Source organism: Aythya fuligula, chromosome 10 (assembly GCF_009819795.1).
Source record: "Aythya fuligula isolate bAytFul2 chromosome 10, bAytFul2.pri, whole genome shotgun sequence".
Classification (NCBI taxonomy): domain Eukaryota; kingdom Metazoa; phylum Chordata; class Aves; order Anseriformes; family Anatidae; genus Aythya; species Aythya fuligula.
The window spans coordinates 12,827,887-13,083,443 of NC_045568.1; the positions used below are offsets into that span (position 1 = coordinate 12,827,887).

At 45.6% G+C, this 255,557-nt stretch overlaps 14 protein-coding genes across 23 annotated transcripts; 7 read left to right on the plus strand and 7 right to left on the minus strand.

Moving 5' to 3' along the window:
* Positions 1–2,087: 2,087 nt before the first annotated feature.
* DALRD3 (DALR anticodon binding domain containing 3) lies at positions 2,088–6,642 on the plus strand. Its single transcript, XM_032194266.1, has 13 exons — positions 2,088–2,339; positions 2,515–2,825; positions 2,909–3,177; positions 3,411–3,469; positions 3,565–3,687; positions 4,083–4,153; positions 4,646–4,704; positions 4,839–4,921; positions 5,225–5,348; positions 5,436–5,494; positions 5,586–5,699; positions 5,887–5,955; positions 6,154–6,642. Exons 1-13 carry the CDS (start codon positions 2,088–2,090, stop codon positions 6,271–6,273), a joined length of 1,713 nt encoding a protein of 570 aa, XP_032050157.1. The 3' UTR covers positions 6,274–6,642.
* A 460-nt stretch (positions 6,643–7,102) lies between these two features.
* Positions 7,103–11,241, minus strand: WDR6 (WD repeat domain 6). The gene is made up of 6 exons (XM_032194267.1): positions 11,175–11,241; positions 8,647–11,053; positions 8,381–8,476; positions 8,142–8,258; positions 7,823–7,941; positions 7,103–7,698 (listed from the first exon to the last, which is right to left on the minus strand). Exons 1-6 carry the CDS (start codon positions 11,239–11,241, stop codon positions 7,220–7,222), a joined length of 3,285 nt encoding a protein of 1,094 aa, XP_032050158.1. The 3' UTR covers positions 7,103–7,219.
* A 63-nt stretch (positions 11,242–11,304) lies between these two features.
* Positions 11,305–26,413, minus strand: P4HTM (prolyl 4-hydroxylase, transmembrane). Its single transcript, XM_032194268.1, has 9 exons — positions 26,144–26,413; positions 25,977–26,058; positions 17,347–17,537; positions 16,831–16,927; positions 15,847–16,009; positions 14,054–14,239; positions 13,593–13,683; positions 12,881–13,004; positions 11,305–11,608 (listed from the first exon to the last, which is right to left on the minus strand). Exons 1-9 carry the CDS (start codon positions 26,411–26,413, stop codon positions 11,391–11,393), a joined length of 1,422 nt encoding a protein of 473 aa, XP_032050159.1. The 3' UTR covers positions 11,305–11,390.
* Positions 26,414–27,144: 731 nt separating this feature from the next.
* ARIH2 (ariadne RBR E3 ubiquitin protein ligase 2) lies at positions 27,145–56,824 on the minus strand. Of its 3 annotated transcripts, none has more exons than XM_032194124.1 (16): positions 56,748–56,824; positions 53,265–53,611; positions 41,326–41,393; positions 39,573–39,636; positions 37,479–37,626; positions 36,626–36,747; positions 35,861–35,970; positions 34,694–34,811; positions 33,229–33,279; positions 33,112–33,133; positions 31,457–31,608; positions 30,236–30,379; positions 29,816–29,884; positions 28,966–29,049; positions 28,394–28,492; positions 27,145–27,505 (listed from the first exon to the last, which is right to left on the minus strand). In XM_032194124.1, exons 2-15 carry the CDS (start codon positions 53,511–53,513, stop codon positions 28,421–28,423), a joined length of 1,473 nt encoding a protein of 490 aa, XP_032050015.1. In that variant the 5' UTR covers positions 53,514–53,611; positions 56,748–56,824; the 3' UTR covers positions 27,145–27,505; positions 28,394–28,420. The 3 variants fall into 3 exon arrangements, with proteins under 3 accessions (XP_032050015.1, XP_032050014.1, XP_032050013.1); XM_032194123.1 differs by lacking the exon at positions 27,145–27,505 and adding an exon at positions 56,270–56,381 and having other exon boundaries at positions 28,005–28,492; XM_032194122.1 differs by lacking the exon at positions 27,145–27,505 and having other exon boundaries at positions 28,005–28,492.
* Positions 56,825–57,031: 207 nt separating this feature from the next.
* On the plus strand, positions 57,032–68,055 carry SLC25A20 (solute carrier family 25 member 20). Its single transcript, XM_032194297.1, has 9 exons — positions 57,032–57,223; positions 57,707–57,799; positions 59,696–59,823; positions 61,998–62,088; positions 63,040–63,157; positions 64,310–64,382; positions 64,899–65,008; positions 66,265–66,389; positions 66,910–68,055. Exons 1-9 carry the CDS (start codon positions 57,119–57,121, stop codon positions 66,970–66,972), a joined length of 906 nt encoding a protein of 301 aa, XP_032050188.1. The 5' UTR covers positions 57,032–57,118; the 3' UTR covers positions 66,973–68,055.
* A 20,568-nt stretch (positions 68,056–88,623) lies between these two features.
* PRKAR2A (protein kinase cAMP-dependent type II regulatory subunit alpha) lies at positions 88,624–143,328 on the plus strand. Its single transcript, XM_032193937.1, has 11 exons — positions 88,624–89,044; positions 110,066–110,101; positions 125,156–125,208; positions 126,641–126,724; positions 131,528–131,634; positions 132,719–132,872; positions 135,962–136,063; positions 137,559–137,633; positions 139,891–139,956; positions 140,629–140,767; positions 141,340–143,328. The coding sequence occupies exons 1-11, from the start codon at positions 88,789–88,791 to the stop codon at positions 141,471–141,473; spliced, it is 1,206 nt and encodes a 401-aa protein (XP_032049828.1). The 5' UTR covers positions 88,624–88,788; the 3' UTR covers positions 141,474–143,328.
* Positions 143,329–146,847: 3,519 nt separating this feature from the next.
* RPP14 (ribonuclease P/MRP subunit p14) lies at positions 146,848–148,977 on the plus strand. The gene is made up of 5 exons (XM_032194041.1): positions 146,848–146,939; positions 147,025–147,109; positions 147,559–147,635; positions 148,224–148,302; positions 148,907–148,977. Exons 1-5 carry the CDS (start codon positions 146,854–146,856, stop codon positions 148,961–148,963), a joined length of 384 nt encoding a protein of 127 aa, XP_032049932.1. The 5' UTR covers positions 146,848–146,853; the 3' UTR covers positions 148,964–148,977.
* HTD2 (hydroxyacyl-thioester dehydratase type 2) lies at positions 148,974–149,542 on the plus strand. Its single transcript, XM_032194040.1, has one exon. The coding sequence runs from the start codon at positions 148,992–148,994 to the stop codon at positions 149,496–149,498; it is 507 nt and encodes a 168-aa protein (XP_032049931.1). The 5' UTR covers positions 148,974–148,991; the 3' UTR covers positions 149,499–149,542.
* A 1,844-nt stretch (positions 149,543–151,386) lies between these two features.
* Positions 151,387–186,755, plus strand: PXK (PX domain containing serine/threonine kinase like). 6 transcript variants are annotated; one of them, XM_032193870.1, is made up of 19 exons: positions 151,387–151,587; positions 161,142–161,192; positions 161,869–161,916; positions 166,223–166,409; positions 168,360–168,437; positions 168,595–168,668; positions 169,566–169,640; positions 170,822–170,926; positions 171,075–171,176; positions 171,866–172,027; positions 173,202–173,319; positions 173,760–173,838; positions 175,988–176,036; positions 176,628–176,705; positions 177,124–177,210; positions 177,750–177,819; positions 178,791–178,853; positions 182,516–182,599; positions 185,683–185,746. In XM_032193870.1, the coding sequence occupies exons 1-18, from the start codon at positions 151,486–151,488 to the stop codon at positions 182,569–182,571; spliced, it is 1,584 nt and encodes a 527-aa protein (XP_032049761.1). In that variant the 5' UTR covers positions 151,387–151,485; the 3' UTR covers positions 182,572–182,599; positions 185,683–185,746. The 6 variants fall into 6 exon arrangements, with proteins under 6 accessions (XP_032049761.1, XP_032049763.1, XP_032049764.1 ...); XM_032193872.1 differs by lacking the exon at positions 182,516–182,599 and adding an exon at positions 182,211–182,245 and having other exon boundaries at positions 185,683–185,742; XM_032193873.1 differs by lacking the exon at positions 185,683–185,746 and adding an exon at positions 182,211–182,245 and having other exon boundaries at positions 182,516–182,583.
* Positions 186,756–187,177: 422 nt separating this feature from the next.
* PDHB (pyruvate dehydrogenase E1 subunit beta) lies at positions 187,178–191,840 on the minus strand. The gene is made up of 9 exons (XM_032193874.1): positions 191,698–191,840; positions 191,472–191,579; positions 191,330–191,392; positions 191,217–191,252; positions 190,843–191,128; positions 189,839–189,949; positions 189,121–189,212; positions 188,503–188,644; positions 187,178–188,152 (listed from the first exon to the last, which is right to left on the minus strand). The coding sequence occupies exons 1-9, from the start codon at positions 191,794–191,796 to the stop codon at positions 188,007–188,009; spliced, it is 1,083 nt and encodes a 360-aa protein (XP_032049765.1). The 5' UTR covers positions 191,797–191,840; the 3' UTR covers positions 187,178–188,006.
* Positions 191,841–192,009: 169 nt separating this feature from the next.
* Positions 192,010–198,860, plus strand: KCTD6 (potassium channel tetramerization domain containing 6). Of its 3 annotated transcripts, none has more exons than XM_032194350.1 (3): positions 192,010–192,068; positions 196,171–196,279; positions 197,464–198,860. In XM_032194350.1, exons 2-3 carry the CDS (start codon positions 196,253–196,255, stop codon positions 198,148–198,150), a joined length of 714 nt encoding a protein of 237 aa, XP_032050241.1. In that variant the 5' UTR covers positions 192,010–192,068; positions 196,171–196,252; the 3' UTR covers positions 198,151–198,860. The 3 variants fall into 3 exon arrangements, with proteins under 3 accessions (XP_032050241.1, XP_032050244.1, XP_032050243.1); XM_032194353.1 differs by lacking the exon at positions 192,010–192,068 and adding an exon at positions 195,318–195,852; XM_032194352.1 differs by lacking the exon at positions 192,010–192,068 and having other exon boundaries at positions 195,318–196,279.
* Positions 198,861–200,216: 1,356 nt separating this feature from the next.
* On the minus strand, positions 200,217–217,946 carry ACOX2 (acyl-CoA oxidase 2). The gene is made up of 15 exons (XM_032194420.1): positions 217,893–217,946; positions 216,968–217,135; positions 215,874–216,036; positions 213,494–213,645; positions 212,915–213,022; positions 211,652–211,771; positions 211,090–211,205; positions 210,508–210,680; positions 209,005–209,167; positions 208,122–208,312; positions 206,681–206,842; positions 205,603–205,708; positions 202,660–202,877; positions 201,581–201,713; positions 200,217–200,620 (listed from the first exon to the last, which is right to left on the minus strand). The coding sequence occupies exons 2-15, from the start codon at positions 217,125–217,127 to the stop codon at positions 200,558–200,560; spliced, it is 2,028 nt and encodes a 675-aa protein (XP_032050311.1). The 5' UTR covers positions 217,128–217,135; positions 217,893–217,946; the 3' UTR covers positions 200,217–200,557.
* A 2,861-nt stretch (positions 217,947–220,807) lies between these two features.
* FAM107A (family with sequence similarity 107 member A) lies at positions 220,808–243,955 on the minus strand. The gene is made up of 5 exons (XM_032194149.1): positions 243,743–243,955; positions 234,305–234,368; positions 225,751–225,925; positions 222,690–222,846; positions 220,808–221,782 (listed from the first exon to the last, which is right to left on the minus strand). Exons 1-5 carry the CDS (start codon positions 243,884–243,886, stop codon positions 221,675–221,677), a joined length of 648 nt encoding a protein of 215 aa, XP_032050040.1. The 5' UTR covers positions 243,887–243,955; the 3' UTR covers positions 220,808–221,674.
* Positions 243,956–246,336: 2,381 nt separating this feature from the next.
* Positions 246,337–249,936, minus strand: FAM3D (FAM3 metabolism regulating signaling molecule D). Its single transcript, XM_032194269.1, has 8 exons — positions 249,615–249,936; positions 249,397–249,420; positions 248,791–248,914; positions 248,506–248,564; positions 248,245–248,295; positions 246,893–246,977; positions 246,594–246,720; positions 246,337–246,426 (listed from the first exon to the last, which is right to left on the minus strand). Exons 1-8 carry the CDS (start codon positions 249,934–249,936, stop codon positions 246,337–246,339), a joined length of 882 nt encoding a protein of 293 aa, XP_032050160.1.
* Between the last annotated feature and the right edge of the window lie 5,621 nt (positions 249,937–255,557).

Consider the following 255,557-nt stretch of genomic DNA (forward strand, 5'->3'; position numbering starts at 1 on the left):
GCCCGGTTGAGCCGGGTGCAGGGCGGTGGCCCCCCATGCCCGTCCTTCCACGGCGCCGGCGCGGGCAACGGAATCCCAAAAGCAGCTGTCCCCGCTGCGCCCAGCTGCCCTGGGATTTCGTTACCCGCGCTCCCGCCTCTGCCTCAGCCGCCACCGCCGTGCACCCACTGTCCCCACGCCGCTCGCCCTGCTCTAACCCCTGCGTGGGGCCGTGCGGGGAGCAAGGGGGTGCAGTGGGGCATCCCGGCCGGCCTCGTGGCTCAGCCCCGCACTCTGGGGGCTCTCCGGTGGGCTCGTGCTCTTGATGGCTAAAGATAGCAGCTCGCTTCCTGGGGACGAGCCACCAGGGCCAGCGTGCTGAGCGGTGGCCTCCAGCTCCTGGCCATAGCGGGGACGTGGCCACCTGCTTTGGGGCGCATGGGTCCCGAGATGCTGCATGAGCCTCGTGCCACCGCCAGCCCGTGCGGGGCTCTCCCCGACCCCGGGGTGTCGACAGGCGGCAGGAGGCCATGTGCCAGCACGGGGTGAGCGGTGCTTGGGCAGGATCCAGCCCCCAGAGAGAGACGGCTTTGGAATGACACGATCACTCCCGCTGAGCGCGCAGCCAGAGAGCCATCGGGGATGTCGTGTCTGTCCAAAGCTCTTTCGGCACCTCTGAGAGCCCCCCCGGGCCGCACAGCGTGCACAGGAGCCCTTTTCCTCTGCTGCAAGGAGCTGCGCAAGGACGGCGCTGCCATGTGCTGGGCCCCCCCTGGTGCTCTGGTGATGGAGACGGACAGAGCCAGCCCCAGCCCTGCTCTACAGGCCCCATCGAGCGGCTCCGGGGGGGGGACATCAGCCCAGCGTGGATGTGTACCCCCCCCGGGCAGCCAGGCAGGGGGTCCTGGGCGGCTCCTGCCCTGCGGACAGTCAGCAGTTGGTCTGGTGTGAGCAGCAATTCTCAGATCACCTCTTGGCTGTGGGTGGTGCAGGGAGCACCCCAGCTCGGGGGCTGCCTGGGGGGGCTGTCCCCACGGCGGGGCTGTGTCCCCCACTTCAAGTTTCGGATTTGCAGGACCCACGGAGGAGCTGCCGGGTTCCTGAGGGCACCCAAACAAAGGGCTGTGCCGCCGGCATCGCCCTCGCCCTGCCGTGCACATAAGCCCTGGAGGAACCGGTTCAGGCCCTGCGGGCAGAGAGGCCCCCCCACGGCACGGAGGGAAGGGCGGTGGGGGGCCCACGTGCTCCGGGCTGCCACGGATGGGGGTTTGGGCGCTTCCTGGATACCGGCTCCCCACAAACCAGGCCCCGGGGCACGGGGCTGCAGCACGGCCCCACCAGGAAGCCAGGCTGGGGCTGGGTGGCTGCCTGTGGGGAGCCGCTGCCGGCCCCCCCGGGGCCCTGGTGCTGCAGCTGGGGACACGAGGAGGGGACCCAATGTCTGCAGGGGTGGTGGCGCTGGGGGAGCTGGCACAGCGCAGGGCACAGCGGGCACCGCGGCCGTGATGGCGAGCAGCAGGGCGCGACCCCATCGCTTCCACCTCCTCCCTGCAGGGCCGGGCCCATAAGGGGCTGCAGGCAGCGGGTGCCCAGCATGGGGGGAGCTGGGGCTGCAGGCACACGGTGGGGTGCACAGCCCCGTGCCCCGTTTCACGGCCCAGTAGCGTGTGTGTGCCCGTGGTGTTGACACTTTTGGTGTGGTCACTTTTGGTCCCTGTCCCCGCAGCCCAGCCGGGTTGGGGCTCCCCATGCCGGGGGGCAGCAGCGGGGCTGGGGGCACTGCATGGGGCTGTCCTGGGGGCTCCCCTCTGCGCCCCGCAGCCTCCCCGCCAACACCGCCGTGCCAGGCCGTGCCGTGCCGGCTCAGCCCCGTGGGATCCCGGCTCTGTAGGGCCCACAGCCCCCCGCTGCACCCCGCCTGCTGGGGCCGTGCCCGGTGCCCCCCGTTTGTGGCTGTGCCCCCTCCCCAGCCCGCCCGCCACACCCAGCATGGCGGCGCCGCACCGCCCGCCACACCCAACATGGCGCCGCGGCGCCCGCAGCCCCCAAGATGGCCGCCGGGCAGCGCCCAAGATGGCCGCCGGGCAGCGCCGCGCGCCTCGCTCAACATGGCGGGCGCGCTCCTCCGAGAGCGGGCGGCTCGGTGTCGTCACTTCCGCCCCGCCACCGGAAGCGGAGGCCGGGCTGCTATGGAGACGGCCGAGGGCCGCCCGGCGGTGGCGGCGACGCTGCGGGCGCTGAGCGCGGCGCTGGGGGGCCCGGTGGGGCTGTGGGTGAAGGAGAGCAGCGCCCGCAACCTGCGGCACCGGGACTTCCTGGCGCCGCGCGCCGCGCTGAGGGCAGCCTTCAGCGGGGGGCAGGTAGGCGGGGAGGGGCGGGTAGGCCGCGGGTAGGCCGCGGGGCCTGAGGGCTGAGGGGCGGGGGGCGTGGCCTACACACTGGGGGCGTGGCCTATGCAATAGGGGTGTGGCTTGCAGCCAGGGGGCGTGGCCTCGCCACGTGCAGCCCCCGATCCCCACGCTTCTTGCCCCTTAGGTGCCCCCTGACGTCATCGCGGGCGTGACGTCAGCGTCGGGCCCCGGGGCGCTGCGGGTGCGGGGCTGCCAGCAGACGGGCGCGGGGCTGGCCGTGCAGCTGCAGCGCCCCGAGGCCTTCCGCCAACTGCTGGGCCCCCCGCCCGCCACGGAGCCCCCGCACGCTGCGAGGCCGGGGCAGGAGCCGGGGCAGGAGCAGGAGGCGGTGGTGCTGCACTGCCCGGCCCTGCGCCGCCCCGCTGCCCTGGCGCCCCGCCACCTGCGCCCCGTGCTGCTCGCCGACCACCTGGCCCAGCTGCTGCGTGCTCAGGGGTGAGTGCCTCGCGCCCACGTCCTGCCAGTGTCACGCTGCCCGTGTCATGCGCATGGCACATGCTTTTGTTGCTTGCCCGCAGGGTCAGTGCCCACCTGGTGCCTGCTGTCAGTGACCAGGGGAGCCTGGAGGTGCTGCGGCAGCTCCGTGTGGAGTGGCCCTGCGGTGGTGCCGCCGGCCCTGACGCTGTCTCGGCCTTGAAGCAAGCGCTCAGCCGCTGTCCCTATGCCGCAGCGTGTGAACCAGGTGCAGCCTCGCTGCCGGAGGATGTGGTCTGTAAAGTGCACCTGAAGAGTTTCGTGGAGCAGCAGGGCTTGGTGGGCTACGACCCCAACCTGGATGTCCTTCTTGGTGAGCCTCACGTGGGCGTTACACTCTGGTGTAATGGCAGGGGAGAAAGGCTGTAAAAGGCCTGTTTGCTTTTTCCTGTTCTTACAGAGAATAAGGGGCGTTTAGGTTCAGATAGCTTCCTCCTTTTACTCCCTTTCAATCTGGTTTGAGCCAGAAACGCAGACAGCCTGGGGCAGACCCAGCTGTGTGAGACGAGCCCTTTGTCCCACTCTGAGTGTCCTTCCTCCTTTCAGTGACAGAGGGGAAGCTGCGGTCCCTGGCTGAGCTGCAGCAGGCCGTTCTGCAGTGCACGGTGAGTGACCCCGCGGTGCTGCCTGGCAGTCGCTCTCCAGATGTTCCCTCCTGTCACGTGGCAGCATTTGAACTCGCTGCTGTGCTCTGCCACAGGCTGAAGGCCAGGGGAGCCACTGCAGCATCGTGCACGTGGTGAGCTGCGAGGAGGAATTCCAGCAGCAGCAGATGGACCTGCTCTGGAGGATTTTGGATCCAGGAGCCCACACAGCTTCGCAGGTGAGGAATTTCACACCTTCCTCATTGTGGCCCCCTGCATCTTTGTGCTGAGGCAGCCCATCGTCAACCTCTGCAGGGGGTGCTGAGGCCCAGCCTTGCACCTTTGCGAGGCTTCCCTTCCCCTTGGCAGCCCCTCTCCTCTTGCCTGGGCAGCGGAGCAGTACCCATTCCCTTGCAATTTTAGCACTAAAGAAAGAGGAACAGGAGAAACCTGCAGGGACACAGCTAGAATAGGAGTGTCTTAACTGAATGCAGTGCTGTGTTTTAGCAGCCCCCCTTTTCCCATGACGTGAGCAGAGCTTTTCCTGGCAGCTCTGCAGGCAGTGTTCTTCCTGCACCACATTTCAGCAGAGCTCCTGAGCGTTTGCCCTAGCACGCCCTCCTCTCTCTTTCAGAAGCACCTTGTCTGTGGGCCAGTGAAGGTGACGAACCCCTCGTTCCCCATCGGGGCAGACCAGTACTTCCAGTAAGTGGGTGTTGAGCAAGGAGCCTGTTGTGCTGCTAGCCTGGTGTCGTGCTGTGCTGTTTGGCTCTGCAGAGCTCCCTGGTGGTGCAGGGAGAATCCTGTGCAACCCCAGGTTCCTCTATTCTGCTTTTCTGTTCCTCGGGGCCATTTCTAGAGGCCTGGAGATGCAGCATGGGTCAGGGGAGGGAGAACAACTGTTTTGCCCTCCCCAGGCTCAGCATCCCCCTCGCTGAGCTGCTGCCTCCCTGCGTTAGCAGACAGCCCTGGTATGGCGCAGCCCTTTTTAAGCCAAAAGGCAGAGCCTGGGCCTGGTGCAGAGGCTTTTTCCCCACTGCTAGCAGCAGTGCTGCTCTCCCTGGCCTGCTGCAGGCAGGTTTTGTGTGCTGTTGGTTGGCCGGGCTGGTGTTGCAGCAGGGCTGAGGGAGGCTGGGGGCAGACTGTGGGTGCTTGCTGGGCAGAGGCGGTGGCTCTGAGTGTCCGTGTTCCCCCCAGGCTCCGAAAGCGCCAGATGTACGACGCCTCCGTGATGAAGTACGGGGAGCTCGCGCACGGTGAGAGCCTGAGGGGTCGGGGCTGGGCAGGCGCCGTGGTTCCCAGCCCCCCGCCCAGCCGTGCAGAGTCCCCCGGAGGTTTCCTGCCGGGGCTGCAGCGAGCGGTGCCTGACGCCACCCCGCGTGTCCCGCAGACGAGGCCTGGACGGAGGTGATCGAGACCCTCACGGTGGCTGCCATCAGGTTTGAGCTGCTGAGCACTGCGCACCGCAGCCAGGTAGGACGCCCACGAGCGCCGTGGTTTGCACAGAGCGGGGCAGCGGGAGCACAGCGCAGGTGGAGGAGCAGCAGGAGCAGGGGGACGCGAAGCACGGGGTGAGGGGAGGCACCGCACTGACCCTGCGGCTGCCCTGAGCTCAGGCAGGGGTTGGGTTTCCACGGGGTGCAGCAGTGGGATGCGCAGGGTGTGGGCACGGTGCTCAGCCTGGTGGTCGTGTTCTGGCTGCTGGGGAGGGCTGCAGGTGGCGCAGGGCTGGCTCCTTGCTGCACAGCCCCTCCTGCAGCTCCCCCCTGCCCGCAGCTCACCCTGGACCTGGAGGCCAGCAGCATCTCCACAAAGGGAACCAAGAGCGGCGCCTTCGTGATGTACAACTGTGCCCGGCTGGCCACGCTGTTCGACACCTACCAGCGGGCTGTGGAGCAGGGTGAGCGCCTGCCCTGCTACCCCCAGGCTGCTCCTCGTGCCTGCAGCCTTCTCTGGGCACAACCACAGTCTCCTCCTTCCTTTCCAGGAACGTACCCGCCTCTGCCACCAGCGTCCACGCTGAACTTTTCCTGCCTCCGGGAAGAGGTGAGCGCAGAGGGATGGGGCCCGAGGAGTGCCCGCAGCTCCCCAGGCTGGCTGCTCCTGGCCCTCTCTGACAGGGGTACCCTTTTCACAGGGAGAATGGCTCCTGCTTTTCAACTACCTCCTGCCTTTCCCCGAAGTCCTGCAGCAAGCAGCACAGCTGCCCGCACCCAGCAAGGGGCTCCGGATCACAGCCAACACCGAGGCAGTGAGTGCAACATCCCAGAGCACCCAAAGGTGCTCTGAGAGCCCTGCCCCTGGGCAAGGCCCTGCCTCCACAGGGTGGGTGCTGAGGGGGATCCCCGGGGAGATGGCAAACACGGCACCGCTCACGCTGCACGGGGTGGCTCCAGCCTGGCCAGAGCCCTTGTACTAACAGCAGCTCCGTGTTGCAGGTGTGCAAGTTCCTGATCCAGCTCAGCATGGACTTCAGCTCCTACTACAACCGGGTCCACATTCTCGGGGTGAGTTGAATGTCCCAGGCTGGTTGTTGGAGGGTTGCAGCCCTGCCTAGAGTGGGACGGAGCTGTGGGGTGTCTGCTGGCAGCAGGCTGCTGGCTGCCAGCCCTGCAGAGCCCCTCAGGGACACGGAAGCAGGGGAAAGAGGCAGCAATGTCAGGAAATGTGGCCACCACCCCCTATCACTGCGCTTCTCCTTGCAGGAGCCCTTCCCTCACCTCTTTGACCAGATGTTTGCCCGCCTCCATCTGCTGGGAGCAGTGAGAGACGTGTTCCACCGTGCCCTGGCGACGCTGCACCTCCCTCCTCTCAGCCAGATCTGAGCCCCCCCCGAGGAGTGGCACCACAGAGGGACAGCCACCAGCACCCCTAGGGGAAGGACAGAGGGCTGCCTGAGGGCAAGGGAGGGAGAGTCCAGGCACGCCTGAACCCGTCGTGGTGCCTCCCCCTTCCCAGACTGTATTTTGAGGGTCTGGGGACGTGCCCAGGGTAGGCGATGGACAAGAGACTGCAGCGTCCCGGGGCACAAGGAGGTGATGCAGCAGGCAGCCCCGGGGACCAGCACACCCACAGCACCAGGCACCAGTCTCCAAAGCCGTTTATTGAAGGGCAGCTCTGCTGGCAGAGAGCTCCTGCAGCCCGAGGGCTGCCAGGACAGAACCTTTGGTCCAACAGGTCCAATACAGGCGTTGCTGGACAAATGCTGCGTGTCTGCCCCCCACCGTGAGCACCAGGGGCAGGGAGGGACACGGGCATGGGGACTGGGAAAGGGTCAGGGCTGAGCACAGGATGGGAGAGCTGTGCTGCTGCCTGTTCCCACACCCCTGCCCAGCTGCAGGGAGCAGGGCAGCAGTGCTTACGTGCAGCCTGCTGTCCCAAAAGCACAGCACCAGGGTTTTTGGGGTGGTGGGACTGCACCCAGAGCACCAGCCCTGGAGTGGCTGAGCAGTGCAGAGCTGTGCTCAGCACCCTCCTGAGCAGCTTCCTCTCTAGGAGCAGAACTGGAAAGATGCACCCCACCCCTCCCTTACCATGGGAGGAGAAATGAGCGCTCACACTCTCCTGGGCAGGGCGGGTCCTGGTGCCCTTGCTCTTCCTTTAGTGCCTGGGAGCTGTTGGGGCCAGGCCACAGCTACCCCCAGGCAAGGCTGTGCTATCCCGAGGGCCTGAGCCCCCCCAGCTCCAGGCTAGGGCAGGGGCTGAGGTGACAGAACACGCGTGTCACCGCAGGGGAGCAGGATTTGCTGTGCGCCCTCCTCTTACCGGGCATCATCTCTCCATGGGCTGCCCGGGGGCGGCGCAGCGCAGCAGCTCCAGGCCGTGCCCGCAGAGCACGCAGTACCAGCACTGCTCACCCTCTGCCTCCACCTCCTCCCAGCAGTCCAGCTCGGCCAGGTCGGGCACGTGGAAGAAGGAGGTGCTCAGCGCCTCCAGGCCGCCCCAGTGCAGGCGCCACAGGCTCAGGCGCTGGTCCACGGAGGCGGAGAGCAGCAGGTCCGGCCGCAGCACCCTGATCCCTGTTACGTGGGCAGCGTGGGCGCAGGGCCTGGAGACCCGCTCCAGGACATGCAGGCAGGGCTCTGGCGCAGCCTCGTCGCGGCTCAGCGCCACCTCCAGCAGGCAGACGTGGATGGAGCCATCGTCGCTGCCGCTGGCCACCAGGAAGCGTCCCTCGGGCAGCTCTCGGATGTGGAGGCTGTTGACGCCGCAGCTGTGAGCCATGATGGTGAGCAGCGGGGTGCCCAGGGCTGGGAAAAGAGGCTTTGTTAGGACACGGAAGGTTCCCCGTGGCTGAAGTGAGCAGGGCAGCTGCTGGGATGGCCTCAGCGTCCCCGGGGAGGCAGGAGAGGATCCGTCCAGGGCTGCACTCACCCAGGGGCTGCATCTCCCCCTCAGCGTGCTGTAGGGCACCCGCGGCATCCCTGATAGGGGCGGTGATGTCCCAGAAGGCGACACTGCCATCGGTTGCAGCACTGCACAGGAGGTGTCTCCTAAAAGGGAGGTGTTCAGGGAGGCTGCAGCCACCACCCTCCAGCTCAGAGGAAGGGCCCCACTGCCATTACGGAGCAACTGCTCCCATCCCTGCTGCACAGACACCACAACCACAAGCGCTCCATCCCTTCCACCAGCCCTGATGCGCCTTCTCCCCAAAGCCATGGTGCTGTGCACTGTCCTTGTGCTCAGGACTCACCTCTCCCCTCCTGCCTGTGTGTGCAGGAACGCCTCCACCTTCAGCACACAGCGCTGGTGGTGAAATGACTCCGCCACGAGCAGCAGCCTCTGGGCAGCCTCCAGCAGCACAAAGAGCCTGCGGTGGAGCAGGGGGAGGTTGGTGCGGGGAGAAGGGGGCTCCCAGCACCCCAATCCCTGCGTGGTGCTGCCCCGCTCCTGGTGTGGAGCTGGCAGCTGAGCCCGTCAGTGGCTCCTCACCGCACGGATCCGTCGCTGCACGCGGCGGCCAGGAACTTGCAGGGTGCCAGCAGCTGCTCGGTGGTGGTCCCAGGCACAACGGAGAGGGACATGTACCTGGGCAAACACACAACACTTGCTCCACACCCGCTGCCCCAGGGGGAAGGGGTCACAGCACAGCCCGAGCCCAGTGTTGGACGCAGCTCTGGGCACTGGGAAGTCCCGAGGACTGAGCCTCTCCCTAACCCCAAAGCCCCTTGAAGCCTCGGGCAGCCACTGAGCATCACCTTGTCTCCGGGTCCATCTTGACGAGCTTGTGCCTGTTTTTCATGCGGTCCCAGTGCTCGTCCAGCCGGTGGGAGGCCACGTGGACGACCTGGCAGGACACCGCGCTCTCGGAGGCCGTGTCGGCGCTGCACAGCAGCCGGTAGCACTCGATCTGCGCCCGGCCACCCCCCGAGAACAGGAGGGTGGACAGACCCACCGCGTCGGGCTGCGCGGGGCTGGCCAGCGCCAGCGCCCTCACGCTGGAGATGTGGTCGCTGAGCCTGGCGAGGGGCACGGCCGCGCGGGATTGCTCGCTGAGCGTGAGCACGCAGGCCGTGGTGTCCTCGCTGCCAGTGACGAAGACATTAATGGGGTGGCGGCCGGGCGCCCGCACCGCCCCCAGGCGCCGCACGCAGGCGATCTCCCGCCCATGCAGGGACTCCAGCAGCACCTGCTGCTCGCAGGGCTCGGCCTCGCTGCTGTAGAGCATCACGTCCCCGCTCTTGATGTAGGCGAAGGTTTCGGCCGAGGGGCTGCTGCAGTAGCTCCAGGAGCGGTGCCCTCCTCCGCAGGGGATGCAGTGGAGGTTCTCCCCAGTCCTGGTGCTCCACACCACGAAGTTGTCGGCGTGAAATCCCAGCACGAGGAGGTCCCCGCCGGGGGTGAAGCGCAGCTCCTCGATCCACTGCAGCCCTTTGCAGGGCCTGTGCTTCCACAAGACCTCCAGCCGCTGGCCCTGCAGGCGCAGCTGGCGGTAGCAGCCGTCCCGGCCCGTGCTGTAGATGTAGTCCTTGTGGCAGCTCACCGAGGTGACCCCGGCCTTCCCGTGCAGCCCGAAGAGCACAGACAGAGGCTCCTCAAGGGGCTGAGTCTCATCGTGAGACAAACAAGAGAGCTCCAACTCGCTCTCAGAGTCCTCACCAACCGGGGAACCTCTGTCAGCAGTGCTGGTGTTCTCTGTGTCCGTCCCCGGGGAGCTGCTGCAGGGGAAGAGGAGGAGGGAGCCCCGGCGGTCCCCGCACACCAGCAGCCCTCCCTGGGGCAGGAAGGCAGCACAGGTGTGCCAGCGCTGCCTGCAGGGGGGCAGCCGGTAGCGCCCCATCAGCCGCACCGAGGGCGCCCGCCCGGGGCAGCAGGTGACGTCCAGCCAGAGCATCTCCCCGTGGGGACCGGAGGCCAGCAGAGCGGTGACAAGGGGCAGCCCGGGGCGGGGGGCCCAGCTGAGCCCCATCACAGCCCCCTCGAACAGCCTCAGCCTGGCGGTGTGCTCGGGCTGGTCGAGGGCGAAGACGAAGAGATGCCCGTGGCCACCGGCCAGGGCGCACAGCGTGTCGGTCCCACCGGGCAGGGGGGTGACAGCCAGCACCCCGCGGGGCCCAGGGGTGGCAGCGGGGCCGAGCAGCGGCACCCAGCGCCCCGCTGCCTCCTCGTACACCTCCAGCCCGCCCGCCTCGCCCAGCGCCAGCACCCGGTGTGGCCCCGCCAGCCGCACGGCCCGCGGCCGCCCCGGGGCTCCCAGCGCCACCGCCACCGGGCTCGGGGCGTCCCGCCGGGGTCTCCAGAGCCGCGCTCCGCCGTCGGAGCCGCCGGTGGCGAGGCACCCCCCGGCGGGGCGCAGGGCCAGGGCTCGCAGGGCCCCGCGGTGCCCGCGCCTCGCCCGCCGCACGCCGCCGCCGCCGCCCCACTCCAGGCAGGCTCCGTCCTCCCCGGCGCTCACCGGGCTCGGTCCCCGGAGCGCCACGGCGGCCACCCTGGCCCCGTGCCCGTAGCACAGCAGCAGGCACGCGGCTTCACCGCTCCCTCCCAGCTCTCCCACTGCCCAGAGCCGCACGCTGCGATCCTCCGAGGCGGAGGCCAGCAGCCCCCGGGGCGCCGCGTAGCTCAGCGCCAGCACCGCGCCCCGGTGCCCCCGCAGCCTCCGCCGCGGCTCCTCCGCCTCCGCCGCCCTCCACAGCACCACGTCCCCCGTGGCCGTGCCGGCCGCCAGCGCCAGCCGCCCCCAGCCCGTCCCCGCCAGCACGGCGCAGCGCAGCGCCCCGGCCCCCCCGCACCGCGCCCGCCGCAGCCAGCGCCCCCCGCCCCGCCACTCGTACAGCGCCACGGCCCCGCCGCCCAGCGCCAGCGCCAGCCGCCCCCCCGGCGCCCAGCGAGCCTCCCACACCCGCTCCCCGAGCTGCCGAGCCCCCCCGCCGCCGCACGCCGCCAGCAGCGGGGAGCCCCCGGTAACACCGGGCCCCCGCCGCACTGCCAGCACGGCCAGCCAGCGGCCGCCGAACGCCGCCACCCGCACCGCGGAGCCCCCCCTCTCGCCGCCCGGCTCGGCCCGCAGCCCCAGCACGCTGGCCTCACGCAGCACACTCCGCCGCCCCGCCGCTGTCGCCACGCCGCCGCCGGTCAGCAGGAACGCCGCCACCTCCGGGCCCGTGCCTGCCGGACAGCGCGTCAGCCACCGCCGCCACCGCCACCACCCCGTCCCCGTCCCCGTCCCCATCCCCATCCCCATCCCCGTCCCGATCCCGATCCCCGGTGCCCATCCCCGGCCGCTCACCCGCCAGCAGCACGTCCCCAGCGAACTCCAGCGCCGTTACCGGCGCCACCAGCGCCACCGACTCCATGGCCGGGAGGCGCCGCCCTCCCCTGCACGCTTTATTGGCGCGCCGCGAGGCCCCGCCCCCGGCCGGCGCGGGAAAACGCCACGTGCTCGGAGCCCGCCCTCAGCACAGCGCGGGAAAACGCCACGTGCTCGGAGCCCGCCGCCCCGCGCCTACAGCTCCACGTGCGCCCCCCCGTAGGCTTTGTCCACGGTCCACTCGCCCGGGCTCCCGGCCCCCGTCCCCCCGTAGCGCTCCATCTCCTGCTGGAACCGCTGCTGCCGCCTGCGGTTGGGGTCGACGTTGATCCAGTTGTTGGCGATCCACTTGGTGCCCTGCGTGACCAGGCAGCCCCCGTGCAGGGCGAAGTCGTCCAGCTCTCCCACCCAGCCTGTGGGAGCAACGCGCCGTTAGGAGGCAGTGCGGGTGCACGCTGATGCTGCTCCCAACCCGCAGTGCTCCTAAGGAGTCACTGAGCTACAAGGAAGGAGCTGGCTCTGTTCAGGCAGCTCCTCCTGGTGCCCCTCCACCTTCGCCCTAACCCCGTCCTAGCACCTACACGAGGGTCTCCAGGGTGGGCTCCCCACGTGCGAAATGCCCGTTGTCTCTCTGTCTCCACTCCACACAAGGGGCTCTTGCGTTCTGCTTCACAGATGCCATTTTTCTCAACTTTTCCCCAAAGGGGAGGGTGGCATCAAAGAGAAAGGTACTGCCACTGGAAGGTTTGTGGAAGCCGGAGGCTCAAGGCTTCATTACACACCATGGTTCAGCAGTTCCAATCAATCCTCTCTCTTTATAGAGATCCCATGGATTTTCTGTGGCAGACTTCTGCAGCCTTTTTCCATTTAGGAACAATTTACTCATAAAAATACAACAGGGGTCTCCTAGTAGGGCAGTGATGGTGTTGATATTATTGTCCAACGGGACAAACAGCGGTCTTGTGACCTCGCTGTGGATTTTCTCAAGATGGAAACTCTAACTGGGCTGCTCCCAAGAGACATGGGATGCTACATTCCTGCCTGCCAGTGCTCAAAACCCACCGTTGAAATGCTCTGGAGTCATGCTCACCAAACAGCTTAGAAGACTGAGGTTAATCCCCCAGCCTGGCTGTCAGGGAAAACTGCACTGCACTTTGTGAGAAAGACAGCCCCAAGGAGATATATCATCGGGCTGCAGCTGAGCTACAAAGCAGGAGCCGGCCCCAAGCACGGCAGAGCCCCGCGCGGGGTGGACCGTGCCTCCCTGTGCTGCTGAGCTTATGGCCATGCCTTTGTCTGCCTCCCCTCCCCATCCCTGTGGGCAACACCACATCAGTGACACGCTTTGAATTGCAGACCAAGTTCCAGCAGGAGATTCAGCTCACACAGCAGGGTGGAAGGCAGCTGGCGGTGGCTAGTGCAGCCAAGGTCTTTGTTTGCTAGCTAGTCCCGTCCCCCAAAGACATCAGGAGCCACTGACCTACTGCCTATAAACAAAGGCTTTTCAGAGTCAGGAAGCTCCTAGCCAGCTGGTGACAAGTAGACCCTACAGTTCCCACTAGCAGGCAGCTACCACCCTTAGGCTCTCTTCTGAGCTCCCAGCTGCCGCAAAACCCGCAGAAGACGGCTGTCACCTCCTGCAGTCCTGCCCTCCCCAAGAGCCAAGCCTTGAAGGGGAACCCTACCTTCTCCATCTGACAGGTAGTTGTACCAGAAGACAGCAGTGCCTTGCTGAGGTTTCACTCGCAAATTGCCCTTGTCACAGTTCTTCCGAGTATCTCGCAGGTCAACGTCGTTCTGGATCAAAGACTGGCCAAAAAACAACAACAAAACAGAGAAGGTGTCGTAAACAGAGCTGGAACAAAGCGTGGACTGGGTTGCCTCTGCTGCCAGCCTTCACCCTGCCCTTTGCTTGAATGCCCCGCAGGAACAGCTCAAGGCTGACAGGGCTTTCACAACCCATTTGCAACAGCCCATTTCAGCCCCCTGGAGATCCATGATCTGTTTCTGAGCAGCTGCCCGTTCCTTAAAGCACTGCCTGACAGCAGCACAGCATACCTGGAAAGATTTATCCTGAGATAAATATTAATCAAGATTTTCCTTGTCTGAGGAAAATTGCCCCGATACAAGCAAGCAGGACCTGTGTTACGGCAGCAAGGTCAGAAGACCATCCCTTGTGCACCTCAGCAGGGAAGAGCTGCAGTTGCCAAAGCCCTGCACCTCTTCCCGTGGCCTCTGAGCAAAAACACTGCACGTGGAGCACAACTTTCCCATTTTCTGGCTGTTAAGGCTAACGTCCACCAACCTCATGCACCCCTTCTGCAGCTACAGCGAACCCAGAGGCTCACAGTGGGCCTCAGAATCCCCAGGGGTACCATGTAGGAGAGACTCACTCACCATCTCTTCGTACGTCCTGTTGTCAGCTATAGGAAAGACAGTTTCTCCTCCCCCCGTCACATTGTTCAGGTAGAACAGCACCGTCACGTACCTGTAAGGCAGAGCACAGTGGCTGTCAGGGGACACAACTGCAGCAGGAGGAGCTGCACGGGGCTGTCCACACCCTGCCCTCCACCTCCAAGGCATCACAAGACATGCAGTTTACATCAGTTATTTCCCAAGGACAAGACAAAGACAACAGAGAAAATCCCAAATCACAGCAAATCCCCAATCACAGCAGTGAGGGTGCATTTCCACCAATCTCCAGAGCTCAGTTGTGAGCCCCACCAAGGAGTCCCAAGCGAGACGAGGTGGAACAGCTCTCCACACCTCTTCTCTAAAACGTTCCAGATTGCAAAAAGCTTTATTTCAAGGCCTCACTGAGCTCTGCAGTCCCCCCCAGCCAGACATGTGGGCCTTACCGGCACGAGGTCTCGAAGGGAGCGCTTTCATTGGCGACCAGCTTGGTGTGACTGCAGGCGGTCTCGGGGAAGACGGGGCCGCTGTCCATGTGGGCATGGTAGTGGCCTCCCTGGTCGTACCGCACAACCTGCAGGGGCTCGCTGTGCTCCACGATCTCGGGGGGCAAGCGAGTGAGGCGCATTACCCTGGGAAGAGGAGAGCAGAGCAGGTGAGGGGAAGGCAACTTCGGTCTGGTCAGCCGCTACTCCCGAAGCACCGAGTACATCCAGAGAAAGAAAACCCCCTTCCCCAAAAGACCGGAGAGACGGATGGGCTGCAGGAAGCATGCCAAGAGATAACCAGGTCCTTACAGATCTGTTAGACCATCAGCATCAGCTCAGAAACTCCTCGTCAAGGTTAATAAAAAAACAAAAACGAAGGGTGCATCTCCAGCAGGACTGCTCTCATGAAGACCTTGCTCGCTCAGAAAGATCCCTCCTGTGTGTGTCCCTGGAGCCTTCATGTGCCATCTCATCGCTTCTCGGGACTCCTGCACACCACCTACAGACCTCGGGGACAGTTAGCAAAGCACAGGGCCCCTGCTGAGAGTGAATGAGAGACTAGCTCTAGGAATATTCTCGTCACCTAACTCACCTTTCCCTGTTGCCTTTTCAACAGCCTCCCCCCAGGGCAGAGGGGCACGGAGGGCTCGGGTTTTTTTCCGCTGCTTACATCTGAGATCATCCCCAAGGCAAGCAGGTACCGCTCGAGACCTGCCAAAGAACACTCACAGCTCTGAGAACTTGGACTGGTGAAGCCCTCGGGGTGGGCGCAAGGGGAAGGCCACACCGAGTCGGGATGGCAAAGCCCCTCCAGGCACCACACAGTCCCACGGAGGATTGTAACAGCGTCCTTCAGCAGCGTGCCTGCGGGTCCACGGGGGCTTTCTAACGCTGGCAAACCGAAGAGGGTGAATGCAATACGCCAGCGCCTGTGTGCGCCGGCTAGCTGGCACGGAGAAAGTGGCAGCCACAGTCTGCTCTAATTAAGGCAATATGCGACCCCATTCTCCCTCTGGAATGTGCTGAAGAAAAGGAGTGGCCAACGGCCGTTTTCAAGCCTGAGGACAGATTTTACCCACCCATGTCCTGGGCGAGGACCAGCACCGCAAGAAGGAGCGAGTCTCCAGCCAATTATCTGAAACTCACCACAGCTAAACGATTTGGCCTGCGAGCTGGGTTTCAACTCTTCCCAGTACAGTACTGAATCTGAGGTGACGGGAAAGGTAAGAGGTTCTCCCATCTGCTGTGAGACGCCCTGTGATCCATGCACTCAGATGATCAAACTAACTCGGCTTTCTCAAGATAAAGTCGTGCTTATTATTCAGTCAGCTCTGAACAGCTATGACAGACTCCGGTGAAATGCATGAGTAACTAAAGCAAATGACAGTAACTACTGGCACCCAGACAGGATTGGAAACGGGCAGTTTCTCCCAGTAAGCTCGTTTACTAATTAGAATGAATTATTTCATATAATGCCAAGTCTTCTTGGTTTTATAGGGCTGTTCCCCAAAGTGAATGGATATGCTGAAAGGTTTGATTTTTCTTTTTCCTTTTCCAGGGGACAATACAAATTCTTGTTCTAATGAGAACCTCCTCTCCCCATTTCATGCCCGCGTTCAACGCTCTTTATACTCCAGATTTTCACGCAATTAGGAAGTGTGAATATTAACAAGTCTGCCACTGCATCTCCCAGCACAGGTGGTCCTTTCACCTACACAAACCCAACCGCCCTGCGGCTGCTCAGCCCTTACCTTTGCCGTATGGATCTCATGACCTGGTGCGCCCCCTCGCCCTGGTACAGCCAGGTGTGCTGGCTGTTGCGCACTGAGTCGCTCGTCTTCACTTTCTGGCTTCCCATGTACTTGTGGAAATCGCGGATGTTCAGCTGCTTGAACTCCTCCAGGCTCAGCACGCCTGTGGGAAGACAGCAGAAGCAGGCAATAAATACACTGCTGCGTGCTGCCAGGGCTGCTTCCTGGGCACGCAGCACCCGCAGGCAGGAGGAAGGACCAGCCCCCGAGGTCAGCCCAGGGCAGCTCCTCAGGTGCTGCTCATCATAACCAAATCGTCCACCATAACCAAATCATCCACCGGTCTCGTTTCTAGCATCCTGCTCACATCTCCCTGTCCCTGCTTCCCCTTACTCCACGTGGTCTTGGATGACGCAGTGCCACATCCAGGTTGTGACCTGCTCCCTTGGTGGCACGCACCAGCCCAACAATGGAGGGAAGCTGCTCTCTGGAAACGAGGTCCTGCCAAGAGCCCTCTAACAGGACCTTCCATTTGTGCGTGTCCACAGTGGTGGAAAAGCCACTGACGACTCAGTCATACGCTCCTGCCCCTGCCAAGAATGCCACCAGCCCGGGGCACGGGGTGCCTTCCGGATATTTGACCATTCACACGGGTACTGCTTCAACTCCAAAGCAGCTCCTCTCTGGTGCTCTCAATGCCAGGTCACTGGAAGAGAGCATGCACAGCCTGTGCATTCACTTAATTTGATTAGGAAATGAAGAGTTGCTTAATTGAGGACACTCTAATTAGAGCAGCAGAGGTTAGAGTGCACGTCCAGGCCAGCAGGAGCCCTTGGGAGGCCAGGGGAAGGAGGGGCAGAAGTGGCCTCTTGGGATACAGAGAGCTGGCGGCAGCAGGGAAGGGGTTCAGCACCAAAAGCTGACCAAGGTGACCCCCAAATCCACTGATGCCACCCTCCCCTGCCAGGGAAGCAGAGCTCTTACCGTTCCCATCAGGATCGGCCTTGACTGCAGTGTACATCTCTCGGATGTTTTCGGGAGTCATCCACCTGCCGTTCCCCAGGCGGGTGTGGGTCAACACCTGAAATTCAGAACTGGATCAACCAACAGGCACTGGTTTCTTGCACTCACACAGCCCTACAGCTTCCCTGCTCGAGGCCTGGCCGACTCTCCTCTGCAGAGCATCAGTCAGCCAGGCGTCAGCACATCACTGCAGAAAGCTTTGAGTGGGAATCACCTGGCAGCCCCACACCGTGCGGCTGATCTGCACTGTTATTTCCAGTTTAGGTCATGGCAAATGGATGCACCCTGCCATACAGGACAAGGGTGCTGAAGAGCTGTGGACAGGGTGCTCGTTATCCCTCTCCCGGGCTCATTAATATGGGAGACTTTGCTGATGTCCTGTCAGCTGTGGGAAGGCACAGCCAGCTCTGGCACAGGCTGCACAAACAGAACAAATTCACTTCAAGAGGATACCTGGCAAGAAGAAACCCACTCTACCTCTTTGAGCTGCAGCTGCCCGTCCTGATTGTGGTCAAGGAGATTGAAAATGTCCATCTGGCTGATCTCTATCATTTCCATGGCTTCTTCGTAGTCATCCGTTGGTAGGATCTGGCTCTTCTGCAGCCCCTTCAGCTGTGCCAGATGGATGATGAGCTTGCATTCCTCCTCTGTCAGGAAGTCAGGAATTTCTGCAGGAAAAGTGTGAGCAGCAACAGAGACTGAGGAACTGTTACAGTGGGACCCTTACCAATGGCAGGCCACCCAAAAGAGAAAAAGAAACGGAAATTTAGAAACTTCCTAAGAAGTCGGGGGGATGGGACATTCAAACACGTCCACCCTTCTACCTGCAGAGCTCTAAAACAGCACACACCACACACCGGAGGGCGGGGGTGGGTATTTTTACAGCAGCAGTTCCTAAATGTTTGGACCCTGGGGTCAAGCCCTTCAGTTTCTTGCAGACCAGCACAATGCACAAAGGAGAGAACAAACACGGGCATATCGCTGCATATTATCACTTCAAAGGTTACGTGTGGAGCGCAGTCTGGGAACTACTGCTCTGCAGGAAGGGAGGCCAGAAGTCTTTGCAGTGGAGGCGGTGATGGGCAGGGTTTCAGGCCCCCCTGCTCTCACATGGAGCAGGCAGCACTCAGCAAAGAACCGAATGCCTTTCGGGGGAACCTGCCACACTGCTCTACTGTGAAACTCAAACAGCAAGGAGACAGCTTCCTGACTTATTCCCATTTGTTCCCTCGATCCCCAACTAAAAACGATCTTTCAATGTGTTATTAAAGCAGAAGGCCCTGCACACTGCGGATGCCACGCTCCGTACCCAGGCAGCATCCCGGTATCGCTGCCTTTACTTGGCAGCACAACAGCAGCAGTCCTGCAGTTCTCAGATCCCAAGCAAATTGTCATTAAGAGAATTTAAATTAAGCCCCTGCTGATGACTGCGAGGCTGAGATCTCTGGCTGCACGGTGCACTGCACACATGCTCGTGCAGCACTGCGAGGTCCTGCAGTGTGGTTACACGGCTGGGGACATGTCGCTGCCTGGCTCCTGTCACTGCTACGGCTGCCTCGTGCCCAGCTGCTGAGGCTTTTGAAGAGGGAAAGAACAGCCATCAAAGCAGGGCAGGTTTAAGTGCTCCTGGACCCCGAGTCCTGCTCTCTAAACTGCAGCCCCGCAGAGCTTCTGCAGGTGTGTGCCGAGGACAGGTTACATCCCAGCCACAGCAGCAATCCTTCAAAGGGGGAGAGGAAAAAAAAAAAGTTAATTACTTCCATGACCTTAACTCAACCCTATCTGCTCCAACTGTCACTGTGCAGTTGGCTTCTTGCAAAGCACACACCAGAACTCGCCCTGCAGAAAATGAAACGAAGGCCCAGAAACACAATGCAGCCGGCTGTATCCGTAACACCCTCCGAGGAAACAATTTCTGCCCCCGGCAGCACAGAGTCCTCGGAGCAGGGGATGCTTCCGCCGGCCGGGATCCACTTGGTGGCACGGCCCCAGGTCAGAGCTAAGCGTACAGGCTGGCAAGCGGCGGTCCCAGTATTTCCAGTTTCCTCAAACTGGGCTAAAATAATGACTCTGGAATCTTAATTACGTGCCGGAGGAAGGACAATCTCTCTCTTCAGCGGTGGTAATAGGATTTCGTAACGAAGTACAAATCGTGTTAGCCAGGAAGCGCTCCGTGCCAGGCAGGTTGCAAGGTGAGGGGGCTTCCAGCTAAGCGCCGGCAATCGGGAGTGCAAACAGCCTCCCTCCACAGCTGTAAATTGGTTCCTCAGCTCTGCGAAACAGTTAACTTCTGGCTGCGAGACCATCCTATCTCCCTGCCCGCTCAACAATAGATCCAGCTAAACAAATGCCTCCTAATTGACTTTGAGCAACACTTGATTGCTTTTACCAAAAAAAAAAAAACCACAACACAAAAGAGAGGAAAACATTGGGGTTTATGAAATAATGACTAATCCCGGAGCGAGAGAAAGGGGATGGGTTGGCGCGCTGGTGTCAAACAGAGGGCCCCGAGACACACGGCCAAGTCATTCACCCCTCCCCGGCTGCCCTCATTTCCACACCTGCTGATCTAAGCCAAACCCCTGCTAAAATCTAAACAATCGGGGCCGCTGGCAAACGAAAATTGGAGCATTGTCTTCCCCACGAGGGCTCTGAAAGGGCCGCACTTAATGAGGATGGATCGTCACGGAGGTGGCTCGCGGGCTATAAAAGGCAGCCCGCAGTCCGCGGCGGCTCAGTCCGGGCTGCGCCGCTCGCTCCGAGCCCGCTGCGAGGATGGAGGAGGCCAGGCACAGGCAGCCCTCGAGGCGAGGAGGCCGCTGGCTGCCGGGCCTCCTGGTGCGCCTGCTGCTCTGGGGCTGCCCGGGGACGCGGGCGAGCTACCTGAGGAGGTCGTCGAGCTGCACGGCCATCCCACGGGGCATGGCGCTGTGCTACGACATCGGCTACTCCGAGATGAGGATCCCCAACCTGCTGGAGCACGAGACCATGCCTGAAGTCATCCAGCAGTCTTCCAGCTGGCTGCCCTTGCTGGCCAGGGAGTGCCACCCCGACGCCAGGATTTTCCTCTGCTCCCTCTTTGCCCCGATCTGCTTGGACAGGTAAGAGGTTTTTATGAGTTATTTTGGCCGTAGCCAGTTAAGAGTCCCCAGCAGCATGACTGAACTCGCCTCCCGAGACAAAACATGTGAAATCCGATCATTGTGGTCACTTTCAGGCAGTGCTTCCCCGCACAGCAAGGGGACAAGGCATCACCCAGCAGGGACCTTCCCTCTGAGCGTGAAACACAAACACTCACGAGGGGGTGGGGGGGTAATAAAATTCCCAACTGACTGCCAAAAACCAGCCTTTTGTTGTTTGCTCCCTGGGCTGAGCCATCCGGTTGCTGCTCCCATCCCATCCCATCCCATCCCGCCTCCCTCCCCAGGCTCATCTACCCCTGCCGCAGCTTGTGCGAGACCGTCAAGAGGAGCTGCGCGCCCGTCATGGCTTGTTACGGCTACCCCTGGCCCGAAATCCTCAACTGCGACAAGTTTCCTGCAGACCACGAGCTGTGCATCTCGGCGGTCTCCACGGACGAAAGCTCCTCCAGCAGGAGAAGTAAGGGGTTTTCTCGTTCTTTTTCCCCATGGGCACGAGCCCGTGCCTTGTTTGTGCTGGCTGTAAGCTATATTTAAGATAAAAATGGGAATTTTGTTCTCTGGGGGAACTCCCCTGTGACTAGGGAATGAGCAGAGCGCTGACTGGAGCTCATCCCCTCAGGTGCTTGTCGGTCACCTGGGTGCCCTCAGACCCCGTGGGGCTCGGGGCAGGGGGGAGAAATCTCAGTAAAAGATGTGGGAGCACGCGGTGTGCAGCCTCCAGGAGGCGAGGGGTGCTTGCAGCCGAGCTGGGACACTGCAGCCCTGGTGTTCCTGCTACAAACATGCAGAAAGGTTTTTTCAAGCCCCTTCTTTAAATGTTAGGAAACAGAACAAAGGGGCACGATCCTCTGCAGAGGTGAGCTCCGTAAGAAAACATCTTTAAGGCTAAAGGACAAAAAGCACCCAGATAGTAACAAACACTGGTGAGAGAATGAACAGAAGCTAATGGGAGAAAAAACACCTCCTTTCAGCCCCACCGGGTGGAACCTGGCCACACGGACTGCTTTTCAGTCTCATCCCAAGGAGCAGCCATCGTTAAGCACTTTCACTGCGGCTCCAACAAGCAGCAGCAAACGCAAGCTGAAACAAAGCACGGCGAGCGCTGCCCGCCCCAGGCATGGCAAAGAGAGCTTAACTTTTCCATCCCGGCAGCCCAGGCTGTCCCTCGGGGACTGGGTCGCTCCAGAGGAAGCGCTGTTTCAAAACTGCGAGCCGAATTGTTTTATGCCTTTTCCAGCAAGGTTCGACAAGGGTGGTGTAACCACATTTCTGTTGCAGCAGTGCCCCGAGCCAGCTGCAAGGACTGCGAGCTGGAGGAGGCCAGCAGCACCAGGGAGATCCTGGAAAACCTCTGCGCCAACGACTTTGGTGAGTGCACCCTATTCCTCCTCCTCTTCCCCCTCCTCCTCCTCGCAGTCGCAGGCACTGCCTCCAGCAGCCAAGCAGTGGCTTGCACAAAAAGCGGCTTGGCCACAAAAACACTACTTGGAGGAACTGCAGCTTTTACAGCAGATCCCAGAGATTTTCAGTTCTCAATTTACCTGTTAAGTAGCAGGACGAGCCAGATCCATGCAGCACCAAAGGGGAAGTCTTGCTTATTTTCTGTGGGCTCTGACTTCTTGTCAGCCTGTCTGCTAGATACAAGCACTGCACTGGTTTTCTCAGAGACCAGCATTTCAATCGATGCCCATAAAACCCTTCACAAACTCCACGTTAGCTATTTCAAACTGCAATACCATCGTCCCAGCAGTGCCACTCTCCCTCTCCCAGCCCAAGCAGGTGGCAGATCTGAATCTGCTCAGTTTGCTGGCCTGAAGTTTGCAGGACATTCTTCTGAATTAAGGCACAAGACCTGTAAAAGAGCAGTTAAATTCCTGGGCAGCTAGCAGCCATGTCATCCCAAAATCCCAGCTCAGAGAAAAGCCTGGTGATTTGCACGAGCCCAGGACTTTTTGCACCCACTTGCTTGTGCCGCTGCTTCCTGCGGGGCTCCTGCCCGTGCCGCGGAGCTGCCGTGCCTTCTTCACTCATGAGAAAAGTAGAGTGAAAAGAAGAGCCTTCAGTACTGGGGATGCTGACCACAGCTGAGAACTTTTATAGGTTCACTGCAGTTCCACGGGGTCGGATGGCTGTGCCCCCACATCACAGAACAGCGAGAAAGCCTCGCGTTGCTGCATTAAGTAGCCGGGAGCTGTGAAACGTGAACAGAACTAACAGCTCTTTTTCCCCCTCCAGCGGTGAAAATCCGAATCCTCAGGAAGAACACGACCACGACAGTCTCGGACTTTGACCTGGACCCCTCCAGGGTGGAGGTCCTGAAGCACGGCCCGCTCCTCCGAACCGAGATCCCAGGCAGGCTCCAGCAGTGGCTGGACATCGACGCCACCTGCGCCCACAACATCATGAGGGGCACCCACGCGGGGGTCTTCGTCGTCAGCGGAGAGGTGCAGAGCGACAAAGTGGTGGTGAACAAGGCCTACGCCTGGCAGAAGAAGAACAGGAACCTGCACCAGGCAGTGCGGAGGTGGAAACATCACCGCTGCCCCGAGCAGGCTGCCAGGAAGGTCTGAAAACCTCGACTTCACCAAGGAGAAACCGCTCCCTTTCCTACGGCTAGAAATCTCCTCTTCCAGGCAGTCGGTCTTCCGGAGGTGCACAGTATTTTTAGGTGATTCAAAGCAGTCATAGCAGATAGGGCCTCACCACAGATTCCTGACAGATCCCTAGAGCTGTTTTACTGAGACAGAGCTCACGGACACAGCCCTGACACGCTCCTCTCTCAAGGCTCTGCAAAACCAGGACTCAAGATAAGATTGATCTTGCCCAAGCGTGGGCTCACTTTCTGTCCAGAAATGATGCTAAAGTTTCCCTGAGTGATTAGAGATGCTTTTTATGTAACGGAGCAAATACTTTAGTTTTGAACACCCCGAAGTAAGTTAAGGGGGGAGAGGAACCCACCCAGGCAATGCCAGGCCCCTTAAAAATTAAGGCAAACCTCATCCCCTGAGCTCAGGCTGTCCCTTCAGCTCGCTGCTTGAGCATTCACAGGCATCTGCACAGGTAAAAGGAAACAGCCCTCCTCGAGCAGGAAAGGCACACAGCAGAGCGAGCTGAGGATTTCTGCACCACTAGGAACACTTTTTTTACATTAGAAATTCAGTTTGGATCAGAAGATTCTGGTAATTGCAGAACTACCGAAGGTACCACCAGAGCCTTGAGAGAGCAGAGCAGGGCTGGGACCTCAGCTGCTGGAACAGCTCCGCTTTGGTTTGCAGCAGCTTTTTGCCTGGGGCTCGGAGGTGAGCCCCAGCCCGGCAGCAGGTATTTCTGCACAACCTAAGCTCCCTTCTTTGCACATCTTCCCCCTGCCAGCTCAGAAACGTTACACTTCCCTCTGCATGCAGAAAAGACAGAAAATGGGGCAACACCCAGCCTCACAAAGCTCTCTGCAGATCACTCTCTCACCCAAGACCGTAATTACTTTCAGCAGTGAACACTGCCATAGCTTGACACGACAGACCACAAAGCAGAGCACAGCAACCCCTCATGAGAAAACAACTCGGATTGCTGCTGCCTAACAAAGCATTGCCCGTGGAAAGTTTTCTACACTGGATTAAACTTGGGACTGAAATAAGGAGACGACAGAGGAAAACAGCTTTGGGGATAAATATGTCCTTCCCTGTGCAGAAGTCGGCAGCCTCAGTTGTGGAGAGAGCCAGCAGCTTTGGTGGAGACACATTGCCTCCCTGTGCTCGTAAAGCACACCAGCAGCCCGAGCAGAGATTGCCTCTTCAGATTCGGTGTGGGCTGAGATTAGCACTCACGCCGCTCCCACTGAAATTCAGCTGCGCCCTGACATTTGTGCAGCGATTACTTCAATTCCCCGAGGCTCCGGCGGAAAACGCAGCGAGATTTCCTATTTTTATTCCTCCCCGTTGCCTTGCCTTGCAGCCTGCCGCCCAATCCGCAGAACCGGCTGCCAGGCGGTCCCTGCAGGGGCAGCGTCCTCCGAACAGACTGCATTTTGAAAACACAACAGAACAAGTAAAAGCTCCGAAGGTTGAAAAGGCTTTGTCTGATATTTGTTTTCCATTAACAGGATTATTTGATTACTAGTGTTTCCTAACTAAGAAGCGCACAGATGGTCTGACTTACAAGCTTTAGAAATGACGTCTCGTAGCCAGAGGGGAGAAAAAAATAGGGCAGGGACTTTTGCATAGCTGTGTGAAATACACTTGGGCTCAATGCAGATAGATGCCTTACCCACATTTAAAAAAACAAACCGCAAGGTCCCTGGTGGTGCCCAGCCCCGTGCTCCAGAGCACAGAGCTCACATTAAGCCATTAATAAGCTGTCCGCTGCCTGCAGGCCCACTACAGCCGGCTTTGCTGAAAGCAAAGATCACAAACCAGCCACTTATTTCCTTAAATTGGCTCTTGCACGCCACAACACCTCTTGTGAAGTGAAACCCTCAGAACTTCAGGAGCCTCTCTTTGCCAGGGACTCCTGGTTTCGTCTAACACTGCCCTGTTAAATCCACACCTCCGCTCGTTTAAACAGCAGCAACGCAATAATTAGCTTTTAAAAGTTAGTTTAGGTTGGTGGTGTTTGCATAGATAGAGGATTCTCTGGAAGTCTTTTAAAGCCAGGGCTGGCTCCTGGCAGGTTCATCTGGGAGATAAGAGCGGTCTTGCAAGTCGAGGTTTCTAAATAAGGGCCTCTTATCAGAGAGAAGGGAACAGACTTGTGGGGGATCCGAGACATTGACTGTCCATCGCTGTCCCTTGAGCTTTCCCTGATGTCAACCTCAGAGGGCAAAGCCTGCCCCAGAACCTGACAGAGGTGCCAGAGTGACACACCACAGGCTGTGGGATTACTGCTGCCAGGACCAGCCGGCCTTTATCAACTTCAGCTCCTTCCTTGCAGGCCGGGATCAGCTCTTTTACATAAGCAGTACCAGTAGGGCAGAGAAGGTGGAAATGGGAGCAGGAAAAGCAGCCTGATCACCCTGAATCCTGAGTCTGGGCATTAGAACAATCCTGTGAATGCTGAGGGGTGTGTGTGTCAATTCAATGAATGTCTTTCAGAAATCCACTTAGAAATTTGCAAACCAGGAGTGTCACCTATGTAGAAATGACAAGAGAACTCTGTGTATTTCCTACAGATACTTGTTGCATTAAAGGACCGTAATAAGAAACGTATCTGATTGATGGCCAGGTTTTCAGTGTGTATAGTTAATTTTTAATCAGAGGAGAACTCGTACCATTGACAAAGCATCCAGAAGACTCTCAGCATCATTTTTTCAGAGACAACAGGTTTTCCCTGACTTTGTAGTAATAGGGAATTAATAATTGTTTGACCCCCCAAAATTAATTTGTATATTCTCGTGGATTTCTAGAACACAGAGATCAACCAGGGAGACTTTGCCAGCCACTGCAAGAATCACAGAAAGGTAAAGGCGGCTTTAAAGTATCTGAAATAGGGATGTTGTGTGGGTGTGCGCCAGGGCAGCCAGAAATAAAGATAAATCTAGAGCAGGACGGTGGAAGACATCAAGTCTAGCACTGCCATTATTCACCTCGGCACTGAAGCACCGAGTCACTTCACCACCATTTACTGCCAAAACCTCGCGTGCCCCCATCCCTCCCTAACACCTGGGGGCTTCTTCAAGGTCCTCTTCAGCGCTTGTCTTTCAACGGGTGGTGGGTTGGGGGGACTGTGTGATGTGTGGAGGGCCAGCTTTTTAATCAATCACCAGCCCTTTAATCAATCACCAGCCTTTTAATCAATCACCAGCCCTTTAACGACGCTTACAGCCAACCTCACCATCCACCTTCCAAGCAACCTTCCAAACCCCAGGGTCGAATCCCGGCGTTAAATCCCGGCAGGTGCCCACCCCGTACCCACCCCACACAGCCCCATCCCCTGAGGGATCCCAGCCCGGTGCCCGGTGCCGGCACTCACCGAAGAGCAGCGGCTTGAGGCTGAGGGTGCGCACAGCGTGGGCCCTACCGGGAACCAGCTCCACTCGCTGCGTGTGGCCGACCTGTGGGGAGAGCGGCGGTGAGCGGCGGCGTCCCCACAGCGTCCCCACAGCGTCCCCATCCCCGGTGTCCCCCCCCCAGCCTTGCCTTGATGCCCTCCAGACGCGGCAGGGCGCGGGCGGGCGGCGGTGGAGGCGGCGGCACGGGCGCGATGAGGGGGGCTGCGGGCGAGCCCCCGTTGTCCCCGGCGCTGAGGTGCACGAAGAGCAGCAGCCCCAGCACGTTGAGCACGTAGAGGTGGGCGAACACCATCAGCACGAGGAAATAGGGCCGCGAGCACACGGGCCGCGGGCGGCCCCCAGGCGGGCCGGGCAGCGGGGGCCCCTCAGGCCCTGCCGCCGCCGCCGCCGCCGCCATCAGCGCGTCCCGGCCCCGCCAGGCCCCGCGCGTCGCCGCGGTAACCGGGCGGCTGCTGCGTCAGCGGGCGGGGACACGGCCACGGTGCTGCTGCTGCTGCTGCTGCTGCTGCCACCCCCCTGCCGGTACCGGGGCTGCCGGCTCTTCCCCGCGGCCGTGTGGGCCCGCTAGGTGCCGCACGGCCTCCCCCTGTCGCAGCCCTTGGCTCCATGAAGCCGCCGTTCCCTGCCCCGTTAGCTAGGAGGGGAGGTTGCAGCCCTCTCCCCCTCCTCGCAAACAGCCGCTGGGGACAAGCAGCGGGCACGGGGTTAGCTCCCAGAGCGGATATTTCCCTCTGCATCCCTCATTCCCATCCACCTGCCCGGTTGTACCTGCTGCCAAAGCTGGCCTCATGGCTCAGGTTCATGAGAACGGCCCCAGCTGCTGACACGCAGCAATTCAGCATCCCCCCCACCCCCTCAGTTTAACCTTTGTTGTTTCTATACAGCGTCACTTGGCAGACAACACGTCAAAGGCAATGCAGCATGGAAGAGGAGCCCCCGATGTCCTCAATTCAGAGGCTCCAGCTCCACCTTACCGGCCACACACCCCCCCACTCCTGGTGCTGGTGCCGGACACACACCTGTGAAAGCTGAACACAGGGCCTGCTTCCTACAGCAAACAGGCAAGCATCAACATTCAAGCAACCTTTTTTTTTCATGTTAACCCCTACCAAGATGAACTAGGTTTTCATATTTTTATTTTAGTGTATATTTTACATTAGAAAAAATGTTAATAGAAAAGCTCCACATGCTCCTAACAACCAATTTTCTGATAAGTCCTCACCAAGTATTGATACTAATATACAAATAAATTAATTTTGCTAGTTAATTTCCTGCCTGGCTTGGTGCAGGCTCTGCACGAGCAGTGCACCTAGGTTCAAGTGCCTGTCCACATTGCCAACAAGTGCCAGGAAGTGTGTTGTACATAATCGTTCCTCCTCATAGCGTCGCGGAGTTTTAGTTTCACCTTGATGAATGGGATCAAATTTTCTCAACCATGTTACCCAGCAGGCACAAGTATTCTTTACCAGGTTGCATGGATTGTTTCACCCTGAAAAAGCCCCAAGCTTTGATTAACAACTGTATGCTACTATTCCCTCATCACTCACTTTGGCAATACAATACCCTCCCCACAAAAACAAGGAAAGCAAAAAATCTACATGGAAGACCTAAAATTCATCAAATGCAGAATGTGACCTGGCTCAACGCATATCCCCCAGTTGTTAACCTGCTCCCTCCCCTACAATTCCTCTGTTTGCTTTTGTTTGAGCAGCAGGACTTTGCACAGCTGATTTACAAGAAAAGAGACGTTGCATGTAATCATTCTAAATCACAGCCACTGCTGGTACTGTCAGGTCAGACACAGCAGCAGCCACTCTTAACACCAGCCACTCTCCTCATGCAATGCCAATGCTACAATGTCCTGGCTAAAGGAGCATCAGGAAATATAGCCGAGTTATTTTGTAGCCTCCTTCCCTGCCTAGGAGGATTTCTGGGTCAGAGGAAGGGAGCAGGAGAGGGGGAAAAGCCCATTACAATTTACCAGCAGATTAAGGAAAAACACTCCACTGCCAATTTATTTTTAAAAAGGGTTGTGTGTTATTCTAAGGTTTGTCTGTATAATTGTACAACCGTTGAAAATTACATAAATTGTAATGATCTAATACTATTAACAGCCATTCAGAGAAAAACTCCCTCCCCTTTTGAAACCATCAAGGGCAGGAGGGAAATGTCCCAGGAAATACGCCAATCTGAACTCTGGCCTCTAGCCTGGCAGAAACAGAAACAGAAAGATAAGAGAACAAACTGGACTAAGATGTGGTGTTTGCATGTGTCTGACTTGCAAGGGGAGGGGTGGCTTTGTCCTTGGCCGTGTTCTCCCAGAGGCAGTGCCTGCTTATCCTGGTGAAGCTGCCATCACTTCACTTGCTGCTCTCACCCCTGCACTTTGTCATTTCCTCCTGTCTTATGTGTCATGGAAGTCTTTCAGCAGGGTCCTTCGTCTCTGCTCCGCTATGTGCATCTGGTTCTCTAAGTCCTGGTAAAACAAAAGGTAGAAACAGTTAGTGTGAATTCCCCAGACACAAGTACATTTCTTTTTAGGGACTCAGCTCATCTGATAAACACCAACCTTCACGCTTCACGTGCACTCTAAGATTACAGATCCTGCTTCCTTTTGACATAGGCTGACTGCTGTTACCCAGCTCTTGCTCTGTCTAAAAAGCCAAGCACTTAAGGAATCTGCTCTTAATCAGAGGTCCACAGGCAGCTTCCTCCACAGTTTTGCTGGTCCTGCTTCAGTTCTCCAGGACTCACTGCAGCCCTCCCTCCTCTCCCATAAAGCAGTGAGCATTCCATTTTTACAACACCCACTGGGCTAAAGGAAGAACGGCGAGATTCTGGGTCTAGTCTCTCAGCAACCTCACTGAGCTGCCTTAGCTCTCCTGCAGAAGTGGTAAGCCTGACCATTACAAAATCTGGCCAGCAGGCTAAAGCAAGCAGAACACTCACCCCTCTGTCATAGCTGTCTGCTCGCTCCACCTTCCATGAGAGATTTTCAATTTCAGCTTCCAGCTGGGCCTGCTGGTATTCAAACTGCAAACAGCAAAATTAGAGACAGCAACAAGAAACTGGCTTAGTGGAGCAGCCTCATTCCACAAGCTATACTTGAGGAGCAGACAAATGTGTTCTGCTGACAGCTGTGCTGGCAGAGCAGGTTTGTGCCTCCTCCCGGTCTGCCTTTAGCTTCCAGGAGTTCCTTGTGTGAGCACTCCCCAACCTGCATCACTCAAAATTAACCATGTCAGCCTAGAAACACTACAAGCCACAAATACCTACTAACTCAGCTCACTCTGCCAGTAAGTGGGTCAGGAAATGCTCCTGTGAGCAGCTCTGCAGGCAGAGCTGAGGGACTGCTAACCACTGCTGGGAGCAGTAACTTGTTCCACTGGCACAGTCAGCTCCACGAGAACGTCTGTGCGCAGCCTGAGAGAACACACATGATGTGTTCTATGGGAAGAGCTTGGATACTAGCTACAGCACTGCCATAGTCTTACCAAGGAACTTGGTACACTTCAAGCCTCAAAATATTTTGGATAAATTGCTTGTTAGTGAAAGTGCAGTGCTGCCCTGGGAAAACAATGTAACACATCAGAGGACTGAGCTGCTCGTCCACTCAAAGTGAGGAGAAAAGTTGCAAAACCACGTATGTTTGTCCTGTCCTTACCTCAAACTCAGGACTATTATTTCAGACACTCAAGCTCTGGAATTGAAGAGGGATGTCTGGCTAGTCACTCATCCCAGCATGCTGCCAGCTACACCCCAAAAAGCTGTAAGCGAAAAAAAGAGCAAAACATCTTACCAGTTTCTTTCTGGGACCAGACTCCATGTAGTAGGCATATGGATATGTGTACTGCAGGGTATAACGACACTGTGGGGGGCCAGAGGGGAAGAGGGAGAGAAAAGAAGGACAAGAGCTCAGACCTGGAAGTCAGCACAGTCAGTTGTCTACAGCCACTACAGCAAGCTACCTTCTGACAAGGATGACTGGACACTTGATGCTGGAACTTCCTACACCTTCCTTGGAAGGATTTGTACAGTTAAAGTGTAAGTTTCCAGAGGTCACTTCCAGATAATTTTTGGCTAGTTCATGGCCTAGACTGGAGGTACTGTCTCACACAGCCATAATCCCCAAATTCCCTTCCTCGCACTAGGTGTTGTGAATTCAGCATTCTCATGTGTAGATTCTCTTCTCTTCACCAAACAAGTCACACCTACCCACCTTTGCAAGGAGTTTTGCAGCATTTTGTAGGTATTGCCAGTCTATCCATGTTCCCAAGTTGTTCATAACTCTTTCCTGAATTTTTTCCTGGATTCGCTGGTACGTCTGTGCCTCCAGCTGCAAGCTTTTATTGTGATTCTCCCACTGCAAGGGGTGGGGAGAAGGGGAAAGAAAAAGACAGCATGAGACCAGAATACCTTTGCTGTAAAAGCACAAGCTCTAGCAAGCAGAAATCAAAGTGGGACAGGAGTCCAGCAAGGCAAAACATGCTGTGGGAAAGAACAGCAAGGGAGCGGCTCCAGTAGCAAGTAGCGGAGGCTGTGTACAACAGACTGATGGCAGGAAAGAGCAGGGAGCAAACCCAGCTCCTCAGAATGGGAATGCCCTCTGGTTGCACAGCGACCTTGTATCTAACACGATGGGAAGTTACAGCGATTCCCCTACTTAAAGGATTTCTATAGAAAGGACAAAAGTTCAAATTAACATTTAACATGGTCTCAGTGGACTCTAACACCCACGTGCATGCTGTAAGCATGGCCATTTCCCAAAGCCTGTTGCTCTAGAGAGCCAGGAATGAACACATTTATTTTATCATAGGACTTGGCTCATAGTATGAAAAATAAACTCATTTTAATAGGGAGAACAAGTGCACTGAAACGCAGCAGAATTGAACCTCTACCATGTTCTCTTCTAGAGACGCTGTTCTAGAATTGCACCGTATGTCCAGGTGCATTGAGTTAGTTGTGTGGACAGAGGTGCTGTGACTGCAATTTAAAAAAATATCATTATGTGACTCTTTAGGAAAGCTTTGCTACAGCCAATGGAGTTTTGAATGGAATTTATTCTTGGCTTCTATAAAAGACACACTGCAAGGAAATGAAGTTCTCCAATCCTGAAAGGAAATAACAGGAGCAGTATCTACCTACTGCAGCAGCACTCAGCCTGCAGGAAAACAATATAGTGGCACAGGGCTACAGGGCTAATACTGATTTTCTCTAGCACAAGGAAATGCAGGAGCAAACGTGATTTGCTTTGGGGATGACATTAGTCGTTTGGATGGGACTCACAGGGCGGGACTGAGTAAGAAAGAACAGGGCCTGAAAATTCAGCACAAATTCTCTTTGGGCAGTTTCTTGCACGGAGATTGCTGGCAATGACCTTTGCACCAGGCAGGGAGCATTAAAAGGCTACAGCAGCTCTGGCCAAAGAGATGTCTCCTACCCTCTCAAAATAGAACAAGTACTTCTTAAGGGCCTCCCTGGCCTGTGCTTGCTGACTCTGGTTTACAATATCAGGATTCTCTTTGTACCGACTGCATTCGTAGTACTCGCTGCCATGAGTCTTCCAGTCTCCCAGACACATCCAGCAGAAGTCTGCAGAAAACAGTGAAAAACCCACTGTGATGCACAGAAAAAAACCCACATCTCTAAGAGAGAAAAGCTTCAGGAGACACAACCCATCTGCTTTCAGCTATTTCTGCTAAGCCAAGAAACATACATTTTGTATCATCTTGCAAAACAGAACACACCAGTGAGCCAAAAATACCAGCCTGTCTCGAAGATTTTCACTGTACAGCCTCCTGTGCAATTATGGAAAGTAAACCCTGGAGTGCTGCATTCTGTACACCAAGACCCATGCACGGATCTTGTGCTCTGCACAGGCTGTCACTCCGGGTTAAAGAAGAGGCGGGCTGTGGTCTTATTTGTGAGATGCATCCTCCCCACTGCTGGTGTACTGCCCCATGCGAATCTCTGGCTGAATAAAATATGAACAATCAAATCCAAAAGGAAACTAACTCATGCAAAAGTCTGCCCTCAGCTCTCTCAAAGAGAGAACTACCTGGGTGACTTCAGATATCAGTGGTTAATAACGCTTCAAGTTAGGAGCCACTGAACTGGGAAGAAAGTGGAGGAAAGAGAGCAATAGCAAAACCCGTTTGACAGTTTCCTGATTTCAGAGCGAGGCTGTGAGTGTTCTGCTAGAAAGGAAAAAAGATGGAGATTAAGTTGCTACCATAAGAATCACTTTTGTATCACTGATTATAAGAGACTGAAATTGCTATTTCCAGAGTTCACCAGCCTTCTCGAGTGCTAGTCACCATGGTACCTTTGCACTTGCTTGCTCACCCTTGTCACAGAGCTCCATCAAATCACATCCAGTGCTGCTGAGGACCCCAAAGCAAAGGAAATGAGAAAGGACAGCAATCTTTAATCATCATCCAAGTAAGGTTCTGATATTATAATATTTCCTAGCAGCACACGACACAAAGGGCCAGAAAACGAGCTATCTTGCTCCAAGGCAACAGAAATTAATTCTGCCATGAGAAGATCTGTGCAAGAACAGGCTGTCACTTTGTAGGAGCACACAATGGACCAAAGACAGTTCGGCTGCTAATTGCACAGGGGTGGACTAAGAAATCCAACAGATAATGTGATGCGGAACAGTTCACAACTCCTGCAGTTTCAGCTGGGCTGTACCTCATTATTTCTAGCAGTGAGCAGAAGGACTTAAGCTGATCTGAGTAAAAAGATCAGTTCTGCCAGTATTTTCAGCTGATGATAAATACATTTACGTGGAAAGCATTTAATAAGATAATTTCCACTGTTAATATTACAGCAGAGATGAAGACTTCTCTATTTATTGGACATGTCAGGGAGAGGGAGCCAAACTAGCGCTGAATCAGAACCCAGCTGAGATCATAGACAGTGGGGAAAAAAGCTATCACGCAAGGCTGTAATTAGAACCCTGTTCACCTTTTACTAGGGGGAGGGAAGAAAATTGGTCGGTGTTGACAGTTCACCTTCATAGCACAAAAAAGAGAAGAGAACATCTCTAACCCCCATTACTGAGAAAACTGTTTTGCAGATTCTACTTACCGTGCTTGCATTTGGAGCATTGCTGAAAGAGAAGACAGGAGGCACTGGTTAGTGGGAAGTGGAAAAAAAATTCTGCTTAGAAAAAGGAAGATCTGACGCATTCAGGGAACTGCTCACCATGTGATTGCAGCCTCCATTCTTTTCAATACAGATATTGCACTTCGGACACTGGGGAAACAGAAACATTTGTTAGACCCAACTCTGTCTCCAGCAGATTTCTGGAGAATGACAATGCTTGCATGATTATTCTACCCTGGCTTCCCCTCCCTCCCTTTTTTAAAATATGCATACGTGAAAATATTAATATATATACACTCTTACTCCCACCAATTACTGGCAGCTCAATTTAGAAGGAGGCAGAAAGCCAGGGATGTTGCACAGCAGCACTGGATTGCTTGCTCCGGAAAACAAGTTTGCTGCTGTTGCTGCTTCTAACGCTGAAGGTCTCAGAGTTAGCATTTAGCAGTTGCTCAGGTACAGGCACATGCGACAGTAGCTTCCACAGCTCCTCAGACAAGATAACCAGCTCTGTATCCTGCCTTCCACAGCCCCTAGCAGATGATAATTTAGGTAGTAGAAAAGGATGTCTGACCACAGTGAGCTGCACACTTCTTTGCTCCATCAGCAGTCCACTGATGCCATGGGGGTGTCAAGTTCAGCAATATTTTTTGGGTTGCATAGGTACAAAGAAGGAAGCGAGTTTTGTTGTTTTTTTATAAGTTTTAACAGCAGGTAAAACGTGTGCCTCAACAACGCTGAACATAACAGAACTTTATGTTTACGAATGAGCATAGCAAATACAGCACCATCACACTCTCCAGAAAAAGAAATATATTTAGGGTCTCTGGTCTAACTACGCACTTCCCGAGCATAGCTGAAGCTTGTGCCTAATTAGCACTGTCACAATTGCTATCGGTTATGGTAAAATAAATGCCAGCCAACTAAGTACTATTTTGAATTCAGACCACAAAATTCCCCAAAGAAACTTAAAGTTCCAGTCTAGAGACGGCTAATCTAGCAGTTTGCCTACAACCTTTTAAGACAATTCCACAGATAGAGTGCACAATATGTAGTACTATTTCTTTTTCTTGAGTCTAAATCTACTAGAAGTACTTCACCAGCTAAGTTACAGATTTAATCTAACTCCTTTTTGTTCTCTTTGCCAAATCAGGACTATCTCCCTCACCTAATTCACAGCACTCCACACAGGTGTTCAGGGTTAAACACCACCAGCATTTACTGACTGCACTTATGCACCCTCTTTCCATTTGAAATATACCTTCACTGATCATTTTGAAGCAGCCACAATTCTGCCTTTTGCCCATGGGAGGGCAGCACAGCTGGCTGCCAAAGACATTCACACTAGGTCTGGAGCGAGGACCATGCTGCAGGAGGGCAGCTGGACCTCGTGTGCAAAGCATTCCCCACACATTCAGCTGTGTTGTATCACTGGCCTTAGAAAGCTGTGAGAATTTACAGCCTGTGAAAAAGCAGCACACGATGCTAAGTATGTACACAGCTGTAGCTTGCTTCCCAGGCAGGACTAGAGGACAAAGGAAAACAAGTAGGTGCTCGGCCTTACATCTTTAGTGTGAGCACTGATGTAGTTGGCTGTTTCGGAGTCATCTGCACACTTGGTGAGCCATTTCCGGATGGTAGCACAGTCTGTAGGTGCGTGGTACATCTGCCGACACTTAAAGCTTAACAGAGAAAAAGAAAAGAAGAAAAAGACACGGCATGTCAATTTCCTGGGAAGTCACTCAAGAACGAGGTTTTCCTGATGACCAAAATCTGGGAGGCCAAGTGAGGGTAAGGGCTACAAATGCACTCATGCATTACCAAAGTGCAAAGACCAAGTGAGAGCTCCAATAAAGCACCACTCTCCTGTGCAGAAACTGGCATCAGGATGAGAGAGAAGAGGCCTTCTCTGTCAAAAATGTGTCTGAGGGCTGACACATCCCTCCCTGCTGACTCTACCTACCTCTGCTCTAACATGAGTGTAGAGGCCTGGAGCATACCAGTGGCTTTACAAGTAAACTGACTCCAGTGACAGATATCATCCTCCTGCATTAGCACAACCCAAACAGCCCCCGGTGAGCGAGGGCTGTTTGCACAGACATACCAGGGAGTTGGGGCTCTCAAACCCTTGTATCACACTCCACAGGCGTTCTCAACAGCAGTGATTCTGGAGACCAATAGCAGAATACACTTCAGCAGCCCTACAAACTACCTTTTTACTCTTGCCCCATTTGTACTTGAAGGCAGACAAGGACCATTAGTGTTCCTATTCAGCAGGAATTTGTTCTCCTGACAGCCTCGAAACACACCAGACACTCTGGGCATCAAAAACTTGTAATAAGCCTAAAAACACAGTATCAGCAGATAGCTGCAAGGCCTCCACAACCATTACCAGATTCTCTACCACTCACTTTGACTGCAGCAAAATTTGTAACCTAGTCAACCAGCATATGAGAAAGGAAGATTTTTAACCCCTTTGTTACTCAAGCCCTGTGTTCCCTGACTGTCAGAATGCCCAACTCCAAGGAGTTTAGGGAGCAAGGGGAAGGCTGACCACCTGCAGAAGTCAGACACCAAGTGTCCAATTACTCAAACTAACTCAAGTTACAAACAACTCTAGCAAAGCATTTGAGATGCTTTTTCACACGCTGAACCTGTTGGCAAGCAAACGGAGTAGCTCTGAGGACAGCATATAATTTCCCCATGATCTTTAACCTTTTCTGTTTCTTACCAGAAGACCTCATTGCAACGATTGCACTGCACTCGCCGGGCTTTTGGCTCCTGTACCTGTATGACCATAGGACAATCTGCACCAGGACACAGCTGCAGCTGATAATGGCTCTGTGAACATATCAAGGTGATAAGATCAGCAACGTATGTAGAAGAGCAGAAACGTTCCCCATCCTCATCTTATGCCCCAGAATGTACTCAGCTGCTTTCTTGTGGTGGCTGTTTCCTCCCACTTATTGAAAAGAGGTGACACCACTCTTTCATACTTGCTTCCCTGTTTCTTTACTTTTCCCAGTCTGTTCCCAGTAACCAGAATATTCCCTGCACATTTAACCTTAACCATGTATATCTTAATAAATCTCACAAAAATGTTATTGAGCAAACCAGTCCAGTTGGTCCTTCACTAAGGTGAAGGACTTACTTTTCAGAGCCTAAAATATCTGTGGCAAGAGCAAGGAGGGCTTTAAAACTCAGACTTAAGTTTGAGGTTCTCAGCTGAAACATTCTGAGAATTCTACTTGAGGAAAAGAGCCAAGCACTAGCCAAGCAGTTACTGGGTGACCTTACTGCAGAATTTACTTTGGCAACCTGCTAGAGCATTTTGTCAGTGAGGCTGTACTACAGGAGCACCGACGTCATGTTTATGAGGGACAATTCTGCTGCAGTTACTGCATTTCTAATCAGAGATGCAAAGCACCTCAAGCACAATTTCTGCAAGTCATTGGTGAATTAATCCAGGGTATTTTAAGCCTGAAAAAGACAATACCTCCACATAGTCCCTGAAGAGGTAGCGCCTGTATTTGTCTTTCAGCTCTTCACTAGGCAGCAATGGAAACACAAAGTCTTCTGGTGTCCGAAGTAGGCAGTCCTGAGCCATGCAGGAGACCCCTGAGAAAACAGCATTTCAGCACAGTGCAATTTGTGCTAAAAGGAGCAGAGACAGAGATAGCATTCAACACAGTTTCCTAGGTGCCATCTGTTGTTGTGGCAAGAGGGACACAACTGTGAAACAGACCTAGCAAATCTATCAGGGCTGCTGAAAAGCTAAAGCCCAACTGTATTCACAGAAAGATGACAGGGCACAAATGTATCCAGCATCAGTAAGTGTTTCAACCAGGGCTCACAAAGTCAGATACTTGAAGCAGAAAATTGCATGTTACTGCCACACCGGAATGAATGACAGGATAAAGAAGCCCAAAGCAACTCTGGCTACTACTGGCCAACACCAAGGAAACGGATGTTTGCATCCACACCGATTCCCAGGGCAATGCAACCACACATCACCAGAGATGCAATCTCAAAACGCAGAAGATTTTCAACTTTTAATTTGTTACAGTCATGCTCTTGAGATCACAAAGGGGAAAAGAGCAGCAAATGGAACTCTGGACTTGCAGGTTTTGTTAGGCAGGAGCAGAGCTCTCCAGGTGGTATGGCAACGCTCACCAGGGATTCACGTAAGACTGCTAGTTAAAGTTAGGTTTGTCACAAGAACCCACTCCATGCTCCAGCTTCTCATTACTTTCAGAGCAATTCTTTCTTTCAGAGCAATTCTGCCAGTCATCTGCAGAGCAGCCAGCACGTCAAATACAGACCCGCTACCACACACGAGTCAAACTCACCAACTCCGACGCCATCCTTGACGAGCACTGTACAATGCTGCTCCCAGCAGCTGCGACAGAACTGGTGCTGACAAGCCAGAGAAAGCAAGTTCTCCTTCCGGACAAACTGCATGCACACTGCGCAGTGATGGGAGGAATGTACCATTGCCTGCAAGAGACAAATCAGCATTACAGGGAAAGCCTCCCAGCTTCCCTGGAGAGTTCTCAACCTCACCCACAGTCACTTTCATCACCTTCACTGGGACAATGAGAGGAGCTCTAAGCCAGAACAGGTTCCTAAGTGAGTGGCGTGCTGGGGTGCTGCACTGCCCGGCAGTCAGCCCTTCTCTTGCACCTCTTCAGCCTCAGGGAGCACAACAGATGAACAGTCACTGAACAGCTCCTGCCTCTTGTCTAGCGCTACACAGAACCCACCTTTATTTTTCTGGTTCTTACTTTTTCCTTGTTTGAAAAGTGAGAAAATAAATCTTTGTGTGTGTCCTTTCCTGCATTTACTGATATTCTTTGTTAGCTGGGTTAGATTCGATCACTGTTCCACAGGCCATGAAGAGCAGCTAGAGCTGGAAGCAGGCTTAGCAATGCTCTCTTACTGGACAATGATTCTGGGTATGGGTAGCGGGTATTTGATATGCAAATGAAGGTATGGCATGTAGAGAGCTTATACAAGGAGAAAAGGTTGTTCACAGACCATCGCAAAGTTCAGGGATCTTCTCACATCTCTTATTTTCTGCCTACACTACATTTGGCAAAATAGGCTTCATCTCTCCAACTGAAAAGGATTAGAAGGTTTGTTTCAAGTCAGGCATAATTCTGCTATTGCTTCACCAGGAAGCCGTCTGGTCTCCCCGTGGGTAGTGCAGAACTAATCCCTAGACAGCAAAAACAGCCTCTAACACATTTTGGCTCACCCTTGGGACCTGAACAACTAGGTCTAGCACAGTGTTTAGCAAAAGCGAGACTCTACAAAGCTGTTAACAGGACTTTATGCTCCTATTTCCCTTTTCACAGAGAAGCCATATAATCACTTTCCACTGCTTAAACCTTTGCTGCTCTTTGAGAAGCTCGTGCGAGGCAGACGTCAAGCTGCCATGCATAGCTCCGCATGCCAGAGACACGGAGGAGCAGCAGCATGAGTGCCCAGCCACATGACCAGTAGAGCTTGTTTTGTAGCATGACCACATGAAAAAGAAATAAAGCAACTTTGTTCTAAGCAGCCTCACTTATAGACAAAAACAAAATTCATCAACTCAGCAACTGCGCAGATCAACTGCTCAACATGAGCAGCAAGCACGCTACCTAGAACCTTTGAAAGCCATCCCTCAAAGCTTTTCTCTGAGCTGTCCCACTGTAGCTTCTCCCTGTAGGGTCAGTTGCTCTACGGTATGAGTGTATGTCCCAAAGAGTCCCCCAAAACATCATTATTCTGCACTAGGAGCTGCAGCACAGAGCGACTAGCCCTAGCATATGCAAAAAGACTGCAATGTACTGATATCAAAACAATTGTGTCAAGCCTTAAACTAACCTTTTAGAAGAAAAAAAAAAAAAGTATCTAAGAACCCATGGAGCCCTGGCTGCAGAACACAAGCTGGGGGTTCAAATACCAATACTGACCGGCTCAGCAGAAACACCACTGAGAGATTTGGCTTAAGCATCCTTGAGCAGAGCAGTGGAGCCAACTTAGCCATCTCAAGAAAAAAACCTCTGTTCTAGCCACAGACAGGCACTGCTCACTGCGCAGCCAGAACTTCCTCTAGTGTCTTTTACAGAGCGAGCAGTATCAGAAGAGGTAGCCAGGCCCATGCACTCTGCTCCTGCCATTGTTTACCATCACTCCTGCCAAAAGAGTAGCTTAATTTTCTCGAGGCAAGTCATTCTTGAACACAACCTGCAGAACAACAGCAAAGCTGCTGTTTACATGTTAGACACTTCTTGAATGCATTCTCATTTAAAAAATAAACCCAGCACTTATTGAGGGTGTAGGACCTTGAGTCTGCAAAGAGTGGATATGGGACAGGCCCACTGGTAACGCACACCTCCGACAAGGTGGCTCGGAGGCACCTCTGCCAAGGGAAGAGACCAAAATAGCATACTTACATGTTTGGATGAGGTGGGCTGTACTCGTGCTTCTACTAGCAACTGGGCAGCATTAGACTTGTGCCTGAAAAGGCAATTAAAGAACGATCAGATCCATTTCTGAATACATTTTGCACTGTTGAACTGGTCCTTCTCACCCGAATAAATGACAGGCTCTCTGCGAATGGTAGTGGAGGTTTTGACGAGGAGCATGGAAGTGTGTGCTATGTGAGGCCCCTCACTGGGTGAGCTGAACTCTCATCACCAAAACTTTACGATAGTTTCTTCAAAATATTAACATTTCCCTTCTATTCCTCAATGGAAATTTTGCTACAAGTGCCCTCCCGCCCCAAGAAATTTTTTTTGAAGATTTTTCTACCCACACTAATATTTTCACTCCTCAAGTAGTCTCAAGCCATTGCCCACGATAACACACTCCAGCGAGGCTTCTGCCCGTCTTCCATTCCTTTGTAAAAATCAAGCTGTCCTGGTTAGGTCTCACTTTGGCTGCAGTCTACTATCTAGCTACGTATTTACTTTATGACAGATTATCACCCTTTAGGCATATGAAGCTGTCTATCAACAGCCTTAGAATTAAACAGGTCTTTGTGATTTCAACTGCTGAGGAATGTTTGCATCTCCAATAATACATCCATGAATTCAGGAAATAGAAAGGAGCATCAGAGCTGTGACTAGGATTTAAATCTTCCCTCCCCACAAGCATTTTTGGGTGTGTTTAGGGATCTTTAATTGGATACTGCTAGTTTGTACCAAGACAGAAGCTTGAGGACCAGATCGAATGGAGAACAACTTGCAAAGTCACAGCGTGAGAAGTAAAATCTTCACCAGAGTTCCTCTTGTTTAAACCTCGTAAGTTAACCAGCAGAATCGCTCTGAGCTGCTGTGCAGGAATCTCACCCTCCACATTCCCCAGGGAAAAGCTTTCACAGGATGCGTGGTAACCAACGAGCCAGTTACCAGGGATGCTGCGACGACATCCATACGTGAGATGCATCTCCCATACGTTCTCTGCATGAAGCTGCTGGCTAACAGGGCCAAAAATGGCATGGCAGAATGAGTCAGGCTGATGTGCTCTCTATTTTCAGACAATGTTCAGTTCGGAGCCAGTATTTGCTGGAGGGGCTGCCAGACAGCAGTGCCTCCTGACACACTTCCCGCATACATTTGGGCAGAGTCCGAAGCCTCCTTTTGAAATCAGCCAGAGGACTCACTGCAGCGTGACACTGTCAGAGCAACAAAGGGGCTGCGCTTATTAGTTCTCTCACACCATCGGCTGCTGCTCTCCAAATGCCAGTCAGCTTGGAAAAAACATCACATTCAGAGGGAGCAAAAATCTCGAAGCAAACGGACTAAGTGGTACATCAGCATAAGTTCGGTGTTTCTTTACGATTTGTGGCTCGTATGTTCCAAACTGAACATATGTTAACTTTGTATTTGTTAAAATAAATATAGATGCAGCTCTCTCAATCTGCTATCTCATTGTTTAAGCTGTGTGCATCTCCAGGGTTCCCAGCGTGAAGATAATTCCTCAGACTGAAAGACATTCACCGACACTCCCCTCTCCCTGTTTACAAATTCTTTACAGGCAGTGCAGCCTCAACAAAACAGCATTTCTCCTCTGCTCCCTGGCACGGCAGTGCGGCCTGCTTTCAGGTTCAGAGACACTTGTTAAAAGACACTACGCCCTGAAGACTCTTGCAAAGAGAGGAGGAAAAGCACTGAGCACTGAAGAAGTAAGATTACTTGCACTTACCTTTCCAAAATCTCTGAGATTTGCCAGTGGAAACTAACTAATACAAGTTTTGCAACAGCATGTGACACCTAGGTTAAAAAAAAAAAAAAAAAAAAAGAAAAGTGAGGCATATTCTGAGGACACATTTCTGCTCAGGACTATGATGTTCTTACAAGGCTAATAAATTGTACAAACCCAGTAAAACAGCTCAGTGATATTCACTTCCCATTAAACTTGTAGACATAATTTCACAGCCAGTCTATCTACAATAGACAGGTTGGAATAAAGCACAGACGTACTGAACTAACCCAAATATTCATCACAACAGCACAAAGAGGAAGGAATCAGGAAATCAGTGATTAGTTTTAAGAAATCCTGGAAGCCCAACATCCAGCCCTAACTGTGGGCACCCCTTGAGAGGCTCAGACCGGACAGGGCTCGGGGTCTTTGCGAAGTGCCCCACATCGGCCCCGCAGGGCAGGCTGAGCCTGCTTACAGAGCTGGAGAAGCAGCAACAAACTGCAAGCACAGACATGCTGTGTCAGCATACGGTAGGGGGAAAAAAATAATATATATATATACATAAATATATTTTCCCAAGGTTTCAGTGTAGAAAAGAAAGTTGTTGTGCACTGGAATAGACTGGGGCTATGGAAAGCTCCTCTGACAGGGACTCTTTCCATGCAGGGACTCTTTCCATGCAGACCTGCTCACCTTACACGGGCTCCTGGCAAGCACTAGCACGGTCCATGCTAGCCAGAGCAAGTGGCTGGGCAGCCCCTAGAATCCTGCCACACGACATTTGAAGTCATGTTACAAGGGTACAAGCGAGCAAGTTCCCCTTGCTTCTACGTACTGGTTCATTTCAGGAGAGAACGGGCTGGTCTGCTCGCACCCACCGGGACCACAACCACGGGGCTGCTGAACTTTACCCAGGCTCTGGACCCTTCGTGCCTTGTCAGGCTCGCAGAGTCCAAACAAAGCAGGCCTCCTGCAAACACAGTGCCTCTCCCCTGGATTTCGGGAGGCTCCTGAGCCGACCTCCTCGCTCTGCTCTGTTCGGAGTGCCTGAGCAAGGCCGCAGCTCCGCACAGCTGTGTTCACACAGCTGCTGGCAGGGAAGGGCTCTGTCTCCCCTGCTCTGAGAGAAGCTATCACCATCACATCTCTGTCTACCACGCATACTGAAAACAACTTTCATCCCAGCTGCAGGAAGAGATCCATTTTTTCTAGAGAAGCTGCCAGCCCCAGTCAGCAGCCGGAAAGCCACAAGCCGCCTCGAACCCTGCTGCAGGTGAAAGGTGGAGCCCGATGCGCTGGTAACACAGCCACGCAACAACTCCAGCACGGCCCCACAGGGAGAAACGAGCTGTGGCTGCTGCTTCTGCGAAACGCAGGCTCTGCACACCTACTGGAAACGTATCATTACCCTTGGAAAACCAACCCAGGGCAGAGGTGCAGTTTCACAACGTGACTGGCCTACTCCTGCCACCTCCGCTTTCTGATCTGCCCAGGGTCATTTTTCAACGTTCACATCAACAACTTCCAGAAGAACTGAAGCACCAGCTCATGCTGCCAGACACCTGGGAGGTGACCTGCCCTGGCTTCACCAGCGATGGGATGCACGGAGCACACCCAGGCAGTGCTCACTCCCAGCGCAGCAGCCTTCCATCAGCAGCAGCGTGGCACACAGCGGACACGTGCAGCCTGCTCCTGTTTGCATGAAGTGCCACTGCCTGTCTCAGACAGGTTGCCTCAAGACCTCCGCCTGGCAGACCCAGGCAAGAGCTTCAGCTCGGGACAGACACCTTTGACTTGCTTGTACGAGGAAGACATCTGCATTTTGTTTCTGTAAAACAAACAAGCATCAGGAATGTGGTCTCTACAAGACTGGCTTCCTGCGAATGCAAACCACATGCTAATGAATCATGCTCTAACAGTAACTAAATTATTTCTCGGTAGCAGTAAGAACTACCATCCTGACAAGGAAAAAAAAAAAAAAAGACTGAAATGGGAAGCTCATCTGTAACACATGAAAATGAGCATTTTTTGGTTGGATTTTCACAGCCTGAGGTGCAGCATCCGTCACAGCACCACGACTCCAGGAACAACATACAGAGCAACATGTTCCCAGAGGAGGAACTGATCAACAAGTCCCTCCAAGAATGAAAAATTATATAAATACAGATAGTAGCACTTACATCTAACGAACTGCCCTAACAATGAAATGGTTTTGAGACAAATTGTTAAGCAAAAGGCAGAACTAATGTTCTCGAAAGATGCCAGGTTAACAGATCTGGAGATAAGTCTATCATGGAAGAAATTTAAAATCAAGACAAGTGATTCTGCAAGGCTGTTGCTTTTTGTTCCAGAACATGTTCTGAGAAAGTCCCATCACAAAGAAATTCCTTTCTGGCCCTGGTTGTGAACCTGACTCCTCACAGTGGCCAAACTTCGCTCCCCACCTGCACGCTCTCTTGGTCTTGGTAGGGGATGAAGAATAAAGCTTCTGCGTCCACTCTTATTTTGCTCCATTTCCAAGCCCTGACCAGACCAGCTGTAGTGCCAATCTTATTACTTGCATTATAAAATCACCCGAGAATAAAACATTTTGAATTCTTAAAGCCATGTTCATGATGCGAGCCCCAAAGCAGAAGGAAAGCTGTGGCCTCGCAGCACAGAAGGGAGGCTCGGCTGGTACCCAGGGCACGCTGCCCAGCAGGGCGATTCCTGCACAGCCAGGGGTTTTACACAATTAAAGATCTCAAACTTGAGAAACATTTCAGAAACCTTTGATTCAGTCCTCTGTCAGCAACTGGGTGACACAAGGGACTTAGGTCATCCAAGACCAGTAACACCTTGTTTCAGACACAAAACAAACTGAAAAAGATGCTTTTGAAAAATTGTCAACTTTGTTTCCGCTTCTCTATTCTCTTTTCAGAGAATTAAGACCCAAAGAAGATGCAAGATGGCCCTCTCAGTGCCTTGCTGGCAGCAGGATATTTCAGTAAAATATTTATACGGACCCCAGTGCAGAAGGGAATGTATATTCTACATGCTGCATTTGTATTTTGGTTTTTGTCTGCAACTGCAGAATTGTGCCAGTGCTTCTGCATAACTTGAGTCCTCCAGAACTTTTCCAGCCTTGGTTAAATTTATTAAAATTGTGAAGAGGAAAACTAAAAACAGCAATCAGGCTGAAAGATTTTATTTGGAATCATATAGTCTTTTAGGTCGGAAAAGACCTTAGAGATTAACCACCTGACACATCGAGTCCCATCACTAAACCATGTCCCCCAGTGCCACGTCTCCTAAATACCTCCAGGGACAGGGATCCACCACTTCCCCAGGCAGCCCGTTCTGGTGCTTGACAACACTCTCCACGAAGAGAGAATTTCTTTCCCTCATTTTCATTTCCTCTTTTTCTTACCATTAGTTTAAAATCTGCAGATCAAAGATTGGCTCAGTCCAAAACTGAACTTGGAAAATTCCTGATTCAAGACCAGGCTTCTTTATCCATATCGGGGTGAAAACAGAAAATTGGCTGGGCATCCCATCATCCAACCTGCAGTTTCCAGCTTCACCTTCAGAAATTTGGTCACTTCAGAAGCCTTTTCCAAACCTCCCTCAGTTTAACTCTGACCTCCCAGTGACAGAAGACCGTGGATTGTCAGAACGGGGCACCCATGCTCGTGTTCAGCACCGCGCTGGAGAAGGGGCGCAGCGCTTCTGCACGAGGGAAGGGTGCCAAAGAGGAAGCTGCTCTGCCTAACGGGAAGTCTCTACAGGAGTTATAAAAAAAAAAAATCTAAAAAATTTACATAATGCCGGACAAAATTAGATTCTGAAAGTAGAACAAAGAAGAAATGTCACCACATGAAATACGTTGATTCGCTTTTTGAAGAAGAGAGCCCAGTGTTTTTCCCTCCTTATTTCAATCTCAAGGTTAATCTCCCTGGGTTCTCTCCTCTCCAAGATAAGCAAAATTCTCACGGTTCTGAAGTGTGAGAAAGAGCGTGGCACTCTTGGACAAGGCAGTATCAAAAGAATTTGCAAAGCTGCTCTGCAGGTACCTTGCTGGGTTTGGAAAGCACAAAGACAGCTCTGCCTCAACTTGCTTCCCCCGATAAGCTGTGCTGTTTGAAGAGCTGAAGTTTCATCTCTCTACAGCAGAAAATCTTTTCAACCATGCCACTTTGACAGTTGCTCATTCAGACAGAAACGTTTCCTAAAAGCTAAAAAAACACTGTCTTTTGTAGAGCTTATATTCTACAGAAATTGCTCATGCATATTGATGTAGCATGCATAGCTCATGAGTTCCTTTCGCTTTTCTCCGAGGGATGGCCTATTTTTTTGGAGGTCTGCTTCAAGCCTCACTTCTGCAGAAATCTGGTATCAGGAATTTCAAACAAAAACCCTCACGTGATCCTCAAAGATATTCGAGTCAGGGTTGAGTTGGAGATGTTGTGATCTGGATGGAGCTGACGTCCCCTGGCTTTGCATCAAGCTGACAATTCATGTTAGATCAGGGTTGCACCGAAATGCCTGGCCGAGACAAACACAAACCTGGCGTGAAGAAATACTGCTTCCATTATTGTGTTTCCCCTACCCAAAGGTTTTATACAAATAGAGCTAAGCAATTAGGATTAATCTTGAGAGGTATTTCTTTTAATCCACAACTACAGGTTTTGTTAGTTCTACCAGGAAAGGAAGGATTCATGAAAATACTAGCTTGTGTTGCATCAAAACTTCTAGAAACACACACAAATTCTTCAGAACAGTAAGAACAGAGCAAGAGCCTCTGAAATTGTGGCTGTTGGTCAGCAACGATGGGCAAGATACAAGAGACTGAACTGAGCTCACAGTGGAGAACAGAAACACCTCAGAAAGAAACCGTACTTCTAATGGAATAATTTTGTTGAAAAAAAAAATACATTCACACGTGCTTTACTTTAGGATACTGAGGTAAAGAAAGTGACCCAGAAATTGAAACAAACAAACAAATAAACAATTTTATGCTTATTTCTCATGTGGAAAATGGATCTGACTCTGTACTATCCCACTGGAAGAAACTGATTTCCCTGTTTTTACTGAAGGATTTATCAGAAAATTGCAGAAATATTAGGAATTAAGAAGAAACAAAAAAAGGCAACCAAAAAGCTGTTTTTTGGAACAAGTTTTTGTCTTTGCTTTGATCTCTCTCTTACACAGTCCTGGTGGAAAACTCCCGAGGTTGCAGGGGCTCGAGCTGTCATTGACATCACCTGCTATAAACACCCGAAGCGTTCAAAGTCTTGCAGCAAAGTCCTCCCTCTGCAACCGTCACGAGTTTCCGAGAGGTACAAAGCCGTTTTCAGAACTGAGCCCTAATTAATTTCGCTTAACAAAAAAAAAGACAAAGTTGCAACAGAACAATCGTACACCCTGCCTAAAGTGTTCTGGGTTCAGTCGTGCTTTAAAAAAAATGAGAAAAGGTCATCATCCACCTCTAGACACCAGTCACAGCACTGCTCTGAACTTGCCTGATGTTTCACCCTCTGCTGGTGCTGCCCGGGTGAAATAAATGCAATTTGGAGCCTGTAACTGCAGCTTTGGCACCACGGAGCAGCCCCAGTGCTGCGTGAGCCCTGCTTCATCCCAAGGTTTGACTCTGCAGCCTGCCACTCACCTCTGGCGTGCAGACCAGGTGTCGGCCCACAAGAAAAGCATATTTAGGAGGCAGAGAGCAGTTTGGGAAGGACAAACTCCACCAGCATTACTGTGTGAGGCTTGTGGAGCTGTCAGCGCACAGCCTAGTCTGCCACACGCTGCGGGGACGAGAGCTCAGGTTAAATTCCAAGTCCTCTCTGATCCATCCACTCTCCTGCACAGGACAGCGCAAATTTCAGCTGCCAACAAACAGGATCAGTGGGACTCAGCTAGGAAATCTCCACGTACGTATTTCTCAAGCTGTTACGCTATTCCTCCTGAGAAGATTCAGAAGCAAATTAAAAAAAAAAAAAAGCTTAAGCAAGACGGTGAGCCAGAAGGCATTGTTACAAAAGAGCTAGGAGATTTCTTTCAGAGATTTAGAGCGAAAGAAATGCAGCAAGAAAGCTGTAAGACTGCACATGGGCATAATACTGACACAAGACTCGCAGCTGTACTCATAGGAGGTGTTTTTTTTTGCCTGAGAGCAGCGGGGCACGTTGCACTCATTCACTGCAAACTGCCAAGAGCCCTGCAATGTGCCCCACCGCTGCGCTCACCTCAGCTCTGGTCTAGAGGCCAGCAAAACACAGGAGAAGTACAAAATTCTTTCTAGCCATGCAGAGGATGCGTGGGCAACAACCTGAATGTGAGCAGCAGCTCAGGACACAGCTCATGGGGCAGCTAACCCGAACTGAGAGCACTGCTGCATGCTCACAGCTTGGGTAACTGCAGTGAGTAATCCCTGTGCAACCCCAAATAAAAAGGCCTCCACCTGACAGTCGTAGCTTCTACAGGCTTTTTTTTTTTTTCCCTTTTCTAATAACGATGAAGAGGAGGAACAGCTGCTTTGTAAAACAGCTTCATGGTGCACAAGTGAGCTCGTTTCTGTTGTGCCATCCTTAACAGCCACAGCACAGGGAGCTGGCAATGGATTTCAGCTGTGTTGTGCTGCTCCTGTGCTCACCTTGTCCAGCTGTTTCTGGACAAGGACTGAGCAGTTTCTGAAAGGTTGTTTAGACATTTTTAATGACTTCTGCCTTGCCTCTACCTCCCACCAAGGCCACACTCATCAGCAGCTGCGCACAGATCTTTTGCTCGCTGCAGTGCCCCGCTGGCTGTAAGACACACTTAACGTCAGTCACAAAGCGTGTGGGCTGTAATCACCCTCCACGTTTGTGGCTCATTTTTCCAATCATGTTGAGGAGTTCGGCAGCCTGGGCAATACAGGACAAAATCAATTTCTCTCCTCAATGACTTCACGAAGTTGTCACAGCTGCAGGGTCTGGGCTCTCCAGCCAGCTCTCCTATCTTGCCAACCAGAAGTCTAAGAACTTTTTAAAAAGCCCTTTGAGAGTCAAAATAAAACACACTGAGGACAGTTACAGACATCCTCTTATCCTCCTGAAGTTTACTACTAAAACACCAGCATTATGAATCTGACAGGCAACACCACAGCTCTTGTACAGCACAGCTTTCAGGATCTTTTGGGAAACCAGAGCAGAACAAGGACAAAGGTACTCCTCAAACGTGTTCCTAGGGTTACAGCTTCAGATGGTGTGCCCACGTAGCGCTGGCTGGATGTCAAAATGCAGAACAGCACAGCCATAAACCTGCGTGCCCCAACTAATCTAGGGCTCCCAGCTACTCTGAAATAGCGCGTTATCGTTGCCAAACACCACCCGTGGGTTTTGCGGAGAAGTCAAATTTGCATGTCATGGTCTACCACTTACAGCCAATAATATTTAGATATTTACTCTTTACTACTATATTTAACAATTTTGCTTAACCTCACACGTCCTCAGGTTCTTATGGGCACTAACCCTGAACATACATTTTTCAAACTCTGTTATGTACATACACTTAAATATTTCAAGGAGCTTTAAGCACACGGGAGTGTATTAAGGTATTTAGGCACAGCAAGTCTTTTCTGCTTGCCACTTTATGTTGTATGCAAGTTCCATTAAGTCATTATGGCATAAAAAAGGATGTCTACCCAAGAGTACAGGTTCTCTCAGACAAGCACCCCACACTACACACTGGTCGTGGTTTGCAGAGTGCTGGGGGAGGCAGAAGTCAGTCATTTGACATCTTGCTCTTTACAGCCTTTCTGCAATCGCACCGAACGGCGTTCTGCGGGTGCCAGCTCCTTTGGGTAGAGCTGCTCGTTCCGGCTGCCAACCTCCACGCACATGACTCTGGATCTGCTAAAGATGGTATTTGAGAAGGACGCCTGCCAGCTTCCACCAAGCAGCTCTGCAAACTAACTGCTCTGTGTCAGCGCAATTTGAGTGTGTGGAAGGGTTTCAAAGGGCTGTGTTTTTATGAGCAAACACTCATTTGGTTGAATTAAGAGACAACATCAATAAGGTGAGCGAAAATATGTGAAAAGAGGTTTAATGCTGGCAGATCAGCAGCAATAACAGATTAATAGATTCAGTACTGTGCCATGGCATTGAATCTTTTTTTGCATCTATATTTTTATTCTTCAGAGGATGGGGTTCAGAGAAATGCATCAAAAGCACTTATTTCAAGGATCAAAGGAAATATTTGCTGTCAGGTAAATATTAGCAGGTTACTCACATTAATTAACATTTTAAGTTCTACAATCAGTTTTCTCAGTTTTACAATCCTTCCAGTTTTAGTTAAAAGCCTCCAGCAGTAGAGTGCCTGTAAAACAACATCCCTCTCTTTCAATGTGCAAAAATGCGTTAGCTTCCACGTGACCGACAATCGGCTTCTAAAAAATCCTAAAGTCAAGGTAACATTTTTTACAAACTGTAATTACAATTGCTTTATCTCATTGTTTAGATGGCCACTATAAGAATTTGGTAAAAAGAAACAAACAGAAAGATCCGTCTCATCACTGAACTAGAGAAAACACAGTCAGTTATTCGGAGCATCGCAGATATTCCAGGCGTGTACAGAGACCCTCCGCAGAGCCAGGAAGTGTCATTCACCAGCAAAAACAATATGACCTCATCACACTCTTAATTGCTCGCCAGTAACAGGGTCAACTTTGTTTGTGTAACTGTTGAGTATCGTACTGTTTGTGTGTGTCTGCTGATTCTGCCACTCTAGGACTCACAAGCACTCAATGTGGAGTTGACGATCAGTTTGAAAACAAACTCACTACTGTCCAATTTTAAGTCTTTTTTTTTTTTTTTTGAAAGATACTGGATTTTATAAACGTATCTACTTCTCAAAAAGAACTGCTGTAAATTCCTTTGCTGGTCTGCAGGCAATAGGTGCTGCTCTGCTTTCAGGAGTATTGTCCTTAACAAGCGTTGATTGTGGGATCAGCTGGGCCTTTTGGGGAATTAAAGGTGATCTGCTTCAATTCACAGGCCTCTTGGTCAGAGAATCACAGTTTTGGAAAATATTAGCTTGACATTTTCTTCAGGCATGTTTAAGCGGTAGTTCAATTATCTATTTAGCTTCGTTAGGAGTGAAAACAACTTTGGCTTTAATTGGCAAGGAATGAAAAAGGTAGCCAAGAGGGTTTCTAAGAAAGATCACCCTTTACCTCGACACTCGAAGAAAACAGCAATTTGACAGTCAGCCTGAAATGGCTGAATAAAGGTTAAAAAAAAAAAAAAAGGAGGATTAACGAGCAGAGCAAATTGAATACTACTTATTTAGACTGTTTCTAGCTAATAACAGTACAGATTGAAAGTACGAGGATGTAAAGCTCTGAATACCTGGTTTTGGTCTTAAAAGAGTGTAGACAAAATGCCGTATAAGAAACACACTCACAAGACTCCTTCAATTTAACCTTCAGAACATGAATCACCTGCTGACAACATAACAGCAGAACATTCAAACCCGGCTTTGAGCTCATTCACTGTATTTGGTTTTTAGTTTGCTTTTGGGATTTATATTAGTCTCTTCATTTCTTGTGATAACAAATTGCTCTGAGTTCATGTAATGAATTGCCTTCAACACTGTTCCTCCTGAAAACGGTCTTTAATTTACCTTCTTCTTTCCCTGTCAGGGGCAACCACTCATTCTTTAGTGTGAGCTAATGCTGAAAAAGCACTACATAACCACTAGACATCACAAAGTCCAGCCCTGGAAACAAAAGGAGATGAAATCAGCAAAGTGAACTAGGATGCTCCAAAGGAACAATCACAAATACCCCCCAAAACAAGACACTGTAACAGGCAGTCCTCAAAGAAAAAAAAAAAAAAAAAAAGAGCTCAATGAGATTAGAGGAGAACAATATTAATACAGATCTGACAAAAAAAATAAATCAGCCTCTATTTATGCATCTCCTCTAAGTCAATGGAAAATAATGATAACATAGCTCAAGATGTTCTATCCAATTTCCTTCTCCTCTATGCTAGCTAACACAACCCAAATTTTTTCCCCTGCAGTTTGTCTGAGAAAACAAGTGAAATCACAAGTTTCCTTGGGGGAAGAGAGGGGAAGGAAGAAGCAGGGTTGCTAAAGCATTGTAAGAAAGGATGCCAGGAAACAAAAAGCACATGCTACAGATACACAACAGATTTCCAAGTTAAGAAATTTGTAATTCTTGCACCACCGTTGCTAGAAAACAGAGTGAACGTGGCACTTCAAGAACCCGAGACTCAGTGAGTGGCTTACAACATCACATTTTTTCAGGTTTCTACCCAGATTTATTTTTATCTTCTCACGCAAAACCCACAACGTATAGCACTTCACTTTTAAGCAAATAAGCAGGCACATTCTTGAAGTGAAAGGAATCTAAAATGTTCTCTCCTTGGGCTCAAATGAGTCTCATTTGGGGCCAGATTCAATCTAGCAGGTTGGCATTACCTGGTAAACCATCATCTTTCCTGTTTTAACATCAGTGAGACCTCCAGAATTCTTGGAAAAACTGATTTCAACTTTGGAAGCTGGATTTTAATGGCTAAATAAAGTATTGCTTCTGTTAATTTAATTTGAGAGAACAATATGGCAGGCATTGCCTTTCTGAAGGGTGCTTCATCTGAAGGCAAACAGCAAGCAGCAGAAAAACATTTCTAAATCTTTGCTTATTTGCTAAGAACCAAGAGCAACTGGATCAAAAGTGCTGACCAACGATTCTCATTTGCTCTTTTCTTTTGCCTCCCTTTTCTTACGATCTGCAGGGAGCAGCAGGCATTCAGAGCTCGAACTGCACGTTTTGAAGAAATCACAGTCAAGAGTTTGAAAGCTAGGAAACAGTAAAACAGTTCATTTTCTGTGGTGGTGAATGCTGGGAATAGGCACAACAGGCAGCAAAATCAGCTCGAGCTGCAGTATGGGCACACTTTATAGCCTGTAAGCTTCAGTCTTCAGGCTTTATGTTTATATTATTTCCTTAAGACTCTGATGTATAAAGGAAGAACAAGATCTCTCTGCAATTAATAAAGGTCCAGGCCAAATTAATGTGAATTAAAATCTATCCAACGAGGTTTTTATGTGCTGCAGTTACCTCTGTCTTCAGGGGTTGCTCCAGAGAACAACAAGCACTAGGAGACCTGCTACAAGGTAGACACGTTGCTAATCTCAACCAAACGCCAACACCTTGCTGCTTAGGAAACTCAGCTTTCCTCTGACCTGTGCTCGGACCAAAGCACACTGACAAGGCAGAAAGGGAACCTCCTCTTACTTCCAGTCTATGCTAGAGTCATCAGTCACACAAAGAGAAGGAAAACTTCACAGAAGTCTTATTGAATATAACACCACGGAGCTGACTTGGAGTGGGAATCTTCTGTGATGAATTAGTCACTACAAGAGCTGGCAAGTTCATTGTACTTTAATTGCTTGTCACTGCAACGGGAGGGTTAATGCCTGGCACGACAGCTGATCTGTCTTTTTTGAAAGTCTATGATTATTCACTCAGAACCAACAAAGCGAGGTGTTTTTGTTAGAACTGGAGTTTTAGCACATCTTCCTATCTGTCAGTTATCTTCTGGAACACAGATGAACCAAACTGTACCATCTATTATTTGATTTGTTTCTTTTCTATGCATCCTCTTTGCATTGGTGCCAAAGTGTTTAACTCAGACTTTGGGCACGAATCTCAGCTCTGCAAAAAAAAGTTGTAAGAATCAACAATACAGCAGGAAAGACTTTCAGGCCCCCAAACCAGTGTGCAACAACTGCAAACCTTTGAATCCGTTTTGAACAAGGGACCTTCAAGAACATTCCTCCAACCCCCCATACCAGTAACATTGCCACAGCTTTCAGTTCACACCGTACGGTTGGCATTTGCCTTCTCAATTAACTTACTTTACCCCTGTGTTAGTGCAGAAACCTTTCCTCACCTTTAACGTGGCAGCCAAGCTGGCCATGTGTTCATTCAGAGTGCTCTCCGACTCCTTGTAAGTCAGGCAGGTGAACTGATATTCCTCTGGATCAAAGGCATCTGCTCCCTGCTGCTCCACGTCGTTAGCTACCCCATCATAATAATCCTCAATATCCCCAGGATCCTCATCCTCTTCCTCCTCCTCGCAATTAGGGTCATAATCCTCTTCGTTGCTGTCAGAGCCCTGGCTGTTCATGTCCACGGACATCTTAGTGCCCTGCCAAACTGCAGACCAGGAAAGCAATTGCAGCGTCTTTCTCTCCTCCAAACTTTATCGTTCTTTTGATTTCATCTGAGCTCTGTCTCCTAAGGGGGGAAAAACAGTTTTTTTTCTGTTGCCTAAGAAATGGTAAGAGAGGCCACGGCAGCATCGCACGGGTGATCGAACAGCCAGGGACAGCCCGACACAACAACCCAGCTGAGGAGGATTTGGCTGCAACTCGTGCATCTGCAGAGCTGCTCTGACAGGTGAGGTCTAAAACCTCGGAGATGGGTTTTCATCGCATTGCTGCCTGGCCCCCAGCGAGGGCCCCAAGACTTCTGTCATTCAGAAAGCGGCCCCATAGCCTTCACTACGTATCTTTTCAGAAATCCATCCAGATTTTCAACATTAAGCTTTTACCAACAGCCTGTAGTAGTGCAGAAAAGCATCATCTGCATTTCATCAGCAGGATAAAAACACCTTAACTATGATCACAGGAGCTATGAACAACCTGTGATACCCTGTACACGTCCACATTGCTTCAGACCCACAGGATTCAGTGGGACTTTAGAAAACATGATGGGCAAATAGATCTTTCTCAGACACCCCATTTAACCCTCTCCAACACCATCCCAAAGAAACAGTGGTGTTAATAATCCCTTTAACTAGGCTCTGCAGGATGCGATGTGGCTTGGGCCTCACCTCTTGGGGGGGTAATAAAATAAGTGCTCTCATTACTGTCTCAGCGTACATACTTATTACCTTCTGAACATAAACGTTTGTACTCAAGTGTCGGCAGCTGCTGTTCGAGAGGAATCAGAAGAGCCAAGCTATTTTTTCAGTCTCACCCGTATTGGAAAATTCACGTGTTTGACTTCACTTATTGGGGCTACACTAGAAGAAGGTTTGTAACTAAAACAACATGAATTAGAGCTCTGAGAGGTTCAGCAGGTAGAGCACTTACCACTTAACCAATTCCTTTAGTTTCAAAAGAGAATCTATTAAACACAAAAGAGTTAAAACACAGTGCTGCGACCAAACTTTTCGTATGAAAATACAGACGTAAAAGTTGTATTTTCTACAGGCAGCATATGTTGGTTTCTTACATGTACGTGGCATTTCACATTATCTTGTTAGCTCTGATACATACACACACACCCCCACGGTTTCACAATTTGTAGCTGCTAGGGAGCCCATAATCAAGCTTTGACATTCCTGACTTCAGAGCACACAAAATCTCAGCCATAAGTTTTCATTACTTTCCCTCAGTTTGTTTTCTGGTTCCAATAAACTGCCCAGGCAGCACAGATAAAGCACCGAGAGATGCGATGCACCACTCATCTGAGGAGCTGAGGCGAGCTCAACAGATACAAACCTTCCCCAGCGCAAGAGGCTGAAGGCCAGGAGCTAATTATATTATCCCTGGAACTCTGGTCTCCGTTCCTCTCATTTGCCTCTTGATTTCTTAGCCGCTTGCAGCGTAACATACAGACCCTTCACATCACTACCTCCTGCAGAACTCGGGAGGAGCAGCGGCGCTCTGTCTCCATGTTGGAAGGACCCAGATGTGCAATCTGGTTTGGCAGACACAAGGGAAACCTATACCGACCCCCCCAGGAGCTGAATGTGTGGCAGCTGTGCTCAGCAAGCCTCAGAGCACCACGAGGCCCAGGCACGTTTCACCAGAGGAGCTCCCAAACTCATTCTGATCATCCAAGACGTTAAAGACAGAAAAAGCACGTTTAACTGATGGTCTGTGTGCAACCTCAGTGCGTCTCAAAGCAAGGAGCTGCTTTTAGAGGCCTCAGCAGAGCGAAGGGCCTACATGGTACCTGAGCAGTGATGTGCCAGCCCTGGGGAAGAGAGGCCCAAGGGAGGGCAGAGCCTTTCTCCGGGCACCTAGTGCATACTTGAATTAACAGAGAACTGCTCGTGTGGGCAAACATGGCGTACCAGCAGGGAACAGGCAGCAGACTGGATGTCTTTTGTGAGTCCTGTCACAGCGCCCTAGGGAAGCGTTTGTTTCCAGCATAACTTAACGCCGGATGGTTGTGTGTGACAGGGAGGAGGACGAAGGCTTCTGGGGACAAAACAAAGCCAGGTGCCAAGAAAACAAGGGCCATAACTCACCTAGCGCTCAGCCTCACGCTCTCAGACCTGCTCAGCTCTCTGCTTACAAACTAAGACAAGAGATAAACTAGAGCTATAAAACGTTGGCTAAGACAATAAGGACGATAAACTCAAAAAGAGAGTCAAAAGAACAAAGAGTATTTGGGGTAACTTACCGTAATCCCCCAGATCAGCTTATAAAGTTTTAAACAATGTTTAGATCGCTTTCCTACGTGGAAATAAGATGAGGTCCCACTTCTCCACCTCCATCATCGGTGCTCCTTCACCTTTCACCTGCCCTAGCACTGATCCAGCCCCCTCTCTTCCTCCAGCCGCCCTGTAAATGCCCCCATCCCCATGCCCTGAGCCGCCAGCTCCAGCAGGGATGTCCCCTCTACCCTCAGTACAGCCAGACAGCAAAGTTACCGCATCCCTCCTCGTTTCTGTCTCACCACATTGCTTTTCTCTGACTCCTTGCCCTCTGTATCTACCTCTGTGGGACTTCTCAAACTCTTTTGGAAGGCGCTCCTCCCTGCTGCTTTTTCTGTTGGGATTTCGCAGTTATCTCAACGAACTTTTTCTGCCACTTTTTCCTCTCGCTCCCGTATTGACAATTCTCAGCGTGACTCGAGTTTGCCTCCGGAATTACTTACCCACGCCAAGTTTAGGCGGACTGGCCCCCTCGCCTTCCTCGGAAGCCCTCTACAGCCCCCGCTCCCCGCTCGCTACCAGCGTTAATCTCATCTCTGCCTATGCCACTGGAGCCTGTAATCCAGGGATCAGCCTCAATCGCCTCCTCACACCCTCAGCACGCGCCCCCCGCCGCCTCCCCCTGCCCCGAGCTTCCACCCGTGATTCTCCCACCCCAGCAGCGAGCACCCAGCGCAGCAGCTCCCCCCTCGCACCATCCCCGCAGACACCCCCGCGCAGCTGCCCCCCGCCCCCAGAGGCCCCGCGGGCTCCCCCCCACCCCCACACCGCGCTGGGCCCCCCGAGCCTGCCTCACCCCCACCGCTACCGGCGGGGCCCGCTCCCGCTTGGGGACACCCCCACGGGCCCGGCGGTGCCCCCGCTCCCCTCAGGGCCCCCTCAGGGCCTGGGCCGCCCCGCCTGGGCCCCCTCCGCACTCACCGGGCTCCGCAGCGGGCGGGGGAGGCGGGAGCGGCGCCCGGGGCTCCTCCTGCCGGGCCGCCGCTGCTGCACGCCGGAAGCGCCGGCCTCCGGGTGGCGTCACTTCCGCCGGGCGGGGCGGGAGGGCTGTACCACTGTAAAGGGTGAGGGGGGGGGTGAAAAGGGAGCGGGGCGCTACCACTGAGGAACGGGGGGGGGGACACGCGGGGACGCGCCCCGCTCCCGGCGTGCGCCGCGGCTCGGCTCTGGGGGAAAGGTCGCGGGGCGGCGGGGGCGGTGCTCGCTCGGCGGGGACGGAACGGCCCAGCCCGGCCCCGGCTCTGCCTCAAGCCCCGCCGCCGCCTCCTCCTCCACAAGCCGCCGCCGCCGCCATGGCCGAGCAGCCGCAGCCCATCAGCCCCGTGAAGAATTTCTTCGCCGGCGGCTTCGGCGGCGTGTGCCTGGTGTTCGTGGGGCACCCGCTGGACACCATCAAGGTGAGGGGGGTGTGGGTGTAGGGGGGGAGGCGGTGAGGGCTGTGGGAACTACACTTCCCAGCGGGCACCGCGCGGGGCGCGCTTGCGCATTGCGGGAGGACTACAGCTCCCGGCGTGCCCCGCGGGGAGGCGGGGACTACATCTCCCAGCGTGCCCCGCGAGGCGGCGGGGCGCCCCCTGCGGGCCTGGGGGCTGCAGGCGGGGGTTGGACAGCGCCCGGCTGCTAATTAGCGGCTGGTAATTAACTGCTGGTGCTCTTCTGCAAAGGCTGGAGTTGTCTAAAGGCTGAAACTGGCCGTCACCTGCGCCCTGAAGGCTGCCCTCACTACCTGGTGGCTTCAGGGAGATGTTCTCCAGGTGCCACGTTCAGCAGAGCAACACTCAATAAGCCAACGCTCAATAAACAATAAACTAACACCCAATAACCCAACGCCCAGTGCAGCAGCACCCAATAATCCCACCTTTCTTCTCTCTCCCTGCCAGGTCAGGCTGCAGACCCAGCCCAAGCCGCAGCCCGGGCAGCCCCCGCTCTACTCTGGGACCTTCGACTGCTTCAGGAAGACTCTGGTTGGAGAGGTACCGCAAAGCCGGCGGCTCTTCGTGCCTCACGGGAGCGGGGCCGTGTGGGGGTGTGCCCCCCAGGGCTGTCCGAGGCTTGGCTTATCCACTGAGTTGATTTTAATTAAAACGTTTCATCAGTTGGCAGAATTTGAAGGGAGGTCTCACTGGTAACGCTCAGCATCCGCTTGTTCCAAATTTAGCCCTCGTTTTGTTAGGAAGTGCTTTTGGTACAAAATATCACGATATTAATGTCTGGAGTGAAAGACTGCAGTTAAAATTGGCTTTGTTGTAGTTGGTGGCACCGTGCTGTGTTCGGCATTCGGAGCTGCCTCTGGAAGTCCTAAAATAGGCAACGGCTTTTGTTGATTCAGGGAGTACTTTTGCTTTCTTCTGTGAACTATCTATGAGAAGGCAGAGGAACATTTGTTTCAATTCTAGGTGATACACTTCTTTTTTTTTTTTTTTTTTTTTTTTGACTAAGGGGACAATTACAGTAGTTTTGATTAATCTTCAGAATGTAGACAGCAGTTCTCGCTCCTGGATTGGCCATATCATGTGACTGAACTATCGTCTATTTTGTTTTTAGAAAGGCACGCAGCCTTGGTTTAAAGACTTTAAGTGTCACAGAATCCACTCAGCTGCTTCATACGTTTTTCCAGTGGCTATTTGGAAATAATGACTATAAAGCCCAAGCGTTTATTTACTTGTCTTAAGTCTGATTTCTAACCACTGGATCTTGTTAGGTAACTCGCTACTAAATGAATGAGCCGTCTCATATCTGAAATCTGCTTTCATGATGGCATTCGCAGGCTGTTACATAACCAAAGTAAATCTCGTTTCCGTGGTGTCTCCCACGAAGCACTGAATTGCTCTGCTAGCTCTGAATCCGTTTTAGTTTTTAACACCCCTGCTGAAGCACGGACGTCAGAGCTGAACTGTAATAATAGCCTTCTGATTCGGCGTTCAGAAGTAGCGCTGCCTCTCTGCTCCTACTCAATACTCATCTGTTTCTGTGAGGAAGACTGAAACTTCTCTGCCGAGGCCTTTTGTTTCCCATTGCTCACAGGAAGGCTGAGCAGGAGTGTCTGATTTTTGTGAACCCGACAGGATTTCATTACAGAGCCAGCTGTGTCTGTAAGCACATGGACACCTGTTGGGACACACTGACTTATTCTGGGGAGGAGAGAGGATGAGTGGATTGACTAGCAAATATACAATTTGTGCACCTAGCCTTTATCTAGACAGATAAGTGCTTCCTTTTTGTAAGAAAAAAATCACTTCAAAGTCAAGGTAAATGAAATAAACACTGCCACTGGTTCTGCATTAGATTTTTTCCATGGGTGCAGCCTGATGAAGGGAAACGTCAGGGATGCAAATTTATATGATGAAGAATGAAAGGAAGAATGATTTCCTCTTGAACTCATTCCAGACTGTGTTTGTGTGGGAAGTAAAGGAGCTCAGGTTAGTCTCCCTGCCTCTTTACCTGAAGAGTAAATTTGCTGTAGCATTCTCAGGCTCAGTGTCAGGGTTTTACACTGCTGCCTTTGATGACTTACCGATAAAGCACATACACATTTTTTGTGTGTACCTGGGAGAAAGGACTTTTTGACCCGCTCTTATAGGAGTTTCATTCAGGTGGCTTTCAACTAAACCTCCTCGTGCTTGAGGTGTAAGTTCTGGATGATCAGTGTTGGAACAGCAGGGTGGTAAAGGGGCCGGTGCTCTCCAGGAAGGGCAGCATTCCTTGCACCAGTTAAACGTGTATCATTGTAAACAAACAATAGATGCTGTTATTGCTCTAATTAATGTGACTGGCTAGCTGATATTATCTTGCATTTTGCTTGTCAATAAATTAAAATATTTGCAGAGCGTATGCCAAAGAAGTAATTCTTGTGATACTGTTTCTTGCAGGGAGTCCGAGGCTTGTACAGAGGAATGGCAGCTCCGATTATCGGAGTGACCCCCATGTTTGCTGTGTGCTTCTTTGGATTTGGCTTGGGAAAAAGACTCCAGCAGAGAAAACCTGATGATGTTTTGACGTGAGTTTCTGAGTTAAGCAGAGAGTTGGGAACGGCACCCTGAGGCTCTTGCAGCTTCTTTATTGTCACACTTCGAGTTGTGGTGTAAATTTGTCTCTTCTCCTAGGTTATAAATATAGTTCTGAAAAATAAAACACTCGTGTGTTTGAACGCTTCTGGAAGCGTGGGACTGATAGCACAGGCTAAAAGCAGCCAGCACGTGGGCAGGTGCTGTGCAATTCCCTTTCTACGCAAGAGCGAGCCATTAAGGAACAATTCCATTTTGGTGGAGTACAGTGTGAGTTACGTAATGATAGCCTGCGAACACTTGCTATTAACAGAAACTAGGGAATAAATACATTTGTGGTCGAGCAATCTTGACAAAACTGACATTCAAAAATCCCAATTTTCTCTTCCCTGCTAGTTGTGACTCTGCTGAGCCCTTAGTTTAGGGTTTAGTAGTAGTCATGGAAATGTTTCATTATTAATTTCCAAAAAGTAGTATTTATGAGCAGCCTTCTTCTCAGACATGTCAAACCTTATAGAAAAGAGAAGGGAAGCTAAGAAAACTTAGTATTGCTCTCTCCAAGCTAACTTACGCCTGAGGAAAATTCTCCCAGAAGTGCTCCCTTAACTTCTTTGCTGAATTGATTTATGGCTCCCCAGGAATAGAACTGTAGCTTAGCAACATGTCGTGCTATTATTTGTGCAATACGTAGGAGCCCTGTTGGAAAGCAGGAGCCCATTGTGTTGAGCCGAGCATGGTGGGGTGGGGAGGGACGGTTTCTGTTGGAGCCTCGCCTGCTGTCTGGGTGGTGTGAGCACACCTGGCATGGAGCGAGCTCCCTTTGCTTGGGTCGTGCAGAGGGAGGCAGGGCCGGGCTGCTGGGGCGCTTTCCTGGCTCTTCATTTTGCCACGGTGGCATCATCGTGCAGGCAAAGCTGAAGAGTAAGACAGGGAGTTGGTAAAGATTGGAGAATTCAAGGAAACAAACGGGCTGGGGGCTTACTGCCAGCAGCCCGAACACCTCGGGGCTTTGCGTTTTGCACTCATTGTATCAAAGGGAAGTTAGCGGGGAAGGTGGAGAAGTACAGTGTAGTCTTCTGGCTGTTTATGTAGAACTCCTCCTGCTGCTCTGCCTTGGAGAGAAAGAACGCAGGTCAACAACTAGGTGGTAAATCTGTCATTGTGCACAACTGTGCTGCCCCTTAGGTGCACTTTACACAGCAAGATATGGTACTCTTGGCGTGTGAGGGCCAGAAAGAAAGGTCAGACTTAGCACCATGGTTATGGGTCTGAGGCAGGCAGGAGGGCAGTGGTTCACCACGCTGATTTTGCAGGGAGTTTTTGGAAGGAAGGAGATGGAAAGAAACCCGAGGAGCCTATTCTGTCTTTTCTGAGGCTGAATAATCTCAAGGTGAGCTAGAAAACTCAAAGCTTATTGTGAGCAGGAGGTGCATGCGAAGTGGTGGGGGCGGTTTGAAAGGTCTGGAAGGTGGGAGTGGAGAAAATTGGATGGGAATTTGAGAGTAAAGAAAGGCGTAAGAATTGGAAAACCTGACTAGAATGCCATCTCTTTGGCAAATGGAGACAAGTGGAAGGTGTGGAATTTAATTGAGATATTAGATCTTACTAGGGAAGGGTTGGATGTCAAAATGCATTTGTGATGCAGAAAGCCTGTGTAAGGGATTTCTGTCACAGACTTTTAAATGTGAAAGTAGATGCAGAGTGTGGGGGGATGATGCAGGTTGGCAGGACAGACTCGACAACAGCACAGAACCTCTGAGGGGTTACAGAAATGAGGCTGTTGACTGCACAAGCAGGGCGAAGTGTGGAGGCTGAGGTCACTGAGAAGAATACGGGAGACTGTGGGAAGAAGAGACTGTTGAGAATAAAAATCAATGGGGAATGCTGTGCAAAAACCGCAAGTGTGAGGAATATTAGCAAATACAATAGCTGTGAAGAGCTGACTTATGGTTGCTGTGGGAACCAGGGCTTTGAATCCTAGAGATCTTAAATGTTTAGCTCTAATTATGCATTGATGAGGCACTTCTGCACTGATCAAAAGGAGCGGATGCATTTCTAGTTCCACTGCCAACCTTGTATGAAGCAGAATAATCTTGTGATACAGAAGTCTTTCTGCCCTTTGTTTACTGTGCTGTGTCAGGGTCTCACTTCTGTTTCCTCTGGGCAGATATCCTCAGCTGTTTGCAGCTGGCATGCTGTCGGGAGTGTTCACAACGGTGATCATGGCTCCAGGAGAGAGAATCAAGTGCCTTTTACAGGTAAGGAATTGGCTGCTGGTGACAGCAATTTAATGTTAGCGGTCTTGACTTTCCACACTGGGAGCTTCCTTGGTTAGTGTATTCGCTCTGTTCTGGTTTTTGACAGGACTGAGACAACTGTCATTTAATGGAGCCGTGTCACGAAGAAGCATTACACACCGTGACAGTATAAGTGCACACAGCATTCGCTGCTCCATTCACTTCGCAGAGCACAAGCCTCACACTGTGTGGCATTATATGAGGCATCAGTGGATGACTCAGTCTGCTTTAAAATATGGAAAAGTACAGCTCTTCAGAAGGAAACTTTCTCTGAAAAAATTAGTTAAAAAATCCCGAACTACTAGGTCATAAGACTTCCTATTGTAAAGATTTTTCCATTTTCTTGACAAGTTCCCGACGTGCAATTGAGGAAAGTGCTTCAAAATACATAGAATAGTTTTTTAATGTTTGGGTGACTGCTGGCTCTACATCTCCTCAAGGGTTTTTTAAAGCGTTGTAGGAAAATGTAAACCTGAACAAAAAAAAAATATTGTCAGTAGCAGAGCTCTTTCAGCATGGTGGTGGGTGTTCACGTGTCAGTTCCGACAGATGTGCTGTTCTCGTGGAACGTTCTATGCACATACAAATTGTTTGGAGTTCTCTGAATTATTTGAAGGCTACTTTTTGTCAGTGCAAGTATTACCTAACTGGTTTCAGTTGTTTCAAACTTACACTGGCGAAAAATAAGGGAGAACCTAGCCACTGCATGAACAATAAATACATCCTCAGTGTGAATGGGAGAGCACTCCCTGAGGAAATGATGTGGAGGCTCCATATGCAGGAGTGCCTACAGAATGCATATGTGCTCCTTCCTCTCTGCAAATGTGCATGTGGCTTTCTGATTATTGACTAAATGATTGTTCACCAGCCAGAAATCTTCACTAGCCAGAAACTGTCACTTTAATCCTTCAGATCCAGGCAGCTACAGGTGAAACTAAATACACTGGCTCTTTGGACTGTGCAAAACAGCTGTACCGCGAGGCTGGGATTCGCGGCGTGTACAAGGGGACAGTGCTCACCCTCATGAGAGGTAACTGATGGAAACGTTCTGGTGCTGCTTCATCTTGGGGTGCTTGAAGATAAGAAGCCTGGCATAGTATCATGTGTCTCACTGTCCCTTTAGCCAACTGGAGATGCTTTGTGTCACCATTTTTTTTTTTTTTTTTTGTCTTCAGAGTTACTCCAATGCCTCAAAGGGACTGAGAAATAAACATGAGATTCTCAGTGAGTGAGGAAGAGATTAGATGGCAAGGATCAGAGGGATATAGGAAATAATTAAGATACGAGAAGCCCAGAGGAATTAAAGGAGAGGAGCAGAGAACAAAGAGAAAAGAAAAATACAGAAGTGGGCTTTTTTTCTTGGGAGAAGTATTGCGAGTGCTGTGTGTGACTGCTGTACAATAACAATTGCTTTAAAAGATATGATTGAAGCAGTTACACTTTCTAACCTTTTGAGTGTGGGTTATTTTGGATTGGGATGTCATGACCCCTCTCTCAGCAACAGTACCAAAGTAATTGTGCCAGAGGCTGCAGGCTGTACATGTTTGGGGACTTTCTCCTTTGAATAGCGTTAGATTATTCCCTGTTCTGGGGCAGTATTTTTCAAGTATAACCTGAAATGTCTGTTTTGATATCCCAGTTTAGGAATTTGTTCTGTCCTCTGCTTCTCATAGTGGTGTAACAGCTAGCAAGACTGTCAGGGTCCCTAGCCAGAGGCTGGTTGTCCAGCTTAGGCATGAACTAAAAATGGGCTGTGGAAGTACCTGAAAACAAAGCAAAACCAAATCTATCAATAACAACAGCAACGAATCCAGAAATCCAGCTTCATTAGAACAAAGAGTGTGCCAAACTCGTACAATTCCTGAACTGCACTGGTCTGGTATAGAGCAATTAAGAAAGCTTAGAGCTGTCTCAGCTTAATGGCCGGGTTACAATCTGATTTGAAGGACTGCCAACTGAAGCGTTCAAGGTATTTTTCTAGTTCTTCCCTTCAGCACCTGCTGTCCTTGGGAAAGTTCAGGTTCCTCCATTTCCAGAGCAACAGCTATTTTTGTTTGCAGGGAATGCTCAGAAAAGGAATCTGGATGTATTTAGAGGTGTTGCTGAGTTGGCATGGGACTCCTGTGTCTCTAGGCTTGGTTTTGTTTCCCACTACTCAAAGATTTTGTTGTTTACCCACTAGATGTTCCAGCCAGTGGAATGTACTTCATGACGTACGAATGGCTGAAGAACATTCTGACCCCTGAGGGAAAGAGGTTAGTGAAATCCCATAGTCAGCGTTTCCTGGACTAGCCAGACACTGCTGTTTAATTTTCCCCAGTTAAGAAGGGATTTAGAGCAGTATCATTAAAATAACCCCCCAAAATTGGTCACTTACTTTGAGTTGCGTTGTTTTGCTCTGGGGTTAACTGACAGAACAATATTCTGCATTTTGCTCAGATTCTAACCTTGGATCTTATTAGCCAAGTAAAGAATATTTGGAGTAGCTCTTTGCTCTTTCACCCGTCTGTGTGTGCAAAAAGATGGTTTGTTTGTTTTGTGTCCCATCTCAGTCTTTCCCCTGCAGAGCATTTTGTGCTTGTGTTGCTGAATTAAAGGATTTGAACCTTTAGGGTGGAGTTGGCAAATTTTTGCCCAGAGGACTCCAGTTCTTGTGCAGATACTGCACTCTTGTCTGTATCTGCAGCATTATGCTGCCTTTGCTTGTCACTTTAGTCAAAACAGATGAGTTTTTACTATTTTTTTTTCCTCCCACCCCATCCCTGCCACAGTGTGAGTGACCTCAGTGCGCCGAGGATCCTCTTTGCTGGGGGCTTGGCTGGGATCTTCAACTGGGCAGTGGCCATTCCACCAGATGTGCTCAAGTCCCGTTTCCAGACCGGTGAGTAGTAGCACACCAACTCTGTTTCTTTCTCTGCCTCCCTGCTGATACAATGATTCCCATTTTAGTTACCTGTTCTGAAATCTAAGCATGGAAATGATAATAATAGAACCAGGTGTCATGACTGTTTTATTACAAATGTAAGTCTTTGAAGGGCTTTGTTGCTTCACTTCAGACACAGCTGTGTAAATTCTAGCCTGTGCTGCCTGCAAGGTTACAGTAACTGGGCGTGCCTTGCTGAGAGTATTGCTTTTGGACTCACAGATCTGCTCGAAGTATCTGTGGCCTAGTTGTTATAGTGAGGATGGCCCCAGGCTTTGAGCTTCAGTGGAGTTTGAGTTCTTCATTGCTTTCTCTGGGAGTGCTATTCAGTGCTTATTTTTACTAAGGCTCTCCTGTAGGCTCTGCCTGTGGACTCAGCTCTCCACTGGACAGCCTTTGTGATCATGATGATTTAGTGCAGGAAACTTCTTTTTTCTGTGATAGTGGCTGCTGTGGTTGTTGGCTATTGTACAGAGGGCTGTGTGTGAAAGACATTGCAGCTTTGCATCCTTGTTCCACTGAGCCAATCTACAATGCTGCTTTGAAGATGATGTGGTTTCATGGTGGTTCCATTTAATTGGGTTGTTTTGCAGAAAAAGTTTTGGTTCAGAGGGCTGGCAGAGGCAGTGCTTTCCAGAGGTGTCAGGAGAAGGAAGAACCTGTTCTTTGAATAGAAAACATTTTCAAAACACCTCAGCAAATATTTGTGACATCAGCATTAAAATAGCCTGTGCATTTCACTTGAAGTTTGTTGCTCTTCTTGGCTGGGGCACGTGATAGAATCACTTTCTGCTTCTTATTATCTAGTTTCATCAGTTATTGATGGCCTTCCTATCTCTTGGGAGAGCCATCAGCAGCAGTGAGAGTAACAGCTCAGGCATCCAATCCTGACAAAAGTTCCTTTCCTTTCTTCTCTCCTTCATCCCCCACCCTCCAGATGTCTTAATTATGTAAATTTTTTATGGTGATGATGAGCACTTAACTTCTGTTTACTGAGCCTTTTGTAAACCAGCTGTATTATTTCTTTGTTTTTGACTGAAATAAGTCATTTTCCCAAGCTGATACTTTCATGACGTGGCTTCAGCAGCGCTTGGATTCTGGTGACACTTGGATGGCGTAGCAATACAAACCTGTTAAAAATCCTGGGCTGTTAAATATTCCTTCAGTATTTGTGATTGCCATACAGCTTAGCTAATGTATTTTATCTCTTGCAGCTCCTCCAGGAAAATACCCAAATGGCTTTAGAGATGTACTGAGAGAACTTATCAGAGAGGAGGGAGTTGCATCTCTCTATAAAGGCTTCACAGCTGTCATGATCAGGGCATTTCCTGCTAATGCGGTAAGTAAACTGCTGTTCCAGATGGGTTTTGGGGACCTGGCCATCCAGTGCATGTTTGTAGTCTGCAGGGGAGATGACTAGCTGCTTACTGCTGTACCATGTCAGTGAGATTCTCATCACTGGAGGTACTTTGGGCTGTTGGTGTCTGCATTCTGAAGTGTACCTTAACCTAGGGGGAGCTACCAACTAACCCAACGAGTTCTAAGCTGTGCACAAAAGCCCTTTGGCTTATTCTGACAGTATTTCGTGTCTGATTATACATCCACTGGTAGAATACAGAAACGTGTGGATAAGTTTGGACTGGCTTCTCCTTCAGTAAATAACGAACTTAATGGATTAGAAGTTCTGCATGTGTATGAAAAGATATAGCAGAATTCTTGCCTCTGGTACAAGATGTTTTTTGCTCTCTTCCTCCTCCCGTATCAGCCATGTCAGGTGTTTATAGTGCTACATTCAGAAGGCTTGTTTGGAATAGTTTTTTTAGAATCCTTATTTGTTTTGTATGTTCTCTGTTTCCCAGGCATGTTTCCTTGGTTTTGAAGTTGCTATGAAGTTCCTTAACTGGATTGCACCAGGTCTATGAAGACTGCAAAGTCTTTGGAAATCAGAGAGGATAAGGAAGAGAGTACGAGTCTGCCTCAAAGGAATAAATGAATGATCACTTGAAGTTTCAGGAATGATTGCTTGCCTAATACCTTTTTGCCTTCCTCATAATCTTTAGGTGGTGCTATGTGCCGTTCAGAAATGTAAGCCGTAACTCTGAAATAGAGTTGATGAGGAGTTAAAGGTGATGCACCTGTCTTCTGAGCCAACGTGCCACAGCAGTAATGCTGCTAACAGACACGCTACACACACTACCTTAAGTACTTCCTCATGGAAGAAGAGATTTCCTAAATATTAATTCTTTATTTACTGAAGAAACATAGAAATGAATGCTGAAAAACTTACTAGGCAGCGTGTAGTTAACTTTCAGGGCATAAGTTAGCAGCTGCACATACTATAGTATTTACAATTGATGTCCATTAGCATTCCTGTCTCTTGCAGTTTTTTCAGTTGCCTGTTTGCATGTCGACAGCAAATCCTCCATGCGTGTGATGCAGCAAACACAGAACTAAGCGGGTGAGGTTAGAGTTACGTTTGGGTGGGTTGAGAGGCATTACAGATACCTTACAGGATATTGCACGCTTACCTTTTCTGCGGAACTAAGGGGAAAAATGAATTACGCTCAAACGTTTGCAGTAAACTTCACTAAGGTTGCCAGTGGGGAAATGTTTACCTGAACTTTTCTCTGGAATCCCTTTCTCACTTTCTTTTCCACTGAACATATCCCAAATGTGGTTTCACAAGAACAGCACGATGCCTAACAGCCCTTGATGTATTTGATGAAATGTTGCATCCTGCAGTTCAGAAATTTTAACGGGACTTCTAAGAACTCAAACTAAGAACTCTGACACGAGGGGGGTACGTGAAGGTGGCACTGGCTCTGCCATCTTGTTTAACTTTATTCTAACTCCTGTTCCTTGGTTTTATTGTAATACTGTTGAGCACAATCACATTTTAATTTGAGAAATGACTAATCCTAACAAGCAAAAAGCACTTTTAATTTCTCCTGGTTTTGATGCGATGTTGTCAGAACTCAATAAAGCTAACTGCTGTTCGGCTACAATGTGTGCTTGGGTTTATTTTTGCATGGTTGGCTTTGCAAAAGTTTTCCTACTCTTAATTCTGAGTTGCGAATGGGAATTAAGTTGTGCTGTGCTGTTTTTAATCTCTAATGCCTTGCATCTTAGCTTTTGAATTTCTGGGCTCTTTAACATGAGGCCTGGAAATGAACGTCCTGCACCTAACGTTCATTTTACAAGTCCTCTTAGGTGCTGTGTTGCAGCTAAAGCTCTTAAGCTATAAAGCCAGACACTAAACAACACTCCTCATCTGTGGAAAGGATTTTATGTTTTTCAGGAAAAGGACTGGACACAAATGCAGGGGAACAGAACAAAGCTGATGCCCCACAGAAAAGGCAACTGAGAGGTTGTCCTTGATTCTCTGGGCATGTTGGGCTGTGCCATAAAGAAACAGTCCTCACCTTGGCTTTGCACAGATGGGATCTTTCCTCAGTACATTCCACCCAATGCTGCTTCAGAAGCTTTGAATTCCATTTTCCTTCCCAACAATTAGGAAGGACCAGAAGGGAACCTGCCTTCCCCGGAGTCCACCTTGGTGATTTACCTTTGGGAGAGGGTGGGAGGTGTCAAACCACTGAGAGAGCCCCTGGGGTGGGACAAGCCCAGTTGCTTGGAGTTGGCTTTGTGTTCTCCCTGCCTTATTGCCAGCTCCAGACCTTCCACATTGCCTAGAAACCTGCTGCTGCTCCTGCCTCTAATCACTGCAGCTATGGATGAATGAAATGCTTAAAGCATGAACGCAGAGTTAACACTGGTTCAGAGAAGCAGTAATTAAAGGCCATTAATCTCCGAAATAGTTTTAAACACAAATCTAGGTTTGCTGAGGCTAAATCCAAACTTGTTTCAAGAGGAACAGGTCTATGCTTCCTAACCACCCAACGCTCTCCCTGTGCTGCCTTGGTTCCCCGTCTGCTCTGGTCATCTTTCTGACTTCGTGCTGAGGCTGCAGTGCCTAGCAGTGATTTCTGCCAGCTTTGAAGTGTCGTGAAGCTGTTTGTTTTTTTTTTTCCTCTTAAGTTATATGTTCCAGGAATACGGACACGTGTTGGGAGGGACAGATGTGCGCATACTCTCAAAATTCCAAACACCTGCCTGTTCCAGCTGTCCTGTCAACTAACGCATCGTGGGCAGCTCCTGGTCTCAGGAAGCTAGGAAGAACTGAAACAACCGTCCTGGTTCTAAGGGCTGTTTTAGATAGATAGTTGTTTTTTTTTTTTTTTTTTTTTTTTTTTTTTCGATGCGTTTGCCCAGCAGGTGGCTGTCTGGGGCTGTCAGCAAGATGGACATACCAGCAAATCTGAAGTCAAGGTCGGAAGCAAGCGAGCGAGCACAGCAGCTGGTGCCCACGGGCTGCTGCTTCCACTGGTGGCAGCTGTAGCTTTGTGTCAGGCTGCAGAAGTTTTATGGCCAGCAGGACAGACAGGCAGCTAGAAGGGAGGAGCCTCTTCTTCTCTACCCTGGTGAGGAAAGCTGTCAGCCTCCTGGCTTAATGATAACCTGTGCCGAGGGGGAATGGGAGACCTGCTATGAGCTGGGCACTGAGGAGCCTTCTTGGCGTGTGTGCTGTCCCGTTGTTTGGGGCTCCAAGTGCTTGGACCTTGGCTGTGCCACCACCAGGTCAGGCTCACCTGCCCATAGCCTGCAGCAGGACTTGCTCTGAAAGATATTTCAGTTCTTACTAGTCACTGTAAACCATCTATCTCCCTTCTACCAAGCTATCCCTCCAATGCCTTTTCTTTCACTTTTTTTTTTTAGCACTTCAGATCCTTTTTCCAATTTCAATTATCCTAATTATATTCTTCCCAAGCTGAAGTTTTCGGAGAGCTTTGCGTTTTGCATAATAAAATTCTGGCTGTTTAACATGCTCGATTCCATTTGGTGCTTTTAGATAAAATACAGAAGATGGAGATCAGGAACGAGCAGCTGCTTTCCAACAACAGTGGTGGGAGGAGAAAAGTTTTGGGTAAGGTGCCTGGAAATGTTTAAAAAGCTGCTCATGTCTCAGATTCTGCCATACAAAATTTGCCAAATGACCGTCCCCTCTTTCTGTGCAGCAGACACTGCCTTGAGAAAGCACCCAGTGGAAGCGAGGGAATGGGCTGCAGGGCAGAGCACACCGCGTGATGCTGCGTGCTTGAAATGGAAGAGCATTTCTAACGCAGCGCCATTTGTGTGTAACTGCAGACATCTCCCACCAGCTCAGTGTTAGAACAGTTCTGCAACTACATCTCGAACCTGGTAAAAACACAAACCTTAATTAGAAGATGGATAGGAATTTTACTAAGATCTCCACATTCAGACAGTTTAGTTTAAGCAGTTGATAACTCACGGGTTCTCTCTAGGCTTACTGGAAACATGGCTATAAAGATCAGTATCAAAGTTACAGCAATAGGCTACAGATAAGCTTTACTTCCCTTTGTAGATAACAGTTTGAATGTAAATTTGCTGAGGTACATGATGCTCTTGCTAACCCTAGGTATGGCTGACTGGAGGGCTGAAATGTTTAGCTGTGCAGTGAGCTGACCTCCCTTCCTCTAGCAGGGCTGCTGTGCTGCGTTTGAGAGAAGCTGCACACCAGCTGTTGATACCTAAGTAAATTTTGAGCAGCCTGGTTGTGAACACCCCGATGCTGAAAGCAGATCCTAGCAGCACCATTTCTTTTTGGTAGTACTTTCTAATACTGTTTCCTAATAGTTATTTATCAGTGGCAGGCGCTTGCTCTTCCTCTCTGCATTAATACAGTCAAAATATATTAAACTTCCATTTAGCCTTGAGTACTTTTTATCTGTAAATGCAGGGAAACCAATTTTCTGTCCCTTCTCATCTTTAATCCCTATACAGATTTCAGCAGAACCAGCTGAAATGCTGAAAAAGTGTAAAACTACAGCGAGTCTCCTGCTCAGGTTAAGCCAATGTGACTTCGAAAAGCTCCCAGCTGCCTGCATAGACAAATCCTAAAAAAACACTTCCCTCTGAAACACAATCCTGCCCGCTCATTCCCTCCCTCCCCACTCACCCTTGACTCTGTATCAATCACTGCCAGGCAATTATCTGATTTGCTGACTGCCTCCTGGCTGGAGCCAAAGTTCAGGAACTGGCAACTGATGGGAGATCTCTCCGAGGAAGGGAACTGGCTGTTCTCGGAGCGCCTTTGCTCACTTCCCAGCAGCTGCGGGCGTGCTTAGTTTCAAGACACCACAGGCTTTTGTAACGTGGTTGAACTCCGGCTCCAACAGCAGAGGCTTCTCTTGGAAAGGAGCCTGAAGCCGCCCCAGGCAATAGGTAGGAGAGAAGGGAACACGGAGTCTTCTCCTGTTTTGTTAGTGCCAGCACCGCAGGGAAACAGGCAGGCTGCTGCTGCTGCTGAGGTGGGGAAGGTGCGTACAGAAACCACTGTGCAGCCTTCCCAGCAACAGCAATCTCTGTCCTTACCCACCTTGTGAGTACAGGTGCAGAAAGCGGAGCTTCCCAGCCTCTTTTTTCCCAGGTCCACCTTGTTTCCATTCAGCAAAAGCTGCACTGGGACTGCAAGGTTTTGTTTCATCTGAGCCTGGAGGTGGTTCTGCTTCTTCAGGAGGCATCACGGGTGAGGCACAGCACTGATGTGAAATGTTTGTCTCTTTTGAGAGCAGTGATACCTTGTAATATGGACTAGTTATCTCGTGTGCTGATGAAAAATTGCTTTCCCCCAACCCCCATTTTCCTACTAGTGGGTCCAGCTGAAGGAATGAACCACTCCCGTGTCACAAGCACTGTTTGTTCCAAAAACACAGTCACTCCTGGCATTTCTCTCAGTAACAATAACAAAATGAACAAGTTCAATTTTCTATCTGTACTTGGCCTGTGCAGTTAAGGACACAAATGGAGGGGTGGGGGTGGCTTTGTATTTTCCACCTTTATGGGAATTGCAGCAACTGATTGTTAAAGCCTGACACGAATAGCCTGGTAGATGAGGCAAGACAAACTGGGACCCTAGGTGAGCTGTTCCTGGGAAGGTCAGGGACAGAGATTTCCTACTCCATGTCAGAGGCAGCACCAGTGTCTACAGGGCAGAGGAGGAGGTTTGTTGCCAGCTCTCCTGCGGTTCAACAGTTGTGCATTGCTGGTGCGGCCCCACCACGTGAGCAAGCAGCTGTCAGCTTGGCAGCACAGGAATGTGTGTAGATGACAGAGGTGTTTGTTGGCATGGGAGTCCCAGTGACTGACCTGTGCAGCCCTCTCACAAAGTTTTGTCTTAGGCTTCAGAAGCGGGAGTGCGTAGAGATGTGAGCAGGGAACCGTCCTGATGGGAATCGGATCACGAAGCCTGGCTCCTCCACCGCACACTGAAAAGGGGGTCAGGCAAAAGCAAAACAGGTAGGGGCCAGAGCCACCTCATGGGCTGATCCAGTACCTTCAGGACACGTTGAATCATTTGGGAAAAGTGAGGTCTCTGTGCCTCTTTTACAGGTCGAAGTCTGTTCTTCCAGGATAATCTCAATCCACATTTTCCACCAGTACGGTCTGAGGACATTCCTCTGTTGGGAAATCTGCAAACAAAAGGAAAATTTGTCTTTTTAGTTCTGTTTCCTAGTGAACTAAAATTTATTATGGCTAAGGTTGCTCTTTCTGGAAAATATACAAGCACACTGTGTCACTAGGAACTGCCTTACTTAATCAGACCAAAGATCTCCTAGCCCCCAGCTCTGCCTCCAGTTAGAAGAGGAGCAGGAGGCACAGAGCACTGCAGCACTTCGCCAGCCCGCACCTCCAGTTCTGCCAAGCCACATCCACAGCTGAGGGATGTGCTGAGCTCCAGATCGCATCTGTGCCTTTGCTTTTCAGAACTCTGGACTCAATTTTCATTATAACCACCTTTTGGGCACCTCTCTGGTTTTGGCCTCCAATAACAGCAAGTTGCAGCTTGTTCTATACACCATTTTTTTCCTTTTGACAGAAAATGTATTCCAGGTCACAGTTTCTTTAAAGTCATATTGATATTTTCTATTTTATGCTTTAATATTTTCCCCTGGGCACTGGCAGAGTTGATAAATTAAAATTGGTATTGATTTCTAAATATGCTTAAGCAGTTTCCTTATTGAATAGTTGGCCAACATTCTGCCTCCTATAGGCTCCTCTATAATTAAAACCCTCTGTCTGGTCCATCATTTCAGGAAAATTTGAATTACCTGGAAAAATACTTTTCCTAAATTGACAGTATTCTTTGCTGAAGGTGGTGCACAGATTCATAAAGGATATTTTTTTGTTTTCAACTTAATCCATGTAACCTAGCAACATTTACACCATCAATAAACAAGTATTATTTTTCTGAGGAAAAGAATGCCCGACCCATTGTTTTTCACTCTGACTCTTGGTAGTAGTGGCAATATTTACAATTCCCAGTGCACTGCGCTTACAGAGTCTTTTTCTTATTTCATATTCCTTTTAGTCACACTTCAGCTCACCTGCTGAAGCTTTGTTCAGAATAATTATAAGATACCGAAGTGAGATATCCACGGAAAACGCTCATCTTGATTTTTCTGTTTAGTTTTTCTGTTGGTTGTTAAAGGAGCTCTTTAGCATATTAGTCATATGGCTGCTCTAGATTCTCTGAAACCTGACTGCTAGGAAACTTGAAATCTGCTAAATGTTTGCTCACAAGTATTTTCTGACGGTAGCGCCTTGGCAACCATGTAACTTTTGAAATTTGCCAAAATTTCCTTCGAAGAGGAGGATCTGCTCAAAATCACTGGTTTCCTGTGATGTTTGTGTTAAGGAAATGTGAGGGCAAACCACGGTGCAAACCCCACCTAGATGATGGTGGCGATAAAAACAGGAAATGCAGTTCCATTAGGTGCATAGCTGCTTACACATTGTCATAGGCAATAAATTAAAAAAAGTCACAGAAACGATGGCTGAAGAGCCATCTACCACTTCCCACGCCCCAAGACAGCTTCGTCTGAGCTTCGTTGGTGTCACTGAATCATTGAAGGGACGGAGGAGGAAGGCTCACCTGGGAGAGGACTTTGCACAGGAAGCTCTGTGCCAGTCCCTTGCAGCCTTTTCTGAGTCAAATGATCACAGAAATCTCCCTGTGACCTGGCAGTGGGGATGACTGTGAGTGCTTCACAGGTATCAGGTATTACCTGGCATCTGCCGAGCCCTGGTAAATGCAGCTTGATCCCAGTTTGTTTAAACACAGTTAATAGATGCTTGCTATGGTTATAGTGTGGACAGAAACAAACACCTCGGGCTGCAAATACAAGCACCTCTCAAAGGGTTTTGAATATTCAGTAGAATTCAGCTAGGCAGCCACAATCCCTTGTTGTCTTGGAGGGTTTTGCACCTGTAAACCACAACACACCACCACCTACTGCTCATGTTTTAATTATTCTTGATGACTGTTTTTTCCTCAATACCTTTTTAGCCCTAAGTATTGTTTGACTTCTTTTGTAAGCATGCATATACAAGGAGGTTTCCTTTCTTTCCTGAAAGCACTGAGCAGACTTCTTCAGTCTCTCTGACTTGGTCCAGCACCAGAGTACTCATTTTCTAAAGTGAATGAGACCTCTGGCTACCAAGTACTGCTTCTAAGGTCTGGTCATGATTTTCCTCCTGTTCTAGTAATTCTTGCCTAATCTATTTCAATACGAATTTAGAGATTAATGAGAAATCTGTTATTCTGTATATGTGATAAGAGAGTAAGTTAAATGCAACCTCATTTCCCTGAGGACAGCCCTCAGCAGTCTGAGAGTCCGAACTGCTGATAGAGCGAGTGCTGCCTTATCTATTTTACCTTATTTATTGGGTCTTTTCCTGTAAAAATATAGAGAGTTGAAAATCCCAGCAAGAACTCTACCTTTCCCAAAGTACCGGAGTATTTTAAAATACATTTAAAACTATTTGCTTTTGTCTGTGAGCAGAAGCTGAATACTGTGATATGAATAACTCAGTAAGCAACCATGCCCTTTAATACAAAAACCCATCGCTTCTTATTTCATATTGAACTTCAATCTGAAAAGATGTATGTTTAATGAAGACTGCACCACTTCCCCTTTGCTCTAGTTGAAGAAAATAGCTGCTGAAACAGGCCTGTCACATCCAGCACTCGATCCATCACTGTCTTGAAATAAAATAACAGAAGAGGATTGGTTTTAGTTTTGTCATTTTTGCCTTCGTTGTTTAGTTGATATTCAAATACCTCAGTTTAAAGGAAATTAGTAATTATTTTGTTTTTCAGAAAGGTTCAAATGTGTTACTTGTGCAGTTTGGTGGTGCCAGTCCCTGTGCAGAAGGGGATCCTGTGTCCCTGGGGCCACGGGAGGCTCCCAGCTGGTGGCTCTGGGATGGTGCTTAGCTCCTTTATTTTTATTTTTATTTTTTATTTTAATAAATAGAATACAGCTGCAATGGCAATATGCTCTTTCCAAGTCGACGAAGCTACCTACAGCTTTCTTTCTAGGCACCAACATGGTCACTGGGCAACGATTCTTGCTCACTCCCAAGAATCCTCCCATGTAACCTTTTGGGTTGTTCCTCATATACTCAAATTCTCTATTTTGGCTGCACTTTTGCTCCTGCAAGAACATTTTCCAATCTTTTGTACTTTTTTCCCCTCTGCTTTCCACGCCAAGTGGGTTTCACATTTGCCATGGCTTTTTTTATAGTTAATTATTGGCTTCTCTATCCGGACTATTCTTTTGCTCATCTGAGACTTGGATTTTGAGCCTAATCAGCTGGAATACATTTTCCCCTTGTCTAGATTCTCTTACTAGGTAAAAAAAATAATAATCTGGAAATGGAAAGAAGCTTTAAATCAGCATTCTTTCTGCTGAGCTTTCTCTCCTTTTGAGGACTGCTTAACTTCCACAGTGTATCTTCTAAAGTTAGGCAGCAAGGTCTTGAGAAAACAGCTCATTGCTTTTGAGATAAACTCTTATCTTTTTTTTATAATTTAATATCCCTGTCATTAAGTGGAAAATTTCACAGTCCATCTTTGAGTCTGTTACGTAGTATTGCTAGGAAGTAGCAATAATGCATTATACTGCCAGTTTCTAGCACAGCTCAGATTAAATCACTTTACAGTTAAAGTGTTTACATATTACAGTGGTTTTCGTCCTTCCTTATTTCAGGCAATTTCATCAATCAAGTGTTTTCTCATTCATTTGTTTTTCCGTACCTCTCTAGCACTGCCTTGCAGCTCGGGCTCAGTAGGTCGCTCCTTGTTCAGGTCTAGCACACATCAGTGATGCCTTCCCTTCCTTCACTGTTAGTCCTGAATTGCCTCCCAAAGGTGTCAGCTCGAGCCCTCTTCTCAGGTGTCATACAGGTCGACCGATCCTCTTTTGCGTTTTCCACTCCTTTCTTGTCTTTGCCGTTACGTTTTCATTTCACTCTGAAGCCAACCAAAATTGCACGCTTCAAACACCCTTTTTAATAAAGTGTTTTCAATTTGCAGAAACCTTAGGCAGCAAATCTTTTGTAACCCCGTGCTGTGCTTTAAGAGGGGTTGATAGGTTTAGAGTAAAAATGAATTTACTTTGCTGTATGCAGCTAAACTGAAAATAAATAGCTAAAATAGCTAAACTGGAAGAGCTGTTCTGTGAGCCAAACCCCATTTTGGTGTGGCATCCTCAAATCTAGTAGCACACAAAAGGGTGTTGTCGGATAAGCAGAAATCAGCCAGCTGTTCAGGGGAAAAAAGCGAAGCTAGCACTTTCTGACGGGGTTGTCAAACCTACAAGGAAAACAAACAGGAAACACCGTGCCTCTAACTTTGATCATTTTTAGGTACTTGAAATACTGATTGTAATGGCCATGTTCCCTGCCACGAGAGATGGCTCAGCGGGAAGCTCTTATCAGATGGAAACTGCACAACGTGCAGTGATCTGGGCAGCATCACTTCTGATCTGCCTCGGGGATGCACTCAACTGCCAGAAAAAGCTGCATTACCACTTGCCTTTATTTCAGAGTTCAAATACGTAGAGGCAGGGAGGAGATTGAGTGAGACAGGGCATAATTACATTCTTGTTTCTCGTCCCATTAAATGCGAACAAAGGAACGACCGCAATGCACATCACATCCCCTGCGCTCAGATCCTCCTGCACACACACAGCAAGAGCCAAACCTTGCCGCCAATCTTCCCGTTTCATTGACGTTCTGCACGTTAAGGATTGCTCCGGGTGACAAGAGAAATTAACTACAAAACCTGAAAAAGGGACTTGACTGAGTTAAGACCGATGGGGGCTTATTTTAATAACGCAGACGTACCGTGAATGCTAAATGCTCTTTTAGGTTTCTCTAAGCCACGGTGTAGGTCTAGGCTGCATCTTTTCCAGCTGGTTTGTGTTAGCTATGAGTCATAAAAACAGTCACCTTTACAAGGGTGTTAAGAAAGACAGGTAACAGTTGGTTTTCCTTCTGTACGTTGCCTCCAGTTTCTTTCTGACTGCAAACTGAACATCGAGGAACTGCCGCTGCTGCTGTGCACTTGCAAGGGAGCCCCCTTGCTGACTGCAGACAGCGTGGAGGAGCACCAGTGTGGGGACCAAGCCACTTTGAGGCAACATTAGAATCATAAATGTGTAGGTTTGGGATGCATTACTAGCAGTGCAGCTCAGGGAGCTGTCATTATTCACTTTCGCAGCTTGCTGAAGAGAACAAAAGATGAGTGTCTTCCCCGAGGCTTTCTGAGTTTAAGAATGTGGCACAACGCAGATGAACACCTCAGTCAGGTGGGAGACCAGGATCAAGGAGGCACAAGTTGGGCTCTGTGCACCAGCCCTCCCCACGCATTTCTAGAAAGCACTGCCCAGATGGGACGAGGAGATCCAGAAACCACTGCCACGTCTGCTGGGGATGGGACAGTGGACAACGCTGCAGGACAACCACTGATGGATGCTGCACAGGATTGACTGAAGAAATGTCATAAAGGATTCTGATAGGGAAGATATGAAGTTATTTTGACGCAGAGAGAGGGAAGACTGAGAAATTCATAGCAAAGGGAAGTGGTGGGTGAAAGGACGAGACAGGGAAGTGAGCTTTGTGGTAGTTTGTTGTGAACCAGAACAAATCTGGTGTGGTTGAGCCACGGAAAGCTCACAGGAGGACAGACCGGATACATGATTCAGCTGGGAGAGGGTAAGCGAAGGCTGGATCTTTCCTGGATATGAAAGGAAAACGTGAATCCCAAGGCTACTGATGCAGTTACCAGAGGCATTGAGAAAAAACAAGAAAACAAGAAAAAGCAAGAGGTCAGGGAAAGCTGCACCCTTTCAAGGGTAAATGATGCAAAACCCCACACACTGAGAAACATTTCTCACAGCTCAGGAATCCTTTATAAACACAAGCACAGCTTTCTTTGTGAGAATAAAGACAGCTAATGTATTGACGAAAATGCACAAAGGGCTCGGAGAGAGAGGCTAAATATCAGAAGTAGAAGCCTACGTCAAGGAGTAAGGTCACAGTTATAAGTACAGACAAAATGTTTACTTTAAGACAGGTATGGTAATGTAGCTGAGGCGTAACACTACAGCATATGGTGATGTTCCCAGAGGCTAAAAGGAGTGCTAGATCCCTAAAAGCAGGCTGTGCTCTTCTGTGAGAATCAGTGTAAAGCTTAAAAAACAAGAAAAAAAAAAAAGAGCTAACACACAAAAACAGGAAACAGAGGCTTGTGTTCAAAAAATGCTATTTATTCAAGAGCTAATTACAGGGGGCAAGAGGCTTCTCAATCCAACAGTGTAAAGGGAGCGAAGATTCCCACAAGATCTGACAAATGATCAGCAAATTACCTGACTTTTTGTATAAATTCTTCTGTCCTTTACCATCTTTTTGCTTTTCAAATTGCTCTTCACGTGCTGTGGCTAACTGATGTCTGTGCATCAGACTTCGAACCCCTTCCTCTGATGAGCAGTTACTCAGGTGGCTCCAGTGAGGTCCCCAGAAGGAATTTTGGTGCCGATCTCAGGATCACCGTTGTGATAAAGGGCATCTTGAAGACCTGTCAGCATTTCCCTACCAGTTGGGGCTGGTTGCTGGACTGCCTGCAGTCACCCAGGTGGGAGGCTGTATGTTTAGCAATATTAACACAGGTATTTGCCTACATTGCCTTCCTCCCTTCAGCTAATCCCTCCTGCTGACACTGTCCTGCCCAGCACACCAAGTGGCAAGCTCCGTTCGGCAGCAGCCTCGTCGGACCACCTGCGAGGGATCAGGCGTGCCAGGCTCTGTCTCCAGCCCCAGTGGTCCCACCCAGAGGCCGTCCACCTCTGCCCATTCACCATTCTCCCCAAAAGGCCAGGGCTGCCCTGCTTTCTGGGGCGATTTGCTCCGGCAGCATCAGCCCGCCCGGTGTCGCCGAGGCAACGCGGTCCCCAGGGCAGCCACCGTGTTGCTGCAGCAACGCGATGCTCTCGATGCTCTCGGCTGCAGCCACGGCACCACCAAGGCAGGATTTGGGTTTGCTGGAAGCACCGAGTCCTGCCAGGGCTGAAAAGTCAGGGTGGCCGAAGGATCGCAACATGGGCAGACACAAACGTGTGTTTGTACCTCCCACCATAAAGCAGCTGCAAGGTAAAGGCTTTGCCAGCACCCACACAATTCACAGCTCTGAATGAAACGACTTCTGTCACGTTCCTTTATTGCTCACGATCACATGTTTGGCTTTCTAGGTAAATTATGAATATTCTCAGCAGGATGCATTTAAATGATGCTGTCAGTCTTACTCTGGACCTCTTGATTCAGCAGGTAAGTTCAATACAGATTCTCTGATGGCTGGGATAATGTAACAGAATTTTAAAATAATACAACACTGAGAGGAGTAAGAGGGTAAATATTTGACAGTCCATAGAAACTGATGACAGCTATTTTTCCAGAAAGTGGGGGAAATATCCTGTCAGCCTCCTCTGACCTTCACAGCAAAGGTTGAAGGCTGCTCTAGCTCTTTTTCAGCAGAAGTTTCCTACTGCTCCAAGGCACAGCCTCATTAGTTGTACACTAGTAGTTTCCAGGACAGGGCCCCATTGCAGCAGGTATCACCGAAGGAAGAAAGAGCTCTTCAGGAGCTTATAATACACTGAGACAAGGCTGGCCAAAGGGATGGATCACCAGAACAGCCAGGAAATGACAGAGTCCACAAAGCCCATGGAATCCCAGAGCCAGTCCTGGCCAGGAGCCATGCCCAGGGCGCACCCGGGACCTGTCCTGCTCCTCTCCTGGGGCTGAAACACTGCAAAAACGGGCTGGTTGCTTTCTGGCCAGCTGAATTGCTCTGATCGCCTTCCTTGCCAAGATTTCCTCCCAACACCAGCTGGCTCTAAGAAGGCTGCTGCACTAGTCCTAATTGTCTAGTCACTGCTGGAAGCAGAGTGCTAATGGGTGTCACCTGCTGCGCTTCAGACTCTCAATAAAGACAAACTCATCACCAAAATTTGCTGGTTGAAAGGCTGGGAGACTTTCTGTATAGGAAATCCTAGCCTCCAGCTCACTCTGATCTTATTACAGAATGGAACAGCAAACCCAAGACTCTTACAAGTTTTAAAACCCTGGAGCACTGAAAATAAAAGTCAAGGATCCAACATAAACATTTGCTAAAAATCCTACAGTTGATGTCTATACCTGCACGTTCCACATTTTGATAGCAAGACCTTAATTGCTTGCATTTTCTTCTCATGACTGAAGAGATGAAGTATCAAATGTTAGGGCAACAAACCTTTTTAAGCCTTCATAAAATAATTTATTTGTAACAACTGTCTTTGAAAATGGATCCTGGCAATGGAAATGCTTAAAATATGAATGTATACAGAACTTACAGAGTAGGGAAAGGCTTCTCCACATTGGTCTAGGACCTGGCAGTATGATTCTAGGGTAAATCCTGTGTACCTGCCGCTGGCTGCAGGAGCAGGAGGAAGTGCTGTGAATGTGGAGGTGCCTGTGGGGCAAAGCGTACAGTAACAATGTGCTTAATTGCTCACTGCCACTGCTCAAGATTATGCAAAAGCGAAACAGCAAATCCTTTTGTAGCAACTTCAAACTTACACCATATTCTGGATAAATATGAAAATAACTCACTATCATTGTAAAAGTAGATAAAAAGAGTTATTCATTAAATAGCTTTTAGAGATATAATGGGAGTGTAATGAAGACAGGGCTTAACAGAGGCTTCTATCATTGAAAGAAACTCTTGCTAAACGGAAGAAAATTAGAGTGATACCTGATTACAGAAAGATTTCATCAAATCTATACTGTTCACAGCTTCTTGTATGTCTGGAGAAAAGACAATGGAGACTGAAAGTATTTTGCAGGTATTCCCAGGAAAACATGAAAAGGGCTAGCACTTTTGGACTACAAAGCACTGCAAAGATTTCTGGAGAAACTGAACACAAACCTGTGGCTGTCACTGCACAACACAAAATGTTAAGTGTAGGATTCCTGCATTTTCCACATCGGTCTCACCAACTGGTTGACCTGGCATTATTAATAAGAAGTCTTGAGAAATCTTTAAAAGTTTAGAGATAAATATTGCCAACGTAGCTGTGAGGACTCTAAAGAGCCTTCTGTGTGGACACTAGATGTCAATGGAGAGACACACCAAACTAGCTGTAAGAAAGGACCGTGCTGCTGCGTTCCCTAAAACCAGATTCTTCTTTTCTAATACAGCTCTGTAGGGCTGATAGCCTTGGGGATGAAAATCACCAAAAGTCGCAGGAGAGGCGCTGTACAAGCAACACCCATCCAATTAGTTTCTGATACAGACAGGATTTAACTCATAGTGGAAGGCAGCAAGCATTTCTCAGCCCTATAAACCGAGCAGTTTTTTGCTGAGATTCCCAGTGGTGAGGTACCTCTGTAATCCTCTGGCTTGGAAGCTGAGAACACCCGTTCCTTTAATGAAGACATCCACGCAGCAGCCAAACATCAAGTGCTTTTATAAAACTCAAGAACCTAAACTAATTTGGAAAAATGGCCTGGAAGCAAGAACTTTCACATTCCTATTATCTTCCCCCGAGACATATAATCCTCTATCAACATTTTTATAATGTATGCTCAAGCACAGCATGTGAAGAATGACAGAAAAATGCATTTGGAACTGCTTACTAATTTTCTCTGAAAACTGAATGGAGCTGTGGAGCACTGGTTAACTGAACTGCATGCTGTGCTATACGTTTAATTAAAATAAGTGCTAACAGATGTAGTAGAGCTCATAAAAAGGTTTTCAGAATAAGATATAAAATGTTGGGGATTTGGTGGACAAAGTCTCATTTATGACTGCTGTAATTTATACTTAACACTGCAATTTTAATGCTTAGAATTAGTCAACATGCTGTGCCGAGCTGGAAGGATTGGTAAAACAATCCACGCACTGTACAGCATAGTAAATGCCATCTTCATGCACTGCAAATCTAGGCACGGAGTGGATCTGTGGGCACGGAATGGGAGGGGCAGGGACATAAACACTGGAAACAGTGAAATGTGTTAATGGCTTTCTTCTTGCACTCACCATAAAGCGAGGCCAAAGAGCAGAGACTTTGTGACTCCTAACTGCAAGGGATTGGGCACTGAAAGGCGAGGGAAGAGCCACGGGCTTGTTGTGAAAGGAGGCTGGACCTGCCACATCAGAGGAGGCGAGGGGATAGACTATACATTTGGGATAAACCTGACAGCTGAAGCTTTGGGAATGGCAATGGTTTTTTGGCAAGAAGCTAGGGAAGATAGATGATGAATGGGAAAATGCAAAGGTGTCTGTACAGCAGAGAAATGGTTAATAACACTCAATGGACAAAAGGGACACCAGAAGGTATGAAAATAGGAGCTCTAGCAATAGGGGTAGACAGAAATTAGTCTGAAGTACGCCAAAGGACAGGCAGTGGCACCTCTGGACTGCATCATGGAAACGCTGGTAACCTGAACTGTGTAAGGCAGCAAGGTGAGAAGACGGAGGGAAAGGACAAATACGTGAATAAATACAATCACGGGCTGCAAGCAAAGGCACAAGGACAAAACGAATTTCAGAGGTCTTTTGCAGTGACACACCCCTTAATCCCAACAAAACTTCTGTTTGAACAGGGTCTGCCGACAAACGTAGACAGAAATTGATGCTTCAGATTCAGATTTAGATTTTGAACAAAATACAGGCTGGTTAATTTGCTTCTTCTCTTAGAACAAAACAATCTGCAAATCTTTTACCTTTATTCCGTAACAACGCCCGGGTACTGTAACCTCTGCAGAGCCAGTCCAGCAGGGCTAAGGCTACCTTGTGTCTGACTGGTTATCCTGGGGCATGCACAAAGGTCCGTTTCCACAAGCTCTCTTCATACCAACTTCACTGGAGAGTTCTTCATGCAATGTTTTCAGTGCCAAGGACAGAAACAAAAGTCCAGCCAAAGTGGGTACAGTTCTCACTTCATATTCAAGAGAACCCAATGACTAGCTGAGTTCTTACTTGCATATTTGCTCTTTACACATTGGAGTGCAGTTGCTTACAGCTTCTCTGATGTGGAAACCATAAATTTTACAACTGCTAAGTGGTGTTGTTCGGAGTGCTTTAAACAACGCGGTTGTCCCACATGCCTGATGTCACAGACAGAACTTTTATCTAGATCCACACATCTGGGATTTTATGTCTGACGTGACATGACTGATGTTCAGAGACATTTACATTTACATCAAGGTAATGCCTAGGACAAATGTTTTACAAAATCAGATATTTTAGAATTGATGATTTGCACTACCTGAAAAATCGTAATTGTTACCAACAGAATCAATGTTATCGGTGTTTACAAACCAAATTATGTCAATGAAAATCTGAAAATTGATACAGATGTTTCTCCTGCTTTGAGATCTATCAATGAATGCAGCAACGTAACTTCCCAAGAATTATCCAAAATATATTTGATTGACTAAGGGTAGCAGCAAAGTAACATATTTCAGCTGAAACCAGTATTTATATATGTTTATTCCAAAGGCTGGCTTTTTTCCTTCTGTCTTCGTACTAGTGATAGACGGTTCTGTACCATTTATTGAAATACTCAGCACTCATTCTACTCACTCCAAAAGCCAACAAGAAATACATTGAATCTTGCTTACGGCCACAATCAAACTGGCTCATTAGAGAAACAAAGCATTGGTTTCTTAGGTTTAGTACTTTAAGAATAAAAACAAACAGAAGCAGGAGAAGCTGGTTTATCTTGTGCATTGTTTTGAAGGATCTCTGTATCCTGCTAGCCAAGCCCTGGATCACTCTTTCTTTTGTTAGCATTACACACTCTGCTAAAATGAAAACTCACAAGTTTTCTGTACTTTGTGCACAAATAATGTATATGCACTTTTACTATGTATTAGAGAAAAAAAAAGACATAATTTTTCTGCCATGTAAAGCAGAGATGAATCCAAATTTTGTGATGTGGAGATCAGAAGTGCAAGCATGAAAAGCATAGTAAAATTTGAGTAGGTACAGAAAAAAGCATTTAATGTGATCGTGGGGACAAAACAGACTGCTTCTGGAGGAGAGACTAGCACAGATGGCAGATGTAGAAATTATGAAAACCTGAGGTTTACAAAACTTTGCATAAGATCATCAAATGATTTTGTTTGCCCTCAACTCTAGGCTCCATGGTGCTAGGTGGAAGGGCTTTGCAGTAAATTAAAGACATTAACTGGCAGGAAACACAGGAAAACGGCACACAATTCTGCCTACTTGATCCCAAATACAACATTCAACTCCCTCTGTTTTAATGTTTTCATACTTATCGATGTGGCCTTTAAATTATTTGTCTACAGCTTCTTACTATGAGCAGCAGTGGTATAGGACAAAGCAAAAAAACCTGCTACCTGGGGTGCTGAGATGTTCTGGACTCTGACTGGATTAATTCATAAAGCCTGAAGTGGGTCAGACCAAAGGTACTGCACCCCTAATAACCAGCCCCAACAACGGTTAGCCACAGATGACTGGAAGGACAGTGTGAGAAATAGGGAATGAGAGATGATCCTTCCTTCCACCTAGAACTAACAAATAACTGGAAACCACACCAACCGCTGAATTCCAAAGCCACTGCTGAATCTATTCCTCAGCACGTTTTGTGTCAAAAGCATCCCACAACAGTGAACTCTGCAACTCAGCAAGCCAAGGGCAGGATTTCATTTTCTTTGTATAAGGCCCAAACCTGGCTTTTATTCAGGGCTGCTTTGGAACATACCCAGTTTGAAAGGGCTTGCTAGCGTGTCACCTCCTGCAACACGCAAAAGCTCTACTCACGGTAATAAATCCCACTTCCCTTAAAAAAGAACTTGTGTTTTTTACTATCAACCACCAGAGCAGTTAGCGTGCTCTTGCATTATCCTGGTGCTGAATTCCTTGTAGTGAATTTGAAGGCATGTGTAATTAAACCAAGATGTGCATATGCTTCTATAGCGTCTGAGTTCTGGCCGGTGCTGAAAGGTTTATGAGAAGTAAATTATTACTTGTCATAAAAGGGATTTATTTTAGTTTTTAAGAGCCAGTCTGGAGGGTTAATTTGATCATTTTTCCCCAGTGCAAGATTACAGAGACTTTTTTTTTTTTTTTTTTTTTTTACGTGCAACTTCACTGCTCCTGCTGCTAGGACAAGCACTGAGGCTCCATCATTGTCTCACTAAGTGAGCGTCAAAGTCACTTAAGACTCAGTAGGAAATGCAGAGTGAAGGGAAGAGACCTCAGCATTTGTGAGCCTTGAGACATGATAAATATAGGAATAGAATCATAGAATATCCCAACTTGGAGAGTTCTCAGATACTAAGAAAGTATTAGGACAAAATATGATTCTAAATATATAGATAGATAGATAGGAATAATGTGGGGACCAGCTTCAGCGATTATAGAAGTCCATATAATTCCATAAAGGGTGCTGAATACACTCCAAACCAGTGGAAAGAAATTGTATTGGTCATGCTAGAGGAATTAAAGAAGCTATAATAAAGGGGATCATACTAAGACTGCAACTACATTTCCTAATTTCTTTTCTAGCATTCTTCTAATGTGGATGCTTATTATAGCAGTGATTAACAAAGTAATGCAAATTTAGGGTGAAAGAAAGCTTAATATGAGCTATATGCATGCACAGCAGGCAGCATTACAACTAACTCCACCGCAAACAAGTCTCTTGCCTACAGGTGCCATCAGTTCAGACCCTCATAAAAAAAAAAAAATAAATAAATATATATATATATATATATATATATAAAGAACTGGGATAATTGATGGTGTAAAACAGTTTGAAACTGCTTCATGTGACCTTGGATGCTTTTTACTTTGTCCAGTGACCTTCAGAAAGAGGCTGAACAGACCTCTACTGTTTGCATTCCTCTGAAACTGATTAGTTATATGTGGACATATAAATATCAGAAGGCTAACACAATGTAGCTCTTCAAAGACTTAACAATATTTACTGGTAACACATTTTTTCATATAAATAACCAGATTTATATACACAGGCACAAATGAGAGAAAATTATCAACAAACGTTAAAAGCTAATACAAGAGCTGACTAATGCCAAAAGCAGGCAATTGTCAGGTGGCTGGCTGGCTGTTGTGCAAGACTGGGAAAGAAAAATAATTGTATTCCCTTGGAATTAGACATTCTTTCTTCCTCTGCCCCTACTTGCCAACGCTTTTTTATTTCTTACAGCACACTTTTTAAATTTCAATTTTAACTCTTCACCACCAGTAGTATCTGCAGCACCTAACTGGCAAAGGAAGGATCTCATCAGAAATCTTGCTTCATTTTGTGTGAGACTAACCAAATATGGTTTTCTTTTTTACCAAAACCATTTCCTCATATCAGTTCTATCAGTAGTTAAAGTATTTGCATTGAGCAGTTGAAATGTGCTGCTGTATTGTGTGAAAGCATAAGAAAGATGATATGGCAGGAGTGATAAATTAAAAGGCAGAATTCATTGTTTTTCTAGAAAAGGGACATAGCAACTGTGGCTGCTGTAAAAAAAAAAAAAACAAAAATAAATTAAGCTTCATACTAAACCTCCAGATAAACTGATGAGATGTGGAAGATCTACCTCCTGTGCTTGTTTTTTATTAATTTGATCACATACAAGAAGTAATCTTACCGGCATAAAATATGGGAGCCATATTACACAAAACACCTAATAGAGAGGCTGGGTGCTGTTGTACGAGCCACAAGATTCCCTAAATGTCCCTCCTCACTGAAAAAAAAAAAAGCCAGGAAAAGCACCAAATAGGGTGTTCTCAGTCATGCCCTTCAAGCAACAGTGATGAGCAGACTATCTTTGCATGGGAGTGTGGGAAAACCATCTGGATAAGCGAGGGGACCTTTTGGCACAGGAGCAAACAAAACCACAACACAATGAATCGCCTCAGCCAATTCTGGGCTTCGAAGCGAAATCCGTATTTTGAGTACAAGTTGATTTCTGCCCTTTTATTGTTGAAACAAAGGAAGAATTAAACAAAAACATTTACATTGACAACAGGCAGTGGCGTCACCCAGCCAGCGTCCCTGCGCCCCTCACGTTTGCACAGCCTACCTTCTCCCAAGAGCAGCTTTCCAGCAACGTCAAACCTTAAGGGCCCCGTGCCACGGAGCGAGTCGGCTGCCCTTGGGCATCCGCCAGACCTTCCCTGAACATGCAAACAGCACAAAGCATGGAAGTTTTGTACGAAGAGTACATGCAAAACCTGAGTAACGCATTTAGGAACATACAAGGCGTCTCCAAAGCTCCCACGTGTAAGCGATTAACGTGGTGTTTCACTTTACTAAAACCCTTCATGCTCTGAGGTGCTTGGCGTTAAGCAGACGTTCTTGCCACCATTTCACAGGTGATGGCATTATGGCTTTTACCCAAAGGTCCGAAGACACGCTCATGTATTCTCTTGTGCTCAACAGCTTTAAGAGTGTTCATTGACTGAATTTTGACCAGAACCAGGGGGTCAGAGGGCCTCAGTGTAACCCCAGCCAAGGGGAATAAGCCTCTTTCTCCCGCTCCTTTGTGGTGCTCAGGGGGCACTGTGGCTTGGCAGAAAGATGAAGAAAGATGAAATTAGTGCAGGGGGTCACTAACCTGAGGAAAGCTGTGAAAAAACGCCTTTCTGCCACACACTTGTGCGTGTCCAGGATCCTGGCTGACGAGGAGCGAGCGCATCCGCCGCCTTCCACAGTTTATAATTACTCCCTACCACATCACAGCACATCACAGCCCCGAAATTAATTTCAAAGCCAGATTCACAAGCACCACACGCAGGCGTTTCGCATCCCCTCCAGCCCTCGCCGCGGGGCGGAGGACGGGGCACAGCCCGCTTCCTCCCCAACACACCCAGGCAGCCACCTACACCCCCGGGGACACCCAAACCCGGCGTACGGGGATCTCCTGAGGGGCTGCGGGGCCAAACACCCCGGCTCCCTCCCGGTTCCCCTCCCTCAAACCTGAGGCGGGGACCGGCTGAGGGGGAGCCGCTCCCCTCAGCGCCCCGGCGCCTGCGCGCGGCCGCCCGCCTCCATGCTGGCTCGGCGCCCGCCGCAGCGCCTGCGCAGCCCGGGGAGCTGCCGCCGCGGCCCGGCCCCCCCCGTGTGTGTGTGACCGGAGCGGCGGGAGGCAGGCGGCGCCCGCCGAGGGAGGCCCCGAGCCCGCCACCGTCACAACCGGCTGCGGGGCGGCGGCCTGCTCGTTCTCCTCTTCCTCCACCTCCTTCTTCTTCTCCTCCTCCTCCTCCTCCCCCCGCCGCCGCCGGCACCATGAGCATCGAGATCCCGCCGGGCCTGACCGAGCTGCTGCAGGGTTACACCGTGGAGGTGCTGCGGCACCGGCCGGCCGACCTGGTGGGTTTCGCCGCCGAGTACTTCACCCGCCTGCGGGATGCCCGCGAGCGGGAGGCGGCCGGCGGCGGCCGCAGGGTGGTCAGCTTCGACGGGGAGCCCATGCAGACCGAGTCCAACGGCGAGGAGGAGCCCGACCGCGACGACGACGACGAGGACGACGACGACTTCGAGCGTAAGCCTCCCCCCCCCCTCCCGGGGAGGTGTCCCCGTCCTTCTCCCTCCCCGTCCCCGGTAACCGGCGGGGCCCTTCCCGGGGACCGAACCCCCGTGGCGGTGCGGTGAGGCGATGGGCGAGCTCTGTCGCGACTGTCGGGTGTCGCTGCCGCCCGGTCGCCGCGGTGAGCGTGCCCTCGGTGGCTGGGGACGGAGCGAGGCTCCTGGTTGTGCCTCAGGGCGCTGGAATAACCTCACACCTTGCCCAAATTCCCCCCCTCCCAGCCGCCCGCTCCTCCCGGTTGCAGCTCCCTCAGGTAGAGGTGCCTCCCCGCTGGCCTGGCCTCACCTCCTGTGCTTCTTCCATTTTCGCTCCCTCCCCGCGCTGTGCCTCGCACCCTGAGCGCAATTCGGGCTCCGTCTGAGCCTGGGTGCGAGAAGTTACCCGAAATGTTGGTGAGCGGTGCCTCGAGGCACCCCCAGGCTGTGGGAGCGCGGTTCCTGAACACCCCCCAAAAGTGTCTCTCCTTGTCAGAAGGTAATTTAGAGAGGAAGGGAGGAAAAGGTATGCCTTCCCTAAACTTCGAGTGGAGGTCTTATGCCCTTGACCTATAACGCGAACAAAGGTTTCTGTGTGTTATTTATTTATTTATTTTTAATGTCCTCGAAGGCAACTTTATTTCGCGATCAGCTTATCTTCTTGTAGGCTCTGAAAGGTCTTCTCCTGGGAAGTAAGTGTAATGCTTTCCTGGCAAATGTTGGCAGCTGCAGCTGAAGCAGTCCTCTGGAGTTAAATGTTTTCAGATGGAAATTTCTAAACTTTATGGTGCTAAACAGCTTCTCAAATAGTTCTTCGCTTCCAAAGCTGAAAAGTGGTTCCTTTGCTTCAAGTTTCTGCTCGTCATCTCTCTGTCTCAGAGGGAGAACTAACAGAACCACGCAGTGTCGCTTGTGCTGGTCAGAGCCCTGGAGGCGGGCGGCACTGTCAGTAGGTGTTGGCGTGCTCCTTATCTGCAAAAACGCGCCGTTCCCTGCTTCTGGTTCCAACGAACCGGGGAAGGAATAGTCCCGTGTTCTAGTTAACGGCAGGCAAGAGCCTCTCTGTAGGGTCAAGGAAACAATTTCCACATTGTTTAACAGAGTGTGGGATGATCTACCAAGGCTGTGTGTTTTTTCAGACTTCTGTCATAATGGTGTCATGGAAGACGTTAACTAGAAACCGATGAAGTTGGAGGTTCTGATATCTCTGTCCTCTGTGAACTTTACAGGAAAATACTTCTGTATTGTTATGGGAGACCAGATCCTGTGTACTTACAGACTGCTCAGTATTTAAAGGATCATTTCTAAAGATAGATAAAACACACAAACTGAAAAAGTCGCAGATAATCCCACTGGACAGGCTCTAATACCATGCATTTTTTTCATCTTGGACAACTTAGGAAAGATTCAATTAATTTTATTTTGTTTTCCCGGGCCAACATTGTTAGCTTCAAGTTGCAAAGACAGGTCAAATGGATGTTTTAGAAATGCTTGCATGGGCATTTCTAAATATAACGATGAAACTGGTGTTTTTGTAAAATACTACATTAAGAAAATTTAAAGCTAATTTAAATAAGTTAATAAATCTAATAATAAAGCTAATTAAATAAAGCTAATTAAATAAGTTAAATATATGTTGGCTGGATGAAGGATGTCTGTACAAGTAACGTGGTTGTCTTCATGTTTCTACTTCCAGCATAATATTAAATTTGAGTGTCTCACTAGGCTGCATCTGCATGCTAAGAGTCAGGGAACGTTTTGGATAAGTTGTGTTTTTTCATGATTTGAGTGCAAATGGTAATAAAAGGGAAAAATAACTTAAAATTACTGTAAGCTCTGGGCCGTTGGAGTAAGCAGCGTGACAAATATCTTCGTGTAGCCATAGTGGTCCCCCTTCTGCCATAGTGGCACAACATCAGTGGCGTCAGCGACACTAACTAGACCACGAAAAAGGCTGACATTCTTTTGTGGCACTTAAGAAATTACTTCCAGGTTTATGTTTAGTCTCTGAACCTCCTGGAGTTTCATCTCTGTTCTGTGTCCTTTTTGTGTATGCGAGCAAGAGGACATCTGGATGTGGCTGTTCCGCAGAGTAGGGTGTAAGGAACGTGTGGAAAGGTGATGATGATAGTGGAGGGAAAAAACCTTCAGAAGTCTTTGGCTGTTGGGCTGTGGCAGAGTTGACGCATACAAAGCTTTCCTCAGAGCCTTTGTGTTTGATTCGTGTAACTGCAAAATTGACAAGTCGATAGAGTTGGGAACAGATTCAAAGTGACAGCTTCAAAAACCAGGCTGAGAATGTAACCAAGGATGGGTACGTATTCGCACAAATTGTCCTTGACCGCAACACTTCCCCTTGTAACAGGGAAGCTCTGAATGGATGCCTTAAGGCCCTGAAATAAAGCCATAGAAGTGGCTTTCCATTTGTGAGTGACAAACCTGAGGGAAGCGAGGCAGCTTTCCTTCCCGGGCAGTTAAGGCAGCAGCACAAAGGTGCAGGGTGCTGCTCTGTTAACTTTCCATTTGGTCTCCTCGGTTGGGGTGGTAATTAAAATAAAAGAAGAACACTGTGTTTCTTCTTGGGGATGTTAAGCGTAACCAACAGTGGAACTAAAACATTATTGAGATATGTACGAGCTGGAGCAGCTCAGACATTTTAACTAATGACAGTTATTTAGTGCAAATTCCATATTTTTGCTTCCCTGGGGTTTCACCTTGGTATTGGAGAAAATGTCATGTGCTTTTCAGCTGCTCCCTGAGCAAAAGAAAACGCTTCTTATACACTGCTTGTGAAGTAATCCTCTTCTGTGTGCTCTATTGTTATGGGGGAAAATGGTGCTTGTGAATCTGAGGGAACAGGTAAAAAGATGCTGTTTAGTTCTGCACTGCGCTTCTCAATGCAAATTCAAGGATTTGCTAAATGTCATCTTTAAAACATCAATAGGATGTCTGAGCAGAAGGGCCCAGAAGGAAGTACGGAAGCATGCTCTTTTACATCGTTACATCTTGAAAGTGATACTGAATGAGAGCTCAGTCCATCTTTGAAATTGTTGTCTTCTTAATTGCCAACAGAAGTGCTTAATGTTAATTTAAACCAGTTTCGGATTACTTACTACTGTTCTTACTCGTGAGCATCATTTGCTGATGATTTCTTACTCTGGTCTTGGATGATGTGTCCTGTGGAATTCCTGAGGAATTATTGTGTTAGTTCAACCACAAAGAATTTATGTAGTGCCTACATTGATTTACAGGTCAGGCATAAGTCTTTGATGTTTTCCTGAAATAATTCTAGGAAATTTTATTGAATTACAAAAATCGGATGGTAAGAATTTTAGAGGATGGAATAAGTAGAATAGTGGTTCTTGTGAAGAGTACTGTTCAACTTCTCAGATGTAATTCAGATTCATGGCTTATTGCAGGTGTCCCTGTGAGATACAGTCACCTTTAAAATTAAAATACTTTGAATTTGTGAGCAATACTTTCACCTACTTCCTCCATAATTGTTAATTTATTGGGAATAAAGCACAGTAGTGCTGTTCTCACTCTGTTCTTTGTCTGTGACATTAGAAGAGCCTCTCTCTGCAGAACACCTTTTTACAGTGTTATTGAATAGTATGATGCAAATTCATCCCAAAGAATAGCTACTCTATTTAAAAATCTAGGCAGCATAGTGGATATTTTCATAATTTGATAATGATTACTGCTACTTTTTTTTTTCCTTTGAAATTTGACTGGCTGATAGGGCGTAATAGTGATTATAACTAATTTGTTTCAGTTACAATCAACTAGTCCCTAGATTTTTAGGAAGATGGAGTAAGAAGCTTTAGATGATGATCTAACAGTTAAGCCTTTGAGTTTAGTATACAAAGAAATAAATACACATCTTCTTCATAATATGTTTAAAAAGCATGTATGTGTAAGTTTTGCATTCTGAAGGTGTAGAAGAAAGCTTAGAGTTTTATTTATTCTTTGGACTCCATGAAGAACATTAAATCAGTTATAAAGTGAAATATCAGTGATGCATTCCTATTGATAATATTTTAAGGGGAATATATTTCCTCATTTAATATTCCAATTTTTGTTGGGTCTTGGCACCATGGTGTCTCGAACGTGTGTAACATAAAAAATACCAAGTGAAAGACGACCATTGTGCAGCTGCTGTCCTTGCACATGTCTTTGCTTTTGCAGAGCCAGCTCTCACTGACTGAAATCTGAAGGATTACTCAGAGTAACCACCGGTAGTGCTAATGGAACTTCTCTGCCTACAGTGGTCTTGTTTGCTCAGGGGAGCTTTGAAGATAAAACTAAGTAGTGAGGAACACCGATTTCACTTTTCTTAACTTACTTGGACAAAATATATAAAACTTTTCTTCTGGTTTTCTTTTTTTCTTTTTTGCTTTTGTACTTGCTTATCACAGAAGACTTGCTTTCCATTGTTTGTTCTCAAAATTGTACTTATTCTGTTGCAGAATTAGACTAAGACTTGCCCATCGAGCTACATCACTGTGTTAAAAGTCACCATTTGTATCTCAGAGAAGCCTAAAAGGAGGTTTCACCAGTACAGTCTCCAGTACAAACTGAAATTGACCTAAAATGTAGATGTAACCTGTTTTTCTTACCGAAGATAGCAAGAGAACTGGAAGTGTGAAGTGAGAGGATTCAAGTTGCTGGCTGGCTGAGGAACGGAGCGTTATAGATGAGCTGCCTGAAATGTGCAGGCATGACTGGATACTGCTGCATGTCTATTAATTTACATTTGGAAGGAGGAACTTGGACGTTAGCTATAAAAGATAAGTTCCTTGCAATCTTGCCATTGCATAGTTGTAGAGTTACTTGTAGTATTCGGCCATCATCACTGCTGTTATTTCTGTAACATCTTTTAGGAAGTCTGTTACAGTCCATTGAGAAAGATAGCTGCTGCTTCAAATTTGCTCTCAGTGACTTGACATAATCAAACTGCTTTTCTTGAGTAATCTGTACATCCTAAAATGTGAGGGATGAGGGCAAGCGATACTTTTTCTTTTTTTCCACTCTAAACTACTTAATTTTTGTGACCTGTTGCATGCTGGTAGCTCTTCAATTAACTGTGAAACTTGAAATTTCGTGAAAGAGCTTTTGAGACCAGCTATAGCTGTATAGACGAATTAAATTCTAGACCTAGTTTCTGCTCTTTTAGTATCCTGCTGTTAACTTTGAGCAAATAGAAACTGCCTTCTCTGTGTACTACCCTCTAAAAAGGGCATAAATAAATAGAAAGGAAGTGGATGACTAGCCTTTGTAAATAACTGCTGTATTCTGACAAGCTCGTGTTTCCTTGTTGAAAATTACTGTAAGACAAATGATATGAAACTCCTAAAGTTCGATTCCTCTAGCTATTTCTAAAGTTAAGCTAAAGGAGCTTTTTGTATTGCAATACTAGATATTGCACTTTATATTAGCATGTCTTTGTGCTATTATTTTCATTTAATAAGCAAATATTAGAGTGATGAAAGTTCTGTCAGTGTTGCAGAGTCCCATCTTCCCCTTTTGCTGGCAGTGAACTTTAGTTGTACCCTCTTACCTAAAATAGAGCAATGGCGATCGCGGGGAAGAGGAGGAGGCGACAGAACAAGCTCACTTCAAGTTATTCACCAGTCAGTCATTAAAAAGCATTAATGTTTAACAAAGAGCAGTTGCTCATTATTCAAATAAAGGCTGGAAGCGTAGCCAAGATGAGCTATGAATGTTTCTCACTGGCTTTAGTAACGCTTTCCAATTCATGAATGATCATAATAATTTTTTTATTTTGCGGAAAAAAGGAGGCAATGGCAAATACAGCTCCAACAGCCTTACTAGTTCCTCATTTAGTGGGATATTAGTCTTGCATCTGGGTTCACACAGGTTTAGGCTTGATTTCTTTTCTCAGGTACCATCAATTCCACTATACGTGATGCGTCCTCTTCTGCACTCTGCACCTAGCACACTCTAGTGCAGGGCAGATCTGTAGTGTATTTATGTATCACTGCAATATGAAACAGACAGGGCAAGTTAGAAAAGGAAGTAGAGGGGAATTCCAGAAACCTGAGCATGGACAAAGACCAATGCATAAAAGACTCTGGCACCAAGATGTTAGTTCTAGTAAAGGGTGTGTGCTTAGGTGATTTTTTGAATGAAAAAAAAGCCTTTTCTTTTTAAGGTACAGACCTGGAAAAGGGGCTTTTAGGAGAAAACTCCAGAAATCTATTGCACAAATAATCAGCTGCGTTGTGGTCATTTGTGTTTTGTTTTAGAGGAGGTAAAAATGTTGGTGATCTGTTTGCTTTAACAGATAGGATACTTGGAAGGTAGAGGAGATGTAGAGGACTGCCTGTCTTACAGTTCTCATACTGCTAGGATTTGGTCCATTTCATAAATATACATCAATTACTATATAATAAAGCCCAGCATTATGTTAGTAGCAGTTTTGCTCTTAGCCCTTTCCATACCAGGGACCTTTCTTTTCTATGTAGATGTTGCAGAAGATGAGTAGTGGTCATTCGGCTCTAGGATAGACTTAAAAGTTCCCTTCAGGAGGGAAGACAGCTCTACAAACAGCCTTCCTTGACAGCATGTGGGAGGGACTGCAGATATCCCTTCTTTAGCACTGCTTTTATGATAAAGAAGAAAACAAATCATTTTTATTTTTGTTAGAATTTGCTAAAAAAAATTTCAAGCTACTGTTCCTTCCCTTTATTTCCTGCTGACTTTCTGAGGGTGGCTTGAAGAACAACGGTGCTTCTCCTTGAGAATGGTGCAGAGCCTCCAGGAACTTGGTTTCCAGCTGCCACAATAGCAGGTTTTGCTCTGAGGACATCTCACAAGAACTGGAGCCCAGCACTCCTTTTTGGATGGTGGTGAGGGTCAGTCGAAGACGATACATGATCAGGGAGGGGCCTTACCAGCAAAATTGAGCAATTGTCACCAAATTTCTTTCTGAACTGTTGTGTAAAGAAGGATTAGGATTTCAAGCTGGAGGTGGAGCAGTGGTTTTGGTAAAAAGATGTTCTTCCATCGGTAACTTTCTGCTCTTCGCTGAATCTGAGAGGTGTGCTGTGAAGGACTGCAAAGCTCAATGTACTGCTGCTCTTCTTGCAGGGTGTTCTAAACACATACATGGGGTTTGTGTGGGGAGATGAGCTGTGTATCTTTTGCATAAAGGTTGGAAAGCTACTCGGTAGGCTTTTCATCTGGATTTTTGGATGGGTTGCAGTGCCGAGATCGTCGTTCATGGTGCTTGTCTATTAACAGGCTGCTATAAAGCAGGATGTCACCATGGCCCTTCATTTCCATTTTGGTTCTTCCTCCCCTGGGATAGCATATTGTTTGCTGCTTCCTTCTCAGAAAACTGTTCTGTAGGAGAGATCTTGAGGAAAAGAAAAACACAAATATTTGGTGATCGTGGCTTTTTTTTTTTTTTTGTAGTTTTTGTTGTTGTTTTTTCTTCCTTCTGAGGCCCCACTAAACACTGCCATTTCTGTGGCAACGCTTGTGCTAATCCTGCTCATTGAGGACAAGTTCCTTCTGCAAGGACGTGCTGTAGTGTGGGGATCCGGTCAATCTTGGGTTGTCATGGACATGCAGAGCATGTCTGTGTGAAGGATGGCTCATGCAATGCCCTTGGATGAGAATTTGAAGGTGATGGAGTTTCCTTTTTTTGTTTTTTGTTTTTGTAAGTAACAGTTCTTTATCACTTAATGTTATCAATGTATCTGATTAAAATTCATAAGCATTTGTAAGACTGAAAGCTTTCTCAGTGATAAGTTATGAAAGATGGCTCACTAACATAGATTAACATTCACTGCTCTGCCTTTAGCACCTTTGGGGAAGCTTCTGCAAGGATTCTTATTTTAAAATATGACTACTTACTACTACTGAGAGTGGTAATGCTACTTTAAATACTTCAGTTTATCAGACGTATAGAAATTAAACATCGTTGGGTGTAATTTTTATAATGTTTTTAATTCTAACCCTTGAGGTTGTATAACTTTATCCTAAGCAGACATATTTGTACGGGCTTCAATTTTTCTTGTGCTCTGTATAAGCATCTGTCATATCCCTGCAGAGTCATTTTAATTTCTCACTGCTGAAGTTATTTGATTATTAAGTGTTGTGTCATGCATCTTGTTTTATTTATAGCTTTTACATGTAGACATTATTAAGTGCTCATAGCTAAAAGCTTTGCAGTGCACGCTGTTTGTTTTGAAGTAGAATGTAACAGTGACTGTGAGGAGCTTTATACCACAAGTTCTGCTACTAAAAATGAGTTCATCTGGAAGCTGAACCATGTAGTACTTGCCACCTGCTGCAGCTCACTTTGGCTAGGGACCTTTTTTTATTTCTCCTGGCATATTTATGATGGGATGAATGATAAATCCTGCCCCTCTGCAGGGACTAGAAGTGTTCTTGGGCATAAAAGTGGATTTTTCCCTGAGATGGGGAGAGCACAATGATTTTTACTATTTTTATTCTACTTTTATTTCTCTATTACCTTTTAGGAAATAGGACAAAGCTGTCTGCCTTCATCCTTCCTCTTTTCCACAAAATCTTCCGGTAAAAATACAGAGGGTGCAATTACTGGAAGTGTATTTTGTTGTTGGCTTTTTTTATTTTGTTTTCATTTGAGATCGTCTATCAAAAGGCATTCTTACGTGGAGATTACTCTTTTTACAGCTATGCTCTGTTTAAGTAAGCTTTGTTAATGTTTGACTTAATATTATTGCATTCATAAATCTGAAAGGGAAAAAGCTATAAAATGCGTTATGCTGAGATGTGCTACAGGAGTTACTTTTGCTTATCATTTTATTGTATATGACAGCTAGAACGTTGCCCAGATAAGAAGTTTTAACCTTAAAAAAATAAATAAAAACTAAATCATGCATATTTAGAACCCACTCAAATTTATTTATACATTGTTTGCTAAAAAGAAACTCATACCCAATTATATTTGAGTGGAACAAGATCCACTTGTGGATCATTGATGGGTAATTGTGCTGCTAATACAGCAGTATGCGGTACAGAAAGCACAAAACTGCCAGTGATTTTAGTAATGCTTCTGCAGAGTCTGTGATAGCACAGGAGGTACACCAGACTATCTCATCCCTCTGTGCCACCCAGCACTCCTCTGGTTATCATCCTCCCTGAGGCTGTGCTCCCTGCTGTGGCGGTGGGAAAAGGCTGCCACTCTCGCTTGGTGTCATCAGGTGCTTCACCTGGGAGAAGGGAGAAGCAAGGCAGAAATCCCTGTGCCCAGCACTGTTATTCTGAAGGTACCACTACAGGATAAAATCCTGTAAATCCAATGCCTAGTGGCACCTTTTCTGTCACTACCATAGATAAAACTTTATATAGGAGTTGAGGTTTTTCTTTTTTTTTTTTTTTTTTTCCAAGTTGGAAACCAATAACATCAGTTGCAAGTATATCTAGATTTTTTTATTTTTTATTTTTTTAAGAAAACCTTGTTCAGTTGTTTATGGCTTTGGTATGAAATGCTATAAGGTACTGATAGGATTTACTTGAAAAAAAATAATTTTGACCATCTCACATATAGGGATGCTAGTTGTTTGAATACATTTTTTATTTCACAAATACAGTAACAAGTCTTTGGTCTTTTTTTAAGCACCAATTTTGGTATCTGTTAAAATCAGACTTCGAGAAAAATTGAGCCAGCTCTTTAAAATGTTGACTTTTGAGAAAGGCCAATTTCAGAAAGGTCGTTCACATGCTGTTCAGGCAAGGGTGAATCTCTTCAGTGGTGATTATGCTTACAGGATAGAGTGCTAAATCCTGGAGAATGGTGACGTGGGGAAGGACGCAGAGGCAGTTGTGGGTAATCAATAGGTGCCTTTTCTAGCACTGGCTAGGAGGGCTGATAAATATGTTGAGGTTTGTCCAGAATGGGGATGCTCATTAACAGTTTTTGGCTTCAGTAGAATAAGAAACAAAGTACTAGTTCTGATGAGCTGTTGGTGTCTACCAAATCACGGAATAGTTGAAGTTGGAAGAGACCTGGAGGTCATCTGGTTGAACCCCTCCCTGCTCAAGTAGGGCCACCTGGAGCTGCTTGGCAAGACCACGTCCAGGCAGCCTTTCTCTATCTCAGAGGACAGAGACTCCGCAGCCTCTTTGGGCAACCTGTTGCAGTTTTTGGTCACTGTAACATTACGGAAGAGTTTCCTGATGTTCTGACAGATCCTTCCTTGTTCCAGTTTGTGCCCATTGCCTCTTGTCACTGGGCGCCACTGAAAAGAGCCTAGCTCATCATCTTTGCATCCTCCCTTCAGGTATTTCCCTACATTGGTAAGATCTGCCCTGAGCCTCGTCCTCTCCAGGCTGAACAGAGCCTTCTGTCAACTGTTTCTGATAGGAGAAGTGCTCCAGTCCCTTCATCATCTTTGTGGCCTTTCTTTGGGCTGTCTCCAACACGTCCTTGCCTCTCTTGTACTGTGGAGCAAAGAACTGGACACAGGACTCCTCCAGGTGCTGCCTTACCAGGGCTAAGCAGAGGGGAAGGCTCACTTCCCTCAACCTGCTGGCAGCACTTCAGTAATGCAGCCCCGGATGCCATTAACCCAGCATATTTTGCCTAGCATACACAAACGTTCTTGTGCCCTGATTTAAATGTGGATGTGTGAGATTAAGCTCTGAATCAGCTTGAAGTGACGCTTGATGCTGGTGTTTCTAATTGAAATTCCTCTTGCTCTTTTGTACAGATCAAATCAAATGACAGCACAATTCATTCCAGCTTTATCTTATGTAAAAACATGCTATATTTATCATCCCAATCAGTAATGGCAGTAGCAATTGGTAATGAAATTAGAAGTGACCCAACCAAAGAACCATGGGCTTTTATGTGCCTCCTTTTTTAGCTGTAGGATGCTGTTCTTAAATCCCACTACCTAGCTAGCTATAATTACACAGTCCTGAGCTCTGGCTGACCTGACAAGCAGAGCCGTGTAACATCCATGCGAAGCATATAAAACACTACGCCCCATCAGTGCTGCTGGTTGTTTCTGCTGAGCTTCAATTCTCTTCTTCCATATTTTCCTTCTGAGTTGCTCTTTTGTAGAACTAGTTTTTTTTACAGTTGCTTCTGACTGTCTGTCACATGAGATGCAGTACCTGACTTTGAGAGTGACTCCAATCTGTTTTATCTGAGACTGTAAATAGCTAAGATGCAAAAGGAAAAGCTGCTTATACTGCATCTCGGCCATAACTGCCCACGTTAAGTCTTCCTTTCTGTTCAAGTGCAAACACGAGCAGACCAGCTGTGCCACTGAAGGAAAGCTCAGGCTAACCTTTTTTTTTTTTTTTTTTTTTTCTTTGCACTGAAACAGATTGGAATTGCTGATATAATCAGTGGTCATCTGTTGGCTGGCTGTGTGCTCAGGTTTGGGACCGAAACCTTGCTCTGTCTCTCGACTTTGATTGCTGCACTTCTACCAAAATGTGCTCTGAAATGGTGGTGGATGTGCAAGACATGGCAGAGTGCGAGTACAGGCTTGAGGCTGACCATGTATGTATGCTCTGAGCACACACAGTTGTTTTCCCCTTTTGGTCAGTGTAGTTTGCTTATTTGTGTTGGAGCTGCGCTGACGTTAAGCAGTATTTGTTAAGCCAATTAGGCTATCAGAGAAGGGCATTAGAGTTGGAACACTTGGATGGTGATGACTTTCTGTTGCCTGTATTCGTTTAATTATTTTTGTGGTGACACACCTCTATGTTAACAAGCAATGATCTCTAAGTTTTCTTAGATTTGTCAAAAAGTGCTTGTTATGATACTACGGCAAAGACAGTGGAAGAGGACAAATTCACAAAGAACACGTGTATTGTATGAAAAGGAAGTGTAGCTGTTAGTAGGTAAAGGGGACATAGGACCTCAGATTTAAATAACTTGCAGTGCGTGTAAGATCAGCTTGACAGCATACCAACTAGTTGCTTGTGTTAGGATAACTCTAGTTTATGTGTATATATACATTTTTCTCTATAGGTTGCTGGTCACTGCCCCATTTGTTAAAAACTTTAACAGAAGAGTACAAGCTGAAAATCCATAGATGGCTGGGAAAATGTAATTTTGTATTACCATGGCTTGGCAAGGCTTTGAAGCAAGTGAAGTTGTTATTAGCTTCCTGTTTTTTTGAAAAGGTAACGGTATTGTTCATTCCAGAATAATTTGTCTGACATTGTTAGAAAGTGTCTTAAATCATTGAGCATAGCTGTTAATTGAATTTAGGTGCTCTTGCATGCTTAGTAGTGCCAGAGTTTTGGCTTCTGTAAATGCTTTGAGCTTGACTACACAGTTTCGATTGCACTGAAATTCAGTTTACTTTGTCCTCTGTTTACAAGTTAGTTTTGCTTAAATATCTCTCATAATAAAAGATGTGAATGTTCAATTGTATCAATGTGTTGTCTCTCTGAAAATTATGGCTGAATATACATATTTTCTTATAGGTAGTTTAAAGTGTATAGTAAACTCTATTAGGTATGAATGGCACCGTAAACTGTTTCACGATAGTAAATATTTGATTTTTCAAGATACCTTTTATGCCCTGATACCACATTATTTAAAGACACTATCGGTCTCCATAGGACTGTATAATAAGCCTGCCAAGCAGCTGCCAAGTGCAGATATCCAACATTTACATTCAGTGTTGTGTGATGGTAGCTGTGACATGATTCCAATTAAAAGCTTGGTCTGCACACTGCAGATGTGTCCTGAATATTAATGTGTGCTACAGACAGAGCAGATGGAATCTTTTTAAAAATACAATGCAGCGAATGTAAAATTAAGGTTGGGTTTCTGGTGGAAACAGAAAAGCAATCAAAATTCTTTTTTTTTCCCTTGTTTTTCATTGCTAAATCAGAAGATCTGTGTATCATCATCCTCTTCCTTTACATATAAGAGGAAGTGAGCTCTTCATTATGCATCCAAATAAAAATACAGCATTATGTCTAACTGAAGTTGTTTTAAATGCCAAACGTACCTAGAAAAGTATTAGGAACGCATACAACATTTGCTGTGCCTTAAAATATGCCCATGCCTAAGGGACGGATATGAGGCAGTGGGTAATAGCTGAAATGTAGGATGGTATTTGAGGAGTTGCTTGCTGACAAAGGCTGTGTAACCGTGTGCGGGTACTTAATTGGGATTTGCAGATGTCATGTGAGGTATATTAGGATACTTGTTGAGGCAGGAAGGAGAAGGCTTCCTGTGTGAGCAGGAGCTGTAGCTTCCCTCCTCTCGGTGTTGCCTGATTCCCTGATGTTGGTTGCATCCTGAGGGCGATGCCCGCCTGATGGGAGCGCTTCGAAAATGTAGCCGGGGTTAAAAGGGGGCACGGGGCTGCCCCTGGGGCCTGGGAAAAGGGCAGCAGTGAGTGGGTCCAGGCCTGGCGTCTTTGGTGTCGTTGGCTGCTGTCCTTAAAGTTTGTGCTCGGGTGTTTGGGGTGATAGGGGGACTTTAATGAGGCTTCTGAAAATGGAAAAAACAAGCCCCACGGCCAGTTTGGGTCTTAGCATCATCCACGTCATGTTCACCTGTATGCTGTTCGCTTCTGTAATCTGCGGAAAGATTTGTGAAAGCTGCTCAGAAATAATCAAAATGGAGTAGCTGGCTAGACGTAGCTAAATGACACTTTTGTGACTCATTTAGAGATTACCCCAAGGTTTCCAAGTATGGTCAGTGAAACTCAGCTTTACAGGCGAGCCAAAAGAAGTTTGTGTTGTCAAGTTTTAACATATAGCAATGACTCTGCACCTCACAGCATGTCAAAGCATAGAGACCTGGTCAAAGGTCTGAAGGGTTTGATGTTTAAAAGATGTGAAGATGTGAATTTAAGTCTTCTCTAAGTGTCCAGGAAATCAGAGATAGAGTTAAAAATGGAAAAAAAAAATCAGTCAAAACATGAAAGTAAAGTATTGCTTTAAAAGAACTGAATTTGTCAGCCAAACGTTGCTTTAAACAGCACTTCTGAAGTTTGTCATTGCTTTTCAAAGATCTTAAATATCCTAAGGTATTACAGATATTTTTTTTCCCTCAGTATCTACCTTTTCTGGTGTGATGGGAGCCTTGACACTGGCGAGGTGAAGTTTGAAAGCAGGGCTGGAAAGGTGGCAGAGGCAGTCTTCTTTTACCACCACACCGAGAGTTGGGGTGAGTTGCTCGTGCTTCCTGCCACATGGGAACTGCCTCCTCGTTCCCTAGATAAGATGCCGCTATATTTTCTTGCCTGAAGCACGTATTTCAAAAAAAATCGTACAGTTATTTCTTCTTGCTGGGATGTTTCTGTTACTCTGTAGTCTCAACTTCATCTTTAACCCTTTCTAGCTTTTTCATAGTGAAAGGATCCCTGGAGAAGTTGCTTCCAGAGTATGTTCAATCTCTTTACTTTTTGTCATCTACTTTACGTCAGGATTACAAATCAAACATTATTTTAAAACATTCTTGATACTACTAACGTGGCCTTTGGCCTCCCTAATTCTGAAATGGCTTCTTCCTTGCTTGGTTTTCAGGAGGAAGCTTAAATTTCCCCTTTTCACTGAGCGGTCACCTTAGGCTGTCTTACTGCACCTTGCCTTGCTTCCTGCTGTCTTGTCTCTTGTGACAATACTTCAAGGATCTGTCAGTTTCTTTTCATATCTCCTAGTTCTTTGCAGCATCCTTCCATTTCCGCCTAGTGTATGATTTTACTTTATAATCCTTGAAAAATATCCACGCCTTTCATTTCAGTCCCTGACAATTCAGTTGTATTATCAGCACTGTGATATCTTTAAGCACTGTGAAATGCATCCTTTCAGCTGAGATGGGGCCGTAGCACTGGGAATTTGTCTAATTTCATGTCTGTAAAGCAAATGCAAGCATTATTGTAATCATTTGGTCTTTGTGATATAGAGCACACCCATAAAAATGAACTCCAAAAAAAAAAAGGTACAGTGTTTGGCTGGATCTCTGAAGCACGTCAGCAAGAAATAGGAGAAGGGTGTGTGGGTCATGCCGCTGCAATGTCAGATAATACGGAGTGCTGCTTGATAGGCATTCATTCTCCTGTGCTTGGGCTTCGGTTAGGCTGTGTTAACTCCTGAATTCCAAACGCAGGGTTCATTGTGTAACAGGAACACGGTCCGTTTTGGTATTGAATTAATATCTGCTGACACCATAGGCAAAATCACGCCATGTACTACAGTGCACTCCCTCATGAAATGAGGATACTGAAATGGTGGTATGTTATTTTTAAAATATCTTTAAAAAAAACAAAAACCTCAAAACAACAGAAAGCAAACCACACGCACAAACCTTTTAGTAGCAGTTCTTGACCAAGAGGCTATAACCAGAGGCTTCCCCAAATTTCCTGAGAGAACCAAGCTAAGATTTATGGGTTTCTTGAAATTATCAGCTATTTAAAGTCTGTCCATTCCAAAGCATATTAATTTTTCTTCTTTGCTTAAAAAAACAGCCAACCCGAAATAGCATAGCAGCTTTAATAATTTCATGAAACATCTTTTTTTAACTGACATAGCTGCCTTGCTTGTTGACTCAACTTTTTCCTTTAGAAGCAGTAAATACATTCTTCCTATCAGAGGGGTTTTAAAAAGCTCAGAGTTTTCAGGAGCTCCTTTAAGATGAAGCCTCCAGACAGTGTTTTTCCATTTTATGTCAGTAATATTAAAATCTAAATTAAAAAAAATCAATTAAACCGGAGACCAGGATGTGGTGCTATTTGGTTTTATATTTTATTATTTCTTGCTGCTGCTGAGAGCTATTTTTAAATACCAGGAATGAAAAAAATATCTGTGCTTCTGTTTTCCTGTAGTAGAGAGGAAAACAGCGTTTAATATAATTGCTGTTATTGTTTTACAACTTAATAAATATAAAATTGCCTTACAGAAAGGTTAAGTGTGTGTGTGTACACAGGCAATCCTGGATCACGGTCTCAATTTTTCTCCTTTTTTGTTTTCACATACCTCCGCTCATCCTTTTAAAGAAGGCTCTTCCTCCCTAGTGTTCCCTGACCTTTTGTCTTCCTCTGGATATCTGGCGTGCTTCAGCTGACACCGGCAGGATCTCTCCTGTCTGCCTCTAACCAGGATCTGAATTTCCATCCTTTTCAGGGGGGATGGGAGGTAATAAATAATAATATACATCGTATCTGTAAAACCCTCATTCATTTCACTGTTTTGCTTTTCTGAAAGAAACAGAGTTGTCCTGTTTGGTTCCAGAGCTGTCTTTGGGGGAAAAACGTGGTAGTTTGTAGTCCCGCTCGGACTGCCCCTTAGCAAGCAGCGGTCTGGAGGGGGTTAGTGGAATTTGCCCCTGTTAAGCAGGGACATCCTGAAGGAAGTCGTGGATACTTAACTATTATGTTAGTGGTAGTCACAGAGAACCCTTTTATTTTACTTACTTCTTGAAAAGCAAGTTCAGATCAGCGTCTGTTAGAGTATGATCATATATATATGACCATGAAAGTCCTGTTTCTCCTCTAGCATTGTATTTTAATTACTAGAAATCCTTAAAACTTGGTACTTGAATCTTTACATTTCCTCCCAGTGGCGGTTCATATTCATGTAAGTCCATTAACATCTTGGTGTGTAGAAAAACAGGCTGACAGCTGTAGTCTAGCACTTCCTTATCGTAACTCGATACAGCATTCCGCAGAGACAGTCACGCCTCGGATTTATGCTCCGCTCTGCTGCTGGCATTTCAGCTTTAATAGTTTATAGTGTCAACTCACATGCTGCTTGGATAATCGTAACTGACTTGTTAAATAAGGACAGTTTACATACTGTTTCTCTCTTTGTCTCTGTTCACACAGGGTGGTTTTGTGCCATGATTTGATGATGGGAAATTACTCTGGAAGTCACTGACTCCTTCTGATTTGTTATATTACTGCTGGCATTATATGCTGTTTGAACTCAGGGTACTATTCCACTGACTTTATGCAACCTGTTGTAAACTTTGCTCCATCTTCCATGAGGGAACTTTCAAAAAGTAGTTGTGTTGGTTAGAATGTCTCATAGAAGATAGAGATTCAAGAAAATCGTTTTGTTGTGCACACAAGAATTTGTGCCATTAAAAAGCATATCCAGTATCAGAAGCAATCGCTATGCATCCCCCCCAGTTTAGTTAGGAAGTGTTCACAGATCCTAGTAAAAAGCAAAGACCTTGTGGAAGAGGAGGAGAAATAAAGTTTTTAAGGTTTCTAGTACGGAGTGGTAACATCTCGTACCCTGCATGCATGCCTGGAATGCCAGTTCTTCCTTTGTCCCTGAATTTTTTCCTGTGACCCTGAGCAGGTCTTTGAGTTTTATTTATCCTTTCTGTAAGAATTTAAAGTTCTTAGTATGTGGAAGAAGAAGACAGCAATAGCTGGGAGAAAGACTGTTATCACTTTTCTGTTCATTTCAAGCTTTAGCATGTTTCGTAACCTCACAAAGCTTATAAATAGTAGAGAGAAATATCTTGTGCTTTTGGGTGGAAGTGTAACTTCTTAAAAGCTTGGTGCTGTTCTTTGCCAGTCACTTTCAGTACACCAACAAAGAAGGGATCCCACGCGCTGTAGGAAAAGCATTCTTTTAGATCCTGTTTGTAAAGTTGGGAGAGCAATTTTATTGTCAATTGTTTGGCTTAAATACCTTAATTGTTGGTTTGGTTTTGAAAGCAAGGGTAAGAGCAGGTAATATGTGTGTACTTCTTCCTTTGTATACTTTTTCATGTCTGGAGCTGAGTGTTCCCACCTGCCTGTAGTGATGGTCACAACTCCTGCCACTTAGACATGGTAAGCCAAACTCCAGTGTCAGGTGTTTCAAAGAAAATCTCAGTGTCAAACTGAAGAATTTTTGAGAAATCCCTCTTTTTTGTTTTGTTTTGTTTTCTCCACTGTTGGAAAGTATTAAGAAACAAAACCAAATCCCCCAAAACTGTTTCAGGTCATTAGTTCCCAGCATCACTGCATACAAGTCTGTGTTTGAGGTTTTATATCCCCCATTTTCCAAGTGAGAAAAGGAGCTACTAACAAGCAGTAGTGCAGCTGTGTGGCAGTAGTGGTTTCTGCTGTTTGATATAAATCACGTTTGTGACTTTGACCAACAGAAGTGATTTATTTATGCAGCTGATTCAAATCCATTTATGAAATAAATGGAGCAGTGTACCTTCATGTAGGAAAAGTAGTGCAGGCTTTAATTAGCAGATATGTATGTCACTACTTTTGTGGAATTAGGTGATTGAAAGTAGTGTCAAGTGTTTTTAAAATTGGGAAGTTGAGCAGCATTGTAGCATTCTTATTAGAATGTTTATGGTGTATGTATATGGCATTCATACATATATATGAATGAACATGTACTTTTTTTTTTTCTTTCCCCTAGTGCAGGAAAAGTAGAATGCTGAATGAGGTTAAGCAGTACTGATGTAAAGTTGATAACTACTTATTTAGTAAGTATTTATTTAAGTTAGAGAACTGACTGGTTCTAGAAGGCGAAACTATAAATAAAAAAGAATCCTACAGCCAGAAACTTCTTTTGAGCTGTGAAGCAGCCCCTGATGAGTGTTCCTACCTAGTGCTTAATCAAGGCTGTGCCCCAGGTCAGTCTATGCACATGTTCAGCAGACTTCTGTTTTTCCTTAAAACAGTTGAGTAGTTTTCCTGTCCGAAGTGAGCTCTGGCAAAACCATGGAACGTGCAGCTTGATGTCTTCCCGCTGCTGATGTCACTTGCCATCAGTTCCAGGGAGGAAATTGGGCTGTTTTGGCCTCTTCTGGTACAATGCTTTAATTTACCGCAGTTTTCGTTGTTTTCACCTGATTGCTGTCTTGGCTCCCACAGCACAAGTGAAAACAAGCACTGTGCCAAAGGTACGAGATGGTTCTGTGATAACAAACTTCAGTGTTACTGCACAAGGCTTCTGACCTAAGGGAGGGTTTGTAATACAATCATCTCACAGCAAAATCTTTTAATCTCATTTTAATTTCCTCAATTAACACATAACTGACCTTAGACACAGCACAGTGGTGTGCAGGAGGGACATTCGAAGTGTGGACACACAAAAGGAACATTTCCTATTTCAGATAAGCTGTTTCTTGTTGAAGATAGCTCTACTGAAGGGTGCTGGGTTGGTGTAGGGAATTCTTGGCGTTCTTGTTACTACTGTGGAGGATGTGTGCTCTAAAGGCTGCTTTGGTCCAAGAGGTTACTGTTCGTAACCTATGAATATTGCTTTAATACCATGAATATTGCTTTAAGTTAAATGCCCTTTTATGTTCAGTCCAGGAGCTCTTTCAAAACAGTCTGGGCTACTTGTAAATGCATTAGTCCCATCCTACCCCATCTAAAGTTGTGGAATCTGCCTGCAGCCTAACACAGCTGTAGTGGGACCCTCACGAGTTGTTCTCGCAGCACTTCTTGATGCCAGTGCCTTCTGTGACAAGCCACAAGTATTCATAGGAGCAGCTCTGCTGTCTACGCGATGCTGAAATTGTCATAAACAAAGAGAGCTCTTCATTGGTGAGCTAAAACAAAAGAAAGTGTTCATCTTCTGTGGTAGGAAACGCCAGATTGTATCTCTTCGGCATAAAAATAGTCATCATCTGACAACGTATAAAAGTGAACCTGAAATTTTATAGGTGTTAAAACTGTCACTGGTGTAAGGAAAAGCAAACTATCAATTTAAGATTAAATGCTTTATGGAGGCTGAATAATGGTGCTCTCTTAACTGTCCTTAAAAGGTTATGTTTGTTTGTTTTTTTTTCTCATTTTTAACACTGTGGAAAACTTGGTGCTGTTTTGATGATACTAAACCCTGCTATGAGATAAAATAAGCAAGATTCTTAAAGAAGCTGCAGTCTTTGGAAAGTGGATGAACCATGAGGTTGCTAAAATGCTCAAAAGAAGAAGAGTTTTTGTATGTTTGATTAAGAAAGCGTTGGTATTCCTATGCTGGTAGTGCTGAGATACAGGAATGTTTCTAACTTTTAAAATAAATAAATAAATGGTGGTATCGCTAAGTCTTTGGTAGCACATGTCTGGCTCTGTTTGATGCGTGTACTTTGTAGTATAAAGGTTCATCTAATTCTTAAATATTTAAAGAATGGAATAGGAATGTCACTGGTTAGATCAGAAAAATGCAGTTATCAGTTGTGGGGAAGAGGGACGGGGAAGGCATGAAACATTCAGAATAAAATTGCTTTGGTTGTGAGTGGCGGGGGAGCACATGAGTGTTTTGGTTTTGTTCTGGGCTGGTTTGTGAAGCTTTACAGGCTGGTTATTTTTGTGTTGAGACTGAAGGAACTCAGAGGAACTTGATTACAGTGGAAAAAGGGGAGAGGATGCTGTTCACTGAAGGGTGGCTTAAAGTAGAAATGCATGTGAACAGGGAGATTAGAGAGAATGTTTAATCAGTACGTATAGCTAGCAGCACGAATGAAAAAGCAGTGAAACAGCTCATCCACCTCAGGATTCTTTGGCTTTAACAGAAGATAGTTTTTGTCAAGGGGAAGGACTGGCGCTAGTATGGGAGTGCTGAACGATGCACTGGTTCAGTTATGTGGCTTGGGGTGTGTAGCGGTATGGAATGCTTTAGCTAATGGGCTTCATCAGCTTCTAATCCGTGTTAATTAGATGTAGCTAACATAGCGTTGTGATGCTGCGGAATAATGCTATGTAAAGTGGGCTGGGGCTTGATGGTAGGTTAAGATTGAGTTATCTCTGTAGATGTGTGTGTGTTTGTATGTTTTTTCAGAACTGGGTAAAAAAAAACTGCTTGCTCTCTATCTTAGCATGTGATGGCCTTCTGGAAGACAAACTTAACTTTTAATAAATACTTACTGTCTGGCAAGTAGGCGGATCAAAGCTTTACATCAAAGTACTTATTAGTTGTTTCTTGGGGGGGGGAGAGACTTATATGGAATTTGGCAAAAATTACCATGATTATTCAAGATAAGACTGTGAATTCTTAATAGTAAATAGCATTTGTAATTTTGATTTTTTTTCTTTTGCAGCTCCAGTTATTAACCGATGCAACAGAAGAGTATCAGGTATGTTATTTCTTTTAAGAATTTCATGTTTCTGATGAAGTTTTGAAACGTTCATTTGACTATAGGAATTGTATTAAAAATGACCTTCTTTATTACTGGTTTAATTTCTTATACCGCTTGCAGTATTTTTATTTCAATTAAAATGTCTTCAACTTGCATACAGTAGTTACAGATTCTCTCCTAAACTGCTTTATTTCTGCCTTTGGTACTGAAATTTGAAATGGTTACATCTGGTAAGTTGTGATTAGCTCCCTAAAGATAACCAGATGATCCTGATTACTTGGGGTACTAATGCAAATTCCAAGGATACGTAAACCCATGGAAGATACATTTTCTTATTCCTGTTGCTCCAAACTGGATACAGCTGAGGAAACAGGGAGAAGGAATGATGCCTGTAGTTCTTTGCATCTTTTTTCATTTTGGTGCATGTAGCAAAACCAGATTGTATTGGTTTTTCAAGTTGCAGGGAAGTTTCAGTAAGGAGCAAACTTAGAAATTACTGAATTTTCATTTAGGTTTTTAGTTGTTAAAAATCCAAACGTGGTATTCTTGTTTTTTTTTTTTGACTGTACTGGCAAATGCTGCTTTAATGTCAGTAAATATTTAGCTGTCATTCTGTAAGATTTACTCAAAGTACAGGTTTTCTAACCCAGAGGCAGGAATTGGACAGGAAGTTTACTTTTGCTTGTTTTAAAAACCTTGAGCAGATGAGTTTACTCATTTCTAGCTTATGCAGTACTTCAATAAAATACTTCAAGAACATCAGGATTCATAAAAACTGCTTGAGAAATAGCGATCTATTAGGAAGGTCAAGCTAACCTTTTAAATTTCAAACTATCTTGATTGTGTTTTTTTTTTTTTTTTTTTCCAGAAGACCAATTAATTTTCTGTGTACGTTTTTTTCTCAAATCGCTGACCCAAAGTGATAATATTGCTTTCGTATCACGTTCGCTCCCCATTTCTGCTGCTGTTGCTAGTTAATCATCTCCTGTGCTGATGTGCTCCTTGTTGAGGGAGGGAGAGTGAGTGGCGTGCTTGGCATTAAACTCTTCCAAGTGGTTTGGCAGCTGTAAATGCTCTGTAGAGAATACCAGTTGCTTCTTGACCAGAGAAACACGGCTTTGTGTGCTGGTCAGAGGTTCAGCCTGCAAAGCAGGTGGCCCTGGGTGGGTCAGCGAGAAACTCCCCAATCTGTGCAGGAGGGTCATCCTGGGGAAAGGAGGCTTATCTAATCACGTTCGTGGCATTATTTATAGAAGTGCAGAGTGGTAAAGCAGTGTTCTTATGAAGAGAAACAGCCTTTTCCAAGAAGTGCGAGGAGGGAGAAAGAGAAATGAGAGCTCGATGTTCCCTTAGAATTTATTTAATGAACACATTACTCGCGTATAGCATGTTTGGCCACGTAACAGATTGAGGTTCCATGGCAGGCACTCAAACCTCAAGCATGGTGTCAGTCCTAATTTGTAACAAGCTGGTGACTGACTTGATTAAAATATTTGAAAAATCGCAATCTATCTTTGCAGTAATTGCACGTATCCCCCCTCCCACCCCAGTTTTAAAATCTCCTGACTATGCGATGCAAAAGACTGTGGTGCCGTTGGCAATTTCAGTGCTAATTACCCAGTAGAAGAGTTTTCTTGCTGCTGCTTTAAGCAAATTAGCAATGTCTGAGCCTTTTGCTGGTATGAGTAACTCATGTTACACTTCTTGCTGCCTGACTCAGTCTGCCCAGGCTTGGTTTGGATAGCCTGAGAACCATACAAATACGTTCCTGTCCAAGAGCTGGATTGTGTTGAAATTCATTCTTGCATGATTGCATTTCTTGATCTTCTTCCAAGTATAGGGGCTCCTGACAAACTATTTGTTTTTTTGGTCAGGTCCCAGTCTGTAGTGAGAGCAACCTCAAAGAACACCCCTGGCCCTTGGTTAGCAACTGCAGGCAGGGCAGGAAGGTGGGAGACATCAGTGGTGTCTCCTTTCACAACCAATATCAAAGCTATTTCAGAACTGGAGGGAAGAGAAAGCATTGCTATTTGTCCCACTGCAGCAACTGAGGAGAGTTTGCTACTGACAGTGTATGAATGAAAGTTAATTGTGTTTTTGGAATGAAGACTGTCACGCCTACTTCAGTCTCAGTTGGGCATAGTTTCTCCTCTTCCTTTAGTCTTATCTTTCAAAAAAGTAAACTTTTTTGCTGGATTTCTCATATTACCATTTCTAGACACCTTTGATTCATTCTACAAAACACCCACTCTCCAGCAGACTTGCTGACTTCTTTACAGGATTAAAAAGAAAAAAAACCTGACAAAACGACACCCATACTATAGACCTGTGGCAGAAAGTTTGCATCTGTTTTCTCCAGTGATTTCAGTTTATCTGAGTGACCTGGTGTCTCCCGTGTAAGTACTCCCTCCTCAATCTCCTTTTGGTCTCTCTGGGATCAGAATGGGTTTGATGACAGTTTTCACATTCAATTGCTTTATAAACAATTAAATTATATAATGTAGGGAAGCAAGATATTATTTCCCCAATATTTTTATGCCATCCAAATGACATGGTTGTCAGGATCTGTGGCCATTTCCATGTTAATGTAAAATTAACTGAATGGATGGGAGTTGCTTTGGTAGAGGCAGCTTTCAGCAGAGACTCAGTGAAGTGGAAAGGATCAAATTTGCTGTCTCTGGAAGCAGGTGCTAAGCCCTCTCCTAAGGTATGATTGCAGACGGAATAAATATTTATATAGTGAGAGAAAATTTTAGCTGACAACATTTTGGTAAACTTTGCCATCTTTGCTAAGGAGGAGCGTGGCACTGGGTAGTTGCTGTTTCACAGGATCACAGTGGTTGAGGTTGGAGGGGACCTGTGGGTGCATCTGGTCCAACCCCTGCTCAGGCACAGACACCCAGAACAGGCTGCCCTGGACCACAGGCAGCTTTTGAAGATCTCCAAGGAGATCTTTGTTTCTTGGTGCTGTGCCATGGCTCCCTTTATCTTCTTGATCTTATCTATGTGCTTGTGCCTTTTTAAAGAGAGAAACAAAATGAGAAACACAGAGCATGGGAAGAGCCTGCGCTAAGCAGAGGCGGCTGTTCAGTCCTCAGCTGCGTGTTTGTGTTCTTTTGTAGCCTCACCGAGGAAGGAAAATTACCTCCTTCTGCTTCTCAGGTTGCCTAAAAAGCTGTTTTCCTGTCGGCAGACACTGTTTTTAGAATTGCTCTGTCACAGATACAGCTCAAAAGTATTCTGATTTCAGATACCTTGTTTGTGAATATTAATCTTCAGTTGGTATTCTTGAAATATGTTTAAAGTTGAATAATTTCTCGGTGTGTTTTTTTATTTATTTTTTATTTGTTTATTTCAATGGGATTTAATAGAAACTGAAATTCGCCTCTTTCAGATCAAACCATCCTTTCCAGATTACATGCAAATACTTCAGAGTGGGATGAGATTCTAACAGAAGGGCACCATTTAGCAGTGTCATGTGCTTTTTTTGAGCAAAGCTCAGGTCATGTTACCTTCTCAAAATGGTCAATGTCACAGCCCATCACTATTTGATTGCAAGGCATTTTGAAATTCCAACTCAGCCTACTCAAACTGCTTTCATGAATAATGGGAACAGCATTCTATGAAATCACAGAATCATAATTATGCTTTTAATTGTCACAGGAAGTATTTTTTTCATCTTCGCAGTTTTTATGACTAGTCAGTCCCTATTTTAACAAGTGGAGAAGGAATGAGTGTGTACGTATGCATACGTTACTGCTTTTCTCATTCCCTAGTCCACAGATATTTAAAATCCATTCCTTCCATTTGAAAAATAATCATTGCCTGGTGACATTCCTGGATTCAAGTGCCTTTATGGGTCTTAATATAAAAAAAACTTTATCTTTTATGATGTATGGTGTTATTGCTGGGAACCTTAGCTAAGTGCTTGATAACAATAAAAGAAAACGTTTTCTGTGTAACCTAGCTGGAATTACAGCAGTTTGCAATAGGAATTAGCTGTGTTAATCCTTATGTAAATGCTTTTATCAGTATTATAATTGTATGAGCATCTGTCATTCAGTATTATTCATTAATATTCAAAGACTTTGGCAATGGCCTCAGGTTTGTCATGTAGTATCCCCAACAAATACTGGGTTTGAAATCAGCTTTTTTTAAGTTTCTTTTGCTTCTTTCTAGCAGTCTAGCAAATGAGAAAACAATAGTTTTTTCATCTTCACATCAGATTTTAACATATCACTTTTAGAGAGTGTAGGTATAGAGTTTCATATTTCAGTAGTGCGTAAATTGATGCCCTGGCTTTTTCTTTCCTCACAGGGTGTACTTCTATAAGAGGCCCACACATTAGTTGATTTTGTCAGTAGGGGACTCTACTTTCAACTCTCTTCATTCTTTTGGCTCCTATCAAAGAAGAGCAATCATCTCATAAAGTAGATATGTAGTTAAAGTCTGATATCTCTCTGGGCTTTGCAGTGAGATACGGCATTTTCTTCACACCTTGGCATGTTGAGATGTCAGGATATGATAATATTATGCATAGTAAAATCATTTTAGTAGCTTCTAGACTTTTAAAATGACAGCTCTAAAAATCATTTTCTAAGAAAACTTTTATATTAATTATTGCCAAGCAATGTGTTAGTATTTGGTTTAAAAAAAGCCCCACAAAAGACACAAAAGTTTTGGGATCATGTTATAAATAAGGACACCTAAATAATAGCAATGAAGAGAGAAAGCAAGAGGCAAGACTTTTTTATTTTATATTTTTTGGTTTCAAGTATTTTCTCTTGCAGGATGCACTACTACTTCAGTGATTAAAAAATCTCATCACCTTATATCATCAAGGGAGGGAGAGAGTGACTGACTTTGTGCCGTTCTCTTGCTGTCTACTTGCTAGACTACTGATTATCAGAGAGGATGACTTGTAAATCATGATCTGGTTTCTTCTCTTGCAGCTATTTAATGAATTTTTATCCTGATTATTCACCCTCTTACAAAACTGATAGCATAACAAATTCTGCTGAAAGGTTTTGAGGCAGATGATAAACAGAAAGAGACTTCTGAGTTCAGAAATCCAAAGTTTTACAAATGGCATGAACAGCTTTCCTTTTTCAACAGCCTGATGCCTCTATCATTTTTTGCTAGCCCTAATGATTGCAAAACTGGTATCATAACTAGAATGAAAATAATACATTTTGAAAAATGTTGATATGAGCAAAAGCCAAGTGTGTGGGATGACAGATGAAAGTGGTGATAAATTGTGTGGGTGCTCTCATGTAAGAAAGTGCCTGAATCATTATTCGTTAAACAACAACAACAAAAAAGCCTATTTTCTGTTTGCAATACTGGGACTTGTTTAAAAAATCTTGGCATGTAATTGGCATTCAGTGAATAATGAAAAGCTTATTTTCAGAAATTAGCAGTTGTGACTTCACAATTACTTGAATCTCACACGTGTGAATAATTCTGTTTGTAATTTGCTAGATTATTTTTTTGTTTAAGACATAGAGAAATGCAGCACCTCATGAGCATCCATATCTAAGACTTAAGTTAGTTTAGTATCTGGTAGGACCCAATCTGATGCAAACTACTAAATGCAAATATAAATGAATAAGTAGTGCAGCAGTAGAGTAGATTTCATTCAGTTTTTCTCTTTGTTATATCTTTTAAAATAACTGTTCATTCTTATAGTGTTACATGATTAAAATTGTCCATCTGAAGCTGGATATCTTTAACTCAGATTAGTCCTTTTTTATTAATTGGGAGAAGTAAGTTATAACTATGCACATCTATTAAACAGTCTAATCATCTAAGGATTAGTCTTTCAAAAGTATTCAGGTGGCAAAAGGTGCAGGTGATTAATTCTTTTACATAAAGGATCATTAAAAGGTGTACTTAAATGCTAGTCTATCTTTAGATATATAAATACTTTTTGAAAAATCGCAGCCTTCAGCTGACTTTTTAATAAAATTTCATTATCATTTTTTTGAGGGGTTGGAGTGGAGGTTACACAGAGATTCTACATGGAGATTTTTTTATTTTTTTTTAACCCTAGCTATGTTTTATCATGCAAATTCAAGCCCAAATTACAACATTCTCACATAGTTTTGTTGTACATAATGAACTGAAAGCAAACACACTGGAGGAAATCTCAAAATGCATGACATGATAAAGGCTAAAAAGGCAGTTTTATGCTTAGTGCAAGGCATGGTTCTGTGATGTATATATTTGGAGTGACTTCAGGAGTGGGAAGTGATTTGCATTGCTCATGTTAATAAATAAAGTAGCACTTTATTTGATTTAAATATGAAAGGATGTTTCACGTGTTTTCAGGAACTTCCCTGAGTCATTTTTAACACCACAACACCTCAGGAGACTGCACGTACTCCAAATAATGCAAAGCTCCAGAGGTCAGCATGCTAAAAACTAACTACAGGGAGTATAATGCGCTTAAAGCAATCTCAGTTAGGAAGTCCTGTGACCACTTTTATAGTGATCTTATTTAAAGAGAGGCTTAATAAATCATGGCTTGGCTGTGGGAAATGGGTATTTGGCTGCTGGAAGCACTTACCTGATTCCACGGTTGCCGTATCTGAGTGTATATTTCCCACATCTCCAGAACTGGGCACAGGAAGGAGAGTATCCTTCTTAAACTCACTAATTCATATCAGGAAAGCACAGAACTTACTGCTTATGAATAAAGCGCACAACTTCTAACTGATTAAGTTCTGCCTAATTTTAGTCTTTTGCCAGACTGGCTCAGCTGTGGGTTTCCTGTACATCCATTTATTCAGCGAGCCACTAAAATCCAGAGTTGACTCATCCTAAAGGTAAGTTGCATCAAGTCAAATAGTTGTATGTTCTCAGTTACTAGCAGAGCCCCACATTTACCGCACAGCTAGGCAGAAACTAAGGTAGTTACTGTTCAGCTTGGTTTTGTTTGTTTTTTCCTCAAGGGATTGGACAGTAGGTTTCTGCACTCCCTGCTTTGCCTGCCTGCCAGGATAGGATGCAGTCATCTCAAAGCACAGGGATCTGAGGACTTCCACATCACTCTACACACAATCTTTTTGTGTCAAAACCATGCTTATTTTATATTGTTTGCTGTTACTATGGGTAAACATGGCAATACTCATTCCGTTAGGAATAATGGATTTTTTCATCTATTTGGACATTCTCTATAAATCCTAAAAAATCACTTCTAAGTTTCTGAACCATTAATTTCAGAAATGCCTTCTAACACATCGACATCCTTCATTTCTCTGTCGTGATCGATGCCAGGAAGATGCAGGTGATTTTCATTGCTAAATACCTGCTGTTCTAACACACGAGTACTTTGGTGCACTTTGCCTAAGATGCTGTTAGTTCTTTTATAATACCACGTGCCTCATTGCAGGTTTAGCAATTCACGTATCAGAATTGCAAGTATAAAAACAGCAAATGCCTTGGTCTGGAGACTGAAAGAGAAGTTCTTATTTCTAAAATGGAAAAACACTATTTCTGTTTTATTTCTCAGCTAGATTGTCTTTCCTATCTATTCTTTGCAACTAAAAGCCTGGCAGATTTATTTTTATTTTATTATGTTGTGGAGGTATGCATTTGGGCCATTTCTTGGAACTTGTGGTGATTTGATGTAACCAGAATGTGAAATGACCATTCTCCATGCTGTTTTTGACTGAGACGCACGGTATTATTGTGTTTGTCAGGCATGTAGACATTTTGGTGCTTAGTTTCTGGTTTTATCTGCTTTGGTTACATAACTATTTAGAAATGTGGTAAGATTTATGTGACTGGCTCAAACAGAAGATCATTAAAGCTGAAGGTTTACTTCTACAATTGTGAAGCTGGGTGCTCTGAAATAGTAGTAGCATCATGTTTTCCAGGAGACCTTTTTTATGGATGACTATCTCATCGGTAAGGCTCTCTTAGAAGGCTTGACCAAGGTCAGCAGCATGTTTATCCATGGCAGCCTTCTGATTCCTGAACTTGCAAGAATAAAGCTTGCTTCACGTGAATTTCTCAGGGTGCACCACACACAATGATAATATCTAATGCTAAAATACTTTGTTATTTTGTTTAAAAGTAGAAAAAGAACTTAGAAACAAAAGTAGCAACCTTTAAATTGCTGTTTAAGATCTAAGGGACAATGTTTTGGGTTAGGTTGTTCCCATGTCAGAGCTGTGAACTCTTTTGATGCTGCCACATGGAAAGCTTTCTGTTTTAATCAGTCCTCTACTGTGATGGAAAGCTTGTTGTTGTTGTTACTTTTCCTGCAGGCTTGCCTCCTACTGCCAGGTCCAGAGCAGACTGTCTGATGGGATACGGGGCTCTACTGTCACGAGTAGAGATGTGGAAGCCAAAAATGCAGCGGTCCCACTTGTGGCTTAGTAGTTGGCTTCTGCGAAATCATGTAATCTTGTCCTTTGGCTTCTCCAGCTGTACAAAAGAGACACCGCTTGCAGAGTGCTGTGTTTGGTCTATCGAGTGCTTTCATGATAAGTCATCTGTAAATTGTAGGATTTAAAATAATAAAAAATTACAATCTAGAAATTACATAGAATTATTGGAGTGTACGCAGATATGTACCTTTAGAAGATTTTATTTAGAAGGATTTTATTTTTTTATTCAGCTTTTTTTTTTTTTTTTTTTTTGGTGGAACAAAATAATAACCTTACAATTTTATTATTTGCCAGAACCTGAATTCTGTGATATGGGATGGTAGTAGCCCCTTGTGAGCACATAAAAGGGAAGGATGAGCTAAAGTACTTCACATAACTTGTACATAAAGGTATTAAGTAAAAGTTGTGCCTCTAAATAATTCAACAGGTGCCTAAATACAGCAAATACAATGATAAACATTGGTTTAAAAAAAAAAAAAAAAGAGTAATATTCATCATGTTGTACCAAAAAGGTAGAAGAGAATTCTGTCCCCAGCCCCACATCAACACAGGTTTTATTTTAACTGCTCCTGAGTAGAAAGAGGATTTCAATAAAGATGTACAAGCAGAAGATTGTCTTCTGAAGATTTACTGTAAAGAAAAAAACAAACAAACAAACAACACACAACCACATGATGATAGACGTTGACATTTATAATTGATTATGGGTTATACTCGGAGCTCACAAGTGAAGTCAGTATGAAGCAGGAGTGTGTGACACTGGCGTTAGGGTTTTATCACAAGCCATTGTCACTGGAACTGTTGCATTTCTTTCGTGGTATGTCAGAAGGAAGACAAGCTGGAGCAGTCTGATGTAGATAATAGGGCTGGAAAGTATGTAAACATACCGAGGGAGCAGTTATCAAAGGTTTCTAAAGGCAAGGACAGCAAGCACTGTAATACATCATCTGGTTCTTTTAAGTGATTGCGATGCCCCAGCCTCCTTGGGCAAAAACAGCTCCCCAGGGTTGTGCCTCGGGTAGCTGTGATCCAGACCAGCTCCTTTCAGCCTCTGTCTGCAACCTCATTTACTGCTTTGTTAAAGTAGTGAAATACCAGTAGTGTCCATGTCAGAGATGGGCATGTTCAGGTTGGGTTAGGAACATGAGCAGTGCTTTGGGAGAGCCAGCTGAACATTGCTACCTTTTCTTCTCCTAAGCTACCTGTGGTTAGTACCTTCACAGTTACTCTATAATGCAGAATAACTCTGCACATGTCGAGTTGATTTCATTCTATTTCACTTTAAACTTTTAAATTAAATTTGTAGCTGTTTCCAGAACTGAAAATCCATTTTTTTCCTTTGCCACTTAGATTCATTATTTCTGAATATTTATAAACTGAAGTTTTTTATACTTTGACGTATACGGTCATGGTAACGGTGCTGTGGTTTGAATGTTTTGTGTCAGTATCTGATGGAGATCTGAGGGGGTGTTGTTTGCTCAAGTCCCAGTCGCTGTAAGCCGTGTCTCAGTTGTGCCTCTTGGAGGATTAGGAATGAATTTGTTATCGTCTTTGACACGGTGAGATCTTTAACTCAGGAAACAGTGCAATTGCTAAATGAAAAGTTACTGCGCTATCCAGTAACAAAAGTGAGAGGAAACTTGAATTTGTTTCCTGAAGTACAGCAGATCATATTGAGCTACGCCAGCTGTTTGAGCTTCCTAAGTTCATCTTGACTGCATCAGTTTGGAAGTGCCTGCTTTAGCAACTCAGCTGTCAAAGAGGGAGTGAGAAGCCACTGGAAGCGGTCACCTCTCCAGCTGGCGTACTGCTCGCAGAAGAGGCTACGGATCCATCCCCTAAGAGACAGACTTACGACATGCAGGAAGCTTTGGCAAGCTCAAATGCAAGAAACATAGCCTAAAACATAGTGCAAGATTACCGATCCGAATAAGTGGCTGGAAAGTGGCTGTGCATTTGCTGCTCTGGGCGGATTTTTATTGATGGGTCTCACAGGATGCTCTAGAGGTAATGTATCCTTCTAAGTAAAGAGGAGTGAATAGGATTTCACTCCAAAGTACAGAAAGTGCTATCCAAAATTACACAGAGAATGACAAAAGCAGCATGTCTTTGCTGCTTCTTCCGACAACAGCAAAAATATCAACAAAGCATTTGGCTTACATAAAACCCAGAATTTTGATGTCCAGTATTAAAAACTTTTCTTGTTTGTCCAAAGGTCTTCAGATCCCAGCCTCTTGGCTGCTATTTTGAAAGAAAGGAAAAAAAAAAAAGTGATGTCAACCGTGTGTTTCTCACAAAGGCTTTGCTTACAGGAGCTGAAACATTCTGCGATTTGCATAGAGCACAAGGACTTTGATCTTGACAAAACATATTTTGCAAAGCAGTATCTTGGGTGCGATTAAAACTTGCATAAACAAAACTGATAGTTGTAGAGGCCAACTTTTCTTCCTACTTTCAATTCTCTCCCCACCTCTTGCTTCCCCCCTCACCCCCGCCAACCACAGCTTATGTCACTGCTGCAGCCAGAAAGATTTTTATTGCTTTCAGATGCTGTCACCTGCATAACAAAGCGCAGATCGAAGTTGCATCATTTCTGAGCCTTCAGAAGTGTTAACAGATGTGCTGCTTCTTGAAAGCCAAAGAAGGTGCTGTATGAGGAGAAAGCTAAACTAGCTGTAGAAGCTGAACAAGCTCAGAGAGGCAAAATGTAGATGTTAAGATTAAAAAAAAAAAAAAAAATTAAAAAAAATCAAAGCTTTTCTCCCTAAAGCTTCTAGAGATTGAAAACCCTTCTTTTTCGAAGGTATTTGAACTGTGTTGGTAGATTTGGAAAGTCGCTTGGTCTTCATGAAGTGTATATCTATGCTGATACAGCTATGCTGTTGGAAATATGTGATCAGTGTGTGTCACTCCTGTGTGGGACTTTCAGTGGTGTTTTCATACCTAGCATTTGCTCAAGGGCAGAGTTGTGCTGAAAATCTCAGATAAGACAGGTGTGATTTCAGAAGTCACTTATTTCAAGATATTTATGAGATTTAGGTTGCATATTTAAAAAAAAAAAAAAAAAAAAAAAGCTTTGTTCTCAGGAGTGCAGTGCAATACTGGAACAGGTCTGCCATGGAGCTGTGAAGTTTTTACCCAGGGAGATTCCCAAGTCAGTCCTGATCTAGTGTTGCAAATAACTCCCCTCTGAGGGTAGGTTGGGCTGGAGAGAGATCCTTTCTAACTGATGTTTAAATGAGTCTGAAAAGATGCTGCCAAACACATTTATTTAGGGCAATCTTATGAGAATAAGCTTGCTTTGGCGTATCTGTTTTATTAGGACACTAAGATAGTTAAAATATTAATTCAGACACGTATATAATAATAGAGCAGGTATTTTCACTCCATCAAGGTGAAATATCAATTAGCTTTCCATTGGGACTGGCTATACTGCAACTTGAAAACGAGTAACTTTCAGGCATCCTGAAATTAACTTCCCTAGATTTCTGATGGGTTTTACATAGTTCAGGGTAGTTACGGGAGTTCTTGTCAATTCAGGACAGAGAAGCAATCCTGTTTGAGCACAGAAAATGTGAAACATTGAAGGTAAGTCTGACCTGCATATCTTGATAGATGATGCGTTCAACAGTGCAGTCTTTTGCAATTAATTTATCAGTTAGGAAAGGTAGAAGGAAAAAAAATGGGTGTATTGAGACGTGAACCACAGAATGATGTTGATGTAATGTTCTCCTTTTCTTTTCCTTAGTCATGTTTTAAAGTATTTGGAAAATGGTAGTCATTATGTATTAATATGGGTAGGCTCATCAATACGGGTAGAACTCATCACTTTTTTTTTTTTTTTTTTTTTTTTTTTACCACCAAACAGCAGGTATGTTGCATTGTGCTGCAGCTCTGCCTGCAAGCAAATAAAGTCTTGTCAGCCAGAGCTGCCCGTTGAAATACAAAATGCCTGCCCTGCTCCTGCACGAATAAAGAAATCTCTGCAGTAGGCTGAAGAAGAAAAGTCTTCCTGTTATACTTTCCTATTTGATTTTTGCCACGTTTTTATTATATTTCTGTAGTGCCCCTTGTCACGTTGAAGTGATTTCCATACGTAAGAGAAAAGTCCTATATCCTAGTCCGTACCCGTAGCGGGCTTCAGGAATCTATTTTCATCCTTACTGGATCGTAAGATGAAATGGGAGAGACTTAAATGTACAAATCCCAAACAAAACTGTTTAATACTGGGTTGTTTTGTTTGCTTTGTGATAATGCTTTGCTCTAATGCAGTATACTATGGCAGTGAAACTTGTCTTCCCAAGGAAATCTTGGAGAACTTCCTCAATTAGCAGTAGTTACCCTGCAGTTGAGGCAGGAACAGAACTTAATTTGCAGCTTAATATTGAGAATTTAAATGCTAGCTTTATAATGAAGTATGATGATGTCTGAATTCGTAGGTATGCACCTTAAATGTGTTTATATGCCAGGTACTTTAAGAGACGTAGGTAGGTGCTTTTATAGTACTTATTACGGTACATAATAAAGAATCGATCTCTAGTTACTGGTAAGATATGCTGGTTATAAAGGAGAAAGATAACTTTCATCTCCGGTTTTACTGTACTGGATAAAACAAGGAGCCTTTCTTTGAAGAAAATGTTTCTTATTAGAAAATTCAAAGCTTTCATAATAGACATTGATCTGTGCTGTAAAATGAAAGGAGGAGGAAAGCTTTCACACAGAAATGCTAATAATGTTCTCTTTGTTAGTGCCTTTGTGTAGCGTATTAAGGGAATGTTTGCCTATCAGTCCCAGTTCTGGACTCTGAGCCGTCTACCTTTCCGTAACGCAGCCATCCTGGGGCTGTGCTCTACACCATACCATTTTTTCAGCATTGGAAGGATGCTCTTTATCCTTTGTGAAGTACCCGCCCTAAATGCGGGTGGTAGAGCACTTTTTTAAAGTAAAAGCATGTGTTGTAAGCACACTGCTGGTGCACCGTTTCTGTATTGTGAATGGTGCAAGCCAGAAGAAGCAGTACAACGCCGGGTTTATTGTACTGATAGCAATAAGTACTCATTAAATAGCTAATGATTATATGATTGGGATGATTGGGATTTTACATTGTGGTGCAATGAATGGAATGCTTGCGTTGTATTCTAGTCTCTTCACTGTCTCCAGGAAAAAACGAATCAAAATGTAATTTGCTAGAAAAGACCTGTACCTTTTAGGCAGGAATAAAATAAAAAAAAAAAAAAAAAAAAAAAAGGCAAGTCTTTCCTAGCAAATTATGCTAAACTTGCACATTTCTGTAGTCCTTTCTGAAAGCACGACAAGGTCAATTGTTGTATATGCATTTTCAAATTATTTGCAAGTTGCTGAATGCTAGGCAGCCTTCTAGATTTTTTTTTTCCTGTCTGCTTATTTTTATTTATACTTTCTAAGTCCATTCAGTTATTATATGTCATTGCAGCGAGCTTCTGGGCATTCTGCCAAGTCTTCAGTATTGTCAGGATGCTGGATAAAGTACAAAGAAAAATGCTTGTCTGTGTTTCCTTGTAAAATTTTACAAGTATTGTATAGCCTCAGCAGTAAGACCATCCTTATTACAGCAAGAGCAGGAGAAGATGAACACGGGACTGACTCTTGCTTTCTCTGTCCGTGCAGGTAGTTAGAATGTAGAGTTCACTTTGACATGTATGAACAGCATATGTCCATGAATTAATAAGGAAATCTGAACCAGGGATCTAGGCTTTTGTCAAGCAAAGGAGTCTGTGTTTAATATTGTAAAACTGTGTAATAGCATAGCTGTGAAGGTGAGCCTTTTCTGAAGAAATAAAACTGGACAAAAATAATCTGAAAATTTAGAAGCTCACCATTATCATTACCTCACCTGTAACTGATCCTGTAATTATAATGACTTGTTTGGAAGCCTTGTTCCTTTGCACTGCAGTGTATGGTTTCCACAAATTTTTTTTTTTAAAGAATGAGAACAAATCAAATTGTGTGATTTTTGCAGTGTCATTTTCATATTGGAACTGGATGTTCATTTGATTCAAATGTAATAAGATACAGGAGCATATTGGGGGAGGGGATTAAACATTTTTTTTTAATAGAATATAGTATGGTCGGGCTGATTATTCCTTTCCCAGGTTAATTTCTGAGTAAATATGTGATTTCTCTGTATTAAAGCAAACAAACCAAAGCTGTAGATACTTGCAAATTTGGCTTGAGGAAGAGTGAGTGCCACATGCCTCTTTGCCCTTTTTTCAGTGAGTTTTGCTATATACAGTGTACTGCAGAGAATGGGGCAATGTAGCTGCAGTATTTTTGCTCTGCCTGTTGGAGAGTGTGTTCATAAATGAATCGGAATAGTGATTGTTATGCTTTGATAAAAAATAAAAGGAAATCTACCTGTGCACCTGAGTACTCAATAGGCAACGTTACCTTCTGCCATAAGTTACAGACTTCTTACATGAGTTTGAGAACAGCTCTGCTGTGCTTGTTCTGAGAATAGATAGAATTTAAGTCTCTGACATCATTACAACATAAGAAAAAGTTATTTTTAATTTTTTTTACCCTGTAGGAAAATAAAATACAGATAATGAATCCAGAGGAAATAAACTTGCTTTGTTTGATATTATTATTCTAATGTACTTTTTTTTTTTTTCTATAGTTTGTGCTGAGGCTTTCGATCCAGATGAAGAAGAAGAAGATACAGAACAAAGGGTAAGAATGAATGAATTGCACTGTGCTTGGTTCTCTCTAGGGCCTGACAAGCAGACGTCAGTATGTGAGACTTCCTTACCATTTGTGCATTTCATTCTGCGAGGTGGTGAGGTGTGCTGTCGCTGACAATGTGACATTGCTCTGAAACTTAAGGCTACTTTATCACGTACACTCATTTTGTCACTGTAGCTTTAATATAGTTTTACTTTAGAGGACTTGATATCTCTACTTAAGTCTACTATCTATAAAAGTTTGGATATTTTCCTTTCTTAATTATACTTAACGCTTGTTGAGGGAATTCCTAGAGTACTGGTGCTGTTAGGAAGGTTTAGTTAAACTCAAGCACAGCTGTTCCTTTACGGGTATTTGAAATTCCTCGCATGCTTTTCATTGCCTTCTTGTCAAAGCCGTTTGCCTGGGTAGGAGAAATACTTCCTTGAAAGGTTTTGAGACTTGTGACCACCTGTTGTTCGATTGTTTTTGAAAGTTGGAAATTTCTAGGAATTGCAAGTGCAGGTACTGTTATTGTCTTTCTTTAGAGATGTTTTATGTGAGGAAATCCTGTAGCCTGGCTGGTGAGGGTCAGTGTTTTCTCTAGGGGCTTTCTGCTGTTCCATTTCCAGATTCCATCTCACTGATGCTTACACTTCTGCAAGGAAAAGTCTAAGTCTAATCTAATTTGTCTTGAACAAGAAAATAGTTCATACATAGGATGCTAAAAAAAAAAAAAAAAAAGGAAAAAAGACTGTCTGACAATCAAAATGGTTTTAAACCTGGATACATGTATTTCATCAAAAGCATTAATTTTCCTGACTGCTGGCTCAATATCAGTAAAAAAATATATATATATATTTTTTTTAAATATATATATATATGTATTTTCAAATGAGGTCTGCTACTCAAGCTTGGACAAAGAATATTTAGAAATGCCTGCTAATGTAACAGTTTTTCAGAACTCCTGCTATTCCAGAAATACAGTTAATACAGTGAATGTGAACTTATTAAAGCTTTTTATACATTTTCATAATTATCCCCCCAATCAAAATAGAGCAGATACATATTTTTATGAGACACAGTGAATGTTGGTTACTTTAACCCGATGAAAGGTTTATTTGTGACTGTATATAAAGCTCAGTTAGAAGGGAAGGGAAAGGCATCCTTCACTGTCTCTCTTCACTGTTTTTTAACATGTGTTAATTGTCAGTGTAATATTTTTCTGTATTTTCCTTTCACTCTGTCTTGCATTGTACATTTATATGTAAATAGTGTTTATGCAAACAACAAAAAAGAACTTTATACTATGTTACTTTAAAATTGTGTTTGTGTTTTCATTTTGAAGTGAAGGTTCAATTTGTAATCATATTTCTTTGCTGTCATGACAGTTTGACAGTTTGTGTATTTTTACTTTTTTTTTTTTTTTTTTTTTTTGAAGGTAGTTCATCCAAAAACTGACGAACAGCGATGCAGACTGCAGGAAGCATGTAAAGATATCCTACTCTTCAGAAATCTAGATCAGGTAATATCAGTTTAAGGAACTCTAAACTGGAGTTGCTGTTTTGTAGCTTGATCTAACAGTCCAGACACTGTTTCTGTATTGTGATAGTTCATAAAATTTTAATTATAAGCAGACTGGCTTGGGGCATGTATTTGGGGATTACCGTCAATGAACAATACAAACAGGTCAAATTGTCAGTTACTGTGACTGTTAGATCACTGTCCCTGCAAATTATATTTTTGTATGTTTTTGTTAGGAAAAAGTATTTTATAAATTATATTTGTCTGTTACTCCTGGGTACCATTGCACTTCATTTGCTTTTCCTGATGGAACAGCTCATAATTTCATGGGCAATTTAAAATTGAAGTAACTTACGCAATTTATGATTGTTGAACTCTGTCTACATTTGCTTGATTTTAGATTGCTTCACCTTTTTTTTTAAATGTCAGTGTGTCAGTAAATTTTCTGCAAGCGAATGTAAAAGTAATGTTTTTAGGTTGTCCTTGTTCTTCTTCATCTTGCAGATTTATTGCTGAAGTTAATAATTAATTGCTGCTTGCTTCCGCATGGGGTTTTAATGATGAGCGTCTCCATTGCTGCTGGCTCTTAGCAAATGTAATTGTGTTTTTTGCTTTTCGTTTTTTTTAAATGAGGTTTGTAGGATAGTTCAGGTATGTAGGATAGTTCAGGAATGGACCTCTGGAAATAATAAAATCCAGCCTCTGAAAGACCACAGAACAAGTGCTTCTCATATCTGATTTGGTGTTTACATCAAAATGGAACTGACATCTCCACTACAGGTTGATTTTATTTTGTTTTTCTATTGTACTACTATTGTACTACATAAAAACAAAGGGGAGGAATGAAAGCTTTAACACAAGCAGTGGTCCCTGCATCTTCCTGGTTTGAATCAGAGCTTTGTCTGAGATATAAAAGGCTTTAGTTTATGGTTTCAGAAATGCTGCTCAGCTTTCCTTGAAGTTCTCACAGTTCTTGGTTGCTGTACAACCTCCAAGAGTCATCGAACTGCATCCCCAGAGGAGTATTTAAAAGCTTTTGACTGCAGTAAGCTTAAGAAATTCACATTCAGTCAAAAAGTTTCCTTGAAAGCTGTCCTTTCAAAGACTATTCTTTCGCTGTTCTGGGATTCTGTCATTGTATCTGTTTACTCGAGACATTTAAAATGCTCCTTTTGCAAGTAACCTGATTGTGTATAGTAAAAAATGAAACACCTAAGTATATTCAGCAGCTCAAGGAGTATGTACAAAATGTGATCACTATTCAAATTGATTAGGCCGATCTTTTGGCTTCCAGCAAAATAACACAGAAGCAAAAATTAATAAACAGTTCATACTCAAAAAAACATATCTGAGCTGAAAAAGCGGCCTTAGAAAAATACTGCTTCTTGGGAAAAGCTTTCTAAGCAACTGGGGAGAGAAGTAATGGAAATGGTCTTAACTGCAGCTGTTGAAGACTCCTGCTTTAAGATAGCACATGGCTGAAAGATGACTTCAGTACGTACATTAATTATAGTTTGACAAAGGGCACTTCACAGAGAGGGGAGTATTTTCCTAGTATTAAGTACACCTTAAATGGTGTATGGAACTTGCCTCCTTTCACCCCATAACCCAATAATTTCTTTTTTAACCTCCTCTGCACAATTGGGAAATATGACTTCTGTGGAAGGTTACCTACTGAATAGCGAAATGCATGGCTGCTGCTTTTGCTTGGTGTATAATATCCTTTAATAATTGTAAGGAATGTTTACAAAGTAAGGCTCCAAATCTGTTCTTTGCTCCTCAGCTTCAGAAGAGTGCCATATAAAACAGATTTAAAAAAAAAAAAACAAAAACAAACAACAAAACAAAACCCTTCAAGGAGTAAATGTGTTTGTGTGACTCGAATGTCCTGGCCAAATTCATTCCTTTTCCACTGGTTGCATGTGGGTGAACTGTGCTGAATTTAGGTCCAGTGACTCAACTGCCCTTTTAAGTGTCTTACCTTGTATGATTAGTTGATGTCATACTTGGTATCAAATACAAAGGAGCTGATGCCCAGTGGATCACTGCTAACAAGGTTCACACAGAACTTTGGACTGAAATCAATCCAGATTTATCAGAGTTTAACCCTGAAGTTTTGAGCATGCCCAGTGATACACCTGATTTATGCTTCAATCTGAAGTGCAGGGGGAGTAGGTAATCTTTCTGCTGTTTAAAGCTGTGAGTGAAATATCATGTGTATGCTCCCCAGTATCTTAGAAAGGAGTTTGTAGAATTTTAGGTACGACCGAATTTTGTACTGGGTGAGAGCAACGCCTCTTATCCTTAGCAGCAAGGCCCATAGGCATCCTCAGTACCCATTTTTGAAACGAGGGTCTTACCGTTCAGGCATCTGCTAGAGCTTGTCCTTTTGTTAACAAAAGAGCTCAGTGTTTCATTTACTTAAAAATAAGTCTGCCTGTTTATCCTCCAAATAAAACACTGCTGAGGTACAGTATTTTTAAAAAGCTTTTTAAGATTTATATTGCTTGTTTTCTGACAACTGTTACTTAAATGCATGCTGTGAAATAAGTGGCTGAACGGCATTCAGGCAATGGTTCTTAATTTAGTTTAAGTATCAAGAGAGTTTTTAAGGACAAGGGAATAAAGTTTGAGTGAAATGAGAGGCAATTTTTTCAGTGTAGAGCCAAAGCCACCTAGAACCAAGCCTAGCGCTGACTTGTCTGGAGCTGAGCGGTCTAGAGCCCCAAGGTCTAGTTCCAAATGCTTTAGAGTCAAACAATGCAGAGCCAAAATGCCAGGAGCCAAACAGTCCAGAGCCAAGTCTCGCACCAGAGAGTCTGTCAGTGAACAGTCTAGAGCCAAGCAGTGCAGAGCTGAAAGGTATGGAGTGAAGTCTTCGGCTAAATGGTTTAGTTCTAGGTCTAAAGCTAAGTCTAGAGCTAAACAGTCTAGAGCTATGACATTTAGGACTGAATGATCTAGTGGTAAATGTTCTAGCACCCTGATCCCTGGAGCCAAGTCACCAAACGCTTTAGAGCCCAGCTGCCTAAGAGCTAAGTCTAGAGCCAAATAATCTTGTGGCTGAGCCAAGTCTAGAGCTGAACGTCTGAGATACCTTGCAAGATCATTATAAATGATGATGACAGAAGTGTGAAAATCAGAGACTTTTTTTTTTAACCTGGAGTTTTATTCTGGAGCTCTTGTGAAACAAAAAATGGAGGAGAAATGCACATACTTTCTGTGAGCTGTAGTGTTTCATGTGTAGGAAATGGCAAGGTGCTTGGATCCTTGTGCGATGGCAGTAATGTCTGAACCAGCTCTGTGAAAATGAGAAGATTATTCACCTACAGTGTTAGGTGAAAGGTTGTTTAGAATTATCTAAAAGATATATTATTAAATTGCTATGTGATTGGGAATGTAGTTTAAAAGCTTTTATGGCGTGTACTTAAAAAAAAAAAAATAAATAAAAAAATCCTTGTTAGTCTGTGCCGGCATGGAAAGGACTGTAGGAAGGAAGCTGGAGAAGAAAGCAAAGTAGATCTGAGTTTCTAGTGTTAGAGAGTTTTATCTCATGTCTGGCTGTAGGGTGAGATGGTTCCTAACCCCAGCTCTGCAACTGATGTGCCGTGTAGGTATTGAATAAATCAGCACGTGTCTGCAGTGGGAATACCACTGTGGGATCTCACTGTCTTCCAGTGGGCTTTAGCAAATTGCCTATCTGCTGTGTCTTAATTTCCTAGCACTTACCATGAGGAATGCTGTAATGAAAGATAATGTAACAAGTAATGTTGTCAAATACATTGAGCTTCTAGCATACTGCAAGTGTTAGGCATTTATTTTAATAACTTGTACATCTCAATTCAAAATTTTAGTCGTTAAGTGAAAATGGTGTAGGATGAGTGCAGTGTTTAAGGGGGAGGAGATAACATTTATTTTCCCTGGCTGGGTGGTTTGACCTCTCCTGCAGAAAATGGGTGAAGCCTTTATATGAGTGGCTTCTCTCACCAGAACAGATAGATAGTTTTGAAAAGTCTTTGGATGACCTGTATTTGCAAGAGTGCTAATAGCAGTATCGTGTATGGTTGTGCTGTCTGCGTGGGCTTTGACTTTTACAACTTCCTTGGCTGTGCTGTGTACAAAAGAAAGTTTAGTCATGGCTCATCAGAGAAACCCCATTTGCGTCTGCTATGCTGCCAAAGCTTATCCCACTTTCTGTATGTGTTCTCCTTCGGTGGCTACCTGATCTCATCTGGTGCAGAAGCTCCAGGTTCTCTAAGACACAGAGTATCTGGGGAAATAACTTTGTTTGTCCAGAGGCTTGTTGAGTACAGCTCTTGTCATGGTTGGGGCTCTTGGCTGATGACAGTGCAAATAAGATATTAATAAATTGTGGTGTGCTTTTGAGACATACATACAATGAAATATGTGTACTGCTGATATAAATCCATATGTATCCATTGCAGTGAAGATGTGTCAGATTATACCAAGCGAGAGCGTGTTTATACATATGTGCTTAACTTATGCATACCATTTCAGTGCCAAAGCAATTTGAACATAAATTTGAGATAATAGCCCTTCTGTAAGGGAAGCATCTGTTTGTCTGCAATATTGAACTTATATTAATAAGCAAGAAACAAAGTGAAGTACTTTCTAGTTGAAAGCAAAATTCAATATCAAAATTACTTGTATTTGCATACAAGTAAAAATAATGCAGTGCATGTTGCAGTTCATTATCCAGATCAGGTCAAATGAATTTGCCTTTGTCCAGCAAATAATGCCAAGTTGTGAGTGTGTTTTTTTCCCCCTCTTGTTTGTTTTATAGGAGCAGCTGTCTCAGGTCCTTGATGCCATGTTTGAGAGGAAGGTGAAACCTCAGGAACATGTGATTGATCAAGGGGACGATGGAGACAACTTCTATGTTATTGAGTGGTAAGCAGCTGTGCCTTTGAAAAGTGAAGCATGTTTCTTTTCAGCTTCTTAGAAATACCAGGGAATACTTACTCCAAGATAGTTTCCGAAGGAAACATGCTTTTTGCAATTGTTGCCTCTTCCTTTTGTCTTTCCATGTTCCCCTTTAGGTTCCCGTTGACTTTTGGATCATTTGCCAAGGGCAATCAAATGTGACAGAGGTGGACATCCTCATGGTGTGTCCACCATCTTACTGAGTTGCCCTTTTCTGCTTTTTTTTTTTTTCCTTAGGGATTTTATATTTTTTCATGTGAGCATTTTTCTTTTGAGTCCTTGAGCTATGTGTGATTACCATCTCAACAATGACACTTTGGTCTGTGTCTTTATTCTTCTTACCTTGCAGAGCTTTAGCTCACAGACTCTCATAGCTCAGCAAGTTCCCTCTATAAGGCTGAGCCAAGGTCACCCAGTGACACCTCACCCATAGAGTCCTTGGGCTGCAGACATCTGAATGCTAGGCTGAAGGTTACATGGCTATAGTTATTTGGAAACAAATGGCACTAGTAAGTGACTTTCAGGCTGAGGAATGGGAAGAAGTTGTTCCGTTTCACTCAAGGTGCTCACAGATGGCTCTTCTAGATCAAAAAGACCTTTTCCCTCTCTGAGAGGCATCAGGAGCAACAACCTTTAGAGATATTGTTGAAAAAACAGCCAAATAAAGGTTATAGATGGATTCGAGACACCCCAAAGGGGCCTCACTGGGTAATACACATGCTGTCAGAAGACAGATGCAGTTAAAGAGCATCCACCTACCTTTCTTTCCCCTGGCTGGATCACTTAAAACAGCATTGTCAAAATACTATGCAGAGGAAAGCAATTAGGTTCTGGCCAGATCTACCGGGACTAAAATGCTTTATTAATGGAAAGATATTGTGAAAGTACTGTAGCTAGAAGCAGTTTAATGTCAGGCAATTGGAAAACTCAATAAAGCATGTTCCGTCACACCTAGCAATAAGAGGACTATTTGTATAACAGCAAAAAACTGTTTTTGTTGTCCGTACTGGAATGTTGTCTAATGAAAAGCACCTATTCCATTGTTTTCCAGGGGGTTGTATGATATTGTTGTAGCAAAAGACAACCAGGCACGCTGTGTGGGCCGCTATGATAATCACGGCAGTTTTGGGGAACTGGCGTTGCTGTACAACACTCCTAGAGCTGCCACCATTGTTGCCACGACAGAAGGAGCCCTTTGGGGACTGGTAAGGAAAGGAAGTTGCTCTCATACGCGTACTGTTTGAAATACTAACTCACCATGTCTAGCAGCAGGTGCTTCTCTCAGTATGATTCCTTGTGCTAATAGCTATTTTATCACGATTTGTTATCTCACCTTGTTGCATAAAAGATCCATTGTGCAAATGGTTTTGGCCACCCTTCTGGAACAAGTCATCTGTAAAAACTGTGTTGCTAGTTTTATCTGTCCTTTTTATCATTTTGCATTTGATGTAATCAGAGCTTTTGTTAGGGAAAAAACAAATGTCCCTTCATCCTGCAGAGAACAGTGGAGACATTAATGCACATATTTTGCAGAAGAGAAAAACAGTATCTAAATAACATTCTTTATTTTCAACTCACCTTTATGCCATTTTGTCTGCTTTAAGGGATATGGACAGTGCTGAATATCTTCTTGAGCATGTCAGTAATTTGAAGAGTAGGAAAACTGCCCAAAGCTTTGTTTTCCCTCAGAATAAACTGTCATGATGTTTCTGGTCCCTTTGTGTTACCCTGGAAGAGGTTCTCGGGTCAATGTGACCTTTTGCGATACCAAGCTAAATGGTAATGTTGCTTTGTCTCTAGCCCAGCAGTGTTTAATGTGAAGCTGTAGACATTAGTTTCCTATTTTAGTTCTTTTCTCTACACTATTTGGATAGGGTTATTTTCACAGTGCTCTCTTACTCATCTGTAAGGGCTCACATAATAAGCAAATTGTGCTATCAGGGAAGCCTTTGAAGCCAAAAGTGTTGTATATTTTGTGTGCACTGGGCTCCGCAGCAACAATCGCTGGGGGTTCACCATGTGTTGTGACCTTGATTATACGACTGATAAGCTGCTACACATGGCGTGCTTATGCAATCTCTGCACTTGCCGAGAGAACTGATTTTCCTTTTCTTTGTGAGCTGAAAGAAAAGATTTTGGTAAATCAGCCAGGGAGTAATGTCAGTATCTAATTTCTTGAACAAAATAGCTACGTACAGAGCCCATTCATAAAAGGAAGAAACTGGGAAGATGATTCTTTGTTCCAGTTTGCCTTTGAAAAGAGCTGCACAAATCAGGTTAATTTTGTTTTCATTCTGTGATTACATTCACTTAATTAGCAAGATGTAGTTGAAGGCGGACCTTTTGCTAGATGTCTGTCCTGTGGATATTTTATTAACTAAGGTTGCATTTTTTCTGTCTAAAACTTAGGTTATTTATTCCTGTTATTCTGTTGTTGACATGTTTTATTGTATTATTTTGTGCCTGATGTAGTTGAAACATATCTTTACTAGTCTGTAAAAGTAATTCTTAAAGCTTATAGGTTGTCTGCCATTTAGGAGGTGCGGGTTACTCCTGCTGCATTGCAGGCTTAGGCTAATGGAAGGCTCAAGCACAAAGCAGTAATGAAATGGGGGTTTTTTATGGAGCAGAGAAATGTCCTCACCACTTGCTATTGAATGTGTCTGGGGAAAGCCTCACAACTGTGTATGCTTCCATCACTGCTCTGCCTTTTTTGTCCAAATACTGCTGCTTCTCCTACCTCACTGATGAAACAAATGAATTCTGAATTTTTTATGTTTTTGCAATTCCCCTGACAATTTCTGCACCTCTCTGCTTCTCCAAAGGTGTACGTTTGAAGAGACTTCTACCACTGAAGAATTTCTTTAAAATGAAAGACCCCCCCAAAAAAACAAACAAACACCAGTCCCTCAGGCTTTATCATCTTGTGTTGTCCTTTGGATAACAGTAACGCTATTCTGTTCATCTGTCACCTCCTTCAATTTACATATTCTGGTAGTGCTACCAGCATCAGTCATTATTTCCTCTCAAAGTATATGTAGCCTGCATCCCATAAAACTGTTCTCGTACCTGGAAACACCACTTCACCTCAAAATCTCTCTTCTGAAGTATCAGTTGATGTTTTTAGAAAACGAAGATGCAGAGGAGTGTCTCTCAGGGACTTTGGATGTTGCTGCTAATTCTGTGGTATATTTAAAATGTATATATATATATATTTGGGGGGACCTTTTTCCTGACCCAATTTCTGCTCCTTTCTTCTGACTTTATTTTTGATTTTTACATTCATGCTCACATCGTTTATGGGCCGTGAGCATTACTGTTATGCAAACACTAACAAAAATACTGGTGGGCAAGTGCCTTTCCCCTTAGCCTGGATGTGCTGTATATTTGCAGCTCTCTTGTGCCCCTTCTCAGCAGTGTTCTCAGGTATTTTAGCCCAGCCTTTTCTGCATGCAATTCATTAATATCTCTGACAATAAACTCGCAAACATGTCTGCCACTGCAGGTACTGAGACAGATGTAGTTAGCTGGGTGAGCTTGCCTTCACTCAGGCACGTACTGCCGCCCACTGGCCATGGAGCTGGTACAGCACTAACTGCTGCCTGAAAAAAGAGAGTCAGCAGGGCAGGTGGTGGAGCAGCAGGCTGGAAATCTTGCCCAGTATTTAGGCTTCAGAAGCAAACCAGAGCGTTTTTGCATCAAGAAGGTGCTTATGGTACATGTGGACAGATAGAAGTTCAGAAGTAGCTAGTTCTGCAAAAAGCTGCCTCTTGGATCCTTAAAGGTGGAGGAGGAAATCAAGCCTGTTGCTGTTTGATGCTATTTGTGCTGATCTAAATCTGAATTGAGGACAGAAGAATCCCGTTCAGACTTAATCTTGTAGTTGCTTTACCAAATAAGTGTTGCAAATTCCAATTTCCAATGGCATCAACAAGAAGAGAATAATTTCTTTATTCTTTGTGGAAGCACAAAAGATATAATAAAAATCAATCAAAAAAGAAAACAAACTCAACTCTGAAAAACAGTACAAGATAGACTAAAAGGGGAATTCTTAAGTCTTATCTGAGAAGAACCAAGTTTGTCTGAGAGCTCCCTGTCTTTCAGTTTGTTATTATAGTAAATACTTCCACAAGAGCTGTTAGGATCACCATTGCGAAGGATATGGTGCCATGGTGCCAATTTAATAGCCTGACTCTCATATCCAATGTTTCTTACACTGTTTAGTTAATGTTTGTTAATTCTTTAATCAATAAGCATTTTAGTTGAGAGGAATAATTTGTGCTGTTTCTTGCAGGATCGAGTGACATTCAAAAGAATTATATTGAAAAACAATGCAAAGAAGAGGAAGACGTACGAGTTATTTATTGAATCAGTGCCCCTTCTTAAATCCCTGGAGGTAAAGACTCTCAGAGATATCAGATTCTTGCACTAGCATTATCGTTGCAGTCAGTGTTTCTGCTATATCAGAAATCTGTGTCAGTTTTGCTTACAGATTTTTAAGAGCTGCTTTAATGTCCCATTTTCTGTACAACTGAATTTATGTTGTTGAAGTTGTGCAATATTTTTTTTCATATCCTTTGTTCACAATAGACAATTTTTATCTTAATCTGTATAAAGATTTAAAAACAAAATATAAAACAGAGAATGTGCATTAAAGTGAAAACTGGGACTCACAACTTCTGTTCTGTTTGAGGGTGTGATACTGAAGTAATGGTACAATCACTGAAAAATCTGGCCTTTTGTTGACTGTGAATGGTTTTAATTTCATAGCTGTGGGCCACACCAGATCTTGCCTTAAACCTTAACCCATATTCAGGAGTTAAACTAAGAACAGGCTAAAGAAAGCACTGCTGCCTGGGAACAAAATGACCAGGCAGAGCTGACACGTGTTACGTTGATGTGTATGATACATGATTTTAGGAATGATGTGTAGTCACTTTTAAGCTGTGTTCATACTGTGTTTTCAGAAGGGTTTTGTAGCCATACCAAACTGCTTTGAACATTGGTATGCTTCTGCCTTTGCCTTATACCACAACTTAGATTTCTTTGTTAGCATTGATATTTTGTATTTCAGAACATCTTTTAATCTTCTTAAGAGAAAATTACAAAATGATAGGTGTGAACAGCAACCTCTAATATATATTAGTTTGGACATATGCCGATAGCTATGGAAGGGGTGAATTGCATAACATCTTCTTCAATGGCTGGCTTAAACTAGTTCAATCAATGTGACTTTTGAGCAAAATGACTCATGAATATTTAAGGATATAGAAAAGTAACTCATTAGCACTGGATGGCTTTTTGCATGACACACTGCAGTTGAATCATGTGTGGATCAGAATTAACAGTTTCTCAAACATGGGTTAGATTGAAGTGCATTTGTGAAATGAATGGATTAAAACTGAATCATCTGTTAAGGTATTCATTTTTAACTGTTTAAGATTTTCTTCCTTTCTGAATACATTTTCACACTGAAAATGTACAAATAACGATGTTTTGTGGTATGCTGGATGAGAAGCAGGAAACACTGGAGATAAATTTAACTGTCCTTTCTCCCTTCCTGTTTGTGAAGGCTTAGGCATGTTTCACTGCATGTCAGATTAGTGCCTCCTGACCTTGCTGCTGGGCATCCTGTTGCAATGCCTGCTCACAATTTAGACCCAGTGTCGTCTTCAGATCACTACTTCCTCTCACTAATCTAGGAGTGATTATGGTAGTCTTGAAAACTGTTGGCCAATTTAACAAAGTCATTGTGGGGCTGCATTTTTCAGTACCCAGATTCTCTGTGCGTGTGTGTCTAGTGAATGCTTCTTCAATTCTGAGTTACAAAGTTTACTAGAGGTGTACTGTAGCAGACAGATAATTTTGCTTAATTCTCCTCTTTGTTCTAGGCATCAGAGCGAATGAAAATTGTGGATGTTATAGGAGAGAAAGTGTATCAAGATGGGGAACGTATCATTGCTCAGGTACTTGGAGTCTAAATTCCCATTTATCATTCTCTCATCTCTTCTTCTTTTACTATGTGGAACTTACTTATACAATCATGTTAATTGAATCAACTTGGCATCACTTATTTTTTCTTTAAACAAACTTCAGGTGGGCCATACCAGATTTTGCCTTAAACCTTAACCTCCTCTTTATTTAACCAGTTTTTGAATATCTGGGGAAGGACCACTGAGTCTTTCACTACGTATTTATTCTATTACTTTAACTTTTGTTTTTTCTCCTTGTGTCCACTTGCTTTTCATAAATGGTCTTTGCAAGGTTTCCAGAGGAGTGTGCGTTAAGCTGAAAGTAAACCTGTCTATGTAATTTTCCATGAAAGCTATTTTCCATTCCCAGCTATACCTTTTATAGGCATCTGTGACCAGATTAAACAAGGAGGCACAAGCACATAGTAAAAACATCTCCAATTTCTAGGTCTGACTAAACTGCAAAATCAAACAAATTAACAGGAGCATGATTTGAATAAAACTAAATGAACTCACTGGGAATATTTTACTAGTTGGACTCAACGGAGTTAACTGTACTATGAAACTGTCAAAGTTAGTTAAACCACTCTTTTCCTAATGCTCTTAAAAAGAGTATATCAATGTTGTAGTCTGACTTCAACTAACAGTCTCTGGTTGTTGATATGTTTTGTTTGCTATAATAGATCAAGGCCAGATTGGTGGAACGTGAAGCTGGACAAATTCAAGCTGAAGCTATGTGACAGAAATAACTTTTTGGAATATTTTTACCAATGAAACACCAGAATTTTGCATCAAGTTTCGCTGGAAATTGCTTTGTATATTTACTTATTTTAAGAAAGTGCTCTAGTTCAAATAGGAGTTAATGCAAGAAAGTCCTTGGCCTACCAGAAATAGTAGGCTTTTGACCGTAAATTGTCTTGTTTTATAAATGGAGTGTGACTCTTTGATAATGTCTTGAATAGTTGATCTTAATTACCTTAAATGTCAGATAACACCGAATGTAGAAAACATTAGTTTGCTGATAAGCGAATACAACCAAATTACTTCTTTCCAAAAAGCTGCTCAATTTTGTAAGCTGAAAATCTTGTTGCTTAAGAACCTGAGAAAACTGGACTCTCAGAAAAATCAAAGCTTATAAATCAGCCTCCAGTTGTGCAGTTGGTTTTAATCTTTGTAATAAATGAATTAAGGACAAGGATGTAATTAGCTGTAAAATAAATAAATAAATAAATACAAGTAGGATTAATAGTCTGGATTGTTCGGGGTGATGGTGATACACTGCTAAAGATGATGAAATGTTATGCCTAGGAAAGACTGCTAGCTCTTCCATTACAGCAGTTGTACCAATACCATGAACCCCTTTTCTCTCATCCAGCACACATTTCAGTAGCTTCTCTGTGAGGATCTTTTTGGAGATGGTGTCAGAGGCCTTACTGAAGTCTAGGTATAGTCATAGGACTTTTTCATAGAAACAGCTGAGTTTGACTAAAACAGAAGTTTTTTACTTAATGCTCAGTTATTCAGCAACACCTTAGCATATCCTTATAGAATTTGATATAAAATGGCTACCAATTTGGAGGTTCTCCCACTTTCCTGGTGTGACTTATTTTCATGTAATGGCAGGATGCCGTTAAGTGCTTCATTCCTTATTTTTCTCACAACCTTTCTATGGCTGTTGCGTCATTCCTGATGTAGATGGCTTGCATTGTGGATGTGGTTTCCTGTAAACTGTCCTCCTCTTCCTTTCTATGTTAATGCTCCTCAAGTACAGCTATTCTGGATTCTGCTGATCACACTATTTTAGCTAGAATTGGTTGAGCTCATACTTAGTTTAATGGATCCTTCTTCCTACTGACATCTAGAAATGTGGTCACTGACTTGATGTTTTATAAAATTTGCTTCTGAAAATTCTAGGCCCAAGTTAGTTTCACTAACTTCTGGTTATTTTCATCAGTAGCAGAAGACTTGTGTGCACTTAAGTGATTTTGCTGTGTATTGTCAACCCTGTTTGCTTCTTTCCTTTCTACCTCCTCTGTCACTGAAGGATGTGTACTAATAGTTTCTTCCCCTGTGATTTCCTCTGATATATTTGCATAACCAATCATCTTTTAATGCTTTAAGAATTTGAGTGTTACTCAATTCCAGCAGATCTCTGCACAAAGCGTACTTCAGAATGAGTGCTTTAATATCACTTTATATATACTTTTACAGTAAACAAACAAACAAAAAATGTTTTACCTTTTTTTCACAGGGTGATAAAGCAGATTCCTTTTACATTGTAGAATCTGGTGAAGTAAAAATCATGATTAAAAGCAAGGTAAGTTCAAATTGGGTGATCAAGCTTTAGATTAATCCCTGGTTTGATCAATTAATGTGAGCAGTGTGCAAAAACCTAACTTATTTTAAGATTGATTTTTTAATGATATTTATCATTGTCACTTATGTGATGTAGGTTGTAAATCCTTATCTCTCTTTTGAAGTGGCCAGAAGTCAGTTTGCTAAAGTTGGAAGGTCTTTCGCTTGTATCTGCTCCTCTGCAAACTGACCTAATGTACTCTCGCTGGCCTTAAGCGTGGAAATGCTTGGTTATAGCAAACTACAGCTAACTAAGCTGGGGCATTTTATCTCCGGTGATGACATAGCCATTGGCATTTGAATGAATCTCTGTACAGCTTGGAGCAGTCCTTAGGGAGCAAAGTCTCGTCCATGATAAAACTTTGTACCTGTGTTACGTGAATGTAATAGCAGTTCCCAAAGCTGTAACTGTGAGTATCTGCCAATCTCAAAACTTGTGGGCCGGCATACAATCAAACTTGTAGTTGAACGTTCTGTCAGGGTATTCTACCAGTACAGGGAATGATTTGGGGACTGCTGGTTTAAAAGCTCTAAACCAGTGAGCAGTTGCACATCCCCAGGATATCCAGGATTAACTTGAGCCTTGTAGAAAGACAGAACTGCATGTGAATAATTAAAATGCACTGTTTTACAGACTATGACGAGTAAGGAAGCTAACCAAGAAGTGGAGATTGCTCGGTGTCACAGAGGACAGTATTTTGGAGAGCTTGCACTTGTTACCAACAAACCCAGGGCAGCGTCTGCCTATGCTGTTGGGGAGGTCAAATGTTTAGGTAAGCAGATGTTCTATGATTCTAATTACTCTCTTTTGGTCTTTGTTTTGTGGACTACCCCTGACAGAGCAGGTATTCACAACCTGGCCAGTATTTGGTACCTTGTGGTCAGATGCTAGAAGCTAAGAGCATTGGCCTGGAGTGGGTTTCCATGATGAGGTTTGAGAAGTGCCACTATCTTCTGCTCAGACCTTTAGTTTCAGGTGGGTGGGGATAACTGCCCAGCAGGCTCTGTTTTCCCTGCTTGTATGGTCTGTGCCCTTTGAAAGGGGGAACTTGCACCAAGACTCCAGACTTCAGCATCAGCTTCTTATATAGAGATTGTCACAGCTTCCAGGTGATCTGTTAGTGCCTACATGGTGTGTATAGGTCAGGTGTGTATTTCATTAATCTTGTTTCTCCAAGCAACAGGACAGAGAGAAGTCAGAGATAGGATTTGTTTATGTGGCTGTTGTTGGAGCCGCAGAACCAAATGGATTAGACAGAAGGTCTGTGTTCTGAGATCAAAAACTAGATTGGTATGTGGTGTCTTTTTTGATAAACAATCTTCTTTTCACTTCTGTTCTTTGCAGTCATGGATGTGCAAGCATTTGAGAGGTTGCTTGGACCCTGCATGAATATTATGAAGAGGAATATAACGCATTATGAGGAGCAGCTGGTGGCAATGTTTGGCTCTAGCATGGACCTGTTGGATCCAGGGAATTAGGCACAGGGTACCTCAATGCCTTCTTAGTTCAAGACACAGAAAAGCCTCCTATCAGCAACACAACTCACAAGGAAAACGGACACTACGGAACAGTTACTGCTGCTGTCTTCTTGGGCATTTTAAAAACCATAAGCAAGTCTCAGCACAGATGGATTGCTCGCTCCCTGCCTCCACTTTGCTGCTGATACTTCATTATTAGACCTAGATTAAAGATGATTCTAACCCTGAGTTCACTTACTTGGTTCAGAATGGCATCTGTTCAACAGTTCAAGTGCCTGATATGAAATCCAAAGTATACAAGATACAGAAGCCTCCTTCCTCCTGGTATTCCCGTTGTGATAAATTTTCAGATCAGATTTTGTGGTGGGAGGTTGCCTATTCTGCAGAGGCAACCTGTGGAATATAAGCCTTGTGTAGGCTTATTGTCTTCTTATATTGTTTTCCTTACACAATGTCAAATTTGCTTTTAATTGTAGCATCTGGGTTTGAAGTTAAAATATCAGTGGAGCTGGTTAATAAGGTGGCACTGAAGTTTTCTTCTACCTGCTGGAAGATGCAGGTACTATAGCTCTTTAAACCAAGTAAACTGAGCTGGGGACACAGGTGAGAGTCTGCTTAGCAGCAAAATGCAGAAAATGAAGTATTACTAAATTTCAAGTGTGTTCTGAGCAGCAAAGAAAATTGTTTTGCTCCACGCTTCCCAAAAAGTGTGCAGTGAGTTCAGATCAAATGGCTGGAAGGTGTCATAGTTGTCATCTCCCCAAATTTGCTCCTTGTTTCTGACATCAGGTGGATTTTATTGTGGTGAGATCACAATAGATGGCCACCTTCGGCTTACGGAGATCCTTTATACTGCTAGATTTGCCAGGGTGCTGTTGTCTGGGTCAGTTTTAAAACTTTTTAAGGAGGTGAATGTTATGTAATTTAAAGGAAAGCTACTTCTGTACTTATTTATAGGAGCTCCTCCCCGGAAAAAAAAAAATAAATCACGGTATTCTAACTTTATTGGACACTTCGAGTCCACTTGGCTTCCAAATGCCATGTTGATTTTAAAAACTTTTGAAAAGTTGGTAACATTGGACTTTGCAAAGCAAATGTCTTTGCTAACTAGGCAGTTGGTGTACCTGAGGGATCTTTTGGATTAGGTGATAGCTAAGCTAATGATGTTTATCTAAAATACCTGTTAAATTTGCAGCATTTTCTAGGTAGATTCTATTTCTACAGCTTTAATGAACTTAATTGGTATACAGCTGAGATTTTATCAAAGTACTATCTAAATAAGAATCAGACCATAAGAAGAACATTTTTATGGTGTGAAATGGAATATATATAGTAAAACATTGAATTCGTGGGTAATAAATCTAGTGACCCTTTGAATTTGCATTCTTCTGCAGCTCACAAAAAACTTAGTGGTGTTTTTATGGGGATTATGGTATTTTAATTGTGGATGTTAATCTAACAGAACCTTCTCTTTTTATTCATGGCCATCTGAGCAAGAGCAGAAGGATGCTAATGTTGAATTCCTGTTTCTAGTTATGACAGTGGACATTTCTCTAAGGCACAAGATACTTAGCTGCAAGTTGATTTCTGGGTGATAAATCTTTTTTCCCTAAATTGATGAGGACGTCCCAGTTCCTGCAATATGCGTAAGATGGAAACTTGATAAGTTTGGCTATTGTCCCGTAACTGTAATTGGAGTCATATTTTTATATGATGCAAATGATTTGTAATGGGCACCACTGAACAAGGTGTTTCCATATTAAAGTTCTGGTTGTAATGTGTAGTGGCTGTTCTAACTGCATGTATTTTAGAACAGTGAATTGCCCTTGCTTTCCTGGGCTGGATTTCTTTTCTTTCTTTTTTTTTTTTTTTTCTTTTTTTTTCTTTTTTTGTTATAAGTTACAGCCAAAGAAGCAGCAGGTACTTTGTTTGTGCTTCTGAGGTTTTACACCAAAGACAATATAATTCTTTTAATTACAGATTTTTATTTTTTTTTAAGACAAATAAAAAAGAGAGGGGAAAAAAAAAAAAAGAAAAAAACACTCATCAGGCCCTTACACTGATACTTTGGCTTCAAAGACAGAAGTCTCTCTAAAGCCAGCTTGTGACTGTCATATCCTCTCCTTTATCTGGAGGAGCCTGGCAGGTTGGGCTGCCTTACAGATGGATTCCGCTTCTTTGGTTCTCTGCAGGACAGGACTGAATACCTCAGCACATGCAAACATTGGCAATTGTTTTGAAGTTTAACCAAAAAAAAAAAACAACAACACCCAAGCAAGACCAATGTTAGATTTGTAAGGTAATTCTGCCTGGAAGGGAGGATTTGAACAAACTTTTGAAGTTTTATCTTTCTCTAGATTCCTTGAAGCAAAGGCATACTGGGCAATAACATCCTGCATCCAGGATCTGTGACATTGTTCAGTGGCGTAGAGAGGCAACCTGACCTTCAGCTGAAGCAGAATGACCTTTAAGAAGGCTGGTCCATGTAAACTGTTCTAGTTTGCAATGTGCATGACTAGTTTGGTCTGGTTTAACCAACATGTTCTGGACAAATTTGGAACATGAAGGTAGTGAGTGATAGAAGCTTCTAGTAAGATGCTCAACATAGCCAGGTATCTGGATAGCCAAACAGCACCAGCAATGAGCTAAATCCGAAAACATGCAAGGGGTGATACGAAGACCAAGGAGTGGAGTGAGGTGCCTCGTCATGAAGTTCTGCCTGCATTGTTGTCTAAGCTTATTCGTTTTCTCTATGACTGTTCTCACAAATGCTGGGGAGAATGAGCACAGGTTTTTTTGTTGTTACTGCTCAGTGTTCAGTAAATCTTCTGTGGATTCTCTGACAGTGGAGAAAGATCTAGTTTTTAATAAAAGAACTCAGCAGCAAAGTGGGTGAAGAGGATAGTGTCTTTGAGACTTGGAGGAAAAAGTCTCATTTCTGATTTCCTGCTTGTGATTGTTGTGAGGTCAGTGAGAGGAGCTTTCAGTGGTCGAATATCCTGGCATATGGTATTTCTACTTAATGTCACAGCACAGGTTTCACAATGTAAAAAAAAAAAGTGGGGCAAAAATGCTCTCTTTTAGACAAGAAAACAAAACTGTGCAATTTTGCACAGAGGGAAAAAAAAAACAACCTTTGAATGTCACTTCCATTCTTTCTTTTCTGTTGGCTGAAAATGGACGCTTGTTCATGACTTGTATTTGTAAACTAGTCTTGCCAAAATACAAACACTGTTTTTTTTTCACTCCAGATAATTTTTGTTGTTACAGTTATTGCTGATTATTTTCACTTCTTTCTAACCATATATTTTATTTCAAGAGGCCTTCCTTGTGGATTTTCTCCTGATTGTCTGCAGCACTACACTGCTATTTCAAGGTGGAAGAAAGTCACTAACCTCATGGGAGAACACTCAACTCCGCTTAGCTGGCTGGAGCTAATAATGCATTACTAATTTTCCTCTGCTCTGTGGGGCAGAAGGGGAATTAAATTCTGCATAAAGTTGCTACCTCAAGGCTCCAAGTGCTTTAAAAGTCTTTCACGTGGGAGAATTTCATAAGACAGTTCTTAAAATTGGTCTGTTCTTTTGAGTTAAATATTTTTAATTGATTCATTGAGGGACCCTTATTTTAATTCATTTTACACTTAGTATTTGATTCTCAAAGGATGAATAGCTGCAAAGTTTGGTTCTTGCAGTACAGTGTTAACATGAAAAAAAAATATCTGACGTATAAGCATATGGTTTTAACAAGTTAAACCACTTGGATTCAGCTTCACTTTTGGTTAATAAAAAACTGACATGTTGTGTCCAGCCTTCCTGGTACAATCCTGTGTGTGCTCTTTATTGTTTACTGCAGCTGACACAACCCCCCACAGCGCTTACAGCAGGAGCAGGCTTTACAGCAGCTAACTGGATTTTCCTGGAGTGCCTGAGTTTCTGGTGCTTGTGTTATCAGAGCCTGATGGAGAACAGCACTCACACTATTGCAATAACCAAAACAGATTTGTATGTTATCTGACCACCACTTTTTGCTCTTCGATGACAAAATTTTACTAATATCTTAAAAAATAATACAAAATACTGTCAAGATTATTGCTCCAAATAAAACTGGCTGCTCTGACCTGTTTGCCACATTATTGTAGAAATATTATTTGAGTGCTGTGCTAACTGGTTCTCTGTTCCTAGGAGGAACACTAGAGATCTCTTGCTGGCCTGCACTTACAGCTACTGAATTTTATGTGGCAAGCTGCTTTTTAAACCAAACTAATAATTTGAAAAAAAAATTGGTTTGTGTGAAATTATCTGTTAACATTCATAACATTCAACATTTGCTTTTGCTTAAGCTTTATTTCTAAGCATTTAGTATTTCTTGTAGAGTTTTTAAATGAGTCTGGGAGTGTAGTCCAGGTGGATTGTGGTGCTCATCATGAGGAAGCCTCTGCCGCAATACGGAACTTCAGGTTTGGGCCCTAAAGGAAGATATTGACATGTGAAGGGGCTAGAAGGCAACAGAATGATGAACAAGGATCTAGAAAATGTCATGTTTTACAGAAGGACAAAGAACTGGGATTCTTTCCTCAGGAAAGGAGGACTGAGGGCAAGAGTGCAGGGAATCTTCAGTCCTACAGAAGATTTTATTGAGGAGGAATGATCCCATATTGACTAGGACAGGCCTGCTATTATAGGTTATAGGCTATAGCAGGTAAGATACTGATTAAGCATTCAAAAGATCTGTCTGGAAGACAGAATAGGTTGTTTTGGCAGCCTATTGTGAGATGTGTTGCCTTCTCTTATGAATACCTCCTTCAAATCACCCAAGGCTGTAGTTGACCTAAAGGTGTTGTCTCCCGATTTGTGCCCTATCAGCAGTAGGTACCTTTTCACAGACTGGGTAGCTTGATGACAAATACTTTCTTGTGTGGCAGACCCTATCTGAAGTGTAGGTTACTGCAGTGTTACCCTGCCAGCTGAGTGTTAATTCTTGGATGAATGTTATTTAAAAGAAGGAAGAATCTGTGAAACTCTTAGGCTCAGGACGTTACTTCGCCTTGGGCAATTTTTTTGCAAAGTAAAGGAACTTCTACCCTTTCTGCTGATTTTCTCACAGTTTTTCAGATCAACCACAAGCATCTATGCAGGTCTCAGGCGTTTACCACCGCCTGCTCACCTAGCTCCGGGACCGCTCGTTTCGGCCCGGAGGCCGTGCTTTAGTGGGTGACACTGGTGGCAGTGGGACGGTTGAATCAGATAAAAGTTAGAAAACACTTCAAAACCATGATTCTGTGCCTCCCCGTTGCCTCAGCCCGCCTCGTCGCCATGGCGACGGCCTTGGCTCCGCGGGGCCGCCGTAGGGGCGGGCGGGCGCCGCCATGACGGGGCGCATGGCGAGAGCGGAGCCGCCGCCGGCCACCTTCGAGCGGCGGGTGCTGAGGAGCGCGGCGGGGCACCACTACCTGCGTGTCCGCCTGTGCGTGGCCCCTTCCCCGCCTCCCATCCCTCCCCGTCCCCCCTGCGCTCCCCTCTAACCGGCCCTCTGCTCTGCTTCCCCGCAGGGAGCTGCCCGACGGCGGGGCACGGCCCAACGCCGCGCAGCTGAAGCAGCTGGTGGTGGCGGCGCTGAAGGAGCTGCACGGAGAGGTGCGAGGGGACGGGACGGGGTGGCTGGTGCTGGGAGAAGGTCCTACCCCTGCTCCCCGTGCTTCTAGGGTTGTGCCTTTGTCCTACAGCTCCGGCCTGCCCGGCCCTGGAAGTCGGCACGGGGAGGGTTGTGCTCGGGGGGCTTCGTGAGGAGGAGTAGGGGAAGGGAACAGTGTGGGTGGGGGAGTCCTAAGTACTACACCCGCCCTCTTTTTGTGGTTGCTGGGTGGCTTCAGATGAGGCAGGCTGTGTTTGGGGCCCGCAGCTGTGTTGTGGAACCCAACTGGCTTCTGTCAGAGCGGTGCTGCAGGGAGCGAGGGGTGGTGTAGCTGAAATTCTTGTGGGATTTGAGCATAACTTTCCCAAAGGCATGTGCTGACAGTGAAATCTCTTGGTTATAAACCGCTGTAAGAGCATACAATGATACCTAACAACTTATCTTTATGTAGGTTGGAGCAGCTTTGCCTGTTGATGTCTTAACATATGAGGAGAAAACTCTCTCTGCAATATTAAGAGTTGTTAGCAGGTAAGGTGCAGTGTGTACACACTTTAGATACAGTCATGAAAATATTTTTCACTAAAAAAGCAGAGCTCTCGGTCTGCGAGTGGTCTCTGAAGAGTTAAGGCTAACTTGCAGCTACCTGCACGGAGCATGCAGAAAATAAGTTAAAATTCACTAAGACTTTAAAGCCAGATGTATCCACGTATGATTCCTGCTTTAAAACAGAATGGTCTGGTAGGAACTAAGCACTACTGAAATAAGTGGCATTAAGTATCTTTCTATGGTAAAGATGTGAATGGTTGCCAGATTTAAATGAAGACAGCTGTGAGTGATTTAGGGGAAGAAGGTGCTTAAAGGCCCAGAAGGAACTTAAAAACAGGGCCAGTAAAGTGAGTTTGACAAGGTAACAGTAAGCATCTGCTATATTGCAGTCATTACAATAACCCTTTATGGCACAGTGTTGCTACTAGCACTCATTGATGGAATTACCTGCTGTTAAACTCTTTTAAGGTTTCATTACTCTTTATGTAACATACTCTTTAAGATGTTTATGCTGCAGGAAAACAGAAAAACAAATTTTATTAATAAATCGTTTGTATTACTTTCATTTAGTGGCTTTGTCAAGCTGTGGAGTGCTCTAACGTTGCTGGGCTTCTACCAGAACAGAAGGTGTGCCTTTCGAGTGCTGCAGGTAGGCTGGATGGCTTCCCCAAATGTCAGCTCTTGCTGTGTGATCGCCTGGCTAGTTGAGCACGCGGACAGGTGGCCTACTTGCAAGAACATCTTGATTTGGGAGTGAAATGCTTTTCAGTGCAGGTCTATAGGCCTGTGTTTAAGCAATTGTTTTCCTACACTGAATTTTGTAAAATCTGACAGTAGCAGCTGTCTCATCACTTCATGGCTTCATTCCAATGAGAAAGGTTGATATTAATATATCTGCGAAAAAATAATTTCTGGAAAATGTTGTTCTTCGCCCACATCTTGGCCCAATCCTTTACTTCCTTACCCCATTTCTACCCTTTTCAATAGTTAATGTTGACTCACTTCATTTTTAAATGTGTGCATAAATGTGCACCTCCAGAGCTTTTTTTTTTTTTTTTTCCTGAGGATACTGCTTAATAAAACAAGTTCCAAGAATTCTTAGTCTCTGAAGCCATGACTAACCAAAATTCTGTTTAGTCATAGCTCTAACTTTAAAATCTTTTATTTAAAAGGGAAATGTTCAGTTTTTTCAATTATGAGTGCATTTGATTTTTTTTTAATGCTTTTTTTTTTTTTTCCCCCCCCCAAACTAGACATCTCCATTTCTTCTTGCATTATCTGGGAACAGTAGAGAACTAGTCTTGGACTGAATGCAGTTGTTGGTTTGATCATAAGAAGATGCTGCTGCTCTGCAGGCGTGGAATTTCTAGAGGGGATCTCCGACAAAGAGCCTTGACAAAGCTGGCAGTTACAAGCTCTCTGCTTGGATGTTCCTTACTTCAGAGTTTACATGTAAAAGTTGGAGACAAAGCTGAACTTACTAAAGCTTTTACACAGAACGATGTTGTTACTTTTTCTGATTTAACAGGTGACACAAACCCTCTGCATTTAGATGAAGATTTTGCAAAGAAATCTAGGTTTGGGAGAACTATTGTACATGGAGTTTTGATCAATGGACTTATATCTGCAGTTCTGGGTACTAAAATGCCCGGTCAAGGTTGTGTATTTCTTTCTCAGGAGATCCGATTTCCAGCTCCTTTGTATATTGGAGAAGAAGTCACAGCTGCAGCGGAAGTTAAACGACTGAAGAGCTCTGTTGCACACATTTCAGTATCGTGTAAAGTCAAAGAAAGTGAAAAGACTGTTATGGAAGGGATGGTGAAAGTCATGGTGTCAGAAAGTTAGAGCTGTTGATCTTATGCTACTTCACAGTAAAGGCAAAAATACATGCTTGGTTTTGACTGTCTGTTTACATGACATCTCGTAATCCAGTACATTTGCAACAGAAAACCTTCAGAATCTTCCAAAGACTATACAGAACCTCAATTCTGGTGGTAACTGCATTAAGAGACTTACAGCTTTTAATTTTTCTGTGTACTATCACACGGAAACCAGTGGAACTAGGCACTTCTGCCTTACAGATGTGGCACTTTTAGATAAGCCATTGCAATGCTACAGTGGAAGGTCTAGATTGATGGAGCTTATGTTGAGGCTATTCCTTTCATCAAGGCTGCACTTCATATTAGCCCAGTTAAAACACATTAAAACTATTTTACAAAATAGTTATATTGGTAACAAACACAGGTAAGAAGGGACAGTTCTGTGCTTTTAACAAGCAAAACAGACAGGTGGAGGTGCTGATACACATGTACTGCAAGATTGCTTCATGTAATCTGCGTTGAACCTCTAGCTGACATTGCAGTGCTCTTTTGCAATGCATTAACTAATAAAGCCTTTGGCTCAGCAAATTAGCAGTAGCCAGCCGTAATATAAACAACATAATCTTTCTGATAAAACTTAAAGATGCAGCGCTTGAAATACTTTATGAGGAATGATGATGACCATGGTAGTAAACGTACAGGCTCTTTTCAGTTGGTGACTCATTTTCTGGCTGCACATTACCCCCTCGTTTTCTCTGCAGCAGTGCATTCTGCATTGATACAAATAACCTCAAAAGTTGTTTGCTATGAAAAGAAAGTTTGTCCTCAAACAGCGTGATGAAGGCTACTGGTAAAACAGCTATACTGTCTAGGTGTGATGTCAAATACAACCTTAATGCAACAACAAACCTCAGGTGTTAAATGAGGCTGGATCATAGGGAGGGGCAGCTGCAAGTGACAGTGGTTGTAACATTCAGGCTGACTAAAATTTTGTTGCTGTTCTCAAAGCACAGGGCTTGGCCTGTTCATAACAAGGAACCACTACTTAGGGCTTTCCTTATCTTTTGTCTGTGAGTTGATTCACTTCCTGCTGCTTTTTCTTCTGCCTCAGGTCACTGCCTGATAACATTTTTGCTGTACAAAGCACTGCTTCAAATCAGGCATGTACTTCTCACTCATTTTTGTTCATCTACTTCTCGAGTTGTGAAGTTAATGCCTATTACCAGAATGAATCAAATCTGGGGGTGAGACAGTAGGCGGGAGATTGAGGCAATAATTAAATCTGTATCTGACCTCCAGGGTAACGGCAGAAGGAGAAGTTTGGGAAGAGTCAAACAAGCTCGCTGTTCCAGGCTGCGATTTAACTGCTTCATCACCACACACAGCCATTTTCCTGTCAGCGTGGAGCTGCAGAGGGGAGATTGAGGCTGTTTGTGCCAACTGTTCGAAGCGTGCGACAAACCCTAGCTCTGTACTCTTACATATTACTCCTAGCTCATGTACTCTTACATACTCTCCGTAATACTTACAACATTTGAAGTGAGGTTAATTTCTGCATGCAGCGTAAAAAGCCAAAAGGGGCAGCAGGTTCCCTACATGCTATTGAAATACATTTGGGATGGTGCTACAAGGAAAGTTAAGCTGTGCTATTCACATTGACCGCATTTCCCAGTCACATTTTTGTCACAAATTCTGTGATTCTGTGATTTTGCAAATGAACCCTGCAGCCGATACCGAATCCTTCCGAGCTGTGGAGGGGCTCCCTCAGCGGGCAGCCCCCTCAGCGTGCCGGGGGAGGAGCGCCATGGCTGCGTGCCGCGGCGGGCCATGGCGGCTCCCCCTGGCGGCCGGGCGGCCCCAGGGCGGGCGGGCGGCGGCGCTAAGGCCCGGCGGGGCGGCGCGGAGCTGCCGTGTTGACAGCGCCGGGAGCTGGCCGGGAAGGGGAGCAGGTTGGCGGCGGCGGCGGCGGCGGTGGTGGAGACGCCGCCGGGTCCCCCGCTGCCCTCCGCGGCATGGCTTTCATGGAGAAGCCGCCGGCCGGCAAGGTGCTGCTGGACGACACGGTGCCGCTGACAGCGCAGATCGAGGCGAGCCAGAGCCTGCACTCCCACACGGTGAGCGGCGGCCGGCAGGGCCGCGGGGGAGGCGGGAGGGAAGCGGGGAGCCGAGGGGGGAACCGGAGAGGCACCGGGAGAACCGGGGGTGAGCGCCGAGAGGGAGCGGGGGGAGCTGGGGCCGAGCCGGGCGGGTCCCCGGCAGCAGGCCCGGAGGGGTCGGGGGCAGCCCGGGGTGGGCAGGGAGCGGGGAGATGGGGGGGGCCCGGCGGGTCTGGGGGGTGTGGGGAGGTCGAGAGGGGGCCCTGGGACAGCGGGGAGTGAGGGGGCGGCCCCCCGGGGAGCCCCTCCGGTGGGGCTGTGGGGTAGGGGGCTGCTGGTGCTGCTGCTGCTTGCCCTGCCTGTCCCTTCTGTGAAATGGGTCCACTGGCGGTGGGCTTCGTGTTGCCTCGGGGTCACATCTGCCCTGAGAGAGGCCTCGCCCCGTGGGACTGATTAAATAAGTGTCCGTAATTTCTGCTTGCCGTGGGATCCATCACCACGTTTGGAGCAGAGATGGGTGCTCGCTGCCCCATCTCAGTAGCCAAGATGAAGTTACTTTTGCTCGGTGCCGCTGTAGTGGGGCTGCCGAGCTGCAGGGGTGTCCCCAAAGCTTGTGCTCTGTGTCACAGGGAGCCAGCAGAACCAGCCCTCTTGTGACTTTGTGTCACAGGTTAATTCTGGGATGTGCGGTACACACGCATGCCACCTTCATGAGAATTGTACCGTCTTTGAGCTTGCAGTAATAATCAAAATTTCATAACCTCCTGTTTGCAGTTATTTTTCCACCTTAAAGACTGGGCTTAGTTACAGTGTGAGCAAGCAGTACTGCGATAGAGAATCAGAGAGAGAGCGGGCTGGCACTTCTGAGCCCTGCCTTTAGCTCAGAGCGGGGATGCCGGGCTAAGAAGGAGGCCAGGGGCACTACGGCAGCAGGTACACCGGTAGGAAGCTGGTTTTAGGTGGAGAGAGGGTGTTCCTCCTGCCCCTTGCACAGCATTCCTGCCTTGTTGATCCTTTTACTGGTTCCTTGGAGCTGGTGATTGCTCTTAAATGTTCTCGACCTGAATGACAATAATTGTAGATTCACCATGGGGTATATAACTAATCTGAAGATTGTTTTATTAAATAGCTTTCCTATAAGCAGTCTGCACTCGGGAAGTATTGCAGTGTGGGGGGGCTCTCTTGTACATGAAGATCTCACACTTACTCATATCCCAGTCTTCCTCTGAACAGAAATCACATTTGAAATATCTTCTAGAACATCTTGTGAATCTAGTGGGCCGCGGCTCTCGATTGTTGTAACCCCTATTATAAATAAAACCGATCGGGTTTATTCTTTGGCAAGCCTAAGACTTTTTACCTGTTTCAGTGGCTGAGGGGCATATGTGCCAAGATGTGCGAGAAGCTGCGTAACATCTGATATTCCCCAGTTAGCAGCCTGTATTACAGCCTCATCGTTAACTTGGTTTGTGTTGTGGCTTATTACGCTGCTTCACGAGTGCAAATGACAGTAGCTTTTCATGTTCTTTTGGTTTGCGTGACTCTGGTTAGGAAAAAAAAAAAAAAAAGGCACGAAATTCTTTTAGAATGAGTACTTGGAAGTAGATTTTCAATCCAGACTCTGTGTGTGTTGCCTTGTCTGGGTGAGTTTGGTAGCAAATGTTGCCTCCACCCCCCGCCTTTCATCCCTGTATTCTGTTACTAATGGATGTTCAGAAAAAAATCTCTACTGATTCGTTCTGATCTTTTGTTAATAACAGAATGCTGAAGCACTGTGCCTTTTGATTTAAAATCTGTCTCTACGATACATCTATTAGTAATTGTTTGTTTTACTGCAGAAGCCCTGTTGATAGTTGAAAGATGGTTTGAAGTGTCTGTAGCACAGATGGCTTGCATAGAGACAGTGTGGGATAACAAAATACAGGAAGCCATAACAGAGACTTGGTTTCTCATTTGATGTAAGTGGAGTATTTTGTCATTTTGGACATTTCATCCTATGTCCCTGGTATCTGAATAATTTGTTTATTAGTGGGCAATGCTGTCCACGATTTGAACTTGCCTGGTTTAAATAAGTCATGGAAGTAGATCCTTGTGTTTGAAGTGGTGTATAAATGAATCCTTTCTAAGAAATAGGGGGTATATGTTGAAGTTTTTCTGTGGGGCATTAGAACTATATTACATTTTATTATGTTATAGTTGCAAGGAAGTAGGTTGTCTTTATCTCAGTGCTTTTTGGGGTTGTCCCTCACCCCGCCTCCAAGTGATTTCTTAACAAGGCATAGATCTATACAGTTCTTCATCCCAAATGAATGTTTGGAAAACTAGGTCTTCATATGCCAGACCTGTTCTAAAGCTGAAATACAAGGGCATCCAGGAATACGTTTCATATTCTTTTGTCAGCAGTATGTATTAAAATTTTATAATCCTTCTTAATGCTGAAAGAATTGCTTGAAGTTTGCATTTATGATTTTTTCCTATATATCACTGCTTATAAAAGCATTCACATGACGATGATGTAGGCCCAGATTAGATGCACCTTTACATTATTACTAGTTCGTTTGTCACAGTAAACTCTCTACAGGTGTTGAAAGCAGCCAGTTTTCTGAATAACCAGCTGAGGAAAAGGCAAAGAATTTCAGGAAAAGCTCCATAGACGTGGTGAAATACCACCCAGAAGACCAAAGCTTGTGTCAAATGAATAGTTTGCTGGCCTATTGTTCTAAGCAGTTTCTGTTGAGATTCAATACAACAGACGGGGTGAATGTAAACGGAATAACTGAGGGGCTGTACTTGGCAGAAATTGAGTTTCTGTTTCCCGGCAATGAAGGTGAAAGTAAAAAATAAAACTGGAAACCAAACCTGAAACTACTACATAGTACCTGAACTCCCCAGAAACCTAAGAAGGGACAAAGCCAGTATTCAAAATACTCTTTTAGAGATTTGTACTTTTTGCTTAGTAAGAGCATGCAGATCCCCTGGTATGTTTTGTTTCTAGATTTTTAGGAAAGCAGCTGCAAACATTTCTGGTTTGCTCACAAGCTCTTTATGTTTTTTTTTTTTCCAAGTGAGAAGAGCTGAGAAGCTCTTACTTGAGTTAGTATATCTGAGCTGGTGTGTAATCTCCGTGCCTTTGTGTTGCAACAAAGATATTGTCAGCAGAGTGTTTCTTTCTGCATGTTTATTTCAGGTGATAACTGAAAATGAAAGTGATGCCTTTTCTTTTCTACAAAAGTTGTTTTCCTGGTTACACGTGTTACAAGCATTCTGACTTTTGTTGGAATGTGCGCTTACATGCGAATAATTGTATAGTGCAGTGTTTATAGAGTACATTTCATTTTGAAAGCCAAATAAATTTATATTGCAAACACATTCCAATGGTATCTCACTAAATAGATTTGAAATTACATAGGCAGACCCCCGTCAGCTTCATTGCATCTCCTTCTCTGTGCTTTAATCACATCACTAGCACTGCATAAGACACGAGGATAGCTGTACAACTTCCAGGAGCGTGTTGGGCACCTCACAGGCACGGTTCAGTGCTCTCGGTAGGTCTGTGTACCAGCCATTTTGCAGAAAATGAAGTTGTTTTGTTGCTGCTGCATTTGTTGTCTTTAGGAGTGGAATTACATCCGCTGTATGAAACCATTTCAAGTGTCTCATCTAAATGCTGAATGTTGTGCCCTGACAACAGAGGCATCCGCAGCACTACAGCTTTAATACTTGTTCAATGTTGAAATTGCTTTGTAGTGCAGTCTTTCCTCTGTGTGTTCACTGTTTAAAAGTGGCTTTCTGTGTAAGTCTTAAAATAGGATGCTGCGTTCTTCCACTAAAACCTAGACATACGCTGTATTATGAACCGCAAATGTGTACATACAAGTCTTAGAGCACTTCAAAGTAGTAAAACCACTAGTGAGTAATACACGTACTTCTGAACATTCCTTAATTCTCTTCCAAAGCAATTTTCCTTTTTCATGCATTTCATGTTGAAATTGAAGTAGTGAAACAGCCAATTTTGCTACAGTACATCCTTGTCTGAAAGGCATTTGGAAATGAACAGCTGAAATAAATCCCTCTTGTAACATACTTTCAGAATTTTTAATTTTCCTTAAGCGATGATGAATGTTGACACTCATAGCTTTTAGCTTTAAAAAAAACGTGTTGAAAAAAGCACTTATATTTTTTCCTACATTATTTCCTATATGCTTTTCTGTGCTACGAAAAATGGAGCCATATGTTTCTAGAACTTTTGAATATATTTTAAAAGCTTGTAAAGGACTTTGCACATCTGCTTTATAAGGAGCTCAATCTCTATAAGGTTGCCTTCACTTTGAAAAAAGATATTATGAAATTACTTTTAGAGGTGGCTTTGGACAGGGAGCTATTAGAGCTCTTGTTTGATGTTTTGGGTATGTGGCTCTTCCACAGGACTTTATATATTTTAGATATTCTACCCTTATGGTTTCCAGTGCTGAACTTACCAAGTTATATTGCATCCGTAACTCCTGCAAGGACCGCAGGCAAAATATTGGTTCCTACAAAATCTTGCAGTATAATTAAGGTATTTTTATTGACTACTGAGTCTTTCCTGAGAAATGCTGAACATTTTCCCCTTTCTGACGAAGGCCAGGGTGGTACGGCGTATTGAAATGCCCTCGTTTCTTTCATCTCTCTCCAGAGCTTTTCTCGTTCAGTACGTTTCATTACGTGTAAACGCCTGTCCTATTTTTTTTTTTTTTTCCTGCAGTTGTCCTACTTCATAGCTTTCACTTGTTGGATGGCTTAGTCACTACTACAGAGCAGTGCGGTGCGCTTGGAGCCGTGCAGTGCGCCCACTCACGTGTGCTCAAACGCAGGTAAACACCGCCGGCGCTGCTCCTGCACCAGATGGGCTCAGCAGCAGCTTGTGCAACTGTAAATACGGACTCTGCCCTGGAGTGAAGAGGTGCCCGAGCTGAGCAGCTTTCCCGATTTTGTTGCTGCTTTTCACATGGGAGATTTTCTAAATAAACACTTAAAAGAGCTTCTTATTAGAAATAGTTGCAATCCGGCCTTCTTAAGCAGGGATTGTATTCATGCTTAATTAGGCTTTCCTCTCTTTAATGCTTATAAAATAAAGCCCTTTCAAACTCGCAGTTGATGTGACCTGAAGGTGACTGGATCTTTATAATGGTTGGCTTTTCAAGCCTGTTGGATTAAACAGATGCAGAGCAGAAATCTGTAAAATAGGCTGGCTACCCTGAGCCAGAAATTTGGAGACGATTTTCTTGAGAAAACAAAATGTATTACCTAATATTGGCCAAAGACTCTCTACATTTTTTTTTTAATATTTATCTCTAATTGCACCACTTGGTTTCCTATTTTGTCTCCACAAAAGCCTTTTCTTCTGTCTGCTTTCTGTTTTAATAACTAGGAAGGCCAATAAACAACAATTGTGAAGTGTTTTGACATACTTTGCAGTGTGACTTGCACCTAGGAATGCTGACAAAATTACCTGTGAGGCTCTGAACTGCTGATGCTGGCCTTTTAACTAAGGCTGGAATGCTGAGGTATATCTTGGGGAATGCGAGGAAAAAACACCTCAGAGTGGCTCTGTGTGGAAGTGGTTAAGCAGAATGATTTGGGTAAGATCAGGGTAATGTTAATGCCAGGCAGTAATCGTGGGCTTCCTGTTGGCAAAAGATTGGAGAAGGGCAGCATGTTAGTCACTGAGCCATGTGGATGTTTGGAAAACACTTTTTTTTTTGGAATCTCCATTTCTCTGTAGTGGTAGGAAGAAGATTTTAGGAAACGACTGTGAGGCTGGGGTCACACAGCTTTCCCTGCTCCCAACACTGTTTTCCTCTTTCTTGACTAATGAGAGCAGCCTGGAAGCGCTCCCATAGGTAAAACTGCTTTGCTTGGCATCTTTAAATACACGCATCCACGTGTACGTGTCGGGCTGCTGCTGGAACACTGGGCTTGTGGCAGGAACTGGCTCAGCAGTACTGGGAGGAAAAGCAGCGGGCGTACAAGCCTGACCCGCGTGGGACCCCTGAGGGGCAGGAGGTGGCCTGGGAGCAGTGGTGGACCTTGTGCAGCGGATGCTGGTGAGCTTGCTGCCCCGGGGCTGCATCGGCAGCACGAGGCCATCCCTCTTCTGCCTGCTGAGACCTTTCTGTGCAGTCCGGCAGCTGTTGGGACATTGTTGAAGTTGCTCGGTAAACTGAGTCCTGGAAACAATCCTAAGCCGTTCGTGTAGGAGTGAAAGACATGGGGATTTCTGTGTGACTCACGGGAAAGTGTAGCTAAATTAGACCTCACTGAGCCTGGTCTTAAATACCGAAAATTTTCAGCGGGAGTGAGAAAGGGTTAGCAACTATCAGAGCTGAGCCCCGTCTGTCACGTTTTCCTGTTCTATGCAGTCAAACAGAACTTGTTCGGAGTGTGCCTGTCTTCCTTACAGCTTCAATTTCTTTCCTATGGGCATGGGCATGGTCTCCGTCCTGCTAAAATCAGGCTGTGTCATTAGCTGTCTTTACCATGTAGTGCTGAAGTGGCCAACTCTTCAGTGAGTTTGGTGCTGATGGGAGCGTGGTGGGACATTTTATCACAGACAAAACTAACAGCCACGTCTGCAGAGCTCTCTTGCTCTAGGTTGTGAATCCTGGGACATAAAATCTGGGGTCAATTAATGCTTTAGGACACCTGACCAGAACTGCATGGGAAAACCCTATGGTCTGCATGAAAACACAGTTGTGCCCCAAGTCTGTTTTTGTAACATAATCGTCCTGCGAAAATGAGATCTGGTGAAGGAAGGAAATGAGAGAGTTGTTTATCACCATGCTCTGCAGAGGAGACGACTGTCATATCGATCAGAGTGGTTGTATGCAGTATGATGCTTTGACAGTTGTCTAATGAATTGGTGTGCTCTGCCTGTCCGGGAGCGTTTTCTTGGAGTACAACAGCGAAGGTTAATCGCTGGATAACGAGTGAGTGCTCCAAGGGGTTGGGCAATAACTCTGCTGCTTTCAAAATACTAGAAAAGATGAATGACTGACTGCACACGGTGAATCATCCCTGACGTGTTTTTTTTTTTTTTTTTTTTTTTCAGAGAAATAGCCAGTGTTCCTTTGAGACTTGCTGAATAAGCAGTTGCTGCATTTTTCTGGCTGCAAGTGAAATAGTCTCTTCCTACTTCCCAAAATGCAGTAACAGTCACAAAATAGGAAAAGCCACATTAGCTGTGAATTTACGTTTCCATGTGTCTGCTTAATTGGTTTCTGTTAGAAAATTTCCAAATATTATTAAACTGGTTGAATTAGAATCAGCTCTGTGGAGGTTTCTTACCATTGCTGAGGATTTGGGCTTCTTGTTTTACAGGAAATTACCTTCATTATAATGTCAAATACTGTGGTTTTCATGCTTACTAGTCTTGAATTTGTTCTCATGGATACGAGGTTCAAAGTTGCCACAGATATTTGATAGCTGTTGCTGATAAAGGATATTTTGTGTGAATTTGAGAAAATGAAATAGCTTTCTTGCCTGAACAGCATTGTGCTTCAGAAGGAAACTCCAGTAAATAAATCCTGGGTGAGCTGAGGCTGAACAGGCAAGGTAACATCATCTGATGAGTGTTGCCTTGGGCTCTTGCCTGCAGTAGTCTTGATTCTTGCTTTATACTACTTCCCTTTCATGGTGATAAGTGTTAAATGGAAGTTTAATTCTAAGGTGGGATTCTCTGATGTGCTCCACTTTGTTCGCTGGGACGTTTTTGTTCTTCAGTGTATAAGCTCTTAATTAATTTCATTTGAAAGAGAAGAGTGAGTTCTGTGTGGTTCTGAAGGCAGCTTCCCCAAAAACCAGAAGACGTTTCATTGTACCTGAACGAGGTTAATAACAAATGTCTGTGCTGGATTTCTGACTGTGCAGCTGAATTTATAATACCTCATGGATCAGACAGCCAATTGATGGAGTTATCTGTGCGGTATGCGGGTACGTGCCACATTTGTAGGTACAGTTATAGTTATGGAATGGACAAATTGAGCGTGTAAACTTAAGGTGCTGGAAATGCTTTTGCTTTAAATGTATTTCATTATTGTTTATTTGTGATAACTTGAAATGCATCATTAATTTTAATATCCGAAGGAAACCTTGGCCGGAGGGCTCCGTTCTGACCTTTCTGTTTCTGCGAGACTCCTGTTGATGTAAGCTGTTCAGCACAATTGGGTGGTGTTGGAAACTGAAAAGTTTTATCAGGTGCTCTTGAAAGTCAGTACCGGGCTGAATGAAGCCGTGTGAGCTGAGTGCGGTTCTGCCATCCATGGCTGAATAGAGCGGAGAAGATGGGTTTGCTGAAAAGGCTGTGGGACGTGCTCCTGGCCTGCAGCTTCCAACTTGGGAGGAAAGTGTAAAAGCATAGGTGGCTGGGTGGCTTCTTCCACCTCTTCTGGCTCTGTTTGCTCCTTGACACTCAGTGCTCAGCATCACCTTCTCTCGAGCAGCACCGTAACGTTCTGGCTCTTCATTTTCTTGTCTTTCAATGTACATTATGTGGCCAGATCTCTGTAACAAGACTTGTTTCTTTGTTTGTTTTTTAACAAAAGCTTCATTCATAGAACTTTCATTAGATGCAAATGTTAAAGGAAGCACCTATCACTATACTTACAGCTAATTTTATTCCCTTGCCAATTAAACAATATGGTGACTATCTTTAAACAGAAAATATAGTCCTTTTCCTAGAAAGCCTTGTATATGATCTCAAAATGCCCAAAGTGTTTTTAGAGCTGCTCCAAAAGAGTAGAAATGAACAAAATCACTGCTTCCTCAAAGTATGTCTTTTCTGCAGAGGTGCACAAAATACTTGGTATCTGTTCTTAAAGTAATTATTTAAATTGCTGCATTGACCAGGTATTAGTCTACAAAAGGTAGGTTGAAGCTTGAAATGAGAAGACTGAGAAGAATTGTGCTTTCTGAGTGTAATCATGGTGGGAGAATTATTGATCTTTAAAATCTAAAGGATAATTTAAATTAACGCTTGGGCTTGATGATCTTAGAGGTCTTTTCCAACCTAAATGATTCTATAATTAAATTTGCATTAGAAATGAAGAATTACCATGGTGAGGAACTGATCTGTTCTAGTTACTCAAGTACATGCCAAACCTTTTTCATGTAAATATAACCAGAGGTTGGGCAGCTCTGGGTGTGTATTGGCGTTTTGCTCTGTTATGGTGGAGGCAGTAATTCCTGGGGAGCACTGGTTAGATATTGGAGGTGGGGACAGGTTAATTCAGCTGTTCTCAGTAGAGATAATGTTTGCTGAGTATGCTCTTACCTTTTCCTTGACTGATAGTGCTTCATTCTGGAAGCTCTTGGACCTCTTTTCATCTTTAACTCTGCAGAGCAGTGGGTGAGCTGCTGGTGATGGTCTGAACGAACCTAGCTCGGACCTTCACCTTGAAGCTTGAAGTCTTGACCTGAATTTTCTGCTTCTGAATGTTTCCTAATCGGGTAGTAGTGGTCACGTTTGGAGAAGTGCCTAATAACTTTATTCAGCTCACTAGTTCTCATTCCTAATAACTTTTTCTTTTTACTAGGAATACATAATCCGTGTTCAGAGAGGAATTTCAGCAGAAAACAGTTGGCAGGTAATTTTGTAAACTCTGGTACTGGAACCAAGATGCCTTTTTAGGAAGAACTTGAAAATTCTCTCTTCTTAGCTTCTTAAATTTGAGCTGGAGAGGGGAATGTTGGTGTAAATTGAGAACATAAAGTGCTTGAATACTTTGGTCAAAAACTGAGAAAAACACTGTTACTGCCAGCTACAGAAGGCAAGTTGTCTGCTGCTATTGTGAATTTTCCAGGAAAACAGAAAAAATGCCTGTCATGTTATTACCATGTGTTGGTATGGCTGTCATTTTTAAATTTCAAATGCCAGTTTGCCTTCTCTAGTGCTAAAATCACAGCCTTGCTAATCCACAGCCAGTAAAACCTAGAAGTAGTGATGAAGGTGATCGTGAAAAATTGCTGCTTCTAATAAGGCAAAAATGCATTGTTTGTAGGCAACTTCGCTCATAAATCTTTTTTTTGGAAAGCTGTTTAAGATAATATTCAGGAATGCATTTTTGTTCTGGCTGAGATATCCTTAAAAACTCCTTGTGCTCTGGCAGTATGTCATAAATCCAGTAGTTATGCGTTTGTACAAAAATGGCTAAAAGAAGAGAATTACAAATGGGAATTACTTCTCTCTAATGGGATTTTGAACAGTAAAATGATAATGAGAAAAGTAATATGCTTCCTCAACTTTTTCTTTATATTTTGCAGATTGTGAGGCGATACAGCGACTTCGACTTGCTTAATAATAGCTTGCAGGTAACTTTTACCCTTGATATATAAATATAAAATGTCAGAAGTATATATTTAAAATATCTTGAGATATTTTTGTGTATTGTAGTGAAGAAAAAATACAAATTCACATTGCTATAAAGGGAAACTGTGATTTCAAATGTAACTTGAATGTATACTTTTTCACTCTTAGGCTTTTTTCTTGTAAAATTATAATTTTAGCATCAAGAGGACCAATTTATATATAAATGGTGGAGATTGGCAGATACTGAATCTTTCCCTTCAGTACTGTGACTTTTCCGGTTTTGTGTGTTATTATTTGTTCCTCCTTTGATTTGAGGAAAGCCAAGGCACATACCAACCTTATAAATTCAGCATTGAAGTGCTATGTGTCTCATTATTTATATTCGTCTAAAAGCACTTCCAGATGCTGCTTATCATGTGATGGATTTCTGTATCACTGAAAAGTGTTCCTGACTTAAACACAGGACTTACTGTGTTTTCTTTTGCTTTTTAGGACAATTATTTCTTTTTAGTTTGTGTGGGAAAAAGCAGGGTATAGGAGCGTGTTTGGGAGAAGGGGGGAAGCAGCAGTGACTCCTGGAGCGAAACTTGTTACTTGAGATTTCCATGGTACTAGGCAAGCAAGACAAAAAGCAAGCACTGCTGTGACTTGAGGGTGTATTTTTATGACTAATTCCCCCCATTAAATGTGTGAATTTGGGAACTTAATATAGCTTCCGCTCCCCTCCTCCCCCCCAATCAAACCAGCTATTTGCTTGATGAGCCTCGTTGAGCAAAAACATGTCAGGATGTTGAATCGTGCACGCCGATAGGGCAGGAATAATTTGAAGCAGATTAGCAGGTAGATGGGGGAGCAAATTAGTCATAATTCAATAGAGGCAGTGTGGTTGGGTTGTGTAATTATTTTGTTGAATATGCAGTAGCACACAGTAACTTTTGTCATGACCCAGAAACCTCTCGTGTGATGTGCTGAATAAATGCAATACAAAGGTATCTCCTGCTCCAGCAAAATCCAAGATTGAAGATTAGATAGGCACCTGTGGGAACACAAGGAAATGAAATGGTGCTGGTCGACGTAGTGCACAGGAGTCATTGTAGTCTCAACCATTGTCAAGTTTTGATAGAGATCACAGAGAAACAATTTTGATGAGGCTTTAAAAAGAAGATAGTTCATTTTACTTTATTTTTTAAGCTACTGTAAGTCCCTCTTAACCATGGGGAACGTGTTAAAGCATGAGAAAGCTTTGTTGTCTTCTCATTTAACTTTCAAATGAGGCGGCTTTAGTGGAAAAGGCAACAGACCTTTTTAGACCTTAAATTTAGAGATGACAGGTTAGGCCTGGGTGGGTGATTAGAAAGGATCAAACAGAATCGTCGAGATGTAACCCTCTAACTTGGATAGGAGGATATGTAGAGGGAAGCTAAATTAACAGGACATGTTCGTTAACATTTGGCCTTCATCAGTGCAAACTCCTGCTTGCTCCCTGAATCTCAAGCTCCTAGATTATTCTGCTTTCAACCATCTGGAAGGGCAAAGATGTATCTGTGTTTGGAGATAGGCTCTTCTCCATAACTCTGGTAGGGAGCCGCCCTCAGACGTGTCATTCTTCAGCCCAGCAGAGGTGAGCTTTAAGCCACTATCAAGGTTGCACAGCTCTGCTTTTGACAAATACCATTCTCCAGCCTTGTTTTGTATGCCAGGGCTCGAGAGACACAAGACAGTAGCTGATGAGAAACATGCTAAAATTACTGTCTTCCCCCAACTGTTTTGTTCTTGAGCTTTTTTTTATAAATTGCTCTTTGTGATGCTGGAGCTGTGGTTTTCTGATCCATTAAGACATACAGCACTCCTCAGTTCTTCCCATCCAGAACTCTTAAGCAACAATATTTCATCACAATGTTCAGGTCCTGTGAGCTGTTTTTAAACATTTTAAGCTTTCACTTGTGTATGTAGAAATTAATAAAACATAAACACTCAAAAAAATCCTACAACCAAACAAACCACCACCAAAAAAAGGGGCAATAGAAAATACAAAAAAATATATATATCCTTTTCCTTCAAAACTAAAATGTCACTGGAAAAAAAATGCTGCTGGGGTCCCTTTGCATGCAAAGCTCGAAGTTCTTTCAGTTCTTGTGGCATGCTCAATCTCTGTAGGTTTGGGTGCTTCAGTTTGAACACAAAGCTGCAGCTGAGTTGAAATGCAGTTTTTCTACTGTTAATCTGAAGCTACCTGTGCAATAGTAGTAAGGACTGAGAATTTAAGAATGTCCTAGGCTAAGGGATGCAGCTCTACCAGACAGCTTGGTAATAAGGAGAGGTGTATGTCTGCAACCTTGATCTGCATCAGAAAGCTTCAAGCCAGGTTCCCCGAGCCCCAGCCACATACCAGATTGAAAAGCCCCTTGCAGGCCATCCTGCATTTCTTCCTCTTTGCTTCTTTGACAGAGATGTGTGGAGATTATTGCCTGCTCTTCTGCTCTTTTAAATGAGCTGCTGGTAGTTATTTGCAGCAAGATATCTGGCTTCTGTGAAGCCTTTTATTGCAGCTCTTGAGCAGACATTCCTGTGCAGGCTGCGGTTCGAAGATAAGGAAGTTGGTTCCCAGGTTCTTCTGAGGCAAAGCCCATCCTTGGGTCTGAGTTGGGGCCACTGGGATGTATGCCTGTGTTGGGCAGGTCGGGACCTCAGTGAGGTGGTGTTTGGGGTAGGCAATGTTCTCACTGTGCCATGGGTTTTGGCAGACAGCTACAAAAGCCAGGGGACGAAGGCCACTTTCTGACGGAAAATAGAAAATGTGTGGTTGACTGAAATGAAACAAAAGAAGAAGTAGTGGTTTGAAAGCGTCTGAACTAGAGTCCTTTTTGCTCTGATGGTAGCCAGCTGTCAGGTCAAGAAGGTAAAGGTGACAGTGGTTTGACATGCTTTTCAAGTGAGTCATGTCAGAAATGCATTTTGTTTTTATTTAGAAACTTTTGTTGGGGTAAGAGTGGTATGCCAAAAGTTCTGATTTGGTGAATTGCAGGTTGTAAGTAGTGCTATTTTGTTTGGGGATTTTTATTGTTTTTCCTTTTGGTGTAAAAGAGCATTAATAAAAACTCAGTGGATAGAATGATTTTTATTAACATCTTCTGTAATTCAGATGTAGCCATAGCTCTTTTTCAGCCTATGATGTGTAGCCAGAGCCAGAAGGTTTGGCAGGGGGAAATAATTCCTGTGTTCAAGGAGAAGAAAAGGAGAGGGATTGCTACCTCAGCCACAGTTTGTTGAACTAATCCTTCCATTTTTCCACAAGTTAAAACAAGGATTGTTCAAACCCTCAGAAGTCCCTGTCTTCTCCTTGGTGACCTGTTTGGCTTAGAAGTGAGGTTATTGCATTTAATGGAATTGATTCCTGCGAGACGCCTTTCTTAAAGATAACACCTGTGGAGATGCAGCATAGCTGAGGCAGATGCTTTGATCTGCAGGACAGCGATGTGTTAACAACATGAAAAATTTATTCTGGCGATTCATATGATGTAATTGAATATAAACAGTATGCAGCCTAGTTTTGTTTCCTGAAGATGATCTCTTTGATCTGACTTACATAAAGCTTTGGGTTTCTGCATAATTTTTCATTTTCCTATTTTAAAGCATTTCCCAGATTTTATCTGAAGCTTTGGGTCACACATCAACATTAAACAACTACTGTATATCTGCCAGTAGATTGCAGCTATTTCTAGGCTGAAAGATACACAGCAGTTCAAAAAACGTATAGCAACAAATTCAGAAAAGAAAGTGGAAAAGTTGCACCATATCTGAAGTTACAAATTTAAAATACTGACAATAAGGGCTGTAAATTACCCATAAAAGCAGTAGAGGAAAGAGGAAAGTTATTGATCTGCATCTCTTTAATAAAGCATAAATCTAGCAGGAGAAAATGGTAAGGTGTTTTTGTTTTGTGTGCTGCTTCTGTATGTGTGCAAAGGTATGTCGTACAAAGGATTTGGCTGAGAACTGGAGCTATTTAGTGTCTGAAAGCTTTGTGTAGTGATCTTAAATGCATGACTCACCAGCAAAAATCTATCAGCTTGCATCTTCAGTGTCATTCCGTTTATGGATCTCTTCACACTGAGATGCAAGCTATTGTCTGACTACCTCTCTCTGATAATAGTACCTTAAAAACCATAAAAGCTTGTATATACACAGTATAGAAATAATTATATAGTAGTTAGCTCACTGCTCAGTCTCTTTTATTTTCTGGATTGTTAGTCTACGTCCCCGAGGCATTTTGAGAGCACTGTTAGTAATTTTCCTTCTCTTTTTAAGATCTCAACTCTAAGTCTACCTCTTCCTCCAAAAAAGTTGATTGGAAATATGGAACGTGAATTCATTGCTGAAAGACAGAAAGGACTCCAGGCCTATCTCGATGTAATTACTTCCCATCACATACTGTCTAACTGTGAACTCGTAAAAAAATTTTTGGACCCAAACAGCTATTCTGTAAACTACACTGGTAAGTGAGGAATTGTAAAACTGCATTTCGGCTTCTCTTTAGCTTGTGTGCATGTCTTCCATTAATGCTGGCAAGGATTTACACTAAAGCATGTTACAGGGGAAGTAAAACTATTATGTGTAGCTACACAAGCTATCAAAACTCTCGTGTATAACCACATGCACGGTATGATAATGTTTCTCCAGGTCTGTACATGAATGATGCTGTGATTGTCAAATCTAAATGTTTGAATCATTCTACAGAGGAGTGTTGAGGGCCAGGATCTAAATAAGATGAACTTGGAGAGGGTGCTAAAGAAACCGAAATCTATTTTTTTTCCCCAACTGGTGATAAATGGGAGAGCTGGGGGTTACAAGTTATTTGTTTACCAGGGTGTGAGGTGGAGCTAAGCTTGTCAGTTCTGTAGTCTGCTAAAATAGCTGATCTTGTGGACAGTGAAGCTTAAGTTTATCATGTTTCTTTAGATTTTTTCAAATTGAGGGAAATAAATGTGATCATCTTGTCTAGCTCCCACTATCACTTTGGCTTGTGGCACTTCCTAGAACACATTGTTTGAGATAGGTTCAATGTTTTTTCCATGACTTGATTAAGCCATGTTCCCCCCATTGGTAAAGGGACGCATCCCTTAAAACAGTATCCCAGTGATCGATTCTCTTCATTATTAAATGTTTCTTCTTTGAATTTGTCTGGCTTCATCCACTGGAAATGGTTAGAATTTGTGTGATAGACTGAAAAACTTCCCCTTCGTGATAAAACCCACACCACAGACTCTTTGCAAAATGCAAAGCTTGTTTTCATAAAAGCACAGCCAGCCTACTCAAGCAGGAACTTACTGCTTCCTTTTCACTTGTCTTTTTGCTCTCCCTTTATGTAACATTTTTCTGTCTTCAGCTTCAAAGTGCAAAGAACATTTCCCGGATGTTTATGCTAAGCTGTGGAGGAGATGTAGATTACTAGTAACTCTTTAAGGATGCAGTTTGTCTGGCTAATGCTGAGCAAACAGTTTAAATCCTTTAGGAGATACTGTGATTTCTGTGTTAATTCTGAATGCTTTCATCAAAATAATTTTTGTGCAAGTTGCAGAGAAGTAAGTAGCAATCAAATCGTTGCCTATGGTCTTTGGAGACACCATCAATTTGTCTGTTTTTAATCTTGGAGCAGTGAGCTGATATTTATTGCATTGTTACCTCTCTTTTTCATAGCATATTTTTAGAGAGAGGACAGGCTGCAGAGAGATATGGTGCATCCTTACCTTTTTGCTGTGTTTCTAAACCAAGATAAGCCATGTGAGAGAAAACTCCTTGCTGGCATGGTTCCCTTTCTGCCCCTGCTGTCACCACTTCCCACTGAGATTTCCCCTTAAATCGCTTCATGAATACACCAGTTGTATTCCCAGCTGTGGGAGAATTCAGTAACCAGAAGGGTGTCGCTTTTTTGTTTTGTTTTTTGTTTTCCGTCTCAGAAATGCATGTTGGATCATGACAGCTAGAAAAATACCTTTGCCTGCACTGAAAAGGGCAGAATAACATGTAGCAAAACAAAGAGCTGATGCATTTACATGTTAAAAATGACGGTGTAGATGCACATTAAGAGATTTACAAGTTAGCACTTCTACAGGCATGGCAAAAACATTTTTTAATGTAATGTAGGGTATTCCAGCTGTGGAAAGTCTTGCATTTAGGCTTGGAAATGTAGATCTAGTAGAAATAGAAGGCAAACCCACTAAGCTGTGTTTTCTGAAGGCAGCGCTTTCTCTGTTTTCTCAGTGGATTTGACTTCTCAGGTTAAAAATGCAAATGCCCTGTAACTGTGTTTTTATCTGATTTCCTTTTAAAGTGATTTTGCTGACTGAGTCTTAATTCTTGCAGGCTTCCTTCTGGCATTGAACTTTACTTAATATGTGCAAAAAATCACATTAAATAGTCTCTCAAAAACATTTATTTTTTCCAGAAATTGCCTTACAGCATGTTTCAATGTTCTTCCGATCAGAGCCAAAGTGGGAAGTGGTGGAGCCACTAAAAGATATAGGTAAGAAGAACATGTATGCTTGAAAACTTGTCTTATTTTTTCCAGTGGGTTGTCCTAAGATAACAGTACCATCTTTGCTTACAAACCTTGTGCTGCCTGTAAGCAATGTCATTTACTAATGTTTTAATTAAACCTGCTGATGACTCTTTTCTTGTAGGTTGGCGAATACGTAAGAAATATTTCTTAATGAAGATAAAGAATCAACCAAAGGAACGGCTAATGTTAAGCTGGGTATATATACTTTTATAGTATTCCCAAGTCTTTAATAATTATCTTTCCTTGTTTTGTTTGTATCAATTACCTGGTGTTAGTGACAGATTCAAGAGCTCAGGCTTTGAAAGCATCTTGAGAGCCCTTAGTTGGTTGTGTGGTGTGGAAAGTTCTGCTTCTTTCCTCTGGTGGCAAGTCCAATTTGAAAATTTCTGTGCCAGGTTCCCACTCCTGCACCCCCATTTACTGTTTTTTAGTTGAAATGGTGTAAGTAGCTGGTGATCATAGTGTCACATAGCTCACCAAAAGTAACAAGGAGATTCTTTTTCAATATTGGGTTATTTTTACTAGGTTGTTTAGTGGTTTTGACAAGCTAGTAGGTGAGAAAGGCACAAATTGCTCCTTTGCCACAGGCATTTTTGGATGCCAAATAGTTTGTTGTTCCTAAACACTTAGTTATGCTCCTGTGTTGAAACCTGTTGCCCTCTTAATTGTATCAGCACAGCTGTTACTGAGACTTTACTGGAGGGTGGGTGTTGCTAAAACCTGCAGAAGAAGGGGAGAGCTGGTTTTGGTGGAGGGAAAGAATGGTGAGAGTTATGCTTTACTAGTTCACCGTTTACACAGTGCTTCAGTTTGGGTTTGGCAGAGTTCATACAGTGGTAGTAATAGAGGTCAGATACGGAGGAGGAAGCAGGCAATAATGCTTGCTTACTGTAAGGTCAGATGCTTTGTATTGTGAAAGCATGACCTTACTCATTCAGCCTTTTAAAGTTTGCTTCTTTATGTGTAATTTGCTGTCCAAAATTTACCTTTGAGCAGCTGTCTTAATTTGTGAGAGCAGAATGTAGATAATTTTTTTTTTTTACGGAATGCAACATATATTGTGATGCCTTTTCTTTTCCTATTTATTTCTAGGCTGATCTAGGCCCTGATAAATACTTGTCTGACAAAGACTTACAGTATGCTGTGAAACTTCTTTCTTCCTGCTCTGTGAGTATTCCTTGAAGACTTTTAAATTGTGCCAGCGCACAAAAAAAGTGCTTGCAAAAGCTGATCTTGCAGAAGTACATCTAGCTTATTAGAAATAGTTTGTAATTTTCCTTTCATTTAAAGATGTGTAAACCTTTTAATTAAATTCCCCGTGCAATATGAGCTAACATGTTCTCAGTGCAAACAATAAACCTGCAGGATTTTTACAGAAGTTTCAGAGTTGTAGCTAATTGTATTTTTCTCTTCTGGTACAGTACTGTGAGATCACGAGCTTTTATTTCATCTTCTCAATACTTTTAGGCTGTTAGGGTAGTGCTGCCTAGGTGTCATTGCTATCCAGTGTACTGGGGATATTCTTGGGCAGCAGTGCACAAGGCAGTGGAATGAGTCATTATTTCTTTGAACTTGGGACAGCAATGTCTTACTAGAGGCGTGATGAAGGCTGTACAGTGTAAGCTCCTGTGTAATGCCAAATTATAAAACTGACACCTTATAAATCCAGTAGACGTCTGTCCGAATAAAGGGACTGGCTGAAAAGGATGGTATTTCAAATGGGTCCATGTAGTCCTGAAACTTGGAAGTGCACATACCAAAATAGGCTGAAAATGAGCCTTTTAACCCCCAAACCAGACCAAACCCAGTATAATAAAATAAGATCTGAACAAGGGGTCTCTTCCTAACTAGCAATTTCAGTCGATGTATGTGTTGCACATGTAATTTATTTCAACATGTGCTGTCTCATTTGGTTTCATAACGTTCCAGGAAGTTGTTACACAGATTTCTAAAGATGTAGGGCTGTTATGACAATTATTAATGCTGTCTTTCCTTGTGTGCCATAGTTGTATAAAACTGTGAATGAATTTTTTAGCTTGGCTAATGTATTAAGTGTTAATTGGGGTGGATTCTTCATTTGTCTAAACTCCCAGTCTTTTAATTTTTAAAACAAAGGGGACAGTGGATTTTTCTGGATTTATTGTGGATATTGAGCAATGTCCTTGTGAAGTTTTCTTTGCATTTGCTTCAGGGTAAGAGTGAATAACTTGAGCAAATGTCACTGACAGAATCCAATTTATTACTTCAAACATACAATTCAGACCGATCTTGTGTTTCTTGTGAATCAAGCAAAAATTAATTACAAAATCTGTCATCTGAAACTTACCTACAGTTTCTTCTTTTGGTAGCATCCCTATATTTACAAAATCACTTTTGCCACTGCCAATGAATCTTCAGCACTGGTTATTAGACCATTCAGTGAAAAAGGGACACTAAAGGACCTTATTTATAAGGTAATGTCTCCTCTCCCTCTTCCCCCAATTCGAATGGTTGGAATGACCACAGTCTTTTCTAAAACTGTTTACAATGTATTGCTAAGCAAACTAAGACAATTCCTGGCTTTTCTGGGCATGCTACTTGATACGTATACTTCTTTTAAAGGCAAAACCAAAAGACCCATTCCTGAAGAAGTATTGCAATCCTAAAAAAATTCAAGGTCTTGAACTTCAGCAAATAAAAACATATGGAAGACAAATATTAGAGGTAATTTTTTTTTGCTTTCTTTACCAGCCTTTATGTGTTGGTGGGTGTTTGAGTGTTTTGATTTTTTTTTTTTTGTTTGTTTTTTTTGAGACCAACTAAGTAGAAAAATAGACAAACTTCTGTGTATGCAAGCTTTTTTCTTGGCAGCAGTCTTCAAAGCTAAATTTAAATTGAGATTAACTGCTGGTACTTGAATTTAGATATGTATGTGTGAGGCCACTTCTGACAAAAAATAAACAAAAAAAGAATAATAAAAAGGCAGCTGTTACATGTGGAGCTGAGGTGGGAGAGAGTTGGTAGTGTAGTTTATGTATCATGGGGAGAAAAGGGAAAGAAGTAATTCATATCTTACGGAATATGGACCACAAAATCGTTGTCACTAATTTTTTTTTTAAATTTTAAAACTTTAACATTCTGTAGAATTGTGACTTTGTTTCCACGTCTCTCTGGAAGGTGTCCATAAGCCAGCTTTGAGTATTAGCATCAAATGTTTGTTTTGTGAGAAATGTTACCAGTGAAATGGGAATGAATAATCAGCCAAAGGTGATGCAGATAGAAGATCAAGTTGAGCAGGCATTCTAAATTAGAGGCCTCGTTTATTATTTGTCTGCTTTAGTACTGGAGCATTTGAGACCTTGAGATTATCAGACAGTCTTGTGACAGTGCTTCTGTCTTGGATTTTTTTTCAGGTATTAAAATTCTTACATGAGAAAGGATTTCCTTATGGCCATCTTCACGCTGCCAATGTAATGTTGGATGGGGACACGTGCAAGTTACTGGATCTAGAAAATTCCTTGTTGGGACTTCCATCATTTTATCGATCATACTTTTCACAGTTTCGGAAAATTAATGTAAGTTTCAGAAAATCAATGTAGCTGACTCTTACACATCCCTTGATCCTCAACTAGTGTTTGTGGAGAACTGACTTGAATGAAAAATGTCTCCCTCAACCCTCCCCTACCACCTTTTATCCTTTTTTTTTTTTTTTTTTTTTTTTTTGGCTTTCAATGTGGCTGCACAGAAGCTTTGCTGCAGCACACTATAGACACTGTAGTGAGCAGAAGGGGAGTGCAAGTTAGCGTTTTCTTGACAGCCACACTGGCACAAATTTAGGTAAACTGCAGCCTTGTTTTTAAGACCGCTTTTCATACTTGTACACATCAAGCTGTTAAAGATACTTTTTAAAATTTATTTGAAGGGTGTCTATTAACTGCAGGCTTATACAGGAAAATACTATCTTCCTACAAAATATTAAACCTAATTTGCCCTGTTGTAGTGATACAGTCTTTTAGCTAGTGCCTTGCCTTGCAATGCTTATTGTAATAAATTACATACAGCATCGTGAGACAGCTGCTTGCTGACCTTGCTAAACAAGTTTTACTGTGTTTAGCACAAGAAATGATCAAAAGTTCATGGTTAGTCCAAATCTTTTAGTGCCATGAAAGCACTAAGCCTCCTTCAGTAAGAGAATCCACTTCTCTATAAAACATGATTCAAAAATCTCAGAACTATGCTGCACATATGTACAGCTTATACAAGCCCAAGGAGGGGTGAAGGAGGCTCTCCTAGCTTTTATTGGTATGTATTTCTACAGGGAGGTAGATACAAAGACAGCAAAGTGGCAGCTGGTTGTATTGTCACGACTCTTACTCTTTCCTGTTTGATGTAGCTAGGAAAATGTGTTCAGCTGTGATTTGTATCAACATACGGTTCTCTAATCTGCTATGTATGAAATTAAATTGTTTCTTACGCATTTTTATGGAACATGACAATAATGTGCTCTGGTTTGCATTATCATTTGCTGAAAGAAAGAAGTAACTTCTTTTGCTTGAGATGGTAAGATTTCATTTGAGGTAAAAGTTGTGCAGGGTTAGGCAGTGGTTGGGAACTTAATGATTCCTCTTTTCATGCAAGGCCACCTTTTTTCTCAAATGTGTTACCGAATGTTTTAAAACCAGTTGTGGATAAACCAATTAGTTCTGGCAAGTTGTGTTTTTCATTTTTAATTTTTTTTTTCCTCTACAGACTTTAGAAAGCATTGATGTACATTGCTTTGGGCACTTACTGTATGAAATGACATATGGAAGACCCCCAGATACAATTCCAGTAGACAGCTTCCCTCCTGCACCATCCGTGTTTGTTGGTTAGTATACGTTCAAGACAATGTCAGTCTGTCTTCCTGGCTACCCTTACCTTTTACTGAAGCTGAAATGTTGTGAAATAGGAGCCTAAGACTTCTGTAGCCTGTAACAGGAAATTATTTAGGAATTTTAAAAAATAGCAAATGTGTTCTTCCTCAAATGTATAGCATATAAATGTTTTTTTAAACTGTTTTTTTATGAGTGATAAAACAGTGTGCAGTGATTAGATGTCTGGATCCCCTGGCCTCATGTCTAACATTCTTGAAAAGTTTGTATGTGTAACAATAATACTATAATAAAAAACATGTGTCATAAAGCTTCATCACTGCTTAGTTGATGGAATACGTGGGGGAGCATAACACAGAAGTGCCAGGCTTTCATTATAAATTGTTTGCTATTCTGTAGCGCAAAAATGTGTCTGTACTTATTTTTTCTTTGGTAGTGTCTGTGTTGGAATCCATTCTGACCTGTGAAGCTATGAAGAATGGCATGCCAACTGTTTCACGGCTCTTACAGATGCCGTAAGTGTTAATGTACTTGTTCCATGCATAGTAATATTTTTAATTATTAAGGAGGAAGAATCTTTTTGCTCATTCCTTATTTGGAAGATCTGTTCCTCATTCTGAGGGATGTGTAGTGTATCCCAAGTGAGGGTTTAAAACGGATGGACTTCATAGTCCCATCGCTTGTGAATATGATAGGAGCTCATTTAAAATTTCTGTCTCTCGGGGTGCTGGAGCTGTTACGAGTGCATTTTACTTAGCATGGCGCTATGGTTTCAAATGATTGAGTTATTAAAGCAGTGCAAGCGCGATTAAGAACATGTACAGATCATTTAAGGCATTTAGTATAAGGAATGTTTTTGTGTGACCCTTTTAGATCTACTTCAGTGGATTTAGCTATCAGTTTACTTACGACTTAGCAAAATAAATCTCTAGCTCTGCTCAGCAGAAACATTTAGACTGGGTCAAAGCGTTGTGCAGAGGCTGGTTTCTTGCAAGGCTGGGTTAGGGACTCAATGAAGCATAAACAGAAAATATTTCCTTCCAGGCTGTCCTCCTAGTGATGTAGTGAAGATGTAAAAGTGGATACGGAGGAGAATAGGATGCAGCAAGTGTCAGTGCATGACTGAGCTGGAGACTGTACCTGTCTGCAGTGCCACCTGTCCTGCAGCTAGGAGACAGCAGTACTGGGGAAGTTGCCTGCAGGCTCTGCGCTGTGACGTGTCATCAGCGTGCTGAGCACAGAATCACAGTTCCTGGTGGGCTCACTTTTTGATAGTATGAGGTGCCAGAATCATGACCTCATAAATGACAGATTGCCCATATCTAAATCTGGGTCTGATCTCACAGTGTACGGATTGCAGGACGTTTAGAGCATGCTCCAAGAGTCATATTTCCTGGTTGGGATGGGTCCCTGCAGTCGTGTCCCAACCTTCTGTTCCTTCTATTCCTCCCTTCCTCTGCTCTTGAAGGTAGAGAGGCAGGAGGTAGAGAGAAGAATGTAAGGAGAAATTCTGGAAGAAAACTGTGACTACAGGAGTATCCAAGTGTTAGAAGATGGTGAACAATCAATCTGTACCTGGCTCTATCTGCTGTGTAGGATATGTACTACATTTCCTTCACACCCATACTCTTTACAAAAGTGTTTTTCATAATGTGTAATGTGATGAATATAACTTAAATATTTGTTAAGCTATTCCAAATAAACTATGAGTTTACTTTAATTTTGCAAGGATATGTAATCAGAAAGGGGCAGAAAACTGCCCTGTAAACAAAGGTGAGCTTTATTTTTCTTTAGCCTTTTTTTTAATTTGAGTTATTTCTGATTTTTTCATGGACTACTGATCTTACAATCTTGATTCTATACTAGAGAAAACAAAATTAAATATAGAACTGTGATAACTTTCCATATTGAACGTCAACAGAAATCTCTGAAATGCTTATTTGGGAGCCAGGCTTGGTGATCCCTTTCTGGGACAGTTTTCTAGTATGTTCTCCAGAACAAAGTACCTTGAAATGGACTAAGTAGTTTATTTTCAGACTAACATTGCCCTCTAGTGTCTTTGTTTTGGATGGAAAAGTAATAATCATTTATAGTCTTGCTGATGGAGGCAAGTGAAACTCTTAGGATAGTTGCTTTAATTATCTTTGCTGGAGTATGGACAAGAATGCAGATATTTGGAAATGTTTGCTCATTGATCTTTTACGTGGTTCTTGTTAATGCTAAAGTAACAGTTGTGCTAAGAGTGCACCTGAAAAGATCAATGATTTCTTAGGTGAAATTTATTAAGGTCCCTGTCAATCTTCTGTTATTAAGGAATCAATGTACTTACAAGGAAAAATCATTTGTTTTGGAAAGTCCTTGTCTGCCTTTGATAATTACAGCCATTCTTTCAGCTTTCAAAATACATCCTAGAGTCTTGCTAATTCTGCTGTCAGTAGTGGCTATGTTCTGAGGGCTCGATGCTGCTAATTATGAGCAGGGCTTGGAAAATAAAAAGCAGTACATCGTCTGTGGGGGGAAAAAAACAGTGAGGTAGGGAAGAGAACAGAGAAGGAAAAGAGGAAAGAGGGAGTTAGGTGAACAGTACCAGTAGTATTCCCTCTGGTTCTGCCTGTCTCTTGGGAATAATGTTCCTTTCTTTTTCTTTTTTGCACCCACTCACAGATTATTCAGTGATGTCCTGCTAACAAGCTCTGAGAAACCACAGTTTAAGGTAAAGTTGAATGTTGATTTGCTGATGTTTGTGGAAGCACGAAGTTGTGGGTAGCTATGCATCAGTTAACAAATAGGGTAGAGGACAGCTGGCTTTACCTGGCTTTATGGTGATTCCCATTGGTATTTGGATTCCTTTGCTGAATCATACCCAAGAAAATTATATCAACTCTTCAAAGAGGGCACAGTGTGACCCATGAGTGATTCAAGTGTAGCTCTTGTATTGGAGCTAATTTGCATGATTAATCATGGTGCCCTACTTAGCAGCCTCGTTTTGCTGAAATTGCTAAGGGCTGTGGAATCTGATTTTGCTAGGTTAGATCACTGGCACGTTGTAGCCAGCTGCAGTGCTGGGGCTTTCAGGGAGCTGCTTCTTGCCCCCATCAGGAAACTGCCCCAGAGCAGGCATGTGCTGTGTGTCTTGTGGTGGTCGGCCTTATGGCATTTTGGGGATGTGACTAGGGTACCAAAGTAATTAGCTGTTCCTGGCTTTAGACAGGCAACATGGTCAGATGAATGGTGAGTTTTGAGCTGTGAAGTTGTATTTTCCTTTATCACATTTTGTGCTATTTTTTTCCCCATTCTATATTAGGTTCCTACTAAGCTAAAAGAGGCATTGAAAACGTCCAAGGAATGCATAGAAAAAAGATTAACAGAAGAACAGAAATTGGTAACTACTGCATTTCTTTACTGTATTTCCTACAGACATTGTTTCCTCTTAACATGTTTAAATGGGGAAAGTGAGCTTTTACTCAGTGATTTTGAGCAATAAAGGTTTTCATCACCAGATTTGCTTTCCCAAAAAATACAGTATTGAAGAGCTGTAGAACAGCTGATGAATGCATGGCGTGAGACTGTTTCAAGTGGTGCAGCTTCACAGTGACTCCTAAGTTAAAGGATCATTTTAACTGCAGTGTGAGGCTCCATAATCTACCAGCAACAGTAAAGATTAGAGTTAAAAATTTTAAAAGAAACCTAAATATGCAAAGTGACTACAGTGTTTTTTTCTTGCATGCCAAGCATATGCCTTGCCTGACAATATTTGAGATTTTAACGTTGTCTTTTTCTATTTTCCCTTAATTTTGAAGATTCACCAGCACAGAAGACTGACAAGAGCACAGTCTCATCATGGCTCTGAAGAAGAAAAAAAGAAAAGGAAGATCTTAGCAAGAAAGGTAATCAGTCTTTAAATAGGTTTCTCACACAGAAAATTACTGAATGTGTAGCATGAACAACCACAGGTGTGCTGCTGTATTCTGTTTCATGCTTCTCTGTACAACTGCCTTATTAGAAGTGATAACTTTTCCTAAATGGTAGCCGACTTGTATATTGGTTTAACCTGTTTAAGGTTACTTAATGAAAACAGGCTTAGTTAATACCTAATACACAGATAACAGCCTGTGTTGCTGCTGCTTGCTGCCCAGTGAAGGTCTTGGAGCAGTTTTTTGTTCTTCTATAGCACACTGTGTTTCTGATCCTTTTTGGTGGGTCAGCTTTCTGCATTTCCCTTGCTGTCAGAGGGTACTGAAGTTGTCCTTTTTGCTTGCCTGGAGGTATTTGAGCCACATGTTGGATGCAGGGAGAACAGTATTGGGCATTGATAAACCTTGTGTGATACAGCAGATGGCTGTTACAAATCTCTGTGTCAGCTCAGTCCTCATCAAAGGAAGAGGTTATTCATTTACACCTTCTATTTCTTTTGCTTTGTTTAAAGAAGTCAAAACGCTCTGCCTATGAAAGCGGGGAAGAACACTCAGCAAAATACAGCAACTCAAATAACTCAGGTAACTACAGAGAAAAGAGTTTGCTTCTACACAGCTATGATGATTTTTTTTTTGTTGTTGTTACTGTAATTTTCTGTCTAAAAAAGATGCAGGGTCACCATCAGTTTACATGGCAATGTTGGACTACCAAGCCTGATAGCACTGTTTTGAGTATTTAATAATATATAAATTGAGGGCTTAAAAATGCCATCAGTTCGAGATTTTTCAGCTACCTAATATAAAACAGTGTCCTCTCTTCTGTGCTCCATTCCTAAAAAAATAAATAAAAATAAAATAAAAAAATCAGTTTCTTCAATCTGTTTGACATTTGAGTGGCGTAATAATACCATGATTTGGGCCATTCAGTGATGTAGCCTTCAGAGAGAAACTCCAGGGTGATCTGTATTCTTCAGTAAGGTATTAAGATGAATGAAAAAAATATCTTTTCAATTGCTGCTTCGGTGTCAATTTCTAAAACAACAAAGCATTTGACAGGTCCTATAGTTAAAAGGAATGGTGTGTACTAATGAAAAGTTTGACAGTTACCTTGCATGCTTAAAATGTGTCCGAAAGCAGCCTACTGTGGAATTGTCAGAATAACTTGTGGAGTACAGCAACTGACTAAAAATCATCTCTTAGAAGGAGAAGTGGGGTGCCATCCATGCACTGGCACAACTCTTAAGGAAAACAGAATTTGGACGCTGAAATCCAACAGCCTAAGCAACAGAAAAGAAGGGTTTCCCATTGAGGAGTACTGTTGAATGTGCTTCTAATGTGTTTGGACCTCCTCTCCTACTATGTGCCATAAAGCCTCTCTGTTCAGACTGGGTCGGAATGACAATATCCGTATGAATGGGAACTTCTCCCAAGTTTTCAGTGGAAGCAGGGTTGAATCATCAGTCAATAAAGTTGGCCTGTTTTCAACAATCTGTCTTGTCTGACTGTTGAATTTTGTATCACAGCTTTAGTTACTAGACTGTTGTTTTATTTAGCAGGCTCTGGGGCGAGTTCCCCATTAACATCTCCATCATCCCCCACTCCGCCCTCTACAGCAGGTAAGCTCAAGAGTCATTACAGTGTCTGTCTTTTTGTGTTTTTTTTTTTTTTTTTTTTTTTTTAAAAAAAACCTCCCTAACTGTATTATTTCCAAAGATGATTAAGGGATGATGGTCTTCAAGGATGGAACACAAGAGATGGCATTTATCTTGTATCAGCCTGAGCGTGGGCATTTGCTCGCTTTTGAGGGCCATAGAGAACTTAATACGGTTTCTTTTTGTTTAATAACCTTTTCTTGTGGTATACCTGATTTACCCATAGAGCATAAGTGTTTGTTTCAAAGTCTCTATTAGTCTAGTCCTATGAGTATTGCTACCTTCCAGACATTTTCTGGCTTTCATGTTGCAATATCCATTTGTTCTGATGTTAATGGCCAGGGGACTCTGAAATACTGTTTGTTGATCCCTTGTTTTTGTGTATTGTCTGTTTACACCTGTATTGCTGTGTTGTAATTTCAGAGGTTTTGTGTCTGACAAATTGAGTGGCTTAGGCTGCATAAATCTCTTCTCTGCTAGCCCACTGGTAACACCAGTAGAGCATCTTATGCAGAGAAACAAATCAGAAACAGATTTGGGTCAAAAATAAACACTTCATTTTTAGCCAGTTCCCTCTTCCAGTTTGCTAGGTAGCTATGCAGACAGTTTTGCTAATGTTTAGGACAGGTGGTGGGATGTGGTGCAGAATCTGCTTGAGTGGGCATTGCCAGAAATAGAAATACTTGTGAAAGTTTGAGTGCAAATCTGAATATTGAGCTACAGTGGACAGGCTTCAGTCAGAAAGGCTAGAAAAGCAGCACTGGCAAACATTAACAGCAAAAGATGTTAATGGAGAATATATCTGGAAGGGAAGCTGTCTGTAATGTCTGTTATGACAACTCGTGCCATACAATTCCTACTCACAGGAGCTTTCTGTAGAGTACAACTTGTTAACCAAAGTGAGGAAATCAAATTTGTTTGCTGTGGGTGGTCTTTCAAAGGATGCTACAGCTTGTGAGTTTGAGTTTCAAATCATTTGTGCTGAAATTCAAATTAGTCACTTCTCCTTCAAGTTGAGAGCACGTTGAAGTGTATGTTTTCTGAACTAACTTCTTCCAGTTACTCTAAACAAGTTAATTACAGTTGTTGTGTTGCACAATAACAGCGCTGTTCTCTGGATGCATTGACTCCTAGCTGGAGGGTTTATTTCATGTTCTGTATGCTTTAAATAGGAAGTAGCCGAAAACGCAGAAGAAAATCCCATGCCTTCAGAAGGGGATTTAGAAAACATTATTTTTCTTTCTGAAATCAGACTGCCTTTTACTTGCATTTTGGCTTTAATGTGTGTTGGAACTTGACTGCAAGCTCTTTCAAATTTTGAGCATATGGTGCAGGTTTGTGTGTAGACATGGCTCAGATGGCTAAAAATGGCTCATGTTTTGGCCCAAAAACTTGGCTTTGATGTTCCCACCCCGTCACAGTGTTGGTCATCCTGCTGGCAGTGTGCATGTGGAGACTTCTAGTGATCTGCCCCATGTCTGACGTGGTGCACAGTGCCTGACCTGCATTCAAATCTGGGAGTGCTTTGGTGGGCTGATGGTGTTGATGCATTTGAGTTGGCATGAAGGCAAGCGTCACCATCTCAGAAATGCTTTCGTAAGTAGAATTTATAGAAGAAACTTAAGAAACTTCAGATACTAGCTCCAAGAGAAGGGTAGTGTGTTTGATTTTTCACCAGCAACCTTGTCCTTGTACCTATTCTGTGCAACCGTGCTGTTCATGACCTGTTGCAAAACTCACTGGCCCCATGGTAGGACTCTTTTTTTTTTTTTTTTTTTTTTCTTGTGACAGTTGATGCATCTGTAGCTTCTCTCTCTTTTTTCCTGTTCCCCTTGGTTTACTAAGGATATTTACCTCTAAACCAAAATTGCTTGTGGATGTCAGTGTGGTGAGATGACCCTCAAAAGGGGGAGGCTTTCGGTCTGTGTTTCTGGTTTGGTTGTGGTGTGTTAGTATCATGGCACGTTAAAGCATCTTACTGACAGAGTGCCAAACCAAAAAGAAGGCTGATAGGGAAGAGGGTATCCAACAGAAGCTTCTGTCCTTGTGGCCTGTTCCCATCCCCGTCAATGTGGTTTGTGGGTATGTACAGGGCCAGAAACACTGACCAAAGGTAAATGGGCTCCAGGCTGCCATGCCCTGGGGAAGGAACCTCATTCAGGGGGTTTCTTGCACGTTGAGATGTGCAAGAAACTCTGAACAAAGTGTGAGACTTCGCTTGCTGTGGAGCGCTTGGTGTAGTCAATGCAAAACGTACCAGGAATGAAAATGAGTGCAGCTACGATGGCTGCAGCTGTAGGATTGAATGTTACCTGCTCTGAGGGGAGAGGTGTCTAGTAGAGACCTGGATTCCCATGGGAGTTTCTCGCTGACCAGAATGTTTGTTTTGGGTCAGTTTTGTTGCAGTTACCTGGATAACTACCATCTTTGAAATACATTTAGATCAATGAGCCTAATGTAACTTCTGTGTTTTTGACATTCTCTCTTGAATGTTTGATTTATTTTTTCCCCCTTTACTGGCACACTTCTATCTACTTTGCTTCCTTGAATGTCTATTATTGTTCTTTGTGGCTAGGATCAGAAGGGATGTAGAACGCTGTGGTATGGGTTATTTGAAACTTCGCTACGTTTTCTCTAAATCCAGTAAGCCCATAAAATTCCAGAAAGCTCTCTGTGATAGAAGTTTGGAGGGTGCCACTTTGGCCAACCCCTTCAGAATGATATCAATAAATAGGATTGCTGCCCTGCGAGAATAAAGCGAGAGAGTTGTACTGTACTTCAGCTTTTTCTGTGCCAGTTGTTCTGAATGTTTCCTGAAGAGCCATGTGGTGCATCTTTTCTGCTCTTCAGCTGTCTATAAGACCATTTTAATGCTTTAGCAAGCACTGTTCTTGAGTGTCTGATCCATGTAGCATAAGTGTAAATACAGGTGTTAATATGACAGGATGTGTTCCACAAGCTGAATGAATTTCATCTTCTGTGGCTAACATTCCTGCAGATTTCTTGCTAAATACCTCTCAATGCACTTTAATACTGTAAAGCTTGAATTACAGCATGTGCAATTGAAAATACGTGTGTTGCATTTGTACATCAGGTATAATAATCCTTACAGCATGGAAAATGGTGGCTCATTGTTCAGAATTCACAGCATTGAATATGTAATCTGAAAAAATCAATCTGCTATCCCCACGTTTTTCAGTGAATGAGAATGTATTGAGTTTTGTACTAAATTTTCAGCTAACACTATCTGTTTTTCTTACTTTGACACGAGATCCGGATGATTAACTTGTGTCCTCTCTCTTTCTCTGCTGTCTTCAATAGAGCATGCATCATTTTGAACGTGAATTTTCGGAAAAGTAAGCTAATGCTGATTTATCTCTTTAAAGATGCTCTGTTTCTGTATGGGAAAGTTGAATGCAAATCTTAAACTTGCTTAGTATTGGGAGGGAATAGAAGAAAAAGATCTAAACATTCTTATGGATTATTTTAATGAAATACAGCATCTTTAAAAACTATCACTAAAATGATGTTCTTTGTTTGCATCCCATTCTCTCAGCAAATTTTTAATGCTATTTGCACAATTACTGTCACTTTAAATTCATAATTAAGTTTTTGTTTCAATTCAGGCATCAAGTTTACAGCATCTGATTTACTTCCTATTCCTTTTAACACACTCTCTTAACAAAAATGTCCCTGTAAAAAAACCCTTGGTAAGTTCTTGTTTGAGTGTTTTATTGTTATAACTGTAAATGAGTAAATGTGTGTTTGCAGGCAACTCCTTCCAGCATATGCATTGGAAAGGTCTAGGGATAATTGAGCACTTGTCTGAAATATTTTTCCTGGTAAATATGGGAAAATACTTCATTGTTGGGTAGAACAATTTTTTAGTAGATGTAGCTGTGTACAAATACACTGGAGTGAACTAAGATTTCCTTTGCACCACTCATGTCCAGAAGGACAGTGTGATTGAAATGAATAGATTTGAAGGATTTTCAGAATCAAGGTCTTAATTAACAGGTTCAATATGTAATGGTCACACCTAGTCAGATACTATCTTAAAACCTGTGTGTATTTATATTTTAAGGCAGAGATAGGGTGTAAGATCTCCTAAGAGTTTCTTTTAACTGTGTGTTGTTGGCAGCACAATTTCAATAATATTTAGTCCTGAGGAACTTAACACACTTGCAGGAAGGTGGCCTCTCCCCCTACTTCTGTGTCCATGACACCATTCTAAAATAACCAGACCAAAATCTGAAGGTAGCACATGGAAACTTGGACTAATTCTTATATAGTGGCTTTTTGCCTTTGTCAAATAGGTACCTTCTTTTGCTGAATGTATTACTGTTTGTATTCCACACCGAGTCCTTGCCACTGTTCTCATGATCATTCCCTATTGTGTCTTGTACAACCACTTGCAAAACCTCTTCGATCTCATCTTGCTGTTCCAGCTAAAAATCTTGTCTTTTTTCTCTACAACTCTTGCATCTCTTTCATAGGATAGTTTAGGTTGGAAAACACCTTTAAGATCATTTGGTCCGGCCTTTAACCAAGGCCAACTCCTTTGTGATGAGCCATTCTTGGCTCTTTTACAGCTGTTAATCTGATCCCAAGTTTGATGCTAGCGTTGGGACGCCAGACCTTTGTGTTTTTCTGCTCTGACCACTTTAACCTCGAAAGTGATTACTTCAACTGTTCTTGGTCTTGTTCTTGTGGCAAATTGTCAAGTTTTGCTTCACTGTGCTCTACTGTCAGTGTGTATACAGAGACATGAGAAACAGGACTCTAGCCTAGGGGATGATTTTCCAGTGTTTCTAATAACAAATTATATCTTTGGCTACTGTAAAAACACAGGTTTGGATATTTAGATGACCTCAAGGCATCAATATGCAGTTTGCTATTTCAGTTCATGCTAACATTGTGCAATGCTCTGATTACTTAAGAGAGTAGTTGATCCACATGCAACGGGCATGTTAAATTGTTCCACTTGATCCCTGGTATTTCTGCTAAGACTTGAATGCTACTTCTGAAAGGGAGGAGCGTGAAAACAAGAGCCCGATACAGACTTCTGTTTTCTTGTCACAGAGAAGGGTTTTCATGCCAATGAGAATTTCTTCTGCGAGTCTGAAGTGCTATAATCATAGCATGTATTAATGTTCATTGGCAAAATAGAATGCTTTGTGTAAATACTCTTTATTTGGAGCTTGGTACCATATGGTAAAAGTCTCAAAGACTGGTACAAATTGAAAATGAAGGAGCTTTGAGTTATGACTTTCATCTAATACAAATACTTTATTTTCTTACAGCAGCTTTTTTTTTTCCTTACTATTGCCTGTTAGTTTGAGAGAAAGCATTAGTTAGAAACTGAGAAGGAAGCAGAGCCCAGAGAGCATCTTGACACCTTTTTTTGCTTTGTGTGGCTGAGCTTTATCCTTTGAATACTTCTTGAATCCATGTCACACAATTTCCAGTAACTTCTTGGTATTTATTTACTTCATAGCAAGTATTCCTACTTCAGAAACCTTAATCTCTTGTTTGGCCTCACGTTGTTTGCTCTTTTGTCCAAAAGTATCATAGTTCTTGCTGCTTACCAATCTATTCCTTGTTGTAGGTTAGTTACCAAAACCAAGTGTTGGGCTATAGATGTCGTTTGTCTCTCTAGCCATATTTTGGAGTAATTCATGAACTAGACAATGGAGTTAAAGTTCATCATTCAATAATCCTAAATCTTAACCCTTATACCCCTCCTCATTCCAGAACATAAGAGAAGACAGGCCCATCATTCCCCACACAGCTTGGGATGTGCTATCAATGCCACCTTCACGTGGTTGTCTTGTGGAACAGCTCAGGGTCACCTCCGGCCTTTGCTCTTACTCCTGCCATTTATCTTTGATTACTTGTGTATAAATTATGGTGTAATGTGCAGCAGCTGAGTTGCACAAGAGCAGGGTGTTCAGGAGAGCAGCTTGGGGCAAGTCAGGCCATCTGCTGGGATCTGAGCTGCCAGGATCCTCACTGCTGGGTTAGATGCCTGCATGCACAGCTCTGGTCTCTGGCTTCCCAGCCCTCTCCCTGCAAGTTGTCAGGACACGGAGCTTGAAGCACGATAAGACAATACGAGAGGGATGTGACTGGGGTCAAAAGCAAGGGCCAGACTGCAAGGTGGGGGTACAGGCAGAAGGCAAGTGGTGTGAGTGGCAGATTGTTGTGATTCATTTGGCCTCTGAAACAGGCGTTTGCTTGTTTCTCCATGGTTGGTTGGTCTGACAGTGAAAGCGTAAAACATTTTCATAAACCCTCTATCTGCAGTTAGTCGTCTAAAAATGAAATATAACCTGACCAGGTATCACAAATGCTACAGCAATGTGGTCCGTGTGTGTAACATTAATCATATAAATATGAAGTTAGTAAGATCTGCTCCCAGTATTTGGTACTGCTTATGACCCAAAGGGCAAACAGCTTCACTGGGGACAAACAATAGAAACTGAGCCTGGGGAGCTCTGTTAATTGTTCTGTTTCCTTCAGTGCAAGATCACGTTTGAGTCATGTTTTGCATCCTTGCATACTGAGGCACTTCAGGCTTCTTTTAGAGGTGTCTCAGGTGACACAACTCACCTGCAGATAGAGGGATTTGATCACTTTGGCATTTTTCACCCGTTCTGTTCTTCACACTGCACTTGCTTTCAAGGAATGACGTGACTAGTGCAGGACTGACCTAGTCTGGCTACACAGCCACAGCGCTCTGCAGCAGGACCTCCTGGGCATACTCAAACATCTTCTCTCCTCAACTCAACAGGAGCATCGTCGATACCCCCAGCACCGCCACCGCCGCCCCTGCCACCAGCAGCTCCTCCTCCAAGTACAGAGGTGCCAATGCAGCCGAGCCCTCAGCCCGCCATCAGCGCAAGCCGAGGAGCTTTACTCAGCTCCATTCAAAACTTTCAGAAAGGAACTCTGAAGAAAACACAGACGTGTGACTACAGTGCTCCCAGGATCAGCTGAGGCTACCGGTTCCACCAGGATTGAATTCCCCTTCCCCTTCCTGTGCTGTCTCGGAACAAGCCCCTTCTGCGTGGCGACATTCACCAGCATAGAGCGGCTAACCACGCTGTAGCTCCATTTTACCCCTCTTTCAGCTTTCCTTGAGCAGCAGCACTGCACTGTGGATTGCATTGCCATGCTAAGTATTCTATTCTTTTATTTGGTTTTAAGAACTTTTTTCTCTAGCTACACTATCAGGGCTGTATGGCTGAATAAAAATCTGAAAATAGGAATGACCACAATCAAGGTGAATTGAAGCTTTTTTTTTTTTTTTCTAGTTCTGTTTCCCCACTTTTCTTGCCAAATTACAGGAATCTAGTTTTAGTCTGCTGTAAGATTTTTTCAGTACTATTCATATAACTGTAACTCATCTCACTCTTCCTGCATCAAATCAGCAAGTTTTGTTTTAGATAATCCAAAAAAGTAAAACCAACCCACCAAACCAACCTTTGAAGTATACTGCACAGGTGAGGGAACTGGAGAATTAAATCTTATTCCCACCGTATTTGTTGGTGGAGTAAAAATGCTGTCTCAAACTTGTTTTAATGGACATCCTACCTGCAACTCTAAAGGAAAGTTTTTTTTAAGTAAGGAAACAGGTGAAATGGGAGTTAATAGGGCACCGGGATATTATTCATGATTTAGTTAAATGGGACTTTACTTCAAGTTAATTTTACAGCTTAAACTTTATTGAAAGATCCTTTTTGATTTGACTAAAACCTTAAATTGCACTTTAAAGGATTATAGATAATCCATTTTTTAAATTCAGATACATCAGTGTTTGTTACTATGCAGAGAATGTCTGTACAAAGTTTCATGTAACCTGTGATATTCAGTCATTTTTATTAAAATGTTAATGGAATTCCTCCTGCAGTGTGGTGGTGGATGTATTCTGATAGAACTTTGCTTGCAAGCAGACTTCTAAAAACCCTAATAACACTTCTGCTACCAGGAAATACCCTGAGAGATATTCCTGGCTTGTAACTGAAATAGGACCTAAGCTCTTCTGTCTGCTTAAGAGAGGTAAGTATCCAGTTCAGTGGGAAGGCAGCTTTTCCTGACTATAGAGCAAGTCATGCTGCACAGACTGCTACAGGCACTGCTTACTCCGGTACTGGTTGCAGTAACAGAAGCTGCTGACCAAAAATTACCTGTCAGGAATAGCCCCTTAGCTAAACCCTGGTATGTGGTTGCAGTCTAGCAGCTTAAAAGCTACCACAGCTCTTTCTGAGCTCTTCAGACACAACCACTACTTTTGAATAAATAGTTTATTACCCAACTCTGAATAAAATCTTTTTTTTTTTCCCCACATATAAGAACTAGTGTTTGAGCATTCTATTGTTCATCCCTCTGGCAAGTTAAAAAAAAAAAACAAAAACATAAAAGCAACAAATAGGAGCAAGTGTTTTATCACTGTACATGACAGCTAGTAAAGCAAATGTGACAGCTAATAAAGAATAAATAGATAGTATTTCCCCTTGCATACCAAAGAGGATGAGGATCTTTAAGCTTGTGCGCAGAAGCTTTTCTGTGTGATGAAAGAGTACTCCTCAGCCTGAGTACATTAGCTCTTAACCCATGCCACAGGCCACTTTGTACAGATATAGTTGCACTTGCTGAAAGCAAGGCCTTGCTCAACTCCAGCTTGATTCTTCACCATCAAAAAGCCTTGCAAATAGCTCCTAGAGATATGCGGCATTCCAGGACTAAATTCAGGGCAAATTCCCCTTTTGCTACTATTTTTCACTCATCCACCATCACAGTCAGTTAAACACAGGTAGTCCAATAATTACAAGCCAAGCAGAAATTGAAGTGTTTTTTTTTCCTCCCTTTGAATTTTGAATACATGGAGATGTACAGCTGAAGTACAAGCTGACTAACAGACAAGCATTACCACATCATTGCTTATATCAAGTGTGGCTTAGAGGGTAACCCTGTTACACACAGCCATGTAAATATTTCTGGTAGATCACTGTACTTGACTGTACAAAAGAATGTAGCTATACAAAGTTACGCATACAACTTGCCTTACACCATTAATACTTTTTAAAGCAGGACTTTAAAACATGTATTTACAACTCAGATATTCAAAGTTTTCTTCACTGCAAATATTATATCTTTCACTTGAGGTATGCAGTTATCTTCTAAAATTTTTGCATAAGGCATAGGAACATCTGCACCGGTAACACGCACAGCTGGAGCATCCAAGTAGTTAAAGGCAGATCCTGAAACAGAAGACAGGTGTCAGGTTGATGCACACTATGGTTTTCCATCAATTTAGCATTTAAGGCCTAATATACTTTCAGTTTTCTTCCTGTAGTTCCAGAGATAGCTGTTCCTGCTCGTTTATCAGCATGCACTGCAGTTTAGACAGAAAGTTACCATCCTGCTTCTCACAGGCTCTTAGGATAAGGTTTACACCAGAAAGCCAGCTGAATTGACCGTATGAACACCGCTAGAGCAAGACAGCTACACTTAAGCTCCAACGAAGTTTCTCTTCATCTGGCTTTATCATGAAGTCATCAGAATTTAGACTAGGAAATGAGATCAACTTGTATATCGAAAACCTCAGTACCTTCCATGATCCTGGCACAGATTTCAGCTCCTACTCCAAACTGCGGCCATCCTCCTTCTACAGTTACAAGGTGGTTTGTCTTGATAACGCTGGCTTCCACCGTTTCGATATCCATTGGTCTAATGGTGCGCAGATTTATCACCTGAAAAAAGCACTGAGTGAGTTTCATGATGATCTAGGCCTGTTTTTTTCTGCTGTTTGGGTACACTGTCCTCTAGCACTTTGTTCTATTCTGACTTCCATGATAAGACTTAATAATTTCATTAACTTTATCCTGACAGAGACTCTGCAGAACAGTTCCTGGTGGCTCCTGGGAAGTGTCAGACAGATGAGTCTTGCCATATATAGATACAACCATGCTGATAGGTAGCGTCATTGTTCTGCTTACACAGAGAGGCCAATCTGAACATCTTTAGTAGTTCTGCCTTAAGTTTGTGATGAAAGAGTCAAATGCAGAAACATGTAACACACATGCTTGGCTTGTTGACTGCTAAGGCACTTAAAATATAAAAAGCTTGTTGTTTATAAACTGACATTCTGCAGAGCCTGAACAAAGACCCTGTCTGCCTTTTTGCCCTAAGTCCAAGGAAAGGGAGAAGCAACAGAAACCCCACACACCTCACACTCTACACCTTCTTTGGCCAGTACAGCAGCTGCTTCCAAACAGTGTCCAACAGGTCTTGAGTGTGACACTAATGTAACATGAGTTCCTAGAAAAAAAGTGTTAAAAAAGCAAATAAAGACTTAAAGTTTTTCTCTAAGTCCTAGATTCTTTTCAAGGTAGCGTTAGTAGTCTCTTGTAATTTAAGTCCCTTTCATTTAGTTGAAATGTGAAGTATTCCACACCCATACTTAACATGGAGAGTGGTAGTAGGACTATATGAAGACACAAACTTTATCTTTTAATTTGGAGATCAGATATTTAATAGTTTTTACATTTTCCCTTTTGAGCATTTGTATCATTCAGTGGTAATTTATGAACAAAGAGGCTGAAATGCTACAGTGATCTTATCCATTTTTGAAAAAGTAATTAAAGGCGAAGAAAAAAAGGTTTCCTTGCACATCACCTACACTATCCCTACAGTAAAGAACAAATCTTTTAGAAAGGTGCTGTTTGAAATGCGATACAGAGAATCAGGTAATTTTTCTTTATACAGGGAACAGAACAATTAAGTATACTACAGTACAAGTAACATTGATATTTGAAACACTTTCTTATGTCCCATGACAGGAGTCTCTCTCAACAGTTGAATTTTAAAAACAAAACAACAAAAAAAACCAACAGTCCCCTGGCAGTTCACTTAGTAAGGATACAAAAAACATGTTCTTGGCTTACCTTCCCTTTCTATTTTGGCTTTTCCAATTGGAACAACAAAATCCTTTGACTGTGCCTGTTCAGACATTTCAAAGGGAACACCGTACAGCAATTCATTTTCCAGCATCACAACTAGAACAAAACACATTTGGGTTAACTTGTACTTCCAGAAGAGGAGGACTGTGCTTATAAAACTGTATTGCAGCAGACTAGCTCAAGATAGTGACTCTATCCAGGCAACAGAGACTTCATTACATTTGTAAAAGCAGTAATAATAACAACAACAGTATCAACAGTCTACTCATCGCTACTGAATCAATTTTAAAACTGTCTAAGGTTTAATATTATACGTGATAAGGTATTTAGCTTTTGGCATATGACAGTGATAGATATTTACACAAAAGATTTAAAGAGCTTCGTATGTTTCCTCCTTAAAAAACAAACAGAAACTGACAGAATATAGAGCTGGGAAGCATAGGCTGATGAAGGTAACTGACTTACAAAGCCTTTGTTTTTAAAAAGGTAGACTGTAAAATTTAAGCCTGTATACTCCGCTTCACAAACTAGATCAAAGAGAGTGGGAAAGGTCACGATGAATAACTATTTCTGTAGAATTTCTAGTTTCAGAAAGGTTTTAAATTTTGCACATGTACTTGTGAGAAATAAAAAACAAAAATTGCCCTACTTTTGGTTAATGAGATTCTGAATTTATCATCTGAAAAGTGCACATGGTCCGACACTGTATATGTAGGAACTCCTCCTGACTCATCTCCCTCATTTTTAACTCCTTTACGGTAAGTCCATAAACACAGCTTCTAAGCTTTCAGATTGGTACCAAACTACCATTAAGGGTAAAACTGGCAACAGCACAAAGAGGCTACTGCTAGCAAGCCAAATAAGCATTAGGAAAAAATTAAGTATCAGCATCAATACACCTAAAATATATATTTTAATATGAGGCAGGAGGGGAAAACGGACATTCTTTTCAGCACTGACTGTGAGATAGCACCGTGATCTGTGTTCACCTGGATTGTCATCCCGGATTGCCGCTTTCAGCAGACCTTTGGCATCTTCTGAGCTCCAAGGACTAACAACTTTGAGTCCTGGGCAGTGCCCGTACCACGCCGCGAAGCACTGCGAGTGCTGTGCAGCCACGCCAGCGGACGCCCCGTTGGGGCCTCGGAAGACGATGGGCACGGGGATGGACCCTGCGGACATGTAGCACGTCTTGGCTGCCGAGTTGATGACCTGATCGATGGCTTGCATGGAGAAGTTGAACGTCATGAACTCGCACACCGGCCTCAACCCTGCCTGTTGAAGTGTCAGATGAGAGGTTGGTAAGCTAACAAAAAGCGGTTCGTTTCATGGTGTAATTAAGAAGGAACGTGAGGGTACAGACCATGGCAGCACCGACGGCGATCCCCGTGAAGCCCATCTGCAAAGAAACAAACGGAGAATAAGCACGGGGGGCGCTGAGCCGACCTCTTAGGTACAAAACATCCGAAGCCATACCTCAGATATCGGCGTGTCGATGATCCTCTTGTCCCCATACTTCTTCCACAGCCCCCTGGAGATCTGCGGGGCAGCAAAACGCCGTCAGCCCCCGTGGTTGGCCCCCCCCCCACCCCCCGTCCCGGTAACGGCGCCCCCTCACCTTGTAGGCACCGTCGTACTGGGCCACCTCCTCCCCCAGCAGGAAGACTCGCTCGTCCCTCTCCAGCTCCTCGTCCAGCGCCTGGTTCAGGGCGTCCCTCACCGTCACCTGCGGGGCGACACCGAGCTCGTCCCGCTCCCGGAGCGCCGGGACGCCCCCTGCACAGCCCTACCCAGCCCTACCCAGCCCAGCGGCTCCCCCTCGGGGCTCTGCTTCCCCTTTTTACCTGGATGGCGGCGGCGGCGGAGAGGCGGAGGCCGCGGCGGGGCTGCGGGAGGCGGCAGCCGAGGGGCGCCAGGAGCCGCAGCGCCCGGCCCGCCGCCATCTTGGCCGTGTCCTCTGAGGGGCGGCGGGAGCAGCGCAGCCCCGCGCCCGGCTCTCGCGAGACCTCGCCTCGCAGTGACGCCGCCGGCTGAAGGGAGGCGGCGCCCCGCCCTCACCCGACCGGAGGGGGCGGGGAAAGGGGCGTGGCTTCACCAAACCACGCCCCCTCCCTCCCGCCGCCCCGGTCCGCTCCCCCCTCCCCGTGCCCCCGCCCCCGCCCCCGTCCCCGCCGCCGCCGCCGCCGGGCCCTGCGCGGAGCCGGGAGCTGCGCCCGTGAGTGCGGGGCCGGGCCGCGCCGCGGAGCCTTGGGGGGGGCCGGGGGGGCTCGGGGCTGAGCGCCCCGGCTCGGGGCCGGGTCCCGGTGCAGGCGGAGGGCGGTGGGTGCCCGCTCGGCCCGGGGAGCGAGGGGTTGGGGGGGGGGAACGGGAGGTACCGGGGGGGGTCCCGCAGCCCCTCGGGGGGCAGCCCCGAGCCGCTGGGGGCTGCAGGCGGAGCGCGGCGCTCCCGGCACCGGCTGTGCTGAATCACGGCCCCCGGGGGGGTGCAGCCGCCGTGAGCTGCCCCGGTGCAGCCCCGCACCCCCCCCAAGGTGCTCGTGGGTGGCCCCACGGAGGGGGTCCGCGGGGTGGGACCGGGGTCCCGGGGGGCTCGGGGCTCACGGTGGGGCTATTTGGGGGGGGGGGGGGGCAGCGCCGGTGTTTGTCTCCATCACTTAGGGTGAAGGCTGAGCACCGACCTACGGAGCTAACGGAGAGCGGGGGCTGCGAAACCCCACGGCATCCCCGTGCCTTGGCGTGGGGAGGGGGAGGGATGCTCCCCCGGTGAAGGCAGGCGCTGTGTGAGCAGATTTGCCAGCCCCCAGCCTTAGGAACCTGCTGCCGCCGTGCCCAGGGCAGCTCGGGGCTGGATCACCCTGGCTCCGTGCTGCCGGCGGCTCCTGGGCTGCAGCCCAGTTTGTGGTGGTTCAGGTGGGTGGCTGATAGAGATTTGCTATCAAAACTTGCCTTCGGATTTTTAAGAGAGGCTCAGGAATAGAGGGGTTGTGCGTTGACAGCGTGCTGGGAGCAGGAGTTGCGTTTTCTCGTCTTTGGGGATCCAGATGTCAGGAGCTGGGAGCTCACCAAGTGGGCGAGTAGCTCGAGATACCACGTGTATTTATCCGTATAAATGCACGGCTGGCTTTGCACAGTTCCTGTCAACTTACTGTTGATCCTGAAACCCGCAGTACCTACTGAGGTTAAACAGTTTATGTAGTCATTGAACAGTTTGTGTTGTAATTTTGCTACCAAACTGTCCATCAATACTCCAAGCAAATCCTTCAGTTCATTTCTTGGAGAAAACTAGCTGAAAAGCATTCGGAGCAGCTCCAGTGGCACGTGCCTCTCAACTTCGACCTGCTAGGTACGTTTCTCCTCCTTGGTGTAGCTGTGTATGATGGTAAAATACTCTGACTTTCTCCAGGTGCAGCACACAGCCTGTGGCCTTGACCAATGTGATTGATGACCATGATCCTAGCAGTTAAAACGCTTCCCAGTGCTGCTGGCATTCCCCGGGTCCATCCCGGACGTGTGTGTGTCTGTTCGCAGATGCAGACATTCAGCTGCCTCTCATTTGCTTTCTCTGAATCTCAGCTTGCAAAATGGTTGCACGTTAGTAGCTCTGTGCCTGGGAGAAGCCCTGCTGAAGTTAATGGGACTACCTGTTGCAGTAATGTTGCTAGTAAATAGCCTTGTAATCCTCTGAGTCATAAAATATTAAATAAGAGTGAGCGTTTTATGAATGCAGGTATCCAATTTGGTGCATGTACTATAAAATGATGACTAGGGTGCTTTTCTTCGAAGGTACTTGCCTCTCATTGCTAATTTCTAGCTCTGGATGTGCATGGTGCTGGGCTATGACAGCTCTGATGACCCTGGTAACGCTGCGTGTCTTCTCCCCACTCGCAGGAAAAGCTTAATGAAGGCACGGCTGTAGGTTGACACGATCGATGCGCTCCTGCTTTCACCAAAGAGCTATGCCCTTAAACGGTGTCAGCACTCTGTCCGGCTGAGGTTCATCCCACACCAGTATTTCTGGCAGTTATTAAAGGCAGGCTGTCCCGGGCTGCATCAGCGTGGTGATGTGGTTTGTGAGTCCTTATCTCAGGAGGTACCTGAACCGCGCTATTTATGCCTGTGAAGTTGTCTGGAAATGCAGAGCTCCCAGGCTGGTGTGGGGAGCAGTGGATAGCTGTGGTCAGGCTCAAGCATTTTAGGATGGCCTCCTTGTGCCACCCCTTTGTGCTGTGTGTTTTGCTCCACCGTGAGCTCTGCCAGGTGGGTCTGTGCATGCCTGGCAATTCTCGATCCTTACACAAAGGTCAGTGGGACTTCTCGTTGCCACTTCTGCGTTGAGGGCTGGGTTTGTTTCAGCTAATTGCTCTCGTAACTTACTTACTGTGGTGCTGCGTAGCAATACTGTGATCAAAGATCAGTTCATGATCAGAAAGTTGCCGTCATACAGGCAGTTGAATCTGTTTCTTTCACTGAACAGTTATTGATGGAAAAAAAGTCTTGATTCATCTGTACTTGGGACTCAGTGAAGTTCCTGGCCGGCTGAATTATTTCAGCTTCAAGTGAGTGTTGTTCTTGAAAATGAAATACCTAGGCCAGTCTCTCCTATGATTTTAATACATCTTCATGCTATACTAGTGTTGTACATGGCCAGGGGAACAGCTATAAGTACGCGTTCCTTAAAGAAGGCAAAAAAAAACCCAAACCAGAAACCAGAATGTGAAAGGTCTGAGCTATTGATAAAAGCTAAGGAGCTGTACTTGAGTGACAATTCAAAATAGAGAAAACCTGAATGACTTCAAAAAAATAATTACAGACATTGGCAAAAGAGCTCGCATTCCAGGTTTATCTACTGGTGGGGGTGTGTGATTTAGTTTACTTTCTTGAGGCATGCTCCATCGCTAATTTGTAAAAATGGGATCCTGGTACGACTCGTTCCGTACCTTAATTCCTTAGTCTTCTGTTGTCTGACCTCATGATTTTCATGCAGTGGTTTTGTGTTTTCTTCTCTCGATAAACCTCAAGTGTAGCTGAGGCAGTGCCCGTGCTGCTGCCCCCCAGGCCTGGCCTGTGGAGAGTGCTGTGGGCAGGGCAGCGGAGCCCAGAGCAGGCCGCGCCGCGTTGTTCTGTGCAGAATGGCAGAACTTGCCTCGTTTTCTAGGAATGAGAAGGGCCAAGGTTGGGAATTAACCGTGAACCGTTCATTTTTTGAGAACGTAGGGCCCTGTCTCAGCTAAATCCTCCAGCTGCTTTTAGCTGTGTCCGTGCGCTGAAGTTTGCTGGTACCGGGGATGGGAGCAGAAGCCTCGGTAGCTGTGTAGTCTTTAAGATGTAAAAATAAACAAAACTGCGAAGCTGCACCCTACTTAAAGCAGGCTGACCTAAATTTTCAGCAGTTCTAGCAGAGACGCAGATTCTGGGTAGGGAATAGAGGCTTACTAACAGCTGGCTTCTCTACCCGGGTGTCCTTTAGCATGGTCAGCAGGCCACCTTTGGAAAGCTGGTGCCTGGGCTCATTCATGGCCCCTGCCTCAAGTCAGAAGCCAGGCTGTGGGTTTTTCTTGCCGTGCATGTGTGGAGAGAGTCCCCTTGTTATGCAAGTCAGCGGTTCAGCATCTTCTGGGAAGTTACAGCGTGAACCACTTCTCAAATTGCTTTCGTTGGAGCGTAGTTGAAAGGATGTTTGATGTCCTCTAGCTCGTCCCTAAAGAGATTTCTTTCGAGAGCGTGTGTCTGTGCAGTCCATTCGTGCGCTTTCTTTGTAGATTAATGTTCTTGCTATCAATTGCAGTTCTCCGCTATTGAATTATTAATTCTGCAGTGAGATTTTTTTTTTCCTGCTGTTCATTCTTTCATGCTTGATTTATTCTTCTGCACAGTTTGAAACTGGAGCACGGGAATTTTGACTGGCGTTCATGGATCGCGTGCGTGACCCCAAAGGCGAATAAACAAACTTTTTTAATTGGGAAAAGGACACTTGTCTTTCAAAGTGCTCAGTTTTCCAGGTGAAAAGTAGGCCGTTTGTAAATGTAAATTGTCCTCAGAGGCACGTTGCGTGTTGTTTAACGAATCTGGGATGGTCAGAACAGCCAGCAGAGTGGCTCCCCGTGTGCTCTGGAGGCAGTGCTATGGTAGTGTGGAGGGAGACGCAGGGAAAAGCTCGTTTGCAGATTCTGCTTCTAATGTGGCTTTGTAGCTGAATGCTCTCCTGGCAGAGAGCCTGCCTTTGATTAGAAAGCATTCCCCTTGGTTGTTCTTGTAGATACTTAGTCTGCCATGTTTTGTTGTTTGTTTTGTGTTTTTGTGTGTGCTTTCTCCTGCAGGGAGATAATAGGAGGTGAGCTGCGTATCCTTTCGACAACCTTCTGTTAAACTTGGAGTACCACGGTTCAAGCAATTGAACAGATGGATAATGGAGACTGGGGATATATGGTAAGTGATCCCGTGTAGATGAGCTGCATGACTGGGCTTTCAAGATCTCGAGGTAGGAATCCTTGCAGATCTGTCTTGCGTAGATCCAGAGTTTCAGTTATGTGAGAAGAAGAACTGAGTGTTAGAGGATCTAACTGGAGTGCTTCCCCTCATGTGCTGTTTGTGGGGAGCACTCCTGTTCTATTTCCTAGCAAAAATCAGTGAGTTCTTGACTGAGCATTAAGCTTGTTGTTGCCATTTTCCTAACACACAAAACATGAAAATAGTTTGTGCTTCTTGCATATACTTTTAAGGACTTCATCATGTTATTTGTAAGGAAAAATATTTTTCCTTTAAATCCTGTCCTAAACCAGACAAATGCATCTTATTTTTCTCCTCTTCTCATTCTCTAAACATTCTGCTGCCATGCATATGTCTCTTTTTCTCTGGCTGGCCTCAGTCCTGATTGTTAGGGTTGGTGGCCAGATGGGATTTATGTTCCTTTCTCTCTTGCTTCCTCATGTGCTATCTGGAAGCTGATGCAGACTGGCTTGGTGCTCTGCCCCCTCTTCTATGCAGCATGCTCATTTTCAAATAATTGTTTCTTTTGAGAGTTAAAAGCTGGAAGATTTTTGTTTGCTTGTTTTAGTGATGCCTCTTAACCAATGCATTGATTACTTTGATTGTGAGCTCTTGGTCTTGTGCCTAAACTTGCACTGTCTTCCTCTTTTGAGGGAGAAAAAGCGGCTTAAGACTTGTTCAGCTCATTTTTGTTGTTGTTGTTCTTCCTCTTGAAAGAGTGACAGATTTTGAAAGTAAGGAGCACTGATGGACCTCATTCAGATTAACTTGTTCTTCAGGAAATGTCTCTATTTTCATTTCCCCATCTGTAAAATAGGAGAAAAAACTTGTCTAAATGCAATTCTTAATTCTGTGACAGTACCTCAGTCGTTAAGATTTCTAAAGCATTCTGGAAATGTGCTTTCTGAATGTGAAGTGTGATCCTGTCTAGTTGCCAGCTGTGCCTTGTTGCTGGGTGGCTTGGATTTGCACAGGTTTGAAGACCGCTTAAAGGCTCCAAATGGGAGGAAGCGAGATTCTTCCTGGAGCCTGCAGTTCTCAAACAGCATTTGCCGTGTGTGTTGGTGAGGTGATTGAATCTTCTCGCCGTGGCTTGATAAACTTTGCAATTTCTCTTTTTCTAGATGACTGATCCAGTCACGCTAAATGTGGGTGGACACATGTATACGACATCCCTCACCACTCTAACGAGATATCCCGACTCGATGCTTGGGGCCATGTTCAGGGGAGACTTCCCCACCGCCAGGGACTCTCAGGGCAATTACTTCATTGACAGGGATGGACCACTTTTCCGTTACGTTCTTAACTTTTTAAGGACCTCAGAGCTAACTTTGCCACTGGACTTCAAGGAGTTTGACCTGCTTCGGAAGGAGGCGGACTTCTATCAGATCGAACCGCTCATTCAGTGTCTCAATGACCCCAAGCCTCTGTATCCTGTGGATACCTTCGAGGAGGTGGTGGAGCTGTCCAGCACCCGCAAGCTGTCCAAGTACTCCAACCCGGTGGCTGTCATCATCACGCAGCTCACTATCACCACAAAAGTCCATTCCTTACTGGAGGGCATTTCAAACCACTTCACCAAGTGGAATAAGCATATGATGGACACCAGGGACTGCCAGGTTTCCTTCACTTTCGGGCCTTGTGACTACCACCAAGAAGTGTCGCTCCGAGTCCATTTGATGGAGTACATCACAAAGCAAGGCTTCACGATCAGGAATACCAGAGTTCATCATATGAGTGAGCGTGCCAACGAAAACACAGTGGAGCATAACTGGACTTTCTGTAGACTGGCACGGAAAACAGATGACTGATTCTGACTCTGCAGGAGCCATTTCAGTGATTAGCAACTTAATTGAACAGTAAACCCAAGAGAGCCTGGATTTTGACTAAAGCAACAATGTGGTCTTTTTTTATACGAGTATTTATTGTTTATCATTAAGGACTGGAGGAGTTTCATTCTCTAGCAGCTCTGTCCTTTTGTCCTGTCCAAAAAAAAATGCATGTGCCTGTTCAGTCAAGACACCTTTTTGTTTGAAAGAGGGAGTCTGAAGAATTAGTACAATAGAGTATTTTGTGTCATTAACACAATTCTCTGACGCAACTTAAAGTGCTAAAATTACCTCTGTTTAAACGGTTTCTAATCCATCTAATGCTACACCACTGGGAGCAAGAAACAAACAGAATTTAAGAGGCAGATGGGGAAAAGCTGCTATCATGTAGACTAATGTAGTTTTTAAATCAATAAACAGTATTGTAATATTCTGCAAAAACAAATCCCACCCTTTAAAAGTACTTGATAAGTACAGTTTCTTACAGTTATGACAACTGTTTCTTTCTATGCATATAAATCAAGCAACCAAATATTATCTGTAGCCATGGAAATATGATTAGAAATATTTATATTGGATTCTGAGTGCAAAATGTCCCTGTGGTAGAATTCTTATTTTTAATGCCTGGTGCAATATTACTCCCAAGTGTAATGCCTGCCAGTAAGAAGCTAATAAAAATGTGAAATACAGAATACTATTTTGTATTTTGTTTGTCTTCTAGAACTCTAGTGCTTTATAAAACCCCCAAAGCATGTTATTCGGTGCTTCAGAGTAGCACAGATGCTCTGGTAGGGCTCCATTCTCCTGCATGACTGATATACTTTCTTCTTTTTTATCTTGATCAGTTGATCCAGCTGTCCTCATTACAGAAAAAAAATCTTATGTTTGGAAAACTATGCACTTTGACCAACATAAAGATGGCAAGTATTTGTACGGACCACAGGGATGGGGACAGAGGGAATGCTTGCACTAAATACTTGCAGCTACTAGCCAGTGTTATCCAGTTCCAGTGATTTATCTAATAGCTGTGGATATCATATATATATGATTCTGTTATTTTAACTGAAGTACTGTTTCTGATGCTGTTTGATTCAAGGCACTCTGTTTCTGTGTTCTTTCCTAATTTCACATAGCCATTTATGCTTCTCTTGGGCACTTTGTCACCATTATTTGTAGAATTTCTGGTTACGCTCTAACAAATGCCATTGGGAGTAGAGTTGATGTTTGTTTTGACTGAATGGATCACATTCTCCTGTGACGTTCTTGTCACAATTGTTTATTACCACAACTGCTTTCATTTCTGGGCTGTGTGGACCATAGCTCTTTGGGGATCTAAAATGGGGGTCTGGAGTTTTGTGGCTGTTGCTGGCTCGTGAAGCCTGGAGCCTTGCATCCCAGCTCTCAATCAGGCTTGTCTCAGCGTGTATTCCTCTGTCATATTTTGTCTCCCCTCTTCATACATTGTAGGGATTTTGACTTTTGTAGTAAGTGATAGTAAGAGCTTCTTTCTTCCAGAGGTGGAAAAGAAAAGCTGAGCTGATGAAGCTCAGGAAAAATAGTTGTTTCTTGCCTGCAACATACGCTAAAAAATATCTGTGCTAGCTGTCGCTGAACTATAATCACAAGGTGTTCTTTGCAAAACTTCATTTACTAGCAAGTTAATGATGGGCCCGGAACAACCTGGCTTTTCATAATTATGAAATCTCATAACTAGAGAAGTGGTATTCCAAATAATACACTTTATTGGAGTCCAAGATTTATCAAAAGACAGTATGAGCAACTCTATTAATGGGAAAGTAAATTCTGCAGGTAGTTGATATTGGCTTTGTCTGGATCTTCATTAGCAAGAAATACTTAACTGCTGAGCAAGTTCAGAGCTTTTTTCATTGTTGAAACAAGTGCATTTTCTAGCGTGCTTCCTGATATAAAAGAGTTCCTAGAAACCAAGGACCATAATTTTACATTCCTTAGGTTTTTCACTAAAGGTTGCTGGTATTTTTTTTTTCTGAAGATACTATACAGTTAAAACAAACAGAGGCTGAGCTCATTGTCTTTTTTTTTTTTGCCTTAATCTGCATGTAGTAGATTTAAAAAAAGAATAAGACAAATGGTTCAGTTTCTGATGCTATCTGAATGTTTCCGTTAGAAAACAGCAAAAACAATGCTATTTCTGACTAGACTGCTTCATAAAAGTGGGTACCACTCACAGTTGTTTGGCTTCTGTCTGATTAAATGCAAATGGCTGGCTAAGAATCATGTTTCATACTTGTAGCAATTGCAAATAAGCAACTGATGATTTATCTCTGATTAGCTAATATTGATGCTTCAGAAATGAACTGCCGCACAAAGAGTGGGAAGAATGGCGTGCCCTTCATTTGGATCACGGTCTTCATAATTTCGATAGCTTGTTGTGAAGAAGTGGCCGCAAATACTTTTCATAGGCTGGGCTTATCTGTTTGGAAAGAGAATGCAGCAGTGGATTAATAGCAATAAAGGAAAAAAAAATTATAACCTCTTCCTGCTTCTTAAGACTGATCTCTGAAATGCAGAAATTTTACTATACGTATATATATATATATATATGTATATAAAAAAGCTACTTCAGTTATGTGCAGGATCTTTCCCCATCAAGTGCTCTGTCCTTCATAACCAGTACACAGTACTTCTCATACCAAATGGGACAGCATACTATTTAACTTCAAAAAATGTGCTTGAACTTGAATGTTTGCTATAGGCAAGTTTTCTGTTCAGCTGTAGACTTTCAAAGGGATTGCTGATTACCACAGTAAACGTTTCACTTAAGGCAAAATGAGTTTTCAAATAGCAATAGCCATTTGCATCATGCAGGATTTTACATTTCTCCACAATATGGATGAAGGAAGAAGTGAAAGTAAAATGCTAAAGATGAAGGGTAAAATTGCCTTGCTTAACATTTATAGTCTTTTTGGTTAAACACATTATTAAAAAAAGTAAGTATTGCACCTGTAAAAGTACCAGTGAACGGAAAATACCCTGCAGTTAGATAGAGTTGTGCCATAATATTAACTACGTAAACAGACTGTAGTTTTAGCTTATGTAGTACAACATTACGTCAGTGTCATAACCTTAAAAACAAAAACCACACCGGTAGCATGACAGTCCAGCTCCTTTGTACAAGTTCTAGTACTTTGTGTGCTGTAATTCATCACCAGATTGTAGTTGCCCCTCTAGCCCACGAGCTGTTGCATGTCTGAGCTAAGACCGTAGGTGGCATAATTGGAATATCACAGTTCACTGTTCAGAGCGAGATACTTAGGATTAAGAAGTCTTATGCCATTTCACTTTTATCTGTATATCTTTGATTAAAAGAAAAGCAAACAATTTCTGCTCTGGCTAATAGAGAATTTGCTAGGCTGTAATCCAGCAGCTGTACCTGCTGGTTGGTTGGTGACTGCTGAGCCCACTCGTAAAGCCGTTGGTAAACGTTTCCATCATAACTGCCGAGTGCAGAATTCAAGCTCTTGTCTGTGAAGTCAAAAGCATCCACTAGTGGAACAGCATCCTTCCTAAGGAGTAGAGGAAAGGCAGTTGTATTAGTCAAGTAGGTATTGCTTTGTAAGGGAGAAAAATAAACTTGAAAGTCAGTTGTCCACGTTCCTTGGTCTAAAATGATTGTGGTGGTTTTCCTTTTGCCTAGACTATAGGGAAAATGCTGCTTGTTTTAATTCCTCAGAGGCATGTTCTATTAAAGCCCTGAGTTAAATCTTAAGCTTATTGCCACTTCAATTCTGTCATTAATTCTGAAAACACTTGCTGTTTGGCTCAGTTCTGTTCAGCTCTTGGTTATGGTGTATTCTTGTTTTTCTCCAGGTGACTTAAGTAGGACCTTACACACAGTAGCAACTCACTTCTCTGCACCAGATGTTAATCTGCTCTTAACAACACTGAGCAGTGAAAGGTCAGCCCTTTGTGAAAAAGCCTATGTGAGCATTGTGGTAAATAAAACCTTAGCATACTTCGGAAGTCACCTAGTAATAAATAGTGTCAAGCGGATGCATCTGATCTGGATGTAGTCAGAATTGTTTGGGTACCAGTTACAAGTCACCAATGGCAACAGGCTGTATTAGCTGCAGCTTAAGCAGATTTTGCACTGTGTGATCGGTTCCTGTAGCTGCTTCCTGCCAGTGCTGTTTTGACTACATATTTTCTTGCTTTCGCTGTGCTGCAAATGGTATATTCAGGATTTCTTGATTTATAACTCACAATTTCATTTTACAGGACTTTAATTTAGTGATTGCAGGGAAGCTAGACCCTTAGATTTGTTTTGCTGTGAAAATGAGCTCTGTGTAGATGTTTCAGTGAATTTCTAATGCTGCCAGGCAATGAAAATAAAAACTGGGTGAGGTGAATTTATTCTGGAAATGTTGCCATAGGTGCAGCAGTACCATTTTGTATTTATTGCAGGGACAAACTGAATGGCTGTGCAACTCCTCGTGGGCTAGAGTGGCTCACCGAATGACACCCAGGAGGTCCAGGTATGATGCTGTGATCATGTCCATTTGAGCTCCAGATATGTATCCATCATGCAGAAAGAGTCCTGCGTTTGAGAAGATACCGTGTAATGCAAACAGATCACAGAGATGTTTCATAATCTTCTGGATGCCAGCCTTGTTCTCAAGTTTTTCCACAGTCTCTACAAAGTTTTTCACAGTGATGTAGTGGCAGTGAGCCTGGAAAACAAATACAATCAACAGTGAATGCACCTCTAAACACTTCTAAGTAGGCCAAGTGACTCAAACATTCTTGCAAAGAATATAAAACCTTTTCATTTCCCTGGCACTTTACCAGTCTGTATTCTTTGTCTGCTGATTGACTAGGCCTTTTGCATTCATGCCTTACTGCTACAGTAGAGGAGAGAAATGGGGGGTGTAAACAGTCAGCACTGTATTTGTAAACTCAAGAAAACTGCTTCAGCAATCTTGGTGGTACCTCACATATTTGTGATGAATACTCCAAAGAGTTTGTATGATGGAAACTCATTGGAATGTGCTTGTGTTAATTTCTAGCAAGTGAATGTTGGTTATATGCAGCAGGAGAAAAAACTCCCATTGGGTTCAGTGGCTATACAGCTTCAGCTCGGAAAACATCCCTTTCTGTTGGAAGAACGTCCAAACTTACCTCTTGCTTTTGTTGTTTCAATTAAACTAATAATGTCAGGGTGAGACACCAGTGGAGCGTCTGCTAACTTGCGGAAATACCAGCTCAGCACAGCTGAGCTCCAGAGTAAGTGAAACAGGATGACTCCACCTGTTTGAGGGGGTGATTCTTGTTATGTTGACATTCCTCTGGGTGGTTAGTGATGTTGGTATCTGCGTGGTTTCACTCCTCTGTTGTACAGCTCTCCTCCCAGCTGTGGGTGTATGCAAGGCACACCTGTGTTGCAGCTCCTCCTAACAGCATGGTCAAGCAGTGTGGAGGTCAGTGTGGACTGCAGAACCTGCCTGAGAAACTGGGTGTCTACTCAAGCAATTAAACTGTGTGGAGCCTGTAGCAAAGCTCTAACTGGTGTCTGAGCCACCCGGCTGAGAGCTGGCAGGCAGTTGTTCATATGGCAGTAGTGTGGGTGAGGCTCCAGAGAAGGTGTGGAATAAGTAGTAAATACAGAAGCGCCCCAAGAATACAGCAGGCTGTTGAGGTTTTAAAGCTATGGGGAAGATAAGGTTTTCGGGCAACTCTTACTCTCCCTGAATATATCTAAGAAGCCCTGGGGGCCTGGATCCTGTTTTCTGAGGAGCCTAGCAGCACAGTTATCACTTAAAATATAACAGCTAGGCCTCTGGGTATGTTAAGCTCTTTGGAAACTGTTTCCTTCTGTCTAGCCTTGTGCCTAGGTTCTCCTCCTTCTCCATCAGAGAGCCAGATTCCCCTTCGGAAATGTGGTCTCTCTTTCCCTTCATTCCAGAGACTCTGGCCACCAATTTGAGCAAGTAGAAGAGGAAATGTCTCGTTAATGTTTGTGCACAGGGAGCACTGGACAGAAAGTCTTTCCTAGAGGTAATCTCTGAATAGGAATGTTTTGTTTCAGTTTCATTCCACTAAAATGTATTTACATTTAAACATTATTGGGAAAGTAATTTTAAAAATGTTGCTTTGATTAAAGGAGCTCTCCTCTTATTGTTGAGGCAATTACACAGTTATTCTGCTCTTTTGGGGTGACACACAGCAGACAGGTAACCACAGATAACGCTACTGCGGAGAGCCAGTCATGCAAAATCACTTAGTGAGTTCTTGTTTTGCAAGATTAAGTAACTGCACTTAGTAGTATGAGAGGATCAATGCTTCTAATAGTTTTGGAATAATTTCACCTTCACTAAGAAAGAGTTTGGCTCATCAGGGACTGAATACAAAGTGGCTGTTTCCTTGGGCTATTTCCTACTATGCGAGCATCTAGATGATACTGCTATGTTTAAGTATGCGTAGGGTTCCTGTTTCCTTGCAAGGGGCTTCTTGCTGAGTCCATTTCAATTTGGGTTGGTCCTGGCTGAACCACAGATTACAGCAAGATGTTTTTCATTAAAAATTGAATGAAGCTAAAGTAAGCCACAGATCTGTTTCACAATATTCCTTTCCTTAGTGAAGGAAGGAAGGAAGACCTTCACCATAATTGTAGACAAATTGCACGTAACCACATTAAAAAAGAATTTTGCTTCCTGGAGATACTGAAGTATCAGTGATTTTGGCTTTCATTTATATTTAGGTCCCTTTTACCCTCTTGCTTTCTTTTCTGCTTAGTTCTATACTAACCACTTGCTTGGGGGAACTAATGCTGATTCTATTTCAGCTGAAGGAGTGCAGATTGCCTATCCAACCCATGTGAACTGGGAGTTGTTTTTAGGCCTCTAATTTGTCTTTGCTGATTTAATTTCTTTCATCAGTAATTAACACTGCATTATCACAACTTTTCATTTTTTCCCCCTGCATTTATCTTTCCTTGTAAGAGCAGCAGATGTAAGAAATAACACACGTTTCACCCTTGTGGTAACTCTACCATCTTTCAGTAGGGTGGCTTTGGGGAGGCTTTCATCTGAAAGCCATTAACAATGAATTCTTATTAAAAGCTGAACATAAATTGGAGGTGGTGTGCTCTCATTACAGGCCATGGGAGGTCTGATTCTGCTACTGGTGGCAGCAGAACTGTGTGTTTTGTCTCCCTTTTGCTTCTATCCCCGCTAGTCTTTTTCCACCTGGCCTATGCAAATTTTTGCTCATAGTAGGAATTTGTTTCCTACTATGATATTCTGCTGTGCAGACCACAAGGGTGGCATGGTCTTTGTGGTGTCCCTTATATGCTAACAGAAAATAAAAAAAATTGAGACTTTTAGGCTAATTGTGCTGTTTCTATTTCATATTGTATCATAATGATGAATGTCAACTAAGCACGTAGATTTTGCTAACCTTTGCAGCCTGTACCAGCTGTACTGTGCACTGGTTCCAAGCTTCATGCTTTTTGACTCCTGATTGAATCAAGTCCTGGAGCTTAGCTGCTGTGCTGCTTGAGAGTCTGGAAAATTAAAAAACAAAACAAAACAAAAACAACAGCATAATACTTGTATATAAATATAGCAGCCCATGTGCTCATTTCATATTCAGACTTGTGCATGATCAAATGTCAAAATGGCATTTCAACATTTGAATTGAGAGAAGTTTGATTATGCAAAATAGACCACCCAGACCACCCAGGTACTAAAGGATTTCTGCTTTTAACTTTCATTATTGCTTACTGGGGTTCTTCTGATTTTTTCTTAGGTTGTGTTTAAGGACAGCTTGCAAAACAAAATAAAGCAATGACAATATTAGATTATGTTGTCTCTGCTTTTCTAAATGGGGATCCAAATCCTGCTCCCATTTACAGCAAAGCTTTCAGAGGATGGCTGTGTTTTTATACCAGTTTGAATGACAGTGGGATCGCTTATCTGTTTACTTGACTTTCAAAGATGACACCTGTATGACCCATAATACTAATGAGACCATGTGCGATACCACTCTGAACTGAAGAGTTGAACGAGTAGTTGAAAGGCTACAGAATGAATGATAGGCTTTGTGTTTGCTGTGGTATTAATTGAACACAAATGCCATTTTTTCAGGTACGTGACATTTTAACTTGCTGTATAGGACTGCACAAGGTCCAATTGCCTAAAGGTGTTACTGGATGACAACTCAGTGATGTGGTCTGGGATTTACTTGAGTGGTGTCATCAGCTTTGTACAGAATCAACTCTCTAATATAGTTTTTATGTAGCACATGGCTAAGACACTTTTGATGTTCTGAACATGAAAGTTTCATATTAAACATTTGACATGGCTGTTAAACCTGTCTGAGGGGTTAAGGCTTCCTCTTCTTTTTCATGAGCAGATGGTGCCAATTCTTGTGGAATTCTTTATTCTACCTCCCTTTAAATCAATGAAGAAGCTGAGCTCTTAACACATTTCTGCTGTCAAACAGAGAAACCTTCTCTCCCGTCCTCTGTACTGACCTGATTGCTGTGTGTTGGTAGGCCTCCACATAAATGTCTGGATTGAGAAAATCCAACTTGTTCTTGGCTGGACACTTCCCAGGTTTCACTGCAGCCAGATAAGTGACAGATTGTGGAACAGGCTGGCCAGCACTAGCTGCTGCGAAGCACTTAACCAGGAACCTGGGAAGAACATAAAAAATCAGAACAGTCCACTGTCGTGATCTCCATACACCAAATGGACATGCAAAAAGTAGAATGGGGCTTCCCTGGACTGGGTGAGAAACAGAGAAGTGTGACCTCTTCCATCAGTGGTCCAAAAGGGACTGAACAAAGGGATTGAACCAGTGATGGCCTTTAGTTTTGCATGGTACTTGTAGTCAACTGATCTGTGATGGGTCTCAGGGGTAGCCTGTTCGCTATATTTAATGCTACAACAAATCTATAGTAATGCTTTTATTTATTTATTTATTTAAGGAAGGAACTTCCTGTGGCTATTAGCAGCCTCAGCAGCATGAGTATACTCCTTCCCTGGAAGTGTCCAAGGCCAGCTTTGAGCAACCTGATTAAGTGGGAGGTGCCCATGGCAGGGGGGTTGGGATGAGATGATGGTTGAAGTCCCTTCTAACCCAAACCATTCTACGATTAGATATATTGTCATCTTTGCAATCTGAGACTCAGTACTGGGAGTCGTAATGGTGGCTTGAACACTCAGTCACATAGTAACAGACATGAGGTCCTTTCCTAGTGCTAAACATGTGTCCAAGGAGCATTCCCCACTCCCCTATTTTTTGGCACCTCAGCTATGACCTGGAGTGACTATGTCTGGCCACGGAAGGTTACAGCATTTCTCACCTGACCTTGCTATTGATCCTGTGAGAAAAAGCAGTAATGAGTGCTGAAGTGTATGCATGGAAGCACAGAGCTATGTGGTAGCAGCTTTGTCTGTGAGAAGTGTACCGGCTTTCTCCTTCTAGTAAAAAAGCACATTATTAAAAGTTCAAGCAGATGTGGTTTCTTTCTCTTCTGTTTCATCTGCTCTGGATAATCATCAGTCTGGTGTTCTCAGAAGCATGACTCATCTAGAATCAGTATCCAACAACTTTGCCTTCTCTGCATCAAACTCACTTTACCAATATCATGTTCTATCTGTTGCTTAAAAAAAATGAAACTACAAAGCTTGTATAGCAATGCTTTTGCTGCGCTACTAGACTAAGAGGAAAATGAGGTTATGCAGAACAGCACCTGCATATGTCCCCAAACCAAAAATAGAAGAGAGAATCCAATTCCCACACACCTCCATGCCTACTAGACAGAAAACATGAATAGTTATGGCCTGAGTTGTATTTTTAGAGGATGCTATGAGAAAGGAGTAGCTGGTTTTACTGGTTTTTGAGAAGAAGTGGTAGAAGCTGAATAAATTAAGGGGCAGGTTTTCATCTGAACAAATTTGAATTGTTACCTGGCAGTTTGCAGGAGCAAAATTGTGTTCTCCCCTTCATAGATACAAGAGGCAAGTATTTTAGTGTACAAGGAAGGGAGTCCACTCAGCAGAGAGTAACCATGTCCTCCGCATGCCCTGAGGCAGATCTCCACTCCGGCAGTGCAGTACTGACTAAGCATAGCTTTAAAGCCTGAAGAAGATGCATGAAGCTGTTAAAAAAAAAAAAAAAAAAAAAAAAGTAAAAAAAAGCAGATTATTAATGGTGGAAGTGTTCTAAAGCAATCCTCTGAATATGTTCACAAGGGGTAAAGTTTTCTTTTTTGATTTTGTACAATTTCTGGGCATGAGCTCCTTTGCATGCCAGTGCAACACCCAGTCCCCAAGCATGACTCTTGGTTTCTGACAGGGATGCCACACATGCCCGTGCTGGGCATGGTGCGGTTGGCTTACGCATTTTTGGGTTTCTCTCAACCAGCAGTGGCTTTGGCTGCTCTTGTTAGAAGCATGTGTTCAATTTAGGCTTCCAGTTGCAAAATCGTATGTTGTATCTGCAAAGTCACGTTTTTGGTTTTGCCTGTGCATTTTAGATGAAGTTGTGAAATAATGCTTTGCACCACCAGCTACCGGGAACGATGTTTTTATCAAACAAACATGCTTTTCAAGGACACTGCACTCTGCACTAGTTCCCAAAGCCAACAATTTGGGGCGGTAAAACAAATGCTGTTGCTGACTGGCTGGGGGCCTAGGATAAGGCATTTCATCCTTTACCGCTTCAGCCTTCCCGTTATCTAGTGGTGAGAGGAATGCTTGTCCAGTTTGCTAAAGTACTTTGAGACTTAGGGATGAGAAGGGCAATGTTAAGTGCAAAACAGCTGTCGGAGCCGATCTTGCAGCAGCTCACCTCTGGCAGTGAGTTGAAGTTCCTCTCCTGGATCTCTTTGTAGCCCGTGTCAAACAGCTTGTGCAGATAGTTGTTGACGAAATGGAAGGCATAGGCTGCTGCCAACTGAGGCAGCAATTTCTCTTGCTGGGTCTGGTAGTCAAGGATTTTTGCTTCTTCTTCCCTGTTGGAAGACAGGTGATGAAGTATGGAAAGCATGAACATGCACAGCCACTGTTAGTTCACCTGAATGTCTTTCATTACCAAGAAGCAGTACGTGAGAGGGATTTAGCCATCTGCTTAGTCTCCCTGCTCTCCCCGTCCCTGTGCTGCCAGCTTGCTAAGCCGTTAGACAAACAAGCCCAACTAGGAAAAGAGTGATTTTTCTTCTGTGTTGGTGAACCAGACTGCCAGACTGGAAAAGGCTCTGCGTGATCAGTCAGTACAGAGAGGGGGAACAGACACTGCAGGAGAGGAAAAGGAGGAAGGGCAGCAAGTTGGCAGGTGGCATAGCCGAGGTGGTGGCACTGCACCCTGAAAAGCTTTTGGTTTTTCAAACTGGATCCTCTGGTTCTGGGTGTAGATAGGAGAATGTCAGCCTCAGCTGATGCTCCTGCGAGGCAGACAGAGGTAACTGTGCTCTGATACTATTTTCCGTTCAATCTAAAATAGAAGTGATGAGGTTATAATTAAGCTTGTCTTAATAGCTGCACCTATGCTTATCTTTTTGTCAGTTGTTTCAACTTGCTGATTCAAGTAGAAAGCAAAAAATCTTCTTTCAGGTAGAATTTCCTTTTGAATGCACAGTTTGATTAAAAACAGTTTCTTCTCTGCTAGGTCAGACTCCTCAGTTTCTTTGAAAGCACTTGAGTGTTAATTATTTTAAGCTTTCTGAGCTTTTTTTTTTTTAATGCTCTTTGTGGCTTCTGCTGCATTTAGAATATTTAGGACTTCAAGTGATGAAATTGGTTGTCATAATGATTCAGCATGCTGTGTTCCTGTGTTTGGTTTGCATTTGAAACAAACCACGTTCTCATTAGGAGATTTAAGAGAAAATGTTTGAAATCTACTCAAACGAAAATACCTATTTAAAAATTACAGGGATTTTTACCAGACTAAGAACATTCACTGTTGCAAAATGTGGTTATTGGAACTGTCGATGTTGGATACTGTTTTAATGTTGCATCCATTAGTAGGGTGGTATAGAATAGGAATTCAGCAACTTGTCTGTTTTGTCTGGATTCTGCTGAGTTATTGGGAAGCCAGTTGAGAAAAATAGGCTGCCTGTGTGAATTGCTGAGCTATTCAAACTATGAAACTTATCTCAGAAAAATCTGTAAACATATTCTTTTGTCCTTTGACTGAAGCTTATTAATGTAAATATCAGGAGAGCATGTTTGTAATATTCTTCCCGTCTGGGACAGGAAATAAGCCAATGAAAGCTGAAAAGTAGAAATACAGAGTGGTGTGGTAGAACATGCTGTCAGGTCCCCTTCCCACCGCTGCAGGCTTGCATGGCATTACCCAGGATTTAACTTGGACTGCCGGCGAACTGCAGAGTATCTGATGGCAATGGTGCAAGCTTTCATCAGAGGTAGAATAACTTCATCTGAAAGGAGGGAAACACGTACTGTAGTCATAGTGAAATAATTAATCTTCTGTGACCCACGTCTTATATAGGTGCCATCTGGCTGAACCTAGAACAGAGAGAGGATTTGAGATGTCTTCTTTGATACTGCAACTTCTTCCTACAAGGGATGGTTGTGTAAGTTCTGTGTGTAGAATAAAATGAACACTGAAATATTTCACTGAGAGTAGAACTAAATATTTCCATGTGTGATGGGGGAAACCTGTCTGTTTGAAGAGACACATTCTTACTGCTTTTGCCTTGGATATTTTCCGCCAACCCCTAACCTTTGAATGTGGAATTCCTGTTGCAGATTTTCACTTAGGATTCAGATAACTTCTACCCTTGATAAAACTTCAGAGACTTGCATACACCTCAAAGGGAGACTTTTGTACTAAATTTAGGCAGGTCGCTGTCGTCTCTCTGGCTGTGTGATGAGAGTCTGATTGGTGAGTCTGTGATTTGAATGCCGTACATACCTCACAAAACTTGTTCAGCATGTTCTCTCTGGGGATGCGCACATTCTGCAGCATGAGGTAGCCATTGTCAATGTGCTCAAAATTCATTTTGGGACCAATGTCTCCTGCAGTTATGCCTGCAGCATAAGAAAACAGCCCGTTTATTTCCACTTGAACTTTTTTTTTCTTTTTCTTTTCTCAAGTTTGCAGCAGGCTAGGGATCCCAAAGGAAGGGCACGTTCAGTTTTCCTTCCTCCTCAACATGGTTGATCTTGCCTGAGGGATGCAACAGGCATTTGAGTGCTTTGTAGTAGCTTGTTTCCATAATCCTGCTATGGTGCTGGCTGGGGTCAGAACTGAGGTGTTAATGCAGAAGTGGTCAAAGCCACCCAGGCTTCTGGTTAAGAACAGGGCTCTGCATTTGCCTAAGGATGCAATGAATCTTCCTTTAGATAAAAAGGCTGTGGTTTGGCAACTATAGCCATCTCTGCTCGCTCTCACTGAGCCGAGTGTTTTAGAAAGCATTTATGGACAAAACAGGCAGAGCACCTGCAGAAGTGCTACAGTGCGTGGCAGTGTTTACCTGGGCACAGTGAATGGTCCCGAAGGCTGCGTATCTGCACGATGAAGGGATGCACGCCGTAGCACTTCCCATGCACGTAGAGCTGAGCAAAGACCACTGTATGGGTTGCTGACCTTCCCACTGTGAGGAGAAAAACAGCCACATTGCCTTGAGACAAGGCATGGTAAAAACACTTTCACAGTTCACAGCAGTCAATGCTAATTGTGCACTGGGTGTTGCCCAATGTCACACCCACCCCTGGCGTGGGTCAGAGTGGGTGTGATCCACAGGTGCTGGAAGCTGGAGAATGCCTAAATCTGCATTCTGAGCTGCTCTTGGCTCACAGAAGTCACATAATGAAGCCTGGATGACGAGTCTGCATCACCAGATGGGGAAAAAATAACAAAAGTTCACGCGTTACTGAGGGAATGGGAAGTGCTGTCTGTGTCTGTTCTGAGTAACTCCAGTTGTTACTGGAGACGCTGGGTTTGTATGGGGAGTGTTGCTGTCAGACCCCGGGGCACTGCAGGTGTGGTGCTGCAAGGGAAGAATGGGAAGTACAAAATGATGGTGGTGCTCTGCACCTGTGTACTTCCCCAATGTTAGGGAACAAAGGGAAATAAAAAACAACTATATGGTGAAAATAAAAAGGCAATGCTCAAGCTGTTATACAAGTCCTCCTTCAAAGGAGAGAAATGTATCTCAGTGTTCCTCCAGTTACCATGATGTGCTCTGTTCCCTTGTGCAGGGGTGCCTAGGGTGCACATCGTGCTCCTTCGTTTGGGAGGTCTGGGAGACCTGCCCTCCCAGGGCTGCAGGGAGCTTGTCTCAGTTGTGCCCAGTTGGTGCTGACCAAGTCATCAGACACAGCAGGTAAGTGTTTGATGCAGCTATTAACGATTGTCTGATTTGTTTTTATTTCCTGTGAAATACCTTCCTAAGGGGAGCCAGTATTTTCACTCTTGAATTTTTCATGCTGAGCCTGCCTGTTCTTAGGGATTATCTGCCCACAGCTTTTGGTTGTCTGAGTTTTATTTACAGAGAAGAGAAGATTGATTCTTGCAGAAGCAGGCATTTTCAAGGGCTTTAATAGACAATGGCGGCTTCTTTCTGGCCTTTAAACTTGTATAAAGCCCTTACGTCTCTTACTTGCCTCTAGATGTTTGCATCTCTTATTGAAGTCCTCTGCTGGCACCTGGGCCCTCAAACGTGGAGCTTAAGCAAGACAGACTGAGGAACTGAAGGAAGCAAATGAGGAAAACCAAACTATTGTGTGGTACTTACTGTCCCCAGGCCACCACTTCATTGCAGAGATCTTTGGTGTGTTCAGTATAAACTCCTGCGTAGTGGTATCAAAGACTGCTGTTGTTTCCAAACCCTGAAGATAAGTTCCTTTAAAAAAATAATAAAAAAAAAAATCTCCTGGTGCATCACAAGGGTGATTAGAGAGAGGGGAAGCTCCCTGGAAGCTGGTGTATGTATAATCACGCTTTTGGGGTTTATTCTTCTGGTGAGAATCATGAAATAATTCCCCAGCAGCCCCCCAGCACAGCATCTCCTGCAGAGATTTCTTGAGCCAAATTGTACTTGGGCAAGCTGCCTGGCTGGTGGTGACTGTCCCCTCTAGCCAGTGTGACTGCCTGGCATCTAACCATAAGCTTTCACCCTAGCCCTTGTTATTTTTTTCCACAATAGTGAAAACCAAACGAGGCATCTCCAGCTTGCTGATGAAGCAAAGGTGTCCTTGTTTTCCCCAGCCACCCCCCTTCAGTGACACACAGACAACTTGAACTCAGCTCCCCTGAGAATCTGGGCCAGAGCCTTTCATCCTACAGAAACACTGTGACCTCCCTGTAGCCTTACCGTGTCCCAGTTCAGTCTGGGCATAGCTTCCTATGAGCTGGTGTTTAGTGGCAAGAGGAATCCATTTGGCAACCTGTTCGTCAGAGCCCAGGACCGAAATACTTCTCATGAAGACACGGTGAAGGAGAAATGCCACGTCTCCTGCAACCGCCCTGGGGAGAAGGCACAAGTGGTGCTTTTACACTGATGAAGTTCCAGGGATGTGATTAATGCGGCAATGACGTGGTGGCAGTCACTAGGCAGTACCACCTGCTGAATTTTGATTTCTGCGTTGTCATACTCAACACAACGTGCAGCATCAGTACAGCATTGCAGGAAAAGTGTTCTTTCAAGCTGGTTTTGTTCCTTCTTTCATAACATACTTTGCTTAAATGTCACTAGCTCATTATTTTACTTGCTCTTGGAGGAATTAGCCGTTCTGAGTAGCAGATGCTGAGCTCCTAAAACACAAAGCCCAGCTCCATCAGTCCTGTGTCTCTGATAGTTCTGTAAACCCTTCATCTTTTTTTGGCTTCACAGGATTTTTTTTCCTGATAATTGAAATCCCATTCTAAGGCAGAGCTAAAAAAATAAATTAAAAAAAAAATAAGCCCCCTCCACCCTAAAGCGTGGTAGGCTAAATTACTTCCCATTCTGGAGAAACATCTCAGTACGTTGGCTTGTTGCCTGTACTCTTCCCTAGATGTTAGCTGTTGGTTACTGTCAGAGACAAAATACTCGGGTTCATGGGGCTTTGGCCTGACTTGATGCATGTTTTCTTGTGGAAAAATGTAAATCCATCCTGTAACACCTGTTTTAGTGTCTGGTCAGGTCCTTTGCCATCTGCCTGGCTGATAGGGCTACATGCATCCTAAAAAGCACCACTGCTGAAGCTGTCTATGGCAACTTGGGCACAGTGATTTCCATGGTGCAAATCAGATACTCATTTTCTTTAAGCTTTTTGTTTTTTGTAAGAAACCCTAAGAAAATAAGGAATACAGAATATGGTTAAATAACCTCACAGATACGAGTACAAGTGCTCTCACACCTAAAAATAAGCGCCTCTGCTGTTCTCATTAGCTTGGCTTTACTGCAGTGCTCTCAGAAGTGTCCTTTTCTAGACAGGTAGCTTTTATTTTTAACAAATGACTGTGAGCTTTCTTTTATACTGGACCTGAGAGAGAATCGGTTGCGTTGAAAAAGTGGGGAATACTATGGACAAAGAAGTTAAAGGGAAATTGCTTTGATTTACAGAGATAAATTTAATAAACCCCCTGGCAGCCCATCCAGAAATAATGCTACTGTATTTGTGATTTCAAAGCTGACTTTTAAATGTGTGTAAGTGATTCAGCCTGTCCAGCACCAGGACTTTTGTCAATGAGAAGTTATTGCTTGCCTTGTATTTCATAAGAAAAGAGCTGTCCTTCCACGCAGCCTGTGTTCTTAATACAGCAAAATACGATCACACAAGGCTGGCACTGCTGAAGCTCTTGGCATCAGGGGGCCTGATGACAGCAAGCATAGGTAGGACAGACTGTTGAGTTTTCTGAGGTTTTTAAAATTTGGGATATCTTTATTCTGAGAGAGGAGCAAAGAAGTGCTTTTTATTGGGAATGTAATTATCAGGTAAAAGAGCTCTTGATGGGAAATTTCCCATTTATCACTGTAGGAGGCATAGCTTAGAATTATAATCTTTCATATGATGAAATATTGGAAAGTGACTTTGAGCGTCACTGATGATTTGTAAGGTGCAGACATTGCTCTTTTGAAAGAGGCTTTTCAACTTGCCCCTTCTGACTGACTGTGCAACCCCACCAAACTGGCAGCATGCACTGGGCAATAGCAAGCTTGCCTCTGCTTAGTAAAGGGGGAGAGAAGGTGGGGCAAACAATTACAAAGGGGCACTCAACTCCATGCAGAACGTTAAGAAAAAAATGTGAGGCATTTTATTCCATTTACCTACAAAATAAATGGTGTTACCTTGTTGTTTGTTTTTAATTCAATATGGGTTTTCTAGGTAACGAAAACGTAATGTTAACTTTGTCTGGAAGTCAGTAACGTAACTGGAACAGTAACACTTAATGGCTGAGGACAAGTATGAGAGCTGTGGCACAAGTAAAAACTTGCTGAAGTGAATATATCACGTTGGTGATGTGAACTGCTGTGATCTATCAAGCTGGGTCTGTGTGCTGCTCTTTGAGAAGTTCCCTGATGCGTATAACAATTTTCCCTTTACCCAAGCATGCTGCTGAAGTGAAAACCTGCAGCATGTTTGTATCAAAACCTGATCTGTTGACAGTTGGCCTGTCCTGACCTTTGATCAAGCTGATTCTTGTTGGCAAGCAAACCTTTTAACCAAAAGTTACTTGTACATTTATTAAAAAAAAAAAAAAAAAGTCACCTGTAGATATATATAAATTCAGGTCCATCCTCTCTCCATCCCATCTCATGCATCTTTTTTTGGAGGTGAACGGCCTTTCTGACTGCTGCTTCATACCTCTCATTCTGGGTTTGGAAATATTGATTTTCTCTGCTAAATACAGGGTCGCGCTCAATCACTTCAACTGTAAAGAAACATGAAGAGTTTATCTGAGAGGGCTGGAGAGCAGCAGGTAGCACCTCAGAGTCCCCGCCATGGAGCCTTGTCCCCGGGGGTTTGGTGGGGCGGCAGAGAGGCATATCTCCTGTGCTTTAGATCTGACTCTTTTACCTCCATATTTGAGCCTGGCTTCAACCCAATACAAAGCTGCCCCTGCTGTTTTCCTGTGCCAGCAGCAGGGCTGTGCTCACTGCACCACAGAGCAGGCGCAGGGTCCCTGCCAGCACCCTAGAGCCCACCAGTGCTCAGCGTGCAGGAGGTGCCTTTCTGCCTCAAGTAGAGAACATCATGAATCCATGTGCATGATGTTCTCACGCACATGAAGCATGCAATTCTACTGACCTTGATCCTTTCTCATCTGATCACAGTATAACATAGGTTTAGTTATCCCTGGAGGTGGAGATGTTCAAGACCAGGTTAGATGAGACCCTGAGCAACCTGATCTAGTGTGTGGCATTCCTGCCTATGGCAGGGGGGTTGGCACAGGATGATCTTTAAGGTCGCTTCCAACCTGACCAATTCTTTGATACAAGCTTCTTGCTGGGAAGGGTCATCCAGCTGCGATCACAGCATGATGTGTGTCGCTGTGAAGCACCCCTAGCCCCGGTGCTGGGGCAGATGCCCACCTACATGACTCTCGGTCACTGTATCCCAGTTTAACCTGCCTTGGCAGAGAGTTTGGGAATGAGAACAGGGATGGGGAAAGGCTTCAAAGTGGCTGTGGAGGAGTTGCATTGATTTACACACGCAAGGGACCTTAACTCCATGCTCCTACTCTCTTTGAAGGCAGTAAGCGAGCACCTGGGAGTACAAAATCCACCATGCAAAGTGGCAGAAAGAGCAGGAGCATGGCACCTTGGTACCTACCCGCAGCCACCACCCAAAGGCTCACTCACCGACTGCCCTCCGCACCCGTGTGTGCTCAGCTCCGCCATCCAGCACGGTGGTCAGCCCCTCCACGCTGAAGGAGGCCGTCTGCCTCTCGCTGGCGAGGTCGGGATTCACGCCGCCGAGGCCGATGCCCTGTGCGTATTTGCTGGTGCCCAGCAGAGCCATCCTGACGGCTGGAAGTGATGGGGCTCGTTAGTTGTTGGCACACCTTTAATCAGCTGCGCAGCGAAGAGTGGGCTTAGCCCCAGTGGATTGGCCCATGCTAGGGGTTGGTGCAGGCAGGTGGGCTGGCCCTGGGCACGGCTTGCACAGGGCCACTTTCTGCAACTATTGCAGAGCGCCGCAGTCAGCAAGATTAGATGTACTTTGTACACAAACAGGCACGCTTCCATGCTGGTTTAAAAAAAGAAGCCCTGCCTTGCCCTTGTTGCAACGGGAGTGGAAAGAGAGAGCTTGAGGCACTCCGAGACCTCAAAACGCGGGTTGTATGAGCTTTTTATTTAACAAACTCTTCACTTTCATCACCTCGTCCTTTCCCAACGTTGTGAGAGGAGTCCGGACTTGCACGTTGCACAAATATGTGTTAACGGTGACGGCATTCCCAGCCCCTGCCCCGTCCCCTCCCCAGGATAAGCTGTGACCTTCCAGTGCCTGTTGCAGCAGGGGGTGTTAGTAGTAGCAACAACACTAAGGAGTGTTACTAACAACAAGAAGCATTAATAATAATAAAAATGCGATGGGGAGGAGCAGTTCCTTCTCTAGGCAGAGAGCTGCCTGCCTTGCCACGCTTTTTTTGGGGCAATACCACAAAAAGTTGGATCTCTCCGGGCTTTGCACCGCCTCTCCCACTCCGCGCCCTGCCCCTCAGCCTCCCGGGCCTGCCGCCCCGCTCCCTGCCCGCGGCCGGCCATGGCGGCAGCCGCCCCCTACCTGCTCTCGGGGCCTGCCCGGCCGCGGCTGCCGGCGCTCCCGGGGCCGGGGCCCTCGTCGCCGGGGGAGGCAGCGCCCGCCCCCCTCGGGGCGTGTTGCCGAGGCCGGGGCCGGGCCCTGGCGGTGGGGCGGCGGCTGCCGGGTTGCGGCGGGCTGGGCCTCGGGAGTAACGGGGCCTCTGTGCTCGGTGGGAGCAGAGCGTGGCCCCCACGAGCTGCTCGGCCACTTGCCCGTGTTCCAGTGTCTCTCTATATATACATTTTTAATAAATAAAACTGTAAAATCGCACGAAGCACCCTTATTCTGGATGGGAAGCCAGCTACGCTGGCATGAAGAGGGGAATTTGCCACTTGCTTTGGGGCCTTTTTGTAACCTCTGCGATCCCAGTGACCTTCCTTGATTTAGCAGGGGGTTAGATGTGGGTTGTGGTTGTTGCTAGAACTGCTGTAAAACGTTTATCAAATAACAAGGTGAGCTTGGTAGCATCAGGATTATTTTTCAGTCCAAAACTGAGTTTTTAAATTAAAGCCAAGGGCAACGTGTCTCCTTGGCATTGAGTTGTACCCTGCCAGGCAGGAGGGCGTGTTTGGCCAGTTCGAAATTAAACACATGGGAAGTTTTCGGTAAGAGAGCTTCCACACAAAGCCAGATCCTGCATTTTTGTGCCCTAAGGCTTTCAGCAAATTGAGATGAAGTTTAGGGCTAAGCAACGAATGCAGTGTTGGGTACAGATGGAAACAGCTTGTTGATGAGTAAGTTAACACAGCGCTGATGAACGAGTCACTGTCAGACTTAAGTGGTTTTTATGTTCAATCAGTTTATTTGGCTGTTGTCTGCTTCCATCCTTGGAGCCTTTTCAGTTCCTTGTGGAAAAGAGCAAAAAATACAACCAGTTTAGTTTGTTTCTTCAGAAGTGTCCGCATTAAACAGAGCAGTGACAGTTAATGTAGTAGATACACAAATGTAATATATACACAAATGTATATAAGTGTATAAACACCAACACAATATAAACTATATACCACATAGGAAACATAGTGCAAAAAATATATATCTTCCCTCAATACTCTTATTATCTGTGCCTTCTGGATACATCATGTCTATTCAGGAACGCGTTCTAGGGCGTAGAGCATTAGACCTGAAACACAGGAATTTGTTTAGGAGGAAACAACATACGAAGACATCTCAGGATCTCATCCTGACCATGTCCACACTGGTGTATTTTACATTCTACTGGGATTGTTGGAGTCCAGTGCTCCCTTGGTGCCCAGACAGTGCCACCTCTGCGTTGATTGTGTTGTGACGAACAAGTGTGTGAGGGAGGTTCGTCCAGGCATGAAGAGCTCTGTTTGAGTGTGCCGTGGGTTTTAATCCAACTAAAACATCACTTCTGAAGCCTTGTCACAGGGGGGCTCAAGCATGGGGCGATGCATTGTATATGGAGCTTGGGTCCAGCGCATGGGCTGCCCTGCCCTCCCCGTGTCAGGGCTCTCCGTTGACTCCACAGCTGGAAGGATCTCTTTTGGTGCTGTTAGCTTATTCTCAGCTAGGACAGTATGATTTGGCCCTCCCTTTCACTTCTGGACAACCAACTCCCTCTCAGCAGTGCCAGACTGCAAAGGTATGCGGCCCCTCTCCATGCTTGGTGAACACTGAGTTAAAGGAAGACACCTTGAGTTTTTCAGATAATATCCTTGTATTCAAGAAGACCATGGCAAAATAATTCCAACCTACTCTGAGCACTCAGTTTGTCCAGGCTTCCCAACCAAGGACTTGCATAAGTGCCCCTGTTGCAGACGGGATGAGCCGATAGCACTGTTTTTGCCGGTGCATATGGAGTGACAGATTGTCTCTTCTGGAGCGCATTTCCATCAGTGGCAAAATTACAAATTAATTTGCTTAATTTTTTGGAGCTCTTTGATCAAGGTTACTTGATCTGTGCCATAACCTCTCACAAAACAACAACTCAGTTTGTTATTTAAACTGATGTTATGGATGGAATATTGTAAAGCATTTTCTACAGCTGTGTACAAGCATCCTAAGCAACACAATTTTATCTGTGAGAAATCTGGCTTTTCCCCCCCCTGAAAAAATGCTCAATGCTGCTTCTCCCTCACTGTTTTTATCATAGACTATGTGAAAAACTTTACAGTGGGAAAAGACAAAACAAATCCTTTCAGATCTTGTTTGACCCATAGGAACCATATGCACTGGATTTCTGAAATAAAAACCTGTTTAGAATAAGCATGTTGAGCGAGGGCCCGTGCTGTGAGGTGGGGCTCTTGAGGGCTGGAACTGGGTTAAGGGTTTTTTTATAATGCAAGGCTGTCCAGAAGTCTTGTATCTGTATCGCTTCTCTTGACGCATGATGTGGCTCAGATGTTTTACTCAAGTTGCCAGGTTGAGCAACAATCCTCTGAAATGAAACGCCCTGCTGGACCAGAGAGACTAGGGAATGGATTAGTAACTTCTTATTAAACACCCCCTCTCCTTATTAAACACCCCCTCTCCTTAATAAACACCCCCTCTCCTTAATTTACGTATGGATCCACTGCAGATGTGGATGGTAGATAGTGTTAATCAGGTATCACCTTCCCAGCTGACTACAGCCATTGACTCTTGCCATTCAAGAACCAGTGTTGGAAGGCAGTTGGTGAGTTATGCTGTTCAGGCTTTGTAGCAGGGCTGTGTGAGAACCAAGAAGCTGAGATCTACCTGAAGGAGCAATTGTAGCTCTATATGTGGACACCTCAGGGCACAGGTGCCCCATAAATGTGGTGGCCTCTGTCCATACGTGGTGCAAAGGCACCATCTACTTCAGCTTTGCTCTACCAGCAGCAAGAAGATTTTTAGCCTTGCAGTGTGAGGCAGCACTGACCTCTGGAAGAAGGGATAAGAAGCACTGACAAGTGGCTTTGCAGCAGCATCTTTGTGCAGAGAGGCAAGAAGCAGTTTGTTGCTGCTGGCTCTGCTGCCTGGTCACCGCATGCTTCCACTGACACCCATGCTGAAAGCTCCCGGCTTGTACTTTGCGCATGAAGCATTTTCCTCTCACTCAGGTATTTCATGGGATAGCCCAATATATCTTCTGCCTGAGCACAGAACTGGATAAATAGCTAAATACCTGTTCACAAGCAGGTTTGAAATGCAGCTTAAAGGTGCTCATGAAAACAGTTGAACCTCGCTGGCCGTTGCTGAGCTGGTGTGGGCACACAGGGGTTGATTTTTTTCATTGTTTAATGGCAGAGCCATGCTGCTGGGACACACAGCCTCAGCAAGGCTGGACTCATGTAGTGGCATGATGCCAGTAACTCTTGGGAAAGCCCTTACAGTCACCTGGGCTGTTCTCAGTGACGCACAGATTGTCCCTTGCGCTAACACACAGGGTTCCCAGAGTTGCAGCTGCCCTCCTAATGTCCCCAGCTTGGTGAGCCCACCTCTGGGGAGATATGGGGTCCCACAAACCTGTGGGAATGCCCATCCCTCCTTGCATGGTCACTGTGCCTCAAGGGTTAACCAAGAGTTAGCTGGAAGTTAGTGTGCACCCACAGTCTGGGAGGAAAGGGGCATTGCTTCTCTCTGCATCTCCTTGCCTGAGTACTTCTTCAGTGCATGCTGCACCTTTTCCACCATAAGACCTTCCTGGGATGAGAAAACCTTTTTGTGCCTTCTACTGGAGCAAGTGTTAATAACTGTAAGTAGCCCCAAAGATGCGGCTTTGAATGTCCACCATGTACAGAGATGTCAGCCTTGGTAGGATCTCCAGTGAGTTTTGGCAGAAGCTATGCTGCTTTCTCTTCTCCAGTCACTGTTGATGTTCTTCTCAGGTTTTCTTTTACTTTAATGAATTCTGGTGCATGGTCTTCCTCCTTCTCCTGCTCTTTCTCCAGCTGTAATAAAGAGGAGTCACTGTTATCTGTGTCTGCTACAGGACAGAAGTACATTAGCTACATTAAAAGTCTGAGTTCATTATTGCTGGGTGTCCAGATATTATTGCCCAGAATTGAATAACTGTGTAAGTGCACATGTCAGTGCTCTCTTTTTCCAAACCATTAAGAGCCACATTCACCCATAGCTTCTTTTTCTGGCCCACTGGAGCATCTATTTTTCCCTCCAGGGAGGAACCTCTCCAGCACGTAAGCAGGGACTGCCCCTCTGCAGAGCTGTCATGGCAGAGGGAGGAAGAGGTTTCAGTCCCTCCGGGTACAGGAGGCCTGTGAGCCTGGGGAACGTTCTCAGCTTTAGGTATCATCTAAAGGGGAGTAACTCATTGTGCTGCCTCACTTCAATGTGCAAAGCCTTTATGGCTCTGCCCCTAAACTGCCTTGTTTCGTATTCCTGATTCTTCTCTGAGAGGGTCAGGCTTTGATTTTCTGGTGGTCTTGGCTTGGCTGATATGATTAAAAGGGAGCTGTTGTGCCATTAATTAAATAAACCATTGACATCCATCTTTAGTGCAAATACTGACAAGTAGGACAGGGAATGAATTTATTTTCAGAGGCAGCAAGCTGACTGGCTGCTTGCAGCTATTTCAGTGGTGGACAAGCACGGAGAGCAACAGAGGACACCCCATGGGACCTGGAGGAGACGCAGGGCCAGGGACACATGGAGGTGACATGAGCTAGGCGGGTCTGATTGTGAGGACGAGGCAGTGCAGCTGCATAGGATGGCAGAGGGATGCACCCTGGCTTTTGTTTTATGGAGGAGTGTCAGCACTATTCCTTGAATTGAGCCGTAGCCAAGCCATCTCATGGGGTGGTTAGGATAACCTGGGGATGACTGACAACTTGGTTCTACCTGATCCAGCCTCTGGTGCCTCTTTAGCAGCTCCTTTTCAAAGGGTGATTGCAATTTCTTTGCCTCTTCCTCTTCCTTCTTCTGTCTGAAGAGCTGGTTTCGCCGTCGGTGCTCAAGCACCCGCTGCAGCTCTGGCTTGCTCTCCACACCCAAGCCTCTGTGGATCAAAAACAGATAAATCAGGGCTGGAGCTGCTGCACTGAGTGTGACCCTGCCCTCCTGGCAGCCCCAAACCCTTCTCGCTCCTGACACCAAGGTGCCACAGCTTTCCGTGCAGGAATGGAAATTGCTGTTCCTTTGGCTTGTGCTGGTTTTAGCATTATTTATGTCGGTGACGGCTTCAGCCGCACTGAAAGAATTTTAAATAATGAAGATTTTTTTTTCCACCAGCAGGGGTAGTCATTGAACTGCAGTAATTGTCCTGGCAGCTCGCATCCCAGGTTTGCTTCAGAGCTGAGGGTTGAGCTGATTGCTGAGCGATCCCTGTTCACGTGGAGAGCTTGGGCCGAGAGGCCAGAAGGAGAAGTCCTCTCCTGAGGTGGGTACCTGGCTCCCCTTCATCACCCAACACATCCCAAGCAAAGCTGCGTTGGTGGTGGAATCACTGGAAATGAGCTATGGCAAGGACACAGGCAAGGCTTAAATACCTGGTAAAGAGCTGAAAGGAAAACTCCAAACAAATTTCAGAAACTTAACTCTTTGAATGTTGCCATGCCTGAATTTAAGCACTAAGGTTTGTCTCCTACATCTCACCCTGACCAATTTTCTACTAGCTTCTGCCCCCTAAAAGCAGCATGGACGTGGCAATGCAGGTAGTCAAAGCTTTGCTGGCTTCCGGGCAGACTCCATTGCAACTGCATGTTTTTTGTGTTGCAGAACAGATTATTAAGAGATCAAGGTTGCTTTTAAACAGGTTATCTTCCGCAATGGCAAGTGCAACATAAGTAATTTTGCAAGAAAATACAGAAGTAGATGTAGTTGGCTGAAGTAATGTTTTAAAGAGGAGTTGAAGACATTGTAGCTGTTGCGTGGGGAAGGACCAGACCCTGACCACTTTCCTGGTCTGGGTTTAACGCTTGTTAAAATCAGGAGGCTGAGAATATTTCAGGTCCTAAAAAAAAAGTCACAGGAGAGGTGTTGTAACATGGGGATGCCTGGGGTTCCTGCGGCAGAGATGGCTTTTTCAAGGCTGGAGGCCTGCCTTGGGTTGCTGGAGGCACAGAGTTTGCAATGTTGTCTTTGGATTTATTACTGCTCTTTGGTTTAATCAGCCTGTGTTGTTAGTACCCAGAGGTGTTGACTAAGGTAAGGGTTTTGTTGCAGAAGCCACTGCTGTGGGTTGCTTCCTGTTTCTGCCTAAGGGGAAAAAGCAAAGCAGAAATGGGAGCAAGCACTGATCCTTCTCTCTCCTCTCCTGCCCTCCACAGGACCATGCAGCAGAGAGCAAAGCTGTTGGATTTGCTGGTGACTTAAGGACATGTATCGATGCTACTCTTCCATCCCTCTGGCAGACCAGTGCCAGCTCTCTGGCTGCTGTGAACCTGCACCAGTGCTGCCAGCATCAATCGTCCTGGGAGCTGGACTCACCAAGAGAGACTTTAAACTGATCTGGCTCTGACCAGGCTCTAAGCTGGATGAGTAAAGGCTTGATCTCTTCCTGCTTTTAAACAAAAAATAAAATAAAAATCTTTGGTTAAACATATTTTATTAAAAATCCCAACAAGAAGAAACCAGCCCAGATGGATTGTTGTTTGCTGTGGGATTTGCTCCACATATTCGCTGAAAATCATTTGGGAGGCCAGAGCTGTAGCAGGCTTGAACTGCTGCCTCAGGCAGCGCCTGTCCCTGAGCCATGCAGCACCAAAGGACAGGGGCCGGGGACACAGGTTGGCCGTGGTGGGGCTCCTGCCAGCTCCTGATGGCACGTGTGGGTACGCTATGGTGACAGGCACAGGGCTCAAGGCCAAAGTGCTGATGCCACTTGGCATTTGCCAGTTTGAGGTTTAGCCCGGTGCCCCACATCTGCTGCTGTTCATTTCTGCTGCCCTCACTGCAGGAACATCTTGGTGCTTTGTTCTGTGGGGGTTAAACTGGAATAATGTTCTGGGAGATCCAGGCTAAGGATGCTGGGTGAACCTTTAACTGGGCAGCATCACTAGGTGGGATATGGTCGCTGTCAAGACAGGGTTTTAAAAATACCTGGCTGGTTTAGTTGGCTCTGCCTTGATGCTGGAGAATGGCCTGGGCACGGTCCCTGTAATTTTTCTGCTTCTGTGAAAGTCAAATCCAAGCTGAGCCCAGGCAGTGCCAGAACTGGGTAATGCACCCTACTGGCAGGCGTGATTGTTTGCCCAATTAACACATGTGTCTGGTTCTCGTGATGAGAGCAGTCATTTCGAACAGAGGCTCTGCTCCTTTTAATTAGGGAGTCAAAGTGTGATCATGTCAGAATATTTCATGGTGTTCAGATCATTTTAATATAAAGCCAGCAGATTTCTTGCTGTGCTAGACAGGCTCTGAACTGAGCATGCTTTTGTTGCACTTGGGTTCAGACGCTTTCCACAAGGGGCTGATGTGGAGGTAGGTTCTCAGACCCTGGTGTCATTATCCTGATGTTGTATCTGTACCCCCAAAGACTTAAACTGGGGTGATGGGGTGGGGAATAAGGGATGTGAATACTAGCTGTATCTCTGCCCTAGGCGCCTCTTGATTTATAGGGAAGCAGTGATTAGCCTTTTCCACATACAAGTAATCTCACAGCAATGCCCTCACACAGCTCCAGTAGCTGCATCCAGCCCACACCTCTCACTGCCTCTGGGTAGAATGTAGAGGAGGGCTGCACATTGGGGTGGGCTTGGCAAGAGCTTTGGAGAGGTGGAGATGGCAGAGCAGGGGCCTTTAGCTCTGTTTTTGTTTAAAAATAAGCTGCCACATCAGCAAAAAGGGTTACGTCAGGTTTTACACCATGTTCACATGCAGGTTTATCCTGCCCCTCCTGCATGCAGGCCATTGCTGGCACTTGTGCCAGGGCTCAGCACCGCAGGCTGTGACCTCCTCTTACCTCTTGTGGTTCATCAGCAGCTCTCTGTGCAGCTCCTGGTGACTCTTCGAGGCTTTGACAGGGTTGAGGAGCTTTTTAGGTTTGATCAGGTCCGGGTTTCCATCTATGTAGTCTGGGTGAGTCAGGATATTCCTGCTGTCGGGATGTTCCCGCTGGATTTCTGTGTACATCGAGGCTGGAAGACAAGAGAGAGAGGTGGCAGGAGAGGTGGCATCCGAGGGGTGTGGGAGCCCTCCGGTGCTCTCCTCCCTGGGCAGGTGGCTGTGCTGGGGCATTTTGCAAAGGTTTAAAAAATATTCCCTTTGCTGGGAATATATATATATATGTATAATATTCCCTTTGCATTGTTGGAGAGACACGTATTAATTAGATCACTTCTAAATGACTTGCCAGCCACTTGCTTCGGTGGCTGCAGCATTGAGTGCCAAGGACTAATTAACACAAGATCAGCCCAACTGAGGCTGGGAGCAGCCATACCGTGGGCTGTGCTGGGCTCTGCTCCTGCAGGGGGGGAAGCTGCAGGATTTGAGGGGTCCAAGGAAGCACCAACGTCAGATTTTGGTGACACCCTGCTGACCTAGAAGCCAGGACCCAGCCCAATGCCAAGGAAAGCATAGCTCACACGTGCAGTAACAATTTGTGTGTTCTGGATGTGAGAACAAGGGCCTGCAATTTTCTAAGTAGTGGCAGCTTGGATTTCAGGCAACCCACAGGGTATTCTCACTGCTGGTATTTTCCAAGTTCTCTACACTTCTCCTTTACAAAAAAAAAAGAACCCACACAACTATACAAAGGGAGCGCAAAGCACATTGTAAGACGGGATACATGCAGCGGGCTGTGCTTTAAGTGCAGAGCTGACTGCAATTATTTCAGTGCATGGTCTAATCAGGGGCCCAGGAAAAGCAATTAATTCCTGACTATTCACTTGAGCAATTTGAAAGTTTACCAGTAAGAACAAAAAGTCCCAGAAAAAGGGTGTAGGCAGCTCCACAGCTCCAAGTGTTTCATTATTACAGTATTTTGGGGTACCTAGTGAGAGGCTATATGGATTGATGGAGCAGCAAGGAAAACAGCTTTTGTTCAGTAATATGGTCTCTCTCTCTTATCACAGTCTCATGTACAAAATGAATAAAACCCTTTTAAAAAAGAAATCAATAATAAAAAAAAGCACGAGAAAGCAGGCTATGCCATTCTTTCACAGTCAGTAAGTACTCAGCAAATGTAAAGTGGATTGCAATCAAACAGAATTGTGTAAGAAATAATACTGCTGAAGAAATGATTCAATATCAAACAACTTTTCATTGAATGTTAATGTGGCCAGTGCCCTGCTGCTTTGGGAACAAAGGAAAACAGATCAGAGCCCATTACATGAGTGTAATTGGGGTGAATAGTTCGGTATGTATTCAAAGGATGCTTGGAAGCTGGGACCAGTGATTTTTTGTACCGGGTTATGTTCCCATAGGATCACACGCGGCTGCTGGCAGCAGGGAAGGAGCAGAGTTTTGCTGACTGATGGAAGCACCAGGCTGGATCTCACCCTGCTGCGGCTGGTGCGCGGGCTGGAGAGATGCAGAGCTGCAGAGCAGCCAGAGGTTAAGGCAGCACCATCTGATGGCTGACTTTTGTTACATGAAAGATGGTTTTTGAACAGTGGAAAGCACATGGGGTTTTTAACCAGGGTAAAATTGCTGCGGTTTGTTCTCCTAATTCTTCCCTTTTGGGGGGTCTTCTTTTCCATAGGAAAGGAGGTGGACAAAGGAAAAGAAAGGAAGGTACAAAAGCAAAGGTTTGTTTTGGTGTGAATGAAAAAGATGAGCTTCCATTTCCAGTGACAAAGTGGTGGCTTTATTCTTCTAACAAAACAAGTAAATTTCAAAGAATACCAAGGGTTTTTTATAGGAGCACCACTGTTGGTCAGCTGTCTGCACAACAGGGTTTTAATCTGGAATTGCCCCCAGGATCATCAGGGACCCCCCTGCCATGGGGCCTGCCTGGTTTTGCAGAATTTTGGGGCAGTGCCATGGTGAGCCTGGAGGTCTTGAATTGGAGAACGTGGCTATTTACATGTGCTGCATGGCTGAGGTTTGTGAAAGGCAGCAGTGAAAAAAAAAAATCAACCTATTTACCAGAGGTAGATGGAGGGATTTTCTCTGAAACTGGTGCAACTGGAGATGTTGGGAAGGAAGGAGTGGGAGGCACTGAGGTAGGCTGGAAGTGTTTCTGCCCAGGTGGCTGATAAATGAGCATGCAGAAGTCCTTGCAAGGAGTGTAATTTGCCTGAGCAGAACAATGCTGCGGGGGCCAGGACACCACAGGAAGCTTTTAGGTTGGTTGTCGCTGTGCTGGATGTGCCCAGGGGCATGTAGGCACCCACACAATGATTTGTCTCATGCTGCTGTGTGCTGAGGTTGCTGGAAGGAGCCACGAACCTCCCTCCAGGAACTGCACTTTAAGTCACCATAAGACCTTAGTGTGGAAAAATTTAAGGAATGTCTGTATTTGCATTGACCATTAAAACATAAAAACAAAAACAAACCAAAACATTGCAACCTGAAGCACAGCTTGGGGTTATGCTGGGAGTAAGGACAGGACATCCTTTCTGCAAGCAAAAAGGGATCCTGGGCAGAATGCTCCTCTTGCAGTAGATCTATCATTGAGACCTGATGTAATTCATACCCGTGTATAGGGAGACAGACTGCTATCAGACTGTGTTTTGTCATTATTTATAGTGCTGGAGGTGTAAATCAAACCAGGTCTCTGCGGTGGATTTACAGCAGGATGTCTGTTTTTGCATGATTCGGCCGTAGATCAATGAACAAGCCTCAGCTCTGGCACCTCCTGGGCCACCACCATAAATCGGCGATAGGTGTTAGACATTTTTATATTGTTCTTGGCAAGATACAAACAACAACAACAAAAAAGCATGTGCATTTTTGACACCCTCTGCTGTACTCGGAAAGACAGTGTGACCTTTCAAATAGATCTGCTTTGGACTGTGGCTTTTAAAAAGTAGCTGTGTTTGCTTCAATTAATTTAGTGTTTTGCTTGCTTTTAAATATTTTCCCCTTCCTTATTTCTAGAAGCCCGAGGCTTTCTAGGAAAGCTGCATTTCCAAGTGACTTTCTGTATGTACAAAGCAGGTTTTTGGATGATGAGGCCGGGGCTGCTGGCACATCTCTGGACTTCAGGCATGGTGCAGCTCCTCTCCTAGCCGTGGCTATGAAATGAGCTCCCAGCCTTCATCTGCCTCCTGGGAGACCCCACAGGAGACGCTCAGCATCTCAGAGGTGCTGAAAACCCAGCACCCCCTTCCCTGGCCTGTCCCTGGTTGTGGGACTGCCTGGAGGAAAATTATTTTATAATAGCTTGGTCTGCTCTGACATAAAGCAAAGCTCAGGTTCCTGGAAATCCTTATAAATCCCCCAGTTCCTGGGAGACTTTTGATAAAATTGCGAGTCTGCAATTCTGGCCCAAATTCTTTCCACTTCTGATTATGCTTGGCCTCAATCTTTTGGGAAACAGCATAACAGTTTTGGAGAGACATTAAATGCCTTTGAAAACCTGAATGTCGCAAATAACACCTTAAATATACCCTCAAGGGGTGTAAAGTGTGGTGTGTTGCTTGGGGCACTGGGAGGACAAAGCTCTGAGCCTGTTCCTGCAGAGGACAGGGATGCTCGTGCCCAGGGGCTGGTAAAGCTGCTGGGGCTGAGCTGTGCTTCCCTTGCTGCTGTATTTGGTATCAGGGCTTGGAGATGTCCTCCACAGAGCATTTATTTAGGATTTAATGACTTGTCTCTGCGAGGCTGCCCCTCTGTGTTGCGGCTACACAGTCTGTGCTGCTCCCAGCCGCCGGGATGAAAATAATCCCCAGGAATGTTGTAAGGGGATTATCAACCCCGGGCAGGGCGGGCAACCAGGGTGCTGCTCTGGCTGCCCAGCTCCAGCCGCCCTTCCCAGGGGGAAAATACAGAAGGGATTGGAGAGAAAATTGAGTGTTTCCAGTCAATGAGTCTCCACCGTCTGAAGTGTTTGCAGACTTATTTCTGCTGAGAACTGATTTCCCAACAAGAACGTCTAGGGAGAGCTTTTCCAATAGTGGCAGAAAATGGCCAAACTGCTCTTGTTAAAAATATTTTATGGGAACACCTTTCTGGGCAGAGAGTGAGCCTCCGTGAAATGTCATCCACGTAAAAATAGGCAGAAGGCATTATTCGGGGAATGGGAGCCAGGGCCAGATGTGGTTATTGCTTGTAATTCCGTGAAACCCTGGTAATTGGTGGAAGAGATGAAATGGGGGAAAAATGTGGATTTAAGCTCACAGCCCCAGGTCTGGGTTTGCCGAACCACTGACCTGAGGTTTCCTGGGCAGAAATGATCACTTAAAATCGTAGCCTCTGGTTTTCTAAGTCCCTGGCATTTGTTCATGATTTTTTTTTTTTTTTAAGAACTCGCAGATTAATGACGGGCTGCTGAAAGAAGCTGGTCACACACATCCTGCAAGGAATGGGGCTGCAAACCATCGTGCTTAATACAGATCGGTAAAGCCAGTTTCAAGCTATTTGCATGAATAATAAGAACTGCAAAATAATTTGAGTTCATGACACATCTGCCTGCAACAGTGGGAAATCTTCTCTATTCTGGAGATTTTTTGCCATTCCCAAGAACTTGGTGTTTCTGTTCTGAACTGCCACAGAGTGGTGTCTGCCAGAGAGCAAGCACAAGATGCAGCAGCTCCCTGCGGTGCCGCCAGCTGCCCAACACCCAGCTCATCTCCTTTAAAAGCCTCCTCTCACAGAAATGTAGCATTTTCTAAAAAACAAAACTCCAAACAAAAGTTTCTTCATGTTACTGGGATCTTGTTAGGTACATCAGTGCAGAATAGTTTGTGATATGATTGATCTGGGAGAAACTTTTCAAAATGGGGAAGAATTCAATAAATAAATAAATAAATATTTATAATATACATTAAAAAATACATATATATATATATTTTTTTGTGGATGAGCCCACAGTGGGAAGAAATGGAGCATGGGGAAGATTTCTGAGCTGGATTCAGGGGTACAAAGATCTTGAGGTCTGCACGTATTTTTTATTTTTACAGGATCTAAGCCCCTTTTCATGGCCATGGCTGCCCTGGTGTTTCCACACCACAGGCTCATCCTGTTTGCTCTCTGGGGAGCCCTCCTCTCCTGAGGATAAGGTTTCCAACCCTTCCTCCCCTCAGGCAGCCCTTGGGAGCTCCTGATCCACTTCTTGCTTTAAGGATTATAAACACAGTTATAAACAATGACTGTTTGTGGTCAGGACATTTCCATGTTTAAGGTGGAGTTGGAGTTTGGCCCTGTGGCCTCTCCCACTGCAGTGTCATGGCAGAAGAGGTCGTGTATGTTCAGTCCTACAAAGAATTACGATGGAAGCTGGTCTTTCATATCGGATTCTTGAATTCTTGGCAGTGCCAACTTGCATGACTTTCCTGATGTTAATAAATAGTGCTTTATGAAGTCAGAATAGCTGGGACTGGGGGGACTCTAGAGCTGCCCTCATCCATGTGGGCTTCAAGCAGCTTGTCCTGGCCTTACAAGCTGAGAGATGAATTCTTGCTGGGGTGGACCTCAGCAACACACTGGCAGCGCGAGACACAGGCTGCCGTGTGTCTCAGCATCCGTACATGTGGTGCAGACACCGGATCAAACAGAGCAGTTGGGAGCAGGGACTTTGACAAGCGGTGGTGTATCGGAAAACAAGAGTTGCTTGGGCTCCCCTTCCAAACTCACAGGCGGCCTGGTGACGTGCTGTCTGCTCTAACAGCACCCCAGGGAGGAAGGCTCTTGGGATACCCGGGTGTTTCTGCTGGCTCAGCATTTCCCTCGCACATTTACAAGTAAAAAACACGGTGGGGTTGTGCCTGCCTCTCAAATATGAGAAGCACAAACACCCAACCCGTCTTGCTGTTATGCCCCGAGCAAAACACCAGTCCTGCCATCACATTAATGACTGCCACGGCTTCCAGCCCTGGTGATGGAGAATAATAATAATAATAACACGGCAAGCCCAAAGCTTGGCAGATGCTGCTTGTTATCCTCCCCATCCTCATTGTGGTTTTCCTCTCCCCTGGTTCCTGTGGGGTTGGCAGCTTGGGAGCCTCTCATACCAGGGGCCTGGCACACTCCCCTTGCCTGTCACTGGGCGACTGCGTCTCCGATGAATGATACGCGTGCTCCAGAAAGGAGGCAAAGAGCCTTTGTCTGCTTTTAATCTATGCTTTTAAATAATTAAGCCAGCCTAATTCTGGTATTTATAATGCAATGAGGCAAATGTAACTTGATGTGGCTGCTCTGGGAAATGGGTCCCAGCTATGGGGTCGCTCCTCAGGGCAGAAGGTGCTCACCACAGGGCAGCTCAGCACTGAAATTCAGAAATTAACCCCACAGGGTTGCAGGGTGAGAAAGAGAAAGACCACCCTAATGGAGGTGTAAGAGCAGTGCTTAGTGATGAGCGGCTTTGTAGGGAAAGCAGCAATATGCCAGCATTTCTGGCCCTTCCTCCTGCGAGAGGAGCGAGGGGTTGGGCCCTGCTGTGTCTGTGCTCGCTCTGTCCCTGCTTCCTGCCACCGGTCTCTGCAGATTTTATCATTCTGAGGATGCCAACAGGGACAACAAGGCCCTATGTGTCCTGGCCCTGCTTCCCCACAGCACCATCCTGCCTCTGCCCCTGCCCTTGCCCACGCAGGGGATGGGGCTGCCACCAGTAAATCCAGTGCCACCACCAATACAGCCACTGCTCCTCCCAGTCCAACCAGTGCCCCCAGTCCCACACACTCCTCCTGAGCACCTGTCACCAGCTACAACCACTCCACAGATGCCCCATAGGAAAGGACCCTGAGAGAGGGATCCTGGCTAGCTGGGGCGAGCCGAGCCCTCTGGTGCTTGGAAGTTTCTGCACGGGCTTGGGCTGGCTGAGGGTGGAAATGCTTGTAGTGTTTAGGCAGCAGCAGCCTCCTCTCTTGCTGGAGACAGGCGGGACTGGGCATGTTGGTTAATAATTTCATTTAATTACCTAGGACTGTGATAAGCAAGGGTGCTGAGGCAGGGATCCCACTCTGTTAACAATTACCAAGGAAAGCCTGCCTGTGCCTTTTGCAAGCAGCATGTGGAACGGCTCGATTAGTTTTGTTAAGCAGTGACAGATGCTCAGCAGTCCTTGATAATGTCGCAAACTTGCTTTTAATATATCATCAAATATTTGCTCTGTGCATTTGCCAACCTATGTAGAGACACGCATCAATCATTAATGAATATTTTAAGGTAGCTCAAAGGTATTTTGTGGAATGCAGAGAAAATTGTTTCACTTTGAACCGTAGGGATTACACTAGCAAGTACCCCCTTCCCAGCCTAATTCCTCCCCAGGAACATTGAACTTCAGCATGGGTTCTCCTGGGGAATTCCCTGAGGGATATGGGTTTGTTTTGGAAGGGAAGCTTCTGAAGTGCCACTGCAGAACTACGGAAACATGATATCCCAAACCAAACTTAAAGCAGGGTCCAAAGTCACCTGTGCACAGACAGGCACGCGGTGCAGAACATCCCCATGGGAGCTCAGCAGCCCATGCCCAGCAAGTGCAGGTAGGGGACACGGGGATGTGGGGAACCCCGGGACAGCTTGGGGGCCCTGGGCTTACCTGATTTCTGCAGCGTGGCCCTGGGGAGCCCGGTGGCCCCGTACTGCCCCGTGTCCCACGACATGGGGCTGCTGCTTCTGCCCGCCTGCACTCCCGCTGATGAACTTTTAGGTCGGGTCCCACAAAACTCCTGCCTCGTCTCTCTGGTGGGGGTGAGGACAGAGGCTCCTGTGGAGGCTGCCTCCCTGCCACCCTGCAGGGACCCCACGGACCCCCAAAACTTGCTCCTTTTGCTTTTCGTTGCCGGATGATGTTTTCCCAGGCGTGAGGAACAAGCTAGTTGATTCCCCCCCCCCCCCTGCAAAGAAAACAGCTCCCCGCCTGCCCAGGCGCCTGAGCGCACCGAGAGGTTGCGTCCCTGCTCCACGGAGGGTGATTTCTCCTGAGTGTGCCTTAACCACGCTCCCAGAGAAATCAGATCGGCCCAGAGGAAGCCGCACGCCCACTCTCTTTAGCAAGCACTGCAACAGCAAAGCCCGGCACCAGGGCAACCGCTCGTGTTATCGTGATCATTCCCAGTGCGTTGCAACACCCGCTGCGCACCAGCACTGCGCTGTCCCAGGGGCAAGGGCACGGGGGGAGGCGCAGGGGCTGAGCAGCCTGGTTCTGCTGCCCAGGGCTTGTCCTGGCCTGGGGAGCCTGAGGCTGTGGAGGTGGTGGGGGGAGAAGGAGCTGAAGTGCCCCAGTGGTTCCTTTAGGCTCTCAGCTGGGTGCTGCCCATCGCCCCATGTCCACTGTCAGTCTGGGCTTGCAGAAGCTCACCCAGTGTTTCTGTCCAGCACTGTTGGTGGTGCTGGCTGTGTGCAGGGCCCCCCAGATCATTTTGCCAACCCCCCTGTGTAGCAGCGTGCAATACAGGAGCTCCAACACTCACCTGAGCCACCACTCACAGGCTTCCCACTGCCACCGGCACACCTGGACTGGAGGGAATATTCCTTCTGGAAGAAAAGAGAGAGAAGGAAATGGAGAAGGACTGTCTGGGTATTGCCCTGTAACAGACGGTGAAATGTAGGAAGAGCTAATGGAGACTTTAAAAATCTCTGTATTTTTAACCTCCTTTCATTTCATTGACACAGAGACTCAAAGCAGGAGCAGAGCATCCTGCTGCCCATGTTCCCCTCTGTGTGTGTATGCGCAGATGAGAACTTGCATGCATCCCCACCACCTGTGGGCTGGACAAGGGCTGAATTTCAGAGGTCACTGAGAGCCTTTGCCTCCAGATGTGGGTTGCGGCAGTGGGGGGGTCACAGAGCAGAGGCTGTGCTGGTTGCACAAGCTGCCTAAGCTGCAGCCTGCCATGCAGCCCACGCACTGCCCATGACTTTCAGGGCTGAGCTGATTCCCCAACACCAACCCTAGCCCTGGAGCCTGACTCCTTGCTTGCATGCTTCAAAATACCATGGCTTGATTTCTAGTCAAAGAAGAGCTGGCTGCACATCTGTCCTGCTTTTGTGTCACTGCTCAACAGGAAAAGGGCAGGTGCTGAGCTTTGGGTCCACGAGTTTGCTGGAGATGTGGCAAAGGGGAAAAAAAGCATCATGTTAAGCTTGCTTTCAGCTCCCAAATGAGAGCGGTTGTGGCTGGTGGATGTGGGGAAGGAAGGACCAGCATTCAACTGAGTAAATCAACCTGAAGAAAGACAAGCTAAGTTTTCTGCTACCTCCCAGTGCTGACCAGCTGCCACGCTTGGGCTCTGCTTTGCTGGCAGTGGGTCTCGGGGGTTCAGGACCTGCCATGCTGAACCTGAAGCAGTCTGATGGCAAAGCTGTTTTCCCAGGCATTCCTTGCACAATGACTCTCTCTGCTATCTAAATTAGTCGGCAATTTTAACCTCTGCTGCTGAGTCTCTGGGATTCACAAGAAGGCTTTGTATTCCTCTGCAGCTCCCTGAAGGCTATTGTGTCAAGGCAGCTGACTGCAGGGTGATATTAATCTGGCTCCTCCAGACACCCAGCTGCCTCGATTGAGGCCTCATTTCTTATGAAATGGCTTCATGTCCCAGCATGGGGTGACAAAGAGAGCTCGTCCGTGCACCACTCTTTCTGGGAGGTGTCACCACACAACCTGCTTGCGTGGACATGTCCCCTGGGCCTGCTCTTATTAAAAAAATCCCAGATATGCCAAGTGAGTACCTAGCACTGGCTCCTCTGTGCCTGGGCCCCGCAGACAGTCCGAGGGGAGCTCAGTGCCAGGGCTGTGTCGTTATCAAATCTCCACTCCCAGCTTGTGATGGGGAGCGTGGGTGGCAGGGAGCGCTGCTGCTGGTTGTAATTGGGCTCCCTGCCCACGGACAGATTTCTGGACCCACTGAAGTCACCCAGGTCTGGGTCAACCGCTTCACCCTCCTGCTGCAGGATGGACACCTCCCACTTCAGGTGGAGTTAGCCCAGCTGTAAGTGGGGCTAAATGCAATAAAGCAATGTAAATAATAAGTATCATCGTACTGTGTTTTATTGTTTTATTGTACACCCAAACTTCCTGTGTATCACCCTGACCCCAGTGCATGGCAAAGCTCTCCTAAAGCAATGGAATGCCTACAGGTGGCATTTCCTCAGGTGTAGGCTGCTTTGAACCACTGGCTCTGAGCAGGAATCCTCCTCCCTGGCTCCTGCTGACGGATGTGATGCTCTCCTGCAGCTTGAGGCCAGCCTCCCTGAATGAACTTGTTCTACACGTGGATGCTCTGATATCTACTCGCACCAAAGGTGATAGCTGGTAATTTTGGGTCATGTTTGTGATTTGTTGAAAGCAGTCAGAGAAAATTGCCCTCATCCTGGAAAGGGAGAGGAGGATGGCTTCAGGCAGGTTCAGATTGATACAGGTGCCATTAAGGTGCAGCATCACAGCATCTATGTTGCACAGTGGCCAAAGTCTGAGCTAATGAATTAGGCAAGAAATTGCTGCAATCAGATCATGGCAAATAAGACGTATTAACGCGGGCGAAATGCCACCCAGGCTGAGAAGTGATCTGCATCTGCCGGAGACCTGGTTCTGGGAGGAAGCAGCAGGGCTGGAAGTTGCCCAAGCTGCTGGTGAGTCGGTGAGCTCGGAGAGAGGTGCTCTGTCTGTATGCTGTAAGAGCAGCTGCTGACACCGGTTCAATGAATGAACACATCTGCTGATTCACTGGTCTCATTGCTTAGCCCAGAGGCTTTGAAGGAAGTTGTGATGACCTGAAACAACGCATTGTGAGCTGGCAGATCAAAGCCAGCATTTCTGTCTCTGATGAAGCCACAAAACATGAGATGCAGAGATAGGCTGAATTACACCCTATCACTGCTTTCTATCAGCCCCAAATGCATCTGCTTGCTGCTCCCAGTGCTTCTTATGAAAATGTCTCCAACATGCTCCTGGACACTGGGAGGTTGTGTAAGCTGTTGCCCATATCTCTTAGATTACTGCTGAATTCTGCTCTATCTGTGTTCATTTGCAGCAGCTGGGACTGATCCAGACCTTGGTGAAATCATCCACTGGAAGAAACTTCTGAGGATTAGTAAGATTTTTTCCCATCTGTGATGTAAATGCACAAAAATCTGTCAGGCTGATTGTTTTGCTGCAAAGTCCTGCCATGTGAGGTGCAGAGGCTGATTGCATCCAGCAAGCTGTTGCACATGCTTGCTGAGACAATTTTTTTTTTTTTTTTAAGGAGAAACAAAAGGAAAAAGGGCAGCATGTCCTGGAAAGGGCAATGTGTCCTAACACCTAGCATCATAGCTAGCTTTCCACTGGCCCTGCCCTGAGGAAGTGCTGGAGTTCGAGCTCCTCTGCCTCACAGGGGCAGAGCGATGCTTGGTGAGGAGCTTGGCTCTGCCCATCCTCTGCTCCAGCCCACTGTGGCACAACGCTCTTTTGGCAGGGTTTGCAATGGGGGCTGGCAGGCACCCAGGTGTCAGTGACCAGGTGCATCCCAGCTCTCCCAAGCCAGCAGCTGAGAGCCACTGAACTGCCCATGTCATGGCAGGGCTCTGTGCTAAGCGTGGGGAGCTCAGAGACTGGATGAAAAACCTGCCTGCACTGGCTGCGGCCCTTCTGAGCTCCCACAGTACTGAGGGCTTGCTCCAACCCAGCTCCCTGCTGCCCACGAAGCTCATGACATCGTGCAGAGAGATGAAGCCACCCTGCAAGGTCCCCATGCCATCAGCTTGATGTCCCTTCTTGACGACCCAGCGTTGTTGGAGAGTGATGTGGGATGTGGGAGTGAAGTGGGACAGCCCAAACCCCGGTGGTCCTGGGCTGCCCTGCACCCTGCTGCCCTTGTCCTGGTCAGCACACGCCTGCCTGCCCATGGGTGATCAGGTTTGCCAAGCCAGGCTGTGAGCTTGCGTTACTCCTGGTCCCTGGCCATAGCCATGCCTGTTCTCACTATCATGTTGCAAAGGGCTTTAAGAAAGATCAAGTTATTGGTGTTACATTTCATTCCTGGGCTTTTGACCTGTGCAAATCTGCAGCATTTCTTGGGTTGGATCAGAGCTGGGAGTGGACACACGCAGACACTCTCAGGAGCTGCGGGGCTGCGGGACACCCGTGGTTTGTGACTTGGGTTTATGGGAAGCAGCCGGACCCAACCCTGCTGTGCCCATGCTGCTCATGGGGCGTGCCGGCCAGGTGGCCACTCTGCTGCCGAGTCAAGTGGAAAATTTCAAATGCCTCGAATAGCGCTTCGTGTTATTTTATTCATAAAGACAACACAATTTGACACAGATGAGTGCTGCGCTGACCTTTGTATGCCTGTCACAAACACCGCTGGCTGGGCCGGTCCCAGAAGGCAGGCCCAGCCCTCCCACAGCCGGGGAAGTGGTGAAACAAGGCCGGTTTCAGGGGCTGCCCACAAACAGGGCACCGGGAGCTAATGTGGGCCAGCAGCAGCCTGGGCGCAAGGCCCTGCTCCTGCCCAGACCTCAGCCGAGCATTTCCTGCAGGTTAATGAGCATGAGTGGTGGCTGGGCTCAGGCCCCTGAAGGGCACAGGGAGGCTCCTGGCATCTCCCCAGCACAAACTGGAGCCGTGTGTCCATCCACCCATCGGCATGGTGCCCCCAGACCTGACACCTTGCCTTGTCCCTGAGGCACGCGTCCCCTGAAGCTCAGAGCTCTTTGCTCTGGGGTCTTGCCATGCACAGAGCCTGGTTCCAACCCATCTGAGTGCTGTAAGCAGCACTTCTGCTGTACCAAACCATTATTTTAACCTGTCTCAAGAGCTTATTTTTGCCCCTTGCAGTAGGTTTGGTTCCACTGATGATGTGGAGCACCAGGCTGCTATTTCTGGGGACGCTGCTGACTGCACGGGGAGAGCATCAGTCACTGGCACAAAGGGGCTCCGACAGTTTCGGAACGAATTGCTGTCATGCTGCAGAGAGACCATTAAGAAACGATAAAAAGCCTTGAAGAATGGTTTTTTTCAGAGAGTGAGGCTTATGCCACATGAGTGACAGGGACAACATTTACTTGTGGTGCCGTGCCAGCTGCAGTGGCATTGTTGCTCTGTGTCACACCCAGGCACTGCAGGTTAGGGGCCAAGGACAGTGCTGTGACCCCTTAGCTTGGGAAAACGGGGTAAGGAACAGGGGCAGGAGGGAAGGGGCCACAAGGGAGGAGGTTTGGCTGCTACCTGCAGCAAGGGCAGATGCCACCTGCTGGGCTGCGAACGGAGGAGGCAGCGGGTGAAGAGGCGAAATGTCCCTGTTATCGCAGGCGTTATGAGAAAGCAGCAGGTGCTGCTCGAGCGAACCCCCTGGAGCATAGGGAAGCAGCAAAGTAGCAAAGCCTTTAATTGCTTTAATCCATTTCTATTTGAGGACCACTGAGCCATCCCGAACCTGGCAGCTGCTGCATTTCCACACAGAGATCTTCCCGGTCTCCTCCCTCCACGCTGCATCGTGTGCCCCAAATCATGCTGAGCTCCTCTGTGGCTCAAGCTGGTGCTGGAGATGGCAAGCACCACCGTGCCAGCCACCACCACTGCCAGACAAGCCTTTCTGTGTTTTTTTTTTTTTTTTTTTGGCTCAAGTTGGTGAAAACTTCCCAGTGGTGCGGCTCAGACCCTCCTTGCAGAGCACAGCCAGCTCTGCAGGTCAGAGCCACCTCACGGGGATGCCCACGCAGTGAGGACAAGGACAAGGACAGGGTGTGGGGTGCAGACACCTGTTCCCATGCCCTTTGAACCCCAGGAGGGTTGCTGTCACATTATTTTTTTTCTCCTCTCCTTTACCAAAGCCCAGAGCAGTGTCTGTGCTTATTAAGAGCCCTCAGCTGTCACCACCTGTGAGGCCTTAAAGGGCAGAAGAAGATGATGGGGCAGGTTAAAACTATCCTAAAGGGGTGTTGTGGAGGTTTCAGGACCAGCCCCAGTTCCCCTGCTCTGGCCTGTGCTGTGTCACACAGAAGATGAAGCTTGAAGGTGTTTGAAGCATCTGATGAGCTTTAACTGTTATTTTCGGGGAATGTGTTAATTTTGCCTAGAAATGGGCTTTTCATCAATATCTTCCTCCTGTCATTAGGCACTTAGGAAATTTTCTGGTGTACCAAGTTATCGTCTCTCGCTCCCGTCCCTCTGAACCAATGCTAACTGCAGGCAGCACGTGGCAAATCCTTTCCCTGAGCAGTGTGATGCTGCAGGACACCGAGGTATCACAGATCCAAACTACCATCTGATTTTTGGATTTGCTCCTGGGGCCAGTGCCACAAAACAACTGGCCTTGGGGCTGCCTGCTTTGGCCTTGTGTGATTGGTGTCACCATGCCAGGATGGGCACTGTGCTGGTCCCCTCTGTGGCCATTTGCTCCCCGTGCTCTGCTGCACTGGCATGGAGCAACCCTTTTCCTTCTCATTATAAACCTCTCCTCTGCCAGCCACAGACACAGCTCCTCTTGTTTGCCTAACTTGATTCTGCATTTTCCAAACTAAGGGCCCAGGATTTTTGTAGTTGGGATAAGGGTTTCCAAGCTCTTGAATGGCAAGAACCAGATTTTTCATCCATTCAGAGCTTTTTTTTTTTTTTTTTTTTTTTTTTTTTTTTTTTTTTGTAGCCTTCACCTCTAGTATCGTGTGAATGGCGTGTTATTGCTGGTGAGAAAACTCCATCAAGTGCAGCTACGTGTGCACTTCTTATGCAGGGTGGGTGATGGCAGAAGGCCAGGCTGGGGGAGCACCTGCAGCCCCCAGGGGTGCTGTCCCGTACCCCTGCAGTGCACACGGAGGGGTTTAGGGGTTGGTTTCCCAGCCCCGGCTCCCAGCGTGGGCAGCCAGGTGCTGCTGCGCCAAACAGGGCTCTCCCTGGTGCTGGCATGCTGCCTCTTGTTGTTTTAAACCAGCAGCAGAGTAAAGCTCTCCTAATCTCGGCTCATCTGACATTAGTGTAAACTGACACTCTTGGGAATTTGGGGACAGAAAAACTTTCCCTGGGGAAATGGCTGATGTGCAAACCCTGGCTGCCCTGGGAGCTGTTTTGGGAGAGGCTGCGCTTGCAGGGTTATTCGAAGGTGGGTTTGGTTGGGGTCAGAGGAGAGGCTGGTGCTGTGCAGAGCAGTGAGGGTCCTGCGGGCAGGGAACCAGCACCATGAGCTGCCCCAGCTCCTTGAAGCACCCAGGCAGGGCACCATGATGTGGTGGTGATGCCAGAACAGGTTTTTGGGAGCAGCTGCAGCCTTTGAAAGGAGGAATGTCCTTGGAGCCCCGCTGGCAACCTTTCCGGTCCCTTTTGTTGTGGAGCAGGGGATTGCCTTGTGCTCCACATCCTCTGCTGCCAGCCCCTTGGACAGCCGCTGTGCTCGGAGCTTGAAAGGGGCTCTGCCCAGACTGCTAATGGGGCAGCACTGGCCCTGGTCCCGCTCCCCGGTCCCCCGTGGTCCCCTCTGTGCACCTTCTGCGAGGGGTCTAGGGGAAGTGGAGCCGTCCTGCCCATCCCTGGAAGCTGCTCAGGGCTGCCAGCAAGGGGAGAGCCCTGGGGAAGGTTTTGAAGCCTGTTCACTACCAGGCAAAAGACATCAGGAGGATGGCACAGATCACCGTGAGTGCAGTGGGGCTGGGCTGGGAGCGCTGAGCAGGTGGCTCTGAGCCAAGCCTGACCTAACCAGCTTATTTCCCTGGCTGCAGCAATGCCCTGCAAGCACGCCAAGGCCCGGAGGTCACGGCCACGTGAGCAGAGGGCTGGGGATGAGCTGCAGGCAGAGCTCAGCCCCTGCTGGGGGGGGCTGCCCTAATCCGGAGTCCCGGGGGTGCCTCAGAGCTGGGCTGAAGCATCTGCATCTCTGATGGGCAGCGGGGAAATGGGGGGGCTGTGAGTGACACCCCCTGTAGCTGGCAATTGTTTGAGGGACAGGAAGATAGACTGATGTTTGCTGGTCCATCGCCAGCCCTGGTTCTCCTTCTGGGTTTTGGGAGCGCTGGCCAGGACAGTGTGAGACAAGGTCCTCAGGGATGGGCTTGGTGTTTGCTAGAGCCACAAAGCTGCTCCTGACCCTCTTGAATTATTGCTTAGGGGGAAGATCAGAGCCCACCCCCAAAGCCCTCTCCTGGGGAAGCCATGGCTCTGGGGCAGGAGCTGGGAATGCTGAGGGCTGCAGGGGAGGACCAGGACTGTTGTGGCAAAGGCCAGGCTTGCCATGGCTGGGGAGCATCACCCCGAAGTGTCTGCCCTGCACTGACTGTGTCTGCCGTGAACGAGGAGGCCGAGCTGGGAGGATTTTTTCTCTCACTGGTTTGCAAGCTCTCACTAAATCAGGCGCTGGAGCAGTTTCCCACGGCACGCAGGCTAACTCCTCAAAGCTTTTCTGCAAGTTTATTACTGCCTTGGCTCCGCAGAAGTGTGAGAGGGGCCAAGATCACTCCGGCTTTGTTTTATTCCTATCTTACATTCAGGTGTTTACCAGCCCTGAGGGATTTGCTGTCCTTGCTGGGCTGTGTGATGTCAAATGCTGAGCATTGCTTAAAATCAAAGGTACAACTAAGTCTTCTACTCCAGTTACTGTAGCTGCTGGAGATTATTTCCCTAGGATAGTGGGAATGCAATTTCATGGACTTTCAAGCTAGGGGGTCAGTTCATTTTCTATCAATTGGGAGGGAATCTGGGTTAAGACGGATGGAGAGCTGGCGACAGTTTTGGGCCACTGGATGCTGCTTGTCTCTAATCGGGGTCCTAGCCTAACTCTCATTCTTTGAGGGATTTTCATTTACATTTCACTTGCAATTTCTGATAGAGGGTGAAGGGAGAGAACAGAAGTTTCAATTTCTTGAAGCCTTTAGGACATCATAAGTCTGATGGCTGCTGCTGGAGTCTGGACAAGGTGAAAGCACGAACGTCTTCCTGGTATTGCTCTTGACAACTTGAATACACATTCTTAAAACAGTGTCTTGTAGTCTGAGTAAGACTGGGTAAGAAACTCAGACAGAAAGACCTGCCAGTTTTTCCTGACCTAGTGTGGTGTACGAGGGCATTTCTGGGACGGAGCTGGGAGAGAAGCTGCAGAGGAGCCAGACACTAAAGCAGAGTGGGCACACGGTGGCGACACCTGGAGATGTGGTGACACATCTCCAGGCACAGACGTCATCAGACGTAAAAGCAAAGTGACACCTAATGACATTTATGGCATGGCTGTCTCCAGCCACCTCCGTATGGCTTTGACCCTTACAGCCCTGCTTCCTTTTGCAGCTCTGTGGCCTCTCTCCTGGGGCATCTGGAGGAGAGCAGATGCATGTGGTGCTGTTGCAACCTGCCCAGCTCACCCCTGCCTCGGGAAGAAGCTGGCAGCTGTTCACAGCCCAAAAAATACTCGGGGGTGTCACAGGGCACGTGCGTAGGGTGTCTCCAGGGGCCACAGGGGTGATGGGTACAGCCCTGACCTCCAGGGAGTTTCTCACCAGGGATAGCAGGAGTGCAGCCTGTGCCAGCAGATGAGCATCCTGTGCTACAGGGGAGTTTGCTCGCCCCTGGTTTGGGTCAGTTAGGAGCAGGAGCACAGAGGTGGGGAGTTGGGGCCAAGGCTGGGCTGCGGGTGTATCATGGGGGCATGCTCTGTGCTGCACCTGCAGCACGCAGCCTGCAGGCTGACGGATGCAATCAGACATTTCTCCCCAGAAACCCAAACTTTGTCCTACTGCCATGCTCTGATCCCCTCCTCGCTGTCCTGAAAGCCCTGGCAGGGCCCCAGCGCTGAGCCCATCAGGTGGAATTACTTAAGAGCAGGTCCCTTCCCCCTAATCCCCAGCTTCTGTCATCGCCTCAGCACGCGCGGGGCAAAACAAGCCACACGTGAGCAGACAGTGCCTTCTCCCTAAACCCACCACCACTTCAGCCTGTGACGAAACCTCCCCATTACCTTTTTCCCGTGGGTCGCTCCCATGGTCCGGCACGTCTGCAGCACCCTGCAGGCACTGGCCCCGCTACGCCCAGGGGGACAGGAGACCACCACGCAGCTCCTTCTGCCCCGGCTGCCACCGTGGGGAGCCGAGCTCCAGCCCATCTGCAGCGGGGCCGGGCGGGAAGGCTTGCTTTTCCTCCTTTCTCCCAGCACGTGGAGAACTCATTTTCTTCGTGCACCTCACGGCTGGCGCTCACCCAGGCTCTGCCCGGGCACAAAGGCAGCTTTCATGCTGCGGATGCCCGGTTTCTAAGCCAGGATCCGTATTTTGAGAGGCTGTGGAAGATTACAGTAATTGCACTTGACAGGGCAAGATGTCACAGGACGCGGATTCGCCCGGCCGCGGGGCCCCGGCACCCGTCAGTCCTTGCCCATGGCATCCTTCCCAGCTGGTTCTTTGGTGTTTTGCTGAAATAAATCAGTACACTAAAAATAAGGCAGGACAGCCCCTGCACTGCCCACCTGTGTCCCAGCTCTTAGCTCCTGAGGCATCGCTGATTTCGCAGACCTACTCCTGCAGATGCCCCCGGTGAACCTGGGTTAGCCCAGGCTCAGGGCTGCTGATGTCTGGGGGATGCAAAAACTGGGGTAGGGGGGCACAGTGGTTGTCCAGGTGGGCACCGAGCCCAACTCTGCAGACTTGCAGCTTTCCAAATGCTGGGGCACTGAGAAAACAACTCCTCTGGGAGTTGCTGTCCCTGCATCCACCACCCTTTTGAAATCTTTTTTAAAAACTGTGCAAATTAAATTTGCTAAATAATTATCTCACTTAAAGTCATATTTATAACGGGTCCTTTCTTCCAGTAACCTTTGGGGCTTTTGAAAAGCTCTGATTTATTTACCAGGGTGCACTAACTTCGGCAGGAATGGCTCTTCAGAGCCCTGGCTGCTGCTGAAGGTCACACAGGAGCTGCACTTTATCTCTCCCTATTTATCCAAAATTGTGGTGTACCTTAGTAACTGCTCAGCAATGGACTTAGAGCTACTTATAACTGTCTGTAGGATGCTGAAACATAGATTTCCTTTAGAAAGGTTTCTGGTTTAAAGCCAAAATAGCGTGCATTGCAAAGGGCCAGGAAGAGTTTCCTGAAGCTGAAAGGGGCTGCTTGTTTTCTTTGCTGTAGCTGATGCGGGGTGCTGCTTTACCCTCTGCAGCAGCCTTTATGGATTTTAGGCTGCTTTCAGCTTGGCTTACAAGCAAATCTAGATCCTTTGAGGGGGCTTAAAATAGTTGGCATATTTATGCTGGCAGTGCAGTGGGGCTGTGTGATGTGAGGGCTGTTGTGTCTGCTACGTTGTGTTATTTCTCGCTGCTGCTGCGGGTATGGATGATTCAGCGCCTGGGATTAACCACTGCTGCTGCAGCAGATTTAGGGATCGATTTATGGTGGAGGCTTCCCGCAGCATGGTCAGGTGCACGTTAAACGCGCGGGAGGATAAGCTTGGATAAAATACTACAGCTATTGGGGAATTCCTCTGTGATGTTTGTTCAGGGGTTTTGTTTTATTTTTGCTCAGGATTTTTCTTTATTTAGGGAAAACCTGTTGCCTTGCTGATTGGTGGTGTAGGGTTTTGGGTCCAAGGTTTCATCCTTACAGCATCCCTTGTCCTGTCTGTGCTCCCCATTTCTGCCTGCTCCCCCTGGGGTGACCCATGGGCTCAGGTAACTGCTGCGAGCTGCAGGTTAGGAGCTGTGCTGGGGCAAGCCCTGCAGTCTGAGGGCTGAGGAGGCTGTTCCTGATAGCCCTGTGTCACACTGCACAGCTGCAGCAGAAATGTTCCCCCCTTGCTGTCTGCAAAACCACTGGCTTGCTTTAAAGAACGGGCAAAAAAATATATAAATGGATAAAACCAAAGGAAATTTTATGTCTTTTTATGATGCAAAAATATCCATGATGATGGGTAACCCAGGCTGCTGGGAACAGCTGCTTCCCCAGCAGCTCCTGGCTGGAACTGCACTGGACTGTGGCCTGTGGGGCTCTGCCTGGCTTGGTTGGGAAATATTTTGGTCTGCAAATATGGACCTGCATTGCAGAAAGCCATCCCTGAGGCTGCCTGGCCTTATCGTGGCTGCAGGGGACAGAAATGGGCTGGCAGTGGAAACCACCTGGGCCAGAGCATCCCTGTGCCATGTGGTAGAGGGCCTGGTACTGCCATGCCTATGGGAAAAAGCTGGATTATGCTTGAAAATAGAAGCAAGAATATAATGTTTCATAATTATATACATATTATTTAAGAAACAGATAGAAAACCTCTCACAAAGTTTTTGGTTTGAAGACAGAAAAATAAAATACCCCAAACGGTCCTGTGGCCATGGGCTAGGGCAGCTTGGCTGGAGCCTGGCCAGGAGTTTGCTCGCTTGCATGCTTCAGCTGCTTGCACAGCGCTGCTCCAAGCAGTGCGTGTCCCTGCACTGAAACGCCAGTCTCTGGGAGCAGGCAGCCACCGATGGGCTGTGTGGCTGGGCTGGGGGTCTGCAGAGAGTCCAGGGAGCTGGTGTCCCCATGGGACCCTGCTGGGGTCCATGCAGGCGTGCCACCGGTGCGTCCCTGCTAATCCTGCTTCCTGGGGGCGCAGCCCTCCATCTCCAGCAGCTCAGGCCAGCCATCGTATTTATTTGTTTTCTGGTCGTTTTTGATGTGCTGCAGGAGAAAACGAGAGAGAAAATAAACGAGGAGGTTGGTGGCATGGGGCAAGTTTGCAGCATGGCAAGCTTGCAGATAACATTGCTGGCCAACATCTTCTGCAGAGAGGTGGGTGAGACGTGCTACAAAGAGGGTGAGAGCTGGTAGCAGACAGGGCCACGTACCTGTTCAAAGGGGCTCTTGCCTTGCAGCCCTTTTGCCCCTAAGAACACCCAGTTGTCCCGAAATCCCAGGTGTTTTACGTAGCTACTGCCTAGTTCCGAAAAAAGTTTCCGTGTTTTGCCATTCATCCTAAGAGAGGGGAAGAAGTCATCAGAGTGGTGCTGGGTGGCTTTTCCCTCCTGCCCCCGTACTGCTGCTGGCAACATGTGGCTGCAAGAGAGGAGCAGGCAGCAGCACCCCCAGCTCCAGCCTGGCTGCTGGTTTTGGGGCAGCCAGGCATTGATGCTAGGGACAAACTCACTTTGTGGCAGCGTCATCATAGGTGGCCACCAGTATGACAGTGCCATCCTTGATCTCTTGAAGGAAGGTCTCCAGTTGTTGGACGTCTGGGAGAGGGAAGCATTAGGAAAAGGAAAAGGGATTTAGTAGGGATGTGCATGGTCAGTGGTAAATACCCTGATAGTGCTGGGGATAGTCAAGGTTTGGGGTCGGGGGCAAAGTGAGGAATGGTTTGTTAGATGTGGCATCCCTGTCTTGTGCTCCACTGGCCAGAGCTGGGCTCTCCTGAGCACTGGGTGCTTTCCTGCTGCCACATAACCACAGGAGGAATTTGCTACTAAATGTTGCTCACTAGCTGGGAGACTTCATTAATATGAATTTGCTTCCCAACACCAGGAGCGAGCCTGGGTTTCATGCAGGCAGGGCTGCAGAGTTGCCTGCTTCGTTGTAGCAGCTTTGGCCGTATTGCAGGAATTATTCCTCATCCTGCATCTGCAGTGCGGGATGCTCGAGTCCAATGCCCCATCTAGTGGCACAGGAGCCGATTGCTGCCTCCTGCTTGAGAGCCGCTCACAGCAGGATCGCACTTGCAGTCTGCTGAAAATCTCATGGTGCTGGTGTTTCTTCTCAAAACCCCAGGGTTACTAACTATGGGTTTCACAACCAAAAAGCACAGTGACAGGTCCCTGGAAAGTCTCAAAAGGCAAGTGGTAAATCAAAAGCACCTTGTTGGTTTTCTTAAGTATGAGATTTTGAGGGGTCCTGCCATAACTTCGGGGTTTGGTAATAGCCAGGACAGTAGGATTATCAGCCAGGCTGTGAGTGCGTGCTGCCCTGCTCAGGGCAATTTTTGCTCGTAGGAAAAGTGATTGAAGCCGGCGGGGCAGGGATGTGGGCTTTACTCTGCTCCCCATGCCCGACCTTACTGGGGTTGGGGCCTGCATTGTGCCTGCCCTGCAATGGTCACTGCCCCCTGGGCAAGGCAGGGAACAGGCAGCTGCTTACCCACCACCAGCACTCTGAAAGGGTGGTGAAAGCCACAACATGTCAGGATCAGTGTAACTGAATTCAAAAAGCAGCCTCTCTCAGGCCTCTATTGCCCCAGCTTATTCAGTTTAGCGGAATTTTGTTTTTTAGGCTTTTACGTTTGTGAAAAGGGAGCGAGAAGCCCAGCTCAGACGTAGGTGCATTACAAGGTGTCCAGGCCCAAGGACCTCAGGGAAGCCATGTTTACACTGTCCACCAGAGCTGGCTGGTCAAAGTCCATCGGACTTTATCACTAAATACACAACAGAGCAGCAGAAGTGCTGGTGGCTGCAGTGCCTGTGTGAGCTCTGGCTGTGAGCCGCCAGGCACCAAAACCACCATGCTTACCTCCGGAGTACATGTCGAAGGAGGTTGTTTTCAGGGGCTTCCCGCTTGTTCCTGAATGTTTGAAATTCAAAACAGAGCACAATGAGGCTGAGTCTCCCGGAGAAGCTCACTTGGGTCCCAGCCCTGCACGAACATGTTGGTGGATGACACCCTAAACCTGGCTGTCCAGAAACCCTGACACTCTGCCTGGCCACCAGCCCCGGTGCCCTGTTCCCTCCCGGGCTGTGAATAGACCCTGGCTGTGCTTCCAGCCCAACTCACCGTTCACCAGGGCGATGTTCAGGCCCCTGCCGATGTTGTTTTTCACGTTGCTCATGAGGCTGGGAAGGAAAGCAGAGACCACCAGTGAGTGCAGGGACACCCTGGAGATGCTGGTAAAGGAGTGTGATGGGGATGTGGCAGACGGAAACATCCCCAGGCTCAGTAGCAAAGAAAACCATATTTTGTTTGACTACAAACATCACTCTGCTCGGCAGAGGCTGAACTCACTCTTTTTAAGCTGTGGCTGCTCTGTGTCTCACCTCCCCCCCCCCCCAAGCTGCTTACACCTCATCGTTGAAGCAGATGGAGGGTCCCACCACGTTCGCGGCGCCGCTGATGATCTTGAAGGCAAAATGTTTGGTGGGGCAGCTCCGCTGGTTCCCGCACTTGTTCTGGGGCAGCTGCTGGCCTGCGAGGGAGGAGGGAGCTGTGGGCAGGGGGACACCAGCTCCTGGGGCTGGGGCCATCTGTGTATATGAGGTTTACTGTGATGGGGCTTGGGGTGGGATAGGATGAGCCATTGTCGGGCATTGCTCTGTTTGTGAACAGAGGGTGCATGAGGCAGATGGCACAGGGCACCAGGGCACCCATTCATGGCTTTTCCCTTGTGGGTTTCCTGCCCCGAGTTTCCCTATTATCAACTGGGGTGGGGCCTGGGGCCTTGCTGCCCGCATGGGGCCCTCACTTACTTCCTACAGCACGTGGCTCAGGGGTGTTTCTGCCTGCCAAAGGCATCGCTGCTATGTGCAGTAATATAAATTTCTCCCTATTGGAGGTTGGGAAATTCTCCTTGAGAGAGGAACCCTCGAGAGCAGTTATCATGCCTCCACAATCACCCTTACCCCTGGGGCTGTGTTGTGCAATGAAGACAAAGACAAGAGCGGTACTCACTGCTCCTGGGCTTGCCGGTGGCACCTGCGGACACCAAAGGAGTGGTCAGACACCCCAAAACCTGCCAGCTCTCCAAACCCTCTCCCCACGGTTGCGAGCATCCCCAGAGCTGGCTCTCCAGAGCTGCTTCCCACCGCTCTGTCCCCTCCATGCCTGGATAACCAGAGCTGGGGGACACAGCCCCAAACCCAGGACCACCTGCACGCTCCCAGCCTCACCCAGCCAGCTCCGCAGGCTGATGGACCTTCCACTGCTCTCAAAGTATGTCTGCGCGATGAACCAGCAGCCCAGCAGCGTGGCGAACAGCGCCAGGAAGCGGATGACGCCTGCCAGGTGGGAGAGGAGGTGATGAGAGCAGGTCAGGGCTGGAATATCCCCAGGGGCTGGTGGGGACTCGGTCCGTGTGTCCCCAGGTTGCCCATGCACGGGGTGACCCGTGTGGCACGGGAAGGCAGCTAAGACTCCTTTTTTCATCCTCTGTAAAGACTCTGATCTCTTAATTAATGTCTCCAGAGTGAGTGGTGATACTCTGATATGCATTACCCTTCTACTGGGAGGCACTGTTAATGCTCCTCTCTGCGTTGAAGTAAATCTGATAATTAGTTAGAAAGCTATGTAAATCCAAATATTTCCTATGTTCCCAGCGCTGGGAGAGCTGCTGTCCCCCAATTAGTCACTAGATACAGCTGAGCAGCTGCTAATACAAATGTGATTGGCATTTGGCTTTAAAGCAACACTCATCGGAGCAAAACGTTCCAGTCCTGCATGGAAACAGGGTAGAAAAATACACTTATATTGCAACTGAATGGCTCTTATGGAAGCAGGAACCTCTCAATAGCCATCTTGTCTCAGCCTCAGAGGGTTTCACCGGGAAAAATACAACAGGCTGAAATCTACACATTTTTTAAAAAAACCTGATGCTTATACAAAGGCCTTTTTTTTTTTTTTGGTGACACTGGAAGGGAAGGTCAGAGTAGCTGGGCTTGAAAGGAGCCATGCAAATGAGAAATCAGCATAAAGAGCTGTAGAAGATGGGACTGAGAAAAGTAAATGTCTGTCCTCATCCTTACCTGCCACCCTCATGGTGGGGGAGTGCAGCAAGGGGGCTGTCACAGGTCACACTTTACCCTGAGCAAGGAGAAATACCATGAAGGATGGCTGTAATCCATGAAAACCCAATATTAGATGAAAAATTAATTGCTCTGTCAGGCATATTTAGCATGTATAAGCAGTATTAGCAGTAACTAAGATCAGTAACTAAGCAAACCACAGATGCAGGAATTCCTGTCAGGAACGTGCTTGGTCCCACCCTGATGTTGCAAAGTCACATTAGAGATAGTGGTGTCAATAAACTGGCTTGGTTTTGCACACTCTGGGTTATTCCCTGCTACTCAGTGTTACTGCCACTACAGTGAACTGCAGTTTCCTCCCTAACTCACTCTTTCATATTCTGCTGAAAAGCAAGAGCCCAAGCAGTGGATGTGCAGTCACAATCCTGCTGCATTTCCTTCTGGGATGATGCATGGTAAGTTTCAAACACTAGTGACTGACTGCAAAATGCCACTGACAGCCTGAGGTTTGGGCTGTGTGGTCAGAGACACCTGCAGGAGCAAAATCTTCTTTTAATCTGAAAGTGAAGGGGAAAACAAAACAAAACAAAAAACAAAATGACAACAATACACACACTGTACCAAGGGCTGGTTTTGTGCCTACATCTCTCCCCTGGGATGAGCCGACACGTCCCCCAAATTTATAAAATCAGTGCTGGGGCAACTGTGATGCAGCTGTGGGCATTTGTAATGAGAAACATATTTTGGGAGCAATACTCAAACTGAGCAGAAATGGTTCGCTTTGTCCAGAAGGTGCAGCGTCCTCACCCACATGAATTGGGAGCAGTTGCAGTGGGAGCACAAACCATTTCCTATCCAAGCCCACCCACCTCTCTGCTGCTGCCGCATCCCCCATGGAGGGGACAGCACTGCCACCTGTGGGGACCCGTTCCTACCTTCGAAATTTGGGGTCACAGTGTGGTGCAGGTATCTCCTGGAAACCGTCCCGTTGCTCTAAGGCAAAGTCTCTCCTTCTGGCGTGCGCTTAGCACCTGTGTGCTCAGAGCTAAGAGGCTGGTGCCAGCCTCTTGGTATAGCACATCTGTAAAAGAGCTACACTCAGAGTTGCTTTTCCTGTTTGAAGGGCAAATAAAAAGCAATGGATTGTAGCAGGGCTGGGCTGAAAGTTGCTTTCAGGCTCCTGCGTCATGAGGAAGGAAAGAAGAGTTTTGTCTCCTGCCCAGCCCCACTCTGGGTCTCCTCCCAGTGCCTGTGTTCAGGGAAAATGCCTGTGGTCACACAATTCACCCCCACAGTGCCTTGTCCCTTTGTGTCCCCCTGGGTGGGATGGATGCAGCATCCCAGGCAGGATGCTCCCCCTTCACCTCCCCAGCACCCTGGGGTAGGTGGCAGTAACACCATAGGTGGCTGGGGGCAGCCTCTGAAACAAGGACAAAAGGGATCTGTGTAGCAGGAGGGAAGCTTCAACCGCAGCCCTTCCCCATGCCACTTTGTCCTCTCCCTTCCCAGCCCCATGGCTCCGTGTGCCTGAAATCCCCCTCTGCGAGTCACAAGTCCTCAAAGTTGCATTGGGTTGCACTCTGAGCTGGCTGAGCTCCCCAAAAATGCAGTGGGTAAAGCCCAGAGATGGCGACCATTTCAGACCTGGGCCATGATTCGGATATACAGAGTGGGGCAAAACTCCACTGGCTTTGCAAAATGTCCCTGTGTGTCCCAGCCTGTGCAGGGGCACATGGCCGGGTGCACAGCGCTTTGCCAAACTCGTAGTTTGCTATGCACGTATTGATTTCAATGTAGAGGGAGAGAAATGGAAAAATAAACCGATAAACACTACCACTTTAGGGAAGTCATTTATTTATTTGGGCTATTTATTTTCACCTTAATCCCAGATAAAATTTATTGGGTGAAGTCCCTTGGTGGTGAAATTGATGGAACCTGATTGCATTACAAGAGGGCAGCCCTCTCCTGGGATTCCTATTATGTTCTCTTTTAATTGTTTGGATTGATTTTGATTTTGATTTTTTTTTTCTTCTTCTTGTGCTGGAAAAAACACCGTGTTCTGCTGTCTGCCCAAGCCACCGGCAGGAGAGGGAGAAAGGGAAGGAGCCACGGAGGAAGGTGGGTGATAACCAGAGTTATTTGTCTAATAAACCTGAAGCCTATTTACTTAAAAACCATTCTGGGAACAAAAAGGTTCTCCTGCAAATATTGCTAAAGAGCTCTGTGACATTTTGAGGCCTGGGCTCCACCCAAAGCCTGATCAAGACTGTGGTGCCGCCTGCCTCCTGCCAGCCCCCGCCTGTCAGCCTCCTGACATGTCCCTGACCATGAAGGAGCCTGTATTTTGGCACAGGGTGGAGAGGAGGGATAGGGCTGTGGTTCCCAAAATAGAAGGTTCTAAGGCTCTAAGATGTCACTCATGCCTGCACCCCGGGCGTCACTGCTCCAAAAACCAGGGTTTTCCTGTGAAACTTCATGGGGGCCATGTCATGGGGGCTGGTGCGGAAGGATGGGGGATGCCACGATGCTGTTTTTACCCTCAGAAAGAGTCTACCTGACTGCGCTTTGCTGAGTTACTCACCAGGAGAGGGCTGGTTGCCATGAATTCCTCAGCTTATAAAAATGCTTGGCTGCATCTGCCAAGCCACTCGAGAGCTGCCTTATGGCCGAATCCCTCCCGTGCCAGTCAGCAGCTGGGCAGGGCAAAGCCCTGATCTGGCTGCGGGAGCCAAGAAGGATGTGGGGCTGTGGGGCCAAGCCATGCCCAGGAGCGGGACTGCAGCCAAAGTCCTGTGCTGGCCACTCTGTGCAACAGCAGGACCCAGTCCCTCTGTAAGCCTGAAGCAGAGCAGATCAAACCCCAGCCCCCCCCCCCCCACCTCACAGCACCCCCTGGTCCTTATCTCTCTGCTGGGACCCCCCCGGCAATGCCCCCTCTGCCCTGGGGTGTGCCTGCAGGAACCCCGCCAGCCCCAGCTCTGCTTGGCTGCTGCTCCTGTGCCAGAGGCTGGAGGCTCCCTTCTCAAATCAGCATTTATTTATCCAGAAACAGTCCTGAACTCTGATGGAGTCCCAAGTTAACAGTAGGTATGGATTTAGTTTTTTTTCTTTTTAATCATTTATTGTTATTTTTATGTTTCTGAAGGAAGCAATCACTCCCTGGAGACTCTGGCACTGCAGTTAACACTGGAAGACGAATTCATTTTCCAAAGCTGAACCATATTTACCTGGCAGCTGAAAACAAAAGCATTCCCATTTCCTTCTTCCTTCTCTTTGCTGTTCCCTTCACTCAGAAGAAGCCAGCGGCTTCTGGTGGAGCTGTGAAAGCCACGCTCAGCACTGTCCCACAGCAGCAGCAGCACTGCTGACGGGATGTGCAGTGCGTCTGACACTGCTGTGGCTTTGCCGGGGTGGGAAGGGTTCGATGTCTGTAAAAGTGGTGAAAGGGGATGTTCGCATTGGGGTCACTGTTGTCCTCGGAAGGAAGCATTAGCTGCAGTGAGTCTGGGCTTAAGCAGTGTGTTCTGAACCAGAAGCCTCCTCCCTTTCCAGGGAAATATTTTTCCTATTGATTTGTTCAGCTGCTGGCACTGCGGGCTCAGCTCTGTACCCAAGTGCCCTGAATCCTGGTGCACAGCAGCATGTGGCCCCACTCTGTCCCACTGCTTCACAATGAAGAAACCTGTTTCATCAGCTGGTCCCAAGATGTTCCCTTGAAAAGCAAGGACAAATGTGAGAAGCTGCGTGCTTTCCTGGAGGGAATGGCTCTGGCGCTGGGAGCCCTTGCAGGCTGGGTCCTTTCCCGCGTCCCTGATTTTGCCCCCACACTGCGGCACACAGCAGAAGGGGCACTGAAAGCCAGTAATGCTGGGGAATGCATCGAGCTCCAAGAGCATGGCATTAGCCTGGGTTCGACTCAGCAAAAAATCAACTCATGCGGTGCAATGAAATTACATCAGTCTCATCTGCAGGTTCTCCACTGGGAGGCTCTGGCATGAAATGAAGAAAGAGAAATTAAGAAGGAAAAAAAAAAGATAATAAAAAAAAAGGTGTGATATCAAAAAAACACCAGGCTGAGGAAGGAATAGTCTGGGATGCGAGCTCACAGTGAGTGCCATGGGGGCATCGCCCTCAGCGAGCAGGTGGGTGACGAGCTGCTCACATCCTCCTCTTCCTCCTCTTCTTCCTCCTCCCCATGGAAGCCCCCAGGGAGTGGCTGGGAATGGTGGGGCCTGGTGGGGCCTGGAGAAATCCCCAAGAACATCACTATACACATCAGCCGTTACATACAGCACCTGGAAAAGAAGCATCTGGCTACTTCTCTGGTCAAACACCAGCCTGTGTTTTCCTGCGTGCTAGGGATGCATTATTCACCCGCAATAAACATCAGGGTGTGATGACATTCACCTCTCCCTGGCTTTTGCGCACACGGACAAGGTTTGTAGCCAGCAGTGTCTCATTACCTGGAGAATGAGTCACGTCAGCAAACTGATAACGCATCCTGTGGCTTTCACCAGAATCCTGGTGATCCTCTGGGTGAAATGCTGACAGGACACAAAGCTGGAGAGGAGGCCTGTTGCCAGTGTTGGGCACAAAAGTGGAAATCTGGCTCGCCAGAAGAATTGGGTGGGCGCTCGGTGCCGGCGTGTCTCGCGGCGTGGCAATTGGTGGTGCTGTTGTGCAGCGCATCGGCCGCCCGCTGCAGCCCCAGCGCAGCCCCTGACGCTTGGAGAGGGGAATAAATAAAGGAAATCATAACTGCTTTTACCATTAAAAGAGAAATTAGCTCGTGCAGTGCTAAGCCCACAGTTTGCAGTCCTAGCGCAGCCAATCCGTTTTTATTGTTTTGCAGGACTCCTCTGCAACTGAACGATGACAAATACCAGGAATTAGGGTGGTGTAATTACTCTATATTAGCTGAATTCACAGTATAGACACAGATCATAAACATCCATTGATTATTCCTAATTTCACATTTTTAGCATTCTGAATTGCAGCAATTATGCCTGTCCGAGGAAATTAGCTTCTCTTCCACCTGCCCAGACCCTCAGCCCCTGCCCTTCCTTTAACACAACTTTGTTCCCGTTGAGC

What these genes read in the sequence shown, in the direction of transcription:
- DALRD3 (XM_032194266.1), top strand. Translation starts at nt 2,088, where the DNA reads ATGGCGGGCGCGCTCCTCCGAGAGCGGGCGGCTCGGTGTCGTCACTTC. An exon ending in CAGCCTTCAGCGGGGGGCAG is followed by an intron (nt 2,340 to 2,514) that starts GTAGGCGGGGAG and finishes CTTGCCCCTTAG; the next exon opens with GTGCCCCCTGACGTCATCGC. An exon ending in CCAGCGGGCTGTGGAGCAGG is followed by an intron (nt 5,349 to 5,435) that starts GTGAGCGCCTGC and finishes CTTCCTTTCCAG; the next exon opens with GAACGTACCCGCCTCTGCCA.
- WDR6 (XM_032194267.1), bottom strand. Translation starts at nt 11,241, where the DNA reads ATGGAGTCGGTGGCGCTGGTGGCGCCGGTAACGGCGCTGGAGTTCGCT. An exon ending in AAGATGGACCCGGAGACAAG is followed by an intron (nt 8,477 to 8,646) that starts GTGATGCTCAGT and finishes GTGTTTGCCCAG; the next exon opens with GTACATGTCCCTCTCCGTTG. An exon ending in TGCAGCGACGGATCCGTGCG is followed by an intron (nt 8,259 to 8,380) that starts GTGAGGAGCCAC and finishes GCTCCACCGCAG; the next exon opens with GCTCTTTGTGCTGCTGGAGG.
- P4HTM (XM_032194268.1), bottom strand. Translation starts at nt 26,413, where the DNA reads ATGGCGGCGGCGGCGGCGGCGGCAGGGCCTGAGGGGCCCCCGCTGCCC. An exon ending in CGCGTCTGGAGGGCATCAAG is followed by an intron (nt 26,059 to 26,143) that starts GCAAGGCTGGGG and finishes CTCTCCCCACAG; the next exon opens with GTCGGCCACACGCAGCGAGT. An exon ending in CTACCTGTCAGATGGAGAAG is followed by an intron (nt 11,609 to 12,880) that starts GTAGGGTTCCCC and finishes TTGCTCCCACAG; the next exon opens with GCTGGGTGGGAGAGCTGGAC.
- ARIH2 (XM_032194124.1), bottom strand. Translation starts at nt 53,513, where the DNA reads ATGTCCGTGGACATGAACAGCCAGGGCTCTGACAGCAACGAAGAGGAT. An exon ending in GCTTGGCTGCCACGTTAAAG is followed by an intron (nt 41,394 to 53,264) that starts GTGAGGAAAGGT and finishes TTTTTAACCTAG; the next exon opens with GTGTCACATGCTGTTGCAAA. An exon ending in CTGCAAAACTCCTTGCAAAG is followed by an intron (nt 29,885 to 30,235) that starts GTGGGTAGGTGT and finishes GGCCCCCCACAG; the next exon opens with TGTCGTTATACCCTGCAGTA.
- SLC25A20 (XM_032194297.1), top strand. Translation starts at nt 57,119, where the DNA reads ATGGCCGAGCAGCCGCAGCCCATCAGCCCCGTGAAGAATTTCTTCGCC. An exon ending in GGAAGACTCTGGTTGGAGAG is followed by an intron (nt 57,800 to 59,695) that starts GTACCGCAAAGC and finishes TGTTTCTTGCAG; the next exon opens with GGAGTCCGAGGCTTGTACAG. An exon ending in CTGACCCCTGAGGGAAAGAG is followed by an intron (nt 64,383 to 64,898) that starts GTTAGTGAAATC and finishes TCCCTGCCACAG; the next exon opens with TGTGAGTGACCTCAGTGCGC.
- PRKAR2A (XM_032193937.1), top strand. Translation starts at nt 88,789, where the DNA reads ATGAGCATCGAGATCCCGCCGGGCCTGACCGAGCTGCTGCAGGGTTAC. An exon ending in GGACGACGACGACTTCGAGC is followed by an intron (nt 89,045 to 110,065) that starts GTAAGCCTCCCC and finishes TTTCTTTTGCAG; the next exon opens with CTCCAGTTATTAACCGATGC. An exon ending in GGGAACGTATCATTGCTCAG is followed by an intron (nt 137,634 to 139,890) that starts GTACTTGGAGTC and finishes TTTTTTTCACAG; the next exon opens with GGTGATAAAGCAGATTCCTT.
- RPP14 (XM_032194041.1), top strand. Translation starts at nt 146,854, where the DNA reads ATGGCGAGAGCGGAGCCGCCGCCGGCCACCTTCGAGCGGCGGGTGCTG. An exon ending in TGAAGGAGCTGCACGGAGAG is followed by an intron (nt 147,110 to 147,558) that starts GTGCGAGGGGAC and finishes ATCTTTATGTAG; the next exon opens with GTTGGAGCAGCTTTGCCTGT. An exon ending in ATATTAAGAGTTGTTAGCAG is followed by an intron (nt 147,636 to 148,223) that starts GTAAGGTGCAGT and finishes ACTTTCATTTAG; the next exon opens with TGGCTTTGTCAAGCTGTGGA.
- HTD2 (XM_032194040.1), top strand. Translation starts at nt 148,992, where the DNA reads ATGCTGCTGCTCTGCAGGCGTGGAATTTCTAGAGGGGATCTCCGACAA.
- PXK (XM_032193867.1), top strand. Translation starts at nt 151,486, where the DNA reads ATGGCTTTCATGGAGAAGCCGCCGGCCGGCAAGGTGCTGCTGGACGAC. An exon ending in AACGGCTAATGTTAAGCTGG is followed by an intron (nt 168,669 to 169,565) that starts GTATATATACTT and finishes ATTTATTTCTAG; the next exon opens with GCTGATCTAGGCCCTGATAA. An exon ending in AACTTCTTTCTTCCTGCTCT is followed by an intron (nt 169,641 to 170,821) that starts GTGAGTATTCCT and finishes TTCTTTTGGTAG; the next exon opens with CATCCCTATATTTACAAAAT.
- PDHB (XM_032193874.1), bottom strand. Translation starts at nt 191,796, where the DNA reads ATGGCGGCGGGCCGGGCGCTGCGGCTCCTGGCGCCCCTCGGCTGCCGC. An exon ending in CCGCCGCCGCCGCCATCCAG is followed by an intron (nt 191,580 to 191,697) that starts GTAAAAAGGGGA and finishes GTCGCCCCGCAG; the next exon opens with GTGACGGTGAGGGACGCCCT. An exon ending in AAGAAGGTGTAGAGTGTGAG is followed by an intron (nt 188,645 to 189,120) that starts GTGTGTGGGGTT and finishes TGCTTTTTTCAG; the next exon opens with GTGATAAATCTGCGCACCAT.
- KCTD6 (XM_032194350.1), top strand. Translation starts at nt 196,253, where the DNA reads ATGGATAATGGAGACTGGGGATATATG. An exon ending in ATGGAGACTGGGGATATATG is followed by an intron (nt 196,280 to 197,463) that starts GTAAGTGATCCC and finishes CTCTTTTTCTAG; the next exon opens with ATGACTGATCCAGTCACGCT.
- ACOX2 (XM_032194420.1), bottom strand. Translation starts at nt 217,127, where the DNA reads ATGGCTCTGCTGGGCACCAGCAAATACGCACAGGGCATCGGCCTCGGC. An exon ending in ACTTCAACTCACTGCCAGAG is followed by an intron (nt 208,313 to 209,004) that starts GTGAGCTGCTGC and finishes TTTTTTTAACAG; the next exon opens with CTTCATGCATCTTCTTCAGG. An exon ending in TACCAACACACAGCAATCAG is followed by an intron (nt 205,709 to 206,680) that starts GTCAGTACAGAG and finishes TTAATTTTCCAG; the next exon opens with ACTCTCAAGCAGCACAGCAG.
- FAM107A (XM_032194149.1), bottom strand. Translation starts at nt 243,886, where the DNA reads ATGGGCTGGAGCTCGGCTCCCCACGGTGGCAGCCGGGGCAGAAGGAGC. An exon ending in GCCTGTGAGTGGTGGCTCAG is followed by an intron (nt 225,926 to 234,304) that starts GTGAGTGTTGGA and finishes CTTGTCTTCCAG; the next exon opens with CCTCGATGTACACAGAAATC. An exon ending in GGCACCAGAGGCTGGATCAG is followed by an intron (nt 221,783 to 222,689) that starts GTAGAACCAAGT and finishes TCTTTATTACAG; the next exon opens with CTGGAGAAAGAGCAGGAGAA.
- FAM3D (XM_032194269.1), bottom strand. Translation starts at nt 249,936, where the DNA reads ATGCATATCAGAGTATCACCACTCACTCTGGAGACATTAATTAAGAGA. An exon ending in CTTCGACATGTACTCCGGAG is followed by an intron (nt 246,978 to 248,244) that starts GTAAGCATGGTG and finishes TCCCTCTCCCAG; the next exon opens with ACGTCCAACAACTGGAGACC. An exon ending in TATGATGACGCTGCCACAAA is followed by an intron (nt 246,721 to 246,892) that starts GTGAGTTTGTCC and finishes CCCCTCTCTTAG; the next exon opens with GATGAATGGCAAAACACGGA.